Consider the following 288,358-nt stretch of genomic DNA (forward strand, 5'->3'; position numbering starts at 1 on the left):
CAAGACAATTTTTCCAAGGACCGGGGATGGGGGGGTGTGGCGCAACTAGTGCATACTATGCACGTTATTATTATTATTATTATTATTATTATTGCATACAGCTTAATAAAGTACTTTGGTCCTTGTCGTGATCAGTAGAAATCTTCCTGGGCTCCGCATAGCTATTGTCATGGCTGTGTAACGCATCAGGGAGTTGGGATCACGGGTAATTGGGACCAGAGGTGGCCCGGTTCAGCACAGCCCATGGACCGGTGGTTGGGGACCCCTGTATTACAGGGCTCCACAGACTATTCATTCAAAATAATCCAGACCCTAAACGTGCAATACATTTGGTAGCCATGCAGACACAGTGCACAGAATGAATAGGAGTAGCCTTGAGTGAAGCTGTGCCACGTGCCAGGCTGCCTGGCTTAGAGCTAACACTCCCCCCCCAGCCTGGCATTGCCCCCCCCCGCCTGGCTCTGTTACACACATGCTATATGCATTTCACCTCAGGAACTTGCTCCTTTGCCCCCATTCTGCAGCCTCTTCTATTTCTGCACTTTGCTACTGAGTGAGCGACTCCCCACACAATGTACAAAGCTAATTATGGCTCCCAAAGAATGAAAGCTCTGCAGCCAAATAATACCAGCTGTGTGGGAGTGTTTGCCCCTCACATTCCCCTGGCCGGAGGTTACATCACGTTGGCTACTGCAGCCCTGCGAGTGTGGGGCCCCACAGCCAACATTCCCTCTGCTTTTCTATGGGCCAGACGTGCAGAATTCAGGTTTTGTGGCCTGAGGTGCAATGTGCGCACACAGGGCCTTGGGTGCATCTGGGGGATAATATGCCAACCTTACCCCCTGGGGATAGGAGCCACCATGTGACTGGGCACTATGCATAAAGTTTGGGAAGAACATTGTACCAAGAGTGGGCCACTGACTACAACTCCCAGCATCCCCCACAAAACCCTGGGAAACAAAGCTACATCCATAGTGCAAACATGGACTTGTGAAATCCCTGTAACAAGTTATACCCTGTGCTGGGAATGCTGGGAAGTGTAGTTTTCAGAGCAGTTGGAATGCTACAGGTTGATGGAGGCAAATCACTAGTGAATTAAGTTGCAAGAACTTGTTTGTGTGCGAATAACAGAACGTTGCTGGCTGCATGTTACGCACTACAAATCCCAGCATGCTCAGCGGCCCGTTTCCCAGAGGAATGGGAGGGGGCAGTCCGGCAGTAGGGAGAGAAGGCGCACATGCGGGGATCAGGCCGCCCTTACCCGCCGCTTGCTTGGGCTCCCCGGTGCCTGGGGCCTGGGATCGGTCCGGCTGCGCGGCTGGAGCTCGCTTTCTTCTCGGCTATTGGAGCGGGTTCCGATCCCCTGAATGAACAGAACAAATTGATTCCTGTGCGTCCCGATCCGGTTCGGTTCTAAGGATGTGGCGCCTCCAAACAAAAGAAGCAGCGCTGCCGCCAAGGGATCGGGGGAGTGCGCATGCGCGGGGGGAGAGCCGCCTAGCATGGCGGGAAGTGTAGTTCTTTCCCTGGGAGCCATGTACGGGCCGAGTGGGCAGTGTTTAATGAGCTTATCTGTTGCTGGCTGTGTGGGGCCATGATAGTGGCTAGTAGGCGTGAAGGCTGCTGGCTGTGTGGGGCCATGTTAGTGGCTAGTAGGCGTGAAGGCTGCTGGCTGTGTGGGGCCATGTTAGTGGCTAGTAGGCGTGAAGGCTGCTGGCTGTGTGGGGCCATGTTAGTGGCTAGTAGGCGTGAAGGCTGCTGCCTGGTCCGGCACAGATTTAGCCCCTCAGTGTGGAGCCCGGGAATCACTTCACTGTTTTTATAGTCGCTGCACAGTTAAAGCTGGAATGGGAAGGGGTCGGTAGGTATGGCACTGGGGTGAGAGACTGGGGGGGTGGGCAGGTATGGCACTGGGGTGAGAGACTGGGGGGGTGGGCAGGTATGGCACTGGGGTGAGAGACTGGGGGGGTGGGCAGGTATGGCACTGGGGTGAGAGACTGGGGGGGTGGGCAGGTATGGCACTGGGGTGAGAGACTGGGGGGGTGGGTAGGTATGGCACTGGGGTGAGAGACTGGGGGGGTGGGCAGGTATGGCACTGGGGTGAGAGACTGGGGGGGTGGGCAGGTATGGCACTGGAGTGTGAGACTGGGGGGTGGGTAGGTATGGCACTGGAGTGTGAGACTGGGGGGGGTGGGTAGGTATGGCACTGGGGGTGAGAGACTGGGGGGGTGGGTAGGTATGGCACTGGGGTGAGAGACTGGGGGGGGTGGGTAGGTATGGCACTGGAGTGTGAGACTGGGGGGTGGGTAGGTATGGCACTGGAGTGTGAGACTGGGGGGTGGGTAGGTATGGCACTGGGGTGAGAGACTGGGGGGGGGGTAGGTATGGTACTGGGGTGAGAGACTGGGGGGGGTGGGTAGGTATGGCACTGGAGTGTGAGACTGGGGGGTGGGTAGGTATGGCACTGGAGTGTGAGACTGGGGGGTGGGCAGGTATGGCACTGGGGTGAGAGACTGGGGGGGGGGGTAGGTATGGTACTGGGGTGAGAGACTGGGGGGGTGGGCAGGTATGGCACTGGAGTGTGAGACTGGGGGGTGGGTAGGTATGGCACTGGAGTGTGAGACTGGGGGGGGTGGGTAGGTATGGCACTGGGGTGAGAGACTGGGGGGGTGGGTAGGTATGGCACTGGGGTGAGAGACTGGGGGGGGTGGGTAGGTATGGCACTGGAGTGTGAGACTGGGGGGTGGGTAGATATGGCACTGGGGTGAGAGACTGGGGGGGGGGGTAGGTATGGTACTGGGGTGAGAGACTGGGGGGGGTGGGTAGGTATGGCACTGGAGTGTGAGACTGGGGGGTGGGTAGGTATGGCACTGGAGTGTGAGACTGGGGGGTGGGCAGGTATGGCACTGGGGTGAGAGACTGGGGGGGGGGGTAGGTATGGTACTGGGGTGAGAGACTGGGGGGGTGGGCAGGTATGGCACTGGAGTGTGAGACTGGGGGGTGGGTAGGTATGGCACTGGGAGTGTGAGACTGGGGGGGTGGGTAGGTATGGCACTGGGGTGAGAGACTGGGGGGGGTGGGTAGGTATGGCACTGGGGTGAGAGACTGGGGGGGGTGGGTAGGTATGGCACTGGAGTGTGAGACTGGGGGGTGGGTAGGTATGGCACTGGAGTGTGAGACTGGGGGGTGGGTAGGTATGGCACTGGGGTGAGAGACTGGGGGGGGGGGTAGGTATGGTACTGGGGTGAGAGACTGGGGGGGTGGGTAGGTATGGCACTGGAGTGTGAGACTGGGGGGTGGGTAGGTATGGCACTGGAGTGTGAGACTGGGGGGGGTGGGTAGGTATGGCACTGGGTGAGAGACTGGGGGGGTGGGTAGGTATGGCACTGGGGTGAGAGACTGGGGGGGGTGGGTAGGTATGGCACTGGAGTGTGAGACTGGGGGGTGGGTAGGTATGGCACTGGAGTGTGAGACTGGGGGTGGGTAGGTATGGCACTGGGGTGAGAGACTGGGGGGGGGGTAGGTATGGTACTGGGGTGAGAGACTGGGGGGGTGGGTAGGTATGGCACTGGAGTGTGAGACTGGGGGGTGGGGTAGGTATGGCACTGGAGTGTGAGACTGGGGGGTGGGCAGGTATGGCACTGGGGTGAGAGACTGGGGGGGGGGGGGTAGGTATGGTACTGGGGTGAGAGACTGGGGGGGTGGGCAGGTATGGCACTGGAGTGTGAGACTGGGGGGTGGGTAGGTATGGCACTGGAGTGTGAGACTGGGGGGGTGGGTAGGTATGGCACTGGGGTGAGAGACTGGGGGGGTGGGTAGGTATGGCACTGGGGTGAGAGACTGGGGGGGGTGGGGTAGGTATGGCACTGGAGTGTGAGACTGGGGGTGGGTAGATATGGCACTGGGGTGAGAGACTGGGGGGGGGGGTAGGTATGGTACTGGGGTGAGAGACTGGGGGGGGTGGGTAGGTATGGCACTGGAGTGTGAGACTGGGGGGTGGGTAGGTATGGCACTGGAGTGTGAGACTGGGGGGTGGGCAGGTATGGCACTGGGGTGAGAGACTGGGGGGGGGGGTAGGTATGGTACTGGGGTGAGAGACTGGGGGGGTGGGCAGGTATGGCACTGGAGTGTGAGACTGGGGGGTGGGTAGGTATGGCACTGGAGTGTGAGACTGGGGGGGGTGGGTAGGTATGGCACTGGGGTGAGAGACTGGGGGGGTGGGTAGGTATGGCACTGGGGTGAGAGACTGGGGGGGGTGGGTAGGTATGGCACTGGAGTGTGAGACTGGGGGGTGGGTAGGTATGGCACTGGAGTGTGAGACTGGGGGGTGGGTAGGTATGGCACTGGGGTGAGAGACTGGGGGGGGGGGTAGGTATGGTACTGGGGTGAGAGACTGGGGGGGGTGGGTAGGTATGGCACTGGAGTGTGAGACTGGGGGGTGGGTAGGTATGGCACTGGAGTGTGAGACTGGGGGGTGGGCAGGTATGGCACTGGGGTGAGAGACTGGGGGGGGGGGTAGGTATGGTACTGGGGTGAGAGACTGGGGGGGTGGGCAGGTATGGCACTGGGGTGAGAGACTGGGGGGGGGGTAGGTATGGTACTGGGGTGAGAGACTGGGGGGGTGGGCAGGTATGGCACTGGGGTGAGAGACTGGGGGGGTGGGTAGGTATGGCACTGGGGTGAGAGACTGGGGGGGTGGGCAGGTATGGCACTGGGGTGAGAGACTGGGGGGGTGGGCAGGTATGGCACTGGAGTGTGAGACTGGGGGGTGGGTAGGTATGGCACTGGAGTGTGAGACTGGGGGGGTGGGTAGGTATGGCACTGGGGTGAGAGACTGGGGGGGGTGGGTAGGTATGGCACTGGAGTGTGAGACTGGGGGGTGGGTAGGTATGGCACTGGAGTGTGAGACTGGGGGGTGGTAGGTATGGCACTGGGGTGAGAGACTGGGGGTGGGTAGGTATGGCACTGGGGTGAGAGACGGGGGGGTGGGTAGATATGGCACTGGAGTGTGAGACTGGGGGGTGGGTAGGTATGGCACTGGAGTGTGAGACTGGGGGGTGGGTAGGTATGGCACTGGGGTGAGAGACTGGGTAGGTATGGCACTGGGGTGAGAGACGGGGGGTGGGTAGATATGGCACTGGAGTGTGAGACTGGGGGGTGGGTAGGTATGGCAACTGGGGTGAGAGACGGGGGGGTGGGTAGGTATGGCACTGGGGTGAGAGACTGGGGGGGGTAGGTATGGCACTGGGGTGAGAGACAGGGGGGGTGGGTAGATATGGCACTGGAGTGTGAGACTGGGGGGTGGGTAGGTATGGCACTGGAGTGTGAGACTGGGGGGTGGGTAGGTATGGCACTGGGGTGAGATAGGTATGGCACTGGGGTGAGAGACGGGGGGTGGGTAGATATGGCACTGGAGTGTGAGACTGGGGGGTGGGTAGGTATGGCACTGGAGTGTGAGACTGGGGGGTGGGTAGGTATGGCACTGGGGTGAGAGACTGGGGGTGGGTAGGTATGGCACTGGGGTGGGTGGGTATATATGGCACTGGGGTGAGAGACGGGGTGGGTGGGTAGATATGGCACTGGGGTGAGAGACGGGGGGGGTAGATATGGCACTGGGGTGGGTGGGTAGATATGGCACTGGGGTGAGAGACGGGGGGGTGGGTAGATATGGCACTGGGGTGGGTGGGTAGATATGGCACTGGGGTGAGAGACGGGGGGTGGGTAGATATGGCACTGGGGTGAGAGACGGGGGGTGGGTAGGTATGGCACTGGGGTGAGAGACGGGGGGGGTGGTAGATATGGCACTGGGGTGAGAGACTGGGGGGGTGGGTAGATATGGCACTGGAGTGAGAGACTGGGGGGTGGGTAGATATGGCACTGGGGTGGGTAGATATGGCACTGGGTGAGAGACGGGGGGTGGGTAGATATGGCACTGGGGTGAGAAACGGGGGGGTGGGTAGATATGGCACTGGGGTGAGAGACTGGAGGGGTGGGTAGATATGGCACTGGAGTGAGAGACTGGGGGGTGGGTAGATATGGCACTGGAGTGAGAGACTGGGGGGGTGGGTAGATATGGCACTGGAGTGAGAGACTGGGGGGGTGGGTAGATATGGCACTGGAGTGTGAGACTGGGGGGTGGGTAGATATGGCACTGGATTGTGAGACTGGGGGGTGGGTAGATATGGCACTGGAGTGAGAGACTGGGGGTGGGTAGATATGGCACTGGGGTGAGAGACTGGGGGGGTGGGTAGATATGGCACTGGGGTGGGTGGGTAGATATGGCACTGGGGTGAGAGACGGGGGGTGGGTAGATATGGCACTGGGGTGAGAGACGGGGGGGGGTAGATATGGCACTGGGGTGAGAGACGGGGGGGTGGGTAGATATGGCACTGGGGTGAGAGACGGGGGGGGTGGGTAGGTATGGCACTGGGGTGAGAGACTGGGTGGGTGGGTAGATATGGCACTGGGGTGAGAGACGGGGGGGTGGGTAGATATGGCACTGGGGGTGAGAGACGGGGGGGGGGGTAGATATGGCACTGGGGTGAGAGACGGGGGGTGGGTAGGTATGGCACTGGGGTGAGAGACGGGGGGGTGGGTAGGTATGGCACTGGGGTGAGAGACGGGGGGGGTGGGTAGGTATGGCACTGGGGTGGGTGGGTAGATATGGCACTGGAGTGTGAGACTGGGGGGTGGGTAGATATGGCACTGGAGTGAGAGACTGGGGGGTGGGTAGATATGGCACTGGGGTGAGAGACTGGGGGGGTGGGTAGATATGGCACTGGGGTGGGTGGGTAGATATGGCACTGGGGTGAGAGACGGGGGTGGGTAGATATGGCACTGGGGTGAGAGACGGGGGGGGGTAGATATGGCACTGGGGTGAGAGACGGGGGGGTGGGTAGATATGGCACTGGGGTGAGAGACGGGGGGGTGGGTAGATATGGCACTGGGGTGAGAGACGGGGGGGGTGGGTAGGTATGGCACTGGGGTGAGAGACTGGGGTGGGTGGGTAGATATGGCACTGGGGTGAGAGACGGGGGGGTGGGTAGATATGGCACTGGGGTGAGAGACGGGGGGGGGTAGATATGGCACTGGGGTGAGAGACGGGGGGGTGGGTAGGTATGGCACTGGGGTGAGAGACGGGGGGGGTGGGTAGGTATGGCACTGGGGTGAGAGACGGGGGGGGTGGGTAGGTATGGCACTGGGGTGGGTGGGTAGATATGGCACTGGAGTGTGAGACTGGGGGGTGGGTAGATATGGCACTGGAGTGAGAGACTGGGGGGTGGGTAGATATGGCACTGGGGTGAGAGACTGGGGGGGTGGGTAGATATGGCACTGGGGTGGGTGGGTAGATATGGCACTGGGGTGAGAGACGGGGGGTGGGTAGATATGGCACTGGGGTGAGAGACGGGGGGGGGTAGATATGGCACTGGGGTGAGAGACGGGGGGGTGGGTAGATATGGCACTGGGGTGAGAGACGGTGGGGGTGGGTAGGTATGGCACTGGGGTGAGAGACTGGGGTGGGTGGGTAGATATGGCACTGGGGTGAGAGACGGGGGGGTGGGTAGATATGGCACTGGGGTGAGAGACGGGGGGGGGTAGATATGGCACTGGGGTGAGAGACGGGGGGGTGGGTAGGTATGGCACTGGGGTGAGAGACGGGGGGGGTGGGTAGGTATGGCACTGGGGTGGGTGGGTAGATATGGCACTGGAGTGTGAGACTGGGGGGTGGGTAGATATGGCACTGGAGTGAGAGACTGGGGGGTGGGTAGATATGGCACTGGGGTGAGAGACTGGGGTGGGTGGGTAGATATGGCACTGGAGTGAGAGACGAGGGGGTGGGTAGATATGGCACTGGAGTGTGAGACTGGGGGGTGGGTAGATATGGCACTGGAGTGAGAGACTGGCGGGGTGGGTAGATATGGCACTGGAGTGTGAGACTGGGGGGTGGGTAGATATGGCACTGGAGTGTGAGACTGGGGGGGGTGGGTAGATATGGCACTGGAGTGAGAGACTGGGGGGGGTGGGTAGGTATGGCACTGGGGTGAGAGACTGGGGGGGGTGGGTAGGTATGGCACTGGAGAGACTAGGGGTGGTACACTCATATAGTACTGGAGGTAGACACTTGGGGGTGCATATGGGTCTGGAATTATACATTAGAGTGGTACATATACTACTATACAGTACCATATACCCCTCCCCCCATGTCTTTTATTCTAGTACCAAATGTACCCTCTAGTTTCTCACTGCAGTACCGTATGTAACTCTCTAGTCTCTAACTTCCTGTAGTCTCCCGCTTCAGTAATAGCTGTACCTTTCTAGTTTCTCACTCCAGTACCATATATACCACTTCTTTACCACGTCTTTTACTCTAATACCATATGTACCCCATAATTTCTAACTCCAGCAATCTCTGTACCTTTCATTCCAGTATTATATGTACCCCCTAGATTCTCTCTACACTATTATAGTAACCGCTATAGTCTCTCACTTCAGTAATATGCATACAGCCCTTAGTCTCTTAGTCCTGTACCAAATATACTCCAGAACAGGTATGGAACCCTCTTTCTATAATTTGGATTTGTGTTACTTAAGTCTGCTAAAAAAAATATTTAAACAGTAATTGAATGCACCAGGATTGTTTTGCCTTCAATAAGGGGTAATTATATCTTAGTTGGGATCAAGTACAGGTACTGTTTTATTATTACAGAGAAAAGGGAATCATTTAACCATTAAATAAACCCAATAGGGCTGTTCTGCCCCCAATAAGGGGTAATTATATCTTAGTTGGGATCAAGTACAGGTACTGTTTTATTATTACAGAGAAAAGGGAATCATTTAACCATTAAATAAACCCAATAGGACTGTTCTGCCCCAATAAGGGGTAATTATATCTTAGTTGGGATCAAGTACAGGTACTGTTTTATTATTACAGAGAAAAGGGAATCATTTAACCATGAAATAAACCCAATAGGACTGTTCTGCCCCAATAAGGGATAATTATATCTTAGTTGGGATCAAGTACAAGGTACTGTTTTATTATTATAGAGAAAAAGGAAATCATTTTTAAAAATCGGAATTATGAGATTAAAATGGAGTCTATGGGAGATGGCCTTCCTGTAATTTGTATCTTTCTGTATAAGGGATCCCATACCTGTACCATACAAACCCCCCAGTCTTTTACACCAGTGCTATATGTAACCCCAAGCTCCAGTACCATATGTACCAATCTAGTTTCACACTCCAGTAATATGTTTACTTCCCTAGTCCCTCAATCCCTTAGAATATATACACCCGCAGTCACTCACTCCTGATGTACCCCCCTAGTCTCTCACTCCAGTACCATATATACCCCCTTAGTTTCACACTCAGTATTTAACCATTATTCCAATCTTGTTTGATAAAGGGCAATAGAAGGCCCAAAATGTTGCCTGGTCTCTAATTTTAATTCAACACATTTTTTTTACCTTGCAAAAATAAGTGCTGCAGCATGTTTTTTGTTTTATACTCCAGTACCCTATGTACCCTCTAGACTCATACACAGTAATAGATGTTCCCCCATAGTCTCTCACTCCAGTACAATATGTAGTCCACTAGTTTCTCGCTTCAGTAATATATGTACCCTCTAGTCTCTCACTTTAGTAGTGTCCTCTAGTCTATAAACCCCATATTCTATTACCCCCCCTAGTTTCTTACCATTTCTTGTGCAATTAAAGGTTTCTTACTTCGGTACTATATGTACCCCCTTACTCTTACTACTGTAATATGTGTACCCTCAGTATCTCATATCAGTATTCTTATATGTACCCCCTAGTCTCTCATTCTATTATTATATGTAACCCACCAGTTTTTCATTCCAGTAATATATATATATGACCTAGTCTCCCACCACAGTACTATGTGTAATAGTCAGCAATGTGTACCCCCCACCCTCTCAATCCCATACAATATAATAATATATATATATAATATATTACTGTATCCAGAAATATTTGTAACCCCTTAAGGTGGCCATACACGTTCCGATTTTAGTCTTCTTCCGACAAACATTCAAATATCTATTGTATGTTTAAATGAAATAAAACTCACATTCAGCCTGAAATTGTAGGATAAAGCCCTAAAAATACAAATGGGAGGATGTTCTGAACATGAAATAGTTGGCGGCAGATACACAATACATGCGCAGATTTTTTTGTTACACGGCCAAAATTTTCTAACCTGTCCGACTGACTAAACTACTGATCGCCATGTACGAAAATCGTACGAAATTAGGTTTCGTAGTTTTATTGGTACATGTATGGCCAGCATTAGTCATTCAATCCCATACAATATATTTCCCCAGTCTCTTACTCCAGTACAGGGTATACAGGGTAGTGTCTCACTCAAAGAACACTTTATAGGACATGTAAACCCCCTAGAAAAAATTTAAGCAGTGATTAGCCTCTTTGAAATCTTTATATACCTGCCACTCTGGTTGTTAAAAGGTTAACAGTTAGGCTGCAGCATGCCCCCTCCCTCAGGAACTTACTTTGTCTATTGGCTACTGAGCATGCTCAGTTCCTCGCAACTCAAATTGCTAAACATGCCCTCCAGTTTAGCAGCCAATGCAAACTTCCACTCCTAAACTCACCTTATCAATTACATTGGCTTTAATGTGCTTTGCAAATTATATATATATATATATATATATATATATATATATAGTAGGGAAATGTAGGGTTTATATGTGGTTTAAAAGAGGTTGTAAAATGCAATAGTTTGATTCTTTGCACTAGGGAGCTAATGTTTGCTTTATCCTCCCTCAACTTCTTTGCGGTAAACCTGGAGCAACAGCATTTCACTTTGGCATTCTCGCTGGACACCGCCAGGTCTATTGATAGTCACTGTTCCCAGTGTGCTAGATTGAACACCTCTTGAGGAACATTGTCCAGAACAGGGGTGCCCAGACTTTTCCCCCCCGCGTTCGACTTTGGCCCCTCCCCACATACATAAGTGATGCAGCGTACATACACATACCCCATAAAAGCGCCACACTTCCGCATTTGCAGGCATCGACGTGGTCCACCAGAAATCCACGGGGGATCGACTGGTGGGCTGTGATCGACGTTTTGGCCACCCCTGGTCCAGAATCTTGTCCTAAGGAAGACGAATCATAAAGCTTCTCTTGAAAACAGAATCTCCGGAGTCAGACAAGACTTTGTATAATTTAGCGGCCGGAATATCCATGTCCAACTCTGTTTTCAAGAGGAGGGGCATCGAAGCGAGCATGAGTGCAAACTACCCAAGTCCTCAGAAGAGTTAGCACAGGAGCCAATACCTTCGCAAAAGTGTGAGGAGCAGCTGCCAGACCAAATGGAATAGGAAACATTGACCCTAGATGCTGTAGTTCAGGAACTTTTAATGATCTGCCAGGATAGGCCTGCGAGAAGCATCTTTTAAATCTATCCTGCCAATCCAATCTGCAGGATTTCAATTATTGTAAAAGGTCTCATGAAAAATAATTGGTTAAAGTCCTTCAAATCCAAAATAGCTCTCTTTTTCTGAAGGCTTTTTCTTTAAGAACAAATGGAAGTGCATGTCTGCTGTTTGCACTGATTTCCTGAATAACCTTCTATTCCAATTGCTCTGATAGGGTGGAATACAAAGCCTCCCAAGCTTCTAAAGATCTTGGATCAAATGAATTATTCCAGGGAAAGGGAGAATTTTACAAAACTCTAGTCTGCACCCTTTGGATACTACAATACTATAGTGCCAGGCAGGCCCTGCAATCTCAAGTACGCAGAAGACCAAAGAACTCCCATCTCAATAAATAGTGACTATGGCATCTTACAGCAGCCCCTCTGGCATTTGCCAGAACCCACAGATTGCCAATCTGGGTCTAGTCTAGAACCCATCTGTCTGATATGTATTCAGCCCATTCAGCATTCAGCTGCAGGGTTCTTCCACCTTCAAAGTACCTCTTTCTGGCTTGCCTTCTTTCTTGGAACCTCAAAAAAACAGGTTTCTAAAGCGCCAGGATGGCTACCTGTTTTAAGGCTGTCCAGATTTCTAACATTTCACATCCTCGAAAGTTGTTCTTTCAGATCTTTTCAGATCTTTCTGCTGTCACTGTGTTCTCGAGAAAGAAAAGCATTTTTTGCCTGTTGATGCTTTGTTCTATTTTAGTACCAGTGATAAGCAGTGGGTCCTGGCACCCCATATAAATTATACTCAGTGCTAGGCAGTGGGTTGTGGCACTCAAAGTAAATATACAAACATTCATTGATAGGCAGTGGATTCTTGTACCCCAAATAAATAACATTCAGTAATAGGCAGAGGGTCCTGACACCCCATATAAATTAGATTCCGTGATATCCAATGAGTCCAGTCACCCAAAATAAATTATACTCCATAACTGGTGGATTCTGTAACCCTAAATAACTGATAGGCAGAGGGTCATGGCACCCCAAATAAATTACATTCAGTGATAGGCAGCAGGTCCTGCCACTCCAAATAAACTACATTCAGTGATAGGTGGTGTGTCCTGGCACCCTAAATAAACTACATTCAGTGATAGGTAGAGAGTCCTGGCACCCCAAATAAACTACATTCAGTGATAGGTAGAGAGTCCTGGCACCCCAAATAAACTACATTCAGTGATAGGCAGCGAGTCCTGGAACCTCAAATAAACTACATTCAGTGATAGGCAGCGAGTCTTGGCACCCCAAATAAACTACATTCAGTGATAGGCAGCGAGTCTTGGCACCCCAAATAAACTACATTCAGTGATAGGCAGCGAGTCCTGGCACCCCAAATAAACTACATTCAGTGATAGGCAGCGCGTCCTGGAACCTCAAATAAATTACATTATTAAGTAAAGGAAGCTGCAGGTTCCTGTACCCAAAATTATAAGATTTTTATATATATATATATATATATATATATATATATATATATATAACCTATATTTGAGGTTCCAGGACTCGCTGCCTATCACTGAATGTAGTTTATTTGGGGTGCCAAATTGATTATTGCTGTGTGTATATATACATTATATTTTTTATTATATACATAGTGGAAACTATATATATATGAACATATAATATTCATATATATATATATATATATATAATATACATATATATAATAGAATATATATATATATATATATATATATATATATATATCTCACCGAAAATACATCTAGGGCATCTTACAGCTGCCTACCTACCTACCTACCCCCCCCCCGGCAATGGCTAGAGTTCTATGCCCCAGCAGTTGCTATAGGTCAGACTGTGCCAGTCCGGGCTCGCCGAACACGCATTCCCTGAGAGCCACCTCCCAATAACAACACTGACAGTGGGGCTGAGGCGGAGCTCTGTTATTATTGCAGGAGCTGAACCAATCGCTGGCTGCGTAGGTGTGACCAACGAGAGAGGGCGGAAGGCGGATTACGGACTCACAGCTGTTTCGTACAAAACATCCCCTTTGAGTCTTTAGTCCCGCCCTTATTACGGGCTAAACTCTGGCTCCGCCTATCCGGGCCATGTGATCATGACGCCGCGGAAGTAGCGTACCCAGGGATTGGACGCTCCGGGTTGTATAATTGCGGGTAAGTGCTGTGAGCTTGCGTTCCGTTTGCTTTGACGTGACGCCGCTATTTCGCTGCAGACTAGAATACCCGGGGGCTATGGCAGTGCCTGGGGAGTTGCTGGCTGTAGGGTTGCTATAATGTGTGTGTGGCACTGCTGTATATAAGCACTGGGATGGGTATGGGGGGATGAAGAGATTATTGTATTAGGGGAGGGAGTGGCCTAGACGTGTTGTACATCAGGCAGATTATACATAATAATAATAAAAGAGCCCTGGGCAAATGCAGGAGGTTTTCAGACTTAATTCTTATTGGTCAGTAGGTAATGCCTTATAACATGTCTGTAACCCCTTCTTGGCTGTAACCAAGCCAACAGCACGGCTAGTGTAGGTTTAGAGCATGGGGTACACACAACTCAATCCTTCAGGATGGGCCTTCACTAAGTGGAAGTGACCAAACGGAGCTATGGTGTAGTGCAACTACAACCCACTGTAACTGTGTGCAGTGCAGAGCAACAAATGGGCGCCAGAAGGTTCTTGCAGTTGAACAATAGAATTGGTTTATTGTCAGAGACAATCAATATGTAGAATTATAGCAATACTCACACAGAGGAGATATCAGGCAATTGCACAGAAGGTAGGAAAATATGGTGTCCACCCGTATAGCCACCTCCGCCGAGGGTGGGGAAGGTAAGGGCCCCCAACCAGCATGGCCTCCCTGCGGAGAGTAGCCTGGCCCAGTATCTGTATCCTCAGGGTGTCCCTTAGCAACCAAGGATCCCTCACAGCCGACTATGGATCAGGGATAGGAACTGACCTAATACCTGCGTCTTAATCGTGTCCTGCATTAAGGCCACAGTGCCTGTAAGGAAGAATATAACCTGATACATGGGTCTTTGCCCAGTAACAGCATAGACTAGGAAGTTGTAGGGTTTAAAGCCATAGGGACATGTCAACCCTATGGGTCCCTACATGTCTTAAAGGGGTTGTTCACCTAAAAATAAAAGTATGATGTAGATATTGATATTCTGAGACAATTTGCAAATGGTCTTAATTTTTTATAGTTTTTCCATTTTGGAATTTCAGCAGCTATCTGGTTGCTAGGGGCTTGGTTACCTTAGCAACCAAGCAGCGGTGTGAATGAGAAACTGAAATATAAATAGAAGAGGGACTAAATAGCAAGATAAGGAATTAAAAGTAACAATAAAAATACAATTGTAGCTTCACAAAGCAATAGTTTTTTGGCTACTGGGGTCAGTGACCCCCCCCCCCCCCATGTCAAAGCCGGAGAGATGTAGACGAAGAAGACAAAAAACCATAACCAATAATTAAGACCAACTGCAAATTTTCTAGGAATAATACATTCTCTAACATACTGAAAGTTATCTTGTGAACCACCCCTTTAAAGAGCAGACTAGCAAAACGCTTTATTTAGGGTAGTTAAAGAATAACTATTTCCCTGAACAATGTAGGCTTTTATTAATATTTATTGCATAAAAAGCTCATATGTAAAAACCCTGCATCACCTAAATAAACCAGTTGCATAAAAATATACTGTTTTTGTAGCATGTACCATGGGGAAGTCCTAAATAGAAAACTGCCATTTTAAGTACTAAGGGCCGCCCCGTTGGATCATATGATTCATGGTGCACACATACATGCTAGGTCACATCAGCCAATGAATGGACAGAGTTCTGCCTTTTACTCCCAAACTACTTCCTGTTAGTTAGAGCTGCATCGTTTCCTGTCAGCTGATCTCTGAGGGAGCACACAGCCCATCACAAAATGGTGGCTCAGGGGAAAAGATTCCCACTTAATATGATATAAACTATTTGGATCAATTTTCCCTTTGGGCCTTCTATTATCCGGATGGTAAATGATTGTGTGGTTGCGCACTCGCTTGGGTTTAGTTAACTCTCTTTGGTTTTTTTTTTCTTTGCAGATGACCCCCCCAATGTGGCCGTACCTGTAGTATGTCTCAGGATAATCCGGATGAAGAGGTAAGAATTGCAGTGTAGTGTGGAAAGATGTGAAGCCAATGATTATGAAACACTTACAGTATACAATAATAACATCTTTCTGTGTAATTGCAGTTAAATTCCCAGACAGTGCTGTCTGTCTCTTATTGCACTGCTGGGTCTTACTGTTAAAACTATATCAGCCGGCACTTGAAACCCAGCTGCAAAACAGTTCTCTTTCTGCATCATTTAAATCCTGCCAGGGGAGGAAGGACTAAAACACTGATGTTACATTTTGTAATAACTTCTTCACAGCTTAAAGACAGCATGCAGGAACTACATATCCCACAATGCATTGCACTGTGATGTTCCTTTCCTTATTGACATCACGTGTGCAGGGAATTGTGGGATTGGGAGGATGCAGGCTGAGGACAGGCGACTACTGTTACATTTGAGTGTCCAAGTAGTCAGTCAGATCAGCAGGGGAACAGGGGGCGGGGCTTAGGGAACTGTTCCAAACCAGATTATTACATTATAAATCAGGAAAAGGCTGCATATTTTTCTAATTGATGTATATTGCAAAGTTGCTTGAAATTATGTGTTGTGTGTGGGTGGAGTTCCCCTTTAAACAGAATCCAAAACCCAAATAATGAATTGATAACTCACACGGGGTTCTTCCCTGAGCTAGATTTTTAATATATTATTACAAAAAGGTGCCGTTTAACTTGGATGCAGCCACAGCACAGCCTCTCATAGACAAATAGTCTTCCCTACTGGGGGTGCTGGAACAATACTATTTTGTCCTAAAAATGCTCATAGTGAGCACAAAGTCGGGAGGCAGCTTCTGATGTTGGCAGCCATGTTGCGACCCTAAGCGTTAGATTCCCAGAGCGCTTATTTATACTCATGTGGTGTCATATTGCTTTGCAGGAATTTATCACTATCCGAGTGCAGGACCCCAGACTGCAGAATGAAGGATCCTGGGCTTCCTATGTGGATTATAAAATCTTCCTCCATGTAAGTCCTGCTCATTGGGTGAGCTGTGGGAGTCACAGTCATACGTTACCTTTGTCCATAGGCACAAAGGCTCGGCACTGGCATATGGCTGCTGAAATTCTACAGGATCCCTGTTATGTTATACAGGTATGGGATCAGTTATCCGGAAACCCATTATCCAGAAAGCTCCGAATTACGGAAAGCCTGTCTCCCATAGACTCCATTTTAATCAAGTAATTCAGATTTTTAAAATTGATATCCTTTTCTCTGTAATAATAAAACAGTACCTGTACTTGATCCCAACTAAGATATAATTACCCCTTATTGGGGGCAGAACAGCCCTATTGGGTTTATTTCATGGTTAAATGATTCCCTTTTCTCTGTAATAATAAAACAGTACCTGTACTTGATCCCAACTAAGATATCATTACCCCTTATTGGGGGCAGAGCAGCCCTATTGGGTTTATTTCATGGTTAAATGATTCCCTTTTCTCTGTAATAATAAAACAGTACCTGTACTTGATCCCAACTAAGATATCATTACCCCTTATTGGGGGCAGAACAGCCCTATTGGGTTTATTTAATGGTTAAATGATTCCCTTTTCTCTGTAATAATAAAACAGTACCTGTACTTGATCCCAACTAAGGTATAATTACCCCTTATTGGGGGCAGAACAGCCCTATTGGGTTTATTTAATGGTTAAATGATTCCCTATTCTCTGTAATAATAAAACAGTACCTGTACTTGATCCCAACTAAGATATAATTACCCCTTATTGGGGGCAGAACAGTCCTATTGGGTTTAATTATTGTTTTACTAATTTTTTAGTAGACTTATGGTATAGAGATCCAAATTACGGAAAGACCCCTTATCTGGAATACCCTTGGTCCCGAGCATTCTGAATAATGGGTCCTATACCTGTAGTACAAGGTGTGCCTGCTACTCACACACACAATACAGCAATTACTATTATAGTGGATACGGCCTGGATTTATTGAATATGAATACCCTGCTGCCAGCTGCTGAAATTTATAGTGATTTTTAAATGCCGTATTGAGAGGAAAGAATTTGGCGCCACCTGGAGGAATGTTGAATGTGACACACAGCTACAGTTATTATGGTGTTGTTCCTGCCTTTGGTCTTTAGGTTCTGCTTGGTATACATATATACTTAAATAGCCAGAAGGGAATGTACAATCAGATTACTAGACTTGACTCCCATCGTCTTTTCCAGACTAACAGTAAGGCTTTCACGGCTAAGACGTCCTGTGTGAGGAGACGTTACCGGGAGTTTGACTGGCTACGGAAGCGACTTCAGAAGAACTCTGGCTTAGTGTGAGTTAAACATAACATACTGCGGGGCAACATTTGCTCATTTTTATTCTGCCAACCTTATTGTTTTTATTGTTTGTCTTATTCCTTAAACCTAAAGTTTAAACAAGTGTGTAGTTTCCGTAAAGGAATACTGACATGGGAAAACTTTTTTTTTTTTTCAAAAACCCATCAGTTAATAGAGCTTCTCCAGCAGAATCCTGCATTGTAATCTGTTTTTCACAAACAGATTTCATTTTGAAATGTCACATGGGGCTAGCCATATTCTTCATTTCCCAGGGTGCCACAGCCATGTGACCTGTGCTCTGATAAACTTCAGTCACACTTTACTGCTGCGCTGCAAGTTGGAGTGATATCCCCCCCCCTCCCAGCAGCCGATCAGCAGAACAATGGGAAGGGAACAAGATAGCAGCTCCCAGTAGGTATCAGAATAGCACTCAATAGTAAGAAATCCAAGTCCGGCTTGGGACTCCTCCAGTTACATGGGATTAGGAGAAACAATAGGTTAGCTGAAAGCAGTTCTAATGTGTAGCGCTGGCTGAAAGCTCAGACTCAGGCACAATGCACTGAGATGGCGCCTATACACCAATATTACAGCTACAAATACATTTGTTGGTTCAAGAATAAAAGGTTAAATGGCAGAGGGAATTATTTGCTGTGTAAACAGTGTCATTTAGAATTATAAAGTACCCCATAAAAATCATGACAGAATCCCTTTAAAGGCACCTCTCACCCTATATTGTTTTTCCCCACCAGAGGTGTAGGCTAATAGAGCCTGGACTTGGGTTAGAGCAGGGGTCCCCAACCTTTCTTACTCGGGAGCCACAGTCTAATATAAAAAGACTTGGGGAGCAACACAAGCACCATAAAAGTTCATGGAGGAGCCAAATAAGGGCTGTGATTGCCTATTAGGGGCCTCTATGCACCCTATCAGCTTACAGGGGGCTTTATTTGGTAGCAAATCTTGTTTTTATTCAACCAAAACTTGCCCCCAAGTCAGGAATTCAAAAATAACTCCCTGGTTTGGGGGCACTGAGAGCAACATCCAAGGTATTGGGGAGCAACATGTTCCCCCCGAGCCACTGGTTGGGGATCACTGGGTTAGAGGGAACAATAGTTTTTCTTAAAAATAAAAGCCCCCATCCTGTGTGTGCGCTCTATTATCCTGCACCTCTAGTGGGGGAAACAATATGGGGGGGGGGGGTTTATAGGTGCCCAGTGAATGCCTTGTCTGTAGTGTTCTTTCAATCAATATTGAAATACTATAGTTTATACTATAGTACTATAAAAAATGGAGGAGTTGGAGGATTTATGTACCCACTCCACAGCCCTGGTGTGTACCATGGGGAACATAGAAAGGCCAGAGGGGGACACACTTACTGGAGGCAGAAAGTCTCTTTCCTACAGGAATAAACATGCTGGGCTGGACTGAGGGGAACACAGTATATGCCAACTGCCTGCCTTGTTGCATCCCCAGTCACAGCTGCCTCATTTCCCAATACCCCCCTTTTGTAATGAAAGAAATGAGTATTGTCCCCTATGTCTTTGCCCCGTGTGGCTTGTTTGGTGCACAAACCTCACACTTAGATCTACAAACCAGACAGGGTACAAAGATGGAGGCAGGTAGAGAAGTGCCGCTGACACTGTTACTAAATACTGTTTGGCTTATGTTCCAACACAGGTATTGTTGCTCCAGTTCCAACATAGGTATTGTTGCTCCAGTAACGACATGTGGAACTTCCCGGATTCTCACCAAGCAGTTTATTTGCTTTCTGTCATGTGCTGAATTCTATTGATTGTAGGAATCACTTGGCAGTTTGTATAATATGGAGTCCTGCTTGTGTCCTGTTGCTGAACAGGAGTGTTGCCAGTTGAGTTTCAGCTATAGATAAAGGGCCTTATATTTGATGCCCCCGCTATCCTTATATATATTAAAACTAGGTGGATATGTTGTGCAGTAAAGCTCAGTAGTCACAATGTCATCGGAACTTGCTCCAGCAGCACCATTAGGTCTCTACCTTTCCATACATATTCATTTGGGGAAAGTCCAGTGCCACACATTCCCAAAACTGGTAACCTCTGGTGTTAATGTTCTCATGATCCATTTTCTACAGTGGTCTTACTAGCATGTCTGGGGTTAATATGCTCATCCATTTTCTACAGTGATCTTACTGGCATGCCTGGGGTTAATGGAGTGCTTATAATTTTTTTTTTTTTTGTAGTGATAGCATGTCTGGGTAATTATGGCTAAAGGAAGTGCCAAAGAAGGGCTAGAACTTAAATGTATGGGGGCCCCAGTCCCTTCTCTCCTAGTTATAACTCCCTAAGGAGCAGACCATGCAGGGACAGGAGACGTGTTCTTATACAAAGGCTAATGTGTATCGCTCACTACAATACGGGGAGCACCTAATGTTTGTTCTTTTGGGTAAGTAATGCACGTGGGGAATTTAGACCCCTGGCAATTGGATGGTTTCATTTAGGCCAAAGCACCCACTAGTATGAATGATGTAGAGTGGCTGTGAGTTATAGTCACACGTATTCACTGGCACTTTCTATTTATACTTGATTTCTTTCCCTTGTAATGTCCTCGTGGTGTCTGGTTCTGTTCCTCTTGAGCCCATAACGTATTTCTCTTGTCTCTGCACAAAGACTCACAAAGATGCCTTTCTCTCCTCCCCTCAGGCCAGTCCCGGCATTGCCTGGCAAACTTCCTTTCCTCGTCGGAAACAATGATGATTTTATAGAGAGAAGGCGACAAGGACTCCAGCAGTTTTTGGAGCAGTAAGTTAATGGCTATAAAGGCGATTGATGTATGGCTCATTTCCTGCCATGTTACAGTACAACATAATACTAAGGGCTCCGCGGGCCTGGGGCTATTCTGTTGCACCTCTTCTTAGCCCAAATGTTGTCCTTCATTGCACCCTATGGCAGCCTCAGCTGTGCTTGTCTATTCTTTTCTGAAAACATGTGGGGCAGTCTGCCTAGAATCTCCACATGTTGTGGGAATTAAAGGATAAGTAAGCCTTTTGTTTTAAAATCCCCTAAAATTCCTCTGTACAGCCCCCAGGATAAGATACCTTTCTCCCTGCATGCAGCTTTATTTTGTTTCTCTATTACAGCCAGTTCAACTGCAGCTCTTTTACTGACTTCCTTGTCTAGTATGAAACTCCGCCACCTCTTGTTACCTGAGCCCTCCTTTTTCTGACTGAGACCCCAAAACGGTGCCTATGGGGCATGCTCACTACCTCTGCTCCAATTAAAATCAATCAGGCATGCGCAGTAGGCACCTCTTTGAGATCTTCATAGTCTGAGAAAGAAGGAGGGCTCAGAAAGCAAGAGGGGGTGGAGCTTCACACTAGACAAGGAAGTCTGTGAAAGAGCTGCAGTTGAACTGGCTGTATTGGAGAAACAAAATAAATCTGAATGTCGGGGGAAAACTGATGTTGTTCTGGGGGCTGAAGAGAGTAAATTTAGAGATTTAAAGAAAAAAAAGGTTTACTTATTCTTTAAGGGCAGCAGTTATATATATGTATGTAAAATCTATTTATTTCCATGTTGCAGGATTGTACAGAACATGGTTCTGCTGTCAGACAGTCAGCTGCACCTCTTTTTACAAAGCCAGCTGCCACTGTCTGAGATTGAGGCCTGCGTATTAGGCCACAGGCCCTACACGGCTACCGAAGCCATTTTGAACTATGCTATGTCCAATCAAGGCTGGACCCAGGAGGAGAACCCAAGCAGGTAGTGGTAGCCTGCTCCGGCACACAAAGAGGGACCACCACATTCTGGATACAGACCAATGGCCAGAGAGTTTACTTCACTATGGGACACGTTGCACTTTACTCCATGGGGCTACTTTTCAGGCACTTTTAATAATAATAATAATAATAATAATAATAGGTTCAATAGACTGGGGAGGGCTGTTCTGTTGTTAGGAATGTATTATTAACTCCATGTTCTTTATAGCAATGGCCTCCTCTTCTCACTAACTATTTGCACTGGTACCAGTATGGCTTCCGCTTATATACAGGGATACGTGCTTGAGTGCAAATGTTCCATCGCTTCAGGATTCAAATGGACAGACTTGCGGCTGCTAGAACGACCCCCCCCCCCCGTCAGTATTTGCCTGAAGATATTGGGAGCTGCACATCAATAGCTGAAAGGCACATATTTTACTGGTTTAGAAGCCAGACAATACTTTCTGGAATAACTTGAACTTGAGAAGGAATGTAGAACAGGCAGATTAATTCTATAATGTGTGGGTAGGGTGCCATCTAGTGGTAGGAAGTGTGATTATTTGTTAAAGGGACAGCCCACTTTGTTACAAGTTTCTCGTGACTGTGAAAGAACATGCAATAGGAAAATAGAGCGTCAACCTAGGGTCATTCTGCATGTTACTGACTGAATAAATTTTATATTTTAGCTAAGCTTTTGCCGTGCCAGTTTGTCATTTCTACCACCTTGCTTCTGATATAATGCTATTACACCTGGCTCTGTGTAGCCATTTCATTTACAGATACAGTGCGCTAGAGAGCAGTGGTTGCTGATCCTTCCTAGTTCAAGCCCCCCATTGGGGCCCCCTTAGCTCATAATAAGGTTACAAATATAGGAAACTATTGGTGTATGGTCATTTAGGCATAGTTCCAAGAATATCTAGTACCACAAATAAGATTTCCCCTCATATATTAGTGTAAATCACAATCAAGCTGGGCTTTCTGGGGTATCTAGGAAAGCAAACTGGCTTATCCCAACTGGCATTAAAGCTCAGCCCACAACACTACTCCAAGCCCCCCCCCAGGGGTCCAACCTGCAGTTTGTATTATGCTCTGTATAATCTGAGTCTAAGTATTCACCTTCAGCTTAACTTTTAGTATGATATAGAACGACCTATTCTTAGCAAGTTTTCAGTTGGTCACATTTTTTAGTTTTTGAATTATTTTCCTCCCTGTTCTGACTCTTTGCAGCTTTCAAAAGGGGGTCACTGACCCCAGCAGTGAGGCTACAGTTTTATTGTTATTGCTGCTTTTTATTACTTATCTTTCTATTTAGGATCTCCTTGATTAAATTTCTCTCTTTAAAATGAGTACCCAATTGCTAGGTTATATTGGACCCTAGCAACCAGATAGCTACTGAAATTCCAAACTGGAGAGCTGCTGAACAAAAAACCTAAATAATGAAAAAACACATAATAAAAAATGAAGACCGATTGCAAATTGTCTCAGAATAGCATTCTCTACATCATACTCAAAGTTCATTTGTGAACTACCCCTTTAAAGGGCAAAAAAAGAGCTCAGTGAATCTAATGGTGGCCATACACGGGTCGATCTTTATCTGCCCGTGTATGGGCACAAACGACAGGCCTGGCCAACCAACATCTGGGCAGATTCCGATTTGGCAGGTTTGATTTTTTTAGTTGGATCGGGGACCACATCGGCTCGTTGATGCTGTTCCTGAACCGACTGCACCTATATCCGCAGTTCTAATTCGAATTAGCCCGATATCACCCACCCATAGGTGGGGATATCGGGAGAAGATCTGCTCGCTTGGCGACCTCACCTCACTCATACCATTGTATGGCCTCCTTTAGTTATACAGTTATAGGATCCGTTATCTGGAAACACGTTATCCAAAAAGCTCCAAATTACGGGAAGGCCATTTCCCATAGACTCCGTTGTAAGCAAATAATTCATATTTTTAAAAATGATTCCCTTTTCGTTGTTACAATAGTACCTTCTACTTGATCCCAACAAAGAATATTAATAAAAAAAAAAAAGTATTATTATTTAATATAGAGGCAAAAACTTCCCATTGGGTTTATTTAACTTTTAAATGATTTTTTAGTAGACAGTAGCTCCAAATTACAAAAAGACCCCATATCTGGAAATATCTGCAACTTACAGAAGGATCCCTTATGTGGGAAAACCCCAGGTCTTGAGCATTCTGGATAACAGATCCCATACCTGTATTAAAAGTCAATTTTTGCCAGAATGCTGATATATGGAAAAAAAATAGAGTGCGATGCGGGCTCTGTAATTCCACCAGCCCCTCCCCCTTCCCAAATACATACATAACCGGCAGCCAATGAACACGGAGTACACTTGAATGGAAAATATTTCCCTGAGTTTAAGGAGAGCGGCTCTTTCCTGTGTTTCCCCTCACGTAGGCAGTAACAGTGACAGATATACAGCGTTACATACACCGTGTCCTGCCTCACTGCCGCTTTCCATCTGTCACATACTCATACTGGCAGCACTCTGCTTATTAACCATTATTATTAGCTTTCTATTCACACCACCATATTATTCAGAATTGCCTACAAGATTAGAGGTATTTTTGTTTATCCTATATGTCTCCTTAAGTTACTTTTAGTATGATGTAGAGCGTGATCTTCTGACACGCTGTTATCTATGGTTTTTTAATTGCAAGGAGCAAGCTTCCAGCTTCCAAATGGGGGTCACTGACCCCGGCAGCCCATATACTATGTGATGCTGCAATTTTATAATTTTTTTTTATTAAATATCTTTCTATTCAGCCCTCTCCTATTTATATTCTAGTCTCTTACTCAGACCATTGCCTGGTTGCTAGGGTCCAAATTACCTTAGCAACCAGGCAGTGGTCTGAGTAAGAGACTAGAATATAAATAGGAGAGGGCTGAATAGAAAGATATTTAATTAAAAAAAATATATAAAATTGCAGCATCACATAGTATATGGGCTGCCGGGGTCAGTGACCCCCATTTGGAAGCTTGAAGGAGTCAGAAGATAAAGGCAAATTATTCAAAAACTAAGAAAAACCAATAAAGATGAATTGAAAGGTTCGTAAGAATTGACCATTCTATAATATACCAAAAGTTAACTTCAACCACTCCTTTAACAACGTTATGATTTGAGTTGACTTCCCCTTTAAATTTCCCTGTAACATCCATTCATGTATGTATATAATTACATACACACACACTAGAGTGATACAATTACAAATAGAGATTTCTGGGGAGCTTTAATTGCTCTATTACTCCAGAGAAGAGTGCAGGTAGCATTCCTGTATGTATAAGGTTTGCTCCATTTTCATTTATATCAATAATCTTTTTGCACTAAGAACTGAAATGCAAAGAAAATGTTGGTTCCTAATAGCAACACAGGAATCCAGGTAGTGACGCGGGCACATCCCATGCTGGGAAAGGTCCTTACATTATTTACTACTTATACAGCCCACTGGTTGAGTTTAAATTCCTATGCAGTCCCCAGAAACAGGAAGTGAGGGGTGCAAACGAAAATGCTTTCCCCACCCAATGTAAAATATATATATATATGTAGTCCTTACCTGTCTGGTTTGCTTTAAATTTCTGGCTTTGTAAATGGGAGGGTACTGCAGCGTATCTATAAACATACTCAGATCTAGGGCACAAGGGTGATTAATACATATAGGGGTAATTAATACATATAGGAGTATTTATTGGTAATTTAAAGCTACAAGTACATGCATGAGAGTGATTTGCTTCTCCATCAGCCATCTTGTGGGCTGGCAGGTTTGTGTTGTTTATAGGTCGAAGGCAAGCGTCAGATAGTCCTTTGGCACAATGCCCACAATGCCATCCAGCTCTCCGACCCACCAGCCGTACGCATGGTACTCCTGTAACAGAGAGAAGAATGAGCGGGATCAATGGAACGGCATCAGAACACACTGAGCATGTGCAGTGCCACTGACACACAAAAGAAGACCTAATGAGATCATTACAGTTATAGGGCTGCTGAACCTCTGGCCTAATACAGTAAGTACATAAAATACATTATTTCTAGCTATATTCATTAAAAATCTTTAGTTCTCCTTTAAGGACTTCTTCTCCAGGTTATACAACCCCAACTTAGCCAACCTTTCTCACATTTATGAGACTTTCCTTACGCAGCATAGTTGTCCTTATATGGACCCTCTCTAATTCAATAATAACCATTTGAGCACCAGAGACCAAAACTGCATAGCACATACTAGGTTTGTTTTTTTAAATAATAGCAAAGAGTTAATTGGACAATACATGTACCAATAAAATCAAACTTCATTTTGTATGATTATTGGTACAGGTACCATGGCCAGCCAATCCCTAATGATATCCATGTACTATGGACATAGGGCAATAAGTACAGGCCTGAACCAACCTAACAATTTGAGCAATGTGTGTGGGGCTGTTAGGGTTGCTGGGGTGGGGATGTTGGGGTTGCTGGGGTGGGGGTGTTGCTGGGACGGGGGTGTTAGGGTTGCTGGGGTGGGGATGTTGGGGTTGCTGGGGTGAGGATGTTGGGGTTGCTGGGGTGGGGGTGTTAGGGTTGCTGGGGTGAGGATGTTGGGGTTGCTGGGGTGGGGGTTTTGGGGTTGCTGGGGTGAGGATGTTGTGGTTGCTGGGGTGAGGATGTTGTGGTTGCTGGGGTGAGGATGTTGGGGTTGCTGGGGTGGGGATGTTGGGGTTGCTGGGGTGGGGATGTTGGGGTTGCTGGGGTGAGGATGTTGGGGTTGCTGGGGTGGGGATGTTGGGGTTGCTGGGGTGAGGATGTTGGGGTTGCTGGGGTGGGGGTGTTAGGGTTGCTGGGGTGGGGGTTTTGGGGTTGCTGGGGTGAGGATGTTGGGGTTGCTGGGGTGAGGATGTTGTGGTTGCTGGGGTGGGGATGTTGGGGTTGCTGGGGTGGGGATGTTGGGGTTGCTGGGGTGAGGATGTTGGGGTTGCTGGGGTGGGGATGTTGGGGTTGCTGGGGTGGGGATGTTGGGGTTGCTGGGGTGAGGATGTTGGGGTTGCTGGGGTGGGGATGTTGGGGTTGCTGGGGTGGGGGTTTTGGGGTTGCTGGGGTGAGGATGTTGTGGTTGCTGGGGTGGGGTGTTTCTGGGGTGGGGGTGTTGGGGTTGCTGGGGTGGGGGTGTTGGGGTTGCTGCTACCCACACACCTGGACATTCTGCTAAATAAATATAGACCCAAACCAAACAGCTTTTTGTTGTCAGTAACAGAATGAGGGGCACGAGTGAGAAATACCGGCGATGCTAAGCAAGCGGCTCACTCTGCACCCCCATAATGGGGCCACCGAGGGGAATCCTTCATTGGCTCTATGGATAATATGTCTTTGTATCTCGACAGAGACAGCGGCGTGGAGGCTCCCACTCATAAACATGACAAATGTGCAGATGAATACAGCATAATAATTACACCCTTACGTTTTAATGAGCACTTACACAGGAATTAAGGGAGAGTAAATTACGGATAAACGGGATATATATCCCTTTAACTAAAACAAGCCGGCCGCCTCTCTTAGGTGCTTTCCTGAATTTTGGTTTCATAGATAAAAGTCGCCCAACAAACTAAAAGCAGATGAGAACACAGGGGATTGTAGTGTCTGTATTGTGTAGTTAATATTAGGGGCACACACGTCTTTCTGCACCGTAATTAAAGGGGCAGTGCAGGTATAGAGAGCGGGAGTCTTTGTTGGTTTTATGCTTTGTGGGATTTAAATGATTAAATTTTTGGGGGTTTTCTGCAGCTTTCTAGTTATGATATTTTATAGCAATGAGGAAAACTATACCCCCAGAATGAATACTTAACCAACGGATAGTGTATATCACATGAAGTGGCCTATTAAAAAAAAAAATGACCAACTGTTCAGTAAATATTGCCCTTTAACACCCTTTCCCTTGAGCCGCCATTTTGTGCTGGGCTGTGTGCTCCCTCAGGGATCAGGAAATAATGCAGCTCTAGCTGTAACAGGAAGATGTTTTGAAGTAAACAACACAGCTCTGTCCATTCATTGGTTGATGTAACCTAGCAACTATTTGTGCACTTTGTTTTTGTGTGCACTGTGAATTGTATGTTGTATGATCCTGGGGGGGGGGGGCTTTTTATTTAAAATGGCAGTTTTTTATTTAGGATTACCTAATGGCACATACTACTAAATAAGTATATTTTTATGAAAATGGTTTATTTAGATAAAGCAGGGTTTTACATATAAGCTGTTTTATACAACATATTTTTATAGAGACCTACATTGTTCAGGGGTTTTTCTTTAATTGCTATCTGATTGCTAGGGTCCCACTTACTTACTAAAGGTGGCCATACACGTAAAGATCCGCTCGGCTGGCGAGGTCGCCAAGTGAGCGGATCTTCTCCCGATATCCCCACCTGCAGGTGGGCTAATTATAACAACGGTAATGGGCGCAGTCGGTTCAGGGACTGCATCAACGAGCCAATGCGGTCCCCAATCCGATGGATATCTGGCCGATTTCAGGCCAGATGTCGGTCAGGCAGGCCTGTCGTTGTTGCCCCTAAGGGACCGATATCGGCAGCTACAATCGGCCCTGGGGCCAAACGATCGAATTATAATGACGGTAATGGGCGCAGTCAGTTCGGGGACCACATCAACGAGCCAATTTTTTAACCTGCTCAATCGATATCTGCCCGATTTTAGGCCAGATATCGGTTGGCAGGCCTGTCGTTGTTGCCCCTACACGGTCCAATAAGCTGCTGAATCGGTCTAAGGGACCGATATCGGCAGCTAGAATCACCCCGTGTATGGGGACCTTTAGTAGCATACTGAGCAGCAGGCCGGAATATAAACTAAATAGCAACAAAAACAAATACAGTTGAACTGGCCCTTTAAAAGAATGCTGAATGCGTTTGCAAGCGGTGCCTGGATACTTGGAGCCGCAAAAAGAAATAATCAGGGGCAAGAACATTTGTTTGTCCCAGGCTGGGGATCCACACACCCTGCTTCCTGCCTGTTGCTCTGCGCCACATCTGCCATCACCCCGGACAGGAAGGTGTCATAAAAGCAGCCGCGCCGTACGCACGAGTGAGGGCCTCAGGATCACACGCAATCAAAAGAGAGATACATACTAATTAAATCCGGCACACAACCATCTCACTGCAGCATGCCAAAAAGAATTAAAAGAACATTAAACTCCCAGCAATAACATCTAAACTCCCGTTCCCTGTGCCAAATTGCACCGCTCTGGATTATACAGATGTTTGTTAATTATGCTAATTTTTATTAAACTATTAAAGGGAAGAGTGTGCTGGCACCGGCAGTCTCAAATGTGCTGCGCTCAGGATCCGGGGGCAGCCGTGCCTCTCCAAGCATAGCGCTCTCATATCCTGCCCCGCTCTCTCTGGGCTAAACTGCTCAGGGCCTCCGTGCTGGGGAGATTGGCATGGGCCCTGACATGGTGGGGCCCTGGTGTTCTTGTTAAAGTACAACTCTCAACAAAAGATGAACTGTATTCTACAAAACAGCCCCAAGTAGGAAAGTCCTGTTTATGTAGGTGGTGTGGCCCCACGTGTGTGGCCCTGCTCCGTAGCCATTTATACCCAGACACAAGCCCTATATTCTCTCTGCTCTCAGGTAGCGCAGTGCCTGATCTACATCCACGCGCAGGAGAATTTCCGAGGCAAGGCAGCCGTAAATCTGTCGGCAGCGCACGATCAATGAGTGCTTGATGTATGTCCGGGGTGCCTAATCAATCACAGTTATTGGTTTATGATTGCTTATTGCCAGTATTAGTGCCTCTCTGTCATACATTATTGTTGGGAAATGAATGGATTACAACATGGAGCCCGTGTCTATGCTCCTGCCATGTACTGGCAGCCATTCATCTCTCCCTGGGCTTCTCTATAATCCGCCCTGTCACATACTGGGAGTTATGTGTCCGTTTGGCAAACCTGCCGCCATAGGGACAAGGCCGAGGAGAACCGATATTTTTAATTAACCCTAAAATGAAAGGAAATCACTTTCTCTTACCTTTTCAGGCAGCATCAAGAAACCCGTTATCCAGAAAGTTCCGAATTACAGAAAGGCCATCTCCCATAGACTCCATTATAAGCAAATAATTCTAATTTTTAAAAATGATTAACTTTATCTCTGTAATAATAAAACAGTACCTGTACTTGATCCCAACTAAGATATAAATAATCCTTATTGGGGGCAGAACAGCCCTATTGGGTTTATTTAATGGTTAAATGATTCCCTTTTCTCTGTAATAATAAAACAGTACCTGTACTTGATCCCAACTAAGATATAATTACCCCTTATTGGGGCAGAACAGCCCTATTGGGTTTATTTAATGGTTAAATGATTCCCTTTTCTCTGTAATAATAAAACAGTACCTGTACTTGATCCCAACTAAGATATAATTACCCCTTATTGGGGCAGAACAGCCCTATTGGGTTTATTTCATGGTTAAATGATTCCCTTTTCTCTGTAATAATAAAACAGTACCTGTACTTGATCCCAACTAAGATATAATTACCCCTTATTGGGGGCAGAACAGCCCTATTGGGTTTATTTAATGGTTCAATGATTTTTAGCAGACTTAAGTTATGGAGATCCAAATTATGGAAAGATCCCTTATCTGGAAAACCCCAGGTCCCAAGCATTCTGGATAACAGGTCCCATACCTGTATAAAATAAACAGGGAGCCCAAAGCTGCACTGGCACATGATGATCCTTAGTTTCAAGTCCTGATAATGAAAATTATAATGACTATTGCCCCAGTGATACATTTTTAGCATTTATATAATAGTTTTACCAACGCTTGGTTATTTTAATTGTAGAAGACATTTAGCTGAAGCTTCAGGAAAGCAGAATACATCTACATTTACACATATTTATATTATAATATGGTTCATTCTAGCCCCTTGCTTGCTGTTCTGGTAGCTTTCAGGTTCAATGGGCCTCACTATCCTCCAGTTATGAAAGAATTACCTTTACCCTGCATTAAACAGCATTAAATCGTCAAATTGCTCATCCCTCCTGTCAATAAGGGATTCTCCTTCCCAGATGAATAATTCAGTGCATTTGATAGAGCAATGTTATAGCCTGAGCTATCAGAGGATGCTGGGAGGTTTGAGATTCTTCTTCTGTACTGAATGACAGGGGCCCCCAATGCATGAGTCCCAGGGGAGAGAACGTGACGCAGGACACCAGCCACAGGTGTATATGTATATCTATATATAATCCACAAGAGCCATGAATATCCTGTACATTATATCCTTATAAGTGGTGCTTAGTGATGTCATCAGTTATAATCGGTGATCAGTGATGTTATTTCTGTCACATGACTCGCTGAAACTTGTGTATTATAATAAAAAATATACCCCCTGTTGTAACTTGAGGTTATTAGAAGTTACCTTTGAGTTTTATGACCTTGGCCTTTAGCCTTGTCCTTTTTATATGGTTATGGAACTCCTCTGTGACTTATAATATCCTTATATTTTACAATAGGGGGTATCTTAATCACTATATACACAGTTCAGTAGTCAGTATATGTACCTGTCAGTGCCTCCCACAGGTGTACATGCATATCTTTATATAATAAACAAGAGCCATGAATGTCCTGTACATTATATCCTTATTATCAGTGCTTAGTGATGTCATTAGTTATAATCAGTGCTCAGTGATGTAATTTCTGTCACATGACTCGCTGAAACATATGTATTATAATAAATAATGTACCCCCTTGTTGTAACATGAGGTTATTAGAAGTCACCTCTGAGTTTTATGACCTTGGCCTTTGGCCTTGTGCCTTTATATGGTCATGGAACTCCTCTGTGACATATAATATCCTTATATTTTACAATAGGGGGTACCTAATTCACTATATACACAGTTCAGCAGTCTGTATCTGTACCTGTCAGTGCCACCCACAGGTGTATATGCATCTTTTTATATAATACACAAGAGCCATGAATATCCTGTACATTATATCCTTATTAGTGGTGCTTAGTGATGTCATTAGTTATAGTCAGTGCTCAGTGATGTCATTTCTGTCACATGACTCGCTGAAACATATGTATAATAATAAATAATGTACCCCCTTGTTGTAACATGAGGTTATTAGAAGTCACCTCTGAGTTTTATGACCTCGGCCTTTGGCCTAGTGCCTTTATATGGTCATGGAACTCCTCTGTGACTTATAATATCCTTATATTTTACAATAGGGGGTACCTAATTCACTATATACACAGTTCAGCAGTCTGTATCTGTACCTACCAGGCCAGACAGTAGCTGTAGCAGTTTATTAGCATTGGCAATAGGAGAAAGTGTAAGCGGGGGAGCTGGCACCACAAGCGCCTAGGCCTGACCCTAACCTGCGGCTAATAGGCCGGCCTTGTGTACGGGAGCCATTAATAGCGTATGTGCCGTAGCGCCGTGGCCGCACTCTTCCCCTCAGGCATGGCAGCACAATTTGGGAACAATGTGAAGGAAATGTTTAATCTGCTCAACCCATCTGTGCTGCGGATTTCTCCAGCTCTCCCTGAGAGAGCGGCGCCTCCAATCTCCACATTGCCTTTAATATTCTCCTAAATCACATCAGGCTTGCGCTGGAAGGGCCATTGCTGGCGTATCACAGGTTCATGGAAAGTGCACGGGGAGGGGGGGGGGGGGGGGGGGGGGGGACAGGGAGACGCGGATAATTTCTATTTATTAGAGAAATATCCAAGTCTCGTCTTCTTGGCCCTTCGCAGAACTGCTGCCGAGCGCGCCCCGCTCCTGATTAAGCTTTCTCGTTACCAGATGGGTGGAAGTGAAGGGTGTCGTAATTTGTATTTTTTGTTAATTAGCTTTGCTGTGTGATCTGTTGCTACAGGGGATAGATAACTGCGCTGCTTTCCATCTCGTGGCACCGGCAGGGCACTGACAGGAGGCGGCTGCTGCTGCTGCTCTTGCCACCCCTCTCCTGCTGCAAGGTGACTTTGTACAGAGTCCCGCCTGGACCCCTCGGCCTCGCTTAGCCCTTTGGGGGGGGGGCTACATTGCACTGGCGCTAACGCTGGGGATCATTTCATCTCTAAACATGGCGAGGGGTGACAGATAGGAGGCTGCTGCCTGTTACCTCATCTGCACACATGTAACCATGGCAACAGCTTCCAGCTTCATTTCCTGCATCCCCTTGAGGGGTGTCACAGTCAGATCCACCTGCTTCTCGCTCCCCCCGCTCCGGGGTCATGTTAAGGTCGGCACAATAAATGAATGTGAGTACTAATGATCTGTTTACTGGCTGTTTATGTTCTGTGTGTCAGGGGCACTCACATTTCCAGAGCTCATTATGCTCGCAATTAGACTGCGCCACTGCTAGATATTTAACTCTCTTTTTTTTTTTTTCTCTCTCCCTTTTAAATTAGCATTTTAATAACATTCTGTGAGCAGCGAGACAAACTGGTCATTTTTCAAAGGCAAAGTTTGAGCTTTAGGTGCAACTTTGTTTCGCAAAGAAGCGAGCGGGGGACTCACGGGGCCACAAGCTGTGAAGCAGCGGGGGGGGGGTAGGTTAACCTCACAGCAAGGGGGTGCCACAGACTCACTAGAGACAGACACACAAACGTCAGGGGGGCCCAGTCCAAAGGGTCGTCCAACCTACAGACCCCTAGCTCTTGCTGAACTACAGGTTCATCACAGTTACTTAGTTAAGTTGGGTTGAAAAAATCCAACAAAATCCTTCAAATGACCCCAGTGCACATATATACACATAAATCTTTACAGATCTATCTATACACTCACATATTTAACTATATAGTTACATAGTTAGTTACATAGTTACATAGGGTTGAAAAAAGACCAGAGTCCATCAAGTTCAACCCATCCAAGTAAACCCAGCACCCACAACCCACACCTACCTATCTATACACTCACATACATAAACTATATACACAACCACTAATACTAACTGTAGATATTAGTATCACAATAGCCTTGGATATTCTGATTGTTCAAAAACTCATCCAGGCCCCTCTTATAGGCATTAACAGAATCTGCCATTACCCCATCACTAGGAAGGGCATTCCCCAACCTCACTGCCCTCACCGTGAGGAACCCCCTACTCTGCTTCAAATGGAAGCTCCGTTCCTCTAATACAGTGCTGTCCAACTTCTGTTGTACCGAGGGCCGGAATTTTTCCGACCTACATGGTGGAGGGCCGATAATGGAAGCCAGTTTTGAACACTCCCCTTTTTGAAACCGCACCCACTTGAAACCACACCCATGTTATCACATGACCATACCCATATTAATGGTTGTAGTACAGCAAAAACCTGCCATACTCTGCCTTCCCTACCCTGCCTGTGTGAGCCATACTCTGCCTTCCCTACCCTGCCTGTGTGTGCCATACATTCACTGTGTGTGCCATTCTTGGCTGGTTTGTGCCATACTTGGTCTATGTGTGCCATACTCTGCCTGCCCTACCCTGCCTGTGTGAGCCATACTCTGCTTGCCCTATGCTCACACACAGGCAGCCTACAGTGACACAATGCTGGCACTGCTCCTACAGTCTGCACAATAACTATATATTAAAAAAAAATGTAATTGAAGTACCACCTCAGTATATGTTCTTTTTGTAGTGTGCAGGGATTATTTGTGGGTTTCTACTGCTCCTGAGGTGTGAACAGAGGGAACAATGGGGGTGATTACAGCCTGAGCCTGAGGTGTGAACACTGCAGGAGGTGAACAATGCAGAGATTAAAAGGTGTGAACAGTACAGGGGATTACATATTTAAACAATACAGCCTGATTACAGCCTGAATCTGAGGTGAGAACCATGCAGGGGGGCCAGTTAATCACAGTACTGATACCATTTAGAGTTTACACAAGAGTAAGCCATCAAAGCAGCCAGACAGGTGGGGGCCACACAGAGGCGGGCCGCCAGTTGGACAGCACTGCTCTAATATGATTGTTTTTATGGGAAAAGAAACGCCCCCTATCTGTCTATAATGTCCTTTAACGTACTTGTACAGAGTAATTATACCCTCTCGCAAATGCCTTTTCTCCAGAGAAAATAACCTCAACCTTCATAGTCTTTCCTCATAGTTTAAATCCTCTGTCCCATTTGCAGGTCTCTGCACTCTTTCCAACTCATTAATATCTTGGGAGCCCAAAACTGCCCTGCATACTAAGGGTGAGGCCTTACCAGGAAGCCCATTTTTATATTTGCTTTAGTAGCCACTGAATGACACTGCCTAGAGTTACACAACTTGTTATCCACAAAGATCCCCAAAACCTTAACACACTACCATTTAGCGTATGCCTGGCATTTATATTATTTCTACCAAAGTACCAAGTTCTACCTCCATATTTTATCAACCTTATATGCATGATTGTTGCCTAATTTTGTCAAATCGCTCTGCAAAGCGGCAGCATCCTGCATGGAACTTATAGTTTTGCACAATTTAGTGTCATCAGCAAAAATAGAAACAGTACTGTCTATGCCCCCCTCCAGGTCATTAATAAACAAGTTAAAAAGCAAAGGACCAAGGACTGACCCCTGCGGTACAATTTACCACCTCTTTGTAATTTAATTTTCAGCCAGTACAACTATTTTTTTTCCAGGCCTGTATACGTAACGGTGATCAGTAATCTTTTGTTGGGCACTATATCAAAAGCTTTAGCAAAGTCTAAGTATATCACATCCACTACTATCCCTCAGTTTAGGTCCCTGCTCACCTCTTCAAAAAGGCAATGAAATTAGTCTGGCAAGATCTATTACGTATAAAACCATGCTGGCACCAACTCATAGTACTGCGATTTTCATTGTATTCTTATCCCTTATGTCCCTTATCCCTTCAGTTTTCAGGCTGAAAACAGGATCCCTTGATCCCTTTATGAACAGTGGCACACATTACCAATGTGACAATCTCTTAGCAACACGCCAGACCGACATGTTGGGGGCATGAACAAGTGACCATACTTTCTGGTTGCTCGGCCAGGCACTGATGCTCTCCATACCCTAAACCAACTCTTTTAACCTTAATCTAGCCATTACACATGAGCAGTTGTAATTATCATCGAGACTCTAGATAGTTTCCTGCAAATAGGCCCCAGAACCCATCTTCAGCAGCAGAAATGGACATAGACAACAGGGTGTGGATGACCAGGAACAACTTATGTCTACCCATAGGACTGCCAGTATTTTACCAACCCAGCCAGTAAACCACAGGCCATGCCAGGGCTCCCTTGGTACCCCAGTTACACCCTGACCTGCCCCTGTTATGACCCTAACTGCAGAGTTAATTAATACAGGATCTAGTAGATACGTCCTTTAGGCATGATGTACCATATTTCTGAGTAGGATTTATATTAACGTGTCTGTAATTGTTCATTAAAACGTATTGGCTCTGCACAAGAATCTGAATTGATATGTTTGTTAAATCATGAAGCGCAGCTGTGATGAAACCTTATGCCAATAGTGTAGAGGAGAGCGCCCCCCCCAGAGCCTTCATTCAGGCAGTGATTGATGCACAAGGCCATTTCCCCATACACTATAGTAAGAAGAAGCCATAATAAACATATTTTCCTGCAGAACTCTTTCTCTCAATGCAATGATCTGGGTGAACTATGCCCGCTGCTGGGGGGGTATTTGCCCTGTTGCCCTGTACGGGCAGTGATTGCCAAACATGGCCACCAACAGCCTCTCTTTGTGTTAGTACCCACCCTTCTCTGCATTTAAAGTGAATGTTAGACTTGGAGATTAGTGTTTGGCAGCCATGACCAGTGTGGGACTGGGATATGTTGGACCTGCCAGAAAACCCAACGTAAGGGGCTATTGTAAAAGAGACTGTGGTGGAAGCATACTAAGCTGTTCTCCTTCTAACAATCTTTTCTGATCTTATTTACTTGTATAATTTATAGCAGATATTCCTCTCCTTCTCCCCTTTTGAAACTCTTCTCTCCATTTCTTTCCTTATTATATAATTCTCCCTCCTCCCATCTGCCCCTGGGCATCGCCCACCTTCCCTGCTCTCTTCTCCTCCTCTCTTTTGTTTCTTTTTTCCTCCTGTTTGTAACTACTTTTTTCTGTTCTCAATCATTCTCTATAGTTTCTTTTCATTTTCTTCCTTTATCTTGTTTCCCACTCGTCTCTCCCCTTCTCCTATACTTTTCATATGTCCTCTCCAATTTTCCCAATCTCTTCTCTCTTCTTCTCTCCTATTCCTCAGACCCTCTTATCTCCCTTTCTCTGGCTTTTTCTATACTTTCTTCCCCTTCTCAAGCTCTCTGTGCCGTTGTTTTTCTCTTTCCTTATTCTTTCACTAAAGCTATCCTTTATTATTCTCCCCTACTCACGCCCCACATCCACTCACCTTTCCCCTGGACTCCATATTTCTCTACATTTTCACTCGTCACTACTTTTCACCTTTATATTCTGCTTTTACCCCTTCTCTTCTAAAAGGATATGTAAAAACTAAGTAAGCTTTATCAGAAAGGTCTATGTAAATACAGCCATAAGCACAGAGTCCTCTGTTTAAAAGATTTGTTGTCCTGTGCCAGAGACATGCAGCTCTCTCCTCTCTCCTGCTCCCCCTCCCTCAAGAATGCTAAGAACTCACCCCCCCCTTAGGAATGTGGATCTGAGCCAATCAGCAGGAAGCTTCCTCATAGTCTTGCAAACTGAGCATGTACACCGGTCTCGGTGCAGGAGTGAGGCATTATGGGAACTTTCTTTACAGAGCTTAGCATTTTTTTTCCTATGTGGCTTCTGATCATCTGAACGGGAGAAATATGGGGAGACTTAAGGGCACTATTGAGAGAACTGAAGGTATGCCTGCAGCTTGAGATTAACTCTTTATTAGCCTTTCCTTCTCCTGTAATATATTGTATGAACAGAAGGTTCTAGTCATACTTGTCACTTAGTATGTTATGTCTCCTTTTTCTCTTTCCTTCTCTTTTCTGCAACTGATTTTATTTTCTTTCTCTTTTTCTTATTAAATAGCCCCCCAAGCACTGGCAGTAGTGATGCACCTGTAACAAATATTAATGACTTGGAGAACGCTTCTTTAAAACAAATTATTCTGTTTATATTTGCAGCCACTTCGCTGTTTTGCACTGACAATGTTTAAAGGGGACATTAGGAAAATACCTTTCCATTGTATTATTAATAATGGAAGAAATGTGCCTTTAAATTTGAGTTTTTATAATAATTTAATATACAAATTACCTCCAGATCTTGCTGCTCTAGAAGTCTGTGCAAGAGTGCTTTGCAACGCACAATGCCAGCCTATCAGAAGCTAGTTAAACTTAAAGGAAAACTATACCCCAAGAGTAAATAGCTAACCAACAGATAGTTTATATCCTATTAAGTGACCTATTAAAGTATATTACCAAGCTGGAATATATATATACGTAAATATTGTCCCTTTCCCTTGAGCCACCATTTTGTGCTGGTCTGTGTGTTCCCTCAGAGATCACATGACAGGAAGTGATGCAGCTCTAACTGTAACAGGAAGTAGCGTGGAAGTAAAAGGCAGAATTGTGTCCATTCATTGGCTGATGGGGCCTAGCATGTATGTGTGCCTTGGCTTGTTTGTGTGCACTGTGAATCCTATGATCCCAGGAGGGATAATTTCTATTTAGGATTACCCAGTGGCACATACTACTAAAAAGTATATTTTTATGAAAATGGTTTAATTAGATGAAGCAGGGTTTTACTTATGAGCTGCTTTATACAACATATTTTTTATAGAGACCTACTATACATTGTTCAGCTGTATAGTTTTCCTTTAACAAGGAACTGCAGTTTATTGGAGCTGTGATTGGCTACCCACATCCTACTGTGCGTCTAGGGGAGGACTGTTCGCCCACACCCACCACTTACTTGTAACACAGATAGATATCAAAAAAGTATCTATAGTAAGCTCCAAACTAGGGGTAAAAGAAATTTGTAGATTGTAAGCTCTTTTGGGCAGGGCTCTCTTCACCTCTTGTATCGGTTATTGATTGCTTTATATGTTAAGGTGGCCATACACGAGCAGATCCGCTCGCTTGGCGATGTCGCGATGTCGCCAAGCGAGTGGATCTTCACCCGATATCCCCACCTACGGGTGGCGATATCGGGGAGGAATGTCGGTGAATTAGATCGTTTGGCCCTGGGGCCAAACGATCGAATTCTGCAAGCGGCAATGGGGCAGTCGGTTCGGGGACTGCATCAACGAGCCGATGTGGTCCCCGATCCGACGGGATTTTCTAACCTGGCCGACAGATATCTGGCCAATTTCAGGCCAGATATTGGTCGGCCAGTCCGATCGTTTCTGCCCCTACACGGACCGATAAGCTGCCGAGTCGGTCCAAGGGACCAATATCGGCAGCTTCTATCGGCCCGTGTATGGGGACCTTTACTCTGTATGTCCAATGTATGAAACCCACTTATTGTACAGCGCTGCGGGATACGTTGGTGCTATATAAATAAATGTTAATAACAATAATAATAAAGGGGTATGTTTTTAAAGGTAGGAATCCTTTTGAGTCCAGATTAAAAATCTGGGGCCGTCAATTAATTATCCTTACCTACATCATGAGAATGTCCCCTTTAAGACTAAGATCAGTCATGCTCTAAGGCTCAGGGCACACGAAGAACTAAAGGCACTTGCCCATTGCTAACAACGCCTACAGTGGCCAAACAGAGCAGGGCCAAGCAGGTATCCAGAGAGGCCAATCTGACTCCGGCCACGACAAAATATTTAAAATCCGCTATACTTCTTATACCAACCCCCTAATCCCGAATGGCAAATTTCTTAACCGAACCCCCAAATCTGGTTGGGACACCATTTGGGAAAACCCTAAACCCAAAGCCTTTTGGAAACCAGTGAAATCGGCCATTTGCTGGTGTTAGACAGAACACTCCAAGCTGGCGCTGCTCTGCTGTGACCCAGATAACTACCTCGTACCGTCACTGGAGTACCATTTAGGGAATATGGGATAAATTTAGATGAGCAATTAGGATAAAGAATAAAAAAAGCAGAGGGAACGAGCAACAGATTAGAATAACAGGGAGGGACAAGATGAGAAAAGGCAAAGACAACAGGTACAGCGAAGGGTAACAGTAATGGAGATTATAGCTGTAAGGGGGGCTTTTAGCAAGATGCCAATCTCTTCTTGTGCTGTCCGGAACCAGATGTTTCAGTAATGTGCTGTAAATCTGCACAGGTGTGGGATCCCTTATCCAGAAACCCATTATCCAGAAAGTACCGAATTACGGAAAGGCCATCTCCCATAGATTCCATCATAAGCAAATAATTCTAATTTTTAAAAATGATTCCCTTTTCTCTGTAATAATAAAACAGTACCTGTACTTGATCCCAACTAAGATATAATTACCCCTTATTGGGGCAGAACAGCCCTATTGGGTCTATTTAATGGTTAAATGATTCCCTTTTCTCTGTAATAATAAAACCGTACCTGTACTTGATCCCAACTAAGATATAATTACCCCTTATTGGGGCAGAACAGCCCTATTGGGTTTATTTCATGGTTAAATGATTCCCTTTTCTCTGTAATAATAAAACAGTACCTGTACTTGATCCCAACTAAGATATAATTACCCCTTATTGGGGGCAGAACAGCCCTATTGGGTTTATTTAATGGTTAAATGATTCCCTTTTCTCTGTAATAATAAAACCGTACCTGTACTTGATCCCAACTAAGATATAATTACCCCTTATTGGGGGCAGAACAGCCCTATTGGGTTTATTTAATATTTAAATGAATTTTAGCAGACTTAAGTTATGGAGATCCCTTATCCGGAAAAACCCCAGGCCCCAAGCATTCTGGATAACAGGTCCCATACCTGTATTACCATTCAAACAAGTGAATATCGGAGACACAGAGGCTTTACTGTAAAACTAAATACAAAAAATATACACAAAAACGTAAATGCCGGGGCATGTGTGACGGCCGAGCCCCCCACCCCCTACAGATGCGCAGCTTTTGCATCAGCGCAAGTGTCTGGAAGGCCCCCGAGGAGGTACAGCCCCCACACATTTCTGGTAGTTCCGTCCAGAATATACAATTACAGTAACCAGGTTTGGGTTTAGGGTAGGATAGCAATTTGGCAGGAATTGCCAGTTATTAAAGGAAAAATATACCCCCAAACAATGCAGGTCTCTATAAAAATATATCCTATAAGTCCTGCTTCATCTAAATAAACCATTTTCATAAAAATATACTTTTTAGTAGTATGTGCCACTGGGTAATCCTAAATAGAAAATTATCCCTCCTGGGATCATACAATTCAAGGTGCACACAAACAAACCAAGGCACACATACATGCTAGGCCCCATCAGCCAATGAATGGGCAGATTTCTTTCCTCCCACACTACTTCCTGTTACAGTTAGAGCTGCATCACTTCCTGGCAGCTGATCTCTGAGGGAGCACACAGCCCAGCACAAAATGGCGGCTCAAGGGAAAGGATGTAAAAGGGCAATATTTACTGATATATATATTCCAGTTTGGCGAGATTCTTTAATTGGTCACTTAACAAAATATCATACCTCCCAACATTTGAAAAATGAAAAGAGGGGCAAAAAGATTTGGCGCACACAGTGCGGCAAGTTTTGACAACACCAACTTTTTGACCACGCCCCAATTACCCCCCCCCCCCCCAAAATACTCCTTTTATATCGTTGAAATGGCAGGATCAGACGCAAAAGGTGCTATACCCTCATACTGTACTACCTATAGAAAACAATATAGCAACTCCTACATATAAAATACAAATAGAGAGAAGCCAGTCAGTTATAAGTGAGTTATAACTATGTACAAGCTTTGCCCCCCCTGTACACAGTGCCCCCAATGGCCCAATAGACATTAACCCCCATAGAAAGCGCCCCCAATTGACCCCATAGACAGTAGTCCCCATACACAGTGCCCACATAGAAAGTATCCCCATAGAAAGTATCCCCATACACAGTGCCCCCATAGAAAGTATCCCCATACACAGTGCCCCCATAGAAAGTATCCCATACACAGTGCCCCCATAGAAAGTATCCCCATACACAGTGCCCCCATAGAAAGTATCCCCATACACAGTGCCCCCATAGAAAGTATCCCCATACACAGTGCCCCCATAGAAAGTATCCCCATACACAGTGCCCCCATAGAAAGTATCCCCATACACAGTGCCCCCATAGAAAGTTCCCCCAATAGCCCCCATAGACAGTACCCCCCATACACAGTGCCCCCATACACAGTACCCCCCCATACACAATGCCCCCATAGACAGTACCCCCATACACAATGCCACCATAGACAGTACCCCCCATACACAATGCCCCAATAGACAGTACCCCCATACACATTAGCCCCATTACACAACAGCCCCCATAGACGCTCCTTCTGCGGCAGCGACAGGCCCTTTTTATAAGGTTGCGCCCCATGCGTATTGACGTCACACGTACGCACGGGGAGCAACCCTATAAAAGGGCCTGACGCTGCCGAACAAGAAGGAGAGCCGCAGAAGAAGCCGGAGTGCCCAGCTACAGCCAGCGCATCTCGCTGTGCTTGATAGTTCAAAGAATGTCCTGCGTTTCCTTAATCTATTACCGAAATGCGGGACATTCATTGAACTATTCGGGACAGCGGGATGCGCTATAAAAAACGGGAGTTGGGGGGTATGAAATATAAACCATCTGCTGGTTAAGTATTCATTTTGGGGGTATAGTTATCCTTTAATAGCAACACCCCTTAAACAGAACAGTATTTTAACAAAAGTACAAATGACATACAGGTGTAGGATCTATTATCTGGAATGCCTTGGACCCAGGGTTTCAAGGTAAGGGGTCCTTATTTGGCCCTAGGAATGATCTCAGGCCAACATTAACCTACACCCTAGTAGCTTTATACTCTAAATACAGCCAAAGAGCCCTTGGATATATACTGGGGGGGGGGGGGGGGGGGGCGACAAGGACTGCTATTGCAGGGGGCTGTGTATGCCACAGAGGGGAGCACTTGGGTGCCATCTACCTGTCAGACAGCAGCATTACCTCTGATGTACTGGGCACACAGACAGCTTTGCTCACCTATTCACTATTTCATGGTTATTACGTTACAATGGATTCTCCGTAAAGATAATTGGAATGACCAGATTTAATTGCTGATTTATGTACTTTGCTGTTGACAGAAGCCAGAGCTGGAGGGAGTTTAGTAATGTATTTTCTTTAATAAAAGTAGCCAATTTCTTGTCTGCAGGCGCTGCCTTTGGGGGATTTCAACATGGATACCATATTCTTTTATTATTTTAGGGCCACCGTGGGGTTTGAACTTGTAATATCTTAGTCAGCACTATAGCAATTACATTTTAACCATTCTCCAAAACAATGCACGCCAAGATTTACAATAAGGAAGAATCCAAAGGGTTGGTATCTCCTAAAGCAGAGCTGGCTGAGGAATGCTGCTCCTCATTGCAACTCCCAGCATCCTGTGCAGAATCATTTATAAAGGTCCAAGAATTATGGAAACCAAAATATCTTGAAGGTTCCTGTAGCTGCAGGGCTGGTTTTTATTGCTGGGGAGACGGGAGGAAAACAGATGCTGCGTGTTTGCATTGTGTACGTCAAGTAGGCCTGCCCTACCTATAGCCATATGGCTCTTGCTTAATTACAGCTCCCTGCACCAGCCACCAGCAACATTGGTATAAACTATTAGTGTCATGCTCTTACCTTACTATACATATATATATATATATCCCCTATATATGGCCCCTTCCCAAAGGCTATTATTCCCCCACTGCTACTATAGGCACCATCTCTCCCTACTATACCTGCTATCCCACAGCCACAGTCCCTTCCCAGAGGCTATTATCCCCCCACTGCTACTATAGGCACCATCTCTCCCTACTATACCTGCTATCCCACAGCCCCAGTCCCTTCCCAGAGGCTATTATCCCCCCACTGCTACTATAGGCACCATCTCTCCCTACTATACCTGCTATCCCACAGCCCCAGTCCCTTCCCAGAGGCTATTATCCCCCACTGCTACTATAGGCACCATCTCTCCCTACTATACCTGCTATCCCACAGCCCCAGTCCCTTCCCAGAGGCTATTATCCCCCCACTGCTACTATAGGCACCATCTCTCCCTACTATACCTGCTATCCCACAGCCCCAGTCCCTTCCCAGAGGCTATTATCCCCCCACTGCTACTATAGGCACCATCTCTCCCTACTATACCTGCTATCCCACAGCCCCAGTCCCTTCCCAGAGGCTATTATCCCCCCACTGCTACTATAGGCACCATCTCTCCCTACTATACCTGCTATCCCACAGCCCCAGTCCCTTCCCAGAGGCTATTATCCCCTCACTGCTACTATAGGCACCATCTCTCCCTACTATACCTGCTATCCCACAGCCCCAGTCCCTTCCCAGAGGCTATTATCCCCCCACTGCTACTATAGGCACCATCTCTCTTTACTATACCTGCTATCCCACAGCCACAGTCCCTTGCCAGAGGCTATTATCCCCCACTGCTACTATAGGCACCATCTCTCCCTACTATACCTGCTATCCCACAGCCCCAGTCCCTTCCCAGAGGCTATTATCCCCCCACTGCTACTATAGGCACCATCTCTCCCTACCATACCTGCTATCCCACAGCCCCAGTCCCTTCCCAGAGGCTATTATCCCCCCACTGCTACTATAGGCACCATCTCTCCCTACTATACCTGCTATCCCACAGCCCCAGTCCCTTCCCAGAGGCTATTATCCCACTGCTACTATAGGCACCATCTCTCCCTACTATACCTGCTATCCCACAGCCCCAGTCCCTTCCCAGAGGCTATTATCCCCCCACTGCTACTATAGGCACCATCTCTCCCTACTATACCTGCTATCCCACAGCCCCAGTCCCTTCCCAGAGGCTATTATCCCCCCACTGCTACTATAGGCACCATCTCTCCCTACTATACCTGCTATCCCACAGCCCCAGTCCCTTCCCAGAGGCTATTATCCCACTGCTACTATAGGCACCATCTCTCCCTACTATACCTGCTATCCCACAGCCCCAGTCCCTTCCCAGAAGCTATTATCCCACTGCTACTATAGGCACCATTTCCCCCTTCTATACCTGCTATCCCACAGCCCCAGTCCCTTCCCAGAGGCTATTATCCCACTGCTACTATAGGCACCATCTCTCCCTACTATACCTGCTATCCCGCAGCCCCAGTCCCTTCCCAGAGGCTATTATCCCCCCACTGCTACTATAGGCACCATCTCTCCCTACTATACCTGCTATCCCACAGTCCCAGTCCCTTCCCAGAGGCTATTATCCCCCCACTGCTACTATAGGCACCATCTCTCCCTACTATACCTGCTATCCCACAGCCCCAGTCCCTTCCCAGAGGCTATTATCCCCCCACTGCTACTATAGGCACCATCTCTCCCTACTATACCTGCTATCCCACAGCCCCAGTCCCTTCCCAGAGGCTATTATCCCACTGCTACTATAGGCACCATCTCTCCCTACTATACCTGCTATCCCACAGCCCCAGTCCCTTCCCAGAGGCTATTATCCCCCCACTGCTACTATAGGCACCATCTCTCCCTACTATACCTGCTATCCCACAGCCCCAGTCCCTTCCCAGAGGCTATTATCCCCCCACTGCTACTATAGGCACCATCTCTCCCTACTATACCTGCTATCCCACAGCCCCAGTCCCTTCCCAGAGGCTATTATCCCCCCACTGCTACTATAGGCGCCATCTCTCCCTACTATACCTGCTATTCCACAGCCCCAGTCCCTTCCCAGAGGCTATTATCCCACTGCTACTATAGGCACCATCTCTCCCTACTATACCTGCTATCCCACAGCCCCAGTCCCTTCCCAGAGGCTATTATCCCCCCACTGCTACTATAGGCACCATCTCTCCCTACTATACCTGCTATCCCACAGTCCCAGTCCCTTCCCAGAGGCTATTATCCCCCCACTGCTACTATAGGCACCATCTCTCCCTACTATACCTGCTATCCCACAGCCCCAGTCCCTTCCCAGAGGCTATTATCCCACTGCTACTATCACAGCCCCATATTATATAAACTGGACTTATAAAATCTCTGTTTAAGGAATGTACTAAAGGTCAAGTAATTTTACCATGGAATGGTTAGAGTTGTCTGAACCCTAAACCAATAAAGCTTTTAACATGAAAAAGACTCTGTATGCCAGAGATTAAGTCACTTACAGTATTTGGTCAATTAATAACTGCCAAGCAATTATAGTGCTCAGAGTCAGCAATACACTGAGTATATAGAAAGAGCTATTAGCATGGAAATGAAACATAATCACAGCACTTAAGTCACCAATAAAATCAGCCTCCACCATGAATGGTTGCAGGGTAACTATAGGAAAGAAAGAACCAATTTGGGGTAGGTAGCTGTGATTCTGTATATTTCTATGGCCCTTTCCCTGATTTCCCATCACATTTTTCTCCCATAATTACCTCCCACCCGCCTCTCACTCTTGATCTTGCTTGGTGTCTGTTCATTTATAAGAATTACCTGGCAGGAATAATGCTGCCAGGACTTGTTCTAGACGATTGCTTTCTGTCTCAGAAAAGGAATGACCTGCTGAATGTGACCGGCGTGTGACCGCTGCCTTCCAGCTGACCCTGAGTCCTCTTAACTCAATAGCACCTCTTGAGGCTAATAAATGGGGTCAAATGTCCTAGCTCTGCCTCCTGAGTCACCACACACATGCAGCTTTAGAGAAGCAGTGCACAGTGGGAGAGCAATGCGTCAATTCCTGCACCTCTCCCAGAACACAAATCAACCCTTGTGAGCACCATGAGAGAGGCCACAAAGCTGGATGAAAAAAAGGGAAAGTGGTATGAAAGCAAGCCACCACCAGAGGGCAGCAAACACCTTCTGCACCCCCATCACACTCAAATATATTTTATTTATGGCAACCAAGGAAATTAAGTTTTTTTTTTTTTTTTTTATGGAGACGCTGCCACATCCAGCTAAATACAATTAAAACAGGAAATGCTGCAGGATTCCAGTAATTAACACAAACCCTCCACCATGGGGAGAAAGGAGAACAGGGTAATAACCAATGCTGGCAGCTGACAGCTTCTGTGGACCCCAATACATCTGCTCAGAAGCCCTCACCTAAAGTGCAGCAGCCTTAACCCTATCTGCCACAGCTGGCAGGCTGTAGGACTACAGTACGGGGTCTTAGCATTGGCAGATGGGCCTTTATATCAGCTCCTATGTCATAGCCAGGAGTACTGACTGCGCAATAAACCTGCAGAATCTATGAGACTCAATTTGTGGAAATAATTGGGGTAAGACTGGAAAGAAAATAAGATTCAGCTGAGTGAGCAGGCTTTTTCCTTTTTCTACTAGTGTCATTGTATCAGAGCTATACAGGCAGCCCTTTCCTGTACTTTATTCCCAGTATCAGAGCTATACGGGCAGCCCTTTCCTGTACTTTATTCCCAGTATCAGAGCTATACGGGCAGCCCTTTCCTGTACCTTATTCCCAGTATCAGAGCTATACGGGCAGCCCTTTCCTGTACCTTATTCCCAGTATCGCAGCTATACGGGCAGCCCTTTCCTGTACCTTATTCCCAGTATCGGAGCTATACGGGCAGCCCTTTCCTGTACCTTATTCCCAGTATCGGAGCTATACGGGCAGCCCTGTCCTGTACCTTATTCCCAGTATCGGAGCTATACGGGCAGCCCTTTCCTGTACTTTATTCCCAGTATCAGAGCTATACGGGCAGCCCTTTCCTGTACCTTATTCCCAGTATCGCAGCTATACGGGCAGCCCTTTCCTGTACCTTATTCCCAGTATCGGAGCTATACGGGCAGCCCTTTCCTGTACCTTATTCCCAGTATCGGAGCTATACGGGCAGCCCTTTCCTGTACCTTATTCCCAGTATCGGAGCTATACGGGCAGCCCTTTCCTGTACCTTATTCCCAGTATCGGAGCTATACGGGCAGCCCTTTCCTGTACTTTATTCCCAGTATCAGAGCTATACGGGCAGCCCTTTCCTGTACTTTATTCCCAGTATCGGAGCTATACGGGCAGCCCTTTCCCGTACCTTATTCCCAGTATCGGAGCTATACGGGCAGCCCTTTCCCGTACCTTATTCCCAGTATCGGAGCTATACGGGCAGCCCTGTCCTGTACCTTATTCCCAGTATCAGAGCTATACAGGCAGCCCTTTCCTGTACCTTATTCCCAGTATCGGAGCTATACGGGCAGCCCTTTCCTGTACCTTATTCCCAGTATCGGAGCTATACGGGCAGCCCTGTCCTGTACCTTATTCCCAGTATCGGAGCTATACGGGCAGCCCTTTCCTGTACCTTATTCCCAGTATCGGAGCTATACGGGCAGCCCTTTCCTGTACCTTATTCCCAGTATCGGAGCTATACGGGCAGCCCTTTCCTGTACCTTATTCCCAGTATCGGAGCTATACGGGCAGCCCTGTCCTGTACCTTATTCCCAGTATCGGAGCTATACGGGCAGCCCTGTCCTGTACCTTATTCCCAGTATCGGAGCTATACGGGCAGCCCTTTCCCGTACCTTATTCCCAGTATCGGAGCTATACGGGCAGCCCTTTCCTGTACCTTATTCCCAGTATCGGAGCTATAGAGGCAGCCCTTTCCTGTACCTTATGTACCAGCCTAAAAGTGTGGTCTATGCAGAATTACATAGATTATTTACAGCTGATTCTCCTTCTGTATTGTTTGATCTAATCTTTTCAGTCCACAGGTTGCCAGCTTCCTAGTGATCCAGACATGAATGAATGCCCTACTCCCTCATACAGTCTGCAGTTTGCCCTCCTGTTACAGGTTTACCTTGCTCAGGATGTGGATAAGGTCGCCTCGCTCAAAGGACAGCTCATCACTATTGTCACTAAAACAGTTCCAAAGTCCTTGGTAATAATCTCCATAGAAGATCACAGGTTCGCCTAGGAAAAACAAAATGTTCCTTTATTCTGTAACGTTAAGAAGTCCAATTTCACAATGCAATAGATAAATTCACAATATAGACTTCAAGCAGACCTTTTATTGGGTCCCATAGTAACTTTCTGGCATAAGCATTCAGCCTAAGGGTTTATGGTTTTTTGAACAATTCGGTGAGAACCCCCTTATGAATGACACACAAGCAGACAGAAGGGCTTCTCTCTGTTTCATTAACACCCTTAGTTTTTTTGCCCTGTGTTCTACCAGCACTCACTATCCTCTAGTGTCTGTATAACTGGTCTGTACAACTTGGCTCCCCTTATCTTTATATTATAACCCCCCTCAGTCTGTTCACCCCTCTAATGTTCCCCTAGATCAGGGGGGACCCTAAAGATGATTGTAATATACCAGTTGATGTGGAGCTGGTGGCTGGCAGTGTCCACAAACAATTTCATGAAATCACCTTTTTGCATATTTTCCATTCAGATTTTGAAAAGTAATGGCGAGATTAATGTGACTAGTGTTCTTGCCTGCTCCGTGGCAGTACTACCTGATGAGGCAGATCTTCACTTCAGGCACCCTTGCTTTCAGGTCCTAAAAGGGATTCAAAATAGGCCCTGACATTTCAAGCAACAGGTGCCATAACAGCCCCCCAGCACAATAAATAGTGACTACCTATGGCACCTTACAGCCCCCCTGGCATTCCCAGTACCCAGAGGCACAAACAGCCCCCCAGCCCAATAAATAGTGACTGTCTATGGCACCTTACCCCTCTGGCATTTGCCAGAACCCACAGATTGCTGGCCTGCTTGCTTTAGAGTCACAATTCCTGTGGCTTTATTTGACAGTTATTTACTAGACTATGTTCCATGGAGCAGTTCATTGTACTCTCCCGTGCATCACTGCTGATCTCTTTTCCTTACACTCCCTTGCGGGCACCCACAGTGGCGAGCTCTCAGGATGTGGTGCCCTTGCACTGACTAAGCATGGCGTGCGTTATCTGACTGTGCATTTCCCCTCTTCTGTCAGGGTTCTCGGTTCTTCCTGAGCAGAGGTGGAAAGTACAAGGTGGCAGTTAGGGGGTGCTCGGTGTGCTGTGACCTGGCAGGAAACATGTGGCAGCCCAGAGCCAGGCAATGGAAAGAGCAGGATGCTGGCTTGTGCTCTATATTCGTCTTGTCATGTCTAGGCTGTAGGTGCATAAATATACATATATATACATATTGCTGTGGACATCGCATATTAGCTAAAGCATATCCCTCTCAGGGTCCCACAAAGGGTTGCCACCTGCAGGGGTTCGGGGGGGGGCAAGGAGAGGGAGGATTTGTGAAAAATTTTGAACACACCCACTTTTTGTGACTAAATAAGCCCACCCACGCTGTCCCCCACCCACCTGAGCTGCCCGCCCCTCCGCCTGTGCCACCCGTCCCTCCGCCTCCATTTAGCCGCAACTTCCAAAACCAGATGAAAGGGATTCTGGGGGGGCCTGGTAACCCTGGTTCCGACGCCTATGGCCTCCTGTTTGGTTTTGGCCTGAACAGTATGGTTTTTCCTAGGGCTGTTTGGGTCTAAACTGTCATGTTTCAGCCTTGTGAAACCCGGATAATAATCTGGCCAATAGATTAAAAGCATTTAAATATTAAGATTGACAATGTGATTTTTTTCTCTATTAACATGGCTTAGTTATCAAGTACAGTTAAATTCTTAGTATTAGGAAAAGAAAAAGCAAATCAGTGAAAAATAAGGAATAAGCATTACTATATTTCAGTGGTTTCTAACTGGTTTCTGTATAATAAACACCCCAGCTTGAGTAATAGATGCCCCTGTGTCATAACCCCACCCAGGGGCATTGCTTCTCCGATGCAAACAAAAACTAAGCACTAGGGGTGGGGTGGCATCCTCTAGGCCTCCAAACCCCACCCCGACCACACCCAATATCATTGTGCCCAACTCTGACATCATCATTTCTACCCCAAGCGCCACTGCCCCACCCCCAATGCCATCAGACCCACCCCTTTTGTGTGGTTATAGCTAGTGGCAAAGATGGTTTTACCAGTGTGAGAGCAGGATTGAAACAGAATTGATTTACTTATGAGAGTTTCTTTTATTTACCTGGTTTCATCTCATAATTTTCATCTTCGGATTCCTCTGTTTCTTCATCCCCTGCAAGAGATGCAATGTTACAACTCGGAATTCAGAAACAAAATCTTTCATTTGGACAACAGCCCTGCTTATCTGAGCACATCAAAGCCAAGTTGGGTTAGTGATTTGTATGACATCTGGCCACATGTAGTCAACTAAATTGCCCTGACCTAATCAGTCTGTCCTTGGTAACTGATTGCATGGAAAGCAAAACCCCAGATAAACATCACTTGGCCTTGTGACCTACAGGCTTATTAAACGTGTCATTGGCTGGCTGGCCCTTTAAAGCAACTGACTGCGAGCAGTAGTGGTGACTCCTGTGACAGCATGATAACAATTTACATTTGTTCTGTACCTTAAGGGGCATATTTATTATAGTGTTTAAGCCAACATGACCGGTGATGCTGTCCATAGCAACCAATTAACAATTGGAATTGAAACGGTCAGGTACAAATTAGAAAACAAAGCAAAGATCTGATTGGTTGCTATGGGCAACATCACTGGTGATGTTGGCTTACACACTATAATAAATACCATGTGCATTGTGTATGTCCCATATCCAGTAACTGCTGAACACAAGATGCACACTATTTATAAAAAAAGCCCTACAGAATAAATATTCTGTCTACACAACCTACAACCTGGCTGCTGGGGGTGGGGGCAGATTGAAAAGGCCACAAATACTGCCTTATAACTGAGAGCCATCAATAATTCACAAACAATATGTCTAGAAAAAAGGTTCATGGAAAATGACTGAATCCAAAATATACTATAAATATACTTCCACATCTATGCTTCCTCCGCAGACTTCATTACAGGAATGTTGATTCTGTCTGTATCTAAGTATGGCGTCTATACCAGCCTACGCACTTACAGCAGGGGAGGCTGAAAGTAGATTGGGAGCTGCTGACCAGTAAATCAACAAACATTGTCCACATTGCTTATTCCTATATTTATAACAGTGAGAAATGGGTTTAGTTCATCTAAATCAGTGCTGTCCAACTTCTGCGGTGCCGAGGGCCGGAATTTCTCTAGCATACATGGTGGAGGGCCGCTAATGGAAGCCAGTTTGACCACTCCCCTTTTTGAAACCACACCCACTTCAAACCACACCTATTTTATCACAATGGTGGTAGCACAGCAAAATCCCAAATGCTTGGTCCTTACTGTGGGGATATCAACCATCATTCATATGTGAAAGAATTATGTCATATTAAGATATACCCTTAAATTCCATATGCCTTCTCCTCCCCTGTGAATAGCACAGCAACCCCCAGTACATAATTACACACCTTAGGGACCATTTAATGGCTATTTCCAACTGCTAACAAACTCCCACAAACCCCTGCCAGGTTCACCTCCCACAAGCAGCATAGGGCAAGCAGAGTATGGCACACACAGGCAGCACTCTGCCTTTCCTATGCTGTCTGTGTGTGCCATACTCTGCCTACCCTGACTGTGTGTGCCATACTCTGCCTACCCTATGCTCCCTGTGTGCCATACTCTGCCTGCCCTACCCTGCCTGTGTGTGCCATACTCTGCCTACCCTATGCTCCCTGTGTGCCATACTCTGCCTGCCCTACCCTGCCTGTGTGTACCATACCCTCCCTGCCCTATGCTCCCTGTGTGCCATACTCTGCCTGCCCTACCCTGACTGTGTGTGCCATACTCTGCCTACCCTATGCTCCCTGTGTGCCATACTCTGCCTGCCCTACCCTGCCTGTGTGTGCCATACTCTGCCTACCCTATGCTCCCTGTGTGCCATACTCTGCCTGCCCTACCCTGCCTGTGTGTACCATACCCTCCCTGCCCTATGCTCCCTGTGTGTGCCATACACACAGGCAGCATAGTCCAGGCAGTACCTACATAGGTACCTACAGTACCTATGTCTGAGGTGTGAAGAAGTGAACAATGGGAGTGATTACAGTCTGAGCCTGAGGTGTGAACACTGCAGGGGGTGAACAATGCAGGTATTAAAAGGTGTGAAAAACACAGGGGATTACATATTTAAACAATACAGAGGGATTACAGCCTGAATCTGAGGTGAGAACCATGCAGGGGGGGCAGTTAATCACAGTACTGATACCATTTAAAGCTTACTCAAAGTTAAGCCATCAAAGCAGCCAGACAGGTGGGGGGCCACACAGAGGGGGGTCGCGGGCCGCATGCGGCCCGCGGGCCGCCAGTTGGACAGCACTGATCTAAATGCAAGATTATTGGATCTCTCGGTGTATGCAGTGAAATTACAATGGGGTTGATCGGCAGAGAAAGGAGATGTGGAATGATGAGTATTTATTAGGAAACAGCAATCCTGTACTACTAGATTTCTGGTTAATAGATCCTACTCCTGTATAATTTTGCAAGCTGGTCCCTATACTCAGTTGCATTATCATTTGTTGGCAGCGCCCACTGTGTGCCTTGTCACAAAGGCAACTTAAAGGGATACTTGGCTGTACAGGTATGGGATCTTTTATCCAGAATGCTCGGGACCTGGAATTTCAAGATAAGGGATCTTTCCGTAATTTGGATCTCCATAAGTCTGCTAAAATCATTTAAACATTGAATAAACCCAATAGGGCTGTTCTGCCCCCAATAAGGGGTAATTATATCTTAGTTGGGATCAAGTACAGGTACTGTTTTATTATTACAGAGAAAAGGGAATCATTTAACCATTAAATAAACCCAATAGGGCTGTTCTGCCCCCAATAAGGGGTAATTATATCTTAGTTGGGATCAAGTACAGGTACTGTTTTATTATTACAGAGAAAAGGGAATCATTTAACCATTAAATAAACCCAATAGGGCTGTTCTGCCCCCAATAAGGGGTAATTATATCTTAGTTGGGATCAAGTACAGGTACTGTTTTATTATTACAGAGAAAAGGGAATCATTTAACCATGAAATAAACCCAATAGGGCTGTTCTGCCCCCAATAAGGGGTAATTATTAGTTGGGATCAAGTACAGGTACTGTTTTATTATTACAGAGAAAAAGGAAATCATTTTTAAAAATTATAATTATTTGCTTATAATGGAGTCTATGGGAGATGACCTTTAAGTAATTCCCAGTAACTGAAATATTCTTTTAAATATCTCACACAGTTAATTGTTAGGGCTGTCACTATGAAACTATGTTAGCCAGTCAGCTTGCAATGTTTTTCTAGTTAATAGGAATACTTGTCATGGGAAAATATGTTTTTTTCAAAACGCATGAGTTAATAGATTTTCACCAGCAGAATCCTGCATTGAAATCCCTTTTTCAGTTTTTTTTTTATATTTAATTTTAAAATTTCCCATGGGGCTAGCCATATTTTCATTTCCCAGGGTGCCACAGCCATGTGACCTGTGCTCTGATAAACTTCAGTCACACTTTACTGCTGCGCTGCAAGTTGTACTGATATTCCCCCACCCCAGCAGCCAATCAGCAGAACAATGGGAAGGGAGCAAGATAGCAGCTCCCAGTAGGTATCAGAATAGCACTCAATAGTAAGAAATCCAAGTCCGGCTTGGGACTCCTCCAGTTACATGGGAGTAGGAGAAACAATAAGGTACCTGAAAGCAGTTATAAGGTCCTCCCCTATTCATATACCAATCTCTCATTCACACCGCTACCTGGTTTGCTAAGGTCATTTGGACCGTAGCAACCAGATAGCTGGCCAAAACTCCAAACTGGAGGGCTGCTGAACAAAATATCAAATAACAAAGAAACTACAAATAACAAAAAATAAAAGATCAATTGCAAATTGTCTCAGAATATCACTCTCTACATCAAACTAAAAGTTATGTCAAAGGTGGACAAGCTCTTTAAGCTTCCAGTCTCTCCCATGAATACCGTAAAAAGTTCCAATTTTTGCCAGATCCCCAGCAGGTAGGTGCCCTAAAGTGTAATACTGTTCTAGAAGGGCACGCCAGAAAAGGGTGAGATATTATTTAATATTTCAACACCACCCCTGTATAGGGCAGCAGCATAGCACCCATATGTGGCTGTACGTTTCAGTGGTGGAGATGGTATGATGGTTTGAGGACAAGCCCTGAAAGCAATGTTCTGCGGTGAGACTCCTTCCTGCGCAAGAGCCCACCTGACTGCTAATGCTTGTGTAGCGCTGTCTCGGCTAACCGACGACAATCAATGATAATTAGGTCAGCTCTTTGCGAGTTACAAATTGGATCCCAAGCAAAGGGGTCAGTGAATCGGTGGCTCGGCCCCCCATTAGAGAAAAGCATCCCTCCTGAGTAAATCAGACTTCATTGTGGAGCTCTGTGCCCGCCAGACACAAACTCATTCCCATTGATTTGAAGATAAATTATTGAAAGTGGCTTTGCTTGCGTTCTGCATTTCTAAAATACAGCCATGTAAATGTGCTGTCAATACACTGAAAGGTGGGCCCACCCTTGCACTCTTTAGGGGCAGCGCTGTTACAGATTGCTCTTCAGCAAGGAGTCTAGGGATGTGACTGTACAAGGGCGTTGTGCCAATAGAAGATATTCCCCCTTTGGTGGAAAACAAAATATATTATTACATACAGCAGGAAGGTGCTAATACCCATGCACTGGGATTGGAAACTACAACGGCAATACTTTCCATGGAAAAGGTCCGTGACTGGACAGCACAGTTTGGCAAATATCATTTGCAGCGAGAATCTAATAAAGAATTCAGCGGACATTGCAAATGAATGTCTGCTTGTTTTCCTGGCCTCACGTAAATGGCACTGGTGGACCCGTCAGGTCCCAGCGCTCGCTCTCTCTCTCAAACACAAACATCCGCGCTTGTACCAGTCAGTCTGGAACATGATCTGCTTTCTCCTGCCTGGCCAGATATCTTAATGTTTCCATTTTAGATATTTCATGGCAATCTGTTCCTAACATGCTCCTTGTTTCAGCACGCTAAGTCACAAGGCCTTTCTATCGGATCAGTAATGGCTCCAAGGCCGACTGCATCACATTATTTAAGGCAGTGATCCCCCAACCAGGGGTTTGTGAGCAACATGTTGCCCCCCACCCCCTTTGATGTTGCTCCCAGTGGCCTCAAGTAGGTGAAATTTTTACATTTCTGGCTTGGAGGCAAGTTTTGGAAGCTCAGAGACACAGTTTTACTCCAAGCAGAGCCTCCTGCAGGCCAGCAGCCCACATGGGGCTACCAAATAGCCAATCACAGCTCTTATTTTGCATCCCCAAATATTTTTTTCCATTCTTGGGTGGCTCACACAAGACTTTTTACATCAGTGTGTGATTTACAAGTAAAAAAGGTTGGGGATCCGTGCCTTAAGGCATGGTCTCTTTGAACAAGGAGCCTTGCTGGACAGATGTGTGGGTTTTAATTATGCCCCCCATCCTACCCTATGATGCCTTTGAATGACATTAATTGGCCCCTGTGTTTGTCCAATAGTGCATAATCTGGCACCACATGGAAATAGTTTTCCCATTGACAGACTACACCAAAATGACAGGGCCCTCCTGCACAGGTCCTAAGGACAGGACTAATATGACATGTTATTTCAAGAGCGCATAATGCAAAGATATAACTGAAATGTCTTGAACAGAACCAGAACTAGGTGTAGGCAGAAAAGGCAGGAAACTCGGGCACATATTGGAAGAGGCGAGTGTCATTAAAATGTTAGTGCCTGTTTTGTAACCACAAGCCCCCCACTTACCTGCCCCACATGTAAAGCCAAGCCAACCTTCCATCTGCTATTGGTGCACACCCAGTATAGCAGTGATACCCAATCAGTGCCTCATAAGCAACATGTTGCTCATCAAACCCTTGGATGTTGCTCCCAGGGGCCTTTTTTTTTTTTAATTCCTGTCTTGGGGGAAAGTCTTGCTTTCAAAAAAACCAGATGTACAGCCAAGCAGAACCTCCTATAAGCAGCACAGAGCGGCTACCAAAAAGCCAATCTTATTTGGAACCCCCATGAACTTTTTAATGCTTATGTTGCTCTCCAGATATTTTACACTTTAATATGGCTCACGGGTAAAAAAGTTTGTGGGGACCTCTGCTGTATAGGAAATTATTGCTTTGCTTAGTTCAGTGCAGAAGCGATGTGGGGGACCTAAAGGTGACCATACATGGTAAGATCTGCTCATTTGGCGAGGTCACCAATCAAGCGGATCATCTCCCAATATGCCCACCTATGGAGGCTGATATTTGGCTAATTTGATCAAATTACAACGGCGGGCATAGGTGCCATTGGATCGAGGACCAAATCAACAAGCAGATGTGGTCCCTGATCCGACACAAAATCAAACCTGCCCGATCAAGATCTGGACAATTTTAGGCCAGATATCGATTGGGTAGGCCGAATCAGTCTGAAGCTTTCCCTAAGCAGCCAACAGACCTGATTTCTAAGCCCCACTGAAGGCTTACAGTAAGAGCCATGCCCTATTACAACTTTTACTTAACAAAGACGCAACTTTGTGCTCATCACACCCAGTTGTTAGCAGTGTGTAACATTCATCTTGTTGGCAGTTTGTAGGCAAATGCTGCATTTGCTGCTTTGCCAATAGAAGAGCCAATCATACACCAACAGAACACAGCATTATGCCTGACCCATTTGGCTCATAGCCCTCTTTTAAGAACTTCATGCCATAGCAACACACTACTGAAAGCTACGCCACTCTCCAGTTTGCTTCTTGCACAGTGTACTTTATTTTTTACTAATTGGAGGTTTATCATTACTTCTGCGAGGCTATAAGAGCAGGCAGTAGGGCTATAGAGCAGCATGGGGCTTTACAGGAGTCCTGCACTGACCATCTACAGTGAGCATTGCCCCAAGTAAGTTTGTAAATACAAATCTACCTAACCTGCATGGTTTCTATATGTATTTTAAGTTTAGCAGACAGGATGATTAACTTATAATCAAGGGCCTACCTTGTTGGTCTCAGCTGAGGTAAAGGTTATTAAACTGAACATGCATTAAGGAAGGCCATACATGGGGAGGGCTGTTTTAATAAATGGGTAAAAAGGGCAATTGCCCAGGGCTTAACAGGTCAGGGGGCCCACCTATCTGCTATTAACTTAACTGAAGCATCCCCCCCAAAATGGTAGACCCCTTATTTTAATCAGCTAGAATATAACCACATGCTATTAGAACAAATGTTCCTATATGATATATTTTTAAGTTTTGTGATTACAGTTTATCTTTTTTTCACAGTGTTGGTACAGGCTGGCATGTTTGGACCTATCTATTTCAGTAAGCATAGACTGTTTTCTATATTTTCTGTCTTATTGTACTTAAGATCCCCTGCCTGAGGGTAGTACTATAAGCAGTTGTGGCTTGTGGGTGCTAGGGTTGCCACCACTGGTGGCGTTTGGCAGGGGACAGGCAGTGACTTCATTTGGGCAGGGAAGAGGCAGGGCAGAGGTGGGGCCCTGACACCACTGGACGGGGCTATGACTCGGCGATCAACAATTGGGCGATCACAGAGTCAATTTTAGTGAGCCCTTCTGAAAACCAGGCTGTCCGGGTCAAAACCGGACAGGTGGTAACCCTAGTTGGTCCCACCAATGAGATCTTTGCCCTGGGCCCACTGGTACCTTAAAGCGGCCCTGTACATGAGCTGATTTTCCTGTTATCTGAATGACCCACAGGCCAAACAATTCGCACAAAGATGCCCAACTGGTGCTGAGCTGTGGCTCCTGTGACCTCCATATCTGCTTATGCAATATGACCTCCTCTGTTTGTATATGAAGGTAAATAAGCAGCGGAATAATAAAAGTAAGAAATGAATGTTCTATCAATACAACAAGCTTGGCCATCTATACCTTATTATCTATTTAAGGGAAATTAATGGCAGAAAAACCTCAGTTACGAATCGTTTCTATTTTCTGCCCCGCCCCGTTATCCATTTCCAGACAAATCTGGGGAAAGATGGATAACGGATCTGGTACAGCCGCTCAGTGGCAGGGCTGACCTTTATCCCTTGAGTTAAATTAGCCATGGCCATTAACGAAGCATTGCTGCCCGCACGATGTGTATAAATACTAAATCAGGCACTGAAATCAAGCAATGCAAGTCACAGCAGGGGAGAAAGAAACCTCTCTTTGTGCCCGAGCCCTTCTTAATATACTGCTTTCATGGCAGGCACCTGCTCCCTCCTCTGTGCTCAGAGCACAAGGTGAAAATGTCTTCCTGGCACTGTGCTAAGTGATATTGCCCCCGCCGCACTGAGAAGGCCAGTAAGAGTATCCCGGCTTGGCTGTGCATGTCCCACAGGGCTTCATAGTGATCCGTCTCACTTTCTAGCTGCCTTACGGGAAGTCTCTCTCTAGAGGGAAGAGTTTTTCCTGCTGTAATCGCAGACAGTCTCTGTGTTCATACACATTTATTGCCATTAATGGTCTTGCAGTCTTCTAGCTGTATTCCAGCTCATCTCGGAGACGACAGGAGGGCTGGAAAGGTCTCGCACGCTGAGAGAAGGTCAGTTGAGTTAGATTAATATAAGAAGGGAATCAGCCTTGTATTAGGTTTATATCTGACAGCAAGACTTTTATCACTGATCAAGACCTGTGCTGGCTGCTTATGTGTTACACAATCATTTATTTGGCATGAAATAAACCCTACAGTCGGCGGTGGTGGAAAAATAATCAGGATACGAAAGCAGGATATATTCCTCAAACAATAAAGCATAAGTAGGAATAGCACAGTCACGTTCAAATATGAGCAGGGTCAAGGCCTCCCCATGGGCATATGAAGAATAAGGGGTTGATAACGTTAATCTCTCATTTAATGCCCATCAGTAAGCAACATACACAACTGCCTCATATTTAAAGGCACCATATTTATACCAGGGAGCTTATTTTCATTTTTGTTTTTAGAAAAAGCTCATTACAGCACATAGGCATGGGTAGGTGGCCACCACACACTATCGCTATCGGACTGGCTAGTTAGCTGGATATGGCACAATTTAGTTATTTATTTCAATAGACAAATGCATGCAGTACAGTGGAAGTGGGTGGGAGGTACAAGGCACATACTGACTAGGACAGTAAAAATGCCTGTGGATGGGCCCCCATACCGACCCATGTTAAATCAGTTTGTTCTTCTTTATATACAGGTATATATATATGTTGGCCCCCAGATGCCAGCTTCAAAGGATAAGCAGGCAATACGTACAGGGCTCCCTAGCATCTATATACCCGTATCTCTGTTCTCTTGGGGAGGGGCTGACTTTATAAAACCTTTACTTCCAGTGGCTCATTCTCCAATAGCAGCAATGCAGGAATTAGAGAAGGGGTCCCTAAACAATGAAAGAAAGCCTGGCCTTAAATGAAAACTATAATCCCAAACAATGTAGGTCTCTATAAAAATATATTGCATAAACAAGCTCATATGTAAAACCTTGCTTCATCTACAAGAAAAAACATATTCATAAAAATATATACAGTGGTGTGAAAAACTATTTGCCCCCTTCCTGATTTCTTATTCTTTTGCATGTTTGTCACACAAAATGTTTCTGATCATCAAACACATTTAACTATTAGTCAAAGATAACACAAGTAAACACAAAATGCAGTTTTTAAATGAGGGTTTTTATTATTTAGGGAGAAAAAAAATCCAAACCTACATGGCCATGTGTGAAAAAGTAATTGCCCCCTGAACCTAATAACTGGTTGGGCCACCCTTAGCAGCAATAACTGCAATCAAGCGTTTGCGATAACTTGCAACGAGTCTTTTACAGCGCTCTGGAGGAATTTTGGCCCACTCATCTTTGCAGAATTGTTGTAATTCAGCTTTATTTGAGGGTTTTCTAGCATGAACCGCCTTTTTAAGGTCATGCCACAACATCTCAATAGGATTCAGGTCAGGACTTTGACTAGGCCACTCCAAAGTCTTCATTTTGTTTTTCTTCAGCCATTCAGAGGTGGATTTGCTGGTGTGTTTTGGGTCATTGTCCTGCTGCAGCACCCAAGATCGCTTCAGCTTGAGTTGACGAACAGATGGCCGGACATTCTCCTTCAGGATTTTTTGGTAGACAGTAGAATTCATGGTTCCATCTATCACAGCAAGCCTTCCAGGTCCTGAAGCAGCAAAACAACCCCAGACCATCACACTACCGCCACCATATTTTACTGTTGGTATGATGTTCTTTTTCTGAAATGCTGCGTTACTTTTACGCCAGATGTAACGGGACACGCACCTTCCAAAAAGTTCAACTTTTGTCTCGTCGGTCCACAAGATATTGATCTTGGCAATCATTGAGATGTTTTTTAGCAAAATTGAGATGAGCCATAATGTTCTTTTTGCTTAAAGTGGTTTGCGCCTTGGAAATCTGCCATGCAGGCCGTTTTTGCCCAGTCTCTTTCTTATGGTGGAGTCGTGAACACTGACCTTAATTGAGGCAAGTGAGGCCTGCAGTTCTTTAGATGTTGTCCTGGGGTCTTTTGTGGCCTCTCGGATGAGTTGTCTCTGCGCTCTTGGGGTAATTTTGGTCGGCCGGCCACTCCTGGGAAGGTTCACCACTGTTCCATGTTTTTGCCATTTGTGGATAATGGCTCTCACTGTGGTTCGCTGGAGTCCCAAAGCTTTAGAAATGGCTTTATAACCTTTACCAGACTGATAGATCTCAATTACTTTTGTTCTAATTTGTTCCTCAATTTCTTTGGATCTTGGCATGATGTCTAGCTTTTGAGGTGCTTTTGGTCTACTTCTCTGTGTCAGGTAGCTCCTATTTAAGTGATTTCTTGATTGAAACAGGTGTGGCAGTAATCAGGCCTGGGGGTGACTACAGAAATTGATATTGAAATTGAAAATTGAAATTGATAAACCACAGTTAAGTTATTTTTTAACAAGGGGGGCAATCACTTTTTCACACAGGGCCATGTAGATTTGGAGTTTTTTTTCTCCCTTAATAACGTAAACCTTCATTTAAAAACTGCATTTTGTGTTCAATTATGTTATCTTTGACTAATAGTTAACGGTTTTTGATGAGCAGAAACATTTAAGTGAGACAAACATGCAAAAGAATAAGAAATCAGGAAGGGGGCAAATAGTTTTTCACACCACTGTATATAATAATATAAGCCTAGTTTTTCAGCACCCAAAATGTGCTCAAAAAGTCACCCTCGGCTTATACTCGAGTTGGGTGCCATGGGTCCCTCTAGACTAGCACCCTCTCTCCTTTGTGTGCAAATTAGGCCACCCACAACCAGACCCTCCAGTGCCCTGGCCTAGGCTCCCACTAGCAACTACTTATTTCCCCTTACATCTCCTCCGGGATCGGGTCTGCTGCCAGTTTGCCAATGCGCGATGAGCGTGGGGTAGTACTCATATTGTTTTTGTTGACCCTCTTCTCCACTTACAGAGCTAGTTTACTGTTTTTCTTTGAAATAAATATTGAAAAACATATACCCCACTGATGCCTCAATTAATGTCATTTTATAGATATTTATTTTGACTATTAAAACTTAGCAGTAGCTGCTGCATTTCCCACCCTAGGCTTATACTCGAGTCAATACGTTTTTCCAGTTTTCTTAGGTAAAAGTAGGTACCTCGGCTTATACTCGATATCGGCTTATACTCGAGTATATACGGTATACTTTTTTTGTGTCATTGGGTAATCCTAAATAGAAAAGTAGGTACTAAAGGCCGCCCCCTGAGATCATACCATTCACAGCACACTCAAACAAAACAAGGGGCACACATACATGCTAGGCCCCATCAGCCAATGAATGGACAAAGTTCTGCCTTTTACTCCCACACTACTTCCTGTTACAGAGCTGCATTATTTCCTGCCAGCTGATCTCTGAGGGAGCACAAAGATTATCCCAAAATGGTGGCTCAGGGGAAACGATATAAAAGGACAATATTTACTGATATATATATTCCAGTGTGGCAAGATTCTTTAATAGGTCACTTAACATAATATAAACTATCTGTTGGTTAAGTATTTATTCTTGGGGTATAGTTTTCCTAACATATAATATTAACATGAGGGAAGATTATTGCAGCTTAACAGCTGGAGCACTGCAGTTGGACCCATATTTGGATACTAATGATATCAATTATTGCACAGTGCATTTGTTTATAATTTGCCCTAATACCAATACCAATAAAGTCTAAGCATGGAACTCCCGTGGCAAATGCCCTCCTTGCTAAGCCCTAAAACCATCCCCAGTTTGCTGACCAGCCACTAATGCCTGTCTGCTGTGCACATCAACTGTTTAGTTAGAGAGAGTAATTAGAAATCCCCTGCAAGCAGGTTAAATACTTTGCTTAATAGAGAGTTGGTCACAGTAGCATATATTGCATGCACAGAACAACACCAGCACTGCCACCCTTTTCCTGCAGCTCATTCCCCGCATTGTTTGGGGCCAACCCGACGGTGGGCAGACGGCGCAACAGTGCAGAAAAGAAGAGCCCGCGGCACCGCTGTGCACGGACTCTGAACAGTGACGACACGGCCAGCGCTGGAGAAAAATCTCGCAGGAGCTGGGTTTTAATGTAGCAATTTGATTCAATTTTCCACTCTATAAAATTACCCATCACCGCTCCTTGCTGTCTAACAGACACCTTCACTCTTAATTTAACAATCTGATCCAATTCAGCCAGGGAAATTGGAAAAATTTATCACCTGTGAAATTTTATTTTTCCTTGGTTGTGTCTGTTTTTGTAAAACTTCATTAACGACGATGACTTGCTGAGGAAATAATGCTTTTTTGTGTGTGTGTGTGTGTGTGTGGTGCTCAAGACAGAAGAAACGGCCTCGGAAGAGACTGTATGCACATTAGCATCATAAAACAAAAAGGGCCAAAGAATGCAGGGAACCAGAGACGCCTCTGGCTAGGAATGTGCTATAGGGACACGGCCTGCATTTAATATCAACACCCCGTCACCTGGTATCGATTCATAGACATCGTCTTCCTGCAGGCTGTTTTCCGAATCATTTGTTAGCCCAACTACTGGAGAGGACTCGGTGCTTTCAATGTCGTCATAGGTTTCCTCATCATCCTCATAGGGAATAATGGTCGACTGTGTGTCTGGGAAGACAAAAACACTTTTTCATGGAGGTAAATGAGCAGTTTAGAAAACACCATTCTCCCCTTTATACAACACTGTGAGAATCTTTTCAGTATAACACTAGGCTTTCAGGCAAAGACTACCCTGTAGTTAAGGGAGACTCCAGCTTCCAAACCAAAATTTGTTAAATAGCTCCACACAACACAGAAATACCCAATAATCTGTATTCTGTAATCTGTTCCTTCAAAGAGTATGAATAAATACCATTTTTATAAGATAAAATCCAGCTGCATCATTTGACATCCTGGCAGGGGAGGAGGGACTAAAACATTGATGTTAAAAAATAACATGATGATAAAAACTTCTCCACAGCTTACAGACAGCACCCAGGAAATACATACTGTATAAACTCGAGTATAAGCCTAGTTTTTCAGCACCCAAAATGTGCTGAAAAAGTCACCCTCGGCTTATACTCGAGTCGGGTGCCATGGGTCCCTCTAGACTAGCACCCTCTCTCCTTTGTGTGCAAATTAGGCAACCAGACCCTCCAAGTGCCCTGGCCTAGGCTCCCACTAGCAATATTTATTTCCCCTTACATCCCTCCGGGATCGGGTCTGCTGCCAGTTTGCCAATGTGCAATGAGCGTGGGGTAGTATTCATATTGTTTTTGTTGATCCTCTTCTCCGCTTACAGAGCTAGTTTACTGTTTTTCTTTGAAATAAATATTGAAAAACATATACCCCACTGATGCCTCAATTAATGTAATTTTATTGGTATTTATTTTGATTATTAAAACTTAGCAGTAGCTGCTGCATTTCCCACATTAGGCTTATACTCGAGTCAATAAGTTTTTCCAGTTTTCTTAGGTAAAATTAGGTACCTCGGCTTATATTCGGATCAGCTTATACTCGAGCTAGTTCACAATGCATTGCACTGTGATGTTCAGGGAATTGTGGGATTGGGAGGATGCAGGCTGAAGGCAGGCTGAGGACAGTCAACTACTGTAACATTTTTTTTTAACTTTTCAAAAAACTGTTGTGTTTCAGTGGAGTTCCCCTTTAAAAAAGTCTAAAAACGTTTGATTTTGTGAGACTTGGCCAAGGTGTCCCTCCCATGTTTCCACATGTTACCTCAATCTGTATTTTATCCATGGACTGACTCACCTTTCACCAAGAACTGTATTTGTTCCACCCAGTCTCTGGCATCGGATGGGCTGGCAGCAGTAAACTGTAAGACAATAAAACTCAGCAGTTTTTATTACTTGTACAATTTAGGGATTCTGGAAGTGAAAAAAGGCTCATTTACAACTGGTACAGGCACAAGTTCTGGACTGCTAAGGGGTGCAAAACTGCATCATTTACTGCCAATACTTGTCCCTGTACAATTGGTGCAGAGCGCAGCACCCAATGACACAAGAAAACATTGGGCTTGTTCCCTATCATAAGTGAGTATAAAATAAAGGACACCCTAAGCCCGTGTCCCCAGGAGCTCCCCACTGTGCTGAATGATGTGCATGTTAACAGAATTCCCAGGGTTGCCCATCTCAGCAGAAGGCAGGCCGCAATGCATTGATACACACTTCAGGGCACTAAATTGGACTGGGGCAAGGAGCAATAAATCAGGCCACTTTGCTCCCAACTTTGCACTAGGCTCCGTACCTGGTAAATGAGTTGGTCTCTTACCTGGAAAACCTGTTGGTTTGGTGTCACAACTTCAAAACAACTGTCACGCCGGGAGTCTTTGCGAATGTAAGGCATCATTTGTGCTAGAGAATCTTTAATGAGGAAACCATTTTTGGGCTGCTTCCCTGCAATAACCAAGAGTGATAGTCGGTGGCATTCTAAACCGTCCATCAGTGACCAAAGCAAACGTTCTCTTGGCATTACTTAAACTTACATTAGCCCCCATATACCCCATTTCTGTTTACCTTTCTCTGAGATTGATGACTCTACGGGGCAGGGACCTCCTTCCCACTGTGTCTCATACCACATGGCACTTACTCCCTGTGTATTTATACTTATTTATTGTATTTATTATAACACTTGTCCTCCCTGTGTGTAATTCTGTATATTGTAAGATTGTACAGCGCTGCGTATCCTTGTGGCGCTTTATAAATAAAGTTATACACACATACATACCTTTCTCACTAGAATAATATAGGAAGGCTCTCGTTGTGAGCACACACCACCTCTTCTGCCACTCCGATCCAAAAAAGCCATGATCTAGAAAAAAAAAAAGAAAGGCAAGCCACAATGAATATATCACACAAGGCTAACTAAAGGGAAACGTTACAACAATCAGAATATTTTTTTTTAGCCCTGAATGACTTTTGCAGGTAAAATAGCTGGGATCTTATACCCTAAACAATGAGGGTCTCTATAAAAATATATTGCATAAAAAAGCTCAGATGTAAAACCTGCTTCATCTAAATAAACCATTTTCATAAGAATATACTTTTTTAGTAGTATGTGCCATTGGGTAATCCTAAATAGGAATTATACGATTCATGGTGCACACAAACAAGCCAAGGCACACATACATGTTAGGTCACATCAGCCAATGAGTTCTGCCTTTTGCTCCCACACTACTTCCTGTTACAGAGCTGCATTATTTCCTGTCAGCTGATCTCTGAGGGAGCACACAGCCCATCACAAAATGGCGGCTCAAGGGAAAGGATATAAAAGGGCAATATTTACTAATAAATATTTTCCAGTTTGGCAAGATTCTTTAATAGGTCACTTAATATAATATAAACTATTTGTAGGATAAGTATTCATTCTGGGGGTATACGTTCTATTTTCCTTTCTCTACAGGATCCGCAGAGAATCAAGAACCAGTTTTTCCATGCTTCGCTCCACATTCCTATTCATAATGATTATCTTTAGTAAGCATCAGAAACCTGGCTACAGGGCGAAATCATACATGGCAATTACAGGAGAGCACGAGGATTAAAGTGCACTTCAAGTATTCCCGAAGAAAGTACATCAGGTCAATATAGATTTTTTAAATGCAGCAGTTGTATTCTGTGTATCAAACAAAACAAGTATTATGATATACGATCTTATTGGCATCGGGGGAAAAGAAACATTATATGAACATTTATCATGAGGCTCCAAAGACCATAACACTTGTGGCAAGGCCGTCTACAGAAGGATACATGATGGGGCAAAGGATTTACAGACAGACCCTCAATATTACAGGACTCAATACCTGGAGAAGACCTCATGTATTGTTAGTTGTACTTAGATGTGTGTGTTTGTGTAATGTATTGTTGGTCTTCTGAAAATCCATTCCCTACTGAATCCCAATGCCTTCTGTTAGTGAGGCAAGACAGAGATAGATAGATAGATAGATAGATAGATAGATAGATAGATAGATAGATAGATAGATAGATAGCCAGGCCGATAGAAAGATAGACAGACAGATACAAAGATAGATAAGATAGGTAAATAGATAGATAGATGATAGATATATCGATAGATAGATGATAGATAGATAGAGAGAGAGAGAGAGAGAGAGTGGTCCTACAACAGTATGAAGACCCCTGAAGCAGCCACATTACCTTTCTTTCTCCTCTCGAGATAGCCAGATAGCCAGGCAGATAGAAAGATAGACAGACAGATACATAGATAGATGATAGATAGATGATAGATAGATAGGTAGATGATAGATAGACAGATAGACAGATACATAGATAGATAAGATAGGTAAATAGATACATAGATAGATGATAGATAGATAATATATATATATATATATATATATATATATATATATAGAGAGAGAGAGAGAGAGAGAGAGAGAGAGAGAGAGAGAGAGAGAGAGTGGTCCTACAACAGTATGAAGACCCCTGAAGCAGCCACATTACCTTTCTTTCTCCTCTTGAGATAGCCAGATAGCCAGGCAGATAGAAAGATAGACAGACAGATACATAGATGATAGATAGATAGATAGATAGATAGATAGATAGCCAGGCAGATAGATAGAAAGATAGACAGACAGATACATAGATGATAGATAGATAGATAGATAATAGATAGAGATAGATAGATAGAGAGAGAGAGAGATAGTGGTCCTACAACAGTATGAAGACCCCTAAAGCAGCCACATTACCTTTCTTTCTCCTCTCGAGATAGCCCTGTTTAAAGATTTTATCCAGTTCTTCTTCAACTTCAGAGTCTTTTGAAAAAAAAAAAAAAAGAGTGGAAATTATTTATTACAGAAGGTAATTGACAAGAATGGAGAACAAAATATACACAGTACAGTACAGTGCCCAAGGTGGATGGTTGCATAGTAGATGGGCATGGGCAGAGTATGGCATAATAGCACCCAGGAAGGCTGAGGTGCACAGCAGATGGGAAAAGAGAAAACATGGCACAGTGTCTGCGAATGTTAGGGCACGCAGTATATAGGGGTGACAGAACAGTGACTGGGGACATTGGGGGCCACAGGGAATGGAAATGGATAGAATATGACACAGTGGCCAGGAAGTTTTGAGCACAAATATTGATATATCTGAAGACCGAAGAATCTGACAATGCTGGGAGGCGGAATGGTTAATAATAAAGCATCTGCAAGGAAATTAAAATGCAAAGCCCGTTACTTAAGCTGGAATGTATATTTATGGAATATTTAGTATTCCGTTATGTGGCGTGCACAACATGTGAGAAAATATGAATATTACATTAGTGTCCCCAAACCAGCATACAGACCCTGCTGGCAGGAGCATAACAAACGCCGCTGTAAAAGTTTTATTTAGACGTTAAGTCTCCCGCCCGCAGCAGGATTACAGCGAGCGTGCAGCACGCTCCCATCAGTGTGCACTCAGGAATTGAATTACCCAGGGGGGAGACGATGGTGATGAGCCTTGCTTCGCTTATTTAATTTCATTTACTTTCAGTCCATTAGCAGCATGGGGCTTTCTGTATCCCCACAAGAATGTCACAGGCATGAAAATGCTGTATAAATTACAGGAAGATAAGCCCCGCACAATGTACGCAGGAGTCTTGGTTCACAGAAAGGTTTGTTCCCCGCTCCCTCGGCCTCGCAGGATTCGTGCCTTATTGTTTCCTGCCTCTGCTGACAATATTTATTTGACAGTTTAGGAGAAGTATTTTGCCACATTAAAATTAAGAAGTTGTATTTATTGTTCGCATTCAAGATTTCCTAACACTTTCCTGTTCATAAAATGGATCTGCCCTTGTTCTGTGGTGATTTACCATCGTACCCGGTAACAAAGTTGATATTTCTAGATAACACGTTAACCCCCATATGTATTAAAAGGCTCTAAGTTTTCCCAGGAGCAGTAACCCATAGCAACCAATCAGCAGTTAGCATTTGCTGGTCACCTGTTTAAAAGCAAACATCTTATTAGTTACTATGGGTTACTGCTGCTGGGCAAACTTAGTGCTTTTTATTACCCCATATGTGTGAAGACATGGTTAATGGGAGATAAGGGGACTCGTTTACTAACAAGCGTTCTTACCACAGCATGTTTGGGGCTGGTGGGGCATGATCTACTAAAAGGCTACTAACTGGGGCAGGCAAACATCTGCCTTCCAGATATTCCTAAAGCACAAGGCCAAATGTCAACTCCAATAACTGCCTTGTTATTTCCCACCTTCCAGTGGCTCCAAGTCACAAGGTTAGGCTGAGGCAAGCATAGGGGCTTATTCAGCCTTGCGTGGCAGTAGCCTTACTCTTTCCTAACATTCCAAAATATAAAAACATTTGTATGGGCAACTGGTGATCCTCAAGATGTTGGTCCAAGAAGATGCACAAACCCACAATAACTGAATGAATGTTCAAAGTCCCCAGTAATGAGGTGCGGGTCCAGAAAAACTCAACCTGCACCCAATCCAACCCACTAATACTTAACCTGCCAACCCTAACCTGCAAAATGTTGTCATTGTAGGATCTGCACCCAACCCAAACCTGCATCTTTCCACTTCTGCGTGTACCTTATGTTCCAAGACAGAGATACTTCGGGAGCAGAGAAAGAGGCTACATTCCCAGTCTGACCCATACCCAACCTGAACCTGCAATGGCTGCCCAAATTTCAACCCTTACCCAGCTGACCTAAGGGTAAATCCACACATCACTAGTCCCCAAACTTTTATACTTGTAAGCCTCATCCAAATGCAGAAATCTTTGTGTGCCACATCGGTATGATGCTAAATAATTGGATATTTTTCTAGCCCCATATGGACTGCCAGCCTGTGACAGTTTCTGTTGACAGCCATTGGGTCTTTGCTTGTCCTTCAAAACAATTTGGGGGGTTGAGGAGCAACATAATCTCATGAGTATAACACTGGCCATGCATGAAGATTGCCTGACTACTGCTCTATGTAAGGTAACACAGTGAAGGTGGCCATACAAGGGCAGATTTAAGCTGCTGATTCAGGTCCTTCAGACCAATTCAGCAGCTAATCTGCCCATGCATTGAGCCCTCACTGACCAATATCTGTACAAAAATCGGCAGATATTGATAGGGCAGGCTTGATTTTCCCATCAGACCCAAGACCACATTGTCTCACCGATGCAGCCCTCGCTCCAACGGCTCCTATTCCTATTGTTGTAATTTGACTGTTTGTCCCTAGGGACAAATGATAAAATTAGCCCAATATCTCCTACCATAGGTGGGCATAATTGGAGAAGGACCTGCTCTTTTGTCAAGCTCGTCAAATGAGGGAATCCTATGGCATATGGCCACCTTTATTTAGTTGTCTCTGTCTCCCATTTTAAACCTTACAGGTAACCGGCCGTAAGTTCCCCCCTGATTCCTTTGTTATATACATGTGCTCTAGTATATTCAACAAGTGGTTTACAAAGGCATCGGAACAGTTTGATAAAATACTTCTAAATGCCCAACAAAGGTTAAACAAAAAAGGATCAGAATCTGCATTAAATCATGTAGGTTCATATATACTAGAAAACTAATTTGTATAATAACATCCAACCATTTATCAGCCCCTTGTGCAAATCACAGACAGCCTATCAGTGACCCGGTAGAGCTAAAATATGGCTATTCTCAAGTTTCCACACCAGGCAGAAGGGAGAGGAGACAGGTGGTGTCATGGCTGACAAACCCCAGCGCTTTGTACCGAGCGAGAAGACAGAAATGCACTGATTAGCCCAAGAGCATCAAGCAGAAGATTAAGAGGGGAGACAAGCACTCTTCATGCAGAGAGACAATGATCATGAGACGATACAGATACCGATCAGTGTCGCCCTCATTTATCAGGAGCGCAATGCATAATCACCTTTTGTCCACAATCTCAAAGTCAAAAACTGAAGTTTGTGCCAATTACTTCGGGGAAAAAAAAGGAAGAAAATGACGTGATACATGGAAATTGGTCTTAATGAGGCTACTAAAATACAAGGCAGGTTAATCCCTTCCTACTGGTGCGCATGTGAGCTGAATATATGGGCAATTTATATTGATATTAGGATAAAGAGCAAGCAACACTCATCTTCTTCCCTGTAACATATCTGTATCACATTGTAGGTTATGAGGTTAACAGGGGCATCTTGTTACAGCTACTATGATTGGAGTCAGTGTTAGGCTTGCCACACTGGGTGGTCCCATACCTTGACCACTGCCTCTCATTTGTTTCAATAAAAACCACCAAACAGCACCAGAGGACTCACGTAAGTGTTTCTGAGCCGTGACCCCTCCAGTAATTGTGATGTCCAGGCATTTCCTATTTATAACAATGAAAAACATGGGTAAAACCAGGGCTGTTGTATGATAAATTTACCCCCTTGCATGATGATTGGAGTTGTTAGCCCTAAAGCCTTCCATTCTTTTAAACTGTATCTTCCCACAATCCCTGGGAGTAGGGTTGGCACCTTTTTTTAAGTATTATACCAGCCTTTGGGTTGGGGGAGCAAGTGGGGTGGGGAAACGGGCAGAGTAGGCGGGGAAGTGGGTAGAATATAGGCTGGGGTAAGCCGACAGCAGAAAGGGTCAGGTAAAGAAGGGATTCGTAGGTTAATTCGCTGGTTAATTTGTAATTCTGCCCTCGGTCCTAGCTGGTGATTTACTGGTTGGCCAGTCAAATACCGGCCGGTAACCCTAGTTGGTAGAGAACATAAGGACACTGACATAAAGTGCCAGCATATTCCTCTGAACTGTACAATACAAAAGGTATGTGCCCTATTCATTACAGCTTAGAATGGAAAGTTTTTAAGTAATATAATAATATATTTTTTTTGTACTTTTATCCCAAACAGAAGTAGCAAGCAAAGGGATACAATATTATGATATTCTGTGAATTGAATCAATAAAGCTGGGAGGATGTGATGGGAGGAAGCAATGAAAGATACACAGTATAGAGAAATGTGTACAGATGTAGAAGATGAGAGAGGGTAATGAGATCAGGGCTAATCTTCTAACATAAAATGTATGGGGTCACTTTATATCAAATTGCCTATAGAAATGGTAAGTCAGTTCTCTAATGAGCTGTTTTGAGAAAATGAACCAGGTCAGTAACCCTACATGGCCCCAACAAAAATCATCAGTGAATTAGATAGAGGAGAAAAGGGTCGACAGGGAGCAAAAATAAGTGAAGGAGAAAGAATAGAAGAGAATGTTGAGGTAGGGGAGAGTGTAAATTGACAAATAGTGAGGTGGTAAACACAGCAAATGGACTGGGGCAATACTCATTGGTGCGCCCAGATTGCATGGGAGTATTGTGCCTTTGGGCCTAAGGTAGTAGTCAGGATGTATGGGGTCAAGCTAAACACTCACAATATTATAAACAGATATTTGACTTTTGGTGAGATGGAGGTTGAGAATTAGATCACTATAGTGTTAGAGGGGCAAAGGTTTTGATGCAAGAACAACATAAAAAATACAAATTGGCTATAGGAATGTTATATAGAATATAGAGCTAACTATTATTCCCAGCAACGAGAGCAGGAACCCACAGAAATTACAAGAATTGACTAGGTAAGAATAATGTGCAAAAAAGAAGAACGATGAAGAAAGGAAAGGATAGAGGGCAGAAACAGAATGCTCATGGTATTTTCTGAATAAGGGATCTTTCTGTAATTTGGATCTCCATACCTCATGTCTGCTCAAAAACATTCAAACATTTAATAAACCCAATAGGATATTTTGCCCCCAATAAGGATTAATTACATTTCTTTATATCTTAGTTAGGATGACATACAAAGTACTTAATTATCACAGAGAAAAGGGAAATTATTTTTAAAAATGAGAATTATTTGATTAAAATGGAGTCTAAGGGAGATGTCCTTCCGGTAATTCAGAGCTTTCTGGATAATGGGTTCCAGATAACAGATCCTACCTCTACATCCACTATAAGACTGCAGGAATGGGACCTGTTGCCTAAAAAGTTTGGGAGCTGTTTCTGGATAGGAAATCTTTCTGTAATTTGGAACTCCATATTACTACTAAAAAAAAAAAATAGGATTATTTTGTCAAATATAATAAATGAAATAAACTGCAAAAAGCTTTGAAACACTAGATTACCGCAGACCCACTCTCCAAACTATCCTTGTCTATTCGCTCACTTCCTTTATTCTCTTAATCACTTCTCCTTACATATTATCTATCATTTCTTCTCTCTTTTTGATACAGGAATAGGGAATGACCATGGTATAGGAACACAAGGAACACAATCAGAAATGGTTGGGTGGGCAGGAGAGCTCACTGACACCTGGGCCCTCCGGGGGTATTCCTGGTATCCCGGTGGGCCAGTCCGACACTGGGCATAATACTGGCCCTACTTACAGTAATTCCAAGTCAGTTGTATCAAAGTACTGTACAGGGAAGAGAAAGCAGACAGCAGTAAGAGTGAATTTCCCAGATACTACACCCCTCCACTTCAGCTGTAGAAGGAGATGTATGGATGTTATGCCAGGCTCGTAGTGCTAGAGAGTTTACTAAAGATCCGCAGTCAGTGCTGCTGCTGACAAGGCAAAGGAGTGCTCATGTGGAAAGTTCCAGAAGAGAAACCAATCAGTCCCGTGCCAGTGACATGGCGTCAGTTCCAGTTCCATAGGCACTAACCACTGAGCATGAAGAGCCCAACTCCAGCTAAAGCCGATAGCAGCCCCACAGTTGTAAATACTCTTCATATTTAGTCACTTCCGTAAGTCACAGAGCCAGTCCCTTGGATTGATTCCCCTTTCCATTTTTCCATTTTGGTATATGAAACCTGTTGCTGGAAAACCTTTGTCATGGCTATAATTAAGTTTTATGTATAATATTCAGATCACAGTAGCTCCTACATGCCTCTTTTCTTCAGCAAATAATATTAATTAGTTTGGCCTTTATTAATAATATAGTTTTATTACTATACTATTGTAGTTGCCTTTCTTTAGATTTTTTTTGAAGGGTTAAGGAAGCTGGCAGCACGATTATATGCTAAACAATACTGTCTCCATGTAAATCGACTGCCTAATTTATATGATATCTTGCTTACTTATTTAGCGCAGGACTGACAACGAGCTGCCGCTTTGTTAATGACACTAACTACCCATATCAATCTTCCTCAAGAATTCCCCTGAATGCCATTAAATGTACAGCGTATAGGCTGCCTGCATCTTCCTATTCCCCATGTGAATAACCTACATTATATGCTATAGTAAATTTCAAGCAGTGTAACATTTCTACAGACTTCTCAGTCCAAAAGAATAACGTTTTCTTATACTGTGGTATGGCAATATAAAGGAAAACATAACTGATAAATATGATATCTATCTATCATCTCCTGATAATTTGTCTGATTATAGAAGTAAACCAATAATACCCTGTACGTGAAATGTTAATATGTTGTTGGGAATTAGTTTACTAAATACCCTCTCCTTAGAAGAATCCTGGTTGGGGCTCAGATGATTAACAACCAGCCCACTGTGTTTGCTCCCCCGTGAGCAGTACAAATGGTAGCTTCCTGGGCTGTGTAACAGAGATCTGCTTACATGGCGGGCAGTAATAGATGTCAAGTTATCTCTGACACCCACATGGTGGGAATTAGAAGGCTATGGGAAGGAGCATTTCCAGTTTGAGCAGTAGTTGCTTGTCACACCCAACAAGAGAAGCCATACCAAGCACTTAAGTCAATATATATATATGTATATATATATAATTATTCCCAGGGGCTATAGCATAATGGGCATTTTGAGTTCCATGACAATGCTATAGGCCTTATTTGGAGTTTTTTAACAGAAAAGCAAATACCGAGGATAAAATGGACTTTGGAAAATCCAATATGGTTATGTAGCGCATAAGTGAATTTTATGGACTACTTATCCTGAATATACTGTAGATAGGGAGTTATTTTTGTTTTTATGATTTATTAGGGGTAAAGAGCACTAAGCACCCCTTTGGTCTGGCAGTGCTCCTCAACTAGTACAGAACTAGACAACTAGTGCCAAATTGGACATAAAAGAGCTGGCTCACCTGCTATATGGCATACAGGTATAGGACCCATTATCCAGAATGCTTGGGACCAAGGGTATTCCGGATAAGGGATCTTTCTGTAATTTGGATCGCCATACCTTAAGTCTACTAAAAAAATCAATAAAACATTAATTAAACCCCATAGGATTGTTTTGCATCCAATAAGGATTATTTATATCTTAGTTGGGATCAATTACAAGGTACTGTTTTATTACTACAGAGAAAAAGGAAATCAGTTTAAAATGATATATTATTTGATTAAAATGGAGTCTATGGGAAACGGCCTTTCCATAATTTGGAGCTTTCTGGATAATGGGTTTCTGGATAAGGGATCCCATACCGGTATAAGCCTTTAAGTTTGGAATCCAGTCAGGAACATCATATGTTATATTGTTACCATCAGACTGACTGTGTATGAACAGATATTAGGGGTAATTTTTGACCACAGGGGGCGCAAGTGCAGGAGCCCTGATGCGGCTGTGTATCCAGCTACTTCCAAAGGACCCAAATAAGCAGCTTAAATCTAACCAATGAATGGCCTCCTTAACAACAAACGAAACAGGAGAGAGGAGTCAATAGACACGAATATCTATTGAATTATTTCAATGACATATGTCAGTTAAGCCGACTGCCATCCTTTACTATACACGGTAAAGTTGTGTTTTCCAGCGGAAAATCCGACTCACGCTGAACAAGAGCATGAAGGGCACCTAAAGTTTAGAGAAAAAAATGGCTGCATTTATCATTGTTAAACAAACAGGGTAAATGTGAAGCTCTCATTGCACAGCTCATTAAGCCGGCTAAGAAACATTCATGCAGATTCACCGGAGTCCCGCTGCGCTCCCACCTGGGGACATGCAATGGAGTCGGCTTCAGCAGCTGCTGGGACTGCACATAGGAGCCTCTTGCACTCTTGTGTTCATAGAAGATTAGGGCTGAGCCCATTCTGTACTTGTACGCTTGGGTAATTGCTTTCTTAACAAGAACAGCCACTGAATATGGCTGCCATTTATACAAGAAGGCCGACTCACTGGCCAAAAGAGAAGACTGGGTGTTTGCTATTGGACACTACCTGAAGGTAGACAATAGGCATTGATATATTCACATAGCGATATCTCTTAACACCCTGGAGGCTGTGCTCTCTGGCAGGTCTGCTAAAAGCAAAAAAAAATAATCTTTAAACGTTATTATTCTTCATTTATACAGCCCCAACATATTCAGAGATTACGCACCATTCACATCAGTCCCTGACCCAGTGGAGCTTAAAGTAAAGTCCTACACTGAACCAGTATTTGAGATCTGGACCCGTGCCCACAACACATGTACCAAAACCAAAATGAATTAAAAGGTCCAAGCAGGTTAAAATGCTGGTTGTGGACCAGCATTTTAAGCTGGTTGGACCTTTTACCCGACCCAACCTGCAATTAACTGCAACCCGCTGACCAACATTAAATAGGAAGTGCTGTTGCTGCAAACTGGAAGTGACACCATCAGAAGTGGGTGGAAAAAACATTTAAAAAATGTATAAAGCATTAAATTATAGATAATATAGATAATATGGTATAAGATAAAGAATATAGACAAGAAAAGTGACCCGTAGACCCACTTCAAGGTACAAGCAGGGCCTGGGAAAAATTTCACTGGTGGGCCCACACTGCCCCAAGACATTTGTAGATAGAATAACCCTCAAGCATGTGAAGTTCAGAATAGTAAGGCAGGCAGTGAAGAAATGGTCTGCGCTTACTGAAGTAGATATGATGCCCAGGTGTGCCACCCTGGACAAACAGCCCTAGGAGCAGAAAAATGACAAAATATTGATGCCAAGGAAAAAAGGCAGAATACTCTGCACAATACTTCTGCCAAAAGTTATTCCAGATAAAATGTGTGCTGGTAGGCCCTGGGCAAACAACCCTTTTTATTTATTAAAACCACCCTGCACAGACCTGCAGACCCACATCATACCCACTTTTTTGTGGGTACCCAACCAGCTGCAGGACTCTAGCTTAGATAAGATTCCTATCACATTCACACACATTAAGCCAATTTAACCAGCAAACAGTTAAGGTCCCCATACACGGGCAGATAGTAGCTGCTGATATCAGTCCCTTGGACCGATTCGGCAGCTTATCAGCCCGTGTAGGGGCAGAACCGAGGGGCCTGGCCGACCGACATCTGGCCTGATATTGGGCAGATATCGATCGGCCAGGTTAGAAAATCCAATCCCCAGGGCCAAACGATCGAATTCGCTTACATGCTCCCCGATATCGCCACCCGTAGGTGGGGATATCGGGTGAAGATCCGCTCGCTTGGCGAGCGGATCTTATAGTGTATGGGGACCCTTAATTACTTCACCTCTTGTATCGCTTATTGATTGCTTTATATGTTACTCTGTATGTCCAATGTATGGAACCCACTTATTGTACAGCGCTGTGGGATATGTTGGCGCTTTATAAATAAATGTTAATAATAATCTGTATGTTTTTTAGAGTGAAGGAGGAAACTGGTGTACCGGGAGGAAATCCACTGAGACAACAAACGCCCGGCAGACAGTGCCCTGGCTGAAACTGAACATAAGACCCCTGTGCCCGGAACCATAGTGCCAGTGCAATTTAGTGGTGGTGTTGTTGTTAGTTAAACAGATGCCAGAGCCGCTATGACTTTATTCAACTCATATAAATCACTTTCTGGAGAAAAGTGGAAAAAAAATACTTTGTAATTATAGCAGAGGTCAATACAGAAATATTCCAAGAATGTACAAAAAAATAGATGAAAGGTTTTTTTTTTTTAATTATCATAGCACTCCAAGACATAGGGCAGCCTCAAATAGATCAGCACAACTAGTGCTCATTAAAGTTCTTTTCCTTTAAATTTAGCTATTGACATGGCCAGAGAAACAAAAGCCGAGGTCAAGCCTTTTGGGAGAATTGAGCAGGGAGTGTTATAATGGCCTGGAGTGAGGGGTAGGAGGTTACTGGAGACAAGGTACACAATAATGCATGCTTGAATATTTAGTAGCTTTTACTGTAATATTAGCAGGAGGAAGGTGTTCTAAAGACTTCCATGCATTTTTAACCAATAATGGAAATGTTAACATCTTAGCATTATATTGGCTGCTTATTTTACAATGCAACCAAAGGCCTCATTTGCACCCTGGGGTGTAAGAGTGTGCCCTTTAGTGCTCATTTAGCAGCACTTGGATCCCAGGGCACCCCCAGCCCCTCCTGCCTTCAAATGCACTTTTAGTATTGTGTAGAGAGTGCTATTGGTCGTCATTTTTTATTATTTGTGGTTTGATTTGAATTATTTTGTTTTCTGTAGCTCAGAAGCTTTCCAGTTTGGAATTTCAGCAGCTCTTTGGTTGCTAGGGTGGCAGTGGCTTGAAAGAGAGACAGGAATATGAGTAGAGAAGGGCCTAAATAGAAATACAGGTATGGGATCCATTATCCGGCAACCCATTATCCAGAAAGTTTCGAATTACGGAAAGACTCTATTAGACTCCATAGACTCTATTATAAGCAAATAATTCTAATTTTTGAAAATGATTTTCTTTTTCTCTGTATTAATAAAACCGTACCTGTACTTGATCCCAACTAAGATATAATTACCCCTTATTGGGGGCAGAACAGTCCTATTGGGTTTATTTCATGTTTAAATGATTCCCCTTTATCTGTAATAATAAAACAGTACCTGTACTTGATCCCAACTAAGATATAATTACCCCTTATTGGGGGCAGAACAGCCCTATTGGGTTTATTTCATGGTTAAATGATTCCCTTTTCTCTGTAATAATAAAACAGTACCTGTACTTGATCCCAACTAAGATATAATTACCCCTTATTGGGGCAGAACAGCCCTATTGGGTTTATTTCATGGTTAAATGATTCCCTTTTCTCTGTAATAATAAAACAGTACCTGTACTTGATCCCAACTAAGATATAATTACCCCTTATTGGGGGCAGAACAATCCTATTGGGTTTATTTCATGGTTAAATGATTCCCTTTTCTCTGTAATAATAAAACAGTACCTGTACTTGATCCCAACAAAGATATAATTAATCCTTATTGGAGGCAAAAAAGCCTATTGGGTTTATTCAATAATTAAATGATTTTTTGCAGACTTAAGTTATGGAGATCCAAATTACAGAAAGATCCCTTATCCGGAAAACCCCAGGTCCCGAGCATTCTGGATAACAGGTCCCATACCTGTATAGGCTTTTCCCATTGACAGAGGTAAGCTGAGTTTTGTTCCAACCTTGGTACCCTCTATATATGTCATAATGAAATTAGCTTGGAAGCTCCTCGGGGCAGGGACTGATGTTTATGGTGTATATATATATATATTAAAAAATAATGCATAATACAGGTATGGGACCCCTTATCCGGAAACCCATTATCCAGAAAGCTCCGAATTACGGAAAGCCTGTCTTCCATAGACTCCATTATAATCAAATAATTAGGATTTTTAAAATTGATTTCCTTTTTCTCTGTAATAATAAAACAGTACCTGTACTTGATCCCAACTAAGATATAATTACCCCTTATTGGGGGCAGAACAATCCTATTGGGTTTATTTCATGGTTAAATGATTCCCTTTTCTCTGTAATAATAAAACAGTACCTGTACTTGATCCCAACAAAGATATAATTAATCCTTATTGGGGGCAGAACAGCCCTATTGGGTTTATTTCATGGTTAAATGATTCCCTTTTCTCTGTAATAATAAAACACTACCTGTACTTGATCCCAACTAAGATATAATTACCCCTTATTGGGGGCAGAACAGCCCTATTGGGTTTATTTCATGGTTAAATGATTCCCTTTTCTCTGTAATAATAAAACAGTACCTGTACTTGATCCCAACAAAGATATAATTAATCCTTATTGGAGGCAAAAAAGCCTATTGGGTTTATTCAATAATTAAATGATTTTTTGCAGACTTAAGTTATGGAGATCCAAATTACAGAAAGATCCCTTATCCGGAAAACCCCAGGTCCCGAGCATTCTGGATAACAGGTCCCATACCTGTATAGGCTTTTCCCATTGACAGAGGTAAGCTGAGTTTTGTTCCAACCTTGGTACCCTCTATATATGTCATAATGAAATTAGCTTGGAAGCTCCTCGGGGCAGGGACTGATGTTTATGGTGTATATATATATATATTAAAAAATAATGCATAATACAGGTATGGGACCCCTTATCCGGAAACCCATTATCCAGAAAGCTCCGAATTACGGAAAGCCTGTCTTCCATAGACTCCATTATAATCAAATAATTAGGATTTTTAAAATTGATTTCCTTTTTCTCTGTAATAATAAAACAGTACCTGTATTTGATCCCAACTAAGATATAATTACTTCTTATTGGATGCAAAACAATCCTATTGGATTTAATTAATGTTTTATTGTTTTTTTAGTAGACTTAAGGTATGAAGATCCAAATTATGGAAAAACCCCTTATCCGGAATACCCTTGGTCCCGAGCATTCTGGATAACGGGTCCTATACCTGTAACCGCAACCCTGTAGACATGTTTCTAGATAAAAACACTTGGATTTTTTTTTTTTTAAAGCTAGTGGAACATGATAATAACAAGCACACCTTGCATGTAAAAAGAATCAAATGTTCATACATGAAGCATCATTTTAGGAAATTACCCCCAGCAGTTATGCATTCAGAAAAACTTCCTATGAAGTCTAATACAGTCGTTTAGTAGATCTAATCTTGCTGGTACAGGTATTGGATCCGTTATCCGGAAACCCATTATCCAGAAAGTTCCGAATAACAGAAAGGCCATCTCCCATAGACTCCATTATAAGCGAATAAATCTAATTTTAAAAATTACGGAAAGCCTGTCTCCCATAGACTCCATTTTAATCAAATAATTCAGAATTTTAACACTGATTTCCTTTTTCTCTGTAATAATAAAACAGTACCTGTACTTGATCCCAACTAAGATATAATTACCCTTTATTGGGGCAGAACAGCCCTATTGGGTTTATTTCATGGTTAAATGATTCCCTTTTCTCTGTAATAATAAAACAGTACCTGTACTTGATCCCAACTAAGATATAATTACCCCTTATTGGGGCAGAACAGCCCTATTGGGTTTATTTAATGGTTAAATGATTCCCTTTTCTCTGTAATAATAAAACAGTACCTGTACTTGATCCCAACTAAGATATAATTACCCCTTATTGGGGCAGAACAGCCCTATTGGGTTTATTTCATGGTTAAATGATTCCCTTTTCTCTGTAATAATAAAACAGTACCTGTACTTGATCCCAACTAAGATATAATTACCCCTTATTGGGGGCAGAACAGCCCTATTGGGTTTATTTAATGGTTAAATGATTCCCTTTTCTCTGTAATAATAAAACAGTACCTGTACTTGATCCCAACTAAGATATAATTACCCCTTATTGGGGGCAGAACAGCCCTATTGGGTTTAATTCATGTTTAAATAATCATTTAGTGGACTTCGAAATTACAGAAAGATCCTTATCCGGAAAACACCAGGTCCTGAGCATTCTGGATAATGGGTCCCATATCTGTACAATTCCGATTCACTGAGCCATCCTACCTATTACAGGCTTTTAGTAAAGGCCCAAACTAGACTTGGGCCACATTAGAAAGATACTGTAGCTTTAAAAGCCTGACGTGTCGGCCACTTTTCCAGCTACAGGATAAACAATCTGACAGTGACAAAGTTAAGGTTTTTAGAATTAATTTTAATTTGATTAAAATATATTTTGCAATGAAAATTTACCGATAGCTTCACGATAATAAATCTGTCTAGAGAGCCATGCCAGAACCCTGTCTGCTAACGAAATTATCCAGCGCAAGGGAGCAGAGGCAATATCAGGCCTTGCTTCTTTATAGCTTCAGCCTATGTGGATTTAGGCTTATTTTAGAAAATCTAAAGACTGTATAATAACGTATATTTCAACAAGTTTTTTTTAAAGGCACAGTAGACATGCAAAAACACAAAAAAGGTATATGAGAAAATATCAACAACATCCCAACATTTAAAAAAATGCAAAGAGGGGCAAAAATAAAGCACCAACATATTTGACCACGCCCATTGTTGTGGCCACACCCCCTAAATGCCACTCCCATTAAAAAAAAATTGGCAGGTTAAGTAAAGTTTAAACACATTTCTGGGGGTTTTGTTTTCTGTGTTATTACAGTTTTGCTAATTCAGGTGAAATTGCCCTTTAAGCTGCAAGTCTCAGTTTTCCCAAGAAACTTGTTTATATTATTAGTATCTAAGTGCAGGTGTTGATTGTTAAGTATTCTGGGCTTTCTGCCAAAAGCTACTTATTATTATTAACATTTATTTATAAAGCGCCAACATATTCCGCAGCGCTGTACAATAAGTGGGTTACACACATTGGACATACAGAGTAACATATAAAGCAATCAATAACTGATACAAGAGGTGAAGAGAGCCCTGCCCAAAAGAGCTTACAATCTACTTATCTAATTAAGTTTGAGAAACTTTGTATCTTTTTTGGTGTTCAATGCAGGAGATCAAGAGGAAATGAGGGACTTTTCATTAAGAACCCGGGATTGCGGGCTGAGCCGTTAAAATTGCGGCTGTCCCGCAAAAATTGGGGGACAGTTGGGAGGTATGAGATCTACTGTTCAGCGCTGCGTTCATAAGTAGTGCTTTATAAATAAAAATATACATACATATATATATATATATAGTGATTGTAATAGCTGCTGTACCTGATAACTTCCCTTGAACCTGACTGCACACCTTTGCAATTACTTAGGCTGCATGGTCAGACTGGGCCAGCGGGACACCAGGAAAAAGCCCAGTGGGACCCGGCCCTCGTGGAACCCCGCTGACCCAGACCCAATCCCTGCCTGCCTTATCCTGTCGCTCCCCCACTGCCCTCTCTCCCCTGATTGCCGTAAAGTGAAAATAAAATGTGCATGCAGGGGGGAAACGGGCTGGCAGTGCGTGAACAGGCAGTCAGCAGGGGCCCCAGAGGAGGTGCCCCTGGGCTAGCACCCGAGACAGGTCTCAGACCAGACACCCTAGTCCTACCCTGCTACCAAGTGGTACAATGAGTGGTCTACTAGGGCTAACTGGCGATCTTGTTTGCCCCAGCAGCGTTTTGGTACCTTGTTGTGATATAAACATTTAATCATAATCTGGCCCACAATGATGTTTTATAGCAGGAAACTGGAAATAGGTAGACGGTAGTGATCTCTAAAAGCCATATACCATCCTGCTGCCCAAAGCCCATGGCTGAATTACAGTGGGAGTGATATCAAGGGATGGCTACTTAGCCAAACAAGTGAAGATAAATGATTTCTTTATTTAAAAGATCCAGGGCCAAACCCTACTACTGGCCATCGGACATCAGAAACTTCTCAGCATGAAAATATTCAGAAAAATTCTATATTGTAAGAAGAAATAAGTTCTAGAAAAGTATGCAAAATACAGATTCCATCTATGAAGGCAGCCTCGGAAGCAGTCTCTGTGAAGCCAAGCGAGCCAAAGAACCTTGCCGTGTTGCTTCATTAACTATAGAAGGAATTTGGAAGTGCCTTGCTATTCAGGGACCAGTACGTCTACGAAAAAACATCATTAGGCAAAGTATCACAAGTCTATAGTGTAACTGTGGAACCTCGACTTAATTTAAGACAGCTGTTAATTGTTGTGCTCATGAGCTATGAAAGGCATATGGACTGAGCCAGTGTGTGAGCGGGAGGGTGTGATCTACACCTGGTCTGGCTATGCTGTCGGAAAAGAAAATGGAAGAAACTGCTATGGGGGAAGAATGTCCTGAGGTAGGCCAAAGAATAGATGTGCACTTGTATGGGGTGCCGTTGGTCCAATGCACATTTTGTCAACAAAAATACATTCTGTATACAAAAATCCCCAGTACACAGAATTAATGTGTGGAAAAAGATATATTTCTAGTGAAGAATGAAAACAAAAATCAATTTTGTGTGTTTTCTTTCTAGCTTCTTTTTCTGTTTTTGAATTAAAGGGGACCTGTGACTCTAAGAAATAATTCCAAATTCTTTTCTATTGTGTTTATAAAGCAAAATAAACTTTACTTACACTATATAAATTATTTAAATCTTGTTTCCTTTATTTTTTTGGAATCCACGGTTACAGCTTATAAGCAGCTGCCATTTTGTGTTATCAAGACAAGTTTTGCATCCTCCCAAAATCTTGTTTATGTGGCAGAATGAGGGGCCTGTTGCCCATACCCATGCTCTGGCTACACAATTATAGATGGTGAGGAAGAAGGGAGGATGTGAGAAGTGCAGTGACATCTAGAACATGCAGAATGGATAGTGAAAGTAATTGCCTGCCCCGCCTCTTTGCCTGAGGCATAGAGGCGGAGCAGGCAATATATGATTGACAGCTGAGATTTTTAAATACATTATAACAGGTATGGATGTTTTAATAAAATAAAAAATTGGGGTTTCATGTTTTATTTGTAAAAGACTAATTATACAGCTTTTTATGTCAGTGTGACAGGTCCCCGGCACTAAACATGACATAATTCTGCAATTACTATATATTTGCTCAATGTAAGTGAATGGGAAAAACACCAAATGTAGCATTTCCAAATGCTGGGTACTATTCCAGTAGATCTACTAATAAAGTCTAATCACTTAAATAACTCATTAGTCCTTAATCTAAGTACGTTCTGGAGTTTAATACATTCTCTGACCCTTGCAAGCCATGGGCTCCTCTGAGCAGCTGAGTGAAGATCTGAAACAAAAAGATAATTGACTCACAATGGAAGTTTGTTTCCTGCAGAGGCTGTGTTAATTTCTTTTCACAGAGAGAACAACTAAACATAATTAGATGGGGGGGGGTCCCCAAACTTTTTAAGACAACTGTACAAATGTATTTTTGCATGATTGTGTTGCTTACTTAAAGGGGAACTCCAGCTTCCGAACCAAAATTTGAGAGCCCCACACAACACAGAAACCCCTAATATACCTATCCCTGTAATCTGTTCCTTCAAACAGTAGGAATAAATACCATTTTATATGCTGAAATCCAGCTGCAAAACAGTTCTTCTCTTTCTGCATCATTTGAAATCCTGGCAGGGGAGGAGGGACTAAAACATTGATGTTACAAATTGTAACAACTTCTCCACAGCTTACAGACAGCCTGCAGGAACTACATAACCCATAATGCATTGCACTGGGATGTTCCTTTCCTTATTGCATGGAAAAAGTGTTGGGGAGCAACACAAGCATGAAAAAAGGTTCATGGAGGTGACAAGCAGAGCTATAATTGGCTACTTAATAGCCCCTATAAAGACTGGTAGCCTACACAAGGCTCTGTTTGGCATTATACTTGGTTTTTATGCAACCAAAACTTGCCTTCTTACCAGAAATTAAAAAAAATAAGCACCTGCTTCGAGGCCACAGGGAGCAAAATCCAAGGGCAACTTTAGAAGTTTCCGCAAATCGCGCCACTGCGTATGCCATCCCACCGGCGATTTACATTTTCGGGGAGATTAGTCGCCCGCAACAATATGACAAACAATATGACAACAATATGATAAATATGTACAAACACTGATAAAGTCAATACAAAGAGGACATCATTAGCACTAGATGATGAGGTTTTGTCAGCAGAATAAGACATGTTGCAAGGCAGATAGTGAATAAAAAATAGGTCAGATGCATCGCTAACTAGAAAGTGGGAATGTGTATTTTGGTATTGTTTAAACTTTCCAAAAGGGGCATACGTAACAATGGATATTACATGAAATCCATAGCTAATTGTCTAAAGAGTTAATCAGTTCCCAGGCTTAATATTAGGGGACTGACCCAGTGAACAAGTGTGTCCGAGGCGCAAGAGGCGTATCTTCTCACCACTGGCAATGAAGAACAAAGGTAATTGAAGTCAAACAATCAGACCTGGGCAGAGTAATAAGGTAAAAAGCCTCCTCATTGATCACTCCCTCTGCGCTCAGGGGGTAACAAGCTGGGGGGGGGTGTCTTACATCACCATTGTGGGGCTATAAGAACACTTATTGATATTTTGAATCGCCAATACGATATTGACAAGACTAATACGATTTTTTCTGTGTAGCACTGGCTCTAGGCTTATGTCACACAGAGATATTAGTTATTGCCGTTTCCAAAGACAAGTTTCTGAGCCAAACTTCTTTTTGTAAATGTAAACGCTATTAAAGGAGAAGGAAAGGTAAAAACTCAATAAGCTTTATAAGAAAGGTCTATGTAAATACAGCCATAAGCACTCACGGGACTTACTGAGTCCTGTATCAAAAGAAACACAGGATTTCTTGTCTCTTTTTTTGTAAACACGATGTTCCAGTGTCTGACTTTCTCTCTCAGAAACAGCCTTAATTCCCAGGGCCAGAGTCTGCGCAGTTCTCTCGCCCCTCCCACAAGAATGCTAAGAACTCCCTCCCTTAGGAATGTGTGATCTCAGCTATAACGGCTAGACTGCAGGAAGGAAGCCACTTAAAATGGCAGCTGCTATCTTAAGCAAACAGAGAAAGCTTCTAAAGCTGTTTACTCAGGTATGTTAATGGTTTCTGCAGAATAAATATAGGTTCTAGGTGGCACTAATGTGTCAAATCAATTGGCAGTAAAATGCCAAAATGACTTTCCTTCTCCTTTAAAATCAGTACTTGTTTTTCTCTTTTGTTTCTTACTCTCGAAGCAAGATAGACAGACAGACATATACGAGAAATGACATATATAACCACATTCAAAACCACTGCATCAAACAGAATCATAACAGAAAGGTGCTTAGGGCTACATTTTCTTTCAAGTAGTTACCCTGCTGTAATGCCTGGCCTTAGGGCTGTATTTAGGTCTGGTGCCACCCTAGGCACCCTAACTGCCCCTCTACGTTGTGGGCATGCGTGACATCACTTCCTGTACTCATGATGTCACTCCCAGCGAAAGTGCCGCGGATCGCTGTGGGAACCCTCACCCCCCCAGCTCCATTGCCGGATTTGGTCAGGTAGTATCTGGTGGTGGCTGGGTAGGGTTTTTTTTCAAAGAAAAAATTATCAATGATATAGGCACCCAAGGGCTGCCCTCCTAAGGCTGTCATCCTGGGCACAAGCCCTCTGGTGCCTATATATACATACGGCCCTGCCTAGCCTAGCCAAACATGGAAGAATTCTGTCTATAGACCCAGGTCTGGTGATCTGTGGGTTCAGGCAAATGCCAGAGGGGCTGCTGTAAGATGCCATAGGCAGTCACTATTTATTGGGCTGGGGGGCTGTTTGTGCCTCTGGGTACTGGGAATGCCAGGGGGGCTGTAAGGTGCCATAGGCAGTCACTATTTATTGGGCTGGTGGGCTGTTTGTGCCTCTGGGTACTGGGAATGCCAGGGGGGCTGTAAGGTGCCACAGACAGTCACTATTTATTGGGCTGGGGGGGCTGTTTGGGCCTCTGGGTACTGGGAATGCCAGGGGGGCTGTAAGATGCCATAGGCAGTCACTATTTATTGGGCTGGGGGGCTGTTTGGGCCTCTGTGTACTGGGAATGCCAGGGACTATTTTGAATTCCAGTCTAGACCTGAGAGTAGCAAGGGGTGAAAGAGCAAAAAGGAAGAATGAGGAGAGAAAGAAAGAAGAGTTATAAGAGAACATATTGGATCTGGAAATGAGGCAGAGAAAGTAAAAAGAAGGGCAGTGAAGTGTAGAAAAAGTTGAGACAGGAAAGACCTTCAGGGCAATGACACATGGGGTGTTTTGTCACTTGACATAGACAGTCACTATTTATTGGGCTGGGGGGGCTGTTTGTGCCTCTGGGTACTGGGAATGCCAGGGGGGCTGTAAGGTGCCACAGACAGTCACTATTTATTGGGCTGGGGGGGTGTTTGGGCCTCTGTGTACTGGGAATGCCAGGGGGGCTGTAAGGTGCCATAGGCAGTCACTATTTATTGGGCTGGGGGGGGCTGTTTGTGCCTCTGGGTACAGGGAATGCCAGGGCCTATTTTGTATCCCAGTCCAGAACTGATAATTCTCCACTATGAAGGAGGGAAGGATAGATACAGGCCGGGACTGGCAATCTGTGGGTTCTGGCAAATGCCAGGGGGGCTGTAAGATGCCACAGACAGTCACTATTTATTGGGCTGGGGGGGGGCTGTTTGTGCCTCTGGGTACTGGGAATGCCAGGGGGGCTGTAAGGTGCCATAGGCAGTCACTATTTATTGGGCTGGGGGGGCTATTTGGGCCTCTTGGTACTTGCAACACCAGGGCCTATTATAAAGCCCCCCCTTCCCGTATAGAATGTGTAGGCCTATAAATAAGGGAAACTTTAGGTCAATGACTGGTCACAGGCGCCATAACAAGCATCTAAATACCCTCATGGTGTAGTTCAGACACAGCAGGAAGCCAGCATATGTCAGGCTTGTGACAGATTTATGTCATATACAGCACAAGGAGGAAATGACATCAGGAGGCAAAACTATGGTTTCCAGAGGCTTCCATGTGGCGGCGGGATGTGAGCTGCCAGCACTTTCACTCAGACAGATAAAAGCGTCGTTTGTCAGGAAGGAGCCTTTATTGAACATGTGTCCGTCCATCCACACACCTCCCCAAATAAATACTCCTTATCTGCAGCCGCACAAACAGCCGCACCTGCGGAGTGAGGCCCAGCTCCTACCCTGACACTGAACTCGGGGTAATCTTTTAAGAGACAAAGACACAATGATTAATTTAACATCTTAATTAATGCAAACAAACAAGGATAAAGATGGAATGGTGCCAGTGACAGCTTGGAGCGCTGATGGAGAGCAGAGCACATCTGACTGCAGCTCAGCTTTTCATGTTGGGGGCTGCAGTGTAATAACACATAAATATCATCAGCTTCACATCACAACCTATCCAAATATTATCATTTGTGTGGCTCAGTAGGCACTGTATTCTGATCGGGGGTGAGCCCTTGCCCTTCTACACAGGGGGGGCAGGAGACACAAACATTACAAGGCAAGCAGTGGAGCCGCCATGGAGGTGTGCAGGAAAGCAAGCATGGAAAGGGCACAGAGGGAGGAGGAGGAGGATGGGGAATACACAGGAGAGAGCAAACATTAAAGGGAAAGAACTGAGTTATGGTGCTTCTAATTAGCAATGGGCTTTTCTTCTCTGGGCTGGGCTGCTATTTGTGGCTACACTGTGAAATAACTGGGACAACTCCAATGTAAAAAAGCAACTCTGGAATTGATCAGCCTAAATGTGGAACATTTGCCCCAAACCTGGAAGGCCGACTGGTTGTGTTCCCTAGAAAAAGTCATCCATATCGCTTTCCATAGCTCTCCTGCTGTGTAATAATACCTTTAGAGCAATGTCAACCTCCTGGGAACTGAACAAAAACCTTTGTTAACGCTCACAACACACCCGGATCACACGTGGTTAAGCCCCATCCACACCTAGGGTTGCCTCCTGGACGGTATTTTACTGGCCTTTTACTGGTAAAACACCTGCCAAGGCCAGAGCCGGTATTACAAATTTACCGGCGATGTAGTTGCTTTTAAAAAATGGCAACCCTATCCACACCCTTGATGTCTTGATAAAGGTCCTCTGTGTAGGACCGAAATGTCGACTTACACCATGAAATTTTTGCACATAATTTAAGTCCCATGAGTGCTCTGTGTTCTACATGCTGAAATATATATATATATATATATATATATATATATAAATATATAAGGTTGTTGAGCACTGGTATCCATGCAATAACGGACAGTTAAATACTTTATGCATGCATTGCCATTGATATAATCTCTTTTTCTGCTGGCACAGACAGCTGACGGGGAGAGAAGACACAGAAAGTAGGAAGCAGTGAAGGGAAGCAGAAAGCTTTCACAACAGCAATGAAAAGGAAAAAGCACAGACAGCAGAGAGCAGTAAGGAAAGAAAGCACAGGCAGAAGTGAGCAGTCAGGAGAGGGACAGCAGTCTGGACAGAGCAATGAGACAGAGAAAGCACAGATAATACAGGGCAGCAGGCCCAGACTGGCAAATCTGTTGGTTTGGTCTAGCCAAACATGGAAACATTCTGTCTATAGACCCAGGTCTGGTGATCTGTGTGTTCTGGAAAATGCCAGAGGGGCTGCTGTAAGATGCCATAGACAGTCACTATTTATTGGGCTGCTGGGGGGCTGCTTGGGCCTCTGTGTTCTGGAAATACCAGGGCCTATTTTAAATTCCAGTCCAGACCTGAAAAGGGGTGAGAGAGCAAAAAGGAAGAATGAGGAGAGAAAGAAAGAAGAGTTATAAGAGAACAGATTGGATCTGGAAATGAGGCAGAGAAAGCACCCCAATGGGGAGAGAACGTAAAAAGAAGGGCAGTGAAGTGTAGAGAAAGTTGAGACAGGAAAGACCTTCAGGGCAATGACACATGGGGCGTTTTGTCACTTGTGGGAAACAGTACTACCCTGCAGATAACACTTTTTCACTGAATCAGTCTAAATGACTCAAATTGGCAGCTTAATTCTGCCTATGTATGGTCACCTTTAGAGGGTCTGCAGCCTGAGCAAATCACTGGCACAGGGGCCCACTGATCGATCAACCTAATTTGGCCTGGGGAATGGGGGGGTCAAATCATTAAAAACAAGCAGGCCCAGTTTTAATGATTTGTGCCCACCCTAAAACTATTTGTAAATTGTGGGGAATCAGTGAGGCTGCTGTACTGCAATGTACTGGTCCCGTTCTGAATAGTTCCTTTTAAACTTTGACTAAACTGTTGGCCTACACTAAAAATAATGATTGGCCCAGGCTGCCATTAAAAAAACTTGGTCTTGGTACCTTAATAAATAGCAGCGTTAATTGTCAGGGTCCTTTCTCGGGAATTTGAGGAGGGGGGTTTGTATATAAACTTTTTGAGCAGGTCCCTCTGATTCTATTTCTTACTCTGTAACCCCTGTATTGTAAGACCCTGTTTAAATGAACGTAAAGTGTAAAGTTGCTGGTAATATATAAATATACAACGATGAGTGTAATATACTCAACTGGGTGGTGAAACACTGTAGAAGGTATCGCAGACAACAGGTTCACATCCAGCTAGTGACTACAGTTGCCTGAAGATTGTGTATTGGAAATAATAAAGAGTAATGCTGACTGAAACGGACAATGATTGCAGAGCAAATGAACTAGTGTGTTGGCCACCTGTCTGGTTTTGACCCAGACAGCACATTTTTTGGAAGGACCCTCCGACTAAAACTGCCTGGTTTTCCCAGTTTGGAAAAATGGGCAGGACTCTCCACAATTGATGCACCAATTGGCCACTTCATAGCCCCGCCACTGTGATGTAACCTCCACACCCACGTGGTGTCACTGCCCCGCCCAGTTATGTCATATCCCGCCCCTTCCCAGAGTTCAGGACAGGGAAAGGTGGCAACCCTAAAGTGAGCACCAAAAAAAATAACTCACGATCACAGAATATATCGTGTTCTCACCTAAGGGCTCAGGCACATGGGGAGATTAGTCGCCTGCTACAAATCTCCCTTTTCGCAGGCGACTAATTTCCCTGAAATGCCATCCCACCGGCGAAATCTTAAATCGCTGGTGGGATGGCATACGCGGTGCCGCAATTTTGTTGAAATCCTCTACTAATCTCAACTAATCTCCCTGTTGTTTTTTTGATAAAAACAAAAGAAGACAGAATAGAAACTGTGAGATGGATCATTACAGACAATTCAAAAAATAAAGCTGGCCATACACAGGTCGATTAAAACTACCGATTCGGCCGTTCTAGACTGAGCCGTAAGCTTATCAGCCCATGTATGGGGTCCTCAGGAGGTCCTGCCTCCTCAAGGGAGGATTATAGTGACGTGTCCCTCTCCTTGTGGCTCTCCGTAGGCCCCCGTTATGATCAACGATCTTTGGCCTGTGTTACAAACAATCAGATCATCTCAATTTGGCCCACCATATTGAGATGACCTTACCATGTAGGCCAAGCTTTAGTAATCAGGAATGATAATGTGATGGATTGAACTACTATCTGTCTGCAAGAGTAGCCAAAACTGCAGCAGAAGTTGACTCAAATATTACATTGCAAAAGTTTATTATCCATCCAAAAACTGATTTCTGCTTAATGAAATAAAATATAGTTTAAGGCATCTTTCCAAGATACACTACTTATACCATGGCAACACTCTTATCCGTAGTTAGTTTTCCGCCTATCCATGCCTCTGATTCCAGCAAAGCCTTATATATATTCTGTGATTAAGACAGCAAGGCATTGTGGGAAATGGAGTTTTGTTTGGGGGAGACTTGCTTTCTGATACATTGTTTCTGTAGTCAGGCAAACTGAGAAATGCATAACAAAGGACAAACAGCAATATTATACTTGGTAATGGACATATAGTAATACACATATCACACACCTGTTTTCTATGAGCACTTTTCAGCATAATATGAATATCCTGTAAGTTATAACCTTATAAAGGGTTCTTAGTGATGTCATCAGTTATAAACATTATTGATGTAATTTGTGTCACATGACTCGCTGTAGCTTCATCTGAAATAATAATGTGGTCACTGTTTTAAGAATATTAAAATTGACATCAATGTTCCATGACCTGTATAGAAGGACTCAGCCTTCTGCCTCTGTACTTTATATGGAGCTGGAACTCCTCAGTGACTTTTAAAATCCTGATATTTTACAATAGGGGAAATATTATTCTCTCTCTATAAATATATATGTAGAAATATATCTCTATACATATAGTACAGAGTAGGGATGCACCAAATCCACTATTTTAGGATCCAAGGCTCGGTGCATCCCTAGTACAGAGACTGTAAGTATTCACATTATAGGGCTCATTTACAACATGTGGCAAGTGTGGCCCTGCCAAAATGGAAGCCAATATTGCATTTATTGATACAATTCATTAAAGGTTGCACTTCCGAATATTTGCTCCAAACACCATTGCATCCGTTCTCGCTCTCCTGTTGAACTGCGCACGCGTCTATTGACAGTGGAACCTTGGAGCTAACATTATTTTGGATGTGGAGGTGATTCCAAGATTCCCACAGTGGGGTCTGCCAATAGGTGCAACAGACTTGCTGGAAGTAACACAATCCCAGCTCTGAAAATGTCAGTCCCAACTTACAGGCAATTTGTTAGAACTGCACATTCAGTTGTGTTTGTAACGTTAGCTGCAGCTGCAGTGGGTGCAACTCTCTATTGCGCAGGGATTATGGGAAACATTGCTGCATTATGGGTAAAAACCCATGGCATTTCTGCATCAAGAATTAAACTTGTACATTGCACTTGCAACTGCAAATTACTCTATATCCTTATAACAAACACTCACCCAGTAGGGTCTGTTTAATCAGAAGCCAATTACTCCACTCACTTTCAGCCATATTGGATTAAAGCAGAACCCAGGGTTCCTGTCCTATTTGTCCTATTTGGCAACCAGGGTGAAATGTTTATTTGGCAGTAGAGGAATTTCCACTACAACAATATATATATATATATACATACGCACACAGTACAAGAAACTTGTAGATTGTAAGCTCTTTTGGGCAGGGCTCTCTTCACCTCTTGTATCGGTTATTGATTGCTTTATATGTTACTCTGTATGTCCAATGTATGAAACCCACTTATTGTACAGCGCTGCGGGATATGTTGGCGCTTTATAAATAAATGTTAATAATAATAATAATGCCAGCACTCTCAGGATTTAAAATAAAAAATCAAGGGGACCGAACATCAATCCACCAATAAAAACTTTTTTTTTTTTTTTTAAATCCTGAGAATACTGGCATTTCTTGTGCTGTATATATCGGTCAATCTGCTAATAAAAACTTCTGTTTTTATTTTAAATCCTAGGAGTGCTGGCATTACTTGTATAGCTGATGTTGAACTATAACACCACACACCCAGGTCATGGACAATCCATTATCTTTCTATTGTTTCTGCCATAACAACATTTATACAGTATATAGATTGTAAGCTCTACGGGGCAGGGACCTCCATCCTCTTGTGTCTTTGACTCTTAACTTATTGCAACTGTATCTTGTATTTATTTGTGTTTATTATATACTGTGTATTTATCTATTATCTTAATAACCCCCTGTTTGTATTAATGTATTCTACTGTACAGCGCTGCGTACATAAGTAGCGCTTTATAAATAAAGATATACATACATATACAAAGTTAGTAGAGCCCCAGATAGGAATAGGGACTTCTCTTACAGAGCTGTTTTCCATTTCCATTTCATGCTATAATGTAACATAAAGAAGCCTGCTGCTGGCATTTGAGAAGCAGATGCCATGCTGTGGTGCTTTGCTTTGTGCCAACACAGTGCATATGAGGGGCAGCAAAGAGGATGGCTGCCGAATCTCCATCCACAAGGGAGCAGTGTTAGATCAGGATTTGAGCTCCTTCCATCTGTGCTTCCCTTCCCCCTACGCAGCCCGGCATTCACACCACCGTGCCCGGCTTTCTCTCTCTCTGAAGCCCTGGCATTTCTGCCTGTGCCAACTATGAGGAACCTGGCTCTGTAACAGTGATTGCTTCTTTTCCCTGTGTCTGCCATATAACTTCAGTGGTACAGTGCCAGCGGTCAGGGTCTTGGCTGCCAACATGGTAGAATTTACTTTTCTGGGTTACTCTTTTGATCTATGCTACATATCCCTCATCGTATGTTTACTGGTAACGTACAGTACGGCAGTTAATTAGGCCAGCAATGTGATAATACTAACACTAAAACTACTGGCTGTGATTAAGGCTTTATAAAATAACAGTTTTGACTTTTATTAGTTATGAAATAATAGTCAAACCATAAATAAAAAATCAGTAGCAAAATGTGACGAAGGGTGAATTCTAAATTCCTTGCCTGATATCCATGTTGGTATAATATGCACACTTTGCTTTTGTGTTTTGTTAGCATAAATATGGTACAACTTGGCTAATTTCTGCATCTGTAGGTGGAATATGCAATGGGAGCCCTGGAAGCAGGGTCACCATCAGAGTCTAAGGCGTTAGAGTGGTGTTTTTGCGTAATAGGGCATATTAGGGACATGGCCATACATGGAAGGGCTCTCTTTGATTATTGTACCTACACACATAACAAAATTAGGCAATTCATACCATATATTTTACCATATTCTACTTGTTGCCAAGAGCCACTGCCCAGTTGTCCAGTAGGATAATAATTATAGCCCCCTGGGGAAGGGAACTCCTCATGGGGAACCCAATGATTCTTAGTCAAGTTTAGCCCACAGGCTGGCGGGGATTTAAAATAGACTTTGGCATTTCAAGTACACAGAGGCCCAAACAGCCCCCCAGCCCAATAAATAGTGACTGCCTATGGCACCTTACAGCAGCCCCTCTGGCATTCCCAGTACCCAGAGGCCCAAACAGCCCCCCCAGCCCAATAAATAGTGACTGTCTGTGGCACCTTACAGCCCCCCTGGCATTCCCAGTACCCAGAGGCACAAACAGCCCCCCAGCCCAATAAATAGTGACTGTCTGTGGCACCTTACAGCCCCCCTGGCATTCCCAGTACCCAGAGGCACAAACAGCCCCCCAGCCCAATAAATAGTGACTGTCTGTGGCACCTTACAGCCCCCCTGGCATTCCCAGTACCCAGAGGCACAAACAGCCCCCCAGCCCAATAAATAGTGACTGTCTGTGGCACCTTACAGCCCCCCTGGCATTCCCAGTACCCAGAGGCACAAACAGCCCCCCCAGCCCAATAAATAGTGACTGTCTGTAGCACCTTACAGCCCCCCTGGCATTCCCAGTACCCAGAGGCACAAACAGCCCCCCCCCCAGCCCAATAAATAGTGACTGTCTGTGGCACCTTACAGCCCCCCTGGCATTCCAAGTACACAGAGGCCCAAACAGCCCCCCCAGCCCAATAAATAGTGAGTGCCTATGGCATCTTACAGCCCCCCTGGCATTCCCAGTACCCAGAGGCCCAAACAGCCCCCCAGCCCAATAAATAGTGAGTGCCTATGGCATCTTACAGTAGCCCCTCTGGTATTTGCCAGAACCCACAGACTTCCAGTTCAGGCTTGGCCTTAAGGTACATATATGGGTCTGTCCTCCTTTAAAAACATAATATAAATGTATTAAAACTGTATTTATAAAACACAAAATATCCCACAGCTTTATAAAGTAAATGGGTGTACACATTAAACATACAAGAAAATATACAACCAAAAACCAATACAAGAGGTAAAGAGGGGCCTGTCTAGAAAAGCTTGCAATCTAAATAATATCCAAATCACACAAGGCTGCTTTTAAGTCATGCAGGTTTGATTGGCTTGTTTGTGTGCACTGTGAATAGTTTTCTATTTGGGACTACCTACTACTAAAAAGTACTACTACAGGTATGGGATCCCTTATCCGGAAACCCATTATCCAGAAAGCTCCGAATTACGGAATGCTCGTCTCCCATAGACTCCATTTTAATCAAATAATTCAGACTCTTTAAAACTCATTTCCTTTTTCTCTGTAGTAATAAAACAGTACCTTGTAATTGACCCCAGCTAAGATATAAATAATCCTTATTGGATGCAAAACAATCCCATAGGGTTTAATTAATGTTTTATTGATTCTTTAGTAGACATAAGGTAGGAGATCCAAATTACAGAAAGACCCCTTATCCAGAATACCCTTGGTCTCGAGCATTCTGGATAACGGGTCCTATACCTGTACTACTAAAAAGTAGTATGCTAACATAGGGGCCCCCCACATCCCTTCAAGGGCCACCGACTGCCTACCCACTCACCCACCACCTGCCCCCTCCCCCATGTGTTTGTACCTTATACTTTGCCACGATCAGGGGAAGGAGGGCAGCGGGGAGCAACAGAGGGGTTCGGGTCTGGGCTGGCGGGGCCCATCCATTTTTTTCCCCGCTGGCCTGGTCTGACCCTGGTGACTATTTCCTTTTTCTTTAAACTTTTTCTTTCATTGATGGTGGCTTTGGTGTGGGTTGTTTACAAAACACCACCATGTACTCAAATACAGTGAGATTTTCAGTTAAAAAGAAAAGATATAACCCATAAAATACCCTGTAGTTGGAGTTGCTACCAAAAGCAAAGTGCTTACATCTGGCAGAGCTTCCTGGAGATACAGTTTGGGATTTATCCAGAATGGGTCATTTTGGGCATCCTGATGAGTAAATCTGAAAGTAAATAAACTGGGCATAGTTACACTTTACAAAGCATCTGAGCTGCAGCTGCGAGTAAAACCACCCTGAGGATATGGATCGAACATATTTCACCCGCGTTAATCTACTTCGTTTCACGTTTTAAATGGGGTGGCCGCATGGAGCTCAGCAAAATGAATGTGGTGCAATTAAAATATGGCTGCCCTTCAAAACCAAAGGAGAGAACATATGGAAAACTCCAGTGCTTCTTGATATGCAGAATGGTACCTGCCGGCATGCATGTGATACCATTGCAATGTTATTGGTTAAAGGAATACTGGGAAACCCATCAGTTAATAGAGCTTCTTCAGCAGAATCCTGCATTGTAATCTGTTTTTCAAAAACACAAACAGATCTTTTTATATTTAATTTTGAAATGTCACATGGGGCTAGCCATATTCTTCATTTCCCAGGGTGCCACAGCCATGTGACCTGTGCTCTGATAAACTTCAGTCCCACTTTGCTGCGCTGCAAGTTGGAGTGATATCCCCCCCCTTCCAGCAGCCGATCAGCAGAACAATGGGAAGGGAGCAAGATATCAGCTCCCAGTAGTTATCAGAATAGCACTCAATAGTAAGAAATCCAAGTCTGGCTTGGGACTCCTCCAGTTACATGGGAGTAGGAGAAACAATAGGTTACCTGAAAGCAGTTCTAATGTGTAGCGCTGGCTGAAAGCTCAGACTCAGGCACAATGCACTGAGATGGCGCCTACACACCAATATTTCAACTAAAAAAAATACATTTGTTGGTTCAAGAATAAAATGTTAAATGGTAGTGTGAATTATCTGCTATGTAAACAGTGTAATTTAGGATTAAAAAGTATACCCTAGAAATCATGATAGTATCCCTTTAAGAAGTGAGCAGGATAGTGGGTATATGGCAATGGGGAAATCCCCAGCTTAACAACTGCCACAGATGTACCCTGGCATGCCCCTAGCTTGCCTGTCTCTCAGGTACAGTGAGGTATGCATGGAACCAGGGATCTCTGTAATTGCCACCTGCATATGACATTATGGCAGACATTAAGTTCAGGCAGGGGAGCTGCTACTATGAGGCTAATCGAGTTGCGCAGCACATAGAGGCACAACTCTTTGTCTCCATTTTGGAGCAGAAAGGGTTTCCCTTACTGGTGCAACCAGCCAATTCCTTCAGAGAATATTATTTTTTAATTAGCCCTATATGCTGCCTTGGTGCAACCAACTTATGAATTCCATGTGCAAGTCAGATGCTTACAATCCTATATAGACATTTACGGTAGCCATACATGGGTAGATATAAGCTGCCAATCTGGCCCCTTCAGATTTAGCCAGCAGGTTATTAATCCATGTGTGGGGACTACCAGTGGGCCTGCCTGTATGGCTGAAAATTGGCAGATATCAATTGGGAATGTTTGAAAATCCCATTGGACGAGGAGCACATCAGCACGTTTATATGGTCCTTATCTCATGGGTCTTTATAGGCCCCAACTGCCCTTGCCAAATGAGTGGATCTGGCCATGTATGGTCACCTACATAAACAGAAAGGGAGAGAGATAGTCTAAATACACTGAAATAAGGAAAACTGAAGAGGGTTGGACTGGGGTGCTTGTGGCCCACCGAACTGCCACCTGGGGGTCCCCACCACAGTGGCTACGTCAAACCCCCACTGTGTACCGCACTACCTCCATGGGGGGAGATGTGCCGGCACTTGCAGTTAGCAGAGGGAGTGGGCCTGGGTCGGTAAGGGCCACGGGACCCACAAGGGCTGTGGCCCACTGGGTTTTTTCCTGGTGACTAGCCAGCCCAATCCGACCCTGAAATGACATAAAATATATCAAATATGCTGTGTGCCAACTGCGATACACTGTATCTATCAGTAGCTTATTCAGTCACAATATTTCACCTACTAGTAACATATACAGACAGGGAATGTATATGTTTGGCAGCATAAAATATTAATTCTTACAGAATTGTGCAATAAAGAGAGCGGCAGTCATGTGGGCCCCAACATTTTGTTTACTACAGTAACGTATCTGATATCTGTAACCCTGCATAATACTGGCAGCTTGTGCTGTTTGCATGGATAAAGATCAATCACATGCCTTTCTTGTGCCAAACTGCCCTCACAATGCGGACACCAGGGTGGCGTGTTGATGTACAGCTACCGTCAACAAGATTCCCTTCTGATAAGGCCACATGTCAGCAGCTGCTGGTCATCGAGTATCTGATGTCACATTCACGTTTAGCGGAGGGAGACTTAATGCCAATTAATCACTCATCCAAGCTGTATCTCAGAGATATGTCTGTAGGGTGCCACTCGTGCCCGGGCACCACTTCAACTTCTCACTTAAAGATCAGCAACACATTGTGTCCAGCTATACTGCTTCCCCAACATTCACTTCTAAGTATAGAAGACTTGAGTACACAAATAACCAGATTAAAAAAATGTAAATTTGCTTTAAAGACTTTGCTGCCATTTTTTTTAGAAAAAAAATATTATTGCATGAGGGATTTAGTGCCCGGGGATGTCCTGCATTGACCAAGTGAGCAGGAAAAGAACCTTAGGAGAACTATGAAAAATACTAAAGTCGCCATTCAGCCCGGGTACTATATGTGGGGCCATACCCTATGCCCACCTTTCTATTATTCCGGCTGATGACAGTGATACATTTTGATTGTAATAGATAAAAAGATGAAAGAGAATGGTGCATGTGGGGTCTGTGCAGAGGGGAGGGGGGTACAAAGGCGCACTATTACCCTCACTGCTTAACCTTGCTCACCTCTGTGTATAATAAGCAGTACTTTACAATAATAAGTCTGAAAACTCTGTACGGCAGCAACTAAACTAGAGTGAATGGTTCTTATTATAAACACTGTGACCAATGGAATTTAATTGACAGTTACCAAATGGTCACTTGACATTAGACATCCACGGAGGAGAGGAGGAATTAAAGTTTTGAGAGTGGGCCCATGGTCCAAGGTTTTCTGGTGGGCTACTACTGTATCCTGTCTGATCTGATGTTACCTTTTGGTATCAATACCACTCACAAACCACTTTTAGGGCTGTGGCACACACTGAGATTAGTCGCCCGTGACAAATCTCCCTTGTCGCGGGTGACTAATCTCCCCAAAATGCCATCCCACTGGCGAAAATGTAAATCGCCGGTGGGATGGCATATGCGGCGCCACGATTTCGGGAAAGTTGCCTTGAGAGGAGAGGGAGATTAGTCGCCCGCGACAAGGGAGATTTGTCGCGGGCAACTAATGTCCCCTTGTGTCACAGCCCTTAGGGTGAAGACACTGAGCTACTAGTAGCAGTTACTTTTTCACAGCTACTAAACGCCAGAAAATCCCCTGCCATAGACAACACTGAGAATTGCCTCTGCTAAAACACACGTAGAGACAGTTATCAGTAAATGATCAGCATTGTCTGTTTTAGTAGCTGTGACAAGTAGCTGCTACTAGTAGCTCTGTGTGTCTTCACCCTTAGAGATGATACTGCTGAATCTTCTTGCCTTTAAGAGGGGCCTGGGTGAGTTCTTGAACAATCAGAATATCCAAGGCTATTGTGATACTAATATCTACAGTTAGTACTAGTGGTTGTATTTATAGTTTATGTATGTGAGTGTATAGATTGGTAGGTGTGGGTTAGGTGTGCTGGGTTTACTTGGATGGGTTGAACTTGATGGACACTGGTCTTTTTTCAACCCTATGTAACTATTAGCTCCCAAAGTGATACAAAGACCAAAATTTTAAATCAAGTTTGTTATTATCGAAGATATAATAACATTATCTATGCATTAGCCAGATACAGTTTATCACCACCCTTTAGTAATTAAAGCCCTTTGCCCCATATAGACACTTGTGTGTTGACATCTAAAGCTGGAGATCCCTCCTAATGCCCACCCCTACCTGTTTCCAGAAACTTACAGGAAAATCCAGAGGTGTGAATGGAGTTATGCCTCCATTCCACTTCCAAGGAAGGCCTACTTCCATATAGTCTTTACATCCAGAGATATGCTCTAGGTCCTGGGACATAACTACAGATGAAGCAGACCCTGCGGTTCCAGGGGGGCCCAAGAGTGTAGAGGCTCCAGTAAAGGCCAATTAAATGAGCAATATCATTATATTTTGGTAGAATAGGTCAACTTACCAATATTTTGGGGCCCCAAATTGAATTTGCTGTGTGGCCCAGTAACATCTAATTATGCCACTGTGTAGGTCTAACAGGTTATATCACCTTTTCATGGCAAAAGCTAATGGAGAAATCATGACTGATTTTCCATTGCAGTAAAAAACCCTGTATATTGAACTAAGCATCTCTCAGCATAGATACCCCATCAGTTTAAAGAACTGTATACATTCAGACACACAAATGACATGTTTTATTTTATATTCTTTAATGTGGCATCTATGTGTGTTATAGTCCTGGAAATAAAATTATTTAAAAAAAAAAAAAAAGATAATAGCCGTTCAGTATTGCTGTCGGCTAATTGGACAGAGTAAGAAACAAATACAATGATCAATATCAAAACAATATCAGATACTGATCAGGAAGGCTGGCCTGGTGCCCCTTGCTTTATAAGTCTTAGGGGGTTATGTAATAAAAGTTTGCCCAGAAGCAGTAACCCATAACAACCAACCAGCAGGTAGCATTTACTAGTCACCTGATTAAAAGCAAACATTGTATTGGTTTCTATGGGTTACTGCTCCTGGGCAAACTTAGTACCTTTTATTACATATGGGGGTTAGAATGTAAGCACCATGGGACAGGGACCTTCCTCTATCTTTGTCTCCTAACATGTTGCACTAGAACGCTCTCCCATTTTCCCGTTTTCTCCCAACAGGGTCACCAGTTGGGAGTTTCAGGTAAGTGATTAAAATCACTGAGACTAACATTTTGACACCCCCCGGTGATGTAGCCTTTCCTTCCCTTTTAACCTCTCTTTACTATTAATGGGTTATTTAATTTAGTGGTCTTTATTCATATAGCACTGACAGAACCTGACAGATATTGTTCTTCATTCACATCAGTCCCTGTTCCAATCAAGCCCACAATCTAAGTTGTCCCTATCACGTTCCCAACACACAGTCAATTTCATCAGGAGCTAATTAACCTGCCTGTATGTTGTTGGAGTATCTGCTGGAAAAGAGTGCAGACACAGTGAGAACATACAAGCTCCATGCAGATAATGCCCAGGGTTAAACCACTTTGTCAGCTATATGTGTTGTAAAACTGTACTGATTTAGAATTTAGATTGTTGGTTCTATTGGGCAGGGCCCTATTTACCCCATGTATTGGCTAATATATATTGAACAGCCCTGTAGATTATGTTGTCGCTTTTTAAAAACATAAATAATTCTATAAACAAATTTGTACATACATAACAGAATGTTAGTACAAAGTGTTACCTGACATACAGCCTTTATATGTGCCTTTATATACCAAGTGGCCATTATGAACCATGTTATTAAAGATGCTGCTGAGTGCTTGGATTTGGAGTTCTGTGAGAGGGGATTACTTGCCAGTATATGGTCAGTATTTGGGCTCCAAAACAATCACCTCCATGATCAGAAATTACTAGGGGGTGAGCATCACACTGGGCCATGGATGTGTTCCGAGTTGGACAGCTCTGCTTAGATTCTCAATGTAGTTCTAAGAATATACTGCAATACCAAGATCCAGATAGTTAGATCAAGTGACCACTGCCCATATAAATAGGTCAGTGCGTTCTGAATATGTCAGAGCCTAAGGCTATGGCCATATGGGGATAAATGCAGGCCACAAATCAGCCCCTACACTCTGAATAGGCGTTTCATGTGCCTGCACCTGAAGCCACTGAATTAGCTTGGGTGCAGGCAGATGGAGCGGATTTCGGCACCGAAATGCATACTTGCACATTTTGGTGCCGAAATCTGCTCTGCATTGGCCCAGGTGCCTTGGCCCAGCCCCCAGTGTTGGCCCAGATGCAGCCTGTGTTTATCCTCAGTCCGAGGATCAGACCCATGTGGCTTAAGCCTAAGGCCTTAGCTATTCTGCGCCTCCAGCCTTTCCTACCTTTGCTGCTTTTCCACTTTGTCACCTTACGTCCCCTCTCTGAAAGACAAATTTTAGTTTCCTGCAGCCTCTCTCCAGATGCTATTAACTTCAATTTCATACACACTTATCCAGACAGAGATGTAGTTCCCAGCAGTTAGAAGAATGGGAATTTGGCATCCCTGACAAGATAGATAATCACTTAACATTGAAGTCGGTCATTTATTCAAGTGTTGCAGTGCTAAAATCAATGCCGGTGAAGCCATTTCAGCATCAAGGACCATGGTGCACTCGTGGCTTGGAATATATTGCAGTTATGCCTAATGTGTACTACCCTGGCCTGTGATAGGTGGCATTTAGGGGTAGGCAGGTATGGGATCTGTTATCCAGAAACCCATTATCCAGAAAGCTACACTTATGGGACGGTTATCTCAAATTGACTCCATTTTAATCAAATAATTAAAAAATGTAAAACATATTTCCTTTTTCTATGTAATTATAAAACAGTAGCTTGAACTTGATTCCAACTAAGATATAATTACCCCTTATTGGGGGCAGAACAGCCCTATAGGGTTTATTTCATGGTTAAATGATTCCCTTTTCTCTGTAATAATAAAACAGTACCTGTACTTGATCCCAACTAAGATATAATTACCCCTTATTGGGGGCAGAACAGCCCTATTGGGTTTATTTCATGGTTAAATGATTCCCTTTTCTCTGTAATAATAAAACAGTACCTGTACTTGATCCCAACTAAGATATAATTACCCCTTATTGGGGCAGAACAGCCCTATTGGGTTTATTTAATGGTTAAATGATTCCCTTTTCTCTGTACTAAAACCGTACCTGTACTTGATCCCAACTAAGATATAATTACCCCTTATTGGGGGCAGAACAGTCCTATTGGGTTTCTTTCATGTTTAAATGATCCCCTTTTCTCTGTAATAATAAAACAGTACCTGTACTTGATCCCAACTAAGATACAATTACCCCTTATTGGGGGCAGAACAGCCCTATTGGGTTTATTTAATGGTTAAATGATTCCCTTTTCTCTGTAATAATAAAACAGTACCTGTACTTGATCCAAACTAAAATATAATGAATCCTTATTGGAGGCAAAACAATTCTACTGGGTTATTTAATGTTTAAATTATTTTTTTTTAGACTTAAAGTATGGAGATCCAAATAATGGAAAGATCTCTTATCCAGAAAATTCCAGGTTCCAAGCATTCTGGATAACAGGTCCCATACCTATATCACCTTTATAAATAAAGTTATACATACATACATACATATCAGTATATAAGACAGACAGGAGCAGTCTTATGTCACGAGTCCAGAATACTGCTCTGAGGTTGCCACAATATGTGCCCTAATCTCTACTGTTTTTAAGATGCATAAAATGCCTTCTCCCTGGCTTTATATATGGTTTCATAGACCTCTGTGTGGAGAAGCATCTCCTGAGAGGAGAAAGAGCAATCAGGAACTCCTCACACAAAAAAGCCCATTACAGATCCCTTAAATAAAAGCAGGCAGAGTGTGAGGGCCATAGTGCTGGAATAAGCCATGTTCCATTGATTGTTCCCGTTTCAATAACTTGCTGTGGCATTGATTCTGGTCATGTTACCATGAGAAAGGGATTAATAAATGCGCGGCACAGGCAGCCTTACTACTACTGATCATAGCTGACAGGGAGCGGTTAGTAGCAGCTCCTCCGGGACCCGGCTGCAGGACTGATAAAGGGCTCTTCATCAAAGCTTTGCCGGAGGATAGTGTAGAAATGTGCAACTGTTAAAAATAGGCCACACAAATATTAAAGAAAATAAAAACCATCTTAAGCTCTTTAAAGAAAAAAGACAATAAACGGAATTTAAAAAAAAAATAACAATGGTCAGTCACTTATTTAGTTAAATACTGGAGAAGGCAAGGCAGCCTTACAGCACCCAAAATGCATTAGGGGGCAAAAATGATAGCCTTTCCGCAGCTTAGTTGGCCTTTAATGGGATGATCCCAAATATAATCTTAAATGCACAATCATCATAAAATGTCAGATCTTGCACATTATTTAGCTGATTTCTAAACAATTCCACGTGGCCAGAAAGTTCCATCTCCTATAGACTCCATTATAAACAAATAACTCTAATTTTTAAAAATGATTCCCTTTTCTCTGTAATAATAAAACAGTACCTGTACTTGATCCCAACTAAGATATAATTACCCCTTATTGGGGGCAGAACAGCCCTATTGGGTTTATTTCATGGTTAAATGATTCCCTTTTCTCTGTAATAATAAAACAGTACCTGTACTTGATCCCAACTAAGATATAATTACCCCTTATTGGGGGCAGAACAGCCCTATTGGGTTTATTTAATGGTTAAATGATTCCCTTTTCTCTGTAATAATAAAACAGTACCTGTACTTGATCCCAACTAAGATATAATTACCCCTTATTGGGGCAGAACAGCCCTATTGGGTTTATTTCATGGTTAAATGATTCCCTTTTCTCTGTAATAATAAAACAGTACCTGTACTTGATCCCAACTAAGATATAATTACCCCTTATTGGGGGCAGAACAGCCCTATTGGGTTTATTTAATGGTTAAATGATTCCCTTTTCTCTGTAATAATAAAACAGTACCTGTACTTGATCCCAACTAAGATATAATTACAGCTTATTGGGGGCAGAACAGTCCTATTGGGTTTATTTCATGTTTAAATGATTTTTAGCAGACTTAAGGTACGGTTATCCAAATTATGATGAAGGTGAAATTGGCGTTCAGTGCAGGAGATCAAAGGGAAACGAGGGACTTTTCAATAAGAATCCGTGAATGCGGGCCATTTGGGATATATTCTCCTGCCTAGTAAAAAGTCATGTTGGCAATCCAACCATGGCCCAATACTGTTACCTCCAGAGCACTGCTTTCAAAACTGAGGCCAGTACAAAAGTAATACGTGAGCCCCTCCTTGGCCCCCCTGCCCGCAAATGGCTGCTCTTGTTACATCATCCATATGTAACCAAATGAGAATATCAGGTTAGTGCAATGCCCCTAAGGTCAGGCCTGGACTGGCAATCTGTGGATTCTGCCAAAGGCCAGAGGGACTGCTGTGAGATGCCATAGTCACTATTTATTGGGCTGGGGGGCTGTTTGGGCTTCTATGTACTTAAAATGCCAGTGCCTACTTTGTATCGCAGTCCAGGCCAGCCTGACTGTACCAGGGGTAACAAATAGCCACTCCAGGTAATTTCAAGAGCCAAAATTCTGCTATTGCACTCTTTGTGCTAGTGACTTGCCCCCCCCCCCCATCAGCCACCTCCTAAACAAAAAACTTAAGAACAGAGGGGAGCAGCATTCTCTAGGGTGCCTTAGGGTGGTGCTGGAGGATGAAATGCCCCTGGGTTTTGCTACATTAAGCTAATTTTGGGATGGATCATGAGTGTGGCCTATAATGTCCCATTTTTAGAACTTGAAATATTACTGTATGGATTATCTATAATAAGTTCTGTCCCTATTTACACTGTAACATGTGGCAGACAAAATAGTGCACTTCAACCAGGGAGGACAAGTGATATAATAAATAAATACAGTAAATATATATATATAAGTGGGAAGGAGGTCCCTGCCCCATAGAGCTTACAGTCTAAGTGGTTGGGTAACATACAGGCACAAATTGGAAGGTAAGAGTGCATCACTATGGTTAATTCACCCAGTGCATGATTTGGCTATGGAATTAGTAGCTTAGTGTAATGCACTATAAAGGGTGCCAGTGACCCCACCTTATCCAGGGGACCAGACCCAGAATATTACTGTACAACATCCTTGTGCTACAGTACAGTAAGATGCCAGAGTTACATGAACAGACAGGAACGGTTTCTTTAATGGCTCGGCTAATGTAAATCACTCTGAGATATGTTACAGCTCCCATTCTGGCCAATGTATTCTCAGTTTATCTAGGGCTAGTGCTGGCAGGCCAGGGAAGATGGATGTGACCCCTGTGCCTCTGGGTGAGCAGGATCCATGCACCTCCTGTAGCACCCACCCTGAGGAATAAAGGCACTCCATCAAATGCCCATTCTCTGGCAGTGTGAGCGCCCAACATGTTTGTATGTGCCGATTCAGTGACCTCCCCTTGTATAAAGAGAGGCAAGGATTGTAGTAAATCCACACACCTAACACAAGGGAGCCGCAGTAAATCCAGGTCCCCTCCTCACCCCCTTTATTATCACATTCACAGCATGAAGTTATGAGCTTCCTCACAGCTCCCGCTATAAAAAGGTGATGGATGATAGGAAAACCTCAGGGAGTTAATATATTCTCCCATTAAATTTTACTTTAATTGGTATTTGAGTCAATCAGAAAGCCACTAGACAGTGAATTAAGAAAAAGGAAGGGAGCAAGAAATAAGAGGGAAGGGAGAGGGGGACTGGGCCTGCCCGGCACGCTATGGGTAGAGGGCTTTTCTCTGTGCTAAGCAGGAGAGTCTCCGTGCCAGACAGGGCTCACTCGGTGGGTACCACTGTAAATAGGGGGTAGGTAACAAGCGAGTGCAATATGCATTCCTTTCCCTATATTATACCAGCGTATATCCCCTGCATGGCACTAAACATTTATTGTACCCTTTATGCCACTAATAATTAAACCCTCCATGACAATGCAATACAAAGTGTTCCCTCTCCAGTATCAATGTGCTGACGCCAATCTCTGACACCAGCCTGGGTACTGCCCTCTGACTCTATATTACCCATTATGTGTGGCACTGGCACTGTGTGCATGGTACACTGAATAAATATAAATAGTTGCCCTTTTCTCTGTTCTTCCTTTGGTTTCCAGACTCATCTCTTGTGTATTGCCCTCTGCCCTTGGCACTCTGTGGTCTCACTGGGATTCTAATACCATGTCTCTCTGTTTTAGGGTTCAGACAGTCTCCCTCCTGTGCTGGAAAGACCTGGTGTACAAATTCTCCCCTGTGACTGACAAATCCCCTGCGGAGAAGGGAAAGCCATGCAGAATAACCATTTCCCCATCTTACTGTCTGTCCCTTGTTGCTCTGCCTTCCCTTTGTGTCACTTCTCATTTCATTCACAGCAGTGGCACAAACCTATTTCACACTGACAAGCCCCGAATAAGACTGAACCCATTACCAAATCAGAGTCTGATCAGAATACATCATGGTTCCAAGCCCTTCTTGGCTGGCACCAGCATAGTAATAATAATAATTGAACATCCTATAATACAGTAACAAAAAACTGTGTTCTCCAGTTCTATAATGCTCTAATATAAACCACATAGGCATACAGAACTGCCCTTCCTATCCACTACATCCTCACCCAACCATCAAACATCAGCTACTGTACCTACATGTATGTGTGTGGGTGCTGGGATGATGACTTTGGTGATCCAACAGGGGAACTTGGCCCGTGTACTGTACTGTACTATTCTGATCATCTGAAGGTGGGTACTGGAGGAGGTATGATCAATTTGGGGTGTAGCATGGGGTCATCAGCAATGCTTTTCCATTACACGGGGTTCTTTTGAGTTATGTTTCTCTATTATATGGGGACAGAGGTGCTGTAGGGAAGATGCCTATCCATTCCAGCACCTGCTTATGGAAGATAAGTTGAGAGGGCCCATTATATAAAGTGGGGCGCTAGACAGAAGAAGCTCTATTTATCCATTTCTATCGTAGCCAGGGGTATATATACCGCACTGATACATCCAAGGTACTGGTATAGAGTAGATAACATTTAATGACCTATTAAAAGGACTGAAAGGGAGAGGGGTATCTCCATCTCCATCTCTTACAAATGGATGAAGCAAGGCATACAGGCCCAGATTTGGTCTGGCTAATTTGGACGACAGTCCCAGGCCATCTGGCAATGAATGGGCAGTTGGAGCGGCGTTTTGGCAGATTAATTTGGAATCTTGGTTGATAAAAAGTGAAATTTTCTGGCGAAAAAGCTCATTGGACAGCCAAAGGGCAGTAAAAAGGATCCGAACCTCCTCCTAATTGCCTGCTATTATGATTGCTTAGTTTTGCCCAAACTAACAATGCAAAGGTGGCCATTCACATGTATAGCCCCTCACACAGAATCCATCTCTTTGCCCCACAAGCTGGTCAGTTGGAGTACTGTACGGGTCATCCCAATACTGGCGAGCTGAAAAAGTCGTGCCAATCCTTTTCAAAGAGGTGCTGGGAGAGATACTTTGTGCTGATCCATTACAGGAGGTGCAACAGGAAAACTGTGTTTATCCACTGTATATATACACATACCAACACAGATCTAACCACACACTGACACACACATTTATATGAATGTCAGTATATAGATACGTCTGTATAAGTATGTGTATATATATATATATATTTATTTGGAGGAGTTGAAGTTGATGAACTATTGCCTTTTTTTATCTAAATTAACTATGTAATCAAAAGGAAAATATTCCCCCCTTTTCGACATGAGCTCATACAGCTGCTTATGTAGAAACAGTGCAAAAACACTATCCAAACTGCCAGAAATAAATATAAATGTAGATAACCTGTGCACCACCTATTACGGAAAGCAGAGGGACTTCAAGTCCCAGAATTCATTGCTTCACAAGGGACAAAGTGAGGGAGGGAGTTGCATTATACTGTCAGCATAAGGGATCTTGGGAAATAGCTTATTGGGGTATCCTTTTATTCTGTGATATCAGGTATTTTGTGAAAAAAATACATTTATATTGATATGAAAGTTCAGATAGTGTTTGTGCCCCTTTTCTATGGAAGACCAAGTGAATGAGCTCAGCAGTCATATTTGTTGCTCCTTATACTTCATGATTTAAAACTAACCTGGCTTGGGTTCCTATCCCTGTGTTTCTCATTTGAAGCACTGTGCTACTTTATAACCAGTAACACCAAAAATCAGTACAGGTGTGGGATCTGTTATCCAGAAACCCTTTATTCAGAAAGCATTGCAAGATATTGGAGCATGATTTCTGAGGGGGTGGGAGCAAAGCAAAAGAACCATATTGGTTAGGGAGAGAGGGACTAAAAGAAGCCCAAGGGCCTTTCTCAAATGCAACACAAGCATCAAGAGCTTTTTTTAAAGATTATTAAATCTCATTGCAGGCAAAACTGTCCTATTGGGTTTATTTCATGTTTAAATGATTTTTTGTAGACTTGTCATGGGAAAACTTGTTTTTTTTCAAAACACATCAGTTAATAGAGCTTCTCTAGCAGAATCCTACTTTGAAATCCGTTTTTTTTTAACATAGGGCTAGCCATATCCTTCATTTCCCAGGGTGCCACAGCCCTGTGACCTGTGCTCGGATAAACTTCAGTCACACTTTAGGCTGATGCCACACATGACGTAGGGCTGATTTTTTTGGGCAAGCGGAAAAACGCTTGCCGAAAATTCAGCCCTACGCCTGCTACTTGTGCCTGCACCTGAATGAATGGAATACACTCGGGTGCAGGCACATGTAGCCGATATACGCATGAAAACGCGTGAGAATGCAAAGTCTCACGTTTTCATGCGTATATCGGCTACATGTGCTTGCACCCGAGCGTATCTCATTCATTCGGGTGCAGGCACAAGTAGCAGGCGTAGGGCTGAATTTTCGCCAAACGTTTTTCTGCTTGCCGAAAAATCAGCTCTACACCATGTGTGGCATCAGCCTTACCGCTGCGCTGCAAGTTGGAGTGATATCCCCCCCCCTCCCAGCAGCCGATCAGCAGAACAATGGGAAGGGAGCAAGATAGCAGCTCCCAGTAGGTATCAGAATAGCACTCAATAGTAAGAAATCCAAGTCCGGCTTGGGACTCCTCCAGTTACATGGGAGAAGGAGAAACAATAGGTTAGCTGAAAGCAGTTCTAATGTGTAGCGCTGGCTGAAAGCTCAGACTCAGGCACAATGCACTGAGATGGCGCCTACACACCAATATTACAGCTACAAATACATTTGTTGGTTCAAGAATAACATTTTAAATTGTAGAGAGAATTATTTGCTATGTAAACAGTGTAATTTAGACATAAAAGTACCCCATAAAAATCATGACAGAATCCCTGACAGTACTGACAGGGGGCAAGAAGGGAGAAGAGGCTAAAGACAGACTAGAAAGTACAAAAATTGGCTTCATACCCCCGAGACCTGCGCAGATAGGAAACCCCAGTAAACACTGTTAACGCCTTCACATAACTAGGCGAAAGAGCACTTCATATATAGACTCTAATTCATCTGTGTCTTAACAGAATAATGCCTGAGCCCAACAAGCTGGCCAACACCCCAGATCAAACGCTCCCATGTCTCCTGTTGCGGGTCAGCTGAAGGGGAGCGTGCCCTGTGCCTGCCCTAATGTAGGGGTAGAAGTGTGTGTGTGCGGTCTGTGTGTGTGCAAGGCCATTGTTCCACAGGTCAGAGTGTTTCAGTATTTTCCACAAAGCCATGATTTGAGCAAAGGGATGCCCGGGGCCTGTGATGTCTCTGTATCCCCATATAACTGAACTGGGGACCTCTCTCTCTTGCTCTCTCCCTGGCCGGGCTGCCTCTCACAGCCTTCTTTGTCCAGATGTGTGAAAAGGTTACGGCAATGTGCCCAGCTCATACATCCTATAGCCCCCCACACCCTGCCTGCTCCGTGCACAGGAAGCCCACTGCAGCCTGACCTCCCACTGAACTCCACACATTCTAAAGAGGGGCTGATTGATCTTTACAGGGTGCCCTCGCCTCTCTGTTTGGGGGCTGCTTTCTGTTTTTTGTGGAAATACATGGAAATACAATATTCCTGTATATCTGTGATAGAGTATCTACACCCAAGGAGCCCCCTGTCCACCCCAGGCACTCTTGTCTCAGCCACCACCAACAGGGCAAAGGAAACAAATACCCAGAGAAGCCAGCAGAGGGGGCCCCTGGATATATAATATTATTGTGTAAAATCACTGGTTAGTGTTATACCAGCCATGACCAATCAGCTGCCCATCATTATTATTAACATTTATTTATAAAGCGCCAACATATCCCGCAGCGCTGTACAATAAGTGGGTTACATACATTGGACATACAGAGTAACATATAAAGCAATCAATAACCGATACAAGAGGGGAAGAGAGCCCTGCCCAAAAGAGCTTACAATCTACTAATCAGCATCAAATGCCAATCATGCCACCATACACTATGTAGGGCAGCATATTGTGGAGTGGTTGGCATTAATGCATAGAAGCGCTGGGGCCCGTTCAATTCCAGAAAGGGCACTATTGTCATGGAGACTGTAACCCATGGCAACCAAGCAAATACTTCTTTCGCCGTTGTACTTGCAGCTAGCTGAACAAAGCTTATCACTGATTGGTTGCTATGGGTTACTGCCTGGGTACAAAATTGCCCAGTCTTGGTAAAAGAGCCCAAAGAACACAAGTAGTTGAGGTAAGAAGCAAACCCAGCCCCCCCCCCCCCCCTGAGATTGAGCGCAGAGACTTACATATTAAATGAATTTAAAAAAATATATAAAATGTTGTATAATGAAAGCAAATGTAATTCTAAGCAGGTTTGCAGTACAGATTGGTTACAGATTTTAAACTTATTTGTTCATGTCATTGCTACTGAAAGCAGTATCTGGGTGTCCTGTGTGCTATTCGCTGCACTGCTGGTTGCCATCAGTAATCATGGGGCCCAATACGACTAAGTTGGAAGGGCTTTCTCCTCCAGGGGGGCCATTTATTAGCCCACTAGTCAATTAGTGCCCCGAGAGGTAAGCCCTCACAATATGTAGAATACTCTGTGGAGGCATGACCACACCCCTGACCCACCCAACCACACCCATTATGCAAAACCCAACCCACAATGCATCCAAGCCTTATCTCACCCAAGGAACTAAACTTGGGTTTAGGTTCTCTTTGCAGAGCAACATTTGGTCAGGGCCGACATCACATTGAACCTTAATGCAGGCAGGCCCCAGCCTCACTCCACCCGCCCCCGCTTGGAAACTACATTCACCCCGCTGCTCCTTTACCCCTTGCCCCAATCCCGCTACAACGCTTGGCTCTCCTACCCGGTCCCCCTCTTGCATCTCCTTGACACTCGCCACAGCTTCTGATCCGATGTGCAGGGTCGAAGTGTTAGAGGAGGCAGAAGAAGTGCATGCCTGGGATCCTAGTGCCCCCCAGTCTTCTGCCTTAGGCACGTGTCTCTTCTGCCTACCCCTTAGTAAAGGCGCTGAATGCAAGTTAACAGCCTCAGACTGGGTCTCCTAGGGCTTACCAGAGAACATACCATGGGCCCACTCTAACAGTAAATAGGATAAATGTAGATTTTATATAGGCCTGTGGTGGAAATAAGAAAGGGACAATAGTAACAGGCCTGGGGCTGTTACTATTCTGGCAGACTAGTCCAACCTTACAGGTCTATGAAAGCATTTTTATGCTAGTCAGCTTGCAAGAGTTCCAAGTACACCTAGGGCTGTAAAGGAAAACTATACCCCCGAACAATGTAGGTCTCTATGAAACAGCTCATATGTGAAACCCTGCTTCATCTGAATAAACCATTCTCATAGAAATATAATTCAAGCAGTATGTGCCATTGGGTAATCCTAAATAGAAAACTGCCATTTTAATTACTAAGGGCCGCACCCTGGGATCATATGATTCATGTGCACACAAACAAACCAAGGGCACACATACATGCTAGGCCCCATCAGCCAATTATTGCTCAAAACTCTACTTATTGTTACAGTGAGAGCTGCATTATTTCCTGTCAGCTGATCTCTGAGGGAACACACAGCCCAGCACAAAATGGTGGCTCTAGGGAAAGGATGTAAAAGGCCAATATTTACTGATATATTTATTGCAGTTTTGTAGGATTCTTTAATAGGCCACTTAAAATGATCTAAACGATCTGTTGGTTAAGTCTTCTGTCTTTAAGGTTGGGATACCCTATCCCCTGCTTAGCCAACCTTGGTTGTCCAGCCTTACAGTTTTGGAACCTCTGGTTCTCTGGATATTATTAAATAAAATCCTGAAACTGAAAGGGTATACGTTGTGCATTATACATGTATGCAGGTTCTGTAATTTTCTTGGGCAACCCCACTCTGAGAGTCAGCCCCCTATATGTAGGGTTTAAAAGGGTCACATGTTACCCTCTCTTTTTCAGCTCCACAATTCCTAATTTAGGGGGGGAGCAGATATAGGCTGAGTAGGCAAGCAACTGTCAGGGGCATGAGTAATGGCAGAAAAGTGGGATGTCTGCAGAATTTTCTGTAAATTCAACAATACTAGGGAAAGGGTGAGTGCCGGCAGGAGGGTGACCCTCTGGCAATGGCTACATAAACATTCTCTGCTGTTTACTTAAGTGCACCCTGATGACGCCTCTCAAACGTGCACCAAAGCAAATGGCGGACAGATGGGAAGGCACCATGAGAGATTTCTGCTTGCACCACCGAGGCTATGTGTGGAATTCGCAAACAGGTACAAACACTGAGGAATGGAACTTCACTTTTTATGGAATATCTTCCTCTGTTTGACACTGCAAATGGGAAAAGTATACAGAGCCGTAACCTCTCACAGCACGGGGATGGAAGTTTCCACTCATCTGGCGCACTTCAAACAAAATCAAGCTGACAAGTGAAAACTGGGAAATAAATGCAGAGCATGGGGCGGATGGGTTCCGTAAGGTTTCCATGACCCCTTGTTGGCTTCTGTAGTGGGAAAAAAAATTTCTCCTCATACACCTGTGATTGCAAGCTCTTTAGCTAAGCGCTTTGGTTATTAGCAGCGCAGCAAGCAAACATTTATCCTGGCGCGCCAGACAGGGTCCCTCGGAGGAGTATAATTCAGCCAGAGGGAAACCTGGGGAAAAAGGAGCAGAGCGCTGAAGTGCTGACTGCAGATTTACAGCCACCATTTTCTCTCTTAACTGCAAATACAATCAGGCAGTAATAGCCTGACACAGGAACACCATCAACGCTCATGGAGGGCTGACAGAAAAGCCGTGTCAACCAATATCTGGGAGTTTATAAACGGGAACAAAGCTCTACAGCGAAAGCAATGTGAGGTCTATTAAAAATCACCGCAGCCTTCGTGTTTTATTCCTCACCTGCAAGCAATTACTTGCGCGGGAGAGAATGGGGTGGAGGTGGGCCGGCAGCAGGCGTCTTGTACTATACAGGGGCCACACCATCCACAAATGGCTGAAGCCGCCATATCACCTTATCTGTACGTTGCCCCCAAAGCGGAGTTCTTTGAGATGCTAATGGCATCTTCTGTTATTCATACACCCATAATTGTGTCTTTGGTCCCTGGCAAGCGCTGGCCCTGGCAATTGGTATCTGGGTTATCTCTCGGATCTCAATTACAGGGAGTTGTCTGCGCTGATAGCAGGAAAGTTACTGAGCTGGGGAAGATAAGGGAATGGCGGCACATATCACTGACACCCAGAGGGACATAACCTAATAACTAATGATGGAGCACCTTCTGGCCCAGACAATGCAAGGACCTATGTAAGAACACAAGAGCGCATGGTGTCTGCCCTTAGCTCCCACCTTAAACTAAAGCTCCAATGGCTCTGGGCAGGCATCATTTTCATAGTTCAAAGGATGAAGGACACAATTTTCCATGTTAGTAATGTCATCCCTGAAAGTCCATTAAGAGAATGAGCAGCTAACGAGTTAAACAATAAACAGCATCCCTGAGCAAAAGAGCCTGCTCCTCCTTTTCCTTCCTCTGCTACCCCCTACCATAGGAAGGGGCCCGTCTGTCCTGTGAGAACATCTTGAGAGCAGATCATAGTGCCCGAATGGAAGACAATTACATGGGAGCCCAGTTGCCAGGGCCACAGTATTCACACCGCAGCAGACCTGCCATAAACATTTCCTCCTCCCTCTGTTTACAACCTCCCATTCAACTCCAGCTTGATCTTAGAGGGGCCATAAATACCTCAGGCTCATTCTGGCCGCTCACTCTGCAGCTGGGACTCCTGCACACAAAACCTCACATCCTTTGAAGAATCAATTTAACAATATCAGAGAAAAAACAGACGTACAACAAGGGCATCTTCCCTGAACCAAGCAAATATATCCCCTTGACAAAGAGCAGCTTCCTGCCCTGGCTGACAGTATATACTGAGCAGCACATAATAGGGGGGCTAATCTCATTGTCTAATAAGAAAATAACAGTTGATTTAAAAGTAATACCTGCTGGAATGCTTCCATGTGCCCCTTTCTCTACGATATATATATAGTATAAATACATACATTTGCCATGGAAATCATTATAGTCAGTAACTGGACACTCATTAAATGTAATTCTAATGAACAACGCATTTTGCAGACAAATACTGGTGAAAAAATAAATAGATCCTGAGCAAATAATGAAAAAAAAACCTCAATCCTGGTTTATGTCATTTTCACGAAACCTGCCTTTAATGTTTACACCAATGTCTTTATTTTCAGCCTGTATTTTCCCCAGCATATGACGGTACAGCCGATTTTGTATTTATAATATACACTTGCCTTCTCCCTGGACTTTCACAGAGTAGTCAGAGCGTATACAGAAAGCAACATGGCAGCTCCTGCAGCTCTACCTACCTTCCTGTTTAATGAAAAATAAAGAAACAATGAACATTTATATAATATTTCCCTATGCAAGTTGCAGAGATTTCCTACTTTAAACTATACAGGGCAGAGCAGCCAGAACGTACATTAGAAATATGTATTTACAAAGCACTAATATATTGGCAGCAATGTCCAATAGATGGAGCTCTATGTATATGAAAACATGCACCCATATATATATATATAGCTTTCTAAAGGGTACACTAGTTACCTGTCTTATTATTGTCCAGTATGAAAATAGGACACGCAGGAAAGCATGAACGGAATCGCTAACATTAAATATCATTTTTGGTATGAAATCAAACACACACGATAACAGCTGATTTTGCTTAAAATAAATTATCCAAAGCAACAACGCTCTTGCTAGGTAGTAAGGACACAACCGCTACGACAAACCAAGAATTCCTGGTGTTGACTCAGTATTATAATATTTTGGCCTATGAGAAGACGGCAAATTCTTCTGCACTGTGGTTTCTCAAAAAAATTAAATATCCTTCAACTACCCTAATGTTGTTCCAAGAATATCACGTAATGTATATAATTAGTTCATTTTTTTGGCGGTGAGGAAGCAAAGGCTTTACTATGAGCTAGACTGAAAGCCGAATGGTGTTAAACAAAAATTTAGAGAGAGAAGGCATGCTCCTTAATCCTAGGTGGGTTGGACTTTCTAGATATTGTCTCCACAGCCCTACTAATGGAGGCATCAGTAACATTTCTTCTTTTTTATGGCAATGGAAATAACGTTGTGCTCCTTAGTGCTCCCACAAAGCTATATGGCACTGGCCAAAAGTAAGTTAGATGTATTCCTACATCCTAGGTGGGTTGGACATGGTGGACATTATCTCCACAGCCCTACTGTTGGGGCATCATTAACATTTCTTCTTTTCTATGGCATTAGAACTAACATTGTTTTCCTTAGTGCTCCCACAAAGCTTTATGGCACTGACCAAAGGTATGGGAGAAGGTTAGAAGTGTTCCTACATCCTAGGTGGTTTGGGTTAGGTGGGATGTAAAGATGTTAAACTGATTCTTTTCAATGGCAACAGAACATGTTCCTAAGTTCTCCTACAAAAGTTGTATGGCACAAATTAAAAATATGGAAGGAGAGGATAAGATATGTTCCTTCATCCTAGGTGGGTTAGACAAGCTAGACATTGTCTTCACACCCCAAAATTTGTGGGCATCAGTAACATTTCCTTTTTTCTATGGAACTATAGCTACTAAACAAAGGTTTACAAGCACCACAAGAGAACAAAGAAGAGAATGTAACACATGGAAGGCTCCCATTTTCCGCCAAAATGAAACAATCGGGAAATCAAGCAGGTCCTCAGTTGGTAGAAATGTGAAACCCAGTATGTATTGTTTGAAGTTCCCCTAAAGATTTAGTATTTTCCAGCTGTCACCGTATTACAGGGCGACTCCTTGAAGCGCCAGACTTAAAAAAAAGAAGCATGGAGCTCTCCAGAGGGAGCCGTGCATGGTCATTACATGTCCCTGGGACGTGAATTTGATATACAGCTGGATGCACTAAAAAACCCTTCCCTGTTTAATGCACAGCCACTGGTGTAAAGAGCTTATAATTGTTTTCGGTGGTGCAGGGCTTGCATACAAAAAGGACAGCAAACAAGCAACCCAAACAGGATAAGATCGGGCCAGAGTGACAGATGCTCAGAGAGAGAGCATGATGGAGAAAAGAAAGATGCAATGCAAAATTAAGCAGCTGAATGTAGAAATGTTAGCGGCAAGAAATCAATGAGGCTTAGTCCCCGGGAGTGAAGAGCAATAAACAGAATGCATGGTCATTTAGGGAGTCTCTGGCCTGTCTCTGGCTCCAGCTGTACTGAAAGGGATCTTACATGTAAGAACACAAGGAAAACAGGCCATGGTTTCTCCATTCTAAACCTAGCTCTTCACTAGGGAAAGACACGCTCATCTACTGAGCTCTTCATGAGAAAGGTGGAGGCTCAGCCTCTACTGATCCCAATTGCAAGGTAAAACCATTCCTGCATCTGATTTGGGGTATTTCCTAACTACTAACACACATTAAGGTTTTGCCATCCCCTGCTTTCATGACCAATTGGTTCACTCTGCACCCTCCCACATCGGATGAGCCCACAGGAATAACTGGGATTCCTCATCCATCTGCTGCACGGAATATCATTCAGGCCATCAAAGGTCACATGCCGAAAAATAATAAGAAAATGCTAACATTTCTTCAAAGGAAATATTATCTTCTTTCCTGCTTTCTGATTTTTTTTTTTTTTATGGAAACAGATTCCGCCAGTTCGTCCACAGAAAAAAAAAAAAAAAACGAAAAAGAAGAAGTACTTTTAAAATGAGATTATGCACCTTCAGGGTACCATTAGGAAGTTTTACTGTACTGAGATGACATGAAGGCTCTGGAATTAATATCCCCGAGATGTTTCAAACCTGCAATAGCAATTATTGTACTACGTGTCCCTGGATAAATAATAGGGCCATTCAACTAATTAGCTACAATGATTTCAACTCCCTGTAAATTCTCTCTCACTCGGCCATAAAAATAACACAGGGAAACTTTCTGTAACAAACTTCTGTCAACCGAAGTCTTTTATTATTTCATTCACAACATGAGAGGTGTGGGTGCCATGGATACGGGGCGAAAAGTGTGGGGGGGGGGGGAGCAGGCACGGTGGGGCTACCCCTTCAGGCGCAGTTAATAGAACAGTCAAACCTGGGTTGGTACAAACATAAGGCGAGGTATTGATTTACGCCACCACGGCGGCACAGTAAGGCACAACTGTTGAACTACAAAGCCCAGAAGCCCAAGGCAGGCTGTGCTGGGAATTGTGGTTTAGAAAAGCCAGGAAAGACGTCATTATTTCAGCAACTGAGGATACAATAAGGGGGGCTAAAAGCCACTGTAAAAAGGCACAGCACTGTAATAGCAGAACAATTCTGGCTTGTCGGGTCCGTACGGTGAGATGGAGTGGCTCAGGGGGTAAGAACCTGGACCCTGGGTTTGATTCCTGTCTCATCAACTTATGGCATGGCACCATTGTACCTGGGTACCACATGATAACAATAACAGAAAAATAAGTAGAAGCTACCATTACTCCCAATTGTACCTCTTTAGGCAGGACAGTCTGTAATTGCAGGGGTGAGGCAGGATATGGGCTTAGGGTTGCCACCTGGCTGGTATTTGACCGGTATTACAAATTTACAGGCAATTTACTAGCTGGTAAATTTGTAATGGCCTATAAATTTCTCCCTTCCCTGACCCTCTCCAATGCTAATCACCCTTTATAACTATGGGCCCACCCTTGCTCCGCCTATAACACCACCCAACCTGCCCATTTCCCCACCCATTTACTGGCCCCATCCACCTTTTCCCCACCCAGCCTGCCCATTTCCCTGCCCCTTACACCTTACCCCCACCCCTAAATGACATCACATCCCACCCCCTAACACGAAGCCCAGTAATAGTCACAGAAAAAGGTGGCGACTGTACACGGGCATAGTTTCAGGTGGATCATTATACTGTCTGGGTGTCAAGGGTTTCATTTTAATTACAATATTGAGTACGGTACGGATATATAGAGAAGGATGATAACAATCACAGTGCCTATCGATAAGAGAAAGAAACAGTATGAAAATCACTGGGGAGTTCTGGGACTATATAAAGGTCCATCATTCTGCTGAATGCCTGTGGTGCATCTCATACAGTGGCACTGTGGACATCTATCAGCTTTATTATGGGCACTGCTCTGATGCACTTGGCATCTTATTAAAAAGAGGGAGGAATGGATGATGCATTGTACAGGTAAATACAGGTATGGGATCTGTTATCTGAAATGCATGGGACCTGGAGTTTTCCAGATAAGGGATCTTTCCTTAATTTGGTTTACCATACCGTAAGTCTATAAAAAAAAATATCTAAATAAACCCAATAGGGCTGTTCTGCCCCCAATAGGGGGTAATTATATCTTAGTTGGGATCAAGTACAGGTACTGTTTTATTATTACAGAGAAAAGGGAATCATTTAACCATTAAATAAACCCAATAGGACTGTTCTGCCCCCAATAAGAGGTAATTATATCTTAGTTGGGATCAAGTACAGGTACTGTTTTATTATTACAGAGAAAAGGGAATCATTTAACCATTAAATAAACCCAATAGGGCTGGTCTGCCCCAATAAGGGGTAATTATATCTTAGTTGGGATCAAGTACAGGTACTGTTTTATTATTACAGAGAAAAGGGAATCATTAAACCATTAAATAAACCCAATAGGACTGTGACCCAAACACAAGGTCACACTAACGCTGCTGTAGCTAAAGAACAAAAAAGGTGATTGTCCTGCAATGGCCCATGCAAAGCTGAGTCTATTGCACCACTGAGCTTACACTCTAAATCTGGTCCTGTAACTGTGTGTGTAACTGCATGCAAAAATAGAATGGGGCAACCTGAACTTATACAGAACCAAAAAGACATTGTGCAGAAGGACTTTATAAAGTAATAAGGAAAAAGTGCACAAAAGGCAATGGTTTCTCCATCACTTTCTCACTAAGGGAAAATTATATCCCCAGAATGAATACTTAGTCAACAGATTTATATCATTTTAAGTGGCCTATTAAAGAATTTTACCAAAGTGCAATATACACTATGTAAGTAAATTTTGGCCTTTTACATCTGTTCCTTTGAGCCACCATTTTGTGATGGTCTATGTGCCCCCTCAGAGATCAGCTGACAGGAAATAATGCAGCTCTAATTTAACAGGAAGTAGAGTGAAAATTGTCCATTCATTGGCTGATGTGGCCTAACACGTATGTGTGCCATTGGTTTGTTTGAGTGCACTGTGATTCGTATGATCCCAGGGGGCGGCCCTTAGTACTTAAAATGGCAGTTTTCTATTTAGGAATACTCAATGGCACATACTACTAAAAAAAGTATATTTTTATGAAAAAAATTTTTATGCATGAAGAAGGGTTTCACATATGACACATATTTGTATAGAGATTATTTGGGAGTATAGTTTTCCTTTAAACACTGGCACAGAATAAAAACCGTTGCTAGCTAATGTCTAACAGTTCAGGCCAAGGAAGCCAAAAATGCAGCCCTCCAACTGTTCCTGAACGGTTACAGTAATGTTGTTTCAAGCACATATATGGGGGCTAAATGAGAACCCTTGTGGAGAATAAAATGTCAACATGTTTCAAATTTATGTACTGGCAAAAGTGCCAAAATGTTATATACGTCCCCCTTTCTATAATTGTGTCCATTATTCCAGCACATTCTAGCACATCTCTTCCTGACAGGCTGGCAAAGTGTATTTTGGCTGATGGCTACAGTCTGGGATTTATATAAATCATGCAAAGTAAGGCACAATGGCCACACAAGGTCCCACAGTGTAGCAGAGGATGGGCGTTCCAGGCAATGATATAGCCATACCACGTCCCACAATGGAATATAAAAGAATCAGCAGAACAAATTATAGGAAGGGTGGGGGATCGTAGCGGAAATCCTGCACGCAGCGAGAAATTCATGTGCAAGGTGAATCCCACTTCTGTGGCCCCTTCAGCACAGCCAAATGGTCCAGACACATTCCGGATTCTTAGAGATCTTATTTAATTGAGATATGTGTCATTTATGGGAGAGATTTCATTTAAAAGTTGTTCTTTGTCAAGTATTAGTGTTCTACTCTACTACTCCTGCCTTATGGGAATCAATGGGCACATTTTTTCTAAAATAGCACCACTAATTAAATGGAGCAATGTCCAGTGTCGCGTGGAGATAGGAATGGAACCAAGACCTCTCTTAGTCCAGTTATGTAACCTTTTAAAGGGGAACTCCACCCAAACACAACTAAAGTAAACATAATTTCAAGCATCTTTGCAATATACATCAATTAAAAAAATATGCAGCCTTTTCATGATTTTTAATGTAATAATATGATTTGGATCAGTTCCCTAAGCCCCGCCCCCTGTTCCCCTGCTGATCTGGCTACTTGGAGACTCAAATAAAATGTAACAGTAGTCGCCTGTCCCTCAGCCTGCCTTCAGCCTGCATCCTCCCAATCCCACAATTCCCTACACACGTGATGTCAATAAGTAAAGGAACATCACAGTGCAATGCATTGTGGGTTATGTAGTTCCTGCATGCTGTCTGTAAGCTGTGGAGAATTTATTACAATTTGTAACATCAATGTTCAAGTCCCTCCTCCCCTGCCAGGATTTCAACTGATGCAGAAAGAGAAAAACTGTTTTGAAGCTGGATTTCAGCATATAAAATGGCATTTATTCATACTTTTTGAAGGAACAGATTACAGTAATAGGTGTATTAGGGATGTCTGTGTTGTGTGGGGCTCATTAACAAATATTGGTTTGAAAGCTGGAGTTCCTCCTGAAATAGTTCCCCTTTAACCACAAGGTAGAGCTTAATTTTTTTTTAATTTCTAAGCACCACAATACACAGAAGTTGCATGTTAACTGGAAGAGACAGGAGGAAAATATTCCATAGGACCAAAAATGATGTAATTCAGCTCAAACCCTTACGATTGCATCTGACATACAAATGGCATGGGCTGTATTATTGTACATCAGGGGTCTTGCTTTTCTCCCCTCTGCCCAGAGGCCACTGCAATTGATCCCATGTCCCAGTGCTCTACTACTATGTAGTATATATGTCTGAGACAAGGCAAAACAATATGTTGCAGCCAAGCAGTATGAGCAAAGACTTTACCACTTTGTTCAGGCAATTCCAACAGCGTTCCCTGTATAAATACTAAAGAGCAATAGCCATTGAATTATTGTACGAGACGTGATTAATTATCATCGCACTCAGTTGCAATCCATTACCTCATGGTACTTTCAGGGGAAAGAAGGGAAATAAATGCAGTGGCCAAGATTTAGTAACTCATATGTAATCTGGCAGATGAGCTGAAGTGCAGTTTCTCCCGCTGGCAGCAAGGTGGCAGTAGAGCCATGTGAGAAAAGCTTAGTTGGGCTTATACTCATGGACTAAAGATCAAAGGGAATAAACACTTCTAGTACAATTACACATTTAGCCTAGTGTTGAACACTATGTGGGGCATTTCTAAAGCTGCCCTAACCAGCTGATCATAACTACACCAAGAGAAACTGCAGCCTGGCACAGTTCCCCAAACAACCTCTACCACCATGGGGTATCGCCAATTTCTCCCTAAAGTAGATAAAAATCAGCAAAAAACACTTGCACTTTTTCTATTGCTCCTCAGCCCAGCTGAATAGGGCCTGGATGCTAAACAAATACTTTATAGCTCCCAGGAGGCAACCCATACATAAATGCAGCCCCTGGGAATGATACAACTAATTCCCAAACCTCACACACACCAAAAGGACCAAATGGGCAGCCATAAAACTGGTATAATGTTTCCAAGCCAATGATAAAGGAAACATTATTCCCCTCCCAATACAGAGCAATTAGAAAAAGATGAAGGAACTCAACATCTGCTTAAACATCCCTTGCTAAGGAAATCCTGTTCTACATAAACCTAGATATAGCCTAAGCAAGTTTCACATAGAACAGGCACAAATCATGTGAAGCAGAATGATACAATTTGGAAATTGGCCCAGAATGTGCTGCTTTTAAAGGACAACTAAAGCCCAACAAAGAAACAGACTAAAAATATTATCCAGTATGTTTTGGGCATTTCTTTCCTAGCCCAACTCAACCACAGCAGTAAAGATGTGTGCGTCTGAATAAGCCCCTTTTAGCTTTCCATCTGCCACATGCTCTGGGCTGCTGCCAGTTACCTTAACACCTTTGAACAAACAAACCCTCCCTTCTCTAAGCAGTAACCTTTGAGCAGCTCATTATCGTGGGCTTCTCAGTGGGCTGGTAATTAGTTTTATCAGCTCCTTTGAAGTTTGTCAGGAAGTAACAGAAAGTGCTTAAGTAAAACTGGTTTAATATTGTTTAATGCCAGAAACAACAGAGACCATAGATATTTCTTAAGTAAAACAATAGGCAAAAGGTTCGGCACAAGCCCTATGCTTTGCACTCATGTTGAAAAAGGGTCCCTTACGGACTTTAATAAGTATATATCATATATTAGTAATGAAACATGGATTATTAATAACTATTTCATTTTACAGCTAAGAAACCAGTGCATTTTACATCAGAATCTATATAATCAGCCCTACAACATCAGTTTATATGGCAGGAGCACTTCATTTTCTGTTTCATGATTTCCAACAAGCCCTGAGTGTAGTTACAGAAGTCCAGAGCACACGGAGCACGTGCAGTGCCACTGGCCTAACAAAACCCAAACCAAAAAGTGTCAGTGGGTTCATTACTGCTAAGGGGCTGCTAATCTTCTCTGCTGGTGCTATAAGTTAAGGTCCCCATACACGGGCCGACTATAGCTGCCGATATCGGTCCCTTGGACCGATTCGGCAGCTAATCGGCCCGTGTATGGGGAGAGCAGAGCGGCCTGGCCAACCGATATCTGGCCTGAAATTGGCCAGATCTTGATCGGCCAGGTTAGAAAATCTGGTCGGATCGGGGACCGCATCGGCTCGTTGATGCGGTCCCCGAACCGGCTGCCCCATTACCGCCCACATAATCCGATCGTTTGGCCCCAGGGCCAAACGATCGGATTATTTTTTTTTTTACCTAAATTCTCCCCGATATCGCCCACCCGTAGAGCGGATCTGCTCGTGTATGGCCACCTTAAAGTACAGGTATGGGATCTATTATACATGGGACCTGCAATTTTTTTTAATGGATAAGGGGTCTTTTTGGAATTTTGAACGCAGCACCTTAAGTCTTCAAAAACATTCTAACAATATTTGAACCCAATGGTATTGTTTTGCCATCAATGTGGATTCATGCAGCTTAGTTACTGGTATGGGATCCATTATCCAGAAAGAATTAGGGGAAAGCCATCTCCCATAGACTCCATTTTGATCAAATAATTCATATTTTTAAAAGTGATTTCCTTTTTCTCTGTACATAGTTACATAGGGTTGAAAAAAGACCATCAAGTTCAACCCTTTCAAGTAAACCCAGCGCACACAAACCTATACTTACCTATCTATACACTCACATACATAAACTATATACACAACCACTAATACTAACTGTAGATATTAGTATCACAATAGCCTTGGATACTCTGCTTGTTCAAGAACTCATCCAGGCCCCTCTTATAGGCATTAACAGAATCTGCCATTACCCCATCACTAGGAAGGGCATTCCCCAACCTCACTGCCCTCACCGTGAGGAACCCCCTACTCTGCTTCAAATGGAAGCTCCGTTCCTCTAATCTAAAGGGGGGGCCTCTGGTACGTTGATCGTTTTTATGGGAAAAAAGAACCCCCCCTATCTGCCTATAATCCCCTCTAATGTACTTGTACAGAGTAATCATGTCCCCTCGCAAGCGCCTCTTTTCCAGAGAAAACAACCCCAACTCTGACAGTCTCACCTCATAGTTTAACCCTTCCATCCCCTTTACCAGTTTAGTTGCAGTCTCTGCACTCTCTCCAGCTCATTAATATCCTTCTTAAGGACTGGAGCCCAAAACTGCCCCCCATACTCAAGGTGAGGCCTTACCAGGGACCTATAAAGGGGCAAAATTATGTTCTCATCCCTTGAGTCAATGCCCTTTTTTATACAAGACAGCACTTTATTTGTTTTAGTAGCCGCCGAATGACATTGCCCCAGGTCCTTCTCCATTAAGGATCCCCCCAACAAACTACCATTTAGTAGATAGCTTGCGTTTATATTATTTCTACCAAAGTGCAAAGTCCACATTGAACCTCATTTTCCAATTTGCTGCCCAGTTTTCCAATTTTGTCAAATCGCTCTGCAAAGTGGCAGCATCCTGTAATGACTTGTAGATTGTAAGCTCTTTTGGGCAGGGCTCTCTTCACCTCTTGTATCGGTTATTGATTGCTTTATATGTTACTCTGTATGTCCAATGTATGTAACCCACTTATTGTACAGCGCTGCGGGATATGTTGGCGCTTTATAAATAAATGTTAATGTAATGTAATGTAATGTAATAAAACAGCACCTTGTACTTGAGATTTAACTAATCCATATTGAGGGCAAAACAATACTGTTTGGTTTATTTAATGTTCAAAATATTTTTTTATTAGACTAAAGGTATGGAGAATTACAGAAAGACCCCCTTATACAGAAAACCTCAGGTAGTGAGAAATCTGGAAAACAGGTCCATTCCCTTTCATCAAGTACAAAGTACTGCTTTATTATTACAGAAAAAAAGGAAATCATAAAAAAATAGAATGGACTTTATAGAAGATGGCATTTTGGAGCTTTCTGGATAATGGGTTTGCAGATAACAGATCTAGCATATATAAAGCATTTCTAGCCTATACTTTTGTTTAATTCTACTGCTGTAAAGATGTTGCTGCACTGCTTTTGCCATTATCCCCTGTAAGCTAGAGAGCCCTTTTCTCTGCCCCCGCCAGTTAAACTATAAGACTGCCAACGCCAGCGGCATAACATAGTGGTTTATTAAGAGCAAGAGATTTTTAACCAGAGCTCCTGGGCCAATGTGACTGGGCAATAAAACAACATCAGATCAATTCACAAAGCTTAGGGCAATATATATAATTGCATTGATGAAATCGGTATTTGTAAGCCACAATGGGAGCCTCTCAGATTAGTAAATGTAAAAGAAAATGACTGATATTGATTGGTCGCACGTGAAAATGTAATGGATCATCTGTATATTTAAAAAGAAAATACACCGTTTGAAAACTAGGTATTTTACATGGAAGCTTGATACAACATTACCTGCAGAACATTTGTACTGATACCTGTCAGACTGATATTAAATCACTTTGTCCTTCTGACATGTTTAGAAATGTTGGTCGCTTTGGCTCAAACAGTGACAAAAGGATAATGGTACCAATGGGTTTCCTGTATGGCGACTTTGCTATAGAGTAATGTGACTCTTCTGAGCCCCCCAGCTAAAAATTTCAATGGCCCCTGATGGTGATGACCTGCGCCCTCCAAGGTCTGGGCCCCCCTCTCTCACCCACAGGATCTGCAGTATGGTAGTTACGCCACTCTTCTCCCTTTTATTTATGTTATTGCTTTGTGTTTTCTCCTTAATGAATGATCAGTCGTTTAATATCAGTGCATTGGCCCCCTAACTTCAATGTACCCCCAGACTGGATTCAGATCTGCAGAGATGTGCAGCAGTGTTTCCAGCTTAAATGCCAGTGATCTGTTAACAGGTGCCAGACCTGGACTGGGATTCAAGTACACAGAGGCCCAAACAGCCCCCCAACAGCCCAATAAATAGTGACTGTCTATGGCATCTTACAGCCCCCCTGGCATTCCCAGTACCCAGAGGCACAAACAGCCCCCCCAGCCCAATAAATAGTGACTGCCTATGGCACCTTACAGCAGCCCCTCTGGCATTGCCAGAACCCACAAGATTGCCAGTCCGAGCCTGTATCTATCCTTCCCTCCTTCATAGTGGAGAATTATTATCAAGTCCACACTGGGATACAAAATAGTCCCTCGCATTGCAAGTACCCAGAGGCCCAAACAGCCCCCCCAGCCCAATAAATAGTGACTGCCTATGGCACCTTACAGCAGCCCCTCTGGCATTCCCAGTACCCAGAGGCACAAACAGCCCCCCCAGCCCAATAAATAGTGACTGTCTATGGCACCTTACAGCCCCCCTGGCATTCCCAGTACCCAGAGGCACAAACAGCCCCCCCAGCCCAATAAATAGTGACTGTCTATGGCACCTTACAGCCCCCCTGGCATTCCCAGTACCCAGAGGCACAAACAGCCCCCCCAGCCCAATAAATAGTGACTGTCTATGGCACCTTACAGCCCCCCTGGCATTCCCAGTACCCAGAGGCACAAACAGCCCCCCCAGCCCAATAAATAGTGACTGTCTATGGCACCTTACAGCCCCCCTGGCATTCCCAGTACCCAGAGGCACAAACAGCCCCCCCAGCCCAATAAATAGTGACTGTCTATGGCATCTTACAGCAGCCCCTCTGGCATTTGCCAGAACCCACAGATTGCCAGTCTGGGCTTAAAGAGACAATGGCAGCCACCAGCATGGCTCTGTGTGGTTACATTGGGCAAGGGTCAGCCAACTGGCTGGGGAGGGAGCACTGGTTCTAAAAGGAAACATTTGCCAGGGTTTATTGCCCCTTTAAATGATCATAACTCCTCATCTTATCTGGCCAGTGGTACAATATGGAAAAATGCCATGTAACTGATTTCAAAGCTCTGTTGTTGCTGTAAATTTTGCACCGTAATTCAGAGTGATCCTGTATAAATGAGGGCATTTTCATTTTTGTTAGGGATTCCTATTCCTATTAGCAACAGCAATGAAAATGCAGATGAGCAATGATTTGTGCTCCCTACGGGGACAATGGCAAGTACCATAAGTCTCACAAGACACACAGTCGTCTGCTGCTCTGTATTCCTTGTGGGAAGGGGCCATGGGTCCCAAGAGGTGGGTTTTCCCCAATGGCAAGCAATCTGTGTCATTCCTTTTCAATCAATTTATATCTTTAATTTTTATAACATTCCCAGAACTTTTAAAGAAACAGTAACACCAAAAAACAAAAGTGTTTTAAAGTCCTTAAAATATAATGTAGTGTTACCCTGCTTCAGGAATGCTACTATAGTTTATATAAATACCCTGCTGGGTAGCCCCGGGGCAGCCATTCCTGCACTGGTACAGCTGGGGTGTTTGCTACAGAAACCCTACTATAGTTTATATAAATACCCCGCTGTGTAGCCCCGGGGGCAGCCGTTCCTGCACTGGTACAGCTGGGGTGTTTGCTACAGAAACCCTACTATAGTTTATATAAATACCCCGCTGTGTAGCCCCGGGGGCAGCCATTCCTGCACTGGTACAGCTGGGGTGTTTGCTACAGAAACCCTACTATAGTTTATATAAATACCCTGCTGTGTAGCCCCGGGGGCAGCCATTCCTGCACTGGTACAGCTGGGGTGTTTGCTACAGAAACCCTACTATAGTTTATATAAATACCCCGCTGTGTAGCCCCGGGGGCAGCCATTCCTGCACTGGTACAGCTGGGGTGTTTGCTACAGAAACCCTACTATAGTTTATATAAATACCCTGCTGTGTAGCCCCGGGGTCAGCCATTCCTGCACTGGTACAGCAGGGGTGTTTGCTACAGAAACCCTACTATAGTTTATATAAATACCCCGCTGTGTAGCCCCGGGGGCAGCCATTCCTGCACTGGTACAGCTGGGGTGTTTGCTACAGAAACCCTACTCTAGTTTATATAAATACCCCGCTGTGTAGCCCCGGGGGCAGCCATTCTTGCACTGGTACAGCTGGGGTGTTTGTTACAGAAACCCTACTATAGTTTATATAAATACCCCGCTGTGTAGCCCCGGGGGCAGCCATTCCTGCACTGGTACAGCTGGGGTGTTTGCTACAGAAACCCTACTATAGTTTATATAAATACCCCGATGTGTAGCCCCGGGGCAGCCATTCCTGCACTGGTACAGCTGGGGTGTTTGCTACAGAAACCCTACTATAGTTTATATAAATACCCCGCTGTGTAGCCCCGGGGGCAGCCATTCCTGCACTGGTACAGCTGGGGTGTTTGCTACAGAAACCCTACTATAGTTTATATAAATACCCCGCTGGGTAGCCCCGGGGGCAGCCATTCCTGCACTGGTACAGCTGGGGTGTTTGCTACAGAAACCCTACTATAGTTTATATAAATACCCCGCTGTGTAGCCCCGGGGGCAGCCATTCCTGCACTGGTACAGCTGGGGTGTTTGCTACAGAAACCCTACTATAGTTTATATAAATACCCCGCTGTGTAGCCCCGGGGGCAGCCATTCCTGCACTGGTACAGCTGGGTGTTTGCTACAGAAACCCTACTATAGTTTATATAAATACCCCGCTGTGTAGCCCCGGGGGCAGCCATTCCTGCACTGGTACAGCTGGGTATTTGCTACAGAAACCCTACTATAGTTTATATAAATACCCCGCTGTGTAGCCCCGGGGGCAGCCATTCCTGCACTGGTACAGCTGGGGTGTTTGCTACAGAAACCCTACTATAGTTTATATAAATACCCTGCTGTGTTGCCAGTTTCTGGAGCAAACACCCCAGCTGTACCAGTGCAGGAATGGCTGCCCCCGGGGCTACACAGCGGGGTATTTATATAAACTATAGTAGGGTTTCTGTAGCAAACACACAACTTTTCAATCGGTCTTCATTTTTAATAATTTTATAATTATTTGCCTTCTTCTGATTCTTTCCAGCTTTCAAATGGGGGTCACTGACCCCGGCAGCCAAAAAACTATAGCTCGGTGAGGCTACAATTTTATTGTTATTATAACTTTTAATTATCTTTCTATTCAGACCCACTCCTATCCGTATTCTAGTTTCTCATTCGAAATACTGCCTGGTTGCTAGGGTAACTTGAACCCCAGCATCCACATAGCCGCTAAAAAGTAGAACGCTGATGACTATAACGCAAAAAAAAATTCAAAAACACTAATAATAAGAAATGGAAGACCAATTGCAATTTGTTTCAGAATAGCACTCACTACAACATACTAAAATTTAATTTAAGGGTGAACAGCCCCTTTAAACAATGCTTTGAGTGTTACTTGCTGGGAATGTCCTATCTGAGCTTAGCCAACTGTTAGACTAATCATACAATCTGTAAGCCAGGGTGTCAGTTATTCATATGCCTAATATTTTCAGCACTTACAATGATTGTCAGCACTTTCTCCGATTTTTGCATTTTTTAGTTTACATATCTTGAGCTCTGTATACATTATGGTTACTATATAAGTAACAGTGCTCATAAATTAGGATCAGACAAGACACCGGGCAGGGAATAGCAGATGATAAGTGTCCAGTAAAATAAACAAGGCATGGATGTGGTGTTAAGTGGGATAAAAGCAGTTTCCATTTCAGCATTTTTCAGCACTAACAACCCCTCCTTCGTGGCCACTGCTGGGGAAAAGTGTACATTAAAGCTATATTATACTAACCAATTAACTAGCTAATAAAACCGGCCTTGCCTAAGATATTTTATGCTACATTTAAAAAATAAAATGTTATTTTTTTTTAAAAAAAATGGAATTCTACAATTTCATTGGTTGGTAAATCAGGTTTGCAAAACCCCATGTATACAGTTTCTCCATCACAATGAGTAGTTTTTTAATAACATGGCAAGTATGTATCTCAGTGCCAAAATCCACTCTGTGTGCTTCTGGTTGGTGCAATGGCTCCGGGTGCAGGGAAAGGCTAATGGCAGCGTAGGGGCTGCGTTTATCAGCAGGCTTAGAATTGAAGCTCGGCACCTTAGAAAACCCCTAGGTCCATATTTTGTTACATTTAGTCTACGGAATGTTGATTTATGATCAGGTCAGATAGGAAGGGGTCAAATATTTGCACACAAAAAGTAGTGGTTGATGATCTGTGTCCAAATAAATGATTTGTCATAACATGAAATAACACCTAAGATGGGGCCCTAAAATGTACAGGGCCACTGCATGTGGGGGGCAATGCTAACTTGTGGCCCTTGGCTTTTGCACATCGTCACTAAAAATATAACCATCCCCAGATGCTTGACTGGTGGGGTGCAGATTCCCCCTGGTCCTTGGGCTGGGTGCATGTATATAGAACATTCATTCTTGTAAAACAGATAGTAGGGCGCATCAGTACTCCTCAAGCCCACCCAAGGAAAAACCAGGAGCAGGTCTGGACTGGGCTTTAAAATAGGCCCTGGCATTCTTAGTACACAGAGGCCAAACAGCCCCCCACTGGCATTGGCCTCGCTGGAAAGATAAAATGGTAACATGGCAAGTCCAGCAGAATTTATCTCAGCCGGCACAACAAGTAAAGTGCAAGCGGGGCAAGACCCCTGCGTGTTTATTCAAGATGCAACATTTCGGCGGCGTACCCCTTCGTCAGGGGGTCGAAGGGGTACGCCCCCGAAACGTTGCATTTTGAATAAACACACTGGGGTCTTGCCCCGCTTGCACTTTACTTGTTGTGCCGGCTGAGATAAATTCTGCTGGACTTTGTTGAGAGTGCAGACTCTCTGGGCCGTGCACCATGTGGTTAACCTGTTGGAGGAGGTAAGGGTGTGCTGGTGTAACACTTTTTCTATTGACATGGCAAGTACCCCAGGCTAGTAAGTTTCTTAGAGAAGAGGTTCCCCAGCCTGCAGCAAAAGCTTAGCTGGGTGTCGACCAACTTGGCACCTCCACAGTGATCTTATACTTCCTTGTACAGGTATCGGACCCCTTATCCGGAAACCCGTTATCCAGAAAGCTCCGAATTACGGAATGCCCGTCTCCCATAGACTCCATTATAATCAAATAATTCAGAATTGTAAAACTGATTTCCTTTTTCTATGTAGAAATAAAACGGTACCATGGAATTGATCCCAACTAAGATATAAATAATCCTTATTGGATGCAAAACAATCCTATTGGGTTTAATTAATGTTTTATTGATTTTTTAGTAGATTTTTAGTGTTGAGATCCAAATTACGGAAAGACCCCTTATCCGGAATACCCTTGGTCCCGAGCAGTCTGGATAATGGGTCCTATACCTGTACTTTAAAACCAATCACAGGAGACTGCTGATATCGGACGACTCACCGATCGGGTGGGTTAAAAGATTTTGATCTGGTGCTATAGAAGGCGCCTGAGCATAATCTGCCTTCAGGGCTGAATCAGTAGAAGGAGGTAGAAATCCTATTGTTTCTACCTCCTTATCTGCCGTTTCAGCCCTGAACGTTAGTGGCGGATTGAATGATCTTTCGTGTGACCAAAGATCAAAAATCGCCACGTGTGTGGCCACCTTAACAGTGAGCTGTAACTTCAGTCTGAAAAAGCTTGCAGCGTCCCCTGGTCCACCATGACATCTGAATGCAGTAAGGGGCAAGGAGTAGGGTAAGAAACCAGTACAAAAGTGATTTTACAAGTGATTCTACATTTGGTCAGGCTTCCCCCTCAGTTCGTAACTGGGCTATAGATTTATGAATGTTGTTCTCAGTCTGTTAGTCATAGCTCTAAGAATATCTTGGTTTAAAAATGACTGCAATACACTCAGGTCTTAATGGACTGCAGTCTTTGCTTTGTCTTTATTATAATTATTATTAGTCAAAGTGCACCACATGTACTGAAGTAAATCCCACTTATAAATAGGGTTGCCACCCAGCTGGTGTTTGACTGGCCTAGCTGGCAAATCATCATCTAGGGCCGGTGCTGGTATTACAAATTTACCGGCAATATATCTGCCAGTAAATTTGTAAAGGTGGAAACCCTACCTATAATCCCTCTCTTCCCTGACTCCTTCCACTGCAGATTCCCCCCCTTTTATATTAAGGACAGCCTCTGCCCCGCCCAAAATCCCCCCTCACCCATTTGCCCATTTCCCTGCCTAGCCCACCCATTTCTGTGCCCCAAACGACATAACTGCCCTCCCCCAACCTAAAGGCTGTTAATAGCAAAAAAAGGTGGCAACTCAGCCCTCATGTGCCCCACCAGGTCCAACCCAGGACAGCTCCCTGCCAGGACCAGGCAAGTGGATGGGTGAGAAGTGGGCCCTTGAGGTTGTAGCATGATGGGCCCAGGCCCCCTGTCCAACCCTGAGGAGATAGGAGAGAGTCTAAAGCAACAGATAAGTAATATGAAATAAGAATACAAAATAAAAATCTAGGATGACAAAGAATCTGCTTTGCCCATGGGAAATAAATTTCACCAATTACAGTTGTCTCCTAATGTGTAATCAGGAACACTGCATTGAGTCCTCTATCAAAAGAAACACAGGATTTCTTGTCTCCTTTTCTGGGAACATGTTCTTCGGCATCAGACTTCCTCTCTTTTAGGCTCCATTCAGGTTTGGGGCTTGAGTCTGCTCAATTCTCTCCTCTCTCCCCCTCCCTTCTCCTGCTCCCCCCTCCCATAAGAATGCATAAGAACTCACAGCCCCTCCCTTAGGAATGTGTGATCTGAGCTTCCAACAGCTATAGCTGCAGCAGGAAGCTACCAAGACCAAGCTAAAATGGCAACTGCTATCAGAGGTAGCTTCTAGGGCTCTTCACTTAGGTATAATAAAGCTTTCTGCTGAATAAATATAGCAAGTGGCACTAATGTCTATTGGAAGTAAAATACCAAAATTACTTTCCTTATCCTTTAATTTTCAGTTCAAACTGCCCTTTAAATAATGCAGGCCTATGCTTTGCAAGACATGACCCATTTAATATTCCGCCTGCTACATCTGAGCCCAGCTTGGTGCATATTGGAGCAAAAATTCCAGCCCATGAAAAACCGGGCCAAAAATGCCAACAACAAAGTCCATGCAGATAGAAGAGGTGCTGCCGAACGCACATCTGAGGAGCATGTGGCGCACATGAGCACATCCGCCATAGAAATGAGCACGGAATTGTCATTACTTCTCAACCATCTGTTCCGCATTTTCTTTATTTCCACATAAAACCCCCCAAAAGATAACTTTCGAGTCATTGTTACGGAGCAGTTAAAGTTTGTGCAAGTTTTACGCTCGGCCAAATGTGTTCCCTCTCTCTGATGAAAGTTACTTATCTCTTCCATTAGGGCTCTGTCTCTTATCCGGCTCGAAGAAATGAGAAGCTTTAAAAAGGGCCCTGACAGCCTACATTGTGCCAAACAGAGTTGCTAAGGAGAAAACATGCCTGATTTTAACCCTAAATATTAGGAAGCCTGGGAAAAGTGCAATGTGACCGCTGGGTGACCTAAGCACTGGCCAGTCCGGCACACAGTCCTAACATTTGTGCTTCAAACACATTCTTTTTCCTAAAGGAGAACTAACCCTGGCAAATGCAAGGAATTTCCAAGCCACCTTGAACAGCAGAAGGCAATAGGACCCATAAAACAGATGGCTTTGGGCTTTCTCGCTTATCTACACCCTGCATTTTAATTGGTCATTTTGTACAGAATATTACTCCTACACCTTGACGGATGGTTACAGCCGCGGTGTAGAAATAAATGGTATGTACAATATCCAGATAAACTTCATATAAATTCCTAATACATATCAAATTAACTAACAAGCGCTAAACAGGTTTCAATTTAATGCCTTGAAACAAAATGGGCAAAAACGGGCACAATAGAGCCGGTACGTGAGGGCTGAGCAGATTGAAGCATTATTTCATACAGGAGCATATCCCGCTCTATAAACATGCTTCAAACTCGGCTCCCTGTCACACTATTTATGGGGTCGCAGAGCCTTCAGTGCCAATTAGAGTCTTATTAGCTCCTTGCTGAGTGAAAAATCTGCCACCATTTGTACTGTAAGAGAGAGCGCCCGACTCGCAGCCTCTTATTGTATAGTGGGAGAATTGCACCCTCAATGACAGAGTGCATCTTTAATAAGCAGGCTAAGCAGTGAACTTGTGAACCACGCCAACATTACCCAATGGGAGCTGTTAAATTGTGAACCAGGCAAGAGGTCCTCAGGTAGGAAACAAACTGTACGATGTCTCCTTCTTGTTTTGCCCACTGCTTTATCTGCTCATTTCTCAACGAAATAGGATCTTATTATCCATACCCGTTCCCTGCAGCCACCTGCAAGGGAAAACGCTCCATTTTCTTGTAACAAAAGGTCTTCTTACACTTGTGGCAGCTCCCGACGCTGTCGAAAACGCCAAACGTTATAGGATGTTGCCTACGGGTCCATAGGTTTTAGATGAGCCATTCTCGAGAACAAAAAACATACAATTGCACTATGCACAGTGATTATAGTGCATGCAATATGTAGGGAATAGTACAGCTGTCATGTAGTTGGGTGGGGGGGGCTGTGTACTGAGCAGAATGGGTATCAGAAAGGCTGAAGATGCCAATGAAAAGATTTTCAGGGCTGCAGTCCAAGGTTTGATCCTATAGGGCACTATATGCAAGGAGTTTGTATGTTCTCCTAGTGCTGAAATAGGTTTCCTCTGGGTACTCTGGTTTTCCTCCAAACATACAGGCAGGGTAATTGGCTGCTGATGAAATTCAACATAGTGAATGTGATAGGGACTTTAATGGGATTCTGTCATGAAATTTTATGCTATAGTTTTTTTATTACTATACTACACTGCTCACATTGCAAATAATTGATTCTACCATTTAAAATTTTATTCTTGAACCAATAAATGTATATTTTTCAGCTGTAATATTGGTGTGTAGGCACCATCTCAGTGCTTTCAGAAGCTTTCTGAAGGAGCCAGCGCTACACATTAGAACTGCTTTCAGCTAACCTATTGTTTCTGCTACTCCCATGTAACTGGAGGAGTCATGACTTGGCTGAGCAGGACTTGGATTTTTACTATTGAATGCTATTTTCATATCTACCACTAGGGGCATGGGAGCAATTTTAGCAATACAGGTGTCAGGGAGCTGCTGACTTGCTACCTTCCCATCGCTCTGCTGATTGGCTGCTGGGGGGGGGAGGGAGGGGGTGATATCACTCCAACTTGCAGCTTACCAGTAAAGTGTGACTGAAGTTTAATAGAGCACAAGTCACATGACTGAGGGCAATTGGGAAACTAAGACTATGGGGCTGATTTACTTACCCACGAACGGGTCGAATGGAGTCCGATTGCGTTTTTTTCGTAATGATCTGTACTTTGCGATTTTTTCGTATGTTTTGCGATTTTTTCGGATTCTTTACGAATTTTTCGGATCCAATACGATTTTTGCGTTAAAACGCGAGTCGTAAAAATCGTATTGGATCCGAAAAATTCGTACAGAATCCGAAAAAATCGCAAAACATACGAAAAAGTCGCAAAATTTTCGTTTTCAAGTCGGAACTTTTCCAATTCGGGTCGGATTCGTGGGTTAGTAAATCAGCCCCTAAGTCTAGTCCTTTGTCAAATTACAAAATTAAGTATAAAAAAATCTGTTTGCTCTTTTGAAAAAGGATTACAATGCAGGATTCTGTTAGAGAAGCTCTATTAACTGATGGGTTTTGTAAAAAGACATGTTCTCCTGTGACAGAATCCCTTTAAGGCTGATGAATCTTACCTACCTGCACAAACGTAAATCAGCATATGTGTCACTTTGGCTTTCTGAAGTCACCCAAAGTTGCCTTGTGAGGAAGCTTCGGAAAGCTGAAGCGACACTTATGTTTTCCTACTGGCGATTTACAGTCCCACCATTAGGAAAGCATTCAAGGCGACTAGTCACCAGCCCTAGAGGAGATAAAACACAGGTCCACTAATCTCCTCATGTGTCACAGCCCTAAACTGTAAGCTCACTGGGGCAGGAATGGATAGAAACATTGGATAATCCTGGTAAAGCATTGTGGAATGCTTTGGCGCTTTATACATAACAACATAATGATTCTCATACAAACACTGGTTACTTGAGGTTATAAAAGATGCACTTTTAGACTGGTTACTCCATACATTGCCTGCAGGAATATAGCAGCAAATAAAATAGTCAAGGCAAATAGCCTTGTCCAAATAGCTCTATATTTGTGAGAGAACAAAGGGGGACTTTTAGAGTGGATGGAATCTATTCAGAAGATACGAGGAACAGGTACTACAGGTATGGGACCTGTTATCCATAATGCTAGGGTTTTCTGCAATTTGGATCTCTATACCTAAAGTCTATTGAAAAACCATTTAAACATTAAATAAACCCAATAGGGCTGTTCTGCCCCCAATAAGGGGTAATTATATCTTAGTTGGGATCAAGTACAGGTACTGTTTTATTATTACAGAGAAAAGGAAATCATTTAACCATGAAATAAACCCATTATGGCTGTTCTGCCCCCAATAAGGAGTAATCAACGATCCCTTACCCGTACTATTATTAGATGAGAGGCTTTTGGACTTTTGGGTTTAACTTAAAGTAATACTGATACCTGAAAATAGTCTTTAAATATATCATAACATCCTCTTTGAATGAGCTTTATAATTTTGCCATAAAAATACTTTCTGATGCTTTTATAATAACTATAATAATGTTCCTCTATGAGGGAGCAGCCATATTGTGCAGCAGGAGGCGTTAGCATTAGAAGCTGTAACTGACAGGCTGAGAAGGGACAGTCAGGGTTAGGAACTTCAAGTAACAATGAACTATTGCTTACAAAAGTAAGCTGATTGGTGAAATGATCAACGCGACCTATAGGTCATTTTTTATGTACATTAATATTTTGAAGTAGTTTCTTCATGCCAGTATCATTTAAGGAGAAACAAAAAAGGGACACCCCTGATTCAAGCCAATCTAAGACTTGACAAATTTACAGTTACCTGCCCTGACCCCTGTCTGTGCTTTTGTGTTTCTCTCTGCACTGACCATTGTTCCACCCTTTGGTTCTACTGTGTTTTGCCTGCTGTGACCTCTTGTCTACCACTTCCATCTTGCCTTCCTCTTCCTCTGACCTACAGCTATGCCTCGGAACAGAGCTCACAATGACCTGAGGCTTCCCTCTTGTCATTCCTCAGTGAACTATTCACTCCATTCCATCCTAGGAGGAGGCATTCAACTTTATGGATAGGTTGTAAATGAGTAAAACAGGGTCAGTGGTGGCGAATGGTGTGAAAGAGGGCAAGTGGGTTTCTTCCTGGTTACAAACTTTTAAGAATTTCTTTATAGAAACTCATTATAAACCTAAACACACAAATGATGTTATATGCTTAGCCTGCCCAAGAGCCCCCGGTAAGTCATTTTGCAACTACCGTCAAAGCCGAAAGGCTTTATTGTAGCATTGTACTATAATAAATGTGAACTATATGAAGCCACTCACCCTGGCAAACTGAGTGCATTTAATATAATAGGATTATAAAATTATGATATTATATATATATATATATATATATATATATATATATATATATATATATACACACACACAGGAATAAAATGGACAGAACCAAACCATGAAATAAACCCAATAGGGCTGTTCTGCCCCCAATAAGGGGTAATTATATCTTAGTTGGGATCAAGTACAGGTACTGTTTTATTATTACAGAGAAAAGGGAATCATTTAACCATGAAATAAACCCAATAGGGCTGTTCTGCCCCCAATAAGGGGTAATTATATCTTAGTTGGGATCAAGTACAGGTACTGTTTTATTATTACAGAGAAAAGGGAATCATATAACCATTAAATAAACCCAATAGGGCTGTTCTGCCCCCAATAAGGGGTAATTATATCTTAGTTGGGATCAAGTACAGGTACTGTTTTATTATTACAGAGAAAAGGGAATCATATAACCATGAAATAAACCCAATAGGGCTGTTCTGCCCCCAATAAGGGGTAATTATATCTTAGTTGGGATCAAGTACAGGTACTGTTTTATTATTACAGAGAAAAGGGAATCATTTAACCATGAAATAAACCCAATAGGGCTGTTCTGCCCCCAATAAGGGGTAATTATATCTTAGTTGGGATCAAGTACAGGTACTGTTTTATTATTACAGAGAAAAGGGAATCATTTAACCATTAAATAAACCCAATAGGGCTGTTCTGCCCCCAATAAGGGGTAATTATATCTTAGTTGGGATCAAGTACAGGTACTGTTTTATTATTACAGAGAAAAGGGAATCATTTAACCATGAAATAAACCCAATAGGACTGTTCTGCCCCCAATAAGGGGTAATTATACCTTAGTTGGGATCAAGTACAGGTACTGTTTTATTATTACAGAGAAAAGGGAATCATTTAACCATTAAATAAACCCAATAGGACTGTTCTGCCCCCAATAAGGGGTAATTATATCTTAGTTGGGATCAAGTACAGGTACTGTTTTATTATTACAGAGAAAAGGGAATCATTTAACCATTAAATAAACCCAATAGGACTGTTCTGCCCCCAATAAGGGGTAATTATACCTTAGTTGGGATCAAGTACAGGTACTGTTTTATTATTACAGAGATAAGGGAAATCATTTTAAAAAAATGTAAACTATTTGATTAAAATGGAGTTGTTGGAGATAGCCTTCATGTAATTCGGAGCATTTTGGATAAGGGGTTTCTGGAAAACAGATCTGATACCTGTATATAATAAAAATAAAGGCTTAATAAAGAATATACATGATCCAAAGAGAATTATCCATATCCACAAAACAGTCATCCCAAAACACTCCTGTAAATGGCTGCTGCAACAACATGTCATCAAGTTCCAGATCCGGTAATGAAAATAAAATGAAAGGGTTTTCAACAGCCATGTGTATGTACGTCCTTTGAATCAAGCGCCCCAACTGATTATAACAGGCAAACAGCACAGGGCATTGTTCCCTTGTTAATGTTCCAACTTTGTTTTATCAGAATGAGAAGAGTGGATATATCACTAAAGTGCAAACTGGCACTTCGAGCTGTAACAGCAGTGGTTCCTAGGTGTCAGTATGCACAATATGGAGCTTGTATCGGGCAGGTTGTGTAGGCTGTGTATAGTTACCATTACAGTAAACCACAATACTCATATCAACTTAGATTGTAAGCTCTACGGGGCAGGGACCTCCTTCCTACTGTGTCTCATACCACATGGCACTTACTCCCTGTGCATTTATATATATTTATTGTATTTATTTATTATAACACTTGTCCTCCCTGTGTGTAATTGTGTATATTGTAAGATTGTACAGCGCTGCGTACCCTTGTGGAGATTTATAAATAAAGTTATACATACATACAAAAAGTAACACATCTCCAAGGATTACAATCCATTCAATAACCTCACCCCCCAAATATAATCAATCAAAATCCTTGTTGTGTGTAGATACTTCTAAACCCTGGTTTTAATATGGTCTGTATTACTGGGGGAAAAGCATTAACCTCAATGGGCTTGCCTAAAGGTGGCCACACACGTGGCGATTTGCGTCCATCGGTCGCACGAAAGATCGTACAATCAGCCACAAACCGTTCAGGGCTGAAACGGCAGATAAGGAGGTAGAAACAATAGGATTTCTACCTCCTTCTGCCGATTCAGCGCTGAAGGTATAGAGATCCAAAGGTATAGAGATCCAAATTGCAGAAAACCCTAGCATTGAAACGAGGTTTCGTACGATATTATCGGTGCGTGTATGGCCAGCTTAACTCTCATCCTGTTTGGATCTAAAGCCCTCAGCAGCATTTAAGGGCAGTTCTGCAGGACATTCCAACACCATAACAAAGAGAGGGATAAATAAAATAAGCATGGGTTTCATAATGAAACTGGAGGAACTGAGGGAGCTTACAATCAAAGTTTTTGGGACCAAATTAAACAAGGTGTTTAGAAGGAATTGGGTCGTCAGGGAGTTTTTGAGGGTGTCTATAAGGCTGTAAACAGGGAATTGCACATACAGGCAAAACGCTTCAATATAGATTAGCCCCAGGCTATGAGGAAAGAAAAGAGTGAAGGACGTAATCAGAGTGCAGGGAACTTATCAGAGATAACAGACATGTGGATGGGGCTGCAATCTGAAGGGCTTTGATTATTATTTGTAAGCAAGATAGGAAAGACTAGGAGCCAGTGAAGGAATTTACATAAGAATAAAGCAGATACAGTATTTAAAGGAACAGTATCCCCAATATTTGTATTTTGTTCCTTTTTGCAAATTGTATTTTTTAGGTGACAGACGGGAAGACACGGGCGACTAATCTTCCCGAAATGCCATCCCACCAGCGAGAATGTAAATTGTCAGTGGGATGGCATACGCAGCGCGGCAATTTGCCTCTCAAGGCAACTTCCACGACTTCGGCAAATCGCCGCACCGCGTATGCCATCCCGCCGGCGATTTACATTTCTGCCGGTGGGATGGCATTTCAGGGAGATTAGTCGCCCGCGACAAGGGAGATTTGTCGCGCGGCGACTAATCTCCCCGTCTGTCACAGCCCTTAGTGGTTAAAGTTGCCATCTTAAAGTAAGCAAGGTCATGTAGAAGTCTATGGGAGCTTTCCGAGGCAAATGGTAACAATTCATTTATTTATTAATTGGTGGTTTTAGGGGTTTTCATGATTTTTTTCATATACTTATATAGTTTTTCATATACTTATTCAGATTCTTTTCTTTATTCCCTGATAGTGATTAATGCGTGTGATTTGCATTGGGGATTCATGTTTTGTACGAGTGTTAGTGCTCAGTGCTGCTGATCAGCTGCAATAAGAACGAACACCTCCCAGAAAATGATTTTATTATACTGCTCAAAGCAGGTTGAATCGATATATTCCTCAGCTTTGATATACATGTCAGTTAGTTACAGGAAAACTTCAATATAAACTAAATAAACTAGAAAAAGGTTGAATGTGGAGGGGGGGCTTTGAGGCTTTAAATTATGTGGCAGGATTTCCCAGACATGGCACTACGTGTGTTTTACTCATCAATAAAAGACTACAAATTTCAGTGGTTTCTGTCACTACAAGTAGAGCAACAGGGATTTTTTTTTCCAGGCTGCTTAGTACTCCGGCAATGCAAATGTTGGTTTGTGTATATGTAAACAGCTATATAACATGCTGAGTCCCACAGGCATTGGAGGTGCTGACCTCCCATTTCACATCTCAGCTTCTCTGATGCCTTTCCTGCTTTCTTAAGACAGGAAGCTCAGTCAAGGCCAATATTTCACCAGTCTGACACACTCCATATTGCTCCATTGTTTCGCCCAAGCCACAAGTATTTGGGGAATCTTGGATGGAGCCCTTGCAGATCAGTACAGGGATATCCTTTCCCTTTATTTGGATTTCACGGCAAAGCAGTAACAAAATGCCGCACAATGCAGCTCAATCTGTAAATTGCCAGTGTATAAATCACTCTCCACCAGGCTTTCTATGTATTAAACCCTACGAAAGGAGTTTGTGTTGTTTGGCTGGGCTCTTCCGTTAGAAGACGAACCCAAGCGCTGGCCTAGATACTTGTACCCAGAGGAGTGTTTGCTTCCATAACAGAGCTGAGCGGCACCATATATCTGAGAAGTCAGCTGCCGGCGTTCAACAGGGACTTATATATTATTGTAGAGGGAGATTTCTATGGGAAGAGAGATGCACTGATAAGATGAGTGAGTGAGAGCAAACAGAGCCCTGAAGGATCACCTGCAGCCCTCCCGTTACCGGCCCACAGTGCCTGTGTTTACCAAATGCCATCTGGCTACAAAGACAGAAGAACAATTACTCCGCTGAGGTGTATGGTGCTCTAAATCAATTTAATCTGCAATGATTCTGCCCGGGTGTTATAGCCCTGTGTCTGGGAAAGCAGAGAAAATGTTTCTAATGCTATAAAAGAAGCATGATGTCTTAACATGAAGCTAGGTGTTGCCATCTATTTATATGTCTTTATAGGCTTAGGTCAGCAGGTCTGGACTGGGATTTGAAATAGGCCCTGGCATTTCTGGTACCCAAAGGCCCAAACAACCCCTTTTCCATGTATCTTTGCAAAGGGAAGAAGCACACCAATATGCCGGCATTGCCGGCATATTGGTGTGCTTCTTCCCTTTGCAAAGATACATGGAAAAGGCTTGGGAGCGGCTGAGGAAGCCAAGCGCCCTCTGAGAGTATGTATGTAAGTGGTGTGCTGAAGTTTTTCTTTATGTTGCCCAAACAACCTCCCCACAGGCCCAATAACTAGTGACTGTCTATGGCATCTTACAGCAGCCCCTCACCACGCATTGCCATCCGGGCCTGTCACACTGATCCACTGGGCTACCAGAAAAACCAATCATTTGCCTTGTGTTCTTATCCCCATTTCTATATGAAAAAGAGAGGCAAAAGGATACATAATATACAAGGAGAAGTGATTAAGGGAATAATAAAGTGAGCAAATAGAGAAGGAAAGGTTTTCTGGTGGAGCCCATGGCACCCCAGTCCGACAATGCCCAAGATACTAACTAACCGACCAATTTTAAGTTGCTTAGTGCCAATCGTGGCAGCCACAACTGAAACAAAGTGCTTCTGGGTTTTTGCACTTGAGTTACATGTAGTCCAAAAACATCTATGGCACTAGCTCACTGCCAGTAATGGACTTCCTATGGTCTGCAGAACGTAAAGAGTTAATAGTACAGCTTATATGATTTTTCAAGCACATTTGTATATGGGACTACATTGTGCTGAGGGGAGAGTTTTGTGCAATGCTCTATGCCATTTCCCAGGTCCCATATCGTTTGCCCTTGCATGCCCTATGCTATGGACCTACTACTGGACATATTGTAAATCAGGCTGCACATTATCTGCTCACATAACGTCTTGGTGCCGCTGCAGCCTAAAGGCAATAAAACAATGGGCGCATTGGGTTTGGGTCACACCGAGCACGTGGAGCCCTGTACTTCCCTGGGCATCAGAGCTGCCGATGGGCACAGTGCACTTTGAGATCTCTAGATTAATTCCACAGCGGTTGCACCATTTTGCAAGTAAATGACTGAACTCTCACAGTTCAGTAACTTGGCCATGAAAACAAATTCAGGGCACAGTTCATTTATAAATGAGCCCCAGGGAGTAATTACTACATAGAGTTGCAATCTGAATTTGTAAGCTTAAAACACAAGGGTAAGGAGTACATTTCCCACAATTAGAAGTAGCTGACATAGGAATGGAGGTTCTTGGGGTCACAGTCCAGTATGTTTCTCACTTAGCCCCCTCGCAAGCTTTAATGCTGGCCACACACAGGCACATCGTGCCACTGGCACTTGGCTAAATAACCATATGGTGGGTATGATGGGGGGCATTCCTTGCAATCTGTTGGCTGATGACCCCATACAGGCACTGATGTTATCTAAGCAGATACCAAATTATCCAAAGCGAATTGGACCAACTGGAATATTGACTTTCATTTAAAAATCACAGGAAGAAGCCAATTTTACCCCTGAAATATTAGCTGCAGTTTCCTAAGGAGATGGGTTTGATGAGAACTGATTTCTAGAGACAAAAAAAAAATAATCTAACTGCAGAGAGAACAGCCTTTGTATTGTGCGATAAGTTTATTGTGCTTTTCATTCCCTATCTTTAAGCTGTCAAGTTGGGAGTCGTTGGGCAGTATAATAAAATAAACTTTCTAAAGTAGCAATCTCTGTCAAAAATAATGTGTTTATTTCTAGGGGTAAAACCTGCCTGTCTACCTTTGAACAAACAAACCGTTACCTTCTCTAAGCAGCAGAGTTTGAGCAGTTCATTCTCAGGGGCTTCACAGTGGACTGGTAATAAGTTTTATGCTAAAGTGAAACTGGCGTCATATTCTTGTTTAGTGCCACAAATAACAGAAACCATAGATATTTCTAACTAAAACAATAGTCAAAAAGCAGGACTGGCAATCTGTGGGTTCTGCAAACCTGTAAGGAGCCGCTGTAAGATGCCATAGACAGTCACTATTTAGGTTGACAATCATCTATCTGGTCAAGTGTGGTGTGCCCAAAACTAGTGATAGACATTTTATTAAACTTGACAACAAGTATAATACACAGATGCCCCATGGCTTTATTTTTGGAGGCAAAACAATGCTATTGGGTTTAATTAACATTTAAATGTTTTTTTTACTAGATTTAAGGTATGGAGATCCAAATTATGGAAAGATCCCTTATCCAGGAAACCCCAGATCCTTAGTGTTCTAGATCAGTGTTGCCCAACTGTGTGTGCCGTACTCTGCCTGCCCTATACTGCCTGTGTGTGCCATACTCTGCCTGTCCTATGCTGCCTGTGTGTGCCATACTCTGCCTGCCCTATGCTGCCTGTGTGTGCCATACTCTGCCTGCCCTACACTGCCTGTGTGCCATACTCTGCCTGCCCTATGCTTCCTGTGTGTGCCATACTCTGCCTGCCCTATGCTACCTGTGTGTGCCATACCCTGCCTGCCCTATGCTGCCTGTGTGTGCCATACTCTGCCTGCCCTATGCTGCCTGTGTGTGCCATACTCTGACTGCCCTATGCTTCCTGTGTGTGCCATACACTGCCTGCCCTTTGCTGCCTGTGTGTGCCATACTCTGCCTGCTCTTTGCTGCCTATGTGTGCCATACTCTGCCTGCCCTATGCTGCCTGTGTGTGCCATACTCTGCCTGCCCTTTGCTGCCTGTGTGTGCCATACTCTGCCTGCTCTTTGCTGCCTGTGTGTGCCATACTCTGCCTACCCTATGCTGCCTGTGTGTGCCATACTCTGCCTGCTCTTTGCTGCCTGTGTGTGCCATACTCTGCCTGCCCTATGCTGCCTGTATGTGCCATGCAGGGGACCAGTTAATCGCAGTACTGATACCATTTAAAGCTTAGACAAAGGTATGCAGCCACAGCAGCCAGACAGGTGGGGTTCACAGAGGGGTGCCGTGGGCTGCTAGTTTGACAGTACTGTTCTAGATAATAGGTCCCATACCTGGGGTATAATAATAATAGCTACATTGCCCAGAGCTGTGTGTTCATATTGTATTTTGTAAATGACGTTACATACATAAATACATTATAATAGCAGGAATTTCTATAACTAGAACTAAAGTTATTTAGTCTGGAAGCAAACTGATGTTTTCTACAAGATTTTCACACACCTAAAGCTGCCCATACCTCATTTTTGGGGAGGTTGCCAAATGAGCAGATCTTTTACTGATATGTTACATTGAGGTAGGCAATATCAGGCTGATCTGATCATTTGGCCCTCGGGTCACAATATAGTAAAAGCAGGCCATTGGGCAGGGAGCCAGTTCATTCCTTGTCCCAACCGGACTTCAAATTTGCCTGATTTCTATCAGTTTTCAGACGGATATTGGGTGGTGAGGCCCCTCGGAGGCCCCCATACATAAGCCAATAAGCTGCCAACACGGCCTGTCAGCAGCTTGTATCAACCCGTGTATGGCCACCTTAATATCTTTACTATTCCGCTCTCTTCCTTTTCCCTCCCATGCTGTAAAGTTGCAGTTACACAATACAGAACACTAATAGATGTACAGGGAAAGCCTACCCATGATAGCTGCAGCTACAACTCCATAGAAGTTACTGGGACCGTTTAATCCAAATAACTGCTTAGTGTCAACAAGCCTGTGGGTTTTACAAACAGAGAATGACAAGCAATGAATTCCTCACTGACACAGTTACAACTCTTTGCACATGGAAACTGCACTCCAGTAAATCATAATCCCCAGACTGTGAAGTTAATTGCGAGCAATTTGTTGCCCTTGTAAACAAGGCCCAACGTTACAAGGAAATCCCATCTTGTAACACTTTAAAAGATGGAATACGACGTACTGTACCTATCCTGCATGCAGCCTTTAATTTATTGACAAGGTCTCTGCTTATATATTTATAGGTTATTTCATTCCATAAACACAAACAGCCAAAACTATTCCCATTCTGTTGTATTACAAATTACACGTACAACATTTCTCTGTGGAAATTCTAATTACAGCTTAAATGATCAGGCGGAGCACTTATTCATGAAATGCATTAAATACCGTCAAGAATGGAACAGAAAGAGCAATAAATAATACAAAATGTTTAAGTATTGACCTTAAAGGAATACTGTCATGGGAAAACATGTTTTTTTTTTTTCAAAACCCATCAGTTAATAGAGCTCCAGCAGAATCCTGCATTGTAATCCGTTTCTCAAAAACACAAACAGATTTTTTTATATTTAATTTTGAAATGTCACATGGGGCTAGCCATATTCTTTATTTCCCAGGGTGCCACAGCCATGTGACCTGTGCTCTGATAAACTTCAGTCACACTTTACTGCTGCGCTGCAAGTTGGAGTGATATCCCCCCCCTCCCCCCAGCAGCCGATCAGCAGAACAATGGGAAGGGAGCAAGATAGCAGCTCCCAGTAGGTATCAGAATAGCACTCAATAGTAAGAAATCCAAGTCCGGCTTGGGACTCCTCCAGTTACATGGGAGTAGGAGAAACAATAGGTTAGCTGAAAGCAGTTCTAATGTGTAGCGCTGGCTGAAAGCTCAGACTCAGGCACAATGCACTGAGATGGCGCCTACACACCAATATTACAGCTACAAATACATTTGTTGGTTCAAGAATAAAAGTTTAAATGGCAGAGAGAATTATTTGCTATGTAACAGTGTCATTTAGAAATAAAAAGTACCCCATAAAAATCATGACAGAATCCCTTTAAAGGGGACCTGTCACCCACATATAAAAAGCTGTATTAAACAGGCCCTTTCTAAATTAAACATGAAACCCAAATTCTTTTTTTATTGAAACATCCATACCTGTTATAAATGTATTTCAAAATCTGAGCTGTCGATCATATATTGCCTGCCCTGCCTCTATGTCTGAGGCAAAGAAGAGAGGCAGACATTACTTTCACTTCCCATTCAGCACTTCCTAGATGGCACTGCATTTATGTATCCTGTATATGAGCATCAGGTATCCGATTATGGAGCATAAACAAGATTTTAGGATGATGCAAATCTTGTCTTAATAACAGTGTTTACAAAATAGCAGCAGCCTACTAAAAGTTAACTTAAAGGTGAACCGCCCCTTTTAGTTCCTTTATCCTGTCACCTGGCCTGGAGTCTGATTGCCTATTGGCTTCTATTTTATAGAAATTTTTTTCAGTTCAGCAGAACTAGGTCACATAGGGCTTTACCAAGACTTTCTGATCTTTCAGGGGAATTAAGGTTTGGAAACAAGTTACAACAGAAAAAGCAGATGTAAAAGTGCCATCCATGGTTGGACTGGGGGAGTGGGGTGCAGGGCCCACTGGGGCTTCTGCCTCAGGGGCCCCTGCACCCCTCAAGGGCCCCTGCCACCTTCCCCCACAGAGGCCCCCAACACCCTACGACCCCCTCTCGGCACATCGGGGGAGGGAGATGGCAGATCACGGGAGTGCCCTGGGGGTATCGGATCTGGATTGGATATCGCCGGGACCCACCAGGTTCTTTCCCGGGTACCCTGGTGGCCCAGTCCGACGCTGGTGCCATCAATTCTGTAACCATGTTGTTTGCTGGGAACTGGCAAATCAGGGCATTTCCCCCAATACACAACATTCTATTCCATCATTTTAACCAACTTTCTCTAAATTCATCCCTAAGTCCTTTTGGAAGCTCCTTCTTTGCATTATTGAATCTGAGCCCCAGTTCATAAAGTCTCCCTAGAGAGACTGGAGTTCTTATTCTGCAATTACATCTGTATAGTTGAATACAGACAAATACCTTGTGATGCCTTGTTTATACACATTCTTCTTCCACTGTTGTTTAATCACCGGCGCCTGTGGATGTGTTTATACAAGTGCCTGTGGACTAGGAAAATGGCTGTCAGGCTCAGCAGGACGCAACTTCCTTGTGACAAAATCTCCCTTACTGACTATGGAGCTTCATATTTGTTATTAGTAGTGACTACTAATTGCAAGCAGGTGTTTCTGAACGCCAATAATTGGCATTACTCTGGCCCCACCTCTGCCATATCAGTGAATGGAACACTTTGGATTTTATATGTCCAGCTATATTGTGGTTCTGATGCAATAGCAATGGCTGGCTCCAGTTTAACTTAAATTTCATTTAGTTACTATATTTCTTCCCTTGGAAAAATCCTTTCTAGATCTAAATTATGTTGAAACAAGTATAAAATGAATCTCCCTGGATGAAGCACTTAATTTCATGTTTAAATGATTTTTAAAAGATTTAAAAGAGAACCAAATTATGGAAAGATCCCCAGGATTTACATTGGTACCCTTTACAGAGCGCTGGTAAGGTCCCATCTAGAATATGCCGTGCAGTTTTGGTCTCCAGTTCTCAAACGGGACATTATTGAGTTAGAGAGGGTCCAGAGAAGGGCAACTAAGCTGGTAAAGGGAATGGAAAGTCTCAGTTATGAAGAAAGACTGGCCAAGTTGGGGTTGTTTATGTTGGAGAAGAGGTGCTTAAGGAGAGATATATATTTATAGATCATATATGGGTATAGGATACATTATCCGGAAACCTGTTATCCAGAAAGTTCTGAATTATGAAAAGGCCATCTCCCATAGACTTAATTTTTTTTAAATGATTGCCTTTTTTTCTGTAATAATAAAGCAGCACCTGTACTTGATCCCAACGAAGATATAATTACCCCTTATTGGGGGCAGAACAGCCCTATTGGGTTTATTTAATGGTTAAATGATTCCCTTTTCTCTGTAATAATAAAACAGTACCTGTTCTTGATCCCAACGAAGATATAATTACCCCTTATTGGGGGCAGAACAGCCCTATTGGGTTTATTTAATGGTTAAATGATTCCCTTTTCTCTGTAATAATAAAACAGTACCTGTACTTGATCCCAACTAAGATATAATTAATCCTTATTGGGGCAGAACAGCCCTATTGGGTTTATTTCATGGTTAAATGATTCCCTTTTCTCTGTAATAATAAAACAGTACCTGTACTTGATCCCAACTAAGATATAATTACCCCTTATTGGGGGCAGAACAGTCCTATTGGGTTTATTTAATGGTTAAATGATTCCCTTTTCTCTGTAATAATAAAACAGTACCTGTACTTGATCCCAACTAAGATATAATTACCCCTTATTGGGGGCAGAACAGCCCTATTGGGTTTATTTAATGGTTAAATTATTCCCTTTTCTCTGTAATAATAAAACAGTACCTGTACTTGATCCCAACTAAGATATAATTACCCCTTATTGGGGCAGAACAGTCTAATTGGGTTTATTTAATGGTTAAATGATTCCCTTTTCTCTGTAATAATAAAACAGTACCTGTACTTGATCCCAACTAAGATATAATTACCCCTTATTGGGGCAGAACAGTCTAATTGGGTTTATTTAATGGTTAAATGATTCCCTTTTCTCTGTAATAATAAAACAGTACCTGTACTTGATCCCAACTAAGATATAATTACCCCTTATTGGGGCAGAACAGTCTAATTGGGTTTATTTAATGGTTAAATGATTCCCTTTTCTCTGTAATAATAAAACAGTACCTGTACTTGATCCCAACTAAGATATAATTAATCCTTGTTGGAGGCAGAACAGTCCTATTGGGTTTATTTAATATTTAAATTATATTTTTAGTAGACTTTGTAATTTTTTGTAGAATTGAGTTATGGAGATCCAAAGAACCTTTGTACGAAAAACCTCGGGTTCCTAAGCATTCTGGATAACAGGTCCAATATCTGTAATAATCTCTCTAATGCTTTACCTTTACTCTACCAGTAAGGCCTTCCAGCAGACATGTGGGCACCCATTCCAATTAGGAGAAAGAAGGTTCCAGGTAAATATTCAAACAGGGATTTTTACGGTAAGAGCTGTAATGTTGTGGAAGTCTCTCCCTGAACCAATCGTACTGGCTGATACATTCGATAGTTTTAAGAATGGGTTGGATGGCTTTTTAGCAAGTGAGGCAAGTTGGAGAAGCTTTAGATGTGGTTTTTGTTACTATATTATTCAGGCTAAAATATTCTTTTCCTGTACTGTCCACCATTTGTATTATACAGTATATTAAGGAGTGAATGAATGCACAACAAGCAAGTTTTGATGTCTACAACTGGCGCTTTTTAACTTACATATTACTTTGGGAGATAAGAACATATAATGAGCAGGGTCACAGGGCTTCAGCTCTTCTAAGAAAATGCAGTTGACTTTTCCCTTTCCATGAAAGCAATAAGCAGCTTGCACTTGAGTCAGCTGCCAGCAGTGGGAAAAGGCATAGAAAAGAGAAAGAAAAGTAACCCGATCAATAGTTTCAAGCCAAGCACAAATGCGGCGTGGGCTTTCAATTGAGATCAATGTGTTGTTCGATGACGTGATCTGTTCGGGCGGTCACCTTTTTGAAGCCTGCTAAGCTGTCACACTCCAGTTTCCTAATTTGTTTCCCAAGGAAAGAGTCAGCTGGGGGGGGGGGGTAGCATGGGCCATTGGAATTGAATTAATCTAATAGATTCTGGGTTGGGGGGGTATTTAATTCTGCTTGTGTAAGGTGCTACCTGGGAAAGATAACCTTTGCCTGAACTCTTACTGATCTGATCTTTCTCCTATTAGTTTAAGGCAAGAGACAGCAACAAGGCTGATTAAAGCGACCCAGCCCCCCCCCCCCACCCTGTGCAAAGAGCAATTGAAGCCAAAGAAAGGTACTATATCCTGTCTGGTGGTACATTTCTTATTATTATCCATTATTTATAAAATGCCTTCATAGTCTTCTATGCTGTACCAGGGACAATCCAAGCCCATTTATCTCCTCCAACAGTACATGGCTCTGTGGATAACATAGGAAGTAATTGCAATGAATGAAATGAAACAAAAATACAGTATATTTCCCCTGTCATTTGATTGTCTCGTGAAGTAGATGGGTATATATTCTGGACACAAATCATCTCCCACAAAACACTAAGTGAAATCTTAACACATGGTAAAGGGGTGGGTGTCCAAAATATCCAAATGTCTAATACCTCAATACTTACTAACAGAATGTCATCCAGCCCAGTCTAAACCATAACCATTACTAAATTATGTCTTAAAGTTTCAGCTACATTGCTAGGAATGACACCCTCCATACCAGTGGTCTGTCTGACATTTCAGTTTAAGCCCTTTTTGAAGGTCTGCCTTTTGGCCAGGGCCCCACTGAGGCTACATATTTAGGAAAATATCAGTGTATAAGCCATAGTTCCAAGAATATCTAGGACTGCAGGTAAGTGTTGATCTTAAATCTCACACTTACTAACCTTCAGGTGTATCTAAGAGAGCAAACAGGCTTTCTCTATAAATCTCAATTAAAGAAACCTTCAGGCACACCCCTACTCTCCTACCAGAGTACAAGGTTCTAGTCAAGTTTCACCAGCCATCCTTATTTTCATCATGGGCCTACATGAAACCTATGTATATGTTGGATACCATCTACATTCCTAATGGTGAGTGGGCCCAGGGTGTATGGTTCTCTGATGGGTCCCAAAAAAACCAGTCCAACACATTTGGAATAATTTTTCTATACTCTGCTATGGAATGATACTAGTTGTACATTATTACAGACAATGTGAGACAAGTTGGAGCTTCTTCTTCTACATAGATAATAATTATTATTAATATGTGTGAGCAAGGAGGCAGAAAGGTGGTCAAGCTGCTAAGGGCTTTCCTTGACTATATAAATACATACCAAAACCACCTTGTAGATTGTAAGCTCTTTTGGGCAGGGCCCTCTTCACCTCTTGTAACGGTTATTGATTGCTTTATATGTTACTCTGTATGTCCAATGTGTGTAACCCACTTATTGTACAGCGCTGCGGGATATGTTGGCGCTTTATAAATAAATGTTGATAATAATAATCATACAACACATATTGGTACATGCATGGTGGCCTGACCATCCCAACTGATATCCATGCACCAGAACTGGGTGGGTTTGAAAATTTAATTTGCTAGTTCATGGAATATTGGCAGGCGAGGGAGTTGCAGCTCTACTTTACTCTCTCCTTGATGACATAGGGTTTCCACCTGCCAGTTTTCACCACCGCAAAATACAAACTAAGGCCCGGGCTGGTATTACAAATTTACTGGCAATGTACTTGCCAGTAAGTTTGTAATCCCTAATGTTCTGCCTCCAGGCCACCCCAATTCTGCCCCTACTCCTCCTCCATTCTGCCCATTACCTCCTCCACCCTGCATCGCCCACAGGTTTTCCCGACAGTTTAGCAGCTATGCCCTCCCCTCCAGTTCTGGACTGGTCTGGCATTTCAAGTACACAGAGGCCCAAACAGCCCCCCAGCAGCCCAATAAATAGTGACTGCCTATGGCATCTTACAGCAGCCCCTCTGGCATTTGCCAGAACCCATAGATTGCCAGTCCGACTGGGATTGAAAATAGGCCCTGGCATTTCAAGTACACAGAGGCCCAAACAGTCCCCCAGCCCAATAAATAGTGACTGTCTGTGGCACCTTCCAGCCCCCCTGGCATTCCCAGTACCCAGAGGCACAAACAGCCCCCCAGCCCAATAAATAGTGACTGACTGTGGCACCTTACAGCCCCCCTGGCATTCCCAGTACCCAGAGGCACAAACAGCCCCCCCAGCCCAATAAATAGTGACTGTCTATGGCACCTTACAGCAGCCCCTCTGGCATTCCCAGTACCCAGAGGCACAAACAGCCCCCCAGCAGCCCAATAAATAGTGACTGTCTGTGGCACCTTACAGCCCCCCTGGCATTCCCAGTACCCAGAGGCACAAACAGCCCCCCCAGCCCAATAAATAGTGACTGTCTGTGGCACCTTACAGCCCCCCTGGCATTCCCAGTACCCAGAGGCACAAACAGCCCCCCAGCCCAATAAATAGTGACTGTCTGTGGCACCTTCCAGCCCCCCTGGCATTCCCAGTACCCAGAGGCACAAACAGCCCCCCAGCCCAATAAATAGTGACTGTCTGTGGCACCTTCCAGCCCCCCTGGCATTCCCAGTACCCAGAGGCACAAACAGCCCCCCCAGCCCAATAAATAGTGACTGTCTATGGAACCTTACAGCAGCCCCTCTGGCATTTGCCAGAACCCACAGATTGCCAGTCCAGGCCTGCTGCTCTCAGTGTCATAGCCCCGCCTCACATCATCAGCTGGTAAGGGGCAACGAAAAAGGTGGCAACCCTAGGCTGACAGCAGAAATGATTGGAACAACAGGAAAGTAGTCATAATGACTCGTATGTCCTTTTTTTATCGGCCCATGCCGTCCTTAGATTATTGGTTTAAATGAAAAGGTGGATTTTAGATGACCAGAAGGTTCTAGAAACATGGATGGAGCTGCAAATGGAAAAACACCAGATATGAGTGTGTGGCTCTCCAGCTATAGCTGAACTACACCTCCCAGCCTCCATGTACTGTCTCCCTGGGCCTTTACAGAAGAACTCTAATGGCCTCATTTGAATTCCGTGTATGCACCAAGCACAGTCAGTCATCTCTGGTTTTGGTGGCTCCACCTGTCACTGAGCCTCCTTTGAGAAATTTCCACCCAAACCCTATTCCTGCATCTCTCCGTGAAACGCAATGTTTGGAAAATAACTGAAGCCCTCACTTTGCCTTTGCTTAAAGAGGAAAACAGATGCGCACACAGTCTCTTTCTCTCCGATGAGCCTTTGGGGAACGGAGTGAACTTTTGAACCAAAGATGTGGAGCCCGCGCCTTCCCCTCTTCTCACTTTAATAAACATTTTTTTTCTTCAATTCATTAAGATTCAAAGAGGAAAAAAAAAAAAAAAAAAGCCAGGAGAGGATTAATTTGGCATGCACGGCACACACTGATCATACCTTTGGATGCTTATTAAATCTATGCATGATTGCGCCTGAGAAAATTAATCGCATTGTTTTTCTGGAGTGAGTAAGACGGGGAACCGCATCGAGAAGGCGAGGGAAGAAAATGAAGGGAGAAGCGAGGGAAAAACCACACTAAAGGCAGAAATACCACACATTACTAATGAGAGCACAAAATAAGGGGTCCAATGATTTAAAGGTGTATTGGGGAATGCAGGGAGAATTGTATCTTGCTGAAATATTCCGCTAATGATCCGTTTCCTGACACAGAAAATCCGAGCAGTCATTCCCTTTAAGCGGAATACAATTAAAGACTTGCGGTAAAGCAGATTGATTCCTACACCTATTTACCAAAGAGATGGGCTGCATCTAATGCTGCTATATTCTGGGCACTGTCTGCTTTGCTTAAATGGGAAATGACCTATTTATTATTGTTATTATCCTTTATTTACACAGCACAGACATATTAAGCAGAGATCTACAGAGACTGTTCATCGGTTCCTGCGCCAGTGGAGCTTACAGTCTAGGGCTAGATCTTGACCAGGGTTGAATTTATCAGCAGCCAGTTAACCTATGAGGTTGGTTTTGGAACCAGAGGACCCAGAAATAAAACCCCACCCAAACACAAGAATCTATCCCTATCTAGGGTTTATATATGATTTAGTTTTCTTTGAATCAGTTTATTGTACAGGTATGGGATCTGGAAACCCATTATCCAGAAAGAAGAAAAAGGGGAGAAAAAGGGAAGAAGATAGGGAAGGCCATCATCCATAGACTCCAAATAATCCAAATTATTTAAAAATTCTCTGTAATAATAAAACAGTACCTGTACTTGATCCCAACTAAGATATAATTACCCCTTATTGGGGCAGAACAGCCCTATTGGGTTTATTTAATGGTTAAATGATTCCCTTTTCTCTGTAATAATAAAACAGTACCTGTACTTGATCCCAACTAAGATATAATTACCCCTTATTGGGGGCAGAACAGCCCTATTGGGTTTATTGAATGGTTAAATGATTCCCTTTTCTCTGTAATAATAAAACAGTACCTGTACTTGATCCCAACTAAGATACTGTATAATTACCCCTTATTGGGGGCAGAACAGCCCTATTGGGTTTATTTCATGGTTAAATGATTCCCTTTTCTCTGTAATAATAAAACAGTACCTGTACTTGATCCCAACTAAGATATAATTACCCCTTATTGGGGCAGAACAGCCCTATTGGGTTTATTTCATGGTTAAATGATTCCCTTTTCTCTGTAATAATAAAACAGTACCTGTACTTGATCCCGACTAAGATATAATTAATCCTCATTAGAGGCAAAACAATCCTATTGGGTTTATTTCATGTTTAAATTATTTTTTAGTACAGGTACGCATAGAGATCCAAATTACAGAAAGATCCCTTATCCAGAAAGCCCCAGGTCCCGAACACCTTGGTCCCTTATCTGAACACCCCAGGTTCCAACTAAGATATAATAAATCCTTATTGGATGCAGAATATTCCTATTGGGTTTGTTTAATGTTTAAATTGATTTTTTAGGAGACTAAAAGTATGGAAATGCAAATTACAGAAAGACCCCTTATCCAGAAAACCCTAGTACCAGAGCATTCCAGATAACAGGTCCCATACCTGTACCAGTTTGAATAAAAGGTGCCATATTGCTTGCTTCAGACGATGAGGTACAATGTATGTATGTATGTATGTATATCTTTATATATAAAGTGCTACTTATGTACTTATGCTACTATGTACGCAGCGCTGTACAGTAGGATACATTAATACAAACAGGGGGTTATTAAGATAATAGATAAATACAAAGTATAACAATAAATACAAATAAACACAAGGTAAATAGAGTTGCAACAAGTTAAGAGCCAAAGACACAAGAGGATGGAGGTCCCTGCCCCGTAGAGCTTACAATCTATATGGGAGGGTAACTTACAGACACAAATAGGCAAATATAAGTGCTGTAGGTCACAGTGGGTGACACTACAATATAAGTGCTAGTTTCCTAGGTACAAAAGGGTATTCTAGGATTATGAGTTTAATGCAATCCATACATATACCAAAAACATCATACAATTGGCCCTGTACATGTATGGCAGTCCAATGATCCCAACTGATCTCAATATACTATAGACATACTATGAACAGCAATTGGATTGTCAACTGAGTGGGACTGAAAATGTCCTCTGCCAATGCGCAATGCATGCTGGCTGCAGCTCCTCTTCTCTAACATCAGCCCAAAAGAACCATATACATCAATAAAGTAGGGACGCACTCAAATCCAAACCCATAAAGTCATGTGACTTTCTCTTGACTGAAATCTACCATTTTTTTTAAACAAAAGACATAGATGGCGGTGTTTGTAAAGTACTGAAGAGTGAGAGCTTATTAGCTAAAGTATCATACATTGTAACCAGTTCTGCCAGCTACAGGTATGGAATGCATTATCCAGTAACCCATTATCCAGAAAGTTCCAAATTACGGGAAGGCCGTCGCCCATAGACTCCATTTTATTCAAATAATTCTAATTTTTAATGAATTCCTTTTTCTCTGTAATAATAAAACAGTTCCTGTACTTGATCCCAACTAAGATATAATTACCCCTTATTGGGGGCAGAACAATCCTATTGGGTTTATTTAATGGTTAAATGATTCCCTTTTCTCTGTAATAATAAAACAGTACCTGTACTTGATCCCAACTAAGATATAATTACCCCTTATTGGGGGCAGAACAGCCCTATTGGGTTTATTTCATGGTTAAATGATTCCCTTTTCTCTGTAATAATAAAACAGTACCTGTACTTGATCCCAACTAAGATATAATTACCCCTTATTGGGGGCAGAACAGCCCTATTGGGTTTATTTAATGGTTAAATGAATCCCTTTTCTCTGTAATAATAAAACAGTACCTGTACTTGATCCCAACTAAGATATAATTACCCCTTACTGGAGGCAAATTTCATTTCACGTAGACTTATGGTATGTAGATCCAAATTACAGAAAGATCCCTTATACGGATAGCCCCAGGTCCTGAGCATTCTGGATAACAGGTACCTTGTACTTGACTAAGTACTGCATGAATCCCATTGGAGGCTGAACAATCCTATTGGGTTTAATTAATGTTTTAACGATTTTTAGCAGACTTAAGGTATGGAGATCCATATTATTTTGAAAACTTCAGGTCCCAAGCATTCTGGATTATACTGTAGATCCTATACCTGTAATAAGTAACCACATGAATTCATACCCGGGGTTCTACAATATTCAGTGCCCTGTGGGAGTCGCACATCCTACAGGATATAACAGTGATATTACAGTCCTGGGAAGTCAAAGTGAATTAGGAAAGAATTTATATGTATACTGAGAGAGCTGCAGCATAAGGATATAGTGAATGAGCCATAATGGAACGGACTAGACTGAATAATGTCCAACGTGCCCAATCTGTAACAACAAGCAAAGTTCCGCCAATAGCGGCCTCGCCTAGGAACATTCCACCACAAGCCACTGGTGAAAACCGGTGAGATCTGCAGGGGATTCGCAACCCTAACAAAGAATACATTCTTATTACCCAGAGAGAATCTAAAGAGGGGGTACAAAGCGCAACATTGTGTAAAATTCTCATCCTTCACTTATATCACATCGCAGACAGGTGCCGGCAATAAAGGGATTGTGCCTAAGGAGTGACAAATTAGCCATGTTTTACTTCAAGAACCATAAAGAGAGCGTCACCAAGTTCAGCCACCCACAGAAAGGTCATATATGGGGCAGAGGAATGCTATGCATTTGCGGCACGATGTGTACGCTTGCCCCACGGGGGGGGGGGGGACCCTCGGTGCTTGGGGGCACATACAACTTCCCTGCATGGTAACCCATTCACATTTAACGCACTTCTCCCTGATGATCACATTGGCTATTTTGAAACAAGAGGCATGGGAGGCTTAGCAAATGTATGTATGTATGTATAACTTTATTTATAAAGGGGCAAAAAGGGTACGCAGCGCTGAACAATCTTACAATATAAAGAATTACACACAGGGAGGACAAGTGTTATAATAAATACAATAAATAACTATAAATACACAGAGATTAAGTGCCATGTGGTATGAGACACAGTACGAAGGAGGTCCCTGCCCCACAGAGCTTACAATCTAATGACAACCATAATGACAACCATCCATTGGTGGAGCTGCCGTATTGACTGCTTTGGCAACACTATTTCCACAGGTAGCGATGATTGAATTTTGGATTTGCAGCAATATTTTGCATTTCACCACTGGAGAATTTTTTCGTGAAACTGCCATAAAAATTTGCTGCGTTGAAAATTGAGGAAAAGTCGTGGTTGCATAAAAAAAAGAAGTGGTTGCATAAAAAGTCGCACGCATCAAATGTTACATTCATTTGTATTTATTATCATACTTTGTATGTATCTATTATTGCAATGACCCCCCTGTTGGTTGTATTAATGTATTGTTCTGCTGTACAGTGCTGTGTTCATAAGCAGCACTATATAAATAAAATATACATACATACAAAATCTATAAAGGGCGCCTTAGCCAATAAGGTACTAAGGCATTTTCAACTGATTATCCTGCAGTCTCAAGTGCCATCTGGTTGTTAGCAGCACAAGCCCTAGCAACCAGGCATCTGTTTGTCAAACTTAAGAATAAGGTGAGAATGATAAGGAGTACTAAATACAGATTTCTGGCTGCTGTTATCTGGAAACTTGTTATCCAGAAAGCTCTGAATTACAGGAAGGCCATCCCCCTTAGACTCCATTTGAATTAAATAATTCAAATATCTAAAAATGATTTCCTTTTTCTCTAACAGTACCTTGTACCTGATCAAAACTAAGATTAATTCTTACTGGGGCAAAACAATCCTACTGGGTTTATTTAATCTTCAAATAATTTGTTTAGTAGACAACGTTTGGGGATACATTTTAAGGAAAAGATCCCTTCAGGGTTGGACTGGGCCGACGGGCCACCGGGAAAAAATGCAGTGGGCCCTGCCAGGGCCAGAACCGATCCCCGCTGGGCGCTCCGGGGCCCGTAGGTCCCAACGTACCTAATTATATGTGCTTGGAGCAGGGGTTTGGTAAGCAGTAGGGGCCTGGGGGGGCTGTGTGAGGACCACGGCCCTTGGAGGGGGGCCCTGCGGTGAAAGCCCCGGTGGGCCCTGCACCCCCCAGTCCAACCCTGTATCCCTTATCTGGAAAACCCCAGGTCCCGAGCATTCTGGATGACAAATCCCATACCTGTAGTATTATAAAATTAAAAATGACAACCAAATTTTCTTCGATTACTTTCTTCTGCAACGTACTAATGGTTAATGTAAAGCTGGATAAACATAATATAAATAATATATGTATACAAGATAGGCCACAGGTTGTGTGGGGTTGCTAGGAATCATGGGTATTTTGCCTTAGTGCTTTTGTGTACATAAAACCCCTGGCTGTTAAATTGCCATACATCATTAGGGTTAATGTTCCTAAGGAAACAAACAGCCATATTCTTTCCTCAAAGGCTAAAATTCCTCCAGGGTGCAGTTCCACATGAGCTTGCTCTTCAGATGCCCCCGACAAGGGAGAAGGCAGGAGCAGATAGACGGCAGTGGAAGGGGGTCAGCCCTAAAGACATGCTTTTACCAGTGGAGTTCAGACAGGTCAGAGTGTGACCGGCTCACATCCAGGGTGAAGAGTTCAGCGAGCTGACGAAAAACCAATATGTCCTGGGCGAGCTTGCTCTTCCATTTATTTCCATTTAGTGCAAGCCATGCATATAAAATCCAGATAAATCCTATTCTAATCTTATGGAGCTCTGTGCAATTTATGCAAACAGATGTCTCCGAGGTATTTTATTCCTATTCTCTGAACGGAGAGCATCGCTTAAAGTGACCGGGGATCTGTCTTATCGGATTAGGACTCTGGCGTAATTGTGTAATTGTAACAAATTCTATTTTTTTTGGGCCACCATTTTAAGTGCTTCCCAGCACAAATGAAAATAAAGCACCGCTGTCCCCATTTATCCTCGCTTGCAATCTACTGCTACATGTCCCATTATATGAGGTTACAGAGGAACACAAATGGTAGGGCCACAAGCCGCCACAAGGTGGCTCTCTAAAGGCGCTGAAGGCGAAAAGAGACTATTTTCAGCCCCTGTACATGGACAAAAACCTGGGTTGCCCTTTACAAGTCATCAGTGTGATCTCCATCTTCATAAAGGCATAAGTTATGAATAGGATATAAGAAGTCTTGTTACTGCTAAAGTATTTATGCATTGCTGCAGAATATGTTGGTGCTTTATAAATAAATGTTAATAATAATAATAGTTGCACATACTTCGTCCCGCTTACTAATGTTGGACTACAATTCCCATCAACCCTTCACGGCCAATTTAGGAGTAGTAGTTGAAAGGCTTCATCTATATAAAAACTTTGCAGCTGCTCTTTTTTTCCTTTTCTTTTGCCTTTTCTTTATGTTTTTGTGCTTTGGATTAAATTCTGCTTTGCCTTCAGTGAAACTTTAAATACCTTGCAGTTGTTAAGGTCAGTGACCCAAGTAACAAACCCTAGAAACCAAGCAGGGGTTTGAAGGCCAGACTGGTAGAAAGACAAACAAAATTATTAATAATGAAAAGTTAGCTTGAGGAGCAACATGCTTTCTGGTTGCTGGGGCCAGTAACCCACCAGCAAACTGCATTTCAAATGACAGAACATCATTTCTATGGCCCCCTGAGCGATAGAATTTACATTTCCGGTTTACTCTTTGATCTAAAGTCTGTTTACTGGCAAGATCAAAGCCGGCAAAGAGTTAATTTCCAAACCAAAGAGCTGCAGAACAAAAAAAGCTAAAATAGGGAATCTAGGTTCTTGACTGTAGAGGGATGGCTGGGAGTTATAGCACAGCAACATCCTATCGAGGACTGTAGGTTTAAGTGAAACTTTAAATGCCTTGTGGTTGTTAGGGTCAGTGACCCAAGTAACAGACCCTACAGGGCCGCCGCTCCCTATAAGCAGAGTACTCAGTCTGCATTGGGCACCAACTCCCAGGGGGGCACCATCCCAGCTGCTCAAAAAAAAATCATTTTTATATATTATAACATACCCCCCAACACTGTCCCGCCGGTTTTTATAGCGCATTCCGCTGTCCCGGATAGTTCAATCAATCTATGGGGGCTATTGGGGGCACTTACTATGAGGGCATTGTCTATGGGGGATATTGGGGGCACTGTGTGTGGGGCCCCTATAGTAGGTGTTTTTTTTTATTATTTTATTTTTACTTCCGTAATATTTGGGGGAGGGGGCACAAAAGTAAATTTCTGCTTAGGGCACCCATTTGGCCAGCAGCGGCCCTGAGACCCTAGCACACAGGCTGTGGTTTGAAGGCCAAAATGACATAATTTCTTGAAATGTAGGGGGACTGTTGGGAGTTATAGCACAGCAACATCATATCAAGGACTGGTTTAGGCACAGCATACTAAAAGTTAATTGTAAGATGGCTTTTCCCTACAAAAGGGGCTGGAGGGCCGCCGGTTGGACCTGCTTTGCCCACACACAAATATATCAAGCCAAGGCATTGGGGCGATGTGCAGTTTAAGCGTACACGAGACGGGTGTCGTTTTATCATAGAGTGTAACTGTTATGGACGCTCCGTGGATTTATCAGGAATATTAGCCGCCGCGAGATTAATATTGCGCCTGGTTATTACGCCGTTGTATCTGTGAATTACGGAGAGCCACATTACTGGTTTTATGGCAACTATTTACAGCATTAATTCTAACCGCTTATGTTTAATGAATTATGTTATTAGAGTGTGACGCCATCCCGGGCAGATTTACGTTATGCGCCGGTGATTTTTGCGACTCTGCTTGCCATTTTATACCAACAGATCAGAAGCTTTTATTTGTTTATTCTGTTTCATTTAAGACTATTTCTTGCTTTGCCATTTCTTGCTTGTTTTTTTTTTTTTTTAGTTTTTCCCATATATGTCTGTGTGTATGTGAATGTGTTTCAGCACAGAGGACAGGCCTGAAACAGACTAAAAAAGAGGGGGGTATATGATTGATAATGGGCATTATGAAGTCAATAATATCACTGACAACAGGAAGTGACCAGGGGCCCAGGGCAGCAAACAGACATAATCCATCTGCTAAATATAGCTTAGTGCTTGTGCCGTTAAACCAGAATATTAGGGTGATTAAAACTGCAGAGAGACATAAGGAGGAATAACTGCTGTTTAATCTGAACGTATTAAATAATTAACCTAAATTATTACAGGGGCACACGAATCCTGGAAGGCACTGCAGCCCTTTAACTCCTTAGCAGCTGCAATGGACAGGAAAGCCATGATAGGATAGAACATAAAAACGTTAATGGTACATTAAATAAAACTGAATAAAAAAAACAAAAGTAGGGCATATGATAATATCAGCATCGACGCATGGTTTTGTAGTGCGTTTGGAATAAGCAAAATAATACAGAATAATGAAATCAGATGAGCGCCGATGGGAACGGCAGCAAATTCTCGTCACGCCAAAAAATAAAAGTATTATAAGTGTCAGCGCTTATAAAAATGCAGGTAAATTTTTATTTGGCTCAATCATATAAAACGGCTCCGCAGCAGGAGGCTATTGTGGTAATGGCACTAGTGTGTCCCAATGAACAAGTAAAAATGTCGAGAATAAGTGGGATGTATGAATACTAAAGGGTAGGCCAATAAAAAAGAATGTACAGGGAGAGTGGGCCTGTTATCCTGAGCCCTGCGCTGAAGGCCAGCTGTGCTGTATACCACCTAGCAGTGACTGGGTTGGTACCCATAAATCACTAAGCGCTGTGCCCTATTATTCCAGGTATGTTTGGCCCACGGGTCCAGTGTGCTGTGAGAGAGCAGCAGCCATGTACATGGAGCCCCGAACCTAAAGTGGGTGGTAGGGAGGTAAGTACAGAGCAACAGTCATCGAGTCAGAGTCAAAATATTATCCTTAGTATTAAATATAAAGCAAAAATGAATATAATTGGGACAAATGACGGTGCCGGTTAGCTCTACTGCTTAACCTGGCTTGCGGTATTTTCGGATTTATGCAGGTATGAGTTCCATTATTCAGAAACTTGTTATCCAGAAAGCTCCCAGTTACGGGAAGCTTATCTCCCATAGACTTCATTTTAATGAAATAATTCAGATTTTTATAAATTATTTCCTTTTTCTCTGTAATAATAAAAAAGTACATTGTACTTGATCCCAGCTAAGATATAATTACCCCTTATTCGGGGCAGAATAATCCTATTGGGTTTATTTCATGTTTAAACGATTCCCTTTTCTCTGTAATAATAAAACAGTACCTGTACTTGATCCCAACTAAGATATAATTACCCCTTATTGGGGGCAGAACAGTCCTATTGGGTTTATTTAATGGTTAAATGATTCCCTTTTCTCTGTAATAATAAAACAGTACCTGTACTTGATCCCAACTAAGATATAATTACCCCTTATTGGGGGCAGAACAGCCCTATTGGGTTTATTTAATGGTTATATGATTCCCTTTTCTCTGTAATAATAAAACAGTACCTGTACTTGATCCCAACTAAGATATAATTACCCCTTATTGGGGGCAGAACAGCCCTATTGGGTTTCTTTCATGTTTAAATGATTCCCTTTTCTCTGTAATAATAAAACAGTACCTGTACTTGATCCCAACTTAGATATAATTACCCCTTTTTGAAGGCAAAACAATCCTATTGGATTTAATTCCTGTTTTAATGCTTTTTTGGTAGACTTAAGGAATGAAGATCCAGTTTACAGGAAGACCCCTTATCTGGAAAACCCCGGGGTCCAGGCATTCTGGATAACAGGTGCTATACCTGTAATTGAACATGAGGTGGGTGCTAATTTTGGTTCTTACTTGCACTCCCAGGGCAAAAGAGCTTCATGTTTGATGAGTCTTGGAAAGCTGGATGTGCCGCGTCAACCCCATAATAAAATTGTCCCTGAGTGCAAAAAAAGTGTATGTATAACTTATACAACGATACGCAGCGCTGTACAATCTTACAATAATACAAAATTACACACAGGGAAGTGTTATAATAAATAAGTATAAATACACAGGGAGTAAGTGCCATGTGGTATGAGACATGATAGAAAGGAGGTCCCTGCCCCCTAGAGCTTACAATCTAAGTGGTTGGGTAACATACAGGTCTAATCAGAAAAAACAGTCACTCTACCCCTTGTAGTAAGCAACTTCCATCTATTCACGTAACTAATTTCTCTGTTTTCGTAAATCACATTATTTTAATTGGTACAACCCGGCACCATCTTGATCCACCGTGCAACATTACCCTCGCATTTCTTAATTTCGCTTAATTCCTCTACCCTTTATATGGTGCCAATTCCCCACCCTGCAGAGCTAAATAAAATATTTGTAAGATAACAAAGAACTCAATCTGGCAAACAAAGCAAAACTGAACAGGTAATGTGGCACCTCCAGTAATGGGGCCCGCAGGTTACATTACATTTACATTAACATTTATTTATAAAGCGCCAACATATTCCGCAGCGCTGTACAATAAGTGGGTTACATACATTGGGCATACAGAGTAACATATAAAGCAATCAATAACCGATACAAGAGGTGAAGAGGGCCCTGCCCAAAAGAGCTTACAATCTACAAGGAAAAAGGGTTGAGACACAAGGTGTGGGAATGAGACACCTGATAGTCTTCTATGGTTGGGTTAATAGCGGTCTTATTGTTGGCGTTGTAGAAAGCATTGGTGCAATATTTATGAAAAAAAAAAAAAAAAAAAAAAATATATATATATATATAGTTACAGGTATTGGACCTGTTATCCAGAATGTTCAGGACCTAGGGCTTTCCAGATAAGGGATCTTTCCATAATTTGAATCTCCATGCCTTACATCTACTAAGAAATCATTTTAACATTAAACCCAATAGTGTTGTTTTGTCTCCAATAGGGATGAATTATTATCAACATTTTTATTATTACATTTTTTAAATTAGAATTATTTGCTTCTAATGGCATCTATGAGAGATGGACTTTCTGTAATTGGGAGCTTTCTTGATAATAGGTTTTCGGATAATGGATCTCACCCCCTGTACATAAATATATATATGTGAGAAGGATGTCAATAATGCCAATAATGCACATTATATATCAATATTGAAGGCTGATTTCCAGTGTGCAAGGGATGGAAGACTGATAGTAAACTTGACCTGCCAGTGGTACTACTCAGTGGCCATTTTTTATCGCCTTTCAGCAGCGTCCCTCCCCTCAGCATGCACACGGTCAGGTCATGCATGGGCTCGGGTGAAACTCCGTTCACATTTACATACAGGCGGAGTCTCACAAAGAAGGCCCATCTGTTCCCGTCACGCAGTACAAATCGAGTGTCACCCAACTTGCTGCCAGCAGCAGTCTCCTTCCCTTTACGAGGAATAACAGAGAGCTCTGGTTACAAGGGACACTCAACTGGGGAGAAAGAATCCCCCCTTTTCTTTTGCTCACTGTCAGCGCCTTCCCCTCACATTCCCAACAAGCCGAAATGGGCTTCCAAAAACAGCCGTCTGCGAGCCCCGGTGGGTGTGGAGAGGACGAGAGGCAATGGGGCTGCTAGGAACACACCATGAACTCTGAACTCTCTATGCCCTCCAACTTCATTAATAAACTTGCAATGTCATGCACCGAGCCCCCACTACATTTCTCCTGTGAAAAACACCATTTTGATGAGGTGAATGTAAGGGAAGCAATGTGTTATATGGAAAAGAGTGGGCCAGCTCACAGCGATACAGCAGCGAGGCAGTTATATTCGCACCAGGAACACTAATTAGCCTTTCGTTCTTCATCCCTTCATCTTGAAGCCGCTTCAGTTTCAACCTGACCCGGTGCAAACCATGGCCGCCATTATGGGACCATAGAAATAACCAAGGGGAAAAGCCTGAACTTTTAACAGCCTTTGTTTGTCTGAAAAACAAATACATTCTAAATAGCTGCAAACAAAAAAATTGGTACCATAAAAAGCCGTTAATAGGATATTGGCTTGCAATGAGTTTGTTGAAAAATATGCCGATATTATTATTCGCCATGTTATGAAGCACTTTACAGAGATTATACATTTGCGTCCCTGCCCGAGCTGAGCTTACAATCAAAGGTCCCTATCACACTCACATAGGGGAAATGAAACCACTGGCACCCCAGCTGTAGCACAACTACATGTATTGGTCCCCTTATATGGAAACCCATTATCCAGAAAGTTCCGAATTACGGAAAGGCCATCTCCCATAGACTCCATTTTAATCAAATAAATCACATTTTTAAAAATGATTTCCTTTTTCTCTATAATAATAAAACAGTACCTGTACTTGATCCCAACTAAAATATACTTACCCCTTATTGGGGCAGAACAGCCCTATTGGGTTTATTTAATGGTTAAATGATTCCCTTTTCTCTGTAATAATAAAACAGTACCTGTACTTGATCCCAACTAAGATATAATTACCCCTTATTGGGGCAGAACAGCCCTATTGGGTTTATTTCATGGTTAAATGATTCCCTTTTCTCTGTAATAATAAAACAGTACCTGTACTTGATCCCAACTAAGATATAATTACCCATTATTGGGGGCAGAACAGCCCTATTGGGTTTATTTCATGGTTAAATGATTCCCTTTTCTCTATAATAATAAAACAGTACCTGTACTTGATCCCAACTAAGATATAATTACCCCTTATTGGGGCAGAACAGCCCTATTGGGTTTATTTCATGGTTAAATGATTCCCTTTTCTCTGTAATAATAAAACAGTACTTTGTACTTGAACCCAAATAAGGTATAAATTATCCTTATTGTAGCCAAAACAAACCTATTGGGTATATTTAATGTTTAAATCATTTTTTTAGTAGACTTAAGGTAGGAGATCCGAATTACAGAAAGACCCCTTATCCGGGCAACCCCAGGTCCCGAGCATTCTGGATAACAGGTCCCATACCTGTACAACAACCAGTGACTGACAAACAAATGCAAACCGCTCTGCCAGCTAGAGGCACCAGTATGCAGTGACCAAGAACTAAAAGCAGATTTTTCTTTTAAGTCCCTGTCATTGTAGAGGATATTTAGTATTACTACAGATAATAACACTCTGTAGCCTGTATATTTCCTTGGGAAGACTTCATACAGTAACATGGTAGACTGTAGAGAGAAGTCCGTACTACGTTAGTGAGGTTTCTGTGGAAGTGTTATGAGATAAACATGGGATAGTTCTGGGTTTGCATGGTGTTATTACAGGTATTGGACCCATTATCCAGAAGGCTCGGGACCTGACCTTTTAATTATAAAAATATAATTATTAAACAAACCCACTAGGATTGTTTTGCCTCCAGTAAGGAATAATTATTTCTTAGTTAGAATCAAGTACAAGGTACTGTTATATTGTTACAGAGAAAAGGGAATCATTTTTAAAAATGGAGTCTATGGGAGATGGTCTTCCTGTAATTTGAGAATTAATGGGTTTCCGGATAACGGATCCCATACCTGTATTAGATCACTACCTGACTGTAATGAGGTGCCCACCACACTGAGATGCAGAACTGTATTGATAAGCCCATGAAACCATAATGATGAGCCCATGGGGATGAAAAAAAGCCCCCATGGGATTATAATGAGGTGCCGTGGGACTGGTATAAGGTGTCCATGGCACCTACAGAACTGAAATCTGTACCTACTGGATCACAGTGCAACACCCATTATATAACTACAGTATATGAGTTTATGTGTTTGTAGCATATAACTTACCATGATATTGCTCATCTTTCAGGCACAAGGGACAAATATGGCCCACACGTGGATACAAATATAAAAAATATACACAAATTCAGACAAATGTCCAACCTTTACCACACTTGGTTAAAGGACCAAAAATATGTGGTACCATTTATCTATTTATTTCCACCTATTAATCCAAAGTCAGTGGAACCACAAAACATCCAAGACCTTCTGGTGGGCAGGATATTTTCCTTATGAGCACCAACGGCAATGAACAGGACCTGAACCCTGAACTCACTTTCCCCTTTGAACTCATTGCCTTCAGCTTCCAACACTTCTTTGTTCCTAGACAATTTTCTTAAATACTTTCTCCTTAGTGAGATATATATATATATTCATGGAACTGCCCAATCACCTACTGCTTCCTTCCTTTAAAAGGTGCAAGCTGCATCAATGAAGATTTATTGCGCTCTGAACTCACCCTATTTTGTTATATTAGTCCAGAAAACTCCTGCCTTTCTGTTTTCCCTTTTACGATGTGTGGTTAATGGTTCTCTCTGCAGTATTTGGTGAAATTCTTGGGAAAACGGATATTACATTTTAAAAGAATGCTAAAACAGTTGATTATATTTAGAGCAATCTTTAGTGGTAGTGGAACCTGCAGCAAAACTCCTAGCACCCACCAACATCTAATGGCTCAGGGTGCTGATAGTGGTTCTCCATCAAAGGGTGCTGCTAGTGGTTCAACAAATGCTGAAAGGTCTTTGGCTGGTTTGAGGCCCAGATTGGCAATCTGTGGGTTCTGGCAAATGCTAGAGGGGCTGCTGTAAGATGCCATAGACAGTCACAATTTATTGGGCTGGTGGGGGACTGTTAGGGCCTCTGTGTACTTGGAATACCAGGGCCTGTTTGCATCCCAGTCTGGATCCAGCTAGGTTAGACCTGCAACCAAAAGCCCTTTAGCTGTAGCTGAACCACTAGCAGCACCCTCAGATAGCAGGTCTGACTCAACTCTTCTACCCTTCAAATGTTGGGGGGTGACAAGTGAAGGGCTTTAGATTGCCCAACGTTGATCTACAGTTTAACAGCTGCCATCTAGCCCTATTGTGCTGGCTATTCCCCAGTTTTCCTGATAATACCGGCTGCTCTGCCTACTGCTACTCACAATCATTTAGAGCAGATTAAAATCATGATTGGTCTGGCACATAATTTTATTTTTCATGTGACTTGGGTTACCACGGGCTTGAGGCAGATAACAGATAACGGTGAAGGTGCTATAAGACCACCAAGTCCAAGAGCACACATCATTGCCAGCTGTGGGTACCAGTCCATAACACCAACGTGCACCTTGTTCAATTGTCTCGGGTTTGGAAATTCAGAAATTCCGGCTACAGCCATAACAAATAACTTTTTTCTTTTTTTTTTTTTTAAAGAATTCCATTTTGCCAATACAGCAGAACATATTTAAAGGACCATTAACTTCCGTCACTGCCTCTGGGAAGTGCATTAAAACCATACTATGTGCTTGTCCGTGGTAATTAAAAAAATAGAGAGGGGGTGAAAAATAAAGGCTACAATTAATTCCCTTTCCTTTCCGAGATGCCTGAACCCAGGTCACCGTCGAAATTAGGAAGTTTTAGTAAACAAAAGATTGTGAGCTGAGATTACAAGCAGAGGGTTAACAAGGTGCCGCCCGAATCGTGTCAGGAGGTTAATATGTATTTACTGGCCTTCAGGATTGCGCCTTGAAATTGGTTCCTGGTTCATTAAATGATATCCATGCTATTTAATAGACTAAATGGTTTTATTATTCCACGCAGAGTCCTCGTGTCCCTGAATAATTCTCAGGGGCAGCTCTAGGGAGCCGTACAGCGCTAATGAATGAATAAAAAAAAAAACACGCTTTTTAATAGAAACATGCATTTTTTAACATTATGGCAACAAGGCGTTAAAAAAAAACAGTCATTTTGATGAAAAAAAAGGACGGAAGATTTTGTTTTAACTATTTAAGAGCATTACTGAATCTGTAAAAGAAAAACAGTAGGTTTCTGTTATTCTGGGCAAGGACAACCTTTAGCCCAACTGCTGAACCTAAAAACTTTAATGCTCGGCAGAGATTTGTCAGTACTCCGGCCGATACCATCGGTCTGTACGAGGGGCCCCCGGTACAGTGAAGGCTGAATGAAGTCTTCTTCCCAGCCATTCATTTTCCTAATGAACAAGGTCTGTTAGGCAGAGAGAAGACATTGTTTCTCCGAAGAATTAAGCGCATTGTTACAGATGCCGCTACATTTCAGAACAGTCAGGGAAACCGCCATAACTTTGATCCATGTATATATCAAAGGCAGAGCTGCTGGGTAATAGAGGTGTATAAGCCTGCGTGCATATTGTAGATTTATTCTGCGGCAGCAAGCGGGGTGCTGATCTGTTTTCAGGCCCAGTGACTGCGGCCTCAGACTGCCTATTATTTCTGATGGAAAAATAATAAGCCAATGGAGCACAGATATTTAAGCTTAGCCAAATACTTGATTCTTTTTTTTCAGAATGATTAACCAAGGGGTAGCTATACATTTATATAAACCTTTAGTGCAATGTAGTTGGGGATATCCTGAGGCAATGTGCAGTTGGTCTTCATTTTTTATTTGTTGGGTGTTATTTATTATTTAGCTTTTTGTTCAGTAGCTCTGCAGCATGGAAATTTAGCAGCTACCTGGTTGCTAGTGTCAAATGTAGCCTAACAACCAGGCAGTGGTTAAAAATGACAAAAATATGAATAGGAGATGGACTGAATAGAAAAGTAACAATAACAGCAATAAAATTGCAGCCTCACAGAGCAGTGACCCCCATCAGCCAGATAGAATTTTCAATTTGAAGCTGTTAAAAAATGAAGACTAATTGAAAAGTTGCTAAGAATAGGATACTGTATAACATCCTAAAAGTTAACTTAAAGATGGACTAAGGTAAGAGTGGTTATGCGTGGGTAACCCAGTATTAAGCAGAGTTAGATTTTTATAGCCAAATGGAAGTACAGATATGGAATCCATTATGCAGAAACCTGGGGATCCATTATCTGGAAACCGGTTATGCAGAAAGCTACAAATTACTAGAAGGTCAGGTAAAAGAGACTCTATTTTAAAGTGGTGGTTCACCTTTAAGTTAACTTTTAGTATGTTATAGAATGCCCTGTTCCTACCAACTTTGCAATTGGTCTCCATTTTTTATTTGGTATCTGTTGTACTTATTTGCTTTCCCCTCCTGTTTCTTTCCAGCTTTTAAAAGGTGGTCTCTGACCCTGGCGGCCAAAATACTATTGTCATTGTTACTTTTTATTACTTATATTTCTATTCAGACCTAATAAAACAGTACCTGTACTTGATCCCAACTAAGATATAATTACCCCTTATTGGGGGCAGAACAGCCCTATTGGGTTTATTTCATGGTTAAATGATTCCCTTTTCTCTGTAATAATAAAACAGTACCTGTACTTGATCCCAACTAAGATATAATTACCCCTTATTGGGGGCAGAACAGCCCTATTGGGTTTATTTAATGGTTAAATGATTCCCTTTTCTCTGTAATAATAAAACAGTACCTGTACTTGATCCCAACTAAGATATAATTAATCCTTATTGGGGGCAGAACAGCCCGATTGGGTTTATTTAATGGTTAAATGATTCCCTTTTCTCTGTAATAATAAAACAGTACCTGTACTTGATCCCAACTAAGATATAATTAATCCTTATAGGAGGCAAACCAATCCCATTGGGTTTAAATGATTTGTTAGTAGACTTTAGGTATGGAGATCCAAATTAACAGAAAGATGCTTTATTCGGAAACCCCAAGTCCCTGGGCATTCTGGATAACAGGTCCCATACCTGTACAATAAAAGCTGTGTATGATAAGGCAAGGTGCTACAATTTATGTCAGGGCTCTCCAACATATATAACTATCCACTGTAGTTCAACTACAACTCCTAAACCGGCTTGCAGTAGGCTGGATAAGGAATAGTAAGGGCAATGCTGAGGCTAGAAGCAAACATGGTTCAGATGTGCAGGACTGACCAGAATCAATTCACTTGCATTAAGCATGTTTCGATGGCTACCTGCGTCAGTGGCAGGGGCTGGTCACTGGAAACTGTTGGAGAACGCCACGCGCTGCCTTCTAACTGACGTCCATATTTACAGAGCAAATGTAATTAAACGGGGCAGGAAGTTGCTACATCTCACAACATAGTACAGATGCTGATACAATAATGCATAATAAGAATATTTATGGAACGGTTGTACATCGCATATACATATTTGCTCAAGATGTGATACAAAGGGCACACTGCATGTTATCACTAAGCACCTCTGGTATGGCTGCCTTCTGTAATAACTAACACACACATGCCATGATGTGGCCATAAGTATGGGCACTACGGGTGCTACTAAGCACGGCTTTAAACTCTATGGGGCTACAGAGAGGATCTAGGAATAGAAAAAACATTTCAACATGGTGGTCCTTCAGTGGTACCCCATTCAGGCGCAGTTTTCAGTGAACAGGAGCACAGGCCTGGGGTTTCATGTAAACAAATATAATCACTTGGGGGGAGTGTCTAACATCTCTCTCTCCTTCTAATAACCTCAAAGTATCCAAATTCTGCAATAAACAGGTAACATTTCCTAGTCCCCAGTTTGATAGCAACGACTCAAGGGTTACCAGACCTGGTGCCTCATATTGCATTACTCCCTGTATATATCCTGCAACCCAATGCTTGTTGACTGCATCTCTACAGAATCTATGTGCCCAGTGACTTATCTACATACCATAACGCTCTCCCCATGTTTCCATGCTAATCCTGCATAAATATTTATGAATGCCATCCTTGCTTACCCGTGACACCGGCGAAGCTGCTCCATCATAATAATGCTTCATTATTTTCCCAATAACATCTCTTTGTAGACGTTGACACTGCACCTATAACTTACTGCTGTGCCGCTCTAAATGGAGACCCTAGGAGCAGAACTAAACCGTCGCAGAAAGGCTAAATCATAATTCCCCAATTCACTGGGTACATATTATTGCCACCCACTGCAAGCCTGTAATAACCGTACTCTGTAATCCCTGCATCTCTAAAACAGCGCTCATATACTGAAATATATACCCATAAATCATTACTTCCACGCTGTGGTTTTGCAGGGTAATTCACTCCTTTGATGAGAAGGGTTTATATTCTCTTAAATATATGATTGGCAGCTGCCACATTGCTTGCCCCAAGTAAGGTACAGAGAGCAACAGAAATGCCCTATCTGTTTCAGAATAGTGGCCCAGGTATAGCTGGTTGGGCCTATGCAGGGATGAATTCCTAAATGCAGAATCAAGTAGTATAAAAAATATATATTTATATATAAATACATACTTACATACATACACTTAGGGAAATATTTATCATGCTGTGTAAAAAGTGGAGTAAAACATTACTGATGATGTTGCTCATAGCAGCCAGATGCTTTGCTTTGGTTTTCTAACTGTTGAAATCTAGTTGCTGATTGGTTGCCCTGGGCAACATCACTGGTAATGCTTTACTCCACTTTTTACACAGCATGATAAATATACCCCTTAGGGTGACAAACATCACCGGTGATGTTCCCATAGCAACCAATCAGATCTTTGCTATTGTTTTCTAACTTGTAGGTGACTATTCAAATCTAATTGCTGATTGGTTGTATAGGCAACATCACCGGTGATGTTTGTCTCCAATGTTAATAAATACACCCCATACAGGGAAAGAAATATATTTTTATACTTCCTCAGCATTATTAGAAAATCAAAACATTTTAGGCCACCTTCCTAACCTTATTTTCATTGTTCTGGTTAGAACCAGACACACCCTAAACCCCACCCACTTAGCCCTGATTACTATACAATATACAACATTTGTTATATATAGTGCTTACACGTTGCACAGTGCTTTACAGATATTATACATCTTTCACACCAGTCCCTGTCCTTGTGGAGCCTACAATCTAGGATACAGCTGTTTTATTGTATGTATGTATGTATGTATAACTTTGTTTATAAGTACAATCTTATAATATAACAAAGTACCCACAGGAAAGACAAAGAATTATAATACAATACATAATTATAAAGATACAGAGATTATTAGTACTGAATCAAAGGTGGAAGTTTATGGTTTCCAATAAAAAAAAAAAGGTAACCTGGGTTTTTGAGTAATTTTTGAAGTATTTTTAAGCAATTTTTTCCCACCAGCTTTTAGTGAAACTACATTGTCTTGTTCACAGGATGCTGGGAGTTGCAGTTTAAAAGCTGGAGGGATGCAGGCTGGATCATTACGTAACTACTGGGCATACTTATCAAAGTGTGGAACTAGACCTCTCCGCTAGAGTAGAATTTCGCCACTCATTTTTATTTGTTTAATATAGGCCTATATATCAGTGGGTGAAATTAACAGCTCACATTTTTATACAAATCCCATAGAAATCAATAGAAAGTGGTGGGATTTTATCTTTGATAAATGTACTCCTATGTTCCTTGGTGTGTTTAATACATTTGATTGCAATCTAGTGACACACTCACATTTAGGGGCCTATTCACTGCAGTTGGAAAATATCACAGATGCAGCACAAGTTAAGGAAAACTATACCCCCAGAATGAATACTTAACCAACAAATAGTTTATATCATATCAAGTGGCCTATTAAAGAGTCTTACCAAACTGGAATATATATATATAATATATGTATCAGTAAATATTGCCCTTTTACATCCTTTCCCTTGAGCCGCCATTTAGTGATGGGCTGTGTGCTCCTCAGAGATCAGCTGACAGGAAGTGATGCAGCTCTAACGGTAACAGGAAGTAGCGTGGGAGTGAAAGGCAGAACTTTGTCCATTCATTGGCTGATGTGACCTGTATGTGTGCCCTTGGATTGTTTGTGTGCTCCGTGATTCATATGATCCAAGGAGGCGGGCCTTTTTTAAAATGGCAATTTTCTATTTAGGATTACCCAATGGCACATACTACTAAAAAAGTATATTTTTATGAAAATAGTTTATTAGATGAAGTAGGATTTTACACATGAGCTTGTTTATGCAATATATTTTTATAGAGACCTACATTGTCTGGGGGTATAGTTTTCCTTTAAAACACCGTAGCCCATAGAACAGCATAGCCTTTGCACAGCTTTCCCCTCGCACACCATGGCCTACTCAACTATTTCCACAAGGGGGTGCTGTCTGTCTCCATTTATCTGCTAAATAAAACTTCCAGGAATGAGTTTATCAGCTCCCAATTAAAATAAAAACACACACTAAAAAAAAAAACCCCACACACAATAACTTGTTATTAATGCATCTGAAAACAAGACGAAGACCGCCACGTCACAGCTTGCCACCCCAGGCACGGAGCATTTCACTTGACGTTTACGAGCTCAGTTTTCAGTCATTTTTTGATACTAAACTATTTCGATTATGTGTTTAATGCTCCTAATTAAATCACCACTTTCCCCAAACAACGCAGGCTGCTCGCAGATAGCGGCACAGACCAGAATTGCTGAATAAAAGAAAGAAAACGTGCAAGTCATTTTCATTGGTCGTGCTAGGAGATTGTGCTGGTTTAACCCCTAATGTGCTGGGATTTAGTGAAGCACTGTGCGTGGGCTGCCTGAAGGAGGCGCTGCAAGCTGTTAATACTGGTGGTACACGCTGAATTTTCTAGGGTTTTTCCAGTAAGGCAGTGGAATTTCATTGGCGCAAAAAAATCCCCACATCTGACTTGATAGCTCACATGGAATATCATAAATCTTCCCAAAACACTATATAATGTCACTAGAGCAATCTGCTGAAAATCACTAAATTTTACTCTTTAAAGAAGCTTCTGAGACTTCGGCACGTAGGGGGGCGGCTAATCAGAGCCCCATAAACGGAACTCTCTTACAGCCTCCCACTGAGGGTCTATATACTCATACTGCAATGATTTATGCTATTCAACCTAAAGTCACAATGCTCATGGGAAGGAAAATGACAAGAGGCTCAATGGAACAAGCAGCAGTGTGGCTAGAAGCCACTGGGCACTAAGGGTGCAGAATCAGCCTCTCTTAACCAACTAGATTGTGTGTCGGAAAATAAATTAATTTTGTCCCAATCAAAACAGGATTGGCCTTGTTCAAATTATCAGTCAGTCGGACCATATATATCAGTCAGTCGGACCATATATATCAGAGAGCAACGGCACTGGTCCCCTGTATTATATGATTGGGGGTTTAAAGAAGAAGGAAAGATTAAACCAATGGGGGGTACCAAATGTTATGCTACTGCAACATGGGGTGTTTTCTCTGCCTATGTATAAGCGCAGACAGGGTCGGACTGGGCAGGCGTGACATCGGGAAATAACCCAGTGGGCACCGCCGACCCAGACCCACTCCCCTCTAGAAACTTAGGTCTTCCACCCCAACACCTGTGCGTTTGCGGGAGGTGTTTGTAGCTGGCGGTGTTTGGAGGAAATCGTAACTGCGGTGCGGGCCCTGAGTTGGCAACCCCTAAGAGCTCCAGACACCCCAGTCCAAAACTAAGCGCAGTGTCTCCGATCTGCTTTATGGTGTGTCTGCACCGAGCAACACTGCGTCGGCCTGGGTGCAGACACTTTTGGCACTAAAATGCAAACTAACATGTTTCGGCACCAAAATCAGGCTGATACATTGTCTGTGGGTGCAGACACACCATAAAGCAGATCAAATAGGAGAGGTGTTTAAACGCAGGCCAAGAGAACATTGTGTGGCAGTAGCCTTAGCCACCCCTCAGTCATTATAGTCACTTACCTGATACCCCAGGCCGGGGTTTAATTCCTTTAATTCCTTCTTGGATATGAGTGCAAAAAAATTCTTTCATTTGCACATTTTGAACTTGTGTGCGCATTTTTGAAAATAGTGTTGATTGATACCAAATGCTCTGTGCGTACCACAATTTGTTATGTGTGCTAGTCCTATAATTTGTTTTTGGGGAACATTGCAAGTAAGTGATTATAATCCCTGGGGGGTTCCTAACATTTGGTAACCCCCCCCCAGTGAAGTTGTCGTCAAACAATAAATATGGCCTGACTGTCATTTACTATAATAGTGATGACCAAACTTTTTTGCCAGGTATGGGTTTACAGTGAAATTTCGCACTTCACCATTTGCTAAATTTTTCGGGAAACTGCTGTAGAAATTTGAGAGACAGGACAGATTCACCCATCACAAACTATAAGAATGACAAACAGAAAAAACTTGTGCAATACACCCCTTTCCACAAGCCGGGAGGAGGGACTGGTTGTGCCGGGCCCCCTTAGAGGATTTTTCTGCAGGAGGGCCCAGATTGACCAAGTTATGCCACTAGAACTAAACACTAAATCCCTTGAAAAGTCTTCCCTAATATCAACACATAAGCTATTTGGATATATTGCTTCCAAAATGCAACCCCTAACGCCTCCCCCTGCGCTTGGATAGCTGTTCTGTATCCCTGATAGGAGAAGATGAATTAGCCAGGCAACAGGACTCACCATTTTCCACATAATCAGAAGCAACAGAGACCTCATCAGAGGCTTGAGATGGAGCATAACTTGCGTTGTGAATGTCATCGTAATCCTCCTGTCCCGTATGGGTAAAGGCAGCCTCACCTCCTGAGGAGAGAGAGAGAAAGTAAATTTACTAATAATCCTCGTTATGGCATATTTCATTGTTGCACAATGGGTAGGAGAGTGCTAAAGCCCTTGTAATGAATAAACCTGAATCTAGGGCAAGATTCTTTATGATACCATTAAAGCCTAATAAAGATCAATGTTTGTGGGTTAATACGGTGTTAATATTTTACAGTGTTTAATTTCCCTTCCATTTTTATTCAGAAAGAATTCGGTGCTTAGTTTATTAGGCATTTCAGGAGAAGCACTTCTAACATGTTATATAGTCGTACATTCACAATAGCCCCGTGCCAATAAATCACGCGCACCGTTCTGTAGTGACGGAGGGAATAGAATGGTTTGAACCAAGTTTATTAGCGATAGTTTCCCTTAGTTTATGGAAAGCATTTTTACATTTCACAGTTTTCTGAGTACATTGACTCTACAGATGCAAAGAGGAAAATAATGCCTGTCACTGCAAGCCCTAAGGTCTAAGGCCTTCATCGGAGACACTGGGGATCAATATTGTATGAAACCTCAGTATCACATCTTATGCAGCACAGCATTGCCCCCCCTTGCATTGATTTAAATGTATGGGCCTGTAGGGGCTGGTAGCGTAACATGCTGGCACCATATAAATAAATTATGATGATAGGCTATGTTCATATATGAGTAATGGAGAAGCCATGAGTGCCTGCTATACCTACACTGTGGCCACATTCACTCTATTGCCCCACTTGTGTTTTACAAATATCATTGTTCTCCTTGGAGATCACACTTTTACCTGAAACCTAAAATTGCTGTTGATAACCACTTTGATAATCTCAGCCTCAAACATTCCACCAATATCCCCAACAGCTCTGGACTGGATTCAAAATAAGCATTTCAGTTACATAGTAGCCCAAACAGTCCCCCACTAGCCCAATAAATAGTGACTGTCTATGGCACCTTACAGCAGCCCCTTTGGCATTTGCCAGAACCCACAGATTGCCAGTCCAGGCCTGATCCCCACCAGGGAACCCCAGTGCCCTTTTCTCTCTCACTGTAGCGATGCCATAACTATGGAAGAACCAGACCTGCAACTGCCCAGGACCAGTAGGTCTTCATCCCAGTGGGGCACTGACCAATTAGCAGCCTCAGTTTATTTTTTATGAAAAATGGTGTAAAGGCCCTTAAACGATTTTAGCTTTGCAGCCTAGTAATTAGCTGCTTCAACTGGTTTTCTAGTTAGACATTCTGGAATATGTACAGTAGGAGAGCAAATAACCAACACCTCATAACTCCTCCTATATGGACTTCAAGCTGAGGCTTCCAGTTATTTGCATGGTCCATTGGAGGGAAGCCATTAGGGTTGCCACCATTAGACTGGCCCAGCCGGTAAATCACTAGCTAGGGCTGGGGCCAGAATTACAAATTTACCAGCAATGTAAATCCATCCCTTCCCTGACCCTCTCCGCTGCTGGATTTCCCCTTCTAAGCATAATCCCGCCTATGCCCTGCCCATTTCCCATGCCCACTCCGCCAATTACCCCACCCACTCTGCCCATTTCCCTGCCCTGTGTGACTTTCCCTCCTATTCCCCCAACCAAAGGGCAGTATTCAATGACAAAAGAGGTGGCAACCGTGGCAGCCACACAATTTAGGAATCTATGAGTTTAGTGCCTTTTTCTCAGAGGACCCTCAATTACTAGGGATGCACATAAATCCAATATCATATTAAAATATTTTTTCTACAATTCTCGGATCGTAACACGAGCATTTGATCAAGTTCTCACGATTTAAGAAACCTCCCTTGACAGGACTGGCAATTGGTGTCTTTGCAATTAGAGAGAGAACGATTTTTAGCCGGCCAATAAAATGGATGCTGTGTAACCCACCAGAGGCTTGATCAGTCCCAGCCCTGGTCACAGAGTTACTTGACATCGAGAATAATCCTTTCATTAATTAGCTGCACTGCTACTTAAGTCCAGAGAGATCTATATTTTACAGGAAAAACAATATAATTAGTGAAGCACTTTTAACCAGTATTCTATTCCATTCTACTCGTTTCTGAGCATAAAGTCTATTGATCTATAACAAAAAAAAAAGTTGCACTGTAAAACAAGAACTGTCTGTATTTTCAGTGCAAAGGCATCACATTGAGGCAATATGAAATCAAGGGTAAAACATTTCCTTTTTATAATTAAAGGTTATTAATGAGGATTTGGTTGCTCTTTGGTTGCAAGGTTCACCCCAATGGGGTTACTTTACCTTATAATATTCACCTCCTCTATAAGCGCCAAATATAAAGAGCCTCCAAAAAATATCTCATTATAATCTTTATGTATTGAAACCAATCAGTAATTAGGTTTGAACATTCTAGGTAGGGATGCACTGAATCCAGTTTCCCGGGTTCGGCCAAACCCCCAAATCCACCGGAAGTGATTCAGCTAAAAAGTAACACTACTTTGTTAAACACAGTCCTTCTATATTTAGAGCAGTACAATTCACTGGCACAGTCTTAATTATTATATGATATATCTCCTTTAAATGGATTCTGCCATGATTTTTTTCAGAAGGAGCCAGCGCTACACATTAGAATTGCTTTCAGCTAACCTATTGTTTCTCCTACTCCCATGTAACTGGAGGAGTCCCAGGTGGAACTTGGATTTCTTACTATTCTGATACCTACTGGGAGCTGCTATCTTGCTCTCTTCCCATTGTTCTGCTGATCGGCTGCTGGGGGTGAGGGGGGAGATATCACTCCAACTTGCAGCGCAGCAGTAAAGTGTGACTGAAGTTTATCAGAGCACAGGTCACATGGCTGTGGCACCCTGGGAAATGAAGAATATGGCTAGCCCCATGTGAAATTTCAAAATTAAATATAAAAAAATCTGTTTGTGTTTTTAAAAAACAGGTTACAATGCAGGATTCTGCTAGAGAAGCTCTATTAACTGATGGGTTTTGAAAAAAACATGTTTTCCCATGACATTATTTCTTTAAAGATTTGACTTTGGTTTGGCTGAACACTTTGGATTTGGGCAAATCTGAATCCTACAAAAAAGTGCTAAAATTCAGTGGCCATTCAGTGGCACATCCCGAATGTTTATTTCCTTTTGTTAATGGTTCTTTCATCAGGGGTGGCTTGGGTGTCTGAGGCCCACTGAGGCTGCTACCCCAGGAGCTCACACACCCCCTCTGGGCCCCATGCCTCCTGCCCACTCTCCCACCACCAGCCCCACTCCCCACGCAGCAGGGGAATGCTGGGGGACGTCAGGTTGGGATCGGGTCTGGGTTGGCCTTTTTCCCAGTGTGAGCGGAATCTGATGGAATTAATAACAAGATTGTGGATATATGGACACAGTCATAACAATCACTCTCCTATAGTTCCAGGGATATCAAAGACAGTAAATAAGCCTTCACCCTCTACTTTCAATGGCTGGGCCCCTTAGAGAGCAGTCCCATCATTCTGGAGCCACTATACCATCTACCTAATGACCTTGTCAAGTTCTATGCCCATCTGTATCCACACTACTCTCATTCCAACGACATTCCATTGCCCACTGCTCATCTTAACATGAGCCGCCTGCGCACATAGTGCTAGATTATGAAAACAGTCTCCCAGGAACCAGAAGGGGGCCCTCTGTGGGAGGCAAAGCCTCAGTCCAAACAAGGGCCAGTCCTAACTGTCTGACCAAAAAGAGCCATAAATAAACCCCTGCATCAACAAGAGGGTCAAATTACCCGTCAAATCATGAAGAGTGAAACATGAAATGTATATAGGTGAATTGTCACAACCCCTACACAGGAGAATGACAACAGTAAATAGATGATGTAAGTTGACATGCTTAGATTTTGTGGTACAAGACATATGAGCTACAGAAGCGTCATTGCGCAGTGTAAGCATACATGTTCTCATTCATAGCACAGAGGCACTCTTATCTCAGGCTCTAGACAAAAAAAAACTAGAGATTTGGAAGGAGACAGCTGTTGTGTTGGTAGAGTGTACAGATCATGAATAGATGCATAGGACATAAATCTACATCCAGGGCGCCAACTGTTCTTCCTGCTCTGAACAGAAGAGGCCATGTTCTTGTTGTGCCTTTTCATGCCAGACCCATAAAGCACCACGCTATCAACTTGGGCCAGATCCAGCGGGAATAGTTCTCCCATCATCCTCTAATACAAGCTGAGCTTTATTCTCTTTATTGTCTCTTCTCAATGCTGGGGTGTGCAGTTATACTACAGTATCCATAGCTTTAGGACTGCCAGTCTGGGAAGACCACTCTTTTGTGGGTTTTTTTAGGATGCAGCAGTTTGGAAAAGAATACATTTATTAGTTTCCTTATCAGATTTCTAAAAAAAAACATCAAATTAATAAAAATATATATTACCCAAATTGCCCCCCCAAGCACATTTCATTGTTAACTCTTTTTCTGATCCCAGGGAGTATTCTATTAACCTATCAGTGACTATGTGACTCTTATACTGTCATTTTTTTATAATAAAATATGACTTTAAAGGAAACATTCAGCGTGTACAGACTGCAGGTCTTGAAACTGAAGGATAGTGTAATTCCCATAATAAACACATCCCTACTCACACTTGCCTGCAGTTCTCCGAGTCTCCAGTAGGGGGAGATGCAGCACACAGTTTACTGTTCACACTGCCCTGGAACGCTTGTTAAAGCCATGTGATTATACAGTCAGTAACATTTTACAGCCATATTTCTGCAGATTCTGCCATTATGCTGTTTGAATGTTTTCCCCTCTGTTTATGAAAAGTCAGAATACAGAATTTCTTGCTTTTTGTGTGCTATTTAGTGAACCATTTTTTATTTCATTTTCCTATTTTTTTCACCAAAACAAAGTTTGGCAAAATCAACTTACAGGTTAGTACCAAGTGTGCAATATAATTATATACATTATAATGTTTTATGGGGAAAGCCCATGGGAAAATGATTTTCAGAGACTGTAAAACATATGCCAATACTAGTAAAAAGGGAAAACTATTTTATCCCTCTCTGGAAATTAATAGTGAAGCAAATGCTTTTACCCCAGGACAAAAGTTTACTTTCTGACATTAGTAAATTTTCCCCTAGATGTGACAGCTATGTATCTGCAGCCCTATAATTGGCTATACATCTTAAGATTCGCTCATTTGGTGAGGTTGCCAAATGAGTGTATATTTGCCCAATATGCCCATTTATGTGTTGGCCCATACTGAGCTGATTCAACTGATTAGCCTGGACCTCAGGCAAATGGTTTTTTTTTCAAAGTTATTAACCCCTTCTGAGACTTGGGACTCAAGGCAAAAAGATTCTCCCTTAGAACTGAAGCTGGCACTGAGAATAGAGACTTGGGTGAAAAGCAGCAAGGAAGAAATGATAAATAAAAAGGCGTTTGTTATAAAGAGGTGAAAGCACTAGCGTGGGAGTGAGGAAGGTAGGACATAAACTAGTCAGATAAATATAGATCTTTGCCAGCTGTAGACACACAAATAGGTCATATTATATAGTAGAGTACAATAGTGGCCTTGCAAATTGGACTGTGGTCATCACCAGATACCAAGGAACCTCTCCTTTTGGGTTCTATAAGTGTCTAATAAGCTGCAAACTTGGTCAGAACAATATCAACCTGTGAATGGCTAGTTAAATAATAACCAACTATTTCCCCACTGGCCTTTGTTGACAAATTTATGTGCAACTGTACCCCAGTACAGTATTACAGGGGACTACACTAATGAGCCAGGCTCACATCCATCGGTCTAGTTCAAGCCCGGACTGGCAATCAGTGAATTCTGGCAAATGCCAGAGGGGCTGCTGTAACAGTGATCCCCAACCATTGGCTCACAAGCAACATGTTGCTCACCAACCCATTGGATGTTGCTCCAAGTGGCCTCAAAGGAGGTGCTTTTTTTGAGTTCTTGTCTTGCAGTCAAGCTTCAGTAACTACCAATCACAGCCCATATTTGGCACCTCAGGAACCTTTTACATGCTTGTGTTCTCTCCAACTTTTTTTTACATTTAAATGTTGCTCACAGACAAAAAAGTTTGGGGAACCCTGCTATAGACAGTCACTATTTATTGGACTGGTGGGGGGCTGTTTGGCCCCGTGTTCTAGAAATGCCAGGATTTCCAGCAGTCGAGTGCTGGAAGGTATGATTTACACCAGCTTAAATATGATGGGAGTTGGTCACTTGATGGGGGTTGATCATCTGATGGATGCTGGGAGATGTGGGTAACAACAACTGTGGGTGCTGGGAGTTGCCAATAAGAACAGTGGCAGTGCCATGGGTTTGACTTCTCTGCTTTTGTAACCCAAAAACTGTTTTTTTTTTCCATAATGAAAGAAAATGTAATTCTCAGCTACTTTCCAATATATACAGTCAAACTGTGATATTACATAATTCTGGTTTACGTTTCTCAGGTTTTACGTTTTTTTTTTTTTTACAGTCACCTCATGTTCTAAATATTTCAGTAGGACCATTCCTCAGATTTTAAGTACTGTATGCTTTCTTGCATTCCACATTATAATATAAGGGGGACTCCATCCAAAAACAACAACAGCTTTTTGAAAAGTAAACATAATTTCAAGCAACTTTGCAATAAACCTCAACAAAAAATATGCAGCCTTTTCATGATTTTTAATGTAATTATATTAGGGATGCACCGAATGCACTTTTTCGGATTTGTCCGAATCCCTTGTAAAGGATTTGTGTGAATATCGAACTGAAACCAAACACTTCCGTGTTTACGTGACAAAAAGTCACATGATTTTTAGGATTCGGATTTGGTTTGGCCGAGAGCATAAATCCTGCCGAAAAAGGCTGAATCCGGAACCAAATTCTGGATTTAGTGCATCCCTAAATAATAATTGTTTGGAACAGTTCCCTAAGCCTGGCCCCTAGTTCTCCTGCAGATCTAGCTGACTATTTTGAGAAAATTTAACAGTAGTAGCCTGCCTTCAGCTTGTATCCTCCAAATCCCACAATTCCCTGCTGCACAATGTGATTTCAATAGAGAAAGGACCATCACAGTGCAATGCATTGTGGGTTATGTAGTTCCTGCATGCTGTCTGCAAGCTGTGGAGAAGTTATATTATGTGGAGATAGGTATATTAAGGGTTTCTGTGTTGTGTGGGGCTCTTTAACAAATTTTGGTTCAGAAGCCGGAGTCCCCCTTTAATTATGTAGTGGATGAGCACAATAAACTCCAATGTGCCACATGGTGTAGGTATAGCGTTCCCTGCCACCGCAGATTTACTTTGGTAAATGACCAGTCGCCTGACATGGGAATGCGCTCTCCCCCATAAAGCAATACTTGCCATACTTCCACAGAGAAACATCCGAAATTCCAAGGAAGGCGAAGGAGCAGCTATTCCTGCGACGTCCCCCCCTGCTATGAAATCTCTCCCGTGTTTACGGTTTTAACACATCATAAATTTTCCCCTGCTTACCATGTCATTAAAAGTCTTAGAACTGCTCTCCAACTGTTGTCACGCAGACAGGAGAACCCTCTAAATAACTGTTGGTGAAATCACTTTGCACTCCATTCATTCATAAAACACTCTATCTACTTCAAAAGCAATCTCTGTGGCACCGCACAAAATGGTGTTTTCTACTTTAACGATTTGCTACTTGTACTTGTCATAACTACATGAGGCAAGTGTGTTATTGTAAGCGGCACAGTCGCAGGAAAGTAACACGGCTCTCTATCACTCTCCCCCTGCCACAGGTTTCAGGCTCTTAGTAATCCCCTCATAAATCAAAGGCATAATCCTTATTCCAACAGAACGGTGCTGTGGCAGCAAGGGAATCCCTAAGGGAGAGAGGATCGTGCTGCCACATTGCTCTGAAAATCAACAAGGTCCCAAAGTGTTGATGAGATGCCTAAAGCTGCGGGACACGTGTCTATCTGAGAGGCGCTAACTTGCAGTGTCGGACTGGCCTACCAGGATACCAGGAAAACTCCCGGTGGGCCCAGGTGGCAGTGGGCCTTCCTGCTTCTAGCTATTTAGCCTATTTCATGGTCATTCCCTATTTCTGTATTGGAACAAGGAAGCTTGATAGATGGAAGAATAGACTGCAGTATGTAGAGAAAAGAGACTAGGATAATAAAGAGTTTGAGGGAGTAGAGGACGAATTAAAGTTTTGAGAGTGGGCCTATGGTTAAGGGCTTTCTGGTGGGCCCCTGCCATCTCAGTCCGACACTGCTAACTTGCAATGTGTCGGAAGGGAAAGCAACACGCCATTCTGCTGCAATGCACACATGGCTTTTAGGAAAATCCTAATTCCCAGCTTTTTTTTTTGTAGAATGTAAGCTCTTGCGAGCAGGGCCCTCCCCCTAGTGTCTCTGATCCTCATCCAAATGCAACTGCAAACCATTTGTGAATTGTTTATATGTACATGTCAACTGTTCCGTCCTCTGTACCCCTCTATTCTGTAAAGCGCTATATAAATAATAATAATAAAAGGCAAACAAAAGGTGGCCGTACACTGGCTGATAAAAACTGCTGCCTGTCCAGACCAAATTAGGGTTACCACATTTTTTTTCCTTGTAATATCAGCCTTTGAGTCAGGGAGTAGGCAGGGGTGTAACATGGGGCGGGGCTACAGGAGGAGTGGGTGGGGAATGGGTTGGGTCTGTACTTATAAGGAGTAATCCTTTAGTAGAGACGGTCAGGGATTTGTAGAGTATTCCAAGTGTCAGAGTGGCCCCTCCACAATAGAGTGGGAACACTGGTGTACACAGTTCCAGACGGGGGGGGGGACCATTAAATTGCCAGTAAATTTGTAATTACAACGCCGGCCCTAGCAGGTGATTTAACGACTGGGTCAGTAAAACCGACAAGGTGGTAGCCCTAGACCAAATGAGCAGCTTATTGTCCCTGTGTATTGGGCCCTCCCAATGGCTTACCCAACTGATAGATATCTTGGCAAAGTGAAGACCTCAACAATGTGTCCTGAAGCAGATGGGTTTCTGTAGGCTCCAAGTATGATAAGATTGTTGGCCCAGGGGCCAAATAATCAGATCATCCTGACCTGGTCCAGCATATTGGTAAAATAAGAAGAATAATAATATCTTATAGTGTATGTTTACCATCTTGAAGGTCAATTAGGGTGAATTAAGGTGAATACTTATTTAATATCGGAGATGTTCTATGGATATGGATGAATGGCTTAAACAGCAACGTTCTCCTGTGTTTGTAACCTTGTTATATGCTAAGGCAGTGTTCCCCAACCAGCGGCCAGCAGTCCACATGGGGCTACCAAATAGCCAATCACAGCCCTTATTTGGCATCCCCTAAGAACTTTTTTCATGCTTGTGTGGCACACCAACGGTTTTATACATCTGAGTGTGGCTCACAGGTAAAAAAAGGTTGGCGATCTCCGTGCTAAGGGATACATGGGCCAAATGTTAGACCTAAATAGGGCACCTGAGCCAAATAAATATAAAAACCACTGGACTAAATGTCACTGCAGTGCTGAGATTGTTGTTATAATTGGCTAAAGTCATGTTTAACTCTGTTGAAACATATTCTAGAACAATGTTCTACTGCCCTTACTGGCTGCAGGGTGGTGTCTCTATGAACAGTCTACTGTTCTGATTGGCTAAAGTTTGGTGAAGACATTTTAAATTTGTGATTGGCTACAGATCAGAGTAATCCTGTGAATGCTCTTATGTTCTAATTGTCTCCATGTACCTTTATCCTGTGAATGAGCTAATGGTCTCACTTACTACAGGCTAATTTTATGTTTGTTAGATTCTCCTGTTGTAATTGGGTACAACTGGTAATACCCTATATAGCCTCTAGTTCCCTTATAGCCTCTAGTTCCCTTATAGCCTCTAGTTCCCTTATAGCAGGGGTCCCCACCTTTTTATACCCATGAGCCACATTCAAATGGAAAAAGTGTGGGGGAGCAACACAAGTAGGAAATGGTTCCTGATGGTTCTAATAAGAGCAATAATTGGTTAATAGCCCCTATGTGGACTGGCAGCCTACAGGAGACTCTGTTTGGCATTATACTAGGTTTTTATGCAACTAAACTTGCCTCCAAGCCAGGAATTCAAAAATGAGCACCTGCTTTAAGGCCACTGGGAGCAACATCCAAGGGGTTGGGAGCAACATGTTGCCCCTGAGCCACTGGTTGGGGATCACTGCCTAATAGGCTACATACTTGTGCAGCCCTGGGAAACCTTAAATGCTCTCATTAGGTACGGGTTGTTCTTTCCCAGCCCACTGCCCTTCGAAATAAACAATTATAATAGGTTCTTCCCCTCCACTGAAAAACAAACACCAAAAAACCAACTACAAGCAGAGGTGCATGCATGCACAAAAGTAGACAAATATATGTATGTTTGCACACACAAAGCAATTGAAAGGAAATTTCAACAAGAACTGGGAAGTGATTTTTTTTTTTAAAAAAAGGTGAGTTTAACCAGTATAAGCGCTATCAGTCAATCTCCTGGTTAACAGAGCAGCCACTATGGGGTACAGGTTAGAGTCCACAGAATTACAGGTCATATTGCCATAAATAAGTAAGCAGCTACTACACAGTGGGGTGTATTAATTAATTACATGATGCAGACGAATCACTGGTTTTGTTCCTTAACAAATTTTTGAAGAAAATGGGCTATTTCAGTGTATTCCGCACCTATACCTGTGTGTTATATAATGTAATGTTTTCATATCTTAACAGACTGTGGGATAGACGCTGCTTTCCATCCTGGACTTGGGAAGCAATTCTTCTTTCCTTTCCTAATTTACTTGTCAAGAGTCTGTAATTTTATTTGCTCAAGTTTGTAACGAGCGGCAATATTTAATGCAGAAAACTAATTAGCACAGGGTTAGGCAACCTGCGGCACTGCACTCTACAACTCCCAGGACCAATCTATCAGCTAGACTGAGAGTTTTAATTCCATAGCAGCTAAACAGAGTGGATTAACAGACCAGGGACTTTCACACCTGAGAGAATGCTTTCTGCTTGGTTGTACATCGCTCACATGAGTTCATTCTGAAACATGCAAGAAAAATGGTGTTTAGGGGTGTATTTATTAACATTGCCCATAGCAACCAATCAGCAATTAGATTTGAATGGTCACCAACAAGTTAGAAATCAAAAGCAAAGGTCTCATTGGTTTCTATGGGCCTCCAATTTTAATACACTTAATCCAATTTTTTTGATCCCTGCATAGGCCCAGCCAGCTGTACCTATTCTGAAATAGATGGGGCTTTTCTATTGCTCTCTGCCAGTCATATATTTAAGAGAATATAAATCCTTAGTGCAGTGATTCCCAACCAGTTTCTCGTGATGTTGCTCACTGACCCCATGGATGTTGCTCCCAGTGCCCTCAAAGTAGGTGCTAATTTTTGAATTTCTGACTTGAAGATGAGTTTTAATTGCATAAAGATATATGTACTGTCAAACAGAGCCTCCTGTAGGCTGACAGTCAACATTGGGCCTACCAAATAACCAATCACAGCCCTTATTGGCCACCTCCTAGGAACATTTTTCATGCTTGTGTTGCTCCCCTACTTTTTTTATATATAAATGTTGCTCACAGGTAAAAAGGGTTGGGGAACCTTGCCTTAATGTATAATACACTGTAATTGGGAAACAGTACAATGGCACTATGCAATCACATCTTTGTTTTTAGTAGAGAGGCTATACATGGGAAGTGGTACAACTATGTCAATCACCCTAGACTCCTAGCCTCCACTGTAACTGCTAGGCCGCTACAATTCAGCCTTACCTACTAGATCTGTTATATATGAGCTGATATTATAATAATTGATTCCCCTATGATTTGATCTGCCATCTGAGGGACATATGGGACTGCCGTAGGTAGGGTTGTAGGTAGGCCGGGTGTAACATCACTGGGCGGGGCAGTGATATCATGGGGGTGTTGCCGACATCACCGGGGCTGGGCTATGATGCATCGATTGGCCAATTGCCATGTCAGTCTTGGAGAATCCTATCCGGTTTTTCAGATGGAACCAGTTTTGACCCTATCGAATCTGGGCTGTCTGGGTCAAAATAGGACAGGTGGCAACCATAGCTGTAGGGGGCCCGGCCAAATTGAGGCCCAGGATAACCCATAAAGCAATGCTTTTTATTTTACTAGCGGGGGTCTCTCAGACACTCCACTTACAGGACAGACAAGGCAATATCTGAACCAATTTCTCCGTACAGAGAAGGCTTCTAACATTTCTAATGGTGGCCATTCTGTAATACAGTGTATGTCACAAAGTGCAGAGCACTGGAGGATGTATCGAATTCATAAAAATCACATTTTATTATTCATACTAAAATACGGTAGTTGTGTACAAAACATAAACCATGTGGTTTATGTATTTCATGGCTTCCCCCCACTTCTCGAGAAGTGATCATTTCTAAAGAAGCGGGAAGCCACAAGACGCATAAAGCGCACAGGCCATGGTTTGTACACAACTATGTTTTGAATATTAATAATAAAATTTGATTTTTATTGACTCATCCTCAGGTGCTCCGCAACTTGTTTCATTTAACCTTTAAAGGGTGAAAAGACACAGGCAGGTATAAAAAAAAAATACAATTATCATAACTATGGCCACCATTAGAAATGGTTCTCGTCCAGTGAAATTAGATCTTCATTTTTTTATATTTTCTGAATAATTTGATTCCCTCTTTTTCTACTTTCCAGCTTTTAAATGGGGGTCACTGATCACTGCCCAAAAAACTACTGCTCTATTGTTAGTTTTTATTACTTATTATGCTATTCAGACCAACTCTTATTCTTCACACAGACTGTAAGCTCTACAGGGCAGGAACCTCCATCCTCTTGTGTCTGTGACTCTTAACTTATTGCAACTGTATTTACCTTGTGTTTATTTGTATTTATTGTTATACTTTGTATTTATCTATTGTTATCTTAATAACCCCCTGTTTGTATTAATGTATTCTACTGTACAGCGCTGCGTACATAAGTACATAAGTGTAGATATACATACATACATACATATTCCTCATTCAAACCACTGGCTAGTTGGCAAGGGTGACTTGGACACCCATACAGCTGCTAAAACTCCAATCTATGCATTGGCTACTGTCATTTTACAGACACAGTATAATCCAAATTAGTTGTTCAGAACAGCCACATATAGGGACTCAAAGTGCTCAGACTATTATGTGACAGAGCAGAGGATGGTTTGGAGCCTATGCCTTCACTCCAGTTGTCACTTACTGTGCTCCAACAGACAATACAGATGAGCAGCAGGAATACTAATACAAACACTATCCATTCATATTCTGTTTCCTGGAGTGTTGCAGCATTCCCAAGGCTCCCTCTCAGTAGGGCCGGGTTCAAGGTGTAACACCTAATTACCAGTTCTGCTTCTATCGGAGGCCCAACAGCAATTTAACATGAATACATGATATCCACATGTTAAATAAACAGACAACCGTTTGAGGACATTTTCTGCATTTCTGCATTCTGCTTTAACACAACACTACCCCGAGCGGCTCTAACGACGGGGATTTTTCTCGGCGAGAGATACAATATGTCATTTATAAATGCAAACGCACAGAGAAAGATGTGACTGGGCACACAGTAAGATATGCCCTCATGTCTATTAGTTGGAAATAGGAATGTATAAGGGTATATTTCCATTTAAATCTCTCACTTTGTCTGTCATGAAAAGCAATGTTTCTAGTTACATTTGACTTGAATTATCCCTGTGGAAGCATGTTCACCCCAACTGCTATGATTGCCAAGAACGGAGTCCTGATTCAGTCTTGGTAACTATCCCCTGCTATTAATGTTCAGCTCAAAGGTCTGTAGCTTTGCGCCAGGGATCATGTTTCCCTTTTGAATAATTGCACGTCATCTAAATACTGTCAGTTGTTTGGGCACTGTGACAGTTTTCAGAAAAACCATTACGATATAAATAAATTGCATATAAGTAGCCAGTAAAATGAGCAACAATTTAAAAATGCATTTTATTTTGATACTTTGCCTATGTTACAGGGAATTGGGAGCTTCCCTTATAGCTTGAATAAAAGACACCAAAAACGATGCCCCAGTGAGGATTAACTTTGCTAAAAGTTACTTTGCTACTAAAATAGACAATGCTGATCATTAACTGATCTGTATGTGTTTTAGCAGAGGCAATTCTCAGTATTGTCTATGGAAAGGTATTTTCTGGAGTTTAGTAGCCGTGAAAAAGTAGCTGCTACTAGTAGCTCAGTGTGTCTTCACCCTAAAGGTAGCCATACACTATAATATCTGCTTGTTTGGCAAGATTGCCAAATGAGCAGATATTTCTCCCGATATCCCCACCTAAAGAGGGCGATATCGGGCTAATTCGATCATTTAGCCCCAGGGCCAAAAGACTGAATTACAGCAACAGGTATAGGCCCCATTGGCTCATTGATGCAGTCCCTGATCCGACAAGAAAATCAAACCTGCCTGATCAACACCTGGCTGATTTTTTGCCAGATATTTACTGGGGAGGCCCATCGGGGGTCTCCATGCATGGGAAGATAAGCTGCCACATTGGTCTAAAGGACTTGAATTGGCAGCTCAAATCTGCCCGTGTATGGCCAACTTTACTGTGGGGATGACCCACCCAAGGTAGTACAACCAGTGGTGCTGTACAAAATATCTAGAATATAACTTTGCTCTTACCATCTCTCAAGCTGGCCACACCAATATAATCATACTAAATTTCGTTTTTAACAATTTTCGGACCTTGTGTGGGCTCTGAATTATTGTCCCAATAATTTCCGTACCATGGCAATCGGTCATTAAGTCGACTGGACAGGTTAGAAAATTTAGGCCGGATAATGTTAAAATCTGTGCATGTATTGTAATGTATTGTGGGACCTACAATGCATTTCTGGGACATCCCTTTTGTGTGATTGGTGCCTGCCAACTATTTCATGTTCAGAACATCCTCCTATTTGGCTTTATCCTACAGTTTCAGTCTAAATGTTAGTTTAAGATCATTGCATTTAAACATACGATCAATATCTGAACATTCCTTGGAAGAAGACTGAAATCTGAACATGTAGTGCCTTTAGACAAGTCCTTCTAAATGTACTCCTATTTAATGGGCAGTTGATGTCAAGACTACTCACAATGGGGGTATGTAATAGAAGGCACTAAATGTGCCCAGGAGCAGCAACCCATAGCAACCAATTAGCAGGCGGAATTTACTGGTTACCTATTTAAAAGCAAACATCTTATTGGTTGCTATGGGTTACTGCTCCTAGGCAAACTTAATGCTTTTTATTACACAGGGCAGCGTCTTGTTTTATAATTCCTCTGTTACATATGTGCCCTAAAATATGTCTCAGCACAAGAAAAATAATTACACATTGGCAGATCTACAAGCAGTAACAAAATGTTGCTACAGGAACATGATCCAAAAACACTGCTTTCAAGCATGTCATTGATTATCCCATCACTGCAATCAATTTATGGGTAATTAAAATTCCATAATTAAAAAGCTATAATAACCGTGCCGCATTTTTTGTTTGGAAAAATGAAGATAAGCATGTATCGCTTGACTGATTGGGGTATGTTCTAATAACATATTTATAAGGACAAATCAACTAGAGTAAGTATCTAATAATAAGGTACCCAATGAATACAAAGTTCCTAATACAAGATTTATGACAAACACATATGAACACAAATGTAAAGTGTGATGAAATGTAAGCATCGCCCACCTAATACACTCTTTAAATGCCAAAGTACATTATGGGCATAAAAGTAGTAAGAGAAAATAAAGGACAGAATAGTTGCAAGATGAAAGAGCTAAGGGATAACAGCCCATATTCTAATGCTATCACATATACACAGTGGATTTTCAAAAATGTCCAGATACCCCCCCCCCCCCCTTACCTCTAATTTTGTTTGGGGAACTTGGGCAGATGAATCTGTTGGCCCCAAAATTCACCTTACCTGGTCACGTTATCCAAAAAGCATTTATCAAATGCTCATTTTATTTAGCCTTCAGACTGGGTCTCTAATGTCTGCTTTGCCCCCCCCCCCTTCCTAAGGAAGACCCAATATTCACACAAATACAAAAACATAAAACAAGTGACATCAAAGAAGCTGCCAGCAGACCCTCTATGCCATGTTTTGCTGATGCTTGGGACTTTTCTGTCTGCCTTTTAATCTGTTGGCAGACTAGATGACATATACACTAGATAATATATACAGCTATACTATGTATATATGTATATACACACATACATACATATATATATGTATGTGTGTGCCCCCCTTTAATATGGCAAGTGTGTAAATAGGTGTATTCCATTTTCACCCTCTCATTAATGAGAACTGTAAAGAGAAACAAAACACTCATTAGTCCTGTTTAAATTATGTATAATCCCTTGATAGACATGCATTGGAAGAAATGAAGAAATGTGCAGTTTAATGGACTCCTGATAAAACCAACGAGAGTGTGTGTGAATGTGATAGGCACTTTAGATTGCAAGCTCCACTGAGACAGGGACTCATATGAATGAAGTATAATCCCTCACTCATCAACCATATTTTACATAGTGTGCAGCTCTAGCAAGGTGATCAAGGTTGGGAAATGTGCACTTGGTATTTGTGACTGCTAAACTGCGGATTCTAATTACCGTGGTCAATAAAGGCAAGCAGCCAACGTGTAAAGATCATTCAAATAAACACATGATTAATTATGTGTTAAATTAAGGGACAGAGTTCAAATAACACAGAGAAAAGAAATTTCTTGAAATACCAAGGCATAATAAGTTTTAAAAGAGTATTACTAGCATTATCAAGGCAGACAACGTTGCCTAACATATCTGGGATGCCAGGCAGGTAGTAGGGCTTCCCAGCACCTTTACAGGTAAACCCTCTCTAATATGAGAGGCAGCCAGGACCTAATAAAAATGTCATTTAGCTGTCAAATTGCCGATGTCACAATGAAGCTGCAGGAAAGTCCAACAACTACTACGGAAAAGATGTCACAAGAAGAGAAAAACATAGTTCCAGGGACAATCCATCCCAATGTTTTAACTATGCCAAACTGCACAGAAGCATTTCCATACTCCCATAAAGCAGTTCTCAGTGTGTGTATTCTCACTCTTTAAAAAGCTGTGTTTAATGAAAATGGGTGCTTGAAATGCAATTATCATGCCCATTTGTCAAGTCATGTATTGCAGACATGGCGCATTATTACCCTTTTCGGGCCAGAAAACATTTTCAGTGTTTGCAAATAGAGAAAGACAAATTGAATCCACATCCACCATGCCGAAGGGCATGCAAGTCCTATTTGTCACTATAGAGCAAAATTCCCCAAAACTAAAGTTTGAGCACTCACTCAATTAGGATGTCTTGACTTGTTTATATATTTGCATTTCTTATATAGGAAACAGTTATATTGTCAGATATTTATGAAAACTGTTCTTTTCTCAATACTACATGTGCCATATGACAGTAGGGAAGAAATAATCGCTTTGAAAAATAATGTATAACGAGAGGAATCTTGGTTAAGGCTTGAAGTTGTAGTTAAGCTTGCATAGATTATTATTTCTCTGCCTGAATAGTACACATTTCCTAAACCTTGCGTAGCAAACATATGGCCCAGGGCCACATGCGGCCTTTACTCCTTCTCTTTGAGACCCTCTGATCCTGCCAGCATTTTTAATTAAGGGTGGCCCCCAAGCCACTTAATTTTATTTCATTTTCTGCCACCTCAGCTAGCATCACTGATAGGGTTCATTAAAATCTGTTCAGCATCTATGATCTCTAATAACAACGTGCACCCAATCCCCTCCTTCCACCTCCCTTTTGTGCTACATACAGAGAGAGAAAGGTTTAGATCAATTCCAAGCTCTCTCCTGAAAATTTCCAGCAGCACAGCTCCAGTATGTCAGATGGGCCCATCACCAATCTTGCCCATTTGTTATCTTAGTGCCCTACTGATATTCTAACCCTAGCAATTATTTAACCAGACCAGTCACCCACTGGCCCCAGTCATTGTTAATTATCACTATTCATATATAGAGCCTACAAGACTACAAGACTATTATAATTACATATTCATACTGCAGAGATTAATCTGTAAATTTTCTTCCACACACATATATCTTGTACTTGTTCAAGTACCCACTAAACCCCTGATGCATCCCTTCAGCTTTCCAAAATCACATGAAGTTGCATGGAGGAGGAAATGTTGTGCAACTTTGGAAAACCAACGTGATGTGTAGGCCTTTCCACTGGCGAATCCTATTGTTACTGGTGGAAAGGCATTTCGGAGCACTTAGTGGCCTGCGGTAGAAGAGATCTATTACGGGTGACTATCTGGCTTCGTGGGACATTAGCCTTAGACGGCAGCTTATTTGCCCATTTGTGGGTCCCCCCGACAGCCCTGCCCAATTGGTAACTGGCTGAAAATTGGCCATCGTATCGGGGGCCGTATCAGCTCATTGATGTAGTCCTTGGTCCGACGGTGCCTATACCCACCATTGTGATACTCTAGAACCAAACCATTGAATTAGCCCCATATCACCCACCATAGAGAAGATCTGCTCATTTGGCAACCTCGCCAAATGAACAGATGTGTGCTGCCTGGGGACCCCCCACCCCAGTTGCGATGTCCTACTTCACCGCTAACCTGCTCCTCCACACACCACGCACACACTTATGCATGCAAAGGGGGGAAGAAGGGTTGGTGCCCAAATTTGCTGGCAGGGGGTGTGGGCCTGGGTCAGCTGAGCCCCCTGGGTTTTTTACTGGTGAACAGCTGTCCCTGCACAGTCCTGCTTACAGATACAAAAAGAAAGGTATTAAGTGCTGCTATTCACTGGAGTATTGTCTTACAAGACTGGAGACTATTTCAGTGTCAGCTTTTACTTTTTCTACTCAGAAGCAATGCAACCCTTGAGGCCACTGGTTGCACTATGGGCATTTATAGCTGCAGTGACAAAAGTACATCCAGGGTCGGACTGGGCTGGCCGGGCACCAGGAAAAAAACCCAGTGGGTTCTGGTTCTAGTGGGCACCCAACACCCAGGCCCACACCCCCCGCTGGAAAATGTGGGCACTGGTGCTCCTCCCCACCATAGCGGCCGCAAATGTGTATGAGGTGTGCAGGGGAGGGGGGTTAGTGTTGGAGTAGGACCTTGTGACTGGGATGGGGGCCCCCTTGTCACCCCAGTCCAACACTGTGTACATCCATCCCTAAATGTTTAAGATGAAACTCAGCTTGTTGGCAACGGGATTCTAAGATAGGAAAAATATATACGCAGGGATCACCTGTTTATTTCCTATATAATTTACTTCTTTAAAAGGTCTGAATGTTACAGAGGTTGTTTACAATTTTATATATACAATTACAAAATGGAAATTTCAGTCAGTTAAATCTAAGCTTGTAATTTTTTAGAGAAAGATTTAAGGGGCCTATAAAATAACATAAATGAAAGAGATTTGTATTTTGCTGCCTGATCGGATAGTATAACTGGAAGCCATAACATCTCCCAATAAAAGACCACACAGCGGCACAAACTGGCAGTGCCACAGTAATATACAGTACAAAGGAGGCTTCGCTGGGAAACCTCCTGTAATTTGAAAAGTGTTTTTCTTCATACAATCATTTCATGCTGAAGTGGGAAAAAAAAACCCGCATTGTTTGGAAGGTTGGAGAGCTCTAATTAAAATGATTTTGCTTCTGTTCCTTTTTTTGTTGATGGTATGAAAACATCTGGCTATTGTATTCTGTTGAATGAAGCCAGATGTTAGGTTCATCTGGTAATGGCATTGAAACAAAGCTTTTAATGCAATCCGAGGGGCCAGACGGCTGTGATGCCTCTATGAAAATGTGATAACTCCATTCTCCGGGGGGTTCCAGAGCAAACCGCTCGGATGGTATGTGCTTAAGGGCCACATGACCTGCACATCAGCATCGTGCAATTCATTTTTATAGGTAACAAATGATTAGATGGAATGATTACAATCCTGTCAGATTGGGCTTATGGAACATTCCTAGACAGGCGCGTTCCTACCCAATGTTGTCTGTTTGAATGGGAATATCACGCATTTAGCTGGGCATCCCAGATAACAGAGAAGCCCAATAAATGTCAGACACATGCTATAGCAAGGTTTTTTTTATATTGAAGGTGAAAATCTGCAAATATAGAAGTAAATATATGAACTAAAAAGAACTTAATAGTTTAACCACACATGACAAAGATCTACCTATATGCTAGTTAGGATACGCAGCTAAAGAATACAGAGCATGCTGCCAATAAGCAGGGCCAGGCTTGGCCTCAGAGGAGGCCCCTTGGTTACATGTCCTCATAGTAACCAATTAACTTCTGGTATGATGTAGAAATTGATATTTTGAGACAATTTGCAAATGGTTTTCATTTTTTATTTTTCATGGTTTTTCTGTTATTCTGCTTTTTGTTCGGCAGCTCTCCAGTTTGTTATTTTAGGAGCTATCTGGTTGCTAGGGTCTTATTTACCGGGCAGTAGTGTGAATGAGAGATGAGGATATTAATAAGAGAGGGTAGAAAAATAAGTAATAAAATCTAACAATAACAATAACATTCTAGCCTTAAGCTGGCCACACACACACCGATAATATCGGTACGAAACCTTGTTCCGAAACCTATCCGGTGCATGTACGGCAAGTCGGCTAGGCGACCGATATCGCAAAAGGCTGCGGATTGCGGTCGACTCGTCGATCGGCCAGGTTAAAAGATTTTGATTGGGCGCCACTGAAGACGCCTGAACAAAATCTACGTTCAGGGCTGAATCGGCAGAAGGAGGTAGAATTCCTATTGTTTCTACCTCAGTATCTAGCGATTCAGCCCTGAACGTCTGTGGAGGGTGGGAACGATCTTCCCTGAAACATCGAGAATCGCCACGTGTGTGTTCACCTTTACAGAGCAACAGTTTTTGGCTGTTTGGGTCAGTGACCTCCATTTTAAAGCTGAAAAAAGGCAAAGGAAGAAGGCAAATAATTCAGAAACTATAACAATAAATAATAAAAACCATCTGCAAAGTTGCTAGGAACAGGCCATTCTATAACATACTAAAAGTTTGAACCACCCCTTTAAGTCAGATTTCCTTTACTGTTTGCATGAAGAAAGATGACCCTGCGGCCCTCAAGATGTTGCTGGACAACAACTTTCAAGACGGCATCAGCAAGCAAAGACTCAGGGGGTAATGAGGGGTCACAGTTTCATAATTTTAACTTCCAAAAAGTTTTTATTTTTTTACTGACATACCTGATTCCATAGACTTGAAAGGAAACCATGAAACTTGAGTTCACAGTGTAATGCAACCCCTCCCTTAGCTTGTTCTATTGTGCAGTGAGAAGATTCTGGGAGTGAAGGCCCTCTGCTTTCCAGAAAATCTTTGCACCTTCTTATTATGGAAAGCAGAGGGATTCAAGTCCCAGAATCCATCACATAATGGGAGAAAGCAGCACAGGCAGACTATAATGGTTTCCTTCAGTCTGTGGAAGCCGGCCACACCTTGGTACATGTATGTATGTACGTATGTATGTATAACTTTATTTATAAAGCGCCACAAGGGTACACAGCGCTGTACAATCTTACAATATACACAATTACACACAGGGAGGACAAGTGTTATAATAAATACAATAAATAAGTATAAATACACAGGGAGTAAGTGCCATGTGGTATGAGACACAGTAGGAAGGAGGTCCCTGCCCCGTAGAGCTTACAGTCTAAGTGGTTGGGTAAAGTACAGGCACAAATTGGAAGGTAAGAGTGCACTAGGTATGGGCATTTGCCCTTAAATGCCGGACTAGGAAAATAATGTTTTAGTGCTCCAGAAGGTACAGTCTGAGTTTTATCTTAAAGAGAGTGAGTGTTCCCTATGGAGGGATTCAGGGATAGAGTTCCAGAGGGAAGGAGCAGCGAGATAGAAAGGTTTAAGACGAGAGAGCGCAGTGGGTGTGGATGGGGTAAAAAGACAGGAGCGGTGGAGACAACCAGGAACGTGCAGGGAGACCAGTGAAGAAATGTAGTGAGGAGCAGAGGAGTGAAGGGCTTTGAATGTTAGCAGAAGGATTTAGTAAGCTATCCTTTGCTTAACAGGCAGCCATGCTAGGCAGATGTGAGGCTGAGCAGGTTCCCTCTTAGGAGAGAGCAGGAGGATCCTGGCAGCAGAGTTTTTTAAACATTGGGCCAGTTCATTGTCCCTCAGACTGTTGAGGAGCTGAACTATAGTTTGCGGCTAAAGGGCCTCCTCACCCCTGACTACTACCTGTCTGCCTTAGCGTGGTCCTCAGCCTCAGTGCATCATGTCACTGCGTCCCACTGGGTGGCACAAATGATGTGGGTGGTGAGGTGAGGATGCAGCAGGGGCCGGGTAAATTACCTTGGGGGGCCGTAGTTTGAGGACCCCTGCACTAATCGAAGTGGGAAAGGATAAGGGCATGGATAAGTGTAAGAGAGGGACTGGTCAAAGATAACCCCAAGGCAGCGTGCTGAATTAACAGGATCATCATCAGATACATTATCATTCTCCTTATACTTCCAACTACAAATTGCCCAAACCCCACCCCATTTGCCCCCCACCATGAATTGCACTGTTATGTTTTTCTGCTTTGGAGTCTGACTGCAAAACCCCCTGTACCCTACTGATTGCAGCCCTGACAAGCATTGAGGTTGCCAGTGATAGCAGGCTCCAATAATGTCTTCAGGAGGCTTATTTATCATTTTAAGTTAAATAATTATGACGGAAAACAATGTAAAAAACAGTGTAAAATAAATGGCAAATTTATAAAGTTGTGTATTTTTTCATGGCCTTTTTATGCTTATGGTGTAGCCTATTCAAGTCTATGGAAATAATTTAGGCAGCAAGTATATTCCCGAGGTATAAAACTGAGAAATCTTTTTGCTGGAGGATTACTGTTTTTCAAAGCAATTAAGCAGCTGCTTCTTTTAATGACTGGGTTTTACACAAGTTTTGGTTTTTTTTTGCTGAAAATGAATTCACAGTTTGATAAATACAGTACAGGTAAGGGATCCATTATCCAGAAACCTGTTATCCTTTTTCTCTATAGTAATAAAACAGTACCTTGTACCTGATTCCAACTAAAATATAGTTGATCCTAATTGGAGTAAAAGCAATCCTAGTAGGGTTACTTAATGTATTATTGATTTTTTAGTAGACTTAAGGTATGGAGATCAACCTTACAGAAAGATCCCTTATCCGGAAAACTCCAGGTCCTGAGCATTCTAGATAAACATCCTATACCTGTACAGTGTTTTTTACATGCCAATGCCATGTCGATGTGCATGAAAACAGCTGGATGACTACGTGTAAAGCAACAACAAAAACAGGAAAATAAAACCTTGTGCAAAGAAGAAGAGAAAATAAAAAGCCATAGGCCACAGTTTGCATTCAGCAAAAATTTAATTATACCTACTAAGGTACCGTATTTTTCGGACCATAAGACGCGCCGGACCATAAGACGCACCAATTTTTTGGGAAGGGAAATGAAGAAAAAAAGATTCTGAAACAAAGTGTCCTAAAATATTTTATGTGGATTAAAACCCAACCTGTACCAGCAGCACCCAACATATTGCCCCCCACCTGTACCAGCAGCACCCAACATATTGCCCCCCACCTGTACCAGCAGCACCCAACATATTGCCCCCCACCTGTACCAGCAGCACCCAACATATTGCCCCCCACCTGTACCAGCAGCACCCAACATATTGCCCCCCACCTGTACCAGCAGCACCCAACATATTTCACCCACCTGTACCAGCAGCACCCAACATATTTCACCCAACATATTGCCCCCATCTGTACCAGCATATAGCCTACCGATATACTTTAAAAAAATGTTTTTACTTGCCCATGTGGTCTCCGCAGGGCCCTCCTCTATTTACCGGCGCTTAGCTCTGGCGCATGCACAATGACGCGCATGCGTATGGGCATGCGCGTCATTGTGCATGCGCACAGCGCCATAGCTAAGCGCCGGCAAATAGAGGAGGGCCCTGCGGAGACCACATGGGCAAGTAAAAACATTTTTTTAAAGTATATCGGTAGGCTATATTCGGACCATAAGACGCAGGGACTTTTTCCCCCCACTTCTCGGGGAAAAAAAGTGCGTCTTATGGTCCGAAAAATACGGTATATCCCAGTTCATAATATTACAGGTGTGGGAGTTAATATCTGAAATGTTTTGGGGGCTTTTTTAGATAAGGGATCTTTATGACTTTTGGATCCACGCATACCTTAAGGGCTGTGGCACACGGGGAGATTAGTCGCCGCGCGACAAATCTCCCTTGTCGTGGGCAACCAATCTCCCTGAAATGCCATCCCACCGGCTAGAATGTAAATCATCGGTGGGATGGCATAAGCAGTGCCGCGATTTCACAAAATGGAGGAAGTTTCGTCTCAAGGCAGATGATTTGTAAAGAGCAAAAACTTCCTCCATTTTGGGAAATCGCGGTACTGCTTATGCCATCCCACTGGTGATTTACATTCTAGCCGGTGGGATGGCATTTCGGGGAGATTGGTTGCCCGCGACAATGGAGATTTGTCGCGCGGCGACTAATCTCCCCATGTGCCACAGCCCCAAGGCTGCTGAAAATCATTAAATAAACCCAATAAGATGGTTTTGCAACCAATAAGGATTAGTTACCATCAAGTACAAGCTACTTATTTATTATTACGGGGAAGATTAAAAAATAAGCAATGTCTGCTTAAATAGGAATCTACAGGAAGTGGTGATGCCATATTTCAAAACTCTCTGGATAATGAGTTTCTTGGTAATAGATCACATAGCTGCATTTATATTTGCATCAGAAAATATGCTCCCATTGTAACTGCTTTACAGAGATCTGCTTTAATTCATTGCTTCTCTATTTTTATTAAGAAGACCTCTTACTGGTTACGGTGCAGCACATTTAACCTTTTCTTCCATGGGACAATTAGCATAGTATTAGAATTATAGGGTGCTTCAAATTTCATTAGGTTCCCTAGGAAGAGGTTTTGACCCAGACAGCCCAGTTTTTGCAACGGCTGTCCCGGTCAAAACTGGCTGCCTGGTTTTCCAGATTAGGAAGCTGGACAGGATTTCCCTTGAATGATGTGATGATCAGCCAATCATGAAATGTCATATCATAGTCCTGCCCCCTGACTGCATGGTCTTGCCCCTGACATCACCCATCACACCTCTGACATCACCAGCCAGCCCCCCAGGGGAGGGGGGGGGTGTGGAGGCTGCAACAGGGGCCGTGGGGGGGGGGTGTGGTGGCCCCTGAGGCAGTTGGCCCGGTGAGCCCTGCACACCACAGTCCAACCCTGCTTCCTGTTGTTCTGATTGTTCCTTATGAGCAGAAACTGAAGAGGAGCTGTGTCTGCTCTTTACAAATCATCTGCCGAGGCACCACAAACTGGCCCACATGGTTCATTGGTAAATTAAATTTTCTATCCTACCCACTTCTGGAACCAGCCAATATCCTTAATACATGGGTATAGGTAAAATTTGGAGGGGCACCATATATGTACCTAAAATCATATAATCCAAAACACGTGTATGGCCAGCTTTTATCAACTACAATGATGGTTCCCAACCTCCAGGGGATTATTTGAGGTGAATATGATCTTGGATAACCCTAAAAGTTCAACAATTTGCCTGTATGAGTATAATTTAGAACACAGTGAGGCTGGTTTATCAACACTGGCCAAATTTGCCCATGGGCAGTAACCCATAGCAATCAGTGGTTGGCTTATTTCAGCCAGTTGCATATAGAACAATCAATGCAACAATGGTCGCTATTGGTTACTGCCCAAAAGCAAATTTGCCCAGTGTTGATAAATGACCCCAGTGTCATTAGAAATCAAAAAGCCAGAAACCCTTTAATCTACTGTCCTGGGAATTGCAAAAAACAGAAATCCTCTTGGGGGTTAATGGAAATATGGAGGAACATGTGTTCCTAGTTTGGCATCTTTATCTTAACCATGTTATTTAACTGCACAAAATAAAACTCTCTAGTTCATCACATACATTTATACCGACAGAGATTCCTATAACATAAAGTTATATTACTGTACTACCCCGGCACTCTGCAGGAAATAAAATCCAGATTGGCTGCTTCCCTCTGCACAGTGCCAGCAGCTTCTGTGTGCTCAGCAGGACTTTCAGCAGTGATGGTGCCCCGCTGCTCATTCCTGCGTGCCGAATGCCTGCAAGGCCTGCACGCTAAGGTGAACTATCAAGCTGCATATCTTTTAAATGGTAGGGGTTTTGTGTGTGCAACTTGGTACATAGCCTTAAAGGGCAAAACAGGCATCTGTTATTGATGCACCTATTGCACAGAGCTGGTGCCCCATCACTTGTACACTACTGCTATGCAAACACATTTTATACATCAGCTTTAGGCATGGAAATCACACATCGTAGACTAGTTTGTATCATTTGCACAGGTATCAAAAGAAATAAAAAAATCCTATACAAATATTGCAACTGCACAACTAACACAACACGACAAAAGGAGACAGGATGTTAACAGTCATATCTAAAACTTGTAGGTTTGTCCTATGGTGACAAGCAGGCCTAGACTGGCAATCTGTGGGTTCTGGCAAATGCCAGAGGGGCTGCTGTAAGGTGCCATAGGGAGTCACTATTTATTGGGCTGGGGGGGCTGTTTGGGCTTCTGTGTACTGGGAATGCCAGGGGGGCTGTAAGATGCCATAGACAGTCACTATTAATTGGACTGGGGGGGCTGTTTGTGCCTCTGGGTACTGGGAATGCCAGGGGGCTGTAAGATGCCATAGACAGTCACTATTTATTGGGCTGGGGGGGCTATTTGGGCTTCTGTGTACTTGAAATGCCAGGGGGGCTGTAAGGTGCCACAGACAGTCACTATTTATTGGGCTGCTGGGAGGCTGTTTGGGCTTCTGTGGGTTCTGGCAAATGCCAGAGGGGCTGCTGTAAGATGCCATAGGGAGTCACTATTTATTGGGCTGCTGGGGGGCTGTTTGGGCTTCTGTGTACTGGGAATGCCAGGGGGGCTGTAAGATGCCATAGACAGTCACTATTTATTGGACTGGGGGGGCTGTTTGTGCCTCTGGGTACTGGGAATGCCAGGGGGACTGTAAGGTGCCATAGGCAGTCACTATTTATTGGGCTGGGGGGGCTGTTTGTGCCTCTGGGTACTGGGAATGCCAGGGGGACTGTAAGATGCCATAGACAGTCACTATTTATTGGGCTGCTGGGGGGCTGTTTGGGCTTCTGTGTACTTGAAATGCCAGGGGGGCTGTAAGGTGCCACAGACAGTGACTATTTATTGGGCTGCTGGGGGGCTGTTTGGGCTTCTGTGTACTTGAAATGCCTGGGCCTATTTTCAATCCTAGTCCAGATCTCACGATAAACCACACATATTTCACATGTATAAACAAGCCCCGGGCCTAGGGCGGCAAACATTTAGGGGGGGCATGCCGCTCCACTGCACCGAACTTCTGCTCCCATACGGAGCAGTGGGGACCTCTCCGCTCTGCTCCGTATGGGTTTATATCAGCGCCCACGCAAATGCGCATGTGTGCGCTGGGGTGGTTGGGGGGTGAGTTGTGAATGCGCATGCGTGCGCTGGTGGGGTTGGGGGGTGAGTTGTGAATGCGCATGCGTGCGCTGGTGGGGTTGGGGGGTGAGTTGTGAATGCGCATGCGTGCGCTGGTGGGGTTGGGGGGTGAGTTGTGAATGCGCATGCGTGCGCTGGTGGGGTTGGGGGGTGAGTTGTGAATGCGCTTGTGTGCGCTGGGGGGGTGAGTTGCAATTGCGCATGCGCGGGGGGTGGCTGGGCGGGCGGCCTTGGGGCGCCCGGATTTCAAATCTGGTGCTGTGTATAAATAAGATGTATGAACACGTTTGCCCTAGCTACAATTCACAGGCAATGTATCACAATAAATTAAGTAATGTATGGCATAACTTTCATGAGTAAATTTAGTAATTACCATCACATCTAATCTGATGCTGTAAGATCTTTTCATTATCTACTGATGTCTATGGAAATTGGACACAAGAGCACACACACGATTTTTTTTTATATCTAGTCGTCTAGTTACTTCACATTGATAGGTATGCAATAGCAGAGATTGGTGCACTGTATAAGCCGGGCTATAGTATGTAGTAAAAAGGACATTCTGGGCTGTTTCTGTTTCTGATTGAGCTCTGAATGGGTTTATGTCATGATGTTCTGTACATACAGGTAAGGCCCTCTAACAAATACTCACCTTTCAGTGCAAATTCTACTCCGTACCTGGAAAACAAAAATAAAAAAGGTCTTAAATCATTTCTATATTAAAACCTATAATGCAAATATAAATTTAAATATATATAATACCAGTAAGAATGAACAGATTAACACATGCAGTGCAGTGGGCAAATAACAGCACAACTTCTGTTCACTTTTTCGTCTGGTATGTGGCAGTTAGTCTGTTTCCATGCCAGCTGCCAGTGAGGTGACATCATGAGGCCGATTCACTAAGGTACAAATACGAATAACGAAATCCGATCATTTCTGATAATTGAAAATGTCACAGAAATTCTTTTTGTTTCAAAACGAAAATTTCGTACCTACGATCTGAAAGTTCATCATATAGTCACAAAATTTTCGTATCCCAACGATCGTAAACGGTGCAAAACACTTTGAAATGCATGATTTTGGAAGCCTCCCGTAGGACTCAATGGCACTCTGCAGCTCCAACCCGGCCCAAGGAAAGTCTCCCATAGGGCTCAATGGCACTCTGCAGCTCCAACCCGGCCCAAGGAAAGTCTCCCATAGGGCTCAATGGCACTCTGCAGCTCCAACCTGGCCCAAGGAAAGTCTCCCATAGGGCTCAATGGCACTCTGCAGCTCCAACCTGGCCCAAGGAAAGTCTCCCATAGGGCTCAATGGCACTCTGCAGCTCCAACCCGGCCCAAGGAAAGTCTCCCATAGGGCTCAATGGCACTCTGCAGCTCCAACCTGGCCCAAGGAAAGTCTCCCATAGGGATCAATGGCACTCTGCAGCTCCAACCTTGCCCAAGGAAAGTCTCCCATAGGGCTCAATGGCACTCTGCAGCTCCAACCCGGCCCAAGGAAAGTCTCCCATAGGGCTCAATGGCACTCTGCAGCCCCAACCTGGCCCAAGGAAAGTCTCCCATAGGGATCAATGGCACTCTGCAGCTCCAACCCGGCCCAAGGAAAGTCTCCCATAGGACTCAATGGCACTCTGCAGCTCCAACCCGGCCCAAGGAAAGCCTCCCATAGGGCTCAATGGCACTCTGCAGCTCCAACCTGGCCCAAGGAAAGTATACCAATAAATACAAATAAATACAAGATACAGTTGCAATAAGTTAAGAGTCAAAGACACAAGGGAATGGATAATAAAAATGTAAAAAAAAAACCTGTTAGAACTGTAAAAGCCTTGGTCTAACCTAAAAAAATCAAAGGTAAAACAACCTGAGAACTCTCTGTTAAGGATACCTTAAAAGAAGATTTATAATGCACAGCAGTAAAGACTTTGGTGTATAACATAAAATACCCTCGCAGGGTAAGAGTTAATGGGTCACTGCAACTAGAGAAGAGCTCCACCTGATATATATATTAGCCTACTTGTCACCTAAGCAGTTTACTTTTAAACGGCTATAAAAGTGAAAAGAAATTGATGGAAACATTAGTTCTAATCACATTATGTGGGCTGACTAACTGCACCCACCAGGACGCCACCAGAAGTATTGGGGCCTTCACAGGGCTATAAACATGCCAGCTTGGGCGGTTTTCATGTAATCCTTCCCTTTTACAGCAAAGTAGCGAACTGACACTGCCACTGGGGAGCCTCCATACTACTTTCTGCTTTTTACCACAGGAGCCACAGCACGGCTTAATATTCACATAGGTCCCACTGAGCTACATTATGTAAAGATTTGTAATTATTGTGAGGGGAAAAAACATACCTATATAAATCAGAGAAGGAAAGGAACTGCAGTCCTGCCAACATAAAAGCTTCCAGCCACATGTCTATGAACATAAATCCTATCAGCAATGGGTGAAATGTGTGCTCTAGCACAGCCAGTAAAACCAGACAATGGAGATCTGTCATACAGAAATCATGGGATATGCTCCCTAATTATATTGGGTTGAAAAACACAACATACTTAGCGCCCTCTATTTTCTAAATGCTGCTACACCTCAAACAGTTTTAGGGGTACAACACCCAGACTCTCCACACTTCTTCGCCCTATAGCGGAGCAGGTTGCTTGTGCTTTTCTAAGCGATCCCGCCCCCCGTCTTTTTCAAACTGCTGCCACTCTTACAGCTTTAAGTAATAACACAAACATAAAATGGTATGGTCCGACACCCCTACCAACAAAATGGTATGGCCCGACCCCCCACCTCCAATAAAATGGTACGGTCCAAGCTACACCCCCAAATCTTGAATAACATAATCATGGGCTGACTTTTATTGGTTTAAATTTAAACTGCTGCCGTTCTTTAACCATTAATCCTGGGGTCCATAAACTGCAGAGTTGGTCACTGGGTAACTGCAGTTCCAGGTTAGAAAAAGTGGGCGGAGCCACCAATCAGATGTCACTCGTTGACTTTCAGTGGGGAAATTTAAATTGCTGCCATTCAGACACAATTAAAACCAGGGTTTGACTATATAACTGTGGGTCCAAGGTTAGAAAAAGTGGACGGAGCCAACAACAGATCAGATTTAATTCAGCGACTTCATGTTTTTCAACCCAACATGAAGTTTGTTCTCTAATTTAACTTTAAAGGGTTGGTTCACTTTTAGTACGTTATAGAATGGCCAATCCTAACCAACTTTTATAACTTATTTTTATATTTTGCTCCTATTCATGTACCAGTCTCTCATTTCAACCACACCCTAGCAACCTGATAGCTGCTGAAATTCCAAACTGGAGAGCTGCTGGACAAAAAGCTAAATTATTCAATAATCACAAATAATATAAAATGAAGACCAACTGCAAATTGACTCAGAAGAGCATGCTCTACATCATATTAAAAGTTAATTTAAAAGTTAGTTTTTACCAAAACAAGGAGCACTATATGTACTTGTGTGCATTGATCTCTAGGCATTACTCTCCAAGCATAGGACTAGTACAGGTATCGGACCCCTTATCCGGAAACCCATTATCCAGAAAGCTCCGAATTACGGAAAGCCTGTCTCCCATAGACTCCATTATAATCAAATAATAAGGATTTTTAAAATTGATTTCCTTTTTCTCTGTAATAATAAAACTGTACTTTGTATTTGATCCCAACTAAGATATAATTAATCCTTATTGGATGCAAAACAATCCTATTGGGTTTAATTAATGTTTTATTGATTTTTTAGTAGACTTAAGGTATGAAGATCCAAATTACGGAAAGACCCCTTATCCGGAATACCCTTGGTCCCGAGCATTCTGGATAATGGGTCCTATACCTGTATAGAATTTTTACAGCAGCACGAGGACGACTTGTTCTTTGTACCTGCCTTATGATCAGTGGTCTGGCTATATGATAGACACACGCTGGCAAAATTATAGTTTATTATGGAGAACTTAGGGGAATATATCAAAATGTGAGTTTAGAGCCTAATACATAAAAACTTACGAATGTTCTATTCATTCCTATGGGATTTTAAAAGCATGTTTATCAAATAGTGAGCTCTACCGTTCACCTATTAATAAATATGCTTCTAAAAATCCCATAAGAAGTACAGGTATGGGATCTCCATAACTTAAGTTTGTTAAAAATCATTTAAATATAGAATAAACCCAATTGTTTTGCCTCCAATATGGATTAATTATATCTCAGTTAGGATCAAGTACAGGTACTGTTTTATTATTACAGAGAAAAGGGAATCATTTAACCATGAAATAAACCCAATAGGGCTGTTCTGCCCCAATAAGGGGTAATTATATCTTAGTTGGGATCAAGTACAGGTACTGTTTTATTATTACAGAGAAAAGGGAATCATTTAAACATGAAATAAACCCAATAGGACTGTTCTGCCCCAATAAGGGGTAATTATATCTTAGTTGGGATCAAGTACAGGTACTGTTTTATTATTACAGAGAAAAGGGAATCATTTAACCATGAAATAAACCCAATAGGACTGTTCTGCCCCCAATAAGGGGTAATTATATGTTAAGGTCCCCATACACGGTAAGATCCGCTCGCTTGGCGAGATCGCCAAGCTAGCGGATCTTCCCCCGATATCCCCACCTACGGGTGCGCGATATCGGGGAGCTTGAAGTTAAAAAAATAAATAATTATGTAGGCGGCAATGGGGCGGCCGATGCGGCCCCCGATCTGACTGAATCTTTTAACCTGGGAGATCGATATCTGGGCAATTTCAGGCCAGATATCGGTCGGCCAGCCCGCTCGTTTCTGCCCCTACACGGGCAGATAAGCTGCCGAGTCGGTCCAAGCGACCGATATCGGCAGCTTCTATCGGCCTGTGTATGGGGGCCTTTAGTTGGGATCAAGTACAGGTACTGTTTTTTTATTACAGAGAAAAGGGAATCATTTAAACATGAAATAAACCCAATAGGATTGTTCTGCCCCCAATAAGGGGTAATTATATCTTAGTTGGGATCAAGTACAGGTACTGTTTTATTATTACAGAGAAAAGGGAATCATTTAAGCATTAAATAAACCCAATAGGGCTGTTCTGCCCCCAATAAGGGGTAATTATATCTTAGTTGGGATCAAGTACAGGTACTGTTTTATTATTACAGAGAAAAGGGAATCATTTAACCATTAAATAAACCCAATAGGGCTGTTCTGCCCCCAATAAGGGGTAATTATATCTTAGTTGGGATCAAGTACAGGTACTGGTTTATTATTACAGAGAAAAGGGAATCATTTAACCATTAAATAAACCCAATAGGGCTGTTCTGCCCCCAATAAGGGGTAATTATATCTTAGTTGGGATCAAGTACAAGGTTCTGTTTTATAATTACAGAGAAAAAGGGAATCATTTTTAAAAATTATAATTATTTGCTTATAATGGAGTCTATGGGAGATGGCCGTTCCATAATTTGGAACTTTCTGGATAACGGGTTTCTGGATAAGGGATCCCATACCTGTATTAAGCTCTAAACTCACATTTTGCTAAATCTGCCCCTTAATGTATTACTGCTAATAATTCAGTGTCTTTTAGGAATGTAGCAGATACAGTTCTAACGGCTGATGTTCCAAACGGCCGGTAGACTCCTTGTAAAGTAAAAAATGACTACCACATGGGTGCATAGACTTTTCTGTGCTTTTCCACATATCTTTTTAATGCAGTAATATAGAAAAGCTGCCATTATTTATTTATTTCCTGGTATTTTTTTTTCATATACAACCAGCAAGTGTTAAGGTGACAAATTAAATGAAGAAAAAAAAGATGTTAATGACTACTAGCTTGGAAAATGAAGCTGGGAACTAACTAATCTAAAGAGACAGGCAAGAGCCATTTTGCCGACCACATGTCCCCACCACAAACTGTAAGTCCATTACAGCGACAAGTAATAATTTAGTTGTGTTTCTAATAACAAATCGCATCATTTGGGTTTATTTTGCAAGACAGTTAATAAAGTTAGAGAGACCTAATGACCAGACCTGCTTGGTTAGCATTTACTAAGGTAGAGCTGATTGATTTATAGGAACTACTGCCAATCTGCAAGTTATCGAGCATCGCATAGAAACGCTACAGGCACAAAACGAATATGGACCTTCCTGCCAAAGTAATTTGGAAGCTGCTTGGTTATGCCAGGGACGGGGAATTAGACTAGAATTGCAGTAACAGATCTGAGAAAAGTTAATTAGATATTGCAAAAAAATTTTTGATATGAAAGTAATTTAGTTTTCTACTGCTTTACTTATTTCCCAGTGTTTTGTAATGGCCAGCAGCTTTATGACATGAAAAGAGAAATATTCCCTCCCATAAATAATCTAGTAAATTTTGTAAAGGGGTGGTTTACTTTTAAATTAGCTTTTAGTATGTTATAGACTGGCCTATTCTAAGAAACTTTTCAATGGTCTTCATTATTTATTTTTATTTGCCTTCTTCTGACTATCTAGCTTTCAAGATGTTGGTCTCTGACCCCAGCAGCCAAAAATGATTGCTCTGTAGGGGCTACAATTTTATTGTTATTGCTACATTTTATTACTTATTTTTGTATTCAGGGTCTCTCCTATTCCTATACCAGTCTCTCATTCAAACCACTCCCTGGTTGCTAAGATAATTTGAACCCTAGCAACCAGTTAACAGCTGAAATTCCAAACTGGAGCGTTCCTGAATAAAAAGTGATATTATCAAATTTGCCTTGGAATATTTCTCTTTACAACATAGTTAAAGTTAACTCAAAGGTGCTGAATTTCTAGTTATGGCGCCCAGTGCTCTGTATGGGAGCAGAGTTTAGCTGCAACTGGGTGGCATGCTGCCCCTAAATGTGTGCCACCCTAGACCCAGGCCTTTGTGGCCTTATCACAAATCCTGTTCCTGTCTGGGAGAGCTAGTGTCACTGGAAAATAGAAGAGGTTGTATCTTTTTCACTACCTGGACACATGATGACGTATTCATTGGAGTATAAAATTAGAACATGATATTCACCCTTCGAAAAATACGCCCCTAAATTGCCATCAGGGTCACCATCGGGAGGTACAGGTGGTACCGAAGCCCCAAAAGATGTAAAAGTATGATTTAAAGGTTGTGCACAGATGGGGCGTGAATGAATTTTGGGAAAGGTTCATATGGGGAGTGGCCACCCTGAGGCGGTCAAGTGGTTGCTGCCCCCCTTTACTCCTCCGCGCTTTGTTTTTCGTGTTGGAGGGGGCAAGGGGGATTTCTCTGCACTTAAAGAGTCAACATTCTGATTTAAAATCTGATTTTTGGCTCTTTAAGTTACAAGGAACAGCTTTTTGCCGTCACTGGTAACGTGCCAGAGGGGAGTTTCTCAATTTGCTTCATGGCAGCAGGGGCCCTGAGGGGTATGGCTGTGGATGCACAGGCCATTTTTTCCCATTGGGGCCCCATTCTACTTGTTGGCAAGGCCCTCCACCCAGGGGACAAGGCAACCAAAGGACAAACTTTATGCCCTTTATTACATAAACCCCTTAATCTCCTCATGGTCATTTGTTGCTGAGTGGCCGCTTTAAGGTGGCCATACACTCTAAGATCTGCTCGTTTGGCGAGGTCGCCAAGCGAGCAGCTCTTCTCCCGATATCCCCACCTATGGGTGGGCGATATCGGGCTAATTCAGTTGTTTGGCCCTGGGGCCAAAACAATCGAATTAGAACAACGCGTATAGGCGTCCGTCGGATCGGGGCCGCATCAACGAGCTGAAATTGACCCGTGTGTGGCCACCATTAGAATAAGTACTAAATTATGTTTTTTGCACACAAATTTTTTTCACACAGCAAATGGTGGCATGCACATATTCTTTTTTTCTAAAGCAAAGCCACAAAAAATAAATAAATCTGAGTTTCAGTTCTTTGTACTTAAAAAGATCATGGAGATCTCTGTTTCAGCATAGAACTTTTTTTTTATAGGAACATTAACAGTAAAAAATGAAAGTGTATCACAGTAATTAAACTATAATGTACTGCTGTCCTGCAGTGGTAAAAGTTGTGTGTTTGCTTCAGGAACACTACTATAGTTTATATAAATAAGCTGCTGTGTAGCCCCGGGGGCAGCCATTCAAATGCATGTAGGGCTAAATGGCACGGGTTACATTGGGTTAAATGGCTTCCCTCGTGGCTACACAGCAGCTTGTTTATATAAACTATAGAGGTGTTCCTGAAGCAAACACATAACTGTTACCAGTGTAGGGCAACAGTATATTATATTTTAATTACTTTAAAACCCTTTCATTTTTGGTGTTACTGTTCTTTTAAATGGAGAGATCTAGTCAGATGGATGAACCCTTTTGCAAGGAACTGTGTAGTCCCTAGAATGTTGGATATAGATAATATCTAAAGCATCTCTAGCATCTATTGGCAGTCGCCCAACAGTAAAGCAGACCTGTTTCGGATTTGCCCGAAGCTGTGCAGGATCTCATCCCTTTGCTCTCTTGCCCTGCCGCTCAGCTTTTCATTCTGCAAGCACTCAGCTAAGTAAGTCTCTGCATCTGAAAGGCAAAAAAAAATAACGTGTTTTGAGTTTTCCCATAGTACCTTTGTCACTTCCTGGCAGCTGCATGACATCTATTGACATCCTGTATTCTGCACAAATGGGTTTGGCTTTTGTACCAAAAAGAACAAAAAAGCAACATGAAAAGTTTAACTAAAATGATGCATCATACAACCTATTTTTTCCCAACTTCTTAGAAATGCCTGTTACTGTATGTGTCTATGCACTATGATCGTGTGAGTGATATAAACATATGTTATAAATAACATTTTAACCCTATGCTGCTAGCTGTTACAGTTTATATATATATATACACATATACAGGTATAGGACCCCTTATCCAGAATGCACGGGACCAAAGGTATCCCGGATAAGGGGTCTTTCCGTAATTTGGATCTCCATACCTTAAGTCTACTAACAAATAAAAAAAACATTGATTAAATACAATAGGATTGTTTTGCATCCAGTAAGGATTATTTATATGTTAGGATAATGTACAAGGCACTGTTTTATTATTACAGAGAAAAAGTAAATCAGTTTTAAAATTCTGAATTATTTGATTAAAATGGAGTCTATGGGAGACGGGCTTTCCATAATTTGGAGCTTTCTGGATAACAGGTTTCCGGATAAGGGATCCCATACCTGTATATATATATATATACACATACATATATATACATATATATACATATATACACATATATATACATACAGTGGAGGAAATAATTATTTGACCCCTCACTGATTTTGTAAGTTTGTCCAATGACAAAGAAATGAAAAGTCTCAGAACAGTATAATTTCAATGGTAGGTTTATTTTAACAGTGGCAGATAGCACATCAAAAGGAAAATCGAAAAAATAACTTTAAATAAAAGATAGCAACTGATTTGCATTTCATTGAGTGAAATAAGTTTTTGAACCCTCTAACAAAAAAAGACTTAATACTTAGTGGAAAAACCCTTGTTTGCAAGCACAGAGGCCAAACGTTTCTTGTAATTGATGACCAAGTTTGCGCACATTTTAGGAGGAATGTTGGTCCCACTCCTCTTTGCAGATCATCTGTAAATCCCTAAGGTTTCGAGGCTGTCTCTGTGCAACTCTGAGCTTGAGCTCCCTCCATAGGTTTTCTATTGGATTAAGGTCCGGAGACTGACTAGGCCACTCCATGACCTTAATGTGCTTCTTCTTGAGCCACTCCTTTGTTGCCTTTGCTGTATGTTTTGGGTCATTGTCGTGCTGGAACACCCATCCACGACCCATTTTCAGTTTCCTGGCAGAGGGAAGGAGGTTGTCGTTCAGGATTTCACGATACATGGCTCCGTCCATTTTCCCGTTAATGCGAAAATGAGAAAAACACCCCCAAAGCAAAATGTTTCCACCCCCATGCTTGACGGTGGGGACGGTGTTTTGGGGGTCATAGGCAGCATTTTTCTTCCTCCAAACACAGCGAGTTGAGTTAATGCCAAAGAGCTCTATTTTGGTCTCATCAGACCACAGCACCTTCTCCCAGTCACTCACAGAATCATTCAGGTGTTCATTGGCAAACTTCAGACGGGCCTGCACATGTGCCTTCTTGAGCAGGGGGACCTTGCGAGCCCTGCAGGATTTTAATCCATTGCGGTGTAATGTGTTTCCAATGGTTTTCTTGGTGACTGTGGTCCCTGCTAATTTGAGGTCATTAACTAACTCCTCCCGTGTAGTTCTAGGATGCTTTTTCACCTTTCCCAGAATCATTGACACCCCACGAGGTGAGATCTTGCGTGGAGCCCCAGAGTGAGGTCGATTGATGGTCATTTTGTGCTCCTTCCATTTTCGAACAATCGCACCAACAGTTGTCACCTTCTCTCCCAGCTTCTTGCTAATGGTTTTGTAGCCCATTCCAGCCTTGTGCAGGTCTACAATTTTGTCTCTGACATCCTTGGACAGCTCTTTGGTCTTTCCCATGTTGGAGAGTTTGGAGTCTGCTTGATTGATTGATTCTGTGGACAGGTGTCTTTTATACAGGTGACTAGTTAAGACAGGTGTCCTTAATGAGGTTGACTAATTGAGTAGAAGTGTCTAACCACTCTGTGGGAGCCAGAACTCTTAATGGTTGGTAGGGGTTCAAAAACTTATTTCACTCAATGAAATGCAAATCAGTTGCTATCTTTTATTTAAAGTTATTTTTTCGATTTTCCTTTTGATGTGCTATCTGCCACTGTTAAAATAAACCTACCATTGAAATTATCCTGTTCTGAGACTTTTCATTTCTTTGTCATTGGACAAACTTACAAAATCAGTGAGGGGTCAAATAATTATTTCCTCCACTGTATATACACATATATATACATATATACATACACACTACTGTTCCGGGAGTCATATTCAGCAGTGCAGAAAATATAAGCAGCCAGACAGGTGTTGCTTTCAACAACAATTTATAATAACTTGAGAATCAATAAAAATCTTTAATGAATATATACTGGAAAGCAGCTTAGAATTATATTTTCTTTCATTATGCAATTGGCCATTTGGGTGGCAGACCGCTTTAACTCATTCATTGCCATGTAGTTGAACACACAAAAATCCACACGTAATTTTCAGTGGATTTATGGTTATTTGTACATATAAATTCTAGCATTTTACTTCTGTTTGCCATGCAGAAGATGGCACAAAAATCCACAGCAGGGAAACATAGATGAAAACGCCATGTGTGACCGTTTCCCTGCAAACTGGCGGCTGCATCACTCTAGGGCCAACACAGACTTCCCACTGCAAAGTCCATATTGTGTTGCCAAAAGCTCATTAACTGAACTTTGCTATAATTACCGCCTGCCCCAAGTAGGTGTTTTTTTGCATCAATTTTAACACAAAAAAGCATGCGATATGCGTTATCGCACTCTAGTGAAGAGTGTAGTGCCCGTGATAAACAGAAGCCTATTGCTCAGTGGGCTTATCTGTCCCACGTACTCTAATACCTCGCAAGGACCAAACATGGAGTAGCTTCAATTCCCTGGTTTGACCTGTTTAACTAAAAAACATTTTGTGATTAAAATAGTAAGCAAAAAGTATGATCAAGCTCAAGCCCATGTTGAAAGGAGGGGTATAATGCTGCTTTAAGGATATAGGGCAACGGCCCTTAGCCACATTGTCCTTTAGGATACCTGGGACAACAATGCCACTGACCTCTACAATAAATAGGGCAGCACCCATTGAGCCCACAAGGTCCTAGGATATATGAGGTAACAACCTCACTGATCAAAGGACAGTGCCCAATCATGCCACTTAACTCTAGAATATACAGGACAGTATCCCTCTACACAGTAACCTCTAGGATAAATGCACATATATTCCACTGATCTCCAGGGCCTGACCTCCCAAGTAATCTCCTAAATAGAGGATGCTGAGAGTTTCAGTTACATAACAGATGCTATCTTCCAGGTAAAATTGGAATTCCACTCAAAAACTGAATTCTGCATAATTCAAAGCAGCTTTTTGATATACATTAAGTTTAAAAATGCAACTGACTATTTTAATTAAATAATTATAATTTTTTTAAATTTCCCTTTTTCTCTGTAATTATAAAAAGTACCCTGTACTTGATCCCAACTAAGATATAATTACCCCTTATTGGGGGCAGAACAGCCCTATTGGGTTTATTTCATGGTTAAATGATTCCCTTTTCTCTGTAATAATAAAACAGTACCTGTACTTGATCCCAACTAAGATATAATTACCCCTTATTGGGGGCAGAACAGCCCTATTGGGTTTATTTCATGGTTAAATGATTCCCTTTTCTCTGTAATAATAAAACAGTACATGTACTTGATCCCAACTAAGATATAATTACCCCTTATTGGGGCAGAACAGCCCTATTGGGTTTATTTAATGGTTAAATGATTCCCTTTTCTCTGTAATAATAAAACAGTACCTGTACTTGATCCCAACTAAGATATAATTACCCCTTATTGGGGGCAGAACAGCCCTATTGGGTTCATTTAATGGTTAAATGATTCCCTTTTCTCTGTAATAATAAAACAGTACCTGTACTTGATCCCAACTAAGATATAATTACCCCTTATTGGGGCAGAACAGCCCTATTGGGTTTATTTAATGGTTAAATTATTCCCTTTTCTCTGTAATAATAAAACAGTACCTGTACTCGATCCCAACTAAGATATAATTACCCCTTATTGGGGGCAGAACAGTCCTATTGGGTTTATTTAATGGTTAAATGATTCCCTTTTCTCTGTAATAATAAAACAGTACCTGTACTTGATCCCAACTAAGATATAATTACCCCTTATTGGGGCAGAACAGCCCTATTGGGTTTATTTAATGGTTAAATTATTCCCTTTTCTCTGTAATAATAAAACAGTACCTGTACTCGATCCCAACTAAGATATAATTACCCCTTATTGGGGGCAGAACAGTCCTATTGGGTTTATTTAATGGTTAAATGATTCCCTTTTCTCTGTAATAATAAAACAGTACCTGTACTTGATCCCAACTAAGATATAATTACCCCTTATTGGGGGCAGAACAGCCCTATTGGGTTTATTTCATGTTTAAATGATTTCCCTTTTCTCTGTAATAATAAAACAGTACCTGTACTTGATCCCAACTAAGATATAATTAATCCTTATTGGAGGCGAAACAAGCCTATTGGGTTTATTCAATATTTGAATGATTTTTAGCAGACTTAAGTTATAGAGATCCAAATTACGGAAAGATCCCTTATCCAGAAACCCCCTGGTCCCGAGCATTCTGGATAACAGGTCCCATACCTGTACTGGCTAACACATTAGAAGCAATAGAGAAGCCATCACCTTTCAGCAGACTGATCACATCTCGCGGGATGTCGTAGCCCTGCATGTCGCGACGCTGCTCAGTGGCCAGTCAAGCCCTCATATAATCCCAGGCAGAGGGCGAATAAAGCAGTCACCTGAACTCCACTGGGCGGGAAATCTGCAGATAATCTGTGTGGGTAAAGCAGATGACTAAAGTTGTGAGAGGAAACACTTTCCTTGTCACAGACATAAGAGGAGGACAGTGTTATGCAGAGAGATTGCTCCTGACTCTGTCTGGTACCCTGATATCAGCCAACATGGTCGCTCTGTGCTGTGTGTGTGTGTGTGAGAGGCGCATCCGCTCTGCTTCAAGCATAATATAAGTACATTTCCTGTCACCGCACACTCAGTACTGCTTTTATAAGTCACTACACTACTACTACTACCTTCTTGTAGTGCAAACCACTTCTCTGGATAGTTAGGTAGCCACAAACATAAACCAAACAACATTAATAACATTTCCCATGAGCAGGGTTGCCAGATTTATTTTTCCAAACCAGCCAAAGTCAGTTTTAAATCCAGCCCAAAACTAGCCGAAAGCTACTTCGAAAGTAGCCCAATATGCGCAATTGAAAAAAAATACTAAAAAATAAAAGTATATTTGGGAAAACTTGCCTTTTTAAAACGTATAATCCCTACCCATGTCCTGCACTCCCTCTCCAGTTACTGGGATGGCTGATAATTCCCTGCCCTCTGTGCCCAGTCCAGCTGGGAAGTCACTACAGAAATGGATTAAGAATGTTGCATTAAACCCCAGACATGATATACATCTATGTGTGTTCAACTACAACTCTCAGCAGTCCCAAGAGATCCTGAGAATTATACCTTAAGGATCAACTGCAGAAAGTAACAAATGGCAGCCACCCAAAGTCAAGTAATAGTACAATCTCATACCAAATAGAGCAGGTTGTAGGGCAGACAGGTTGAGCCTGAATATAATAGAATAGAAATGGGAGCCACTGTCTAATTGCATTCTGGGTATGGTAGTTTTATATTAATCCTAGCTGTAGGCTAATTGTTAGATACAAACTACATTACCCAGCATGCAATGTAACAGGCATGTCATGTTTACTAGGGAAAAAAACTTTGGCTAGTATCCAAACTACAAACACTCCAAAAAATAGCCCAAATCTGAACCTTGGTGGGTTTGTACTTTGGAAACCAGTCTGGGCTGTAAATTAGTAGCCCAATTTGGCAGAAAAACTGCCAACCTGGCAACCCTGCCCATGAGCAGTTTGTCTCTAATATTCGCCCCCTTAGGTAAGTGTTGCACGGTAAGGTGCTATAGGCTGACCAGCTGGGGGTGATTAGCCTCAGGTGGCCTGTCTGCCTCTCAGGGCTCTAAGGGAGGGAGACACAGAGAGAGAGGTCTGTGAACAAAGTGTATTGAATTCTATGTGCACATTTGTGTCCAGAGTTCCTTAAATCCTTTATATTATTGTTGTATCGTGCTGAAGTATTGCTGCTGGCTGAATAAAAGCTATTTTTCTTTACTAGACTTTTTGCTGCCCTGCCATTTGCTCTGTCCGACCCTGCCATAGATGGTATCAAAAGTGTGCGGTTCCTCAGCAGAGTGATCCTTGGTTGTTAAAGGGGCCCCAAAGCAAAAAAGTGTTTTTGCAAAATTTGATGCAGCAACAGGATGGACAGCAGCAGGGTGAGCAGCTCCTGTTAATCAGGCAGTTGCAGGAACAGCAGCAATTGATACAATGCAGGCCAAGCAAATCCAGCCTGGAGATAGCAACCTCACCTAAACTACTTCTGTTAAAAATGAGACTGATGATCCAGAGACATTTCTCATAACATTTGAAAGAGTAGTCCATGCCCAAAAATAGCCTGAGGACCAGTGGGCTATCTGACTGGCACCGCATTTGACTGGTGCGGCACAGGCCGCTTATTAAAGCCTTCCTGCAGAAAAGGTTAAAGTCTACCAAAAGGTAAAGTCCGGCATCCTGGACACTCTGAGCCTTACGCCATAGGTATACCGCCAGCGGTTCAGGCCAGAGCCAGACTATAACCAGGTGCTGCCCAGAGTTTTAGCCCAGTGGCTGATGGACTCTTTGCACCAGCTGGATCCAGCCTACAACAAAGAATACGGATCAGGTAATACAGAATGTGGCCTAAAGTCTGCCAGTTGAGGTACGCTGTTAGGTCCACAGACACAAACCTACTGACCTACCACTATCTGTACAACTAGTGGAAAATTACCTGTTGGCAGAAGAGGAACATAGTCCCAGCAAAACACTGCAACATCCACAGAGTCAACTTCCTCCATCCAGCGACAGCTGGCACCCCCAACTACTGCACAGTTTGCCATAAGGAGAGGGGCAAAGCCAAGGACAACATGACTTGTTAAACCTCAGATAATAATATCCCCATCTATAATAGTTAATTTTTTAGTAAAGGGCATGTAAACCCAAAACAAAATATCGCAATAAGAGAAATTGTCATTTCAAACAGCTTTCCATATAAGTGCAATTGAAAGCAGCAGTGTCTATCCCTTTTCATTCCCTGCCTGCTGAATTTAAAATCAGTACGGCAGATGCAGTCGTCTCCTGATGGCAGAGGCAGGTCAAGCCACCCTGGGCAACCCAGCGGGCTACCTCACACCCCACCGGGGTTAGACAGACGTACCTGTCCAGTGCCCCCCCCAGGCAGGTGCCTCTTTGTCTACACCTAGTTCCAGCCCTGCTTGATGGATCTTTCTATGCTCTTACTATGATCCAGTCAGTGGTCTGGGGCAATTCATTATCCAAATACCCAAAACAAACCCAAACAGCTCCAGCCTTACACTACTTTACAGAATATTTATTACAAATTTCTTACTTTTATAGGTTCCCATAGTACCAGCTTGGTGCCTCCCCCCATCTGTATTAGTCAGAGCAAGAGACCTATGCAAAGGCCTGCATCTATTTGCACAATGCATCACACAGTGTTTGAATTTTATTCTCCACCTCTCCCTCCCTATCCTCAGTGTAATTCTTCCTTTTCTGGAGTTCTGGACTACAGGAAATATTGCCAGCATTGCCTCTTGTGAGCTGACTGTGTACAAACAGGCCACAAGAGACAATGTGGTCTGATAATATTCTGAGAAAAAAAAGGCAGACAAAAGTGTTTTTGCATTAACTGAAATGCTGAGAAACACTCCATTTGTACGTTGGAAGTTCAAAACTGTAGTTAGTTTTCAGGTATCAGTATCACATTAATAGCTATGAAAACCACTTTGTAGTTTCATGGTTAAAAAAAGTCATACGGATAAGTGTCTGATAACTAAAACCATAACTGCAACAGCATAGACCTCAGCTGCCCTATTTTACTGCCCAGTGACCAGAAAGGCTTGTGGTTTGCCAGAAAGGTATTCGACTGTTACATTTTATTTGAGTCACAAAGTAGTCAGCCAGATCAGCAGGGGAACAGGGGGCCAGGCTTAAGGAACTGTTCCAAACAATGTTATTATTATTATTATTAACCTTTATTTATAAAGTGCCAACATATCCCGCAGCGCTGTACAATAAGTGGGTTACATACATTGGACATACAGAGTAACATATAAAGCAATACATAACCAATACAAGAGGTGAGGAGGGCCCTGCCCAAAAGAGCTTACAATCTACAAGAAAATGTTATTAAATTAGTGATTAGTAATGAGCAAATTTTTTCGCCAGGCATGGATTCACAGCGAATTTCCGCATTTCCCCATTGGCGAATTGTCGCGCAAAACTTCAGTGAAAATTTGCAGCGAAATAATTCTTTGCTCAGAATTTTGTCGCACATCAAATTGGGCACGGTTACGTCAAAAAGCGTGGGTGACAAACAAAAATGGACATGAGCGACAAAAAATAGACATGGGCGACAAAAAAGACGCAGGCGTCAATTTTCACCAAGACAAATGCGTTTCGCAAAATTTTCGCCGTTTCGCGAATTTACTTGCCGTTTCACAAATTTTATGGTGAACGGGACAGATTCGCTCATCACTATTAGTGATGAAAAGGCTGCATATTTTGTTAACTGATGTATATTGCAAAGTTGCTTGAATGGATGTTTACTTTTCAAAAAGCTTAAGTTGTGTTTGGGTGAAGTTCCCCTTTAGCATTTTGAATGCCGTGTGGTATGCAATGTTGCATCTCTGTGATCTTACACAAACAAAAAAACAATAGTAATTTCCAGCATTTTCTAAAATGTGCTACTCTGCAAGGGGTTTAATACATGATCTAAAATAACAACTATATTATTTTGGTTGATATGTTTTCTTTATTTTTGGTATTTTCGGGGTACTGTTTGAAAGAGTCTTATTGGTTTACCACTGACTTTAGAGTATTAGCTCAAAAACTGAATGTCTGTAAAAAAATATGAAGTAAATCCTGTTGTACGTCGACTATTTTCGTTTTGTGGCTAACTCTTTCATCTACGCTGACACTGTAAGGCTAATCACTAGACGCTCTGCTTGTTTACCCACAGGAAGCTGGCACGACTTGCACCTTGCCTGGCCTCAAAACCAAAGTGCAGAACCACCTTCCTGTCTGTGAGCTGCTGGCAGGGCACGGAGGGTGAGAGCTCAGATGAGAATTGAGATTATCCATCGGACTGTGACCTGCGCTGTCCTTTTCTTGCAGCCTGATTGATGACTTAGGTTTAATTCAGAGGTGGGTATTGATCTGTGCTCTGCCTGGTCACTGTGTGTGACAGTGACAGCCTCTGCCTTATAAAAGTAGTATAGCCCATCTCTCCCAATCCCAATAGCATCAACTAGCTTTATCGACTCTTTTATTGGCAACTTGGAAGCCTAATGAGGAGTAGAGATGCACACTTCATTAAGACTGCACTAGTGACAGCCTGTATGAACAAGAGGAGACTGTCATACAATACTGTGCATAGTGTAGGTGGTATTTCCATAAGAAGTGGCTAATCATCTGAGACACACAGTAGTTAGGTCTGCTTCGCTTCTGTGATACTCTGATCTTACATCTCATGTCAATGGCATTAGAGCTGTCCAGCTTATTTGGTGGTGTAGAAATGTATTTTTATACTACATGTTTGTACCAGTCCACTTCCAAGAAAAAACATCTTTTGAATTATAATTAAAAAATATCTAAATATCTATGTGCATGCAGGAAGTAGAAGAAAATACGCCTGCTGAAAAGAATGTTTTATATTTTAAAGGGATTCAGTCATGATTTTTAGGGTGTAGTGTTTATTACTATATTACACTGTTTGCATTGTAAATAATTGATTCTACCATTTCAAATTTTATTCTTGGACCAATATTTTTTTCGCTGTAATATTAATGTGTAGGCAGCCATCTCAGATTTTGAGCATTCAGTAGGTCAGTAGATAAGCTATTGTTCTTCTACGCTATGTAACTGGAGGAGTCATGTGCCGGACTTGGATTCTTACTATTAAGTGCTATTCTCATATCTACCACTAGGTGGGGCATGGGAGCATTTTTAGCAGTGCAGGTGTCAGGGAGCTGTTATCTTGCCACCTTCCCATTGAACCTTGTATTTATAATCATACTTTGGGGCACATTTACTTACCCACGAACGTTCCGACGGCGTCCGAATGCGTTTTTTTCGTAATGATCGGTATTTTGCGATTTTCGCAAAATTTTCATGTCTTTTTCGTAGGAATTCCGAATGTTTCGCAAAATGTCGTGACTTTTTCGTAGCGTTACAATTTGCACGAATTGTTGCAACTTTTTCGCAGCTTTCGCGCCGAGTACGAAAGTTTCAGATTCATTCAAGCTTTAGTATGGTGACTTTTCTTGGGCCAGGTTGGAGCTGCAGAGTGCCATTGAGTCCTATGGCAGGCGTCAATACGAAAAAATCGCGACTTTTCGCGCAAGTCGTAACGCTTACGAAAAAGTCGCGACTTTTCGCGCAGGTCGTAATGGTTACGAAAAGTCGCAACAATTTCCGGAAAATTGTAACGGCGACAAAAAAATTGCAAAAAATACGAAAAAAACGCAAAATGTTCGTTTTCCAATCTGAATTTTTCCGATTCGGATTCATGGGTTAGTAAATGTGCCCCTTTGTATTTATCTATTATATGAATAACCCCCAATTGTATTAATTTATTGTTCTAATGTACAGACCTGCATACATTATTAGCGCTTTATAAACAGAGATAAACATGTATACATACATTGTTCTGCTGATGTGATGAGGGGGGTGATATCACTCCAACTTGCAGCGCAGCAGTAAAGAGTGACTGAAGTTTATCAGAGCACAGGTCACATGGCTGTGGCACCCTGGGAAATGAAAAATATGGCTAGCCCCATGAAAAATTTCAAATTTTTGTAACAAAAAGCTGCTCTTTTGAATAAAAGATTGCAGAATTTTGTTGGAGAAGCACTATTAACTGATGCATTTTGTAAAAACCATGTTTTCCCTTAACAGAACCCTTTTAATAACAAACTTGTATATTTCAAAGTCGGTTGCAGTAAAAGGGTTAAACTACAGTATTTGAAAAATATTTTCCAAGGCTTATGAAAACTACTTGGTTAGGGATCCGTTGCTTGAGAGGCGCGTGATGAAAAATTACAGGTCCTCTGAACTGTTCTAAATACAGCAGAAATATTCTCAGTTCTCCTGGAAAAAAAAGAAATCTTATGGGAAATGATATCTGCAAAGTGAACAGAGTTGCAAACAGAAAGTGGGAACTTCACATGAGACTGCAGTATTTTGCTTTAGGGTTGAAATCTTAACCTATGGGTTAGGAACCAAAGGTCCCCATACACGGACCGATTGTAGGGGCAGAAACGAGGGGCCTGCCCGACCAATATCTGGCCTAAAAATTGGCCAGATATTGATCGGGCAGGTTAGAAAATTCAGTCGGATCGGGGTCCGCATCAGCTCGTTGATGCGATCCCCGAACCGTCTGCCCCATTGCCGCCAATATAATTTGATCGTTTGGCCCCAGGGCCAAACGATCGAATTAGCCTACACGCTCCCCAATATCGCCCACCTGTAGGTGGGGATATCGGGTGAAGATCTTAACATGTGGGCGAGCGAATCTTAACGTGTATGGGGACCTTAAGAGTTAGTTCCTGTTGTGTTTAGGGTAGATCTCTATGCTCACCTTTTAATACAGTGAGATTCCTTCCAAAATGGACTCTAGTAATTAAAATAAGGCACATAATTAGCTACTTGTGTATATCTGCACTATTCCAAATACAGTGAATTATAGGTGATGACAGGTAATATGTGCCGTTTTCATTTTGTTTTCACAGGGTCATGGTACAAGGGGTGTTTTTTTATTGGAGTCTTGAAGCACAAATACAGTATTCCCATCATCACCACCATTATCTCTTTGGAAAGTGTACTGCTGCCTGAGAGACAATATAATATAATATAATTCCCTAAAATTACTTTGTACATCCCCCAGAATAACATACCTTTCTCCTGCATGCAGATTTATTTGGTTTCTCTATTACAGCCAGTTCAACTGCAGCTCTTTCACTGACTTCCTTGTCTAGTGTGAAGCCCCATTTTGCTTTCTGTGCACTCCTCTCTCCAACTATGAAGACCTCAATGCCTACTGGGCATGCTCACTGCTAGCCAGCAGTTTATTACACTCACTGGCTCTGCTTCAATTAAAATCAACCAGGCATGCTCAGTAGGCACCTCTTTGAGGTCATAATAGTCAGAGAAAGCAGGAGGGCTCATGCTAGACAAGGAAGTAACTAAAAGAGTTGTAGTTGAACTGGCTGTAATAGAATGTGAATGCAAGGAGAAAGGTATATTTTTCTGGGGGCTGTAGAGTAATTTTAGATACTTAAAAAAAAGTTTACATATTATTTAAACTGGGAAGTAGCTGCTGCCAGGGAAGGGAGATTTGATCGCAGTTGTTTTCCCTGACAGGATCCCACACCTGGTGTGCCGTGGGGCTAAAGGCTTAAGTCTGTACATGTGCAGTATACCTGTCATTTCCTTATTGTAATGAGGCTTTTGTGTGTCTCCCTGAAGCAATGACAAGCTTTGGCTTAACCTGTTTAAAAATAGTACTTAAAGTGATACTGACACCAAAATCCTACTCTTCAAAATACCAATGTTACCTATAGGTCATGCTGATCGTTTTTCACTGACAGGGTTGTTTTTGTAAGTAATTGGTACTTGACGTTTTTCCATGCCTGTCGAAAACATTTGCTAATCACTATTCATATTATGTTTTGGAGTCCCCCAAGACAACCAGAGCCCTTTAGGGGTGAAGATACCCCTAGTAGCCCCCCATCTTGTTTTCTGCTGATTCCCAACACATACTCTGTGCTGCTGTTGCTTATATGAGCTTACAGGTCATCTTACAATATACTGTGTATTAGGGATGCACCAAATCCACTATTTTGGGATTCAGCCGAACCCCAAACCCTTTGTGAAAGATTTGGCCAAATATCGAACCAAATCCGAATCCCAATTTGAATATAAAAAAATAAAAAGAACCACGTGTGCAGCGTGTGGCGAAAAATTCTGTGTGTATGTGATGAAAAGTCACATGATTTTAAGGATTCGGTGTGGCCAGGACCATGAAATAGGCCAAATCCTGATAAAAAAGGTGATTTTGGCCAAATCCTGAACCAAATCCTGGATTTGGTTGATCCCTATTGTGTATATATAGAATATAATTGTCACAATACAAGGCTAATTAGTGATTAATGTCATGTTATATTACATGGCAGTCAGAAATCAGAGCAATTTGCATCAGCTTCTATCACAGGCAGTCCCTTTTCAACTTGATGATTTGCAGCATTATTTTAGCTTCTCTGCAGCAGCCTGTAGCACACTAAGCATGTGCAGTGTCACTGACACTCGAACGATGGCCTAACAAATCCAAGAGGGGGAGCACTGTGGGTTTGAAGACCTGGACCATTAGCGGTATAAGTAAACAGAACCTCTAGGCTGGTGCAGTAAGTTCTTTACACAATAACATGGCATTTCTAGTTATGTTTGTTTTAAGGGTTTAGTTCTCCTTTAACCTAAAGACAAATTTGACAATGATTTATCACTTTGGGGCAGATTTATCAACATTTGTCAACATTTCATACTACGGAAAGGCCATCTCCCATAGACTCCATTATAAGCAAATAATTCTAATTTTTAAAAATGATTCCTTTTTCTCTGTAATAATAAAACAGTACCTGTACTTGATCCCAACTAAGATATAATTACCCCTTATTGGGGGCAGAACAACCCTATTGGGTTTATTTCATGGTTAAATGATTCCCTTTTCTCTGTAATAATAAAACAGTACCTGTACTTGATCCCAACTAAGATATAATTACCCCTTATTGGGGGCAGAACAGCCCTATTGGGTTTATTTAATGGTTAAATGATTCCCTTTTCTCTGTAATAATAAAACAGTACCTGTACTTGATCCCAACTAAGATATAATTACCCCTTATTGGGGGCAGAACAGCCCTATTGGGTTTATTTCAGGGTTAAATGATTCCCTTTTCTCTGTAATAATAAAACAGTACCTGTACTTGATCCCAACTAAGATATAATTACCCCTTATTGGGGCAGAACAGTCCTATTGGGTTTATTTCAGGGTTAAATGATTCCCTTTTCTCTGTAATAATAAAACAATACCTGTACTTGATCCCAACTAAGATATAATTACCCCTTATTGGGGCAGAACAGTCCTATTGGGTTTATTTCAGGGTTAAATGATTCCCTTTTCTCTGTAATAATAAAACAATACCTGTACTTGATCCCAACTAAGATATAATTACCCCTTATTGGGGGCAGAACAGCCCTATTGGGTTTATTTCATGGTTAAATGATTCCCTTTTCTCTGTAATAATAAAACAGTACCTGTACTTGATCCCAACTAAGATATAATTACCCCTTATTGGGGGCAGAACAGCCCTATTGGGTTTATTTAATGGTTAAATGATTCCCTTTTCTCTGTAATAATAAAACAATACCTGTACTTGATCCCAACTAAGATATAATTACCCCTTATTGGAGGCAGAACAAGCCTATTGGTTTTATTCAATATTTAAATAATTTTTCGCAGACTTAGGTTATGGAGATCCAAATTACGGAAAGATTCCTTATCCAGAAAACCACAGGTCCCGAGCATTCTGGATAACAAATCCCATACCTATATATATTTTTTGTGTTGGTTCTGACTCTTAAAACATAGAAGTAGATGCTAGCTTTCCAGCCAAGACTTAGGGGCTGATTTACTAAGACACGATTTCGAATCCGAATTGGAAAAATTCCGATTGGAAACTAACATTTTGCGACTTTTTCGTATTTTTTGCAATTTTTTCGGCGTCTTTGCGATTTTTGCGTAAAAACGCGAGTTTTTCGGCGTCTTTACGATTTTTGCGTAAAAACGCGAGTTTTTCATAGCCATTACGAAAGTTGCGCAAAGTCGCGATTTTTTCGTAGCGTTAACACTTGCGCGCAAAGTCACGCCTTTTTCGTAGCGTTAAAACTTAAAAGGCGTGACGTTTCGCGCAAGTTTTAACGCTACGAAAAAATCGCGACTTTGCGCAACTTTCATAATGGCTACGAAAAACCGTAAAGACGCCGAAAAAATCGCAAAAAATACGAAAAAGTCGTAAAGACGCCGAAAAAATCGGAAAATTACCGATCATTACGAAAAAAACGCAATTGGACACATTCGGCCCGTTCGTGGGTTAGTAAATGTGCCCCTTAGATTCCCTTCTGCTCCACTGTTTCAATAGTTAGAAAGCAGCCTTCATAGAACAAAGTGACAAATACAGACAAATAGAAACAAAAGACCAACTGCTAATCACTTCTACTTTGTGCCAGCAAAGATTAACTGGTTAGCGTCAATTAGTTACATTTATATAATAACAAGTTCATACTGATGATTAAACTGGTAAATCTGTTTAAGCAAAAATATGAGAAAAACACAGTTTGTTGTGTCTGCATGTCAAATTGTGAGTCCTTGTGGACCCTTATTACACCTAATGTAATTTGTTTGTCTGCAATGTATAAATGATTGTAACAATAATAATAGACTTCTTTCTAAGACAGCAGATTTTTTTTTAAACGTCTTCAGTTATAGACCTGAAATTTTTAAGAAATTGGGCAGCACTGATAAAAGGGATAATGTACCAATGTGTCCTTTACATAGATAGGGTCACAGAATGCAAGGTAACAGTTGGCCATTTTTAGGGCTGTGGCACATGCTGAGATTTGTCGCCCGTGACAAATCTCCGTTGTTGCGGGTGACTAATCTCCCCGATATGACAACCCCGTGGTGGGATGGCAAACACGGCGCCGCGATTGCCAAAGTTTCCACTTGAGGCAACTTTGGCGATTCGCCATCCCACCGGCTATTTACATTCTCACCGGTGGGATGTCATATCCAGGGTCGGACTGGGCCGCCGGGACACTGGGAAAAATCCCGGTGGGCCCCGGGCCTAGTGGGCCCCAGCAGCCCAGTCCGACCTTTGCCGGCGCTCCCCCTACTGACGGTTCCTCCCCTGACGCGTTCAATTTATACGCGCTCGGGGAGGACGTCAGGCGGGGGGCCCTGCAGGGGGGGTTAGGGGGGCCCCTGGGGGGGGTTAGGGGACGCGGCTGGGGCCCTGCACCCCCCAGTCCGACCCTGGTCATATCGGAGAGATTAGTCGCCCGCAACAAGGGAGATTTGCCGCGGGTGACTAATCTCAGCGTGTGCCAGAGCCCTAAGCAGATGCATTATCTCTTATAATACGCAAATGTGGGCATTTTGAACCAAACAATTAGGGGCTGATTTACTAAAACTCTAATATTTCTCTTTTATTTTTTATTTTAAAATTTGAATACACTTGTTTCCATGAATGTCTGGCATATACTAAAAAATCTGAAATGAAAAAGTCAGTGCGGGAAAAGTTGCAAAAATTTCCGAACTAATCCATTTGCCGCATGAAAAATGAGAATTTTTTCCAACTGTCGCACAAAAAAACAGCGCCAAAAATCCGAAACCTCTAGAGTTTCAAAGCAAAATAAGTGTCCTCCAGGGAAGGGACATCTGCCATTGACTTTTACATTTATTTTATTTATTAACATTTATTTATAAAGCGCCAACATATTCCGCAGCGCTGTACAATAAGTGGGTTCATACATTGGACATACAGAGTAACATATAAAGCAATCAGTAACCGATACAAGGGGAGAGAGCCCTGCCCAAAAGAGCTTACAATCTACAATGATCATTGGCAAGTCTGTCAGATTCTAATTTTAAGAAGTTTGGATGCATAGTAAATCTAAATTGAAGAAAAAAAATCAGGCGGTTAGTAAATGGGCCCCCTAAGTGAAACATGAGTCTATACTTGATAGTAAGGGTGCTGTTGGCTTGCAGCCTCTTGCTTTCATACAGGGAGATAAAAGTAGTGCACAAAACTGCTCCTGATAGAAATGAATGAAAAGAGCCTTTTTAGATGCACACTGAGAAGTAAGCTTTTGTGTATTTTGGCACCAAAGTTCCATCTGTCACTGCTCTGTGTGCATTCATTGCAGAATTATCCATTTGTTTCTATCAGGATCCATGATGGCAGACTGGAGCAATCTGACCACATCACCAGAGGGTAGCAACAGAGAAAATACTATGTGTGCCATAGCACTAAATGATCTCTACTAGTGACAAGAACATTTTTATGGCATTGATTTGCAGTGAAATTCTGCAATTTTTTTCCCACAAAGCTGCAAAAAAAAGACAAAAAATGCCCATTGACTTTTTGGAGTTAAAAAAAGTTGCATGTAAAATTTGTCACCTATGTGTTCGCAAATTTTCTGCTCTTTCACGGATTTTTCGCCAGTTTCGCAGATTTTACCGCGAAATGGCACAGATTTGCTCATCACTAATACCTACGATTTCTAGCACACAACAGTTTTTTTCATTTTATAAATCCTTCTGACTTTGGGTTCTGGTTCATTTTTCTGTACTTGATCATATAATCGGTTCTTTACGACTGGAGAAACTACTGATACTTTATCAATGAACAATATTCCTTATGCTGTATGCCAAAAAGTTAATCAAAAGTAACTACGGTAAGTATTTTATTGTTTGCAAGAAGTCCCATTGTGTGCAATGTGTTCTATCTTTATTATTTTGTTCATTTACACCCAGGCAGCTGCTCCTCACAGAGTTTATATATATATAAATATATATAGTATAAAAAAGACCAGCAACTCCGGGATTTCTTGTGAAAAATCAAAACATATATTCAAAGTAGCATAAACAGCCAACGTAACGTTTCAGTCCCCATCGGGACCTTTCTCAGGGTCTATATATATAAATATATATAATTTGCTACATTTATGGGGTAAATACATTCCTTTATTTGTAATTGAGAAATAGCTTAAGGCCAGTCAGTAAGAGCAATATTACATGTAGTATTCATGATTGATCACCACCATCCCTCATACTACCTGCCATCCCCAGCAGGATGTCACCCCTGCTGCCAGTACCTGAGGCTGCTGCCACACACAATCTAGGTGACATTTTCCTCACACTCTTCTATGTGGCTCTCTCTGTCAGTGTTGCAACAGTTTATGCCCCCTCCTGTCACGCTCATTTCAATATCAAAGTGCAGGGGCAGGAAAATGCCTATCTTGTGTGTCACAAAGGAGCTTGCCTGAAGTCTTTGATCCTTAATTCGTCTGCTGAGCTGGATCCTGTATACGTTGCCATATGGACGATGGGGACCCTTTACCAGTGTGCATTGTAGGCAACATGCAAGCAGTTGTGAAAGTTATTCATTTGGTTGCTACATGCAGACAATAAGCACTTTAGCCAGTGCAATAAAACATTATCTTCACCAGTTATGTCAACACAACAGCTTGTATGCATCATGGATGGCAGAATACAAATATCACTGTTTGGGTTACGTATTCTGTGTAATTTGAACCATAGTCATGAGAGTTGATACTTGGGGGGGGGGGGGATTTCCGTACAGTCACTGAAAAAGAAACCTTTCCTGCAACACTGCTGCATTATTATGGCATTGTGACTTTCCAGATTAGTCTCTCATTATGTTGTATGTACCAATTCTTCTCTGTCTCTTCATCAGCAGTTACTCTTAATCTACTGGTGCACCAATGTTTTGTGCTTCATGCATCATGAAAAAGTAAAAAAAATAAATATATATATATATATAGATTGTAAGCTCTACGGGGCAGGGACCTCCATCCTTTGACTCTTACAATTGTAATAAGTTATCTTTTATTTATTTGTGCTTATTGTAATACTTTATATTTATCTATTTTAATACCTTTGTTTATATTAATGTATTGTACTGTACAGCGCTGCGTACATAAGTAGCGCTTTATAAATAAAGTTATACATACATACATACATACCCCTTCGCTCATCTCTGGAATTAAAGGTGTCCTTTATACTGATTCGGAAGCTTATCTGCTGTGTATGGGCTCCCCCGATGGGCCTACCCAACCAAGATCTGTCCTAATATTGGGGGGGACCACATTAGCTCGTTGATATGGTCCCGGATCGCACCTATGCCTACTGTTGTAATTCGATTGTTTGGTCCTATGGCCAAAGGATCGAATTAGCCTGATATCACCCACCTTTAGGTTGGCATATGGGGAGAAGATCAAGGCACAGGCTTAGGGCGGCACAAATTTAGGGGCCGCCCTGCCGCAACAAAATTTTGAAATTTTGCTCCCATACGGAGAAATGGGGACCTTTCCCCACTGCTCCGTATGGGAGTTTAATTGTCCGCGCATGTGTGCTCGGGGAGGCGTTGTTCTCACATGCACACTTGGGGCACCCGGATTAGAAATCCGGCGCTGTTGATGACCTTGCCAATTCTTCTAGGTTATGGCCACCTTAAGACTCATCTCTAACTGCCTCTTATCTTTCTCCCCCAGTTTTGCCAAGATCCTTTCCTTTCTCTCTCAAGCAACAGCTACAAACACATATCCATACTAGGGGCCCCAATGTCATGAAGCAGGGATGTACCAGGGCGTGGTGGGGAGAAGCAGTGGGACAGCACAGTCTAGGTAGGAGAATGTAAATTATATGCCCATAGGCACTGGCATGGCATTTATTCAGTCATGGCATTTACAGAGCTCTGTACTGTACATTGCAGATCTTAACACCATAGTTACGATTGCTGCGTAGACAAGCTGCACTATATAAAAATATACGTAAAAGCATACATACAGATTCTAGTTTGCTGTAACTGCTATATTGCTGTCATTTCAAATGCTTCAAATATCACTTCATAAATGAAAACCTTTCATTTGGTTATTAGTTTATCAACTGAAACAGTTATTTCTCAAAATTCTGATCTTTGGCCATACCATTGACAAGAAATGAATTAGAACGATGGGTATAGGCGTCCATCGGTCCAGGGACCACTTCAACAAGCCGATACGATCCCCGATACGACCAGCCCGATCGAGATCAGAACAGGCCCGTCGGTAGTGCCCATATGGGGACCTTAAGTTAGTGATCCAAATCATTGAAAACTGCTGGGATTTGGCAGAATCCTGAACCAAATCCTGGATTCTGTTCATTCATTCTTTATAAACAGTGATCAAAACCAAATGCAGAAAGTGCATAACATTGCTTGTCAAGTGTTTTAACACTAATCTCTCTTTGTACACAAGAATATATATACTGTATATACTGTATAATACCATAAACATAGATTTCTGTGCAACTAACAGAATTCTGTGATTTTATAATGGTATTGCCCCTTCTAAACTTCACAGCTGTAGGCGCTTCCTTTTGATAACAGAATTGCCTTGAGCAGCCACAGCTAAAGTTACCTCTCAGCCGGTATTTTACAGCCCCAGACAGTAAAAATGAGACTTAGGGCAGATTTATTAAAATTCTGATTTTCATGGTTTTAGAGGTTTTGAAACCAAGTTTTGTATTGTCAAAAAAAATCATCAAATACTTCTACAACCACGAAGAAAGATCTTCCATTTGTAAACAGGACAACTGCCATTTGCTACATGATATCGACAGCTTTTAGATGGCATATTTTTTCTTTTGGATTTGGTGCATAATAAATGGCAAAATATTGTGTTTCCTCAACAATTGTTTTTTGGGGCAAAAAATACTAATCATAAATAAAACCTTTACTAAATGTCCCCTAAATGTTAACTGTTATATTTAGGAAAGAGCTATAAAAGATAAAGAGGCTGATATATATTCCCAGAAACGTTGGAGACCCTAGGTACAGGCATGGGATCCCTTATCCGGAAACCCGATATCCAGAAAGCTCCAAATTACGGAAAGGATGTCTCCCATAGACTCCGTTTTAATAAAATAATTCAGATTTTAAAAATTGATTTCCTTTTTCTTTGTAAAAATAAAACAGTGCTTTGTATTTGATCCAAACTAAGATATAATTAATCCTTACTGGATGCAAAATAATCCTATTGAGTTTCATTAATGTTTTATTGTTTTTTTAATAGACTTAAGGTATGAAGATCCAAATTACGGAAGGACCCCTTATCCGGAATACCCTTGGTCCCGAGCATTCTGGATATTGGGTCCTATACCTGTATTAAGGGGGACATTTATAAAGTTTGTACAGGGCATTTTTTTTGCCCACCTTTCTTTTTTTTGCAAATCGCAATGAAATGTGAATTGCGCACAAAAATTTGCAAATGAGATTGTGATTGTGCGAGAATATAGCGCCAATTTTCTCTTTGCGAATATAAATTTGCAATTTGCAAAATCAGTTTAGCGAACATATATTTCTATATCACTTAATTTGTGGCGTAATTTGGACGCATACATATTTGCAGTTTGCAAATATACCATATTTAAAAAGCTTTAAGGACATTTGCACTCTTGTCATGCTTTATAAATGTAAACACAAGCAGGGCAAATATGCTCACTGTGCAAATAATTTTACACTGTGCGAATTTTATAAATGACCCCCAGTGTGTGTAGTAGGTGGTTGTGGCTGTTGTGGCTGCTGTTTGCAACCCACAGCAAGTCTGACCACAGAAAAGGTCAAGGTGAGTAACCACAGTTGGGTTTTGCCGTATGTCATTTTGCTTTTTTTGTGCAACTTTCTGCATTAGAGTTTTTCAATCCTTCAGTAAAACTACACAAATATTTGTAAAGCAACCACAACTCATGAAAACAGACGTATTGCAGACCCCTTACACCAGGGGTGTCAAACTCAATCACATAAGGGGGCCAAAATCTAAAATACAGGTTAAGTCACAGGCCAAATTTTTTATTAAGATACTTAGTTGTAGAAGGATAAATCCTTCCTCACCCTGAAACACTATATAACGAGCCATCCTCGTGCATTAATCATGTTCTGAAAATAACAACAAGCACAAAGCAAACTGTAAGCAAAACAGAACTCACCCACAAGGTGCAAACTTGCGGCACGAGGTCCCAGTGCAGTGACCACTTTTGCCTGTTTTATGTGGCCCGTGGTTGCTGTGCCTGACTGTGCCGCTCCAGTCCCAGTGGTGCTCCATACATCCGCTTACGTTCTGCCCTGCGAGTTGTGTAATATCTCATTCCGTACAGTGCCGGATTTGTCTTCTGGGCACCCCGAGGCTGCCTCAGTTGGTCCCCCCCCCCCTGCGAAGTCCCCATTGTTCCATATGGGAGAAAAAATTTTAATTTTCATTGCGGCAGGGTGGCATGCCGCCCCTAAATTTCTGCCGCCCTGATTCCGTACCATGCATCCCGGTCAGATTCCGTACCATGCACCCTGCAGAGCAGCACGCAAGTGCCCACTCGGAGCACCTCTGGGACTGGAGCGGCACAGTCAGGCAAGTGGTGCACTACACACTATCTACACACTATAGGGTTGGTTCACTAAAGTGCGATAAGCGTTATCGCATGCTTTTTTGCATTAAAAGTGCCGTTCCATAAAATTGAAATTCCAAAATCATGCACAGAAGGATCAAAATCGGAATCCAGGATCCAGCCGTTCACGATCGTTAAAGACGAAAATTTCGTGATTTTCGGATCGCTAATACGATATTATCGTGACTAAACCGCTCATCACAAGTTAAATACCGCAAACAACATCGTGTCTAAATTAACGCAAGTATCCTTTTAGTGAATCGAGTGTCAAGTTGCGAAAAATAAGAAGCAACAACATTTTTAACGCATGCTATAAATAGCGATCGTTTTATCGACCTTTAGTGAATCAACCCTTATAAATCTTCCCTGTAATATGGTTATTTCAGTTAACTTAATCTTAAAAGGAAATGTTTGCCTTTTTACCTGACAGGCCACTTAGTGTGCCAATGCTGGGATAATGTAAATAAAGGGTCATAGCATAAATATAGAAGACAAACTCATATAAATAGAATACATTTATACCTATTATACCTGTACATATTATTTTATGAACAGTGCATTTAGGGAAGTTGTAGTTGTTTTAACAATTCAGAAACTTAAATAATATTATGGGGCACATTTATTGGGTTTTTTTCCCACAATTTTCTTTTGTGCAAATGTGATTTTTTCACCCAAAAATTTGTTTTTTTTTCACCATTTATTATGTGTCAAAACAATAACAAATCCAAAAGTAAAAACAGGCCATCCAAAAGCTGACACGGTCATGTAAAAGTCAATGGCAACTGTCCTTTTCCAATTGGCTAATATTTCTTTGCTCCGTGGTTTTAAAGGTTTTTTTTTTATTGCAACAAAACAGAAAATTCACGTTTTTGTATTTTTAGCGTTTTTGGTTTCAAAAACCATGAAAATCTAATTGGACATTCTTAATAGCATCCAGAGTGCAGGGCTCATTTAGTACAAGAGGGTGCACAATGTAAAGAAAAACAGGCAGTAAAGATAGAGCTGCTGGGGGATGCAGCAATTCTCCAGACGTAAGTGAGCACTAAGGGGTGCAATTTTGCACCCTAGTGCTCTAATACTCGCATCTGGGGATTATTAAAAGAAAACTGTCTCTGGAAAACGTGTTTTTTTTCAAAACATATCACTTAATAGAGCTTTTCCAGCACAATCCTGTATTGAAATCCATTTTTCAAAAACACAAACAGATTTTTTTAGATTTAATTTTGAAATTTCACATGGGGCTAGCCATATTCTTCATTTCCCAGGGTGCCACAGCCATGTGACCTGTGCTCTGATAAACTTCAGTCACACTTTACTGCTGCGCTGCAAGTTGGAGTGGTATCCCCCCCACTCCCAGCAGCCAATCAGCAGAACAATGGGAAGGGAGCAAGATAGCAGCTCCCAGTAGGTATCAGAATAGCACTCAATAGTAAGAAATCCAAGTCCGGCTTGGGACTCCTCCAGTTACATGGGAGTAGGAGAAACAATAGGTTACCTGAAAGCAGTTCTAATTTGTAGCGCTGGCTGAAAGCTCAGACTCAGGCACAATGCACTGAGATGGCGCCTACACACCAATATTACAGCTACAAATACATTTGTTGGTTCAAGAATAAAATGTTAAATGGCAGAGTGAATTATTTGCTATGTAAACAGAGTAATTTAGAAATAAGAAGTATACCATAAACTCACTTTGGATATAGCACAAGGATTGATTTCGGGAAAGTTTTGAAAGATTTTGGCTCCCATCCATGGAACATAAAAAAAAATCACCTTTCAAATCACCCGGTGGGCTCTTATCTTTAGAGAAAAAGAGCAAAAGCTTTGTTTATTGAGCAAGGGAACTTCAAAGGCCAGGAACGTGTCAAGAACAGCAGTATTACATTGTAAGTGGTGGTGTGCCGGGGCTTGGGGATGCCCCATTTGCATCTGTTAGAAACAGCAGCCTCTGTGCATATCCGCATAGCTCCTAGAAATGCACACTTAAAAGGAGCTAAAAAGGTGTAATCTGGGTAGATTACAAGGGTTTACAATGCAAATGAAAAGAGTTACAAAGGCCCAATATCAAACACTAGGTAGGGAGCTACCCTCTAGAGAAAAACTGTAAGTACTAGAAGTGTTTTCCAAAGGTCATTGGAGCTGGGATTCCGAGTGACCTTTCAACCCTGTTCTTGTAATGAGGCAGCATTGCATGCACATATGTATGGGATATTTATATACAGTAGGGCTATATCTGTACTCAAATATACTGTACAAATGAAAGCCTTGGGTACTGCAGAAAAACTGTGTTCATGTGCAGGTTGTTTTATTTGGTTTTATTTCTATGTAATACAGGTATAGGACCTGTTATCCAGAATGCTCAGGACCAAGGGTATTCCGTATAAGGGGTCTTTCCGTTATATGGATCTGCAAACCTTAAGTCTACTAAAAAAATCAATAAATTATTAATTAAAACCAATTCTTTGCATCAAATAAGGATTATTTATATCTTAGTTGGGATCAATTATAAGGTACTGTTTTATTATTACAGAGAAAAGGGAATCATTTAACCATGAAATAAACCCAATAGGGCTGTTCTGCCCCCAATAAGGGGTAATTATATCTTAGTTGGGATCAAGTACAGGTACTGTTTTATTATTACAGAGAAAAGGGAATCATTTAACCATGAAATAAACCCAATAGGACTGTTCTGCCCCAATAAGGGGTAATTATATCTTAGTTGGGATCAAGTACAGGTACTGTTTTATTATTACAGAGAAAAGGGAATCATTTAACCATGAAATAAACCCAATAGGGCTGTTCTGCCCCAATAAGGGGTAATTATATCTTAGTTGGGATCAAGTACAGGTACTGTTTTATTATTACAGAGAAAAGGGAATCATTTAACCATGAAATAAACCCAATAGGGCTGTTCTGCCCCCAATAAGGGGTAATTATATCTTAGTTGGGATCAAGTACAGGTGCTGTTTTATTATTACAGAGAAAAAGGAAATCAGTTTTAAAATTCTGAATTATTTGATTAAAATGGAGTCTATGGGAGACAGGCTTTCCGTAATTCGGAGCTTTCTGGATAACGGGTTTCCGGATAAGGGATCCCATACCTGTACACCGATCTGGACTAGTATTCAAAATAGGCCTTGGCATTTAAAGTACACAGAGGTTCAAATAGTCCCCCCTAGTCCAATAAATAGTGACTGCATTTTAGAGCAGCCCCTCAGACATTTGCCAGAACCCACAGATTGCCAGTCCAGGCAAGGATATTCATGAAGCTATTTTCTTAATTAAAACAATTTACATGTCTAAATGCAACTTGGAAAATCTGAAAATGACAGTAGCTTCATATCCTTAGCATATCTCTGTCTATAACATACTGAAAGTGTAGGGGAACCTCCCCAATAAAGATTTCCTCTGCTGTAATAATAACATTTATACAATCTGCAGGGATGTTTTTGCTATAGGGCAAGAATAGAACATTGCTTCAGCTGCCACTGTTTAAATCAAACATTCATCTTTTGTTGCACGTCTTGAAATGAATTGCTTGCCTTCAAATGTTTTGAAATGTTGCTGGACTACATCTGATACGTACACATTTTTTCCCATATATATTTTTTTTAATGCAAACTGACATTCTAAAACGAATACTTCTACAGACAAGAATATTGTTCTAAAGCCAGAAAGTAAACTTCTGTTTGCAGTAGGGAGAGATCAGCTGTCTCACTGCCAAACATCTTTGACACAATTAGAGATTCTTTTATCAGGACTTGGGATACCATAAACGAATATAGTTGTACATCTATATCCTAATACTTGGGGGCAGATTTAAGAATACTAGAGCATTCGGATCAGATAACCACAGGTTTTTCTTTTCCCCGACAAAAATAAAAAAACTTGGCACCTCAAACCCGATGAGCTTTTTATTTTTTTGTTAGGGAGAAGAAAACCCCAATTGGCATAAAGTGTGATGTTCGGATGAAGAAACCACGCCAGAGTTTTGGAACTCTCACAAGGAATTAGTAATTTTGTCTTTAAGGCTTTTTAAGGCTTTTCTAACTATGAAACATTAACGATGATTAAATCTGTCCCGTTTTGCTGACAAAAATTTCCTAAACAACAAAAGATTAGCAAAATGTGGCTACCACGCAACTTTTTTGATGCAACTTTTTCCTCATTTGTCGATTTTTTGCAGCAGTTTTGCAGCAAATCCATGCACATTTGCAGCACGTCGGGCTCTGTGGTCCTTCTGCCTTGCAGCGCTAGAAGCGCTGGTTCAATATAAATAAATAATAATAATGAAGCGGAGGAGATGAATTACACCTGACATAATAGACATGTGGTAGAAAATTGAATAAAGTAGAGAATTTAACTATTTATGTATCAACAAGAACTTTATTTTAAATAAACATTAAAAATGTTAAAATATATGTATGTATGTATATATATCTTTGTATATATGTATATCTTTATTTATGAAGTGCTACTAATGTACGCAGCACTGTACAGTAGAATACAAACAGGGGGTTAAAGATAGTAATAGATAAATACAAAGTACAGGTATGGGATCGCTTATCCGGAAACCCATTATCCAGAAAGCTCCGAATTACGGAACACCCATCTCCCATAGACTCCATTTTAATCAAATAATTTAGAATTTTAAAACTGATTTCCTTTTTCCCTTTAGTAATAAAACAGTACCTTGTAATTGATTCCAACTAAGATATAAATAATCCTTATTAGATACAAAATAATCCTATTGGGTTTAATTAATGTTTTATTAATTTTTTAGTAGACTTAAGGTATGGAGATCCAAATTACGGAAAGATCCCTTATCCGGAATACCCTTGGTCCCGAGCATTATGGATAACGGGTCCTATACCTGTATAACAATAAATACAAGATATAGTTGCAATAAGTTAAGAGTCAAAGACACAAGATGTCCTTGCCCCGTAGAGCTTACAATCTAGATTATATATATATATATATATATATATGTGTGAAGATGGATGTATACAGATATTTGTTCAAACAAAAGCATTTTATAAACCAGAGTACACTTTATTCCTGTCCAATCTTATTGTGAGAATGGAGAGACTGGAATCCAATATATTGACCCTTGCAGATTTCCTGTCCTTCATTGTTACAGTATGAATATGTTGGTATAGATGGTTTGCCCTAAAATGTCAGCAGAAGAAGGTGGTGTCTCTGACGCTCTGCCATGTTTCCAGTATATTTCATTGAATGTTCATGTGACAATTTGTCAATTTTAACTGAGCTGACCAGCAACTCCCATTGAATTTCTTGCCTAGCAAGAAGCGTGCCGGGAAAGCAGTGCTAGCCTTAATTTTTTTTGATGCACTGAAAACTGACAAGAGGACTGTGGAGTAGAATAATAGATTAATCAGTAGCTGGGAAAAAATAATTTCTTATAGAAAGTGACAGGAAAACCAATGTCTGCCCAGACAGACAGGATAATAGCGTGACTTAAATAACCACATGCATTATAGCAAGGTCCTCTGTGTATGCCATATATATATAACAAGTGTATAATAATCTTTTTTTTATCTGTATACTGTTAATTTAGTTTGATTGAAATATTTTTTATGGCAGATTATTAGTTTAAAACAAAGCCTAAAGGCAGCCATATCTGGGCTGAGACTTGTAGGTATCTGACCAATCAACCCGCAGGCTAAATGGACAAATACCATACAAAGGGGCAAAACACATTATTGCTGTTTTCTATGGTTTCAATGGGAACCACAGGAAATTAAAGAAAAGCTGTAATTGCTCTCCAATTCCTAATCTTCCAGTTTGCCATATATTGGCAGATAGGGGTCATCAGCAGATTAGATATTTAAATATGGGCTTTCCAAGAACCAACTGATATCTATAATACATGGATATCAGTCAGCATCAACAGCATCCATAAATAGTGTCCATTTAGCCACATTGTGTAAATGTTGTACATATTTCTGCCACATTATTTTCTGTCTATAATTATTTATTTTTCAAGTGGTTTCTCTGCTATAAGAACAGGGACATGAGGTGTGGTTTAGATACAGCAACAGAGAAAATGCAATACATTGCCATTTTGTGGAAACGCTAAAGTATGCATTTTTTGCTCCTGGGATTGAGGCTCAAATACCTTAGGTGCGCATATCGGGAGAAGATGCGCTTGTTTGGTGACCTCGCCACCGCGTATGGCCCTAATACTGCTACCCGCTGTCAACTGCTTCCCATGCGCAGGCCCAGACTGGGATTCAAAATAGGCTCTGGCATTCCCAGTACCCAGAGGCCCAAACAGCCCCCCAGCAGCCCAATAAATAGTGACTGCCTATGGCACCTTACAGCCCCCTGGCATTCCCAGTACCCAGAGGCACAAACAGCCCCCCAGCAGCCCAATAAATAGTGAGTGTCTGTGGCACCTTACAGCCCCCCTGGCATTCCCAGTACCCAGAGGCACAAACAGCCCCCCCAGCCCAATAAATAGTGACTGTCTGTGGCACTTTACAGCCCCCCTGGCATTCCCAGTACCCAGAGGCACAAACAGCCCCCCCAGCCCAATAAATAGTGACTGTCTGTGGCACCTTACAGCCCCCCTGGCATTCCCAGTACCCAGAGGCACAAACAGCCCCCCCAGCCCAATAAATAGTGACTGTCTGTGGCACTTTACAGCCCCCCTGGCATTCCCAGTACCCAGAGGCACAAACAGCCCCCCAGCCCAATAAATAGTGACTGTCTGTGGCACTTTACAGCCCCCCTGGCATTCCCAGTACCCAGAGGCACAAACAGCCCCCCAGCCCAATAAATAGTGACTGTCTGTGGCACCTTACAGCCCCCCTGGCATTCCCAGTACCCAGAGGCACAAACAGCCCCCCAGCCCAATAAATAGTGACTGTCTGTGGCATCTTACAGCCCCCCTGGCATTCCCAGTACCCAGAGGCACAAACAGCCCCCCAGCCCAATAAATAGTGACTGTCTGTGGCACCTTACAGCCCCCCTGGCATTCCCAGTACCCAGAGGCACAAACAGCCCCCCCAGCCCAATAAATAGTGACTGCCTATGGCACCTTACAGCCCCCCTGGCATTCCCAGTACCCAGAGGCACAAACAGCCCCCCCCAGCCCAATAAATAGTGACTGCCTATGGCACCTTACAGCAGCCCCTCTGCATTTGCCAGAACCCACAGATTTCCAGTCCAGGCCTGACTGACTGATGCGGTAAATTTTCTAAAGGCCAAAAGGGACCATTCATGTTTTCTCCACTGGCTTAGATTTGATTTAAAATTATATAAGTGACAACTTCCCTTTAAGAATAGTGCATTCTCGTGCCAGAATAGATCCGTGTGTGCTGACAGGCTAATGCCATGTCTGTCAGAAGACTTGCCATGACGTTGTCTCTGGATGATTAATAAATCTGCTTCATGAATAGTCTTTGGGCACCAGGTCCAAGTATTCCGGATAACAGATTTCATACCTATGGTAGCATACAGCATGGCTGAGATGTTCAAAGTAGGAAAAAAAAGGGAAATCACACTCAAAAACCATTAATATATCCACAACTGTGAGAGAGGAAAAAAACAATAAAACCTGTTTGTGATAAAGCTTGGGTGTTGGTTTGTGGGTATGATAGCTCCCCTTTAATATGTGATTACATGGTTATGTACCATACTGACCAGTCACTTTTTAAGCCGGCTATACAGACACCGATGATATTGTACAAAACCTTGTTTTGTAGATATTCGGTGAGAGTATGGCAGCTCAATGAGGCGACCGATATCGCAAAAGGCTGTGGATATCGGTCGTTGATCGGCCAGGTTAAAAGATTTTGAAGCAAAATCTACGTTTGGGGCTGAATCGGCAGAAGGAGGTAGAATTCCTATTGTTTCTACCTCCATATCTGACGATTCAGCCCTGAATGTCAGGGGAGTGTGGGAACAACCGAAGTTGCTACGTGTATGGCCACCTTTAGGCTGCCGTTTTATTTTCAATAAATAATTATTTTTTATATAGCAGTGCCATGTTCTTCAGAGGTTGCACATCATACAGATCAGTCAAAGCCCCAGTGAAGCTTTATATTGAAGGCTGATGGGGCTTGTTCTCTGCCTGTGGAAAAACACAGGCTGAGAATGAGCTTCTCTGCTGGCATCAGCCTCCTACCTTTCCTACCCCGGAAGCATTGTGTCGGCACAGGTACAGACACGTGCGGCGGATAGCTGCAAATAAACGCAAGAGTTCACATTTCATATCTGCACCCAGGCCGACACAATCCTTATGGGTGCTGGGAAGGTAGGAGGCTGAGAATAAGCCCCATGTGGCATCAGCCTAAGGTCCCTATCATGTTCACACACTAGGGTCAATTGCATTAAAAACAAATTAACCTGTCTGTGTGTGTGTGGGAGTACCCACATGAAGTCCATAAGTGCACAAGGAGAACATAAAAGCTCTTTGTAGATAATGCCTTGCCTGATGTCAGACTAATGATTCAGTTCCCTGGGACAATTACTGACAATACTGTAGGTGGAGGAACATATGCAGGGAGTAATGTACCCCATGGAAGTCGCAGAGGAATTGACATCACTGAGCAGCATTTATAACAATATATTTTACAGGAAATTCATGGCTCTTGTTTATTATATGATACAGGTATAGGACCCATTATCCAGAATGCTTGGGACCAAGGGTATTCCGGATAAGGGGTCTTTCTGTAATTTGGATCTCCACACCTTAAGTCTACTAAAAAATCAGTAAAACATTAATTAAACCCCATAGGATTGTTTTGCATCCAATAAGGATTATTTATATCTTAGTTGGGATCAATTACAAGGTACTGTTTTATTATTACAGAGAAAAAGGGAATCATTTAACCATTAAATAAACCCAATAGGACTGTTCTGCCCCCAATAAGGGGTAATTATATCTTAGTTGGGATTAAGTACAGGTACTGTTTTATTATTACAGAGAAAAGGGAATCATTTAACCATGAAATAAACCCAATAAGGCTGTTCTGCCCCCAATAAGGGGTAATTATATCTTAGTTGGGATCAAGTACAGGTACTGTTTTATTATTACAGAGAAAAGGGAATCATTTAACCATTAAATAAACCCAATAGGGCTGTTCTGCCCCCAATAAGGGGTAATTATATCTTAGTTGGGATTAAGTACAGGTACTGTTTTATTATTACAGAGAAAAGGGAATCATTTAACCATGAAATAAACCCAATAGGGCTGTTCTGCCCCCAATAAGGGGGTAATTATATCTTAGTTGGGATTAAGTACAGGTACTGTTTTATTATTACAGAGAAAAGGGAATCATTTAACCATGAAATAAACCCAATAGGGCTGTTCTGCCCCCAATAAGGGGTAATTATATCTTAGTTGGGATCAATTACAAGGTACTATTACTACAGAGAAAAAGGAAATCAATTTTAAAATTTTATATTATTTGATTAAAATGGAGTCTATGGGAGACAGGCTTTCCGTAATTCTGAGCTTTCTGGATAATGGGTTTCCGGATAAGGGATCCCATACCTGTATTAGAAATGCTATTTTCAGTTTGTAGGATATAGTTCATTATAGCAGTGCTTAATGAGCTACATCTTCTTATGTTCATTTGGTCACTGGGGGGCCTAAGTTAGTAGGCTTTGGGATATTTTATAGCACAAGATGTGTTATCTAACGCTAATCCAATAGTAGTATGCAGATAATATTTTTCCCTTAGCAGAGAGGCAGTTTATATATAAATAAAGTCCATATCAGACAGCATCCCTATTTGTATTTTATCAACCGTCCAATATTGTGTGGTGCCTTAGTACAAAAGGCATTTGGCCCCACAATGAAATCGCAGTAGAAAAGTAAACCCGCACACGTTAATTGGCTGCACTGCATCTGTCCGGTTAAGATTAGGCATCTGTTCCTGTTCTCCTGATTTGATTTTCCTGTAAGTCACCAAATTTTTATCTTTAACACCTACCCCTATCTGATGGAGCCTTTGGGAGCGTTAGCAGATATACGGCGGATCCCACAACAGCTATAACTCCCCATCTATTCTTTCTCTTCTTTTAAATCCATGCTTCACTCACTATTCAGTGAAGAACAGAAAACTGCTCCCTAGGCCTGCTCTTCAATAGAACTGAGCATACAATACATGGGAAGCCCATCAATAATGGCTTGTGACAGGGCTATAGTCTGAAAACAGTCACTGCCTTAGGACTGTCATTCCAGCTGGGGATAAACCTCGTGCAGGCACCACAGAGAAGCCCAGACCCATGTATGAAGGGTGGGGGTTTCATTTAAAAAGGGGGGGATATTTTAGATACACTTATACAGAACAAAACAGTTTACAGTTAACTAAACTTTAATGTTCCAGTGTTCTAATCCACAGCTAGCATTATTAGTTACCTCCCTCAGCTTCATTTTGTTGGTCATTGTATATGAGTTGCCATCTTTATAATTACCTTATCGTCTTATAAGGATGGTATGGCTGGTATTCAGCAATAAACTAGGAAAATAAAAAGATGTCCGTGCTTAGTGGTTTAAATATTAATGAATAAATACAATTCAACATAGATCTGTGCCGGCTTAAACAGAAGCACAAGGCAAAATATAAGCACAAGATCATTCTTTATTGTTACAGGGAAAAAGCAAATTAGTCAAAATGAAGAATTGTTTGTTTAAATAGGACACAATAGGCAATCTATCTGGAAAACCAGTTTCTATATAAGTAAAGCCTTGTGTTAGGATAGTTGAAGGCACCTTCAAATACCATAAATGGCAATAGAAGTTTTTGTTGACATTAGTGTTAGGTGGTATCATTGATTTATATATATACATATATAGGTATAAACTGTGTATATATATATATATATATATATAGGTATGGGACCAGTTATCCAGTTATCCAGAATGCTCAGGACCAGGGTTTTCTAGATTAGGGATCTTTCTGTAATTTGGATCTCCTTACCTCCTGCTTCAAACATGAAATAAACCCAATAGGATTGTTTTGCCCCCAATAAATTGTAATACAGTACAAGCTAGTGTTCTTTTATTACAGAGGGAAGGGAAATCATTTTCAAATATTTGATTAAAATTGAGTCTATGTGAGATGGCCTTTCTGTAATTTGGAGATTTCTGGATATATATGGTTATGGTGTTCAGGGCCGCCGCTCCCTATAAGCAGAGTACGCAGTCTGCATAGGGCACCAACTCCCGGTGACAGGCCCTTTTATAAAGTTGCGCCCCGTGGTACGTGTGACATCATATGCATGGGGCGCATATAAAAGGGCCTGTGCCTGTCGCTGCCGCAAAAGGAGCAGAGACGCAGAAGGAGCGGCTGTGTACGGCGGGGGTTACTGTGTAAGGGGGGGGCTACTGTGTACGGGGGGCTACTGTTTATGGGGCTACTGTCTATGGGGGCAATTGGGGGCACTTTCTATGGGGGCATTGTCTATGGGGGCTATTGGGGGCACTGTGTGTGGGGCCCCTATAGTAGGTGTTTTTTTTTATTATTTTATTTTACTTCCGTAATATTTGGGGGAGGGGGCACAAAAGTAAATTTCTGCTTAGGGCACCCATTTGGCCAGCAGCGGCCCTGATGGTGTTTTTATATTTTATATATAATATAAAAGCACCTCACAATTTACAATAATTAAAATCTTGAATCCATCTTGTGTTTTACATCCCTTGGGGTTTTTTCTAATGCCCAATTGTGGCAGTCAGGCACTTTAGAAAAGTAGAATCTATGGCACTGGCACTATCTTTCTTCAGAGAGACAGAATTTATGAAGGATAAAATCAGCTCTCATTGAAATGGAAATTTGAATACTGCAAATATAACTGTAAAATGAGTTTTTTAAATGTTCCCTATGTTTTTTTGTTCTTTATTTGTAGGTATTTTACTCTGAAGAGTGTAGGGCTGTAGTTGACCTGAAGGCAGTGACAGAAGGTCTATAATTCTTATAGTAACTTCTAATTTAATCAGAACAGATACAAAATCTGTCTCCAACACACTATATTCGGCTGATGTTATATGTGACATGACAGTGTCAGTAATATCTCTGTCTAATAAATCTCAGTGCTAGAGAGTGTCAAAATTTGCAGACTATTTTGATTGTTTTGTTCCATGCAATCAAAGTGATAAAATAAGTAATTGTAATAATAGAGATCATTGACCCATAACCAAAGCAATAGAGATTCTGGGCCAAACACCATAATAGCTCTTGCTAATGCAGCTGATAATTGCAATTGAAACATTTACATATAAAGAGTATGGGGGTTATGTTAAAATAAATGTGTATGTATATCTTTATTTATAAAGCGCTACTTATGTATGCAGCGCTGTACAGTAGAATACATTAATACAAACAGGGGGTTATTAAGATAATAATAGATAAATACACAGTATAACAATAAATACAGATAAATAAAAGATAAATACATTTCCAACAAGTTAAGAGTCAAAGACACAAGAGGATGGAGGTCCCTGCCCCGTAGAGCTTACAATCTATATGGGAGGATAACTTACAGACACAAATAGGCAAATATAAGTGCTGTAGGTCACAGTGGGTGAAATATAGAAAGTTAAATACATAAATTCCTTATACGTCATTTTTGCCCATTGGCTACACTAGTTACTGGTTATACACATGCAATTCAATAAGTTGATATTCCTACAGGTGAGAAAATATCTGTACCTGTGCATTTTATACAGTGTAAAAAAATGTTATCTTACCACATCTTATACAATACTGAAGCCAGAAATAAAGTTGACTCAAACTTCCACCACTTCCACCACCCAAACACAACTTTGTGAAAAATAAACATCATTTCAAGCAACTTTACAATATACATCAGTTTAAAAATATGCAGCCTTTTCATGATTTGTAATGTAATAATCTGGTTTGGAACAGTTCCCTAAGCCTGACCTCCTGTTCCCCTGCTGATCTGGCTACTTTGTGACTCAGATAAAATGTAAAATCTTTAAATTTAAACAAAGTCCTTCTTGCCCTTTATTTGCCTCTTTTTACAAGATGAGTGTGAGCTACTAAAGCTTGGGCTTCTGTTGACAGTTACTGTCAGACTCCCCTGACGGGAAACTCTATGGACGATTGCGAGAGCTTGTCTAGAAGCTAAAAATGCAAAACCGATGGAAAGATTAACCTGAGTACTGGACCACAGAGACCTTATCCGCACACCCTAACACTCCAAAAAGTTTTTTGTCCGGTGCACACTGCTGGAGGGATCGGCACCCTCCAAAAACACTGTAGCAACAAAAAAAGCAAAGGGCACTCAGGACTACAAACAAGGGTAGAACCCTTTTAAAAGTTTTATTGCGGAGGTGCAACGTTTCGGGGCAATGTGACCCCTTTATCAAGCAGGGGTCACATTGCCCCGAAACGTTGCACCTCCGCAATAAAACTTTTAAAAGGGTTCTACCCTTGTTTGTAGTCCTGAGTGCCATTTGCTAAGATTAACCTGAGTGCCAGGGTTTTGCTGTTGGTGGCATCTTGTGAGATTAGGGCAGAGGAACATCAAGCTTTACATGAGAGAAAGCAGATTTTGTACCTTCGGAACTACCTGAAATGAGGCCAAGAAGAGAGGTTCAGGAGCAGTGGGGATGGAGCAGAGTGATCTTTAAAGAGCGTGAAACAATTCAGGCCACAGCCGGGATGATAGATTGTACTGAATGGAGATGAGAATTGTGGAAGCCATCAAGTAAGAGACGGCAATAATATAGAAACACCACATTAGATCTAGAAAAGAACTGTATATGCAGTAAAATTAAACCCATCTTATAGATTTGTTTAATTGAACAACATAACACATAAAAAGCCTTTGTTATAACTAATAGTATTGTAGGACTGAAAAAAAAGATGCACCATAACTGAGGGGTGTATAACCTCGCTATCCTCTATGGCTGCTATTGTCAGTGTATGTAGGTTATGGCATACTATTCATGAATGCCTGCGCCTGGATATAGTTCCTCTCTGTACCTTATTATCCCCTGATTTATAGAACAGACTTCAGAGTGATGGAATCAGGGGATTTAAAAATGCAACAATTTTTCTAAAACATTTTTAGGACTTTTTTTCATTTAAGTTTTTCTCTACTGTTTGTCACCAGCCCTAAGGAAAAATTTCTACCCATATATCATTGTAGTGCACTGCGGATATAAGGGGTCCAGTCTGGTTCCATTTCATCCTTCATTCATTTCCAAAAGGTTTTTATTAATTAATATCTTTTAAAGTCATACTGACATGAAAAAAATACTTTTCAAAATATGAATGTACATAAAAAGTTCCCTGTAGGTCATGTTCTGACTGCATTTCTCACTGATACGGCTGCTTTTGTAAGTAATTGTTACTTGGAGTCCCTAAATCTGACTGTTTTGCCATGGAGGATCTGATAGGTAATATAAAAGCATCAGGAAGTACTTTTATGGCAACATTATAAAGTTCATGCAAAGACAATGTTATGATATAATTAAAAACAGTTTAATTTTAGGTGTCAGTATCTCTTTAAATGCCAAGAAGGTTAAGTAGTGGGATTTCAAATCCAATAAGTGCTTGCTGTAAGTGAGCGCAAGGACTTGTGCTTTTTATTCAATAATATCTAGCATAATTATAGTTTCTACCAGAATTCTAACACATATCACATGATATACAGGTACTGGATCTATTATCTAGAAACCTATTATGCAGAAAGCATTAAAATATAGCAATGCAATTTGCAATAGAGCACTTTTCTGTAATGATAATTCTGTACCTTGTTTTTGATGATTACAAAGCTGTCGAAATCCATATTGATGGAGTAATGTGTAAAAGTTTTTTAGTAGCCAGGACCAGGGTCAGACTAGGCCGCCAGTGGGCCCCGGCAGCCCAGATTCGACCCTTTTGGCACTCCCCCTGCGCGACCGTTCCTCCCCTGGCGCGTTAAATTTACACGCGCTCAGGGGAGGACGCCAGGTGGGGGCCCCTGTGGGGGGGGGTGAGGGGACAAGGCCGTCGGGGGCACCTGCAGGGTTCTCAACTTGCATATAAACACAGGCCGTAAATCAGCTGATCCGCTGGCCCCTGCCCGCTACTGTGTCTACAATGACCGATACTGTACTTGTTTCCGTGCCAAAATCCACTCTGGGTGTCTGTACCCAGGCCGATACAGAGCTTATGAGCGTAGGCACAGGAGCAAACAAAGGCCAGAAGATCGGCTAATTCTCTGCCCAGTGTGGCACAAGCCATAAAGTATGGCAATCCAAATTATGGTGAGATCCCTTATTCAGAAAAACCCAGGTCACAAACATTCCTGATAATAGATCTGATACCTGTACAGAAAATCTTCTTAGCACAGACCTTGTTATTGTTGATAGTATTATATTTACTCCATATGTAATAAGAGGCACTAAGTTGCAGTAGCAATTACTCATAGCAACCAATAAGATGTTTGCTTTTAAACAGATGACCAGTTAATTCTGCCTTCTGCCTTCTGCTACAGGTTATTACTCCAGGGCAAACTTAGTGCCTTTTATTAAATCAACCCCTAAATAAGTTGAAAATAACTTGATAATAATCAAGGTAATAGAAACTGCCCACAAACAAGCACAAACAATTTAAAATGCACAACGAAATAGAAAAGAACACAAAAACCACCAATTTTTAATTTTTGTTTCTGGTTTCCTACAAACCTTTGTGCACAAACAAAAGAACCCTGAAAACCACAAAACAAACAAATGTTGTTAGAATTTGCCTTGGACAGCTCCCATTGACTTCTACATGACCTCAACAGCTTTTAGGTGGCATATTTTTATCCTTGCATTTTTCGTGGTCTTGACCATTATAGATGGCAAAAATGAATATATACTGTTACTAAATGGCCTCCATAGTGTATGCACAGATTAATAGAAACATGTCTTGGATACTGTATATGCTGTAACTTTGGCAGATAGTTATTCAGTAGTGGATATCAAGTACTTCGATTTTATTTGTCTAATGCCAACTAGACATGAAGTTACCGGGCCTCAGAAAAAAAAATTGGGATTGAAGTTTGGGAATAAGGCATTTTTTAATGAAACTACTTATCATTTGTTGCCCCTATACCCCCAGGGACCCCTGACAAATTCAGGGCCTCTGTAGTTATACCCCTGTCTAGTTCAATGTCTTCCCTCCTCCCCAAGACAGACATAGACATAATTCAAGAGCGGACCTCTAGATTAAGCTTATGTCTTAGTCCGACTGCTCAATAAAGTCTTTAAATAACCCATCTCAGTATTACAATAACCTCAGCTGGCCAGAAGAAAATCCTTTTGTAAAACATACTAAACAAACAGACTATCACTGTTCATTTGCAGCCTAATGAAAGGACATATTACAGTGCCTGCATTGTGTGTAACTTGGCAGCAGAGAACTAATACATCTCTCCTAATATCAGTGTTCTTTTGCTTTTACATTTGGGGACAAAATGTTCAGACTAAATAAGTGGAATGAGTGGAATAATCATATTATAGGCAAGCACAGGAGTTAGCATCAGTTTGATACATGAATGTGAAAACAAAACATTACCCCTTATAAATATAGCTCTCAGTCTGGACCTTGTGTCTTCCATAAACCTCTAGAGGCCATATCATTATTTCATATAGTTCCTACAGGATAATCACTGCTTTACAATAATATATTATAAGCAGGGCATAGAATACAGACAATATACAGACTAGGTTTAAAGGTAAAGTATACACCCATAATAAATACTTATGATATAAACTATCTGTTGGTTAGGTGACCTATTAAAGAATCTTACCAAACTGAAATATACAGTATATCGATAAATTTTGCTCCTTTACATCTTTTTCGTTAAGCCGACATTTTGTGATGGGCTGTGTGCACCCTCAGAGGTTAGCTGACAGGAAATAACATAAGTGTAACAGGAAGTAGTGTGAGAGTAAAAGGCAGAACTCTGTCCAACATGTGACCTAACATGTACGTGTACTGTGGCTTGTTTGTGTGCACCGTGAATCGTATGATCACAGGGGGCGGCCCTTAATTTTTAAAATGGCAAATTTTTATTTAGGATTACCCAATGGTACATACTGTACTATTAAAAAAAGTATATTTTTATGAAAATGGTTTATTTAGTACAGTTTTACATATGAGCTGTTTTATGCAATATATGTTATAGAGACCTACATTGCTTGGAGGAATAATTTTCCTTTGTAGAATAAAAATGAGGATTAGATGGCCCTGCTGGCAATCACTTACATTCTAGGGTTGGGGAACTATATCAACATATCGTGGCTTCCTATTAAACAAAGAATATCTCTTATCCTTCAAAGCCCTCCATTCCTCTGCTCCTCACTACATCTTTTCTCTTGTGTCTCTGTACATTCCTGACCAACTCTTTCGTTCCTCGCAAAGCACCCGCTTGGTTGCACCTCCCACTAATACTGCTGTTTCCCGCCTTAAGGTCCCCATACACGGGCAGATAATAGCTGCCGATATTGGTCCCTTGGACCGATTCGGCAGCTTATCGGCCTGTGTAGGGGCAGAACCCGAGTGGCCTTGCCGACCGATATCTGGCCTGAAATTGGCCAGATATCAATCGGCCAGGTTAAAAAATCCAGTTGGATCAGGGACGGCATTGGCTCGTTGATGCGGTCCCCGAAACGACTGCCCCATTGCCGCGTTCAGAATTCGATCGTTTGGCCCCAGGGCCAAACGATCGAATTCGCCTACATGCCCCTCTATATCGCCCACTCGTAGGTGGGGATATCGTGTGACGATCCGCTTGCTTGCCGACATCGCCAAGCGAGCGGATCTTATAGTGTATGGGGACCTTTAAACCTTTCTGCCTTGCTGCCCCTTACATTGGGAATGCCCTCCCTGATTTCCTCCGTAGAGAATCCTCCCTCAGTCTTTTTAAAACTAAACTTAAAGACTCCCTTTTGGAGCACTCGCCCAGCACCTGCTCTGGGAACTGGCACTTATATTATACTGTGACCTACAGCACTTATATTTGCCTATTTGTGTCTGTTAATTACCCTCCCATATAGATTGTAAGCTCTACGGGGCAGGGACCTCCATTCTCTCGTGTCTTTGACTCTTAACTTATTGCAACTGTATCTTGCATTTATTTGTATTTATTGTTATACTTTGTATTTATCTATTATTATCTTAATAACCCCCTGTTTGTATTAATGTATTCTACTGTACAGCGCTGTGTGCATAAGTAGTGCTTTATAAATAAAGATATACATACATACATACAAAGTTGGTGGAAAGACCTGGTAAATAATCTTAATACACTTCTAAGGTGGGTGCATTAAATTGACTTTTTTTAACCAGGTGGGTCTTTTGGTACAACACTAGCTGTAAAGGACCATATCACCAACACCATAGAGTAGATATACAGTAGTTTCTGGTCTTCTCTTTCATCTCTGCCACACCAATATGGTAACATGGGGGGAGACACAGCAGATCAAAGTTTCCCCGCCACTCAAAGGGTTAAATATTTGAACTGAAGGGAGTGTGCTTGTACCAGGGAAATCTAGAGACCAGCAGAAGATCAAGAGGAATCTTGCAGGTGGAAATGAAATGGGGTCAAGATAAGAGAAGCAAGATCAGCAGCGGAGCATAAGGAGTCAGGTTAACATATATTGCCATTTAAATGTTTTTAACAGCTTAATAAAATCCCGTTGCACATTTTCTTGAGGAACGCCTGTCTTTCAGAGAGAGCAGTCACTAATTTGACGTAAAATGTGAAAAGTGTTTATAAGTAACTCTGTACAGATATACTGTGTGCTCTAGAATGCATTAGTGTTGAGGTTTAGTCAGTAATCTTAACATAATATATACAAATTGGCTCCTAGGCCTCAGGTACTTGACCCTTCCCATAAACTGTTGTCAGGCCTTGTCAAGTATAGATACATTCTGCATTACTACCAATAAAGTCTTTATCTAAGAACATAATTTATATCTTTTTAAGGACTATGTGTAAACATTTAAAAGGGCCCATTACTTCAGGCACTGTTTGTTAATTATTGCAATGACACATAGTTGAATGCCAGGCCTCATTAGCTGCAAGGGACAGAAGCCATGGCTTTTGCCACAGTGATCCCCGTGGTTGTCTTCAGTCTTCTTGCCACTGGAAATACAGGCATTACAGAAAGAAATGGGGGTTTACTTTTTGGTTTCCAATCAGTAAAACTGAAAGGCTTGAGATGTAAAACATTAAGAAAATAATGCAAGAAATGTGCTATAATGGCTACAAATCAGGGCAGAAAGTGAATTCCCTATACATGGCAGTCTAGATTTACATAGGGCCAGCTTTGCCACATTTAGGGGCCTATTTATTACAGTACAACAGGTACGAAATACAAAAAAATTGTATTTGTTCGTACTGTGCATATTTTCTGCGACTTTTTCGTACTTTGCGACAAAATCATATAGTCGCATCGAGTACGAAAGTTTTGGATTCATTCAAGCTTTGGTATCGTGACTTTCCTTGGGCCGGGTTGGAGCTGCAGAGTGCCATTGACTCTATGGGAGACTTTCCTTGGGCCAGGTTGGAGCTGCAGAGTGCCATTGACTCTATGGGAGACTTTCCTTGGGCCAGGTTTGAGCTGCAGAGTGCCATTGAGCCCTATGGGAGACTTTCCTTGGGCCAGGTTGAAGCTGCAGAGTGCCATTGAGCCCTATGGGAGACTTTCCTTGGGCCAGGTTTGAGCTGCAGAGTGCCATTGTGCCCTATGGGAGACTTTCCTTGGGCCAGGTTGGAGCTGCAGAGTGCCATTGAGCCCTATGGGAGACTTTCCTTGGGCCGGGTTGGAGCTGCAGAGTGCCATTGAGCCCTATGGGAGACTTTCCTTGGGCCGGGTTGGAGCTGCAGAGTGCCATTGAGCCCTATGGGAGACTTTCCTTGGGCCGGGTTGGAGCTGCAGAGTGCCATTGAGCCCTATGGGAGACTTTCCTTGGGCCGGGTTGGAGCTGCAGAGTGCCATTGAGCCCTATGGGAGACTTTCCTTGGGCCAGGTTTGAGCTGCAGAGTGCCATTGAGCCCTATGGGAGACTTTCCTTGGGCCAGGTTGGAGCTGCAGAGTGCCATTGAGCCCTATGGGAGACTTTCCTTGGGCCAGGTTGGAGCTGCAGAGTGCCATTGAGCCCTATGGGAGGCTTTCCTTGGGCCGGGTTGGAGCTGCAGAGTGCCATTGAGCCCTATGGGAGACTTTCCTTGGGCCAGGTTGGAGCTGCAGAGTGCCATTGAGTCCTATTGGAGGCTTCCAAAATCATGCACAGAAGGATCAAAGCCAGAAAGGTTTTCCCGCCATTTACGATCGCTCGGATACGAAAATTCTGTGACTTTCTGATCGCCAATACGAAATTATTGTGACTAATACAATTTTTCCATAAGCATTCTTTTGTTATTTGCGATCATCAGAAGTTATCGTATTTAATCCGAAGTTTTCCCATTTCGGGATTTGAACTCGGACTTTGATGAATAAGCCCCTAAATCTACCATTTAAACCCCAAAAGAACTCATTGGCATATTGTTGTTAGTTATTCCTTATTCTATGTAATTGCTAAAGTACAGCAGTTCTGTTCAACTCAAGTTATGCAACCCCCTCCACCTCCTCTGCATCTGTCTGACCTTCTGTCTCCTCTCCCTTCAGGGTGGCCCCTACCTGTGCCTTGTTTGTATGTATGGAGTGTCATGTGGTGATGGAAGTTTTCAGTGGGCTTGTGTGCATAGAGAGCTGGGCACTTATAGATCCCAAGTTGATCAGATTGAAGGTGAGCTGTAGAACAAAGACCTTTTGGAATCAATGTTAATTGCAGAGAACTCCTGTACATGGGGAATTTACTGCAGTTACTTACAAAATAACTTCCAAGACTAGGGGTGACCAAAGCTGATGCCATTTGGGTGGCGTGGGTTCCATCTTAAAACCCATAATGGTGACATTAGGGGCTTTGCTTATTTTCCATCTTGGATTTGCTGATGGAACTATGGTAAAGAGACTGCTGTGATGATGTTTCTGTGCTATAAGATAAGAGTTTGTGGCTAAATAGCGAACCATAAAAGATACTTGAACCCAAGAGTTTACAAGTTTTAGGATCTCTAAAGTTGCATTTTTTGACCATTTTGGAATTCATTCAAGTTTTGCTATTGTGGCTTTCTTTTGGCCGGGTTGGAGCTGTAGTGCCATTGAGTTCTATGGAAGGCTTCCAAATTCATACATTGAAGTTCCAAAGCCAAAAAGGTTTTCCCGCTGTTTACGATAGTTCGAATACGAAAATTTTGTGACTTTTGGATTGCAACGATATTTTCGTACGACCAAGAAAATAATATTTGCACAGTTTGCGCACATCAGAAATTATTGTGGTTGCTCTGAATTATTTCCAATCGTGCTATTAATTGGTGAAAATTTGTGCTTTAATGAATGGGCCCCATGGAGTTACTATCTTTAATTTTGTTGGGAGTGTCAGCGACACTGCACATGCTCAGTGAGCTCTGGGCAGCTGTTGAGAAGTGAAGCTTAGGGGTCATCACAAACCCTCAACCAGAAAATTAGGTCCTCGTGTTAAAAAAAAAGCTGATGCTACAGGGGTAATTATTAAATTCTGGTTCAAATTGCACTGGTTTCTGAGCTGACATAAATGACACACAAATGAGAATGAATTAATTACTAATTAACCTTGTGACTTCTATATATATATATATATACAGTATATTGTTAGTTGGTCCCAAAGCTCAGGTAAGCAACAGCAGCACAGAAATTAATCAGTATAAGTCAATAGAAACTTTAGTTCTTCTTGAAACGATGGCTAAGGGGCTATGCTGTAACTTGAGCAAATATTCAACTAGTCAGTAATTAATTTTAACCAATCGGAAGTTAGGTTTTATTCGTCAAGTGCCAGTGGAGTAAGTGCAATGTAGAAATTTTTGGGCCCCACAGAAAATTCATTAGGGCCCACTTTACACATTTTGAAATAAGTCACTTTTCACAAAACTGTTTGTTATTTGGATCTTTTCCTCTGCAGGGTCTCCTAATTATTATTTTTATTATTATATCTTTTAGTAACTGAAAAACAGGCTCATGATAATTCTGTAATAGATACACAGTGAGTTGTACATTATCCTAATCTAATTTATTGCTTTATTAGTTTAGGTTTAATCAATGAGCCATTGCAAATGTATTGTTTTGAGTCTAAGGCTAAATACCCTTTCCCACGGAAAGTACTGCAGGTCACCCTACACAGGGTATGATCACCCTTAGCACTTATCAATCACATGCATGGGCAGGCCGGGACTGGCAATCTGTGGGTTCTGGCAAATGCCAGAGGGGCTGCTCTAAGGTGCCATAGGCAGTCACTATTTATTGGGCTGGGGGGCTGTTTGTGCCTCTGGGTACAGGGAATGCCAGGGGGGCTGTAAGGTGCCACAGACAGTCACTATTTATTGGGCTGGGGGGGGGGGGCTGTTTGTGCCTCTGGGTACAGGGAATGCCAGGGGGGCTGTAAGGTGCCACAGACAGTCACTATTTATTGGGCTGGGGGGGCTGTTTGTGCCTCTGGGTACTGGGAATGCCAGGGGGGCTGTAAGGTGCCACAGACACTCACTATTTATTGGGCTGGGGGGGGCTGTTTGTGCCTCTGGGTACTGGGAATGACAGGGGGGCTGTAAGGTGCCACAGACAGTCACTATTTATTGGGCTGGGGGGGCTGTTTGTGCCTCTGGGTACTGGGAATGCCAGGGGGGCTGTAAGATGCCATAGACAGTCACTATTTATTGGGCTGGGGGGGCTGTTTGTGCCTCTGGGTACTGGGAATGCCAGGGGGGCTGTAAGATGACATAGACAGTCACTATTTTTTGGGCTGGTGGGGGGCTGTTTGGGCCTCTGGGTACTGGGAATGCCAGAGCCTATTTTGAATCCCAGTCTGGGCCTGCGCATGGGAAGCAGTTGACAGCGGGTAGCAGTATTAGGGCCATACGCGGTGGCGAGGTCACCAAACAAGCGCATCTTCTCCCGATATGCGCACCTAAGGTGGTTGATATTGAGCTAATTCAATCATTTCCCCCTAGGGAATCAAAACGGCAGGCATAGGCGGCGTTGGACCAAGGACCGCAGCAACAAGCCAAGGTGGTTCCCGATCCGACAGAAAATACAACCTGCCCAATCGAGATCTAGCCAATTTTATGTAGTCCCTTTGGGGGTGCCCATACATGGGCAGATAAGCTGCTGAATCTGTCTGAAGAACCCAAATAGGCAGCTGAAATCTGCCTGTGTATGGCCACCTTTAGGGCAGTGGCACACATGGAGATTAGTCGCCCGTGATAAATCTTTGTTACCGCAGACGACTAATCTCTTTGACATGCCATCCCACCAGCAAGAATGTAAATCGGCGGTGGGATGGCATACGGCATCGCTTTGGTTGGCTGAAGTTGCCTCGCAAGGAAACTTTGGGCGACTTCGGGAAACTGAAGCGATACGTATTTCATCCCACTGGCGGTTTACATTCTTGCTGGTGGGATGGCATACGCATTGCTTTGGTCGCCCGAAGTTGCCTCGCAAGGAACATTCTTGCCGGTGGGATGGCATATCGGGGAGATTAGTCGCCGGTGGTAGTAAAGATTTATCGCGGGTGATTAATCTCCCCGTGTGCCATTGCCCTTACTCAAAATCTTTTGCGAATGCCATAAGAATGATTTCAAAAGCTGTGAAGCTAGTTGCCTGCAAGCACTCTAGTTTATCACTGACTTACCCCTTGTTATCAGGAAGGTACTGATATCATATCAGAACAGTGAATATTTCAGTAAACCTTATCTTCTGCTTTATCTTAAAATGGGCTATAATTGCACCTTTACCTGTGTAAATTCAGGTGAGGGCAATTCAGTGATTACTTAAGGTTACAACCTGTAAATATATGATAAACTATCTGCTCTCACTCCATCATGCCTCTGCAGCCTGGCTATTTACTCAGAGATAACCTCTGCCCCTTAAAGGCAAGGCCTTGTGTCTTGTAGTTCACAACTGATAAGAAAGGACAAGTTTGTAAGGAATCTCAAACAATTAGGCCTAAATTTCAACAACCCTCTCTTGGGTATTAATTACCTTTTTATCTTGATGTGCAGGCTTACGTATGTGCTTGTTGTGTTCCGCACATTCTGTGGTCATTTCGTTCAGTGGCCACGGAAGTCACTTTAGTATATATTTATGTTTAATCACAGTGTGTTATTAAGATGTTCAGAGGCAGTGGTTTGCCCAAAAATTTTTGAAAGCGTGTCTACCAGCCTTCTATCTACCACCTGTTCACCACTAAGGCTGTTTACACAGTGTTTATATACCTGCTTTATCTGTAAGGCAAAAAGTAATTTTGAGCAACTTTCCAATGTACCTAAATTGCAATTTTCAGCGGTTTTAGACACTGCTGCTTTTTGAGAAGCCAGCAACCAAACAGCATGAAAACCTGACTTTTCCTACAGAAAATGTTAAAACCATTGAAAAGCTTTATTAATGTATATTAGAAAGTTTACATTTTCTTTCATTATTTTTGGAGATACATCCCCTTTAATAATAGTTGACAGTACAATGTGAAAAGAAAAGTATTTTGGTCTTTTTAGAGTTCAGTATGTTGATGCTATAAAAATAAAAGATAATAATAATATTACAGGTATGGGACCTGTTATCCAGAATGCTCGGGACCTGTGGTTTTCTGGATAAAGGATCCTTCCGTAATTTGGATCTCCATAACTTGAGTCTGCTAAAAATCATTTAAATACTGAATAACCCCAATAGGATTGTTTTGCCTCCAGTAAGGATTAATTATATCTTAGTTGGGACCAAGTACAGGTACTGTTTTATTATTACAGAGAAAAGGGAATCATTTAACCATGAAATAAACCCAATAGGGCTGTTCTGCCCCCAATAAGGGGTAATTATATCTTAGTTGGGATCAAGTACAGGTACTGTTTTATTATTACAGAGAAAAGGGAATCATTTAACCATGAAATAAACCCAATAGGGCTGTTCTGCACCCAATAAGGGGTACCGTATATACTCGAGTATAAGCCGAGTTTTTCAGCACCAAAAATGTGCTGAAAAAGTCACCCTCGGCTTATACTCGAGTATATGGATTTGAAGTTGACTGGCACCCCACCCCCCCCCGGACTGACGGACGAGTGGCGCGTTAGGCACGCACCCCCCCCTCCCCCCGGAGACGGACGGAAGGCCGGACGACTGTCTAGTTTAAGGCTGTAATGGAACATGGAAGGTACTAGTGCCTAAGATGTGGCTTTATGAGTATGGTACCGGATATACTTGGAACCGATGCCAGACACAGAACTAGCTGCAAGCCACGTTGGCGCCTGCAGAGCAACTGCTGATCAGTAAGCGGCGCTAAAGGAAGTGACGTCAGCTTTTCGTTGTGTATTCCAGACCAAATCGAAGCAGGTATTAAACTGGGTAAGCTATTGTAAGGTGTTGGGTAGCATACATATTAGAGTTTGTTACGTGGTCATCATGGTGAATGCCTTAGTAGTGTATCAGCAGCTCTATATTACTGTCTATCATTCTGTTATACACTATACAAAGTTTACCCAACATTCATTCATTTTGGTAGTTGACTGTATTTTGTATTTTTTAGTTTGTATTTCAGTGTGTGAAACATATTAATTCTGCACTTCAGTCTGTGTGCAGTCTGTGAGTTCAGCTAACCTAGGACCGTGTGTCATGTGGCTGTCAGGGCCACTGACAGCCACTAAAATCTCACCAATTAGGCACACGATGCAAATGGATAAACTTGCCACAGATCAACTTTCTTATGTAATGTGTCATATACCAATTTTCTAAATTCCTTTGTGAGTTCATTAACTAGGACTTGCCTTATACTCGAGTATATGGATATGAAGATGTAAGATTCCTGGCATTCGTTGCGCGCAAAACCCTAGGCTTATACTCGAGTCAATACGTTTTTCCAGTTTTCTTAGGTAAAATTAGGTACCTCGGCTTATATTCGGATCGGCTTATACTCGAATATATACGGTAATTATATCTTAGTTGGGATCAAGTACAGGTACTGTTTTATTATTACAGAGAAAAGGGAATCATTTAACCATTAAATAAACCCAATAGGGCTGTTCTGCCCCCAATAAGGGGTAATTATATCTTAGTTGGGATCAAGTACAGGTACTGTTTTATTATTACAGAGAAAAAGGAATCATTTAACCATTAAATAAACCCAATAGGGCTGTTCTGCCCCCAATAAGGGGTAATTATATCTTAGTTGGGATCAAGTACAGGTACTGTTTTATTATTACAGAGAAAAGGGAATCATTTAACCATGAAATAAACCCAATAGGACTGTTCTGCCCCCAATAAGGGGTAATTATATCTTAGTTGGGATCAAGTACAATGTCCTGTTTTATTATTACAGAGAAAAAGGAAATCATTTTAAAAATTTAGAATTATTGGGTTGGAATCATTTTTTCTGATCATTTCTTCCCAAAAAAGCCCTGGGGCCCATTGTGGTTGAAGCCCCTTTAGCTACTCTCCTGATAATTCAGCCAATAACTTTTGGTTCACAGTTGATTCATTTTATCCGATTGTGTTCAAATTATAAAATGCAAGTTAGCTTTTAGCTTTTAGAAGATTTGACAGAGACGAATGCTGTGTAAAAATGATCTGCGCTTATAAACTATAGCTACATTTAGGAATATTGACACTTGTGCTCGTATTACAATATCCTATTCTTATTTGCCAACAGAGCGCTAAGCACTTTGTCAGTAATGTTCTGGCAGTTCTGTCCTCATTTCCAATTGTGCAGATATACCTAGCATGCTGGGGAATAGCAAACTGCAGAGTTTGGCTGATGAGTCTATTTATATATAAGTATATTTCCATATGCCAGATGTAACCCTGATCTGGTATTGTGCCCAAATAATAAAAATAAATGTGTGACCCTGTCTTTCTAGAAGTTTAGTTTGCCTTTAATAAAATCTTTACAGTTTTTGAACATGTAGTTACAGATATAGATTTCATATAAAAACTGTACTGTACTTTTTGTCCTGGTATAGAACAGGATTTCCTAATCTATGGGTCAGTACCCACAAAATACTGTGCTGCAGAGAGTTGGCTTTCAATCCCCTTTGATACAGTAATGCTTCTTCCTGCAATAGGCATTAATTACAGTGACTTGCATATCTAGTTTTATACCAGTTATTGGGTCTTAAATCAGATTCTACTGATTCAGAGAATGCAAGATATTGAAATATTTGTTTCCATGTCACTATCGGAGAATTCCAAAAAAATACTTTGCATCTTTAGGCTTTTCCACTGTTTTATTTTCTTTACCAGTACACACCAAATGATTAGAAATTCCCCTTGTGCATTACAGTGAGTATCAGGATTACTATAACATAGCAAGCTATAATTCCTCCCTTCAGGTATGTGACTGGAGGCCTGGAGGTCACTGATCCTTGCAAGTGATGAGGTGTGCCTGGGGGTCAACATGTTAGACCTTACTGATGAAGAATTGATGGAATTTCTGTGTAATGGAGTTTTTCATGTGCACAAATTTTCCCCTTTAATGTATGAAACTACATTTATGACCATAGGACTCCTGTGACATGATGTTACTAGATGAAGTCCATGAAAAGACTTTATCTACCTTTGAATATTCTGTCCTATGTGTCTCCTATGTTTGGTAATTAATTGCCTGCAGAAGGGTGCCACACAAGAGAAAGCCTACATTAGTTTGAGGCACAGAAGCAAGAGTCAACTAATTAACCTGGTTCAATGTATCATCCATCTGCATTCCAATCGCCACCCAGTTAGATCTATAGGCCATTTGGGTAGTTACACTATATGAGAGATTAGCTTGTATAGACTGGCATCACAGCAGCAGTTTTCAACAGTCCTTTGTGATTTGTAGATTGTAAGCTCTTTTGGGCAGGGCTCTCTTCACCCCTTGTATCGGTTATTGATTGCTTTATATGTTACTCTGTATGTCCAATGTATAAAACCCACTTATTGTACAGCGCTGCGGGATATGTTGGCACTTTATAAAAAAAATGTTAATAATGTTAATAATAATAAATGACCTGGGAAGGGGCAAACTAGAAGGGTAGTGCAGAGTTCTGGGCAACACCATATGGGTGCAAATAATTGTGGAAATTAAAAAAAATATCAGCACATTTAGCTTCAGGACCCAAGGGACTTCAGTTATTTCCCTGGGACTTGATGCTACTCCATTTGTAATCCACAAGGTTACATTACATTACATTAACATTTATTTATAAAGCGCCAACATATCCCGCAGCGCTGTACAATAAGTGGGTTACATACATTGGACATACAGAGTAACATATAAAGCAACCAATAACCGATACAAGAGGTGAAGAGAGCCCTGCCCAAAAGAGCTTACAATCTAAAGAAAAGCTTAATTCAAGGTCATTTATAAAACAGGAGCCAAGCTGGTAAAAAAAAATGGTTCCTGGACCTTTAAAGGGGACCCCCACCCACTAGGAAAAAGGAAAAAAATAATAATTGGAGATGTTTATTGTTTTTTGTAAATATAATAGTTGCTTTAAACAGTTCCTGCCTGTTTATATTCTCTGCACTATTGGTTCTGACTCCTGAGATACTGTAGCAGAAGCCAGCTGACAGACTTGGAAATAAACCGACTTCTGCAGCGCTAAACCAGAGAAAACAAAAGGATAAACAAACACTGCATTCAATCGCAAATACATTTACAAACCACTTTAACGCCACCATTTTTTACTGAACATACTGTATATACAGGAAAGCTGCTTAGAATGTCATTTAATGGAGTTCCCCTTTAAGTGCAGCTCCGTGTCCGTATAACAGATGGTAAGTAGTCGATACGGATCATCATAAAAGCACGTTTTACACGGCGTGCTACTTTTTTTTTTTTTTTTTCAACGTGATAAAGTGCATTTTCTTTTTGTTGTAGAACAGATGATGACAAGCACATTGCCCAATGGATCTGAAGTCTCTTTGAGCTGAGACACAGATATATATAGCGGGAATCCCTTGAGCTTCATCCTGGATACTGTGAAGCTTGTTTAGGGGGACTGAGTGTTCCTTCTAAATGTGCCATGGATTGCTGCTAAGCCAAAGAAAGGCTTCCTATCAGAATCCTTTACAAGGTGCTGAGAGCCGGGTCTCTGGAGCCCCAGGATGGGGCAGTAAGACCTCAACATGACCTTAAATCGTAGTCCATCTTTGCTCTGTCCTGGGATATCCAGCACAGCCTTCCCTGCTTTGATTTCCAGCTGAACTTTAGCTGAACTCCGGCCGAGGGGAAGGAGCCTGCAGGACAGGGCTGCTGAGAGGAGGCCCCGGACAAGCCATCAGCTTGAGTAAATATTGAAGCAGTCCATCGGAAAGCAAGGGTAAAATAAAGCTGTCAGGGCAGGGTAAACTGAGAAGAAGTTGGTGTAAATGAAGAGAAAGGAACCTTTAGCAGCTTTCTAATCCTCAGGGCACCTTGGCAAAAATGTGATGTGGAAAAGGGAGCACTGACAGCTTGGAGAGGTGGGGAAGGGAGGTCACCATCAGGGCACCTGGTTCCTACCACCATGGCTCCCCTCCGTTTCATTCCTCGCTTTGCCTTCATGTATTCAGAGAGCATAAAAACATACGACGGTTAAATATAGGCTATTTTATTCCACCTTTAGTTAAAAACAGAAACGACCGTATTTTTCGCTGTATAAGACGCTCCGGAATATAAGACGCACCCAATTTTAAAGGAGAAAAATCTAGAAAAAAAAAGATTCTGAACTATATAATATACTAATTATCAAGTACTTGCCATCCTGCTGTGTGCTTTGCATGACTAGAGGTGCGCGCGCCAATGTCAGCAGTGTCAGTGCGCGCCGATCGGCACTGCAAGGGGAAGAGGACGCATGGTACGGACGTCCACGGGGGGGTAATACCCCCCCAAATATTACGAAAGTGCCCCCATACAAATTGCCCATAGACAGTAGCCCCCACACACAGTGCCCCAATAGAAAGTGCCCCCATACACAGTACCCCAATTGCCCCCATAAACAGTGCCCCCATACACAGTGCCCCAATTGCCCCATAGGCAGTAGCCGCCACACACAGTGCCCCCAATAGAAAGTTCCCCCATACACAGTGCCCCAATTTCCCCCATACAGAGTGCCCCAATTGCCCCCATACACAGTGCCCCCAATTGCCCCCATACACAGTACCCCCCATAGACAGTAGCCCCCACACACAGTGCCCCCAATTGCCCCCATAGAAAGTACCCCCCAACAGACCAAGTCATCGCCGGAGGCTCCTTCTCTCTTATGCCGCTGCAACAGGCACTGCTATAAGGTTGCGCCTCGTCGCTGACGTGTGACGTCATACACACGGGCGCAACCTTATAAAAAGGCCTGACGCTGCCGCATAAGAGAGAAGGAGCCTCCGGCGATGACTTGGCGGTACTGGGGTGAGTATTCGTCGTATAAGACACACCAACTTTCCCCCCCAGTTTTGGGGAAGAAAAAGTGCGTCTTATACGGCGAAAAATACGGTACCTTCCAGTTTGTGCCTGTATGTTACCCAACCACTTAGATTGTAAGCTCTACGGGGCAGGGACCTCCTTCCCACTGTGTCTCATACCACATGGCACTTATATATATACATATATATATTTATTGTATTTATTTATTATATCACTTGTCCTCCCTGTGTGTAATTGTGTATTCTGTAAGACTGTACAGCGCTTGCGTACCCTTGTGGAGCTTTATAAATAAAGTTATACATACATACACACACACAGGCCAAGGAAGTGGGATTTCCCACTATAGAAATACATGCCCCCCTTCTGGAATTGGTTCCTCACCTGTGGTTCATTGGACCATGACTTGGGAAAAAAATAAAATATATCACATGAGCTTTAGCCTTTTGCCTTGTTACTAATCTGCAGTCACAACTTCTCTCCGTGCTCTTGTCTCGTTTCCAATCTCATTTCACATCCACGTCTCCCCCAAAGGTAACAACAAGCGCACTACGTCCCTGTGTATTAAGTTTACAATGTGTTGCCACTGTGCCACATGGGAAATGGAACCATTTATTTGTAAGGCTGAGAGATATGTGCCTGACCTCTATTAGCTCACCTATCAACCCATAAGGACTGCACAAAGCTTTGATTTATCCTATAAACTACTTGTTTCATTAACTTGTAACGTTGTATAATGCCGTGTTTTGGAAGGACAGAGTGAGTGGACAGAAGCTCTCACAATAGCCTGGAACCTGAATTTCTAAGTTCTCTGTAAAGATAAAGGCATTTTTTGATGTGTACACACAAATCCCATCCTGTCTTGGGGGCATGAACACTTTGAAATATAAATACAGACCAGAGAGCATCAAGCTGGGAAAGCCTTTTCAGATTTAAATGGCAATTTTGTAGCCTTGTTTGACTTGCGTTGTGCTGGGGATTAGACAAAAATACAAGGGTTTCTTCCATGTCCTTTTGGTGTGTGTGTTGATTAGGACACAAGGTTAAAGGGGTATATGCTTTCTCTTCTCCATCATCTTGCTTTACACTTGGAGTGCATCTTATTAGCTGGGAAGATAGTTTTTTTTCCCAAGCACCAGTCAGGGCCCCACTGGGCCTTTATGTGCCCTGTACTGCCAGCAACCACAGGGTCTAATTCTCATTTTGGTTTATTTCCAGTTTACACTTCAGACTTCTTAGTAAAGCTGCCAACCTAATGGTAAATTATAACTTTTGCATAGTAGTGTTTCTCTAATAAAATTACACAAGTGGTGTGTTATAGTGCTGTACAAATGTAAAGGCCCTGCCCCCACCCCTGACTGGTACAGTATGGCTTCCCTAGGGAATATTTAGCAGTGAGACCCCTCCATTCTCATCCTGCTTGGAACATAGGTGTTTTGGAACCCATCTTTTCTCTGTTAAAGGGGGAGGGGTTCTTGAACCAATCTGGGGGCAGTTTGTTGGAAGCATATTGCCTGTGTATGATAGGCCGGGACCCCTATTTCTTAGCTACTTGAGAACACATATATGGGGTTATGTAATAAAAGACACTACGCTTGCCCAGGAGCAGTAACCCATAGCAACCAATTAGCAGGTATACATATACTGGTCACCTGTTTAAAAGCAAACATCTTATTGGTTGCTATGGGTTACTGTTCCTGGGCAACCTTGGTGCCTTTTATTACATATAGGGGTATGCTGCAGGTTTTCTTTACTTCCTGCTGTCCTAGTCATTTGGGTGGTTGGCTCAAATTAATAGATCAATGCAAATATGACCACACTTCAGTTTTTAAACAGTAGTAATTATATTTAAACCAAAATCCCCAAAAAGCATCTCTCCCTACAATGAAACTGACAGTCAGTACTGGTACAGACAGTTTTCAGTGCTAAACTCCTTGGTAACAGGCAATTTCCATTGTACTGAATGGGAAGTGACATGGATGATTTCAGGTGCTTCCCCTCTCTCTCTGAAAAAACACCTCACCTGACATTAGCCCACGGGTCAGTAAATATAATATCAACTAAAGTTTAAAAGACACAAAAAATTCTAAAATGAGGTAGATTTATTCCTAATAATGAAAAAAGAAAACAAAAACAAAGAATGACTCCAATTAACATATATAATATAAAAACAATCTAGAATATTGTATTTTGCCGAAAAACATTCAATATCGTACATGAATCTGGATATTGTGAACCTAAAATAAAGTGTTTGTTACGCTAATATCCTGAGCAAACACTAATAGTGCAATCTATTCTCTTTGTTGTGTGTTAATAGATACCCTATACTGGAATGGTAGGCCACATGAAGACTGTGTGCTGGGTAAAAGACTTTAAGTGGGCTTTTTATTATATAAAGTAGGACAAATTAGCCCATAGCCTTTCTGTTGTTGAATTTGATTCCCTAGAACCTATGACAAAGCATGGTGTCAGTTGTAAATAAAAATTAAAGGGTACAGAACAGGTAACACTCATTTTCTAACATAGGTGCTCATTTACACCAGTGTTGCAACTCTTGTTTTACCAGACCACTACATGTTTGAAAATGAAAGCAAAGAGATCTGATTGGTTGCTATAAGTAATAACCTGCTATTCAAAATTAAGGTTCCAGTGGCTACTACAAGGCTACTCAGACTGCATTTATTCACAGGCCAAGAATTAGCAGATCTGCTGTCCTGTGCTCCTTTGTCTGCACCAAGAGGCACTGTGTTAGATTGGGTGCAGACAAAAAATGCATACACACCTGTTTCTGTCAAAATCACTCCATGTACCTGCACCCAAACCAGCACTGTGTCTCTCTATACCTGCTACGTTACAGCCCCAGTCCCTTCCCAGAGGCTATTATCCCCCCACTGCTACTATAGGTACCATCTCTCCCTACTATACCTGCTATCCCACAGCCCCAGTCCCTTCCCAGAGGCTATTATCCCCCCACTGCTACTATAGGCACCATCTCTCCCTACTATACCTGCTATCCCACAGCCCCAGTCCCCTCCCAGAGGCTATTATCCCCCCACTGCTACTATAGGCACCATCTCTCCCTACTATACCTGCTATCCCACAGCCCCAGTCCCTTCCCAGAGGCTATTATCCCACTGCTACTATAGGCACCATCTCTCCCTACTATACCTGCTATCCGACAGCCCCAGTCCCCTCCCAGAGGCTATTATCCCCCCACTGCTACTATAGGCACCATCTCTCCCTACTATACCTGCTATCCCACAGCCCCAGTCCCTTCCCAGAGGCTATTATCCCCCCACTGCTACTATAGGTACCATCTCTCCCTACTATACCTGCTATCCCACAGCCCCAGTCCCTTCCCAGAGGCTATTATCCCCCCACTGCTACTATAGGCACCATCTCTCCCTACTATACCTGCTATCCCACAGCCCCAGTCCCTTCCCAGAGGCTATTATCCCCCCACTGCTACTATAGGCACCATCTCTCCCTACTATACCTGCTATCCCACAGCCACAGTCCCTTCCCAGAGGCTATTATCCCCCCACTGCTACTATAGGCACCATCTCTCTCTACTATACCTGCTATCCCACAGCCACAGTCCCTTCCCAGAGGCTATTATCCCCCCACTGCTACTATAGGCACCATCTCTCCCTACTATACCTGCTATCCCACAGCCCCAGTCCCTTCCCAGAGGCTATTATCCCCCCACTGCTACTATAGGCACCATCTCTCCCTACTATACCTGCTATCCCACAGCCACAGTCCCTTCCCTGAGGCTATTATCCCCCCACTGCTACTATAGGCACCATCTCTCTCTACTATACCTGCTATCCCACAGCCACAGTCCCTTCCCAGAGGCTATTATCCCCCCACTGCTACTATAGGCACCATCTCTCCCTACTATACCTGCTATCCCACAGCCCCAGTCCCTTCCCAGAGGCTATTATCCCCCCACTGCTACTATAGGCACCATCTCTCCCTACTATACCTGCTATCCCACAGCCCCAGTCCCTTCCCAGAGGCTATTATCTCCCCACTGCTACTATAGGCACCATCTCTCCCTACTATACCTGCTATCCCACAGCCCCAGTCCCTTCCCAGAGGCTATTATCCCCCCACTGCTACTATAGGCACCATCTCTCCCTACTATACCTGCTATCCCACAGCCACAGTCCCTTCCCTGAGGCTATTATCCCCCCACTGCTACTATAGGCACCATCTCTCTCTACTATACCTGCTATCCCACAGCCACAGTCCCTTCCCAGAGGCTATTATCCCCCCACTGCTACTATAGGCACCATCTCTCCCTACTATACCTGCTATCCCACAGCCCCAGTCCCTTCCCAGAGGCTATTATCCCCCCCACTGCTACTATAGGCACCATCTCTCCCTACTATACCTGCTATCCCACAGCCCCAGTCCCTTCCCAGAGGCTATTATCTCCCCACTGCTACTATAGGCACCATCTCTCCCTACTATACCTGCTATCCCACAGCCCCAGTCCCTTCCCAGAGGCTATTATCCCCCCACTGCTACTATAGGCACCATCTCTCCCTACTATACCTGCTATCCCACAGCCCCAGTCCCTTCCCAGAGGCTATTATCCCCCCACTGCTACTATAGGCACCATTTCACCCTAATATACTTCCTGCCTTACAACCACAGTCTCTTGAACAGCAAGAGATGCATTTGCAGTGTTTTATAGCTGCTTTTTTCCTTTTATAGGACTGCTGTGACCATAGTGTGTCAGAACAATTGCAGTCCCCTAAAGTCACCCTGTATAGCGCACAAAGTATAGCCAACCACTCCAGTATAGTGTAGGTGCAAAAATGGGATATTTTAAAAAATATTTTTAAAATAACATTTTCCTCTTATTCTATCTTGTTCCATAACTGGAATCAAACATTATCAGCCCTTATAACATTAATGATATAATTACAATCAAATAAAAATATGCCAATGGCTAAGCTTCTATTCCAGAGAACAAACAGAAGGAACTATACCCCCCCCATCCCCCACCCCCCCACAATGGGAATAAGGATAAATAGGCCACATTTGGATCAGACAGGAGCTTATGGATAGTTCTCCAAGTGCGTGTCCCCTGAAATCTGAGGTTCCCTGAGAGGAACGGGCACTTTCCTTGTGTTCCATGGATACAATGACGATCCTGTAAACTAATCTTGTATATAAATAGGAAGGTATTTGTAGAACAAAATAAAATATATACAACATCTATGTGCGCTCTGCTTACTGTCCATTGCTTGTGCTACACTGAGTTGGGAGAGGCATCTGGGGAGGTTGAACTGGACAGGTCTGACATCTCCCCATTCTCTTTCATGGAGCCCTTAATGGCGCTTGGGGCCAGTCCTTCTCTTTCTCGTTTCTTCTGTTTCATTCTCCGGTTCTGGAACCATATTTTTACTTGGGTTTCGTTCAGTTCCAGGGTGGCGGCGATCTCCACTCTCCTGGCCCTAGTCAAGTACTTGTTAAAATGGAACTCCTTCTCCAGCTCAGTCAGCTGCTTGGTCGTGAAATTGGTTCTGATGGTGTTCTGTTGGGTACTGAGCCCAAAGTCCACCGGTTTGGCTGCTGGGACACAAAGCAGAGGGGAACACTTTCATTAGAACGTATAGAAATACTTTAACAACCGTTTATGGGAAGGTTAGGGGGTGAGCAAACACATACAGTAAGTAGCCCTGATAACATGAGCACCCCAGGAATCCATTCATTTCATGGCTACACTACTCAATTTCCTTTCCCCCCTCACCCTAAAACGCCATTAGCTTTCCAACTCCTTTTTTGTGGCTAGTAAATTGAAATTGCGCCAGACTTTTGCCAAGTAAAAATCAAAATACAATACTGACAAAAAAACAACTCTAATCATGCATATAAACGGCCATTCGTTAAAGAATATTTAGCAGGATTCGAGTTCAGTTAGAGACACTTGGTTATTCGTAACTATATTTGTTGAGAAAACGAGCTTTGTTATACTTTGTATCAAATGACAAGGCAATGTTACAAATCTGATGTATTATAAGACTAAATATTCGCTTCTATCCTCACCTTTGTGCCCTAGGATTATTATTGGACAATTTTATTAGCTGGATGGAGAGAGTGATAGTGTCGTAACTATAACTGAACCCCATATCTCTAAGCCCCCCATTAAAACAAAATATTCTGGATATTATTTGTTTTGCACACATTCTGAATGTATGCATTAGATGCACTATAGTATATAGAGATATTAGTTTATCATTGGAATATATATATATATATATATATATATATATACACACACAGACTCTGAGGACTCAAGGGCCCACCGTTCAGTGGTATATATAGAGATATTAGTTTATCATTGGAATATATATATATATATACACACAGACTCTGAGGACTCAAGGCCCCACTGTTCAGTGGTATATATAGAGATATTAGTTTATCATTAGTATATATATATATACACCCATACTCTGAGGACTCAGTGGTACATTTATGGATGAGCGAGTAGTATATGATGAGAGGATTTATTGCAGGGGTGGGAGCTTGATGAGCCCTGGCTATGACAGAAGATTGATGATACAGTAATAGCTCTCGCCCACGTATATGGATATAAGGTGAAGCGGAGGCCCATAATAACTCATAGCCGCACTGAGAAGCAATGGCTCTTGCTGGTACTCACTTGTCTTGGGTGGATTTCGCTTTACTTTCATCCAGTCAAACGTGTGGTTGGGTAGGGCTTGCTCTGAAGGGCAGGAGGGCTCCTTCTCTTCGTGTAGCATAGAAGGAGGGTTGTGGTAGGCTTGTAGCAGTCCCTGGTGCTCCTGCCCATAAGGGTGCTGTTGGTACTGGGCAGGCCCCGGTACTGCTCCACAATAGCCATCAGAATAAGAGTTGGAGTTGGCCCCAGTGTTGGAGCAGTAGGCTGTCTGCTGGAAATAGATGCCATCTGCGTCTGGGCTGGCATAAGCCTGGTGCCCATAAGCCTGGTTGCAAGTCTGTGGGGTGTAACTTGTTAGAGAGTTGGTATAGGGGACCCCAGCGCTGGGCTGGGGAGGGTAACTGGGGTTCTGCTGGTGGAGATGGCTTGGGACACCATTCCCCCCTCCTACCACAAACCTTCCATCCCCATTATAAATGTCATTGGTACCCGGGCAGGCAGGGAAGGGTGGCGTCCCTTGCTCAAAGTGATGGTATCCTCTGGGTGAGTAGGCGCTCGTCCCACGGTTACAAATTGCATAGTCCAGAAAGGAGCTCATTCTGGTATTGTCCATCTGCCAGTGATGGAGGAGGGTCAACCTGCTTTCGGGGGATTCCTTCTGCCCTACAACCTTTAGGTACTATGTCAAATGTGTAAACTTCCATCCATGCCTTGCCAGGCTTCAAACCCCCTGTCTCTCACCCACAGCACACGTGATTCTCCAGGGACCAATGGCTGAGGACCTCCTGAAGCTTGTCAGATATCTGGGCCCCATCCATCATGGCCCAGTGACATTTGCATGACAAAGAGACTTCAATCAAACCCGGCCCATCAATCTGATAACGACAAGTTAGCATCAGAATCTTTCTTCTGAGCCTCCAAAGGGAAACTCGGAATTATTCAGGACTTTTTTTTTTTTTAAGTGTAAAAAGACCTCTAGCAAAAAGAAAGAGATGTGGCAAATTAGATGAAAACCCTGTTTAATCTAAAGGTTTTTTTTTTTTAAAAAAAAAGCAAAGCTCCATCTGGCAGAGTTTGCAGAACATCCTCCATCCATTTCCATTCTGGAAAATGTTTGTATCAGTTTAAAACAAAAATAAATACAAAAAAAAAAAAATTCCAATTATTTATTTGGTTTGGAATTATTTGTAATAGTTTTTTGAACGAATAAACGAACGAATAAACCATTCCCTTTGAACAATAAGTACTGAAAGTGAGTGTCTCCGTTAGATGGATAGGCTTTGCTCTTAGGGAACGCAATGGCCGCAAAACGACGTTTCGATCTGAACATGGGTATTTGTCAAAGTGATGTAGTTTTTCCGTTCCCCTTTGATTAATGTGGGGGCATTTTATAGCCCACTGGGCTCATGGTAGTGAGGTGTCTCCCTTTCTGTAATGTCTTTGTTGGAAAGAGAGAATTGGGAAATGAGTCTCTCCCACACACTCTTCGTGTTAATAGAAATCGGTTAGGTAAGCAACATTTATTTACTTGTTACAACACGGGAGACAAGGGCAAGTAACAATATGACGCCCACCCTCATTTGTAAAACTTGTCAGAATATGTACTAACTGCGCTGGTCTGGGGATGTGGAACAAGAGTTCATACAAGATTCTTCCTCAGCCCAAGTCTTTCATCTAAATCTCTTTTAATGAACAATTTGTTCAAGCCAGTCTTATGGATCCCAGAGGAGCGGCATGTTTAACTTCTGTACGACTGTATTTATGATGTCAAATTATTGTAACTAGGGTAAACGACTGTTCCACGCTTTTTTAATAGTGGGGCATTATTTCACATTTATTACAAGACAGGACATTAACGAACAAACTGTGCTTCAGAGTTAGCGGGGCAATCAAGATCCCCCCACTTTCCATGACAGCGACTGGATTAAGGATTTCTTAATAAGTATTTCGTTAATTTAATATTGCACGCAGTTAAAGCTCGATGTGGTATTTAAATTGTTTCCATATGTAAGTACTCGCAGGCTCTCAAGTTTGGCTTTATTGTTTGACATTCGTTCGCTCAGTCTGCATAGTGATCCATGGACCTAGAATGGAATATTTCTTCTGGAATTCAGTCTTGTTGCATTTGGGAATGACATTCGTTTGCTTATTAGTGACGCTGTTTACCATCTTCGTTACATGAGTCCAAATCGTTGTCAGATGATTCGTTTTCGGAGTTTCCCCCCACTCTGATCTAAATGTAATTTTGTATATTGAAGGGGCTGGACTGAAAAGGAGGCGGAATACACATTGGTTTTATAGTCAGAGGCCTGTGGTAGACGTTACATGTATACACATCTGAAATACCAGAGAGTTGCTCTACTTTAGCAGTTTTATTTGCTCTGATCTTCCTGCATAGCCTTAAGATACAAATATAATCCAGCAAAGCGGGGAAATGCCAAAGAGCGAATCTTTCAATACAGAAACTAAAACAGAATCCCCCAAACAGTGTCTTTCTTAACATCTACCTTTCTATTTTTGAATCCTACCAACGTCTAAATAAAAATAATATTAGTGATCTCTGCCTAAAGAGAAACATTGGCAACTTTCGGGTGCAATAAGTAACACTTTGCAATTCACTATAGCATTGGCCAAAGCAGCATTTGTCTGTAGGTAAACAGGGTCAAATACAGAGCATTCGTATGTAGCCAACAGAAGGTCTGGAAGGAATAGAACAATCTACATTTTCATCTGACAGAATGGGCATGCTCATATATACTATAACACTTTGATGGGATCTCCATCCCCAATGTTTATTTATTTTTATTAACTATTTTTATTGCAATTGAACGAATTCATTTGTCTCAGTATATGACATGAAAAGAAAAATAACAAATGTAAAGTTCTAATAAATGACTTATAGCAAATATAGCAAACTCCATTCTTTTTCGAGAAGGAATGTAATTCTAAGCAACTTTCCAAAATATATTTATTTATTTATATATTTGAATGATAGTGATTTTAAACGCAATTGCACCATAAAGCCTGTTTGTTTGGCCCTTTTTGTTCTCTGCTCCTGACACCTAAGACAATGTAACAGAAGTCAGTTCTCCTCCAGGTCCGTTCATTCAGATTCAGCTGCATTTTGTTTCAGAAATCAAAGCAGAGAAAATAACAATCCAGACAAATCCTGTATTGGATAGCAGTTACTTTTACAAATAACTTTAAAACCACTGAACATTCTTGATAATGAATGTATGGTTTTCCTAATACTTTACTATTGGGGGGTACTTTTTTTATGAGTTCCTAGTGGTCATTGCTTCTACCACTTATATAAATGCGCACAAATATGCATTTGCAAATAGGACTTCATTCTTACAATAACCCAAGCCAATATTCTTAATTGAGGATTTATAGGAAAATAGAATATATGGTATAAAACGTATACAGATTGCCCTTATTGGTAGAAGATACTCTTCTGATAGAGGAATGTATTATTTGTATTTGTCCCTTAGACGCTATCTTTGGTGATGTTTTATTCTTCTATATAGTGTAAACAGCCTACAATCAAATCATGTAATGTGCACAGTTTGCCTTGATCCAGTAACCCATAGCAACCAATCAAATGATTGCTTTTATTTTTCCAACCGCATTAGACAGCTCAAACCTAGCTGGTGATTCAGAGGTGTAACCATAGCGACAGCACAGCCAGTAGCTGCTGGAGGCTAGGGGGACCCCAATGGGCCCTGAGTGTTGCACAATTCCAATGTATTTTCCTTGTAACTTCTCTTTATGCTGACACAGTTATTGGTTGTTCTGGGTTATTGAATACAATTTCAATTTTGATGAAGACACACAGAGCTACTAGTAGCAGCTACTTGTTGTTACTACAGAAATAGACAATGCTGATCATTTACTGATAATGTCTCTAAGTGTGTTTTAGCAGAGGCAACTCTCAGTATTGTATATGGCAGTGTATTTTCTGTCCTTTGATAGCTGTGACAAGTAGCTGCTACTAAGTAGCTCTGTGTGTCTTCTCCCTTCATTTTGCTGCAAGAGAAACAGGGAGGCAGTAACATTCCCAGTATTTGGGTGAAGACACACAGTGCTACTAGTAGCAGCTACTTGTCACAGCTACATAATATACAATGCTGATCATTTACTGATATTTGTCTCTATGTGTGTTTTATTAGAGGCAATTCTCATTATTGTCTATGGCAGGGGATTTTCGGGCATTTAGTAGCCATGACAAGTAGCTGCTACTAAGTAGCTCTGTGTGTCTTCGCCCTTAGGGCTCTGGCACACGGGGGAGATTAGTCGCCCGCGACAAATCTCCCTTGTCACGGGCGACTAATCTCCCCGAGTTGCCATGACCCGCCATCCCACCGACGAACATGTAAGTCGCCAGCGGGATGGCACACGCGGCGGCGCGATTTCCCAAAATCGCCGAAAAAGACTCGCGACTAATCTCCCCGTGTGCCAGAGCCCTAAGTGTGTTTTAGCAGAGGCAACTCTCAGTATTGTCTATGGCAGTGTATTTTCTGTCATTTAATAGCTGTGACAAGTAGCTGCTACTAAGTAGCTCTGTGTGTCTTCGCCCTTCATTTTGCTGCAAGAGAAACAGGGAGGCAGTAACATTCCCAGTATTAGGGTGAAGACACATGGAGCTATAGTAGCAGCTACTTGTTGTGGCTACTAAAATAGACAATGCTGATCATTTACTGATAACAGTCTCTACATGTGTTTTAGCAGGGGCAATTCTCAGTATTGTCTATGGCAGGGGATTTTCTGGCATTCAGTAACCGTGAAAAAGTAGCTGCTACTTGTAGCTCTGTGTGTCTTCACCCTTACAAGAAGTTCTCATACCCGGACTAACTGCATCCAAGTTTAGCTACCCTTCCTATTACTGTGTTATTCGCCTTGTTATTTTGTTGCATTGCTGAAAATGACTTGTTTCTCTCTCATTCCGACAGCACAGTATTGGCAGTTACTTCAGCTAGCGGGTAAATGTTACTGTTTCCAAGTCTTGTTAATTTGTGTCTGGTTTCCTGATATACAATTCTGTCTGCAGCATTTGTTTTGCTTTACTATTAACTCTTTGATGATTTGTTCCTAATTTATATTGTCTGTTTCTAACTAGTATTATAATATTAACCAATTTTGTGTTCTTCATAGCAAAAAATGGAGGGTTATTGTAATATAATTTAATACAGCATTCAAAAATAAAATAACATAGAGATCAGAATTAGTGGGGGAAAAGGAAAGGAATCCTTACTGCATTTTTTAGCCTTGAGGCAACAGAAAGAAGCAGAAATATATTCAGATGCAATTCTGATGTATTTTCAAATTGTGCTGAGCCACTGGGCTGCCTTTTTGGCTACTCATTTGTACTTATGGTTTTCCTAACTTGCTGGGACTATGTAGATAGATAGTGATGGTGAGTTTTAGCCCAGTGGCACACATACAGCTATATGCCATACCAGGACTATAGCAGGAGGTGTTTTGGTTGGCACTATAGATTAGCACAATTGCTACTTCTCTGCCCATTCCTAACACTTGGGGTCCCATACTACTCAGATAGCTGGGCCCTTCCCCCCAAGGGGCCTGGGTTTTTAGACCATTTACCGCCTTTGCCAGCTGAGTGATGGACCCTGCCAGGGCTGGACTGGAATTCAAAATAGGCCCTGGCATTCCAAGTACCCAGAGGCCCAAACAGCCCCCCCAGCCTAATAAATAGTGACTGTCTGTGGCACCTTACAGCCCCCCTGGCATTCCCAGTACCCAGAGGCACAAACAGCCCCCCCAGCCCAATAAATAGTGACTGTCTGTGGCACCTTACAGCCCCCCTGGCATTCCCAGTACCCAGAGGCACAAACAGCCCCCCCAGCCCAATAAATAGTGACTGTCTGTGGCACCTTACAGCAGCCCCCCTGGCATGTCAGCTACACAGAGGCACAAACAGCCCCCCCCCCCCAGCCCAATAAATAGTGACTGTGGCACCTTACAGCCCCCCTGGCATTCCCAGTACCCAGAGGCACAAACAGCCCCCCCAGCCCAATAAATAGTGACTGTCTGTGGCACCTTACAGCAGCCCCTCTGGCATTTGCCTGAACCCACAGATTAGTAGGGTCCAGACCCAGATTGGCAACTATTTTTAGTTGTGCCCCTGGGCATGACCATTGCACTCAAAAACACACCACAGTCTATCCAAGCCCCACTGCCTTTGCAGCGTGTAAAGTCTTTTTTGACTTTTTCCCCACAGGACCCCTGAACTATATACCCCCTGTACCTCTGAGAAGTGGTACATTGCTATAATGTGGTCCAAACAGCACCTATACAGAACTATAGAGAATTCTGCCAGTCAACTCTAGCCATACAGGTACAGGTAGTTTGTGCAATATTGATCATATTGCCTGACCATCTGGGTACATATAACAAGTCATAGTGACTGATATTCCTTTGATCCCAGTTGACTGAGTATTATCTGTTCAGACTGAACATTTTATTATTCACCTGTAAGTAACCAAACAATAGAAAAGTGGCCATATATGTGCTGAAACTGTATCCCCATTTGTTAGTATGTGTCATTGGCTGGTATTGTGTGTGTCTGCCATGATTTGCTATATGTTAGTGATTAACTGTGCTGGTAACCAGCCAACCATTCATGGGAAACATACTAGTCCCAAAAAAGTAAACAGCCTACATGCATTTAAATGTGATGTTCCTTTAGTCTGCTCCTGTAAAAAAAAACTTTGTTTTCTTCAAAAGCATAGATATTATAGATGTTACTTTATGAAAAAAGCACCTTGGGAACTGCCATACAGTATACTTGGATGGGCCCAGACTGGCAATCTGTGGGTTCTGGCAAATGCCAGAGGGGCTGCTGTAAGGCGCCCTAGGCAGTCACTATTTATTGGGCTGGTTTATTGCCTGGTTGCTAAGGTAAACAAGGTTCTAGCAACCAGAGAGCTGCTGAAATTCCAAAATGGGAACAAAAAGCTAAATAACTGAAAAATCACAAATAATAAAAAATAAACACCACCTGCATCATACTAAAAGTTCATTATAGGTGAACAACCCCTTTAACTTGAGTGGCAGATAACAAAAAAGTCACTTTGAAGACATTGCTTTTCGTGCTGTGCTTAATAGGCTATTAACATAGTAGGCATTTTGGGTTATGATTGCCAGTTGCCATTGTCTCTGGATAAGAGTGTAGAATAATCAGAATAATTACTGTGAATATGCCTCATACAAGCAACAATCAATCCAAAACCCTGACGTCCCCCTTCAGGTGACCATGTTGTGAGTAAAATGCATCATATGGACCTGTCAGCATTACAGCTTTAGGGAAATGGGCCTAAATATTCATTTCTGCTTGTATCATAAAGACTGACGGCCCAATCTACTTATATGATTCACTATATTTTCATTATTGTATTTGGTCTAAATATATAGGTTTCTGTGTGAGACTGAAACGTTGAGTAATAAACCTTTCTATTTTTGCATTTATATTTTGCTCACAGTTCTTTAAATCCTAGGAGTGCTGTCCTTGTTCCAGTATATATATATATAATATATACATACTGGGAGCATACTGTTTAATGAATTTATGGGTGATATTAATCTGAAGCCTAGGCCAACAATAAGATCATAATAAAGGCCTATGAAGGCCCCCTCTTTGCTCTCACAAAGCGGCATCCCTGTACATTTGCAGGCCTATATAGTTTAAATTGCTTCAGGAGTTTAGTGCCAATAGCAGGATATGTAGAGGCCTTAAACACACATTTGTCAGAATAAAAAAGCATTACATTTGACTGGAAAGATTTATGTCTATATGTATATATTATTGTATAATAGATTTAATTTAATCTATTTTTGCTCCTAATACCTCTGTGCTATTTTGTCTGCATTTGTTACTTTTATCCATTTCTGTAACTGCAGGGGGACCAGTGTCATCTCCTATCCGTGTCAATGGGCAGGGGTACAGGGGGGTCTATATGTAAAAAGGACGAAGGGTCATTTCCACAGAGGAAGCTCCCCCCTCAGTAATATAGACCCCTGGTAGGGTATTTAGTTTAATGTCCTGTCATTAAGGCTTAATGGGAAACTATACCCCCAAACAATGTAGGTCTCTTAAAAATATATAGCATGAACAATCTCACTGCTTCACCTAAATAAACCATTTCAAAAAGAGACTTTTTGTAGTAGTATGTGCTATTGGGTAATCCTATATAGAAAATTGCCATTTTAAGTACTAAGGGCCGCCCCCTGGGATCATAGGATTCACAGAGCACACAAACAAGCCAAGGCACACATACATGCTAGGCCCCATCAGCCAATGAATGGGCAGAGTTCTGGCTTTTGCCCCCACACTACTTCCTGTTACAGTTAGAGCTGCATCACTTCCTGTCAGCTGTTCTCTGAGGGAGCACACAGCCCATCACTAAATGGCGGCTCAAGGGAAAGGATGTAAAAGGGCAATATTTACTGATATATATATATATTCCAGTTTGGCGAGATTCTTTAATAGGTCACTTAACATAATATAAACTATCTGTGGGTTTATTAATCATTCTGGGGGTATAGTTTTCCTTTAATTGTCAGATAGGATCTTCTTGGAGGGTGGTTGTAGCCCTGCATTGTTGTAGGTAGAAGTGGAGTTTTCTCCTTGGTGGAGAATAAGTCCAGGTAGATGACCAAGACAGAAATGAGACCTGTGGCTGTGGTAATAAGTACGAGGCATAGTTTTATGTGTAGTTGCTTTATGAGCACAAGACGGAGAAACGTAGCAAGAGAGGTAGCCTCAGCAATGGATTTCCAATGGGGGCACCCTAGGCCACCCACATTCCTCGCCCCCCTGCCGCACATGCGTGAATACCCGAAAACCCCCTTCCCCCGTTGCCGAGCGCATATGGGAGCAAAATTTAAAAACTGCGCTGCGGCGGGGCAGCATGGCGCCCCTAAGTTTGTGCCGCCCTAGGCCCAGGGCTTTTTGGCCTCGCCACAAATCTGGGCCTGGGTAGCCTTGAACCCCAAAGCAGAGTGAAAGTTGGGTTAATATCAAACAGGCACAAAGATTCATTAATACCCTGGTTGTTAACCCCTAGAGCAATGGATGTCAAATTTGTTCAAATAAAACTTGAAGGGCCACCCTTTAGCCAGGGCATCCCCAGAAGCCCCCACCTTTGATCAGGGCCCCCCTTTAGCTCATGAAGTGAGTTTAGGTGTATCAAAACATTAGCGTATCAGCCATTTAGTCACAGTTACAAGAATATGTACCACAGCAAATATATATATTTACCCCAAATCTGGCACTAACTGACCATGAAGCAGTGGGCACATGTGTATCCAAACATTAATAGAGAGGGTCACTAACTGGTCCTGGTGGTCCTGGAGGCAGACTGTTCAATTTGCAAATAACTTCAACAGTTTATAACTTTATAATATAATATTATAATAATAATTATAATATAAATCTTGTTTCCTTCAGTCTTGTAATTGTGCAGTCACAGCAAGCAGGTAGGTGCCATTTTATGGACACTGTTATTAAGGCGTTGTATCACCACAAAGTCTAGTTTATGTGCCAGAATGGGGGACCTGATGCCCATAGCCATGCCCTGGCTACACAATCAGATGGTGAGGAGGGAGGGGGAAAGTGAGTGCTGAATGGAAAGTGAAAGCAATTGTCTGCCCCACCTCTTTATAATGGAATAAAAAAGGAATTTGGGTTTCATGTAATTTGAAATGGACTTTTAATATAGAATTTTTTATGACAGGTCCCCTTTAACACACACCTGGCAGTGAATGCCAGAGCAGATATTTCAGAACTACCAGCATCTTCTATCAGATTTGGTTTTAGTGAAATGCCGGTAGACGTACATCGATTGTTTCCTAAATACTGTACCCATTAAATTGGACATTTATGAATCTGATAATCCTATAAACTAAAACTCATTTTGCCATATGTAGCTTTAAAATGTCCTTTCCTGCCATAATCCATTTTAATGTTTGCTGGGGTTTTCTAGATATGAGTAAGTTTATTCACTGTTACCTTGCATTTGGCAACATTTGAAAGAAGAGGATATGCCTTTGAGCTTTATTCCGCTTCAGTTGGCTTCAGCCAATTACTGTCACATTGCTTTCCCGTCACCTGGCAAACACAGTCTCAAAGAAAACAATTCACATAATAAAATCCAGCCAGAAATTCTGCGTCATGCAGGATTATACAGTCAGGATTCTCTTTGCTGAATGTAGAGAGTACCTTTGGCATGGTGGGTCTCCCCTAATGTATGTTTATAATGAGAGATGCAATGTCATGCTGCAAAGCCAACTCAGGGCAGAAATACTTTTGCTTTGGTGCTTTCACCAGTTACTGTACTGTTGTAATGTATTCTATTGCGTACAACTGTGACAAGGAAGCTGTCGGTTTAAAGAAATAGTGACAGGAATTTTCCCCTATCTTATAAATCTGTGGGCCTATACTAGAGTCCTAGAGTACTAGAGTCGGGTTCCTGTGAGTAGGATTTTCGGATGTGTGGGTATAGATGCTGGTTGGCAGGTTGCAGGTCTTATCCATATTTTGTATCTTACATTACTGTATATCACCTATACAGGTATGGGACCTATTATTCAGAATGCTCGGGACCTGGGGTCTTCAGGATAAGAAATCTTTCCGTAATTTGAATCTCCATACCTTAAGTCTGCTAAAAAATAATTTAAATATTGAATAAACCCAATAGGATTGTTCTGCCCCCAATAAGGGGTAATTATATCTTAGTTGGGATCAAGTACAGGTACTGTTTTATTATTACAGAGGAAAGGGAATCATTTAACCATGAAATAAACCCAATAGGGCTGTTCTGCCCCCAATAAGGGGTAATTATATCTTAGTTGGGATCAAGTACAGGTACTGTTTTATTATTACAGAGAAAAGGGAATCATTTAACCATGAAATAAACCCAATAGGGCTGTTCTGCCCCCAATAAAGGGTAATTATATCTTAGTTGGGATCAAGTACAGGTACTGTTTTATTATTACAGAGAAAAGGGAATTATTTAACCATGAAATAAACCCAATAGGGCTGTTCTGCCCCAATAAGGGGTAATTATATCTTAGTTGGGATCAAGTACAGGTACTGTTTTATTATTACAGAGAAAAGGGAATCATTTAACCATTAAATAAACCCAATAGGGCTGTTCTGCCCCCAATAAGGGGTAATTATATCTTAGTTGGGTTCAAGTACAGATACTGTTTTATTTTTACAGAGAAAAAGGAAATCATTTTTAAAAATAAGAATTATTTGCTTATAATGGAGTCTATGGGAGACTGCCTTTCCATAATTCGGAACTTTCTGGATAACAGGTTTCCAGATAACGGATCCTATAGCTGTATTATCTATTTTTTACTCCCTTAAACACTTGTTTAAACGTATTTTTTGGACTGTTTAGTGGTGCACGGATCGGGTTGTGAATGAAGCAGTTGTGAGTCTGATCAATTCAGGTAGCAGGTAAAAGCAAGTTAAAATGCAGGGTTAATGGTCCAGGTCATAGGTTGAGTGTCCCTAGTCTTGGTCAGGTCCGGGTCTCAAAAATAGTTTCTACGCAGGACTCTAGCCTGTACATTTGGACTTCTGTAGCTCTGAAAATGTAGGGCTTGGGGAAAATAGTGTTATCTCCAGGAAAGCAGGTTGGAACTGATGAAATACTGGGTAAAAATTCCAGTTAGTATCCCTTTAAAGAAGAAGGAACTGTAGAATGGCTGGGGGCCCATTGGTTAGACTCCCCCCCAGTAATTATAATCACTGACTCCCTATCCAAGGATGGTGCTTCTCTTTGTGCTTTCATTGCCCTGGGGGGCAAATATGTAGTACTGATACCTTTCAGATATTTCTGTACAACGTGTGCCCAACTGGCGCAGGGGCATTGTGGGAGCACTGAAAAACGCAGTGGTGCATTCTGGATGAAAGTAACCTAGCAGGCCAGTGTGTATTTAATGAAGACGAGCATTGGCTTGCTAGGGGGTAACCGTTATACACTTGGCAGTGGGGTCTGGATTCCTAACAAATTGGCACCACCCTCCAGTCATTGTATTATTATTATCCGTTATTTATATAGCAGTGACGCATTTACACAGAGACTGTTCATCTTTCACTTCAGTCTCTGCCCCAGTCTCTGCTTACTTTTCCTTCTCAGTTAAAAGAAAGGCTTTCTGCTCTGTATTTTCTGGTAACTGATTATTTTAAAGAATAAAAACAATTGACTGAGGAAATCAAATGTACTAATTTAATGGTAAATTAACTCTTCACCCTTAGATAACTTTGTCCTCAACTTAGATGGCATTGTTCAACTAGCATACGAGTATACTGTTAGGATAATAATTGGATCTCCAAGAAACTGTGAGTGCACTTTTATACTGAACTTTTGTACAATACTATATATATATTTATAGGTAAATAGTTACAAAGATTAGGTGCCATGGGTTTAGAGATACTGGGTGAAAGAAGTCCTTGCCCCATAGCAGACACGGAGATCCATTACTCCAGATCGGTAAATCTTTGGCTCATTTAACTTCCAATGTAGAGAGCCAAACTATCCGATAGTGTAGAAGACTTTGGGAGCTTTTAGGTGTTCCAACTGTATGGATCCCATTATTTCCAGGGCCGTGTAAAGCCACGTGTCAGTGTGGTATGGGCAGCTGTTAAGAAGCTAAGCTTAGGGGTCATCACAAATCAAGAGGAAAATGGTCTTGTATCTGTCTTGTATTGTAACATTTGTATTCCATATATACAGTATAATGTGAGTGGGCCCCTAAGCTCAGGTAAGTGCCAGCAGCACAGAGTATGTGCAGGGAATCAGCAGAAAAGAAGATGGGGGGCTACTGGGGCATCTTTGGGGGCACAGATCTTCCCTGCTAAAGGGCTGTGGGTGCCTTGGGCTGGTACAGAATCATAAAGTACAGCATTTCTTGTCTATTTCTTTGTTAAGCTTTAATACTTCTTTAAATAAGGCCTATTGGTTATGGCCCTACCTATAAAGTTATTTTTTTTTACTGTAAAGAACTAAAGACTTTTTTGTCTCATGTCTTTTGGCCTATAGCAGTGCTGTCCAACTTATCACATGTAGTGGGCCGATTATTTCTCATACAGCATGGTCAGGGGCCAGATGAAAATAAAAGTATGTTATACAGTAAAGTCTATGGAGCCTCTGA

The 288,358-nt window shown here is 42.5% G+C and overlaps 4 protein-coding genes across 7 annotated transcripts in view; 1 reads left to right on the forward strand and 3 right to left on the reverse strand.

The window, feature by feature from the left end:
• The window catches only part of cbx1 (chromobox 1), a 6,209-nt gene extending 4,826 nt beyond the window's left edge, over positions 1–1,383 (reverse strand). Inside the window, 1 exon segment of the mRNA NM_001017150.2 lies at positions 1,262–1,383. The gene's annotated coding sequence lies outside the window, so the exon portion shown is untranslated.
• Positions 1,384–13,535: 12,152 nt separating this feature from the next.
• On the forward strand, positions 13,536–22,279 carry snx11 (sorting nexin 11). 2 transcript variants are annotated; one of them, NM_001127083.1, is given in 6 exon segments: positions 13,536–13,588; positions 15,509–15,566; positions 16,455–16,541; positions 17,755–17,855; positions 20,535–20,633; positions 21,414–22,279. In NM_001127083.1, coding segments are annotated over 5 exon segments (498 nt in total). In that variant the 5' UTR covers positions 13,536–13,588; positions 15,509–15,539; the 3' UTR covers positions 21,598–22,279.
• Positions 22,280–25,279: 3,000 nt separating this feature from the next.
• skap1 (src kinase associated phosphoprotein 1) lies at positions 25,280–221,215 on the reverse strand. 2 transcript variants are annotated; one of them, XM_012971641.2, is made up of 13 exons: positions 221,108–221,195; positions 220,262–220,411; positions 215,347–215,452; positions 207,574–207,599; positions 179,224–179,343; positions 67,750–67,815; positions 65,775–65,858; positions 65,319–65,443; positions 64,800–64,863; positions 63,513–63,656; positions 50,653–50,703; positions 48,433–48,545; positions 25,280–25,481 (listed from the first exon to the last, which is right to left on the reverse strand). In XM_012971641.2, the coding sequence occupies exons 2-13, from the start codon at positions 220,305–220,307 to the stop codon at positions 25,389–25,391; spliced, it is 1,038 nt and encodes a 345-aa protein (XP_012827095.2). In that variant the 5' UTR covers positions 220,308–220,411; positions 221,108–221,195; the 3' UTR covers positions 25,280–25,388.
• A 49,442-nt stretch (positions 221,216–270,657) lies between these two features.
• Positions 270,658–275,857, reverse strand: hoxb1 (homeobox B1). 2 transcript variants are annotated; one of them, XM_002938017.5, is made up of 3 exons: positions 275,195–275,857; positions 273,076–274,098; positions 270,658–271,355 (listed from the first exon to the last, which is right to left on the reverse strand). In XM_002938017.5, exons 1-2 carry the CDS (start codon positions 275,784–275,786, stop codon positions 273,779–273,781), a joined length of 912 nt encoding a protein of 303 aa, XP_002938063.1. In that variant the 5' UTR covers positions 275,787–275,857; the 3' UTR covers positions 270,658–271,355; positions 273,076–273,778. The 2 variants fall into 2 exon arrangements, with proteins under 2 accessions (XP_002938063.1, XP_004918719.1); XM_004918662.4 differs by having other exon boundaries at positions 273,076–274,101; positions 275,195–275,855.
• Between the last annotated feature and the right edge of the window lie 12,501 nt (positions 275,858–288,358).

Source organism: Xenopus tropicalis, chromosome 10 (assembly GCF_000004195.4).
Source record: "Xenopus tropicalis strain Nigerian chromosome 10, UCB_Xtro_10.0, whole genome shotgun sequence".
NCBI classification, from domain to species: Eukaryota; Metazoa; Chordata; class Amphibia; order Anura; family Pipidae; genus Xenopus; species Xenopus tropicalis.

What these genes read in the sequence shown, in the direction of transcription:
- snx11 (XM_031893979.1), top strand. Translation starts at nt 15,540, where the DNA reads ATGTCTCAGGATAATCCGGATGAAGAG. An exon ending in AGGATAATCCGGATGAAGAG is followed by an intron (nt 15,567 to 16,454) that starts GTAAGAATTGCA and finishes ATTGCTTTGCAG; the next exon opens with GAATTTATCACTATCCGAGT. An exon ending in ATTATAAAATCTTCCTCCAT is followed by an intron (nt 16,542 to 17,754) that starts GTAAGTCCTGCT and finishes CGTCTTTTCCAG; the next exon opens with ACTAACAGTAAGGCTTTCAC.
- skap1 (XM_012971641.2), bottom strand. Translation starts at nt 220,307, where the DNA reads ATGCAGGGCTACGACATCCCGCGAGATGTGATCAGTCTGCTGAAAG. An exon ending in TGTGATCAGTCTGCTGAAAG is followed by an intron (nt 215,453 to 220,261) that starts GTGATGGCTTCT and finishes TTTGCCTTTCAG; the next exon opens with ATGCAGAGACTTACTTAGCT. An exon ending in TGTCTATGAATCGATACCAG is followed by an intron (nt 50,704 to 63,512) that starts GTGACGGGGTGT and finishes CATCTCTTGCAG; the next exon opens with GGGATGAAGAAACAGAGGAA.
- hoxb1 (XM_004918662.4), bottom strand. Translation starts at nt 275,786, where the DNA reads ATGGACAATACCAGAATGAGCTCCTTTCTGGACTATGCAATTTGTAAC. An exon ending in GCGAAATCCACCCAAGACAA is followed by an intron (nt 274,102 to 275,194) that starts GTGAGTACCAGC and finishes TTTGTGTCCCAG; the next exon opens with CAGCCAAACCGGTGGACTTT.